The following is a 288,358-nucleotide window of genomic DNA, read 5'->3' on the forward strand; positions in this document are numbered from 1 at the left end:
CGAAGAAGAGTGCAGATCTTACACAAATTATATAACACGTACAACAAATGATGACAAACAAACATACACTCGTATACAAACGTACACACGTGAACTCACACACGTACATACACACAAGACATACACGAAAAACTGACACAAATTGCATTAAATTTTAGAATAGTAGCGCTTTATAGAACTAAATATTAGGATAACAAATTCTTCGTGAATGGGTATGAAAAAAAAAAAAAAACAATCTTTTGTAGGAACGGTGGTCCGCAAACGCGGTGTTCATCCCTGATCCCGTTTGCAAATTCTCCACTACTCTCGAAATTCAAGTTAAAGTCGAAATCAACGAAATTACCTCTCGGAATATACGCTTATCGCGCGAGAAAAGAAATTGTCCTTTCGGCCTTTCGTGTAAATATGTCTATTTAGGCCAAAATCCTGCGTCTCCCCGAGTCTCCCTGTCCCCGACTATCCCGTCTACCTGTGGCCCGTTGGCTATTTGAAAATCAACTTTGATAGCGGTTAATCAATCTTGATTCTTCAGGTCGACACCACGGATTCCCGCTTCCTTGCCTTTCTCCTTATAATCCACAAAACCGAACGGAAAACGAGATAGACGCCGGGTTCTCCGTGGCCACCAGCGTAAAAAAAAAGCTATAAATATTATTATTATTAATTAACTATATAAATTATAATAAAATATATTTTGTATTAATGTAGTCACGAATTAATAACGGCAAACGCAGTGGTCTGTGAAGACTGAATCTAAGTAAGAAAACGCAAATTAGTCCTGTGCGAATTTCATCGACGTCTGTTAAGAACAATAAAATGATCAGGTAACGGAACGTTTACAATTGTGTTTTTATTTCTATCCCCGGACTAGTGTGTTATTCGTTGGCGTATTGTATATTCTATTATTATTTCGACGCTTCGTTTATCTAAGTGTCATTGGCGTAACTTAATATTTTATTTCACTCATGTCTATCTACCTTTGAGAGATTGTTTCACCTTTCTTCTCTGTAAGAGCTGTGGCCACAACTTGAAGTACGTTCTCTTCAAGGAACTAACGCTCCTGTACTTTGCGTACGAGATCGAATTATCTCGCAGACGTTGATGAAACTCACATTGTCACTCCGGAAAGCGATATATCCCGACGCAGAGCCCGATCTCGTCGGATCGTTCCTCAAACTCAATCAATCGCACGAGTTCGATTGTACAAGCGGCAGACTAAAACTCTGATCTGAGCGAACGAACGAAACGAAGGTCCGAATATACATATGTAGTCGTAGCCGCTAGTTCGCTCGCAAGGATAAACAGTAAACGTACAAGTTCCGGCCAGGCTTTTTGCTGTTGCACCCTCGCGCAATCTGCAACATGCAAAGGCAGCTTAGTCCGTAGAACGTGTGTGTGTGTGTGTGTGTGTGTGTGTGTGTGTGTGTGTGTGTGTGTGTGTGATGTGGTGTGTGTGTGTGATGTGGTGTGTGTGTGTGTGTGTGTGTGGTGTGGTGTGGTGTGTGTGGTGTGTGATGTGTGTGTGTGCGTGGTGTGGTATGGTGTGGTGTGTGTAATATAATAATTATATCACTGTCGCGAGATTATCTGTCTGTCCACGAATTTCAATTGGAGAACGAGTTTTATTAGTAAATGATTCAACATTTATTATCGAGGTTCTCGCGGATTTGAAAGGTACTCTTTTAGACTTTTAGACGTTTTTGTTACAATCTCCCAAAATTGTCGATTTTAATTTTACGAATTAATAACAATCTTATTTGTTATTTATCTTCTTTGAATTAAAATTTTGTAATATGAGTGAATTTGAGATAAAGGGCATATTTTTATTTTGGAGTTCAATTTCAGTGAGTGAGCTCGAATTAGACGGACATAGAAATTATTCAGTATATGTATCGAATAGCATTAGTAGAACTATCCTGCGATGAAAACGAATTCGATAATTGGTTGGGGAACAGAACGCGAAAAGCCTTTCCGATCATGACACGTTGAATTTACAAACCATGCGCTCCCCGATTCACTGATTACGGATTGCAATCATAATAGCAATAGCAATAACGATTAAACGCGATCTGGCGCGCCCGCTCGATTCGCGGTGAACGTGTGTCGCGAACGAATGTGCTTGAGAGAGAGAGAGAGAGAGAGAGAGAAAGAGAGAATGTACGTGAGACGATTGCTCTGGTTGGAAAATTGCGCGAAAGTGCCCTTGCTGTCCGTAATTACTGAGGGAATAATCCGATAGTCATTTGCGACGTATGAGCCATCGGGCATGACGAGTGTTGTCGAGGACGACGCACTCACCCGTCTTCGACGTTTTTCCTTCGGCCTTTCTAATCCAAAATTTGCCGGAAAATAATCGGATACTAAAAAGAAAATAATGTATAATAATTAACGGAGATATTGAAATACATAAAGATAGTTAGATGTTACGTTCCGTAAAATTTATGATTCACTGTTACTACGACTTATATCACTATTGTAACCCAACGGCTCGTGCTAGATGACCAAAGAGACTAATGTTCCGTCAATCGACAATCGCCGAGAGCATCCTCGCCGACGACGGCAGGAACCATCCGGTATGATAATTTCCGGTTACCTGCGGTCAACGAGTATGCGCTCGTGAGCTGAAAATGGGGCCAACCGTGACGGTGTGAGTATCCCCCATCGGAACGTTTCAGCTGGAATGAACTCGCTGAGAGAGTAGAAAGTGGATGGATCGAACGAAGAGAGAAAAGGGGTGCGTCGTGTGCGTGGTTGCGTGCGTAAATAATACGACGCGCGTATCGGATGCGCCCGTAATAGAGTTCAAACCAAGTTTCACCAAGTGAGTAGAAAAAACGCGTCGATCGATATCAATACGGATACGAATTAGGAGAGCGAGAAAGAAAGGAGAAATCTACATTTGTGTTCTCAGTTAGCGAACAGGAGAGGTAAGACGACGGTAGCAGCAGGGAATACTTTATACAGGGTGTTCACGACAATTACATCGTGTTAGAAATCACGAACGATCAAAAGCTAAAAAAACGCACAAATTTACCGGACCGAGCTCTCGAGGTCCTCGACTACTACGTAGAGAGATTTTTGTCCCTTGTCAGATCCCGCCCGCGGATCATCTCCATTCATTTTCCAATCATCCCTCGATCATTTATCAATCGATTCGACGTGGATCCGCCGTCGTCCACATCTCGGACGGAGATACATCCCTGGTTGAAAATGGTCTCCGGAAGTGGTCTTGGTATCCATCGAGATACCTTGGCAACCATACCGTTACATTAGTAGATATCTATATAGGCAACTAACTAACGTGACATGATTTTTTAATAACGAACAATCGCGCTGGGCATATTTTCAGTGATTACGAGGACCAACGTTAGCGTGATAATTGGCGAGTATCTATGATCAATGAGCAATATATTTAACCAGGGATGTCGAATGAGGGTTCAAAATCTTTTTTCAGGATTCTTCTCTATATTCTTTTTTTTTTTTTTTTTTTTTTTTTTTTTTACTCGCGCTCTCACGCATATCTCGTGCAACGGCGCGATTCGATAAGTACCGTGATCTCGAAGCAACGCGAATACCAAAGCTCGAATGGGAAAGAGTCAACGTACGACTCCCGCGAGACTCCCTTCCGGTTTCCGAAATCGGTTCGAGGAATTCCCGACGGCTCGCAACATCCGTTCCGTAGTAACAGCACCGAAATGGCTCGACATATCGACCTCCCACTCGACAAATCGCTCCCTCAATCAACCCCTCTTGTGCGCAATAACTCGTTTCCTCCGAAACAACAATATTAATCCGCAATAATAATGTTAGCACCCGTAGCGCCGCGAATACGCGAGAGTCATTGTTATATCTTTGTATGAACATTTAATACGCAATAAATATGTATGTCGTCATCCCACTATACGCACCGTATACGCTTTTCTGTCCCAATATCTATTTGCATAACTGTCTTACATCGTTATCTCGTTTCGTACTGCAGGTGAGTAATTTTATCGATAAAACACACATATCACATTTATCTCCTATGTATCATCGCTGTTAATCAAATGCTTTAAATCATTCTAGTAGCCGTTAAATATCTGTAAATAAATAAATTCTGTAGATCCTAATAAGAAATAATCGTACGATCATAATGTATAATATTCTAGTAATAATAGTTAAATAATTCTCCATGGGATGGTTATTTAATATACAAAAATAAATTGGAAATGTAAAGTGAAATTTTTTCAAAATAATTAGTTTCCAAGAAAATTGAATTTGAAATTTTGAATAGCGAAATAGGGAATGAAGATGCATATGGATGGTGAAAATCTTTTAATCAGTTGAAAAAAAGAATCGTGCAAGTTTTTGAATAGCTAAAAAATCTTAAAATATATTATATTATCAGAAATATACGTTTCTTTGATTCGAACAACAATTTGTACAACAGGAATAACAATTCATTAGTTAATAAATTAATAACTATTAAAATTACTAAAATATATCAAAGTAGATCTTATAAATAAATAAATAAATTAAATCTTACTCATAACATTATTAACTTACACGGAAAGAATTGTTTTGCCAGCAAGTTTAAAAATTTGCCCAGATCTGAAAAGAATTTTGTCGGGTCTTCAAAAAATTATATATGATATTCAAATTGGTTGCTAGAAGATGAAACATTTTTAGTAGTATTATGTTTAAGCGTCCTACATAATAATTTTGATGATGCAACAAAATTATTTTCAGATCTGTGTCAAATTTCTAGATTTATCAGCAAAACTTGTTTTCTCATACGTTGCATATAATGCAATTTGTTAAGTCTAGAGGTAGGCAGATGCACGCATTATATATATATATGTGTGTGTGTGTGTGTGTGTGTGTGTGTGTGTCCAATAAATCTTCAAATTTGATTACCTCGAAGCATCATATGAAAATATTATATCTTATATTCTAAAATTATATTCTACATTCCTGATTTATTTTTGTACGTGGAATAATCTCTTGTTCGGTTGAATCATTTATTCTGGCCAATCTCGTACATATGGTTAATTATTATAAAGATACATAAGAAAAACATTTAAAAAACACATAAAAAGATTTATATTTTCGCGTTGAAAAAATAAACACATCACATCTTCCTTCGGGAAATGAAGGAGACTAGTTAATAAAGAAATAGATTTCCGGTCTCAGCCTCCGCGAGATCTGCATCTTCAGCGGTCGAGTCACGTGTTCGCGTACTTGACACGTCAACACGTGCTATCGTTGTCGTCGGCTGCGATTCTCTGACGGCAGTCGAACGTTGCGAGCCGCTGCGGATTCCGAGTGCGCGCGCAAGCTGGCAACAGGTAAATGGCAGGTAAGAGAGAGAGAGAGAGAGAGAGAAAAAGCGGATGGGAGATGCAGAGGGGGGGGGAGGGAAAGGTAGAGGAATAGGTGAACGCGAGGGCAGGGAGACAGGTGCGTCGGGTTGGAGGGGAATAAAGTGACTCCGGCTCCTCGAAGAGGAGGTGGGAGTCTCGGGACCTGAGGGAACTCGCCGCCGCCGAGTCGGTTCGGTTTGGCGTTCTCGCGATTCGACAGTCAGACGCGGAAAGCCGTCGATGGTGCGCGTGGTTCGTTCGTGAGTTTAGCGCACGCTAGGCGAATGCGATGTACGCGCGTGCGTCCGCGTTCACCGCGACGACGCAGGTATCCGGGAACGCCGAGGGTGCGTAGGTGCGTGGGTGCATGGGTGCGTGGTTGCGCGCGTTCGGGGCGCGCGCGAAGCGGACCGCGCTTCACGGATGACTTCGGTAAGCGAGCGGTCCGCTGGATCGTGATTGTAATTGCAAAATTGCGTAAAGACCCAAGAGCAACGGGCAACTGGCGCAACTCTCCTCTGGGTTCTTGCGCAAAATGAAGTTGAGCCAAATAATGATCGGGAATCTTTTGAGAGTTAACGGAGCGTTCGTAATCGAACTTTCGCGACTAGATTGAAGGAATTCTTTTATCCTCTTTTTTTTTGTCCTCTCTTACAGAAATTTAATTCAATATGGTTTAATATTGGGAGTCATTTATTTTTAGTATTAAACATTTGTTTAACGCTTTTATAATATTAAAAGTAAGGAAGTATATTCTTCCAATATTAAATTTCTATAAGGGCTGAAGTATAATATATATATATATATATATGTATACCTATAGTGCAGTAAAGGTATTTGAATGATATCTCTAATAATTTAAGATTCTCCAAATACCTTTCTTTTATATTCTTTCGATATATTCTTTATATTTATATTTGTATTTTAGATATAAAAAATTTTTAACGGTCGATCGTATATATATATATATATATATATATATATTTTGTGCACACTAACGCGAATGTCGACACCATCGAGAAAATACTGTTATTCACAGCTGCTTCGAGTTTATCATTGTCATTAGATGCGCGAGAATCTGGTTACCGAGCTGCTCGAATCGAATTAGAGCCGATCGACGCCTGAAGAGGCAAAGTGCGCATATCGAAAAGACGCGGGATACGTTTCGTGCAAGTGGTTGGACGATGTTGCGCGGAGACTTTAACGATCACCCAGTTGCATAGATAAGACGAACAGGCCTGATGTGCATCGAGATAATTTCACGATTTATTCATATCGCGGTATCGATCCACTGCTTCTATACACGTAATATTGATCCCCGCTGCTTGGAAACACTGGCACCATATGCCGGGACTTACACGATGTTTGGAAAAAGCTATTAAAAAATCTTAACGTGGAGAAAACAATTTTGTTGTAGAATAAAAAAATTTGGATCTTGAAAAGATAATTTGTTGAACATCAAAATTATTATGTAGGATGTTTAAGTATAATGATAATACTGTAAATTTTTTTTTTTTTTTATAGTCTAGCAATCAATTTGAACGTGCTACATAATTTTTTTTATGGCCCAAAATTAAATGTAAATAAAAAATAAAAATGTTTCAAATCTATATCCGGCAAAATCATTCTTTTTATATATCTGAAGGATTTTCTATCTAATTTGAAGTTAATTTTTTCTCACTGTTTGATAAAAGTATTAATTATTAAAAATAAAAATTTTCTGTTGTCGCTGAAATTTGTTGAAATTAATTGAGCACTAAAATTCTAATTTTTATTTCAAACTCCAAGATTTCAAGATTTTTATTAATTTGACAAGATTTCAAGATATCGGTTCTGATGAAATTCTAATTTGGTGCTTGATTACCATGTCACAAAAAGACTATCACCCAATTGCGTTTTCTCTAGAAGAAAATCAATTCGAAACCGTAAAATTCGTCGATATTTTTCTCCCTTTCAATATATCGCAATATATTTCAATATATGATTCAGGGAGATCTATACCGTTTATCTCTCATATATAACGTGCTTCCAAATAATAATGTACTAATATTTCCGGTATCAGTCGATGCTTTCCGAAAACTCGTTAATTATGCATTACCACTTTGCGCACGAGTTTGCTCGAATAAGGACAAATCAATGGAGCGCGACATCGCAATTGTAATCCACGATGGAAAATCGTTCGAAAGCGTCCGAATGGAGTATTAAAATATCGTAATCGAGGGAGAGAGCGATTAACTAATTATTTAGCCAATTGTACGGTTGCGCGGTCGAACGTCTAAGTTTTTAGTGTCGTCCTAGTTTTCCGCGCGGTTATAAGGGATCGGTTATAAGGAATTAAATAACGCGGAATCGTGACTGCATCGCGATGCAGTTTCTTCCGAGACGGATCGCCACCGCAGCGTTCGCAACGTTTCGTCATAAGGAAGATGATCGCGCATGTGACGCGGCTTCCCGCGACAATTCATTCTGACGTAAACTACGTGACAAGGCTGCGTGTTGCGCGTGGCGCGTTATCAATGGGCAAAAGATGTTACAAGAAACGAGATACGTGTGACGATATGAGTCATCTTCTAATTAAAATAACCGTATTGCGGCTGATAGTTATATGGGTTGCTATTTGATTACAGGATTACTTTAAATTTGCCCACTGATATCCTTAGATATCAGCGTCCTGGTCCTGGTTACAGAGATAAGTATGGACCGTTAAATTTAAATTTAAGGGATCTTTAGTCCCTGACTTTGAACGTGTTTTCAAAGTCCTTTTTATTTACCTGCCAAATCATCTTCAGTTATTTCCAAAATAAACTGGTATGATTACGACAGTACGTAGTATGTAAATTGAAAACATTTTAAATTCTTTCATTATATTTAACAAAAAAATTTATATTTTGTAATAATTCAAATTTTTTTATACTATTGTAACATGTACATAAAAAATTACTTTTAGATTATAGTATTTTTATGGTATCACTATGTTAAACATCTTTTTGACTAAATATTGCTAATTTTATTCACATTTTTATTTCGTTTTTTTTTTTATTTTATAATTATAACCGAGCATTCATAAGAAACCAAATCTTTTGGTACAAAATAAAGTTGTAATTAAATTTATGTACATCAATCTATCCAAATTGCAATTTAAAAGCCGTCAGATATTTTAATTAAAAAAAAAAAAAAAAAACCCGTTCTCGAAATTAGAATTGATGGGCAAACTTCCTTACGTTAACACTTTACTTTGAATATGAGAGTGTCCGAAGATTTCTTTGCAACCATCGAGAAGTCGTTACGTTTATTTCACGTTTCGATCTTTCAATTAAAACACGGAAAAAACCGGTTCACATCCGTGTTATTTAATATTCGATAGACTTGGACGATTCGTGATTCATTCCCTCGATCGTAGTTAAAGTTTGCCTGGAAAGTATTGACGACGCGTTCGGGCCCGTAACGTTTTCCCATGCGTAAAAGCCTGCTCGTGAACCAGTCAGGCAACATTCCTGTGTCCCGGCCGTGCACGTCCACCTACCTCTGACTTCCACTCGGACTTTCGACGGCGAACGTCGGTCGACGCCGACTTCGAGCGCGGCACAGTTAGCGACACAGTTTTCCGTTATCGTGCGATAAAAAGAAGCGAGATCGAGGCGCTGCTTAATGAAAAGTGGACCTGCAAACTTATTCACGAACGTGTCGGAATGTGACGACAAATAGAACGTTGTAAAATAAACAACGGGCGAATCGCGAAAGAGATAGAATAGCTCTTTGTCATTTTGAAAGATATTTTTATTGAAAATACCCTGATGGCCTTGGTTGTTATTAACAGTTGTATTAATTATTATAGTACTTATGACCAGATCTTTTTATAAAGAAAAAATTGACTCGAATCAGATTATATGCAACAATTTTTTAAAATATATCAATATTATATATTAACGTATATAACTTACACACACACACACACACACATACACACACACACACACACACACACACACACACACACACACATCACACATCACACATATGTATATAAAATTTTGATGAAGTTAAAAGACATGTATGAAAGTTTACTTCTTCAAAATTAATACTCGAGTTAAAAAAGAATTTTTCCTATGTAAAATTTCTCCAAGTTTTTTGTAATTCTCGAACTCACAATGATCTAAATTACTTTACGCAAAGAAGATGATATTTACTATAATAAATTTCTCATTAATGATTCATAACTTTTTCATAATATTGCAATGAATATTGCAAAAATATTGACAAACATATTTTTCTCATTTTTTTCATTCTCAGGATGACAAAATGTGTGTTTACTTTTCGAAAATTTATCTTTTCAAAGTTAGATTCTTCAATATTATTCAAATTTATTCGTTGGAAGGCAAAATAATGAAATTTTTATGTTTATATTTCAAAAATTTTATGTTTGTATCTCATATAAAATATGGATATAAATAAATGATAAGATTTAAATTTTTTTATAATACCAATTTCCATATTCCGTTTGTAGCTTTTTAACAGTTTACCGCTTTATTTCATATGACTATTCGAATAGATTGTACCATGTGTTAGCATTCGATTTCCATTTGTTACAACATCAGGCAACACCCCAAAGCATTGTGTGCCAATGTGTATTGTGCATTTGATGCCAGATGTATTGGTCTCGCATAGCGAATTGCGACGAGCGTTCGCGTTACAATGTAATTCGCATGATCGTAAATAAAGTTATGCATTTCGGGAAACAGAGAATATCCGGTGACTAGGTGTGTATATGTGTGTGTGTGTGTGTGTGTGTGTGTGTGTGTGTGTGTGTGTGTGTGTGTGTGTGTGTGTGTGCTTAAAGCACGCGATATGCCATAATAACATGTGTCATAATGTAAAAAAAGGCACGTACGATCGTGCATCTTCCGAAACATCGACCGATGAGAATCATAATAATAATTTGATACCGTCGCTGTGTTGCAATTATTAAACATTATAACGTTATCAATTATGACAATGTACTCTTTCGAATTCTTTCGAATTTTATATACCGCAAGCAGCTAAACAAATATAATTCCTAAAGCCGAGTCAAATTTTAATTAAAATTTCATTTAATTTAAGATTTCATTAGAGTGAGATTTCGTTTAATTAATCCTCTCAGATATTTAAAGACTGTGCAGAAAAGTTTGTGATAAAATATTTTCGTTGATTGACACTTCAATCTTTTCAATTTTTCTTAATAGTTAGTCGTTGTCGTGAGAGAGCAATTTTTCTTTGCCTTGAAGATACATAGGAAATGGTAAGTAAGCGTTTACCTCGCCGGTTGATACGAGGACTGAGTCATAAACACGATACGGCGCGACCCTGAGAATATTAGTCTCTCATTATATTTTATTTTGAAGACGAACCTATACACCTCACAAGCACACCAGATTTTTATCTTATCGCGAGCCATTAGTTCATCAAAATTCATCCAGTGTGATTACCATATAAACTAGCGTGGGATTTTTTAGATTCATAAATCTGTCTATTTCGCAATTTTCGATAGAACGTCATTCATGTTGAATGTGCACGTTATTGGCTCTGAAAAAAAAAAAAAAAAAAAAAAAGAAATGTTCCGTCGCCTACGTAAGTGTCACGCAATCGAAAGAATATAAAGCGCTGTCAAGAACGGCTGGTTGTAACGAGTAATTTACAAAACATATCCGCGATATGACAATAAAACCGGGTCGTCGGTGGGCAAGCGAGGCGAAAGTATCTCTGCTGTTGCGCGACATTGGAGGCCATTTTGATGCATCTAGCCGCGCTCATGTACGCGGCTTTAACACAGGTATACAGGTGATTGGTGCGTGGCATTTTGTAGGCATTGACGCATCTCCAGGCACCGACATCGCGACGCAATCGAACATAACCGACGGAATGAAACACATTTGTTTGCTCAAAAGTTTTTCACTATTCGAATCCTCGATTGGGGCGAGATGAGTCCATGTATATTTAAATTGTATAATTTACCCTCGACTGTTAAATTCCTTTGCGATCTTCCCGAAACCAAATAGCTATATATAACTATTTAATATATAAACTATTTAATATATAAATAGCTATATATTATTCGGAAATTAGATTTCGTCCGGGCGAATAAGATTTATAACTTTAAAGCACAAATTATTTCTTCTTGTAGAGAAGGAACAATTTGTGAATGAGACGAAACAATTTGTTCTGAAGAATTATCTTAATTTTGGCAACAAAAAATACTAAAAGTAAAAGAAAAAAAAATACAAGAACTTTTAAAATATTAAATCAGACAAAGAAATAAATATGGAACTATTTTACATTTAATCACCGTTAGCGTTAATTTGCTCGCTACAAGATAAACACGTATCATTATTCAAAACATAGTCGAGTCATTGAGTGATCATAAATTTTTTTCTCTTCACAACAGAATGTGCAGTTGCATTATCTAACGGACAGACTCTTTGGCCAACATTTCTTTTATAACTATTTCTATCAATGCAGATTAATTTTAATCTTCAACTTTTTATTTTTTTTTTTTTTAGTTCTAAGAATTAGAAAAAGATAAAGAGTAAATCAATCCAAAAATTAAAAGAACTCTGACATTGAGATAGAAATTGATGATGTTAAATATTAATGTATCAATAGATCTCCTATTGTATATATAACTTTGAAGATGTACATATTTACACGTTAGGTATATAACAGAAGTCTCTTCGTAATGTTTTTAGTGTCACGAGCATGGAGCCTCTACGAGGCATGCCTTGCGAGCACCGTTAAAGATCGTCACGAGTATCGATTGTGGATCGTGAGAGAGAGAGAGAGACTGTAAATCCGTGAAAATCGAGACACAGAGAGATAAGGAAAGAAAAGAAAAGCGAGAAGATCGAATTAATAAAGAAAGGAGGTTCATCATCACCGGTCGGCGAATTTAATTAAATTTATTGCGTATCGATCGTGATATTGGTTTGATTGTTTCCTGGAGGTGATCGTAAACAGCATGACAGCATTGATAGTGTCTACTATCATTGCTCTGCCCGTGTTGGCTAACGTCTTGCTGGCCGACCTCAATCTTCATGGTACCGTATGTGGCGAAAAGATCTGCAATAACTCGGAGTACTGCAGCCCCTTTGATATGCAATGTAGACCCTGTGCGATCGTTTGTAACGCCACGAGCCACAACTATCAACCAGTGGAGTGTACGAGAGACTGTCAACGTGAGTAATAAACGAGTATTTCCATTTTCTTAGGAAATTAGAGTTATCAGTGCATGGTTGTTAATCCTTCGTCATCAAATCGCGTTGCCTGCAATCATCATTAAAATCGCGTGACTCCGGCCGGCGAATATAAAACCGACCCTTCAGACGTGAAAGTACGTGGGATCTTCCTTGACTTTCGCTCGGAAACGATTTCTGAAAAAATTTCGCGCGCGCGGGTCTTGGAAAATCTCAGGAAAAAAGAAAGACGTTTTTGTTCCTCCAATTTCGTGTCCCGCAAAGTCTCGGACTTCGAAATCGGTCGGGCCTTTTATCGGGCGCCTATCGCACGGTGCCTATCGTTCTGTCGTTCCGATTTCTCGCGTTTTCACGCGAGCCGACCGACATGTAAACGGGAAACCGGATAGCAGTGCGGTATCGTCGTTTCACCTCCGCCGAGCGCGGCGACGAGCGAGCTTGGCAAACCAAAACCCGGGTTCTCGGGTCCGTTGACTTTGCACCTGACTGTTCCTACCGACTTCCCACACGCGAACGGCGGTCGATGAGTCACCTAGCTTCTTTTCTTCCTCCCTTCTCGCCCCGCCGTCCTTTTTCTTTCAGCCTCTCCGAGGAGGCCTCCTCTTCTCCTCGTCTTTTTTTTTTTTTTTTCTTCTTCCCTTCCCATTCCCGCTTGGTATTCAACGCTGGTTCCGCAATGGAGACGGGGGGAGATGTATTTCATGCTCCGACAGGTAGGAGAAACCGCAGGCTCTTCGCTCCTTCTTGGGACGCGCGAAGAATGAAATTCTCCCTGCCTTTACAGCAAAGGATGCTCTTTGCGAGGGGAGGGGGGAGGAGGGAGGGAGGGAGGGACTTGATTTGACTGTAGCTTTGGTTCGTATGAAATTGTCGGGCCCACATTCGGCTCCCCATTGAGAGTCCCCGTTACGGTGTCCGGTTACGTTATGTGGGTAAACTCACTTCGGACTTATGTATAATTTTTACATTGAGGGGGAACTTGTTGATTCTGTGTGCCATGTAATGAACGTAAAAATGTCGAAATAGAAAACTGGAAAAGAAAGATGCCACCCTTTTCACGTCTAGAATATTTACATAATATTTCTTTTTTTTTTTTTTTTTGAATAATCAAAACGCGTATATGATCAATTTTTTTAAATATTATTTAATATAAAAAAATTTATTTAAAAGAATAGAGAGAGGCAACATTAATAGCTGATATAATTATGAATAATTAAATATCCGAATTAAAATAATTTTCTTGCCTTTGCTTGCTAAATCTGACTTAGTTTGCCGAGTCCGAGTAGTGAGTCGATTCACGCAAGCTCGTCGTCCCAGGTCTGGGTTTAAACGTTTGCCTCTCTTTTCGATTTGGAACGGGGTCATCTGGCGTTTACAATCGGGATAAGGCGTAATCGCGCTCTCACGTGTTACACGTAAGCACCGTAGGTCGGAATTGTTTGTGCCACGAGTTGCTATCGCGACCGACTTCTCAGACCTTACGCAGGCGCGAAGAAACTTATGCTTTTTGAGAGGTAGTCCATTGACTCAAATAAAAAAGAAGTGGAGAACGAATGTGAAGACGAAATGTGCTGAAGTGAGAACTGGTGGTAGACAAATCGATCGCACGTAAGCAAATAAATTTTGAAAAATGTGATTTTCTTTAAAATCAACCCCGAAGAAATAGAAATATATATATATATATATATATATATATATATATATATATATATATTATGACGGATAGTGAAACTTAAAAGTAGTAGTATTTATTTTTTACAAATAATATTTTATACACGTTTACGTATATGTAGCATTTTTAATTACATACATATATATATTTTTTAACTTTGATATTTCGTTTTTACCTAACGATTACTTTATCTTAGAATACAAGCTCTATTGCTACATCGATAAAAATGTGATAATTATAATCATTATTCATTGCTATTTTTGAACCGTAAAGCGCCGAGTTCCCTCTCACTTAGAATAATAATAACGTCACGGTTGAGGAAACCTTCGAGTTTTATAGCGCCGCTGATAATTATTTTACACACTTTTAACACTTTCTAAATAAATATCTGATAAATTTAAAGTGTTAATGAAACGCGCATTTAACGTTAAAAACCTCCCGATCATATCTACTTTAGAAAAATCTGCCCGAAAGCGTAGTGTAAGTGCGGGAAATGTTGAATTAATTATTGGTATTTCCTCTGATTTCAGTTTATCTTCATGATCAGCGCTACGCTCAACAGATGGATCAAGCAAGGCAGTACGATGATCTCAGAGGTGAGTGGGCTCAAATATGAATAGAATATGTGCATAATTGTATGTTAAAGTACCGCACGCCTTGAGAGAAGGCAGACAAGTCGGAGATTTCAACGACGCAAATCTCGCACAAGCGTCGCACTTGGCTTGTAATTCTTGCGCGACTGCCTTAATACATGGTTATGACAACCGGTGTTTATCATTTATCATTCAACTTTGTCAATTTTATTACGGAATTATACGCTTTTAGATGCATTTTGTAGTCGAAGTTTATTTTTGTAATATTTTATATTACAAAAATATTTTTCTTTAAATAAAGAGGATAGCAATATATTTTTAATATTTTAATACTTATGTAATCATATATAATGTATGACTAGAGAAAAATGATTGTAAATATTTAGTAACATTGTTTTAATGTTTCGTATTAACATCAACTCTTCCTTTCTAATAGACGAAAGAACGTATACTTTATTTTAGAACATAATTCGCAACTTTCACTTTCGTGGTTTCTACGAGAGCGGATGTTGAACATACCTACGCATATCTTTTCTTAAATCAATGATATTACAAAGCGATTAATATGATGTTAATAATTGGCAAGTTTCTTTTAAATTATATATGTTCCATTTCTTAATGCGTGAAATTACATTATTATAAAGATTTCCTAATGGTAATATTATAGAGAAAATAATACACATATATTGTTTTACATGAAATGTGTATTGTTAATATTTCTTATAATAATATTTATAAGAATTTCGTTATCAGAACACGTTTCGGAAATATATTGAAATATATACCACGCTAATCATTTTTGATCTGTAAATAATTTTTATATTATTAGCTATTAAAACCCATTCTTCTATTATATAGACGAGATCGAGAAGCTTAAATATAGGTTCGTGATCACAACGACATTGACCTGTTTCTCACTGTTTGGGATGTTATACCTCCTGGGAAGGACCTTAATACGATGGAAAAGAATTCAGAATTCTTTACAAACTCTATTCAGGAGAAATCTCAAAGTAAAGGTGAGAATTCACGAAGAATAAATCTTTCTAAGAAGGTTGTCATTCTTACTGCGACAGATTCTTTCTTCAATTTAAATATAACGCGGAATTTATAACGCGGAAATAAAATAACATACGATTTAGCAAAAAAAAAAAAAATAACATACGAAATTTATTCTACGAAAAATTTTTCATATTCTTTTGCGCTAATTTTTGCTAAAATTTTCTCTTTCTTGCGAAGCAAATATTACAGCTTTTAATTTCATCGTTGGTTCCTCAGGCGGCCAATAAGAACAGAGTGCAGGACGACGTCGAGGCCGCTGTGAACAAGCAAAACGGTGGTCTCAAGTTGACTATACCGAGCATAAGTGCCACGGTGGAGGCAGAATCCAAGATCGAGAACAATAATAGCAGCAGTAATAACAGTAGCAGTAACGGTAGCAGTAACACTAGAAGTAACAAGATTAGCACACCGAATACCGTGAGTACGTCTCTCTCAAGGCGATATGCCAGCGAGGATACCACTCTCGATTACGCTTACGATAATCCGGCGATGACACCGAGCCCGGAAGCTGCGCAGCTCAAGATAAAAGCTCGTGAGAGCTCATTTTAACACCAGGGACTTTGGACATTTAACATCGGTAGGAATACGTACAGAGTTACTCGTGACTTTTCTTGAAAACTTGAGTACTTCAAATTTAAAAGAGCATTGAGAAATAAATATTCGCTTGCGCTTTAAAAATGCTATTTGAAGTTTTAAAAGGGAAGTTGAAGAACCACGTGATGAAAACAATTTTGTGATAATTGCCTTTGTGGAAAAAAAATATATATATATATTTAACTAGAATGTATTGAGGAAAAGAGCTGCCTTTGAGAATAATTCTAACTCGAATAATTCTAACTTAAGCGGGCAGGAAAGTGAAAAAAAGGATGTGGCAAAGCGTATATGTGTGGAATGTGACGTGGCTATTCTTATTCTATGAATAGCCATCTTGAGATGTTTCGTAAGATTTTTCACGTTTTTTACAAACGGTTTTTCAAGGTGCATTGTTGTTGCATATTGAATACATGTAACAGTGAGCAATCGAATGCGAAATCATTCGATGCCACTTCTTTGTCTTTCTTAAATGCTCGCGCGACTTTCAATGTAAGTTAAATAGTTTTCTAAGTGTGACATTTATAACTGATAGTTCCACGAATAACCACGGTCTCATAGAGAATAATTCTGTTTCTACATAATTTTTTTGCTTCCTCATAATTACTGAATCATTAAAACGCCAAGTCATGACACGAATGATTTGCTGTCAACAGTATTTTTTAACGGCTCGGTAAATCGTACGCATTTGCTTTGTGACTTATTCATGGATTAATTATACGTCGAATCGAAGAAATAATATTCGAAAAATAATATTTATATTCGCTCTTACACTAAATGTTGCCCTAATAAATTACTTGTACAGCTATATAATGTAGTACCGTAAGTTTCTGGAGTGACTCGTGAATGCGTGTCACGCCTCCGCGAACCGTGCGGCTGTGCGACTTAATTAAATAATTATTAACGCGACGTGTTCGCGCGGTGCAATCCCGTCGACTTCATTCCCGCTTCCGCGAAAATGCAATATTAGCTTCAACATCTTCTTCATCTGGCGGAAGAAGAAATTACAAGTGTTCTCAAATCCTTTCTTCTTTCATCGATACTTCAATGTACCTTTTAGCCTTCTGCCTAATGAAGACTCTGACGCTTCAATGTGCTTGTAATGCGAAAAAAATATTGAAACGTGATATTTCTTAAGATAAATCAACAGATAAAAAATTTTATTAAATAAATTTACATTTTATATTTCCCAAATAATTCTCGCGAGATTTTTATTTTACAAAAAAAAAAAATGTTTTACATCTCTTGATCTTTTTACATAAAATTTTCTTATCCCAATTTTAAAAATAATATCTGGTATGAAGCACTTTATTTGCGAAATGTTTTATGATTGCTTTTTCATATTTCATATTCACTAAATGACATTGATAGCTCGAATTGAAAGTCGACGATCGGGAATGCGAATTTTCATTAAACAGATTATGTATAACGCGCGTCTACATAGGATTTTAGGATTAATAAGTACATAATAAATATTTTAAGAAATTACATCCTTATCAGCCATTCCGTCCATGAAAGGCCTTCTGAGCAAACGTGCCCATATAAGACGGCGCACTTTGCATAGGTCAGTGACGTTGCATGCGAGAACGAAGGGAAATCGATAAGAATTTTATCGCGAGCCGCAGCGAGCCGAAGTGCATTGTGTGTATTTTAATTCTTGCAAAACCTCGCGACAATGTAAATTCAAATGATATTATATAGATATTACAATACCGTTATTTACATTTGTAAACACAAATTTTATCTAACAGTCATTAATATTGATAAAAAATTTTAGAAATGTCAAGTTATGTTGATCGATTTTAAAACTTGAATGTGTAAAAAGAATTTAAGAGATATTATAAAAAAGTGAAAATAGATTTATTGCATTGAAATGCAATTTGCTCAAAACAGATGCGCTCAACAACTACTTGCTCCCTCGAGATTGTTCTCTTTTCCCTGATTGGGAGGAAGTGCTCGATTTTAATGCTCAATTTTAATGACTGAATGTGCAAAAAGTGTGCTCAAACTCATAAAATGTTATTGACGATTAATAATATTTAAAATAAATTTTGCTTTTAATTAATTTATATTTTGTATTATTTTTTTTAATATGAATTTATACATGAATTAATGCATAAAGCAATTTCATGCAATTTCAACTTTCTATTTCAATATTTCATTGCAAAGATTCTTTATGAATCTTTTTTAAGAAATTAAGTAAATAATATGTCGTATTGAAGTACAGTTTCAATTTTTGACAGAACTTCATATGATTTTTATTCGTTGATTAATCTTATAAAATCAAATTAGAAGATTAAAAAATTGCTATTTTAATAACTAAATTAATCGGAAGAAGTTACGTATACATGATCGAAAGTAATACGCTTCGCCTTCGTCTTGCAGCAACCGCTGGCCTTAGATTTAATCATTTACGCACGATTCATTATTTTTAGCGATTAGCGAAATAGCAATAACTGCACATATTCACATACGCGCACACATGTACACAAATATACATACATACAGCACTTTTCATTTCATTGTATGATCCTCCTTGAGAGTCGATCAACGTCTTCCAGAAACGAAGATATTAACTTTGCCCACGGGCAGCTCCTAACCTTAAGTTCTTGAGTTTTGAATTGTATATATATATATATATATATATATATCTATAGCAAATAATGTTTTTTTCTCCTTACGTATTCTCCGTTTTTTTTTTACATTTATTTGTTTAAATAAAACGACGTAAAAAATGTTTGCTGATGTGAACGTTCGAAAATTGTAAGGATTAAATGGCTGAAAATGTTTTAAATAAGATTCTTTTCTTTCTAGCGTACCGAATTGTATTTAACAATTAACAGTTTAATATTTTATTATAATTATTGTAGTGATCTACTTTATTCTTGTTTTAATAATTAAGGGATTCAGTATTATGAATAATATGCTAATTGTACTGTTAATTGTTAATTATTATTTTATGATTGCTTCTAATTCTTTTCGATCTATCAAGTTTTAGAAAATATCGTGGATGTACAGTTCATTTTAGATTAATTTTAATATACTGAACAATTTATTACGCGTGATAATAATATAGAAATAATAATATATGATAACTACTCTTAGACGAATGTATTGATGTATGTGAATTATTTTGAGTCTGTGAGTTAGTTTTATATTGATTATATTATTGTATCTTTATTCTTATATCGTTATAAATATTCATATGATTCTGAAAGCGTGCCTTTTTCAATGCGATCCAAGATGACTACAATTAAAACAATAGATATTAATATGGCGTGCCTTTTCGATGAATTTTTTCGATGTTAAAATATATTTGTGATATATAGAAATTTATTTGTGTAATGTAAATATATAAAGAGATAGCGCCTCTCATATATACACACATACATATATATATATATATATATATATATGTATATAATTATATATATATATATATATATATATATATATATATATGTATATAATTATATATATATTATATATATATAATATTACATATATATAAAACATATATGTTTTATATATAAAATATAACTATAAATATATGCATACAATATATATGTACATCAGTAAATTATTATATACTTACACATTTACAGTTTGATAAAAATTCTGAATTCTGAAATTAAATTAACACATGTCATAAAATAAAAAAAAAATTTTATCTAAATATAATCATATAATTTTATTATATTAAACATATAGAATACATTTTAAATCCGTATACATGCATGTTTAATATATATTTAAGAATTATCATCAGTCTTTTTGTTAATATTAATGTCTTCATGAAAATAATATTTATGCAATTTAAAATATTAATATTAAAAGTATTGATATTTTGCAATACCACATTGGAATAATACATTTTACGTATGTACCTCGGAGGCGCTGATTTCTAAAAAGGATATTGTTATAAGCATCGGTAAATAGTTTGAATGTAATGTATTTAATTCATTAATTCCACTACGTTACATCACAGTAAAATATAAAAAGTTTTAATTAACGTGCCTAGATTTTAGTCACGATATTGTATAAGCTAATCGTGAAATCGACGATTTTACAAAATCGTTTGTGAACGCTATAATATTCGTAAGGTATTTGTGCGTCATGGACTTGTCATGTGCGACAGTTGTTAAGGAAAGTCGACACAATATACATTCCATTGTACATTTTTTTCGAGATAGACATGTTACCGATACTTAAATCTACTTATATCTTGAAATAAATGCCGGATATTTTACATGTTGTTAGTGGTGCGTTGCTCTTAATAGAAGAGTCAACGCACCATTTTTTATTACATTTATTTGTAACGTTGCAATTTTTAATCGTGAACATTTAATGTTCTTTGGCTCTATGGGTTCAGAGAAATACAAATGTTTCCGTTGAACGGCAGACTTCGCGGTTTTTGTAAATAAAAATATAGATATATACCGATGAAAGAATTACAGGGATTTATTTTATTTCCAGTATCTCCAATATATCTTTACGCAATTTCAATATATACTTCATAATAGAAAAAGAGTTTTCTGTATATATCATTTTTATGTAATTAATTAATTGCATATAAAATCTTCTAATATACACTCTAATTCAATAAATCACGTAATTTTTTTTTCTTTATTGTAATAAATATTAATTCAATTTCAATTTATGATATGTTTTATATGTATACAAAAAAAAAGAAATAATACCATCCAGTAATACTTTCCAGGCAAAAGACTTTTTATATTTAATCACAATATTTTATATCTTTATTGAATATTTTAATATATCTTAGCACACACTTTTCACATTTATCGTTGCATTCCGTTCAGCTTTTTTTCTCTTATTATCAATTATCCAAACAATTTTTATTCTTCCAGTGCTCGGACACTTAAATCCCATAACTATGTGGCTCATAACAGACGTCATTCTCTTCATACATCATTCTAAGATGAATATTATCTCATTCGAACTTATTCTCGAATTGAAAAGATTTCTGAATAAGAAACGTCACATTTAATTAAAAGGACTGGGATAAGAAGGGTCCGAAAATACGAGTGTGGCCGGAAGTTCACAGAGGTGATCTGTGAAAAGTCCATTGGTCGTTTTATGTACTCGCATAAGTACCATTACGGAAGGCGATGGTCGAGGGCGATATGGAGCAACGGAGCGGCGGAGAATCCGCAATTATTCAATCGTGGCCCGTGAAGCTGCGTTTAACGTGTCGCTCTTTCACCGTCAGACGTTTCGTAGAGCGCGCAGAAGAAGCGGCACATTCGTAATCGCGTCGTCGCGCAATCTCGAAATCACGGTGTGAGCTCGCAAGATCAAAGGGGGGATCAGAACGGCGAATCTTAGAAAGTCCTCGGTCGTTTTCGGATCGCTTTCGGATTTCCGTTCGGTTGCCGGTGTGGTTTTGAAAATTTTCCGCGAGCACATCTGTGGCACGTGTGATTCTCCAACGGTAGGAAGCACAAATGAATTTATAAGAGAGTGCTGGTTCGGTGAACTTTTTATCGTATATCTGTGATACACCATGATGAAGCAAATGGATTAAAAGTAAAAATCGCTCATCTTTGATATGCTTCTTAAAATTGAATGTACATGTAATACGTATGTGTGTGTATGTGTGTGTGTGTGTGTGTGTGTGTGTCTTGTAGGTAGACTGATCTTTATATAAAATTTCGCTCTGCTCTGATCTTTCTAAAATATCGTCTCTGTATACTGAATGCGGATGTAACGTTCGTTAAATTTCTGCGAAATGCTGGAGAACTCACGCAACAACGTAATTGCGGATTAATTCTTTGTGTCAATTTACGAAGTGCTATAAGACCATTCAGTATAGAGTTATTGTATATTGAATATCGGAAAAGTGTTGTAATGTCGGTAGCATAAAGATATAAAATTTATTCGAATGTGAATACCCGATCGTGATAATATTTACACGAGAAAATATATTCAGGGGGCAATGGATACGACGGAAAATATCCGGCGAACATTCGACTCGATCGATTTTATCGTGTTCATTGGGATGCTGGGCGTCTCTGCCCTCGTAGGTGTCTATCAGTGTTATGCGTCGAGAAAGAAGGCGGATGCTGTAGCAGAGTACCTTGTAGGCGGCCAAAAGATGTCTATACTTCCGATAAGCATGTCATTGATAGCAAGGTAAAAATTTATCGTCTTCAAATTTTCTGCCAAATGTTTTAATTTGACTTTTTTTTACTGTGTTTTCGGAAAAGAACAAAATTGAATATATTCCTTGAGATTTAAAAACGTCCTTTTATGTTTTGAAGTATATAGAAAAATAATGTCATTAATTATATTTTTAGTTTTATATATTATATATATATATATATATATTATGTATATTGGTTTAGTGGAATGGAAATTATAGAATATTGATGGTAAAAACTGATTCATGAAAATATAATATATAGGGCACGTGACGTTTCAATTGACTGTCAAGGTTCTGTAGTTAAGGTTGTAATTATTAATAGTCACAGATCCACGTGTTGGGATAACCCGGATAAGAAAATTCGTTCTAAGAGCACCCTTCATCTTAATGGAATCATAAGCCATTAACGTTTTATTGACGACAACTGTCTTATCTACAAACTACTTTACTTCTGATTTAAGTGTACTTCCGTTGGAAAATTGCAAAATTGCATTTTCAAATTAAATTGAAATGTATAATCTTCGCGATTTGTTACTAAATCTGTATCAGATTTTCTAAAAGAATTTAAAAAAATATTTAAAATATTTAAAAATATTTAAATAAATAAGATAATAGTAAAATATGATTTTCAGATAAGATATGAAATTATTTTTTTATATCGCGCCAATAGAAATTTATTCTTAATTCAAAACGTTACATTCGAGGCCGAGAATGTAAAAATCAGCGATTGTCCATTTACTATGAGAAATGAATCGGGAATTGGACGTTTAAGTTTGCATTGACTAAATATTGCACAATTACGAATCTCTTTAAAGGACAATCTCTTAAAATTACAGCTACGTGTCGGGCATAGCAATGCTGGGATTGCCGGCCGAAATGTACGTTTACGGCACGCAATTATGGTGTATCGTGATCGCGGATACTTTCGTGTCTGTGACAATGGCGGTCGTGTATCTACCGGTTTTCTATGGACTCCAGATTACGTCGTCCTATGAGGTACATGAACGATTCTATATAATAATAATAATAATAATAAAATCTCGACGGTAAGCAATTCTTCTTTCATAGTATCTGGAATTACGGTTCAATCGAGTGGTCAGGCTAATGGGATCTTGCATCTTCATCATCAAGATGGTGAGCTATTTCTAGTTTCAAACAAGTGAATAAACTTGGAAACCCAAATTTGTTTAATTTAAAATTTAATTAAAAATTTTTTAATTTCTTTAAAGCAAAATTTGTTCAGAATTTATCCTCTTGCTTTTGGATACGTTAAGGGTTATTATCAATTTTTTCTGATGTTCGCTCTGGGATCAGGGAATATTTTAGCATGCGACGTGTCCTTATCGAGAATTCCTCGAAATGTTGAACTTGCGTCAATCTCGCGAGTAATTTAACACGCCGAGCAATCTTACGCTTGCAGCTGCTTTACATACCACTGGTGATATACGTGCCGGCGCTAGCCTTCAATCAGGCGACTGGAATGGATCTCTACACAATCGCGTTGATGGTCTGCGCCGTGTGTATCTTCTACACGACACTGGTAAGAAATCGCGATCGTAAAGCCGAGAGAAACGATTTCGTTTTCACGCAAAAAGATATTTCGCATCATTCCAACGTGATATGATTTCCCTCTGGTGGATTTCAAAGGTTCATCTGATTTATTTTATAAGAAAAGAGGCGGCAACAATCGCCAGTAAAAATACATAATGGAATGATAGATGGCAAAAATAGATACGTTTATTCTCCGACACTACATGCGAGATGAAAGAAAATATTTAATCCGCAAAATATGGGGGTAAAATATTTTCAAAAAAGATGACTTGACTATTTTCTGTCATAACAGTTTTATTAGAATTTCAATGAAATTCATTTCTATAATTAGCAAAATATGATTTTTTTTTTTTTTTATTTTCTTTTATTACAGGGTGGTTTGAAGGCGGTTGTCTGGACGGACACTATACAAACGGCGATAATGTTCGGCGCCGTTATCGCCGTCGCCGTACTCGGCACCAATAGGGTTGGCGGTGTGACGGAAGTGTGGAAAAGAAATGTCGATACCGGGAGAATCGAATTCTTCAAGTACTAACCAGCTGTCTCTTGTGCTATTTTTTTGTCGTATATTTTTATTAGGAGTAATTTAATTTATCCTTATCCGTATATATAATAGAGTTTAGACTTAATAAATCACGTCGCGCGACTTTCGTAATTTTATCAATTTATTATATCGTACCCAAAGAACTTGTCAAGAGCAACAAATGACTCTGTTCTATCCTTTTTCCCCCCCCTTCAATCAGCATGGATCTGGATCCTACGATAAGGCACACTTTCTGGGGTGTGGTGGTTGGCAATTATTTAAATTGGCTGGCCACGTGCTCGGTGAACCAAGCAATGGTGCAGCGATGTCTGGCGATGCCGAACTTGAAGAAGTCCAATGTGTGAGTCCAAGAAACGCTTCGCGATGCGCCACGCACCGGCACACGTTACTCATTTAATTCCCCTTTCTATCCAGGGCGATTATGATAATGGCCGTAGGCATAATCAGCATTGTCTCATTATGTTGCTACACGGGGATTGTCATCTACGCGGCCTTTCATGATTGCGACCCGGTCACGACGAAGGTAAAAAGATCTTGGCGTAAAACTCAACCGCTCACAAAACAGGAATCTTTGAATAAAGTCCCTGATTTTTAATTAAATTTCACTGAATTTCAATTGAATTTCAAAAACAAATGATAATAAAATGATTGATTTCAAAAACAAATGAACGATGATAAAATGGAGGATCATTCCAGGTTAAACGCTTCAGCGAATATATCTGCATATTGTTTCTAAAACACAAATTAATTAAAAATCAAGAGTTTTAGGACAGGCAGAGCATAAACACTTGTAATCACCCTTTGTATTTTGACATATTACCCTAGAAAAATAACGTTTTGAGATACCTTATAAATATCTTAAAAATTAAAACTTTAAAATATCTTTTAGATGAGCATATTGTTTGAGATATTTCTTCTGATCTTTATTTTACTTTTGTAATTCTTTAATACAATTACATATTATTCTATTCACGTTGAATTCTTAAACGATTATGATTTGATAATCGTTTACAAAACGGATTCGTTGGCAATCATGTAAGGAAATATTTCTCAATAAAATATTTACAAATTTGAGAATTATTAAAAAAAAAAAAGAAAAAAAAACAGGCTTTGCGAGAAAGAAAAGCAGTACTGATTTCAAATAATGAGGATTTGACCCAAAACATCGGCAGACACATATAGACTTTGAAAAATAAATCGCTCGTGAATTGAGTAATCAGTAGACTCCTTTTTTTCTTGACTCCGACACGTCATCCTCGTCAAATTAATAAAAATTACATTTTAGCAAATACGAAAGCCTGATCAATTGTTACCGTATTTCGTAATGGAGCTATCAGAGTCAATACCAGGCTTACCAGGATTATTTGTTTCCGGTGTCTTCAGTGCTGCATTGAGGTACTGTGAAATTTCAACGTTTCAAATAACTTTTTGAAAATTGAGAAAATTATATAAAATTCACCAATCATATTTTCTTTATCGATATTTTGGTTCTTTAATAACTTTAAACTCATTTATTGATATCGAAAAATAAAAGTCTCATGCAATTTCCTAATTATTTTCGTTGATCCTCCTTTTTTTTTGCGTCTACTAAAATGTTTGCTTGTTTATCTTCAGCACAATGTCGACCGGACTGAATTCCATGTCGGGCGTGATCTACGAAGACATGATCAAGCCTTGTCTCCGTAAGCCGCTCTCCAATGTTGGTGCGAGTCGCATAATGAAAGCTACGGTTGTGATAATAGGAGCCATTTGCGTGGGTCTCGTATTTATGGTAGAAAAATTAAGCGGTCTGATTCAAGTAAGATAAATAAAAAGTCGCATCGAATATATTTATTTTATGAAATGTCGGATCGTGCGAAATATTTCTTGATTAATCTATGCGATTATCGAGCACATTCTGATTTTTTTTTTTTTTTTTTTTTTTAGGCTGGTAAAAGTTTGTCGGGAATAACTGCCGGACCTTTACTCGGAATGTTCACATTGGGCATGCTGTTTCCAATGGCCAACTCTATGGTAAGAGATTGACTGATATGCAGAAAAATCAATAGCAGTATGTTGCAAATACTTACGAGTTTATTTCATTGACAAGACATAGCTTTTCTATCGCTTACATCTAAATGATACCTGTATTATCTCTTAACAATTTATTTCAAAGATATGTTTATTTACATAGACTTAAGTTCAATGTAATATCAGTCAGGATATCCCCACAATTTTCCGATTAATTTTTTAAAATTTGTAGCTTATGACATAAGCGAGTCTGTCATTACACTCAAGCTGCTCATAAGAAATCCTGCTTTTCGGAAATTATCCTATCTCTATCGTTTTACTCAGGGTGCACTCGTCGGTGCGCTGGTTAGTCTGAACTTGGTCGCTTGGATCTCGTTCGGTACGCAAGCGGCGATCTCTAACGGATCGATTTATTTCCCGGTGAAACCAGTATCGGTAGACGGGTGCACAGAATCGTTAAAAAGCACCGCTGGAAACCTCACGACGATCGTCGAGACCGCTGTCAGGTACATTTGTTGAATTACTCTTGCATATATAAGAACCGCACGATAATTTCTCCCGTAATATTTAAAAAAATGTTAATGTTATTTTTTTCAGGGAACAACCCTTCTTTTTATATAGAATGTCGTATCTCTGGTATACGTGGGTAGGTTTCCTGATTACGATTCTAGTGGGCCTGCTGGTCTCGTGGTTCACGGGTCGGTCTAAGTACAGTCACGCAGACAAGAGACTATTTACACCCATTATACACGGTCTTTTACGCTCGAGAGATCCTCAGAAAGCGGTACATATATTTTCCGCGAGTACTCAATTAAAAGAAACCTTATCGCTAATGTATGACCTTGTTTTTTTTATTGTTTTTATAGAATGAGACTGAACTTGCGAAGAGAACGACGTGAATGATATAACGACGCAAACTCCCTCGAAGTGTTAGCCATCATTTCTCTTTTCTTTCAACTGCAGCTTAGCTGAGCAAATGTATATGATCGTACAAGTTAAATTTGTATTCGTGTATTTGACTTACAAGGAAACGCCACAAAGTCAAACTCTTCGATTTGGGTAAACTTTTGTAAATACGTAGAGTAACTCATTACAAATAATTAAATAACGGTATCGATTTTTAAAGGTATAATTTTCATTCTCGGAAGTCGGAAGGGCGCTTTGATTTTTTACATATTTACTCCTAAATTACAAGATATAGCAAAAATATTTACGGCTTATAAATTGACATAAATAGAGATTAACGAAAAGAAATTTTTTTTTCTTAAACAAATTTGTTTTTGAATGAAAAAATTTTTTAGTTTTTTGGATATATCTTTGTAGTTTATAATTATCATTCATTTAATTATCATTTCAAATTTTAATTCTAAACATCTTTTTTAATCTCTTGTAATTTAAAAGTTACACAGAAAAGTGGAAATGTCTTTGTCTTTTGAACTTTGACATGTCGAAAATCATATTTTTAAAGGACAATAAGGCGCGATATAATAATGTAACTGTATTTATGTATTGAGTCACTCTACATATATATATATATATATATATATATACTGAAGTTTATCCAAATCAAAGAGTTCGAGTTCTGGAGTTTTCTTGTTAGTTTTGATATTTCATTAAATTATATTATAAATTACGGCCTCGCAATCATTTGATAACACAAACGAAACCGTTGTATTACGTCCTAAGAGTTCAATGATTGAATCTTTATCATACACCATCAATCAATCACAATACAAAGCGAGACTAACTTCGACTATAACTCGTTACGTGCGCATAAATTAATCTTATGTAAACCATTATTACAAATCCAGGCAGTGATTCAGAGTTACCGGTTTATATTGTACATCTTATCTGATTAAATTTAATGCCTAATTAGGCCGATAATAATGTGCAAACAGAAAAGTGTTGATCTAATATTAATTATTATAATGTTAATCTAATATTTGCATGCTACTTGTGTATGCGTTGACATTTTGAAGAATTACCTTTGCGCAATCAAATACTGATTCATGACGTAAATTTTTAGGCAATAGATAAATGTTGTAAAATCTACCAAAATATCTAATATCTAAGCGTAAATATAGTGATTAATCTAAGTTATTAAAGTCAATTTATTTTAATAGGTAATCACAGTTGCAAATATATATACAAAATACCCCAGATCTTTTGTGACAATATTTATTCTAAGATCATTTTGAAATAAAAATCCTCAAAATAAAAATTGAGATAAAAATACCAAAATGAGAAGTGTTTAAAATTAGCTAATTGAATTTGCGCGCATTATACAGGGATTATACACATTGGCACAATAGTAAAAGTACGTAAATTATCATTCGTTTGTGATAAATATCATTCAAAATTAATTTCACACTCATGATAACTACAATAGATATATGCAATATATCTGAGTGCACAGATGTCAAAGAATTTCAGATAATTTAATTTAAATTCATATTATTTAAAAATTTATTAGTATTTAGTATTAGGATTTTCATCTTAAAATGATCTACCTTTCAAGGATCTACCAACAATTTTTACGAGAGATTTGGAATTTCTTGTATAGATATATGCACATCACATCTTGCATTAAAATTTCTATGTCATTAAACACCTTGTTCGTACAAAATTTTTGATTTGTGTCGAGATTACTATATATCAGGTAGACTTATAATCCAAAGAAAAATAAGATATCTGTTAAAATTGAACCGGTTGTCATCGCTTATATATATACACTTATCACTAGTTCTCACAGCACAATTCGTAACTATGTGTAACAATGTGTAGCTGACATAACTGCCTGTTATCATACGTCGTTTCGTAGAAAAGAATTTAAAATGACTCACAAAAAAAATATTTGAAATCTGTACATAGATAATCATATCATAGATTATCAGGATACGAGACACTTTAAGATGTGAGATGTGGTGACATACCAATTGTTCTAGGATCTTGTTGACTCGATTGAGTTGGTGGACCCGGTTGCGGGCCGGCTTCCAGATTTTTAAGAAGTAAATTTAACCAATGCTTAGTTGAAGCATCTTCTTGTAAACACGTTGCAAATGTGTTATCACGCAGCTGATCTGGTAAACACTGTCGTAAGGCTAAGAGAGCTCTGCAAAATTAATTATAAATTAAAGTTTTTCAAAATTTCCATAAATGTATTATACGTGTATTGTTATGATATTTACCTTGGATTATCAGATAATCTCAGATAACATCGTACTACATGTTTCAGTAATCTTGCAGAAGGATCTTTGGCTAAGGAAAGAACCATTTTTCCTAAAATCATAGCGACGTGACTGAATCTATCATAGGTTTGACAGATGTAGGACAGGCCACTATCATCCAATAATATTTTCTGTAATATGAATGTCGCCACAGTTTTACTCAATTCTGAGCCACTTTCCATGATTCTTAAGCAAAGCGGAATGATCTCAGTAGTGAGCAGAAAAGTGATCACTTCTTGCTCGTCGGTTTTGACTAATGCGCCGATTACTCCAAGACTCGTTAAGCGGAGATACTCAAATGGTCTTGTTTTGCTTACGGTATGTAGAAATGGATACAGAAACAGTGGTACATGAGCCTGAAGTCAAATATATGATATTTTATATATATTTTTATATATACTTTTAGCATATCTTTATTAAATAAATCTAATAAATAAAACTACAAATTACAAACTTACCTGTAGGAATGCAGATCTCGTTTCTGGATGACTGGCTACACATTGCAACAATGCTAAGGCATTGCATACTCGATTACTCTGATAAGCTGTAAGGGTCGCAGGATTGATCGCTGGATAAATATTGATGATTTCCTGCAGGAGAGATGCCGTAGTGCCAAATGAATGCCATAGCATCGGTGCCAGATCTGGTACCACCTCACGCTTCTTGCTTAACTCTAAAAGAGCATTTTCTCTCGTCTCGGGGTTTGACAACTCAATTATCCATGTGTAGACTTTCTCGCGGTCAACAGTTGTCTGTAAGGCAGCCGGGCTTTGCTGAGCGCTCATAGCAGCTGCTGTTTCGTAGATCTGGTGTGGTGTAAGCTGTATTGTGATTTGTACGCCCGTTTCGTATTCCGTCCACAGTCAATATCACTGCTGTTTACGTTCGTATTTTATTGACGACCCTGCAAAACTAACTTCCTTTTCTAGGTATTCGTATACTTCTTTCTTTTGTTTTTACTATTTCTTATCTTACTGTGCGAGACTGGTCCGGCTAGTAAATGTTGATATTTCGAGTATAACCTCTTGACGATTATGTCCGTACGTGTATATCGAGTTAAGATTGTTAATGATACAGGAACTCTCGTAGACTTCTATATACACAATTAGCCAAGCGTTAATCCACGTTTTTACAGTGCCTACCAGTCCTCCTAGTGAAACTTGCACCGTTCCTTCACCGATATGTTTTCTAGATGCTTCGACGGTACCGCAACACACAGTTACATCTCGAATAAGGTTATATATAGAAAGGTTAAATCATACTCCTCCTACTACCCATAATACAATGAAAATTGGTTGCAATGCGCAGACGCGAGCCATGTAACTGAAAAGAAATGGGAAATAAAACGAGATCGTCTAAAATTAATAAATAATTTTTCACACAAATAGTTTTAATTAAGTTTTTTTTTTTTTTTTTTTTAAATACGAGGCCACGATCATCCTGTTGCGATTTTTTCATGTAAAGATATTGACAATATCGACCGCAATTACAATCTATCCGATAATTTATCTACAGATGGTGCACCATATGTTTTCACGGTGACGGTGCATCATATTTCAACGCGCTTGTATTACATATGTTTTTATCCTGTTTGGAGAAAGGAAAAAAGGGTGAAACATCCGAGCAAAAAATGCGCGGCATTTTTTCATGGTGTGCACGTGCCAATTTTTAAAACGCTATAATAATTAATTAAAAAATAGACATAGAGACATGGGATAAAAGCGAATCTCCTTCATTTCGCGTTTCGCAAATGTTTATGTTGAATATATATATTTTTATGAGATATATTATGTGTTATATAGAGTATCTGAATATGCCAAAATAAAATATGTTGTAACTATTAATTATTTTTGATATTTGTACTTTAATATTTTTTTCATACAAAATGAATAGAAAAATCATACTACGTAACAAAAAATATATAATTTCATTTTTAAAAATGGTGACCATAAAAAAGTTTCGACAGTGACGTTTGCAAATAAATCAAATCGCAATCATGTGACTTCCTCGAAATCCAACTTATATGAAATATTTTTCTTTGAAATGCATTATTCGAGAAATATTAAAATGCATTATTTTAAATGAGACACTGCACATATCTATTGTGAAAAATAAAACAAAAACCTATAATAAACTGTAATTTAAGAAAAATCATTAATAAAAAAATATTAAAATCTATGTAAGAAAATATGCATAGAAACGTAATGAAAACGATGCCATTCATATTCTAATATGTTTAACGAATTAATTACTGAAATCAAATTTATCCATCTGATTTTGTAGAATAAAATAATTATTATAACAGATAAGATATTCATATAATCGTATCTCGTATCGGATAAATTAATCTACGGAAAATACGAAATAGAAAATGTGCGACAACGACTAATCGAAAAATAAAACGTGAGATTCTGTATACAATAAAGAAAATATTAGGAATAAATATCAAATTTTGGAAATAAACATTCGAAATAAAGATTAAACGTAAACTATATCTTATATTTATAGTTACATAGCTATATCTTATATTCATTTGTATCCATTGTGCGTTCGTTTAAGCTTCATTCCGAATTATATCATTTTCAAAATGTAATATTTATTCCTATTTTTGATATTTCCTCCATTGTGCGTAGGGCCTAACGAAAAGATATTATCTTGTAATGTTTAATTCTGTTACAGATGGTGAAATGTTTATGTTTGAGGCAGTGAGACAATGGCGCGCGACTTTAATACTATAGACAAGTTTTTTAATTCATCGATTGATTAATCGCAAATGCTGCTTTTATAGAGCAAAGTTGCATTTGCGCATAATGCGATTTATTAATCGATGAATTAAAAAACTCGCCTTTTGTTTATATAAGCGACAGGTATTGTGTACACGCGCCTATCACTCATACAGCACAAATGATTATTTGCTGACTAATTGTCGATTTTTTTTTAGTCGACTTCAAGTCGACTTGTAAAATTGACGTTTTCATCGAGAGACTAGGACCATCATCTCTCTGGAGTACCGGTCATGGGGATTCGAGAGAATATACATATATGTATATTGTGATATATGTATATATGTGTATCATTGTATTGACTGTGTTATATATAATTATTACAAACAGTGAATTTATAAAAAAAGAATTTCGTTTGTGTATTATATTACATATAATTATATAATTATGTATAATTAAAATTATGTATAATGAAAAAAATTTCTCAAATCACAAATGGTGGCTGCTCATTAATTGCAGTTGATATTTTCTCATTTTTTAAAATAGTCAGATGATTGTCAATATAATGTATTTTGACCATACTTTCAGTTATCTAAAATAATAATATTTTATTAAAACAAAATTTTTATTTATCAGAAATGGACTAATAAAATTTTATAAAATTACCTTATGCAAACCATAATTTTCTTCGATCGTCATATGCGACATTCTAATTGTAGGTTTCAATAACATTATGGAAGACTTAATACGCGGTAATACAGAAGGATCATATTGCGGATAAATATTTATAAACCGTTATACAAAAGATTTTCAAATTTATAGGTGAGAATGTAGTTTTTTTATTGCTAAGAACTGTTTTGCAAAAACATTATATCTCTCCTCTCAGTTTTTACTTCTTCAATTCCAGAAGCTATCAAATAATATTTAGTCTTTTATTTTATTTTTATAAACAGATTTGTTTTGTAATAGAAAATTTGTCAATATAAATATAGAAAAAAATAAGAAGAACAAAATTACTTTTACAATTTTAGAACCAAACATATACGAAAATTATATTATAAAATATATTAATAAAATATTTTAAAATATAATAATAAAATAAATAAATGTTTATATAAAATAAAATAAAGATACAGTACTTTACAAGAAATACTTTAGTTGTAATTTCTTTTCCTTTAGTCGGAAGATTGACACACGGCTCTAAAATGAAATATTCACTTCCCACAACATCAATTAATAATTTTATAAAGTCTATATTAGATATTATATAGATCTATATAGATACGTCTATATAGATACGTCTATATTAATTAATTTTTCATTCTCCATATCGATCATCTCTTTATCTTCTATATTGAGTATTTTTTTCATTTTCTATATTATCGTTCCTACTAGATATCTTTTTGAGTTTTGCAAAAGTGAGATTTCGTATTTTCTGGGCAGTAAGAAAAATGTCAAATTCTCGTTCAAGAGTTTGTTTGATTTCTACAGCCATCATAAAATCCATTCCGAGTTCGGCGAGAGATGTATTTTGATTTACAATTTTTATGTCTTTTATATCTGCAATATAAAAAAAAATTATATCGCGCGAAATAGTTTAATGTGGAATAAAATAATCGTGTAATAAATGAATAAGTTCTTATGCATGTACTACCTAAAATGTTGGCAACAATTTCTACTAAATTGCTAAATTCAGAAGACCCGATTTCCCTCTCAGCGACTACCATACTGCTTTGCAATTGGACGATTTTGAAGTAAAAATTTATCAAGTTCGTCAAGACAGCACGAGATCTTTTGCTGCAATGATAATCAGTTCTTTATTGTCCTCCTGCATGTCGGCAACGAGACCCACATCATCTACAGTCCCCCAAAATTGAATCGTCAAGCCAGGTAATCCTTCTCCAGGTAATGCTCTTTTCTCGCATATTCTCTCCATGATGGGATTAGCCATGCCATAATTAGTCTGTCCGGCATTTCCCCTGCCAACAGAAAGAGAAGAAAACACTACGAAATGTCCCAATCTAAAGGCAAATTTTTTTCTAGAAAGTTTGTCCAATGTTTGCGTTGCCCAAGCCTCTGAGCGAAAAGACTCCGCAAAAGTTTTCGCGGTTTGATTTTTAAAAATGCTATCCTTCAACACCACACCTAAATTGAATGTTGCATCTACTGACGCTTTTCTTTCCACAGATTTTAAAAGATGCTCCCAATCATTAGTGACAGCGATATTTTTGATCATTTGTACATTTATACCATGTGATTCCCATAATCTAACTTTCATACGCTGGTAGCCATTTTTTAATTCAATTCGCGAGATGAGTACAATGTTTCTGGCACCTCGGAGTATCAACCAATCGGAGTATCAACTCCAAACCGAATCCATCCAGACCTCCTAATATAATGTAACTTTTATCTTTCATACAATAGTAGCGTCGATACGCAACACGGACTCATCTAAAGATTTATTTTCCTCTTGAATGTTTATAATTATCTGTGAAAAAATTCACATATTAAAAAAGGCTCATTCTCATATGTGAGATAATTTCTATTTTTATCTGTTTATAATCGTGTCATGAATAAAAAAATAGTTTTGCTATTATTAACTAATATTTCTATATATTTCCCATATGTTTCCGACTTAATATACATCTGAAAACCGCTTCAATCTCCGATTTCAGAAAAATTTTTGCTTGAATTGGTTTAATGGTTCCATTCTCAAGACCATCAGCAATCATATTCGATAATAAAGATTTATTTTTGTGGTTGCTATTAAACATATTATCAAGATTAGAATACCATGAAATAATATCCTAATGATCCCCTTCTGAAACAAGGACATACTTAAACAATTATTGGAAACCATATCAAATTTGCCAATCTCCAAGAAACGACCGTTTTGTGCTAAACGAATGCGATTAATTTTTCTTCAGCCAATGAATTTAACACAATGTCAACTCCACGACCGTGCATTTGTCGCATTATCATTTGTTTCGAAAAAACTGGTGTCTCGAGAATTTTCAATGTATTCATCGATAAGTCGGAAATATTTTCTTAATAAAAATCTCACCTGCCGTTTGTGCCCACAGTAGTGAATATTTTGCATCCTTCATGAAGAGCGAGATAAATTGCCGCTTGTCCAATACCACCAGTACCGGAGTGTATAAATATTTTATCACCTTTTTTCTTCATTTTTCCACGTATATATAAAGCGTAGTATAAACCGTACTATAAACGCATGGAATCGTTGCTGCCTCTTTAAATGTCCAAGTCAGATCCATCAGATATTTTCCAACGGAAAAATTTATCATCTTTCGTGACAACATTTGCTATACAACTACAAAAAACATAATTTTCTTTTATTCTTCAGTTAGTGATACATAATTAAAGTATAACTATATATAATTAATATAATACACATACACGCGCGTACAGGATGTTGCATCACACCTGTATTAGGCAGTACGTCGGGTTGCGTGACAGATTTTGCAGGGGCAGGCGCAGTTCAATAGCTAATGACAACATATACATGTGCCATCATAGCTTATCATAGCTTATGAATGGATCGCGTTTGTAAATGGATCGCCTTTATTTATAACAACGTTTCTTTAAATTAAGTAAAAAATTAACAATCGGTATCGAGACATGAGAAATATAAAATAAATTCTATAAAATTTCGAATTTCGCAAATTTCGTATCTCAATATTTGAATGGCCCTCGCGAGATGTGCATGTAAAAATTAAACATATCATTTACCGGTACAGATAATTAGGCCGATAATAAAGGAAGTATATAGGTATATCTCCTTTTTATTATCTCTGGTCAGAATTTCTGGCTACGTAGTCAAAACTGACATGCAGCAACGTGGCCAGGAACGACGAAAGGAATATATTATTTCAATCTGGCCTGAAAAACAGCAGTAAGTCAATAATAATATTGACTAAAGATTTATGTGACTAATTGATAATGCTATGTTGTATACATGTGGTCGCATATAATTATGGACGGAAATGTATAATACCGTTCATGTTTCTTTTCCCTTGTTTATTTCACCCACCTACCTTCAAACTTAAATTTTTTATCGGATAATCACGGGTTAAATGTCTCGCTGGATAAGTCAGCATAGGATAAAAATCCGGGCAGATAGAAATATTATCAGAATTCGTAGGTAGGTAGAAATATAAGAACTCGCGGGTAGATAGGAATACTATGAGAATTCGCGAGTAGGTAGGAGAAACTATTATGAGAATTTGTGATTAGTTTACTCTTTAAACATTTTTTTCCAAGAACCTAGAGATGGCCAATATTCGAGTGAATAAAGAAATTGTTTTAATTTATAACTTAAGAATTAAAATATTATATTATTATCTTATATCTTAAGAATTAAATATTATATTATTTTCTAATTATTATATGAAATAAAAATTATGTAAAATAATTACTTTATAATTATTATACAAAATAGTAATTATAAAATTTTAATTTAGAAAATACACCTTAATTAAAAATTAAACTAAATCATTATTATTAATTATTATATTAAAATTTTTATAACAATTTGCGTATGAAAAATGTTATAATTTAAAACTTAAAAATAGAAATTTTTTAAAAATGTTTATCATAAAATATTTATTCAGAAATTTGTTAACTTAAATGAATTAAAATAAATTAATATATTATTTGCAGATACTTCAATTCGTTTATTAAAATTATATTTATAAAAATTCAGATAAGTAGGGAAATTGTTATAATTTGTTACAATTTTAAAATTAGAAAACTATCTAATTTCTAAAAAATGCTAAGTGTAAAAATATTTGTTAATTGTAAATTAAATTCAAATATTGTTTGTAAATAAATCAAAACTGTATTTATGTAATATTAAATGTAAATGATTGCTATCAGTATTTGATAAAAATTGACGATGCCAAGATAAAGAGAATAGAAATTTTCATATATATATATATTAAATATATATATATATATATATATATATATATATATATATATATTAAATAGTTATTGAATACTGAAAGTAATTATGTCCATTACGATAATCAAACGATATATATGATAATACAAAAATCTTTAAATTAATCCATTTAATAACTATTTAATAATTCATATTTTTAAAATATTTTAAAATGTAGCAATTTTTATTTCTAATATTATTTTCATTTCTAATATTAAAAGGAAATGTTAATAAGCTCAAATAACATATATATTAAAATTCCGCATTTAAAATTGGCAATAATTTATTGTTAGTAAAATACTTAAAATTTATTGGATAGCAATAAAAAGATTATAAGAAGAATTTGGTTAAGCCAATTATCAAATATCATTTTCTCGTTTGTAAAAATTGATGTTCTGATTTCCAATAATTTAGAAAAAAAGCGGTGGAGAAAATTATTGCAAAATGTTTTTCGCGTTGCATTAAATATTTATCAGATTAATTATCAGACTGTATATGATTATATTTATTTATATTTTGCCATAAATATACTTGTTAAAGGCCATTGCGAGAAAAAACCACGTTCTTTTTCCGTTATTGGTAACGATCGTTATCTGGGCGATGAGATATTATCGCAGTCCCTTACATCAGGTGGATGTTCGTACTGGTGGATAATCAAAACAATTTTTTTAATGGAGAGTTATTTCTCATGAGAGAAAATTTATCCGCAACGATTAGTTTGATGATCTGTTAAAAGTTGAAGACTTTTTTCAAAATTAATTTCAGGCTAAGTTTTCACGTCATTTCCGTCAGTTTTGATAATTGAGTTACGATGATTGTTAAAACCGAATCATTCGCGACCGGAATTCATTAAATGTTTAGAGAAATTTTTTTTTTTAAATATTTTTTTGTTATATTAATTTCTATTTCCATGTCTTTATGACTTAATAGTAGAATGAACATGAATAGTGATCATTTTACCAAAATTTTAATCATTAAATAAATAAAATTACTTATTTAAATAATAATAAGTAATTAATTTGCTTATTTTTACAAGTTTTTTTACAAAATATATAATTACAAAGAAGTTCTTTAATTTTTGATTTCTTTTTAGAAATCATTTCCAGGTATTTGCAATGGTTTGAACAAAAAATAGTTAAAAATAGTTTTGAAATAAGTTGTAATAGAAGTTTCTAAGTAATATTTTAAGTAATATTTTAAGTGTAATGTGTAAATAAATTTATATTCTATCTTTAAATATAATTGTATAAGTATATTATTAAATATATGCAAGTACATAAAACATTCGAGATAAATTGAATAGGCACCCCGATATCAATGGGATATTGATAATACAAAATATTTAAATGTTATATTTTACATTTAAATATTACATAAAAATAATAAAAAGAGATAAAAATGCAGTAAATTTTGCATTATCAAATATTTAAATATAAAATTTTTCAAAATTTTGTTATTAACGGTCTCAATTTGTCTCGAACATATTTGTTATAATATTTGATTGCTTCTTGCACTTTAAAAGAGGATGTGCTGTGCTGAAATATAAAGTTAGTTTATTTTTTGTTTTTTAGTTTTAAGAATGCAAAATTTTGTTAAATTAAAATTTATTTTTCAAAATCTATAGATTTATGAAAAGCGTTATTGAAACTATCGTTGCTTTTTTTAAAATTAATTTAAAACGTCGTACTAACTCCACGTACTTAATTCTTTTTGTTGTAGATTAAAGTGCTGATTAATTTTAACATTATTATATACTCATATATTTATCAGTATATTTATATTTATATAAAAAAAAAACATAATATAACATATAGCTTTAATATCATCATTTCGTCAAAGGAGAAAATCTCTTTTTCTGTAAACACGCTATATTTATGTACATATAAATATGATATTGATAAACGTATATATAAACGTATATTAAAATTAATTAGTACTTTAGTTGATAACAAAAAATTTATGCAGAGATGTATAATTATATAAGCATAATCTTGATCTATAAATTGTGAATGCAACAACAGAATGCGACTTTATCGGCAGTAAAATCAGAAAATGTATGTACGTACGTAGTTCCAAGCTGCCTAATTAAAAAATGGAGGTAATATACAGAAGGCTTTGATGGTACCATGAAAAAGACTGCTCTCAAATTTCTCTCTGCTTGAGAATCCCGGCATTTTTTGTATGACTACTAAAATTTTTATATATTACCGCTAACAAGATCCATTTTCATAACATTCTTTTTTCACATCTTTTTTCGATACTGCCGATAACATTCTGATGTGTATTTCTGCTACGAAATATCCATCAAGAAACTCTATATGTGTGTGTGTGTGTGTGTGTGTGTGTGTGTGTGTGTGTGTGTGTGTGTGTGTGTGTGTGTGTGTGTGTCTATTTTTCGCATAATTTTTTTTTTTTAATGTATTAACATCCACATGTATGTTTTGATGATCAATGTATGTTCAGTTTCCATTTTCTTCCGAAAAAAGCCGGAGTGATTGCGCTTTCAGATTTTTCTTTGTGTTGAATATGAGAAAATACAACGTTGGTTTGGATGAATTTCCTTTTATATTTTAAAGCAAATGAAAAAGTAAAAAGATTAAAAAATGTGTTGTTCTATTCTTCAATTTTGGTAATAATTATGAATTGTAGTAAAGAAATATTTTTTTAGAAATTCATATAAATTTTACTAATTCTGTTAATTAACTTTATCATTTAAAAATTTTATGTATATATTTTTATATAATATATAATATATATATTTTATATACTATATATATAATTATATATATAATTTATATATATATATATGTATATATATATATATGTATGTATATATGTATGTATATATATATATATATATATATATATATGAACAATTTATAATAAATACTATTATCAATAGAAAAAAAATTATTTTCATACGTTATCTTTTTTTATTTTTTATTTTTTTGTAGAAAAAATAACGCAAACATTCTGATATTGATAATCAATAAACATTTGAAGTTATTGTGCAATGCATTATAAATAAATTGGATAAATAAATTGAATAACGTATAAGCCTTATAGATGAGTTATGTCTATTTCTATCAATATAGTTTAATTTTAATTTTGATTTAACTTATTATATATTTCTATAATTCTAGTTCTAAGAATTAGAAAAAAATAAAGGATAAGTCAAATCGAAATTAAAACTAATAAACATTGGCGGAAGTGGATATTAATTTTTTTATACATAATTCAATTACGAATATATATATATACAATATTTAAAGTAAACAAAACTTTTTTTAACAAGCTTTCGATCAGCTATTTTTTATTAGTGCACGTTTTAAAAATTGCTACACATGAAACTAATTGAAATGCATAAATATGATGTAAACATTCACACCAAATAACTAATGTCAAAGTGTCTTTGCTTTATTCGGCAAAATATATATTTTTTTAATAAAAGTGCTTACATTTAACACTTGTGTTTGTTTAACTGTATATTTATTAATTTTTAGGATGTACCATTTTATAATTGTTTAAACGACATATTATTCGATCATCATCATCATCATCATCATCATCATCATCATCATCATCATCATCATCATCATCATCATCATCATCATCATCCTCATCATCATCATCATCATCATCATATCATTGATAGCGTTTATGTAATTCTTTTATCATTAAACTTCTTTTCTTTTTTTTAAATAAGATTGAAAAGAATGATTTATTTTGAAAAATATTATGTTATTGCATATTACCAACAGAAAGTATACATGTGCATTAATCATTGAGCAAAACAATTACATCGACTTTTGATAAGTTAAGACATTTAATAGGTTAAGTTAGGTTAATTATTATACATATCTAAAATGTAGAAAAATATTCTTAATCTTACTAGCACATAATTATTCATATGAAGATAATAAATCTATACAGTTTTATAGATTTACAGATTTATAAATTTATCTATGAAGACTGATAGATTTAGTATTTCTATGCATATCATTATTAATATCAATGTTAATTTAATATGCGCATCAATTAATATATATTTACATATGTATATGAAGTACAAACTGAAAGCTAGTTTCACCATCAAAAATATTGATTTAATTATATTATGATCAAATTATATCAAGATCGATCTTGCACAGAAACGTATTATTTCTTTTTATAATATTTTATTGCAACTTTATATTTTTTTTAACTGCTACTGTTGGTTTCAGTATAACAAATGAGAAAAGAAAAACAAACTCTATTATTTATCATATATTCGCCTTGTGATGCATATTGAGTTAATGTATATTTAATTAACTGCTCATTTATTTATTACAGATTGTTGATACAAACAGTAATAAATTTTCTATATTTACAAAACAAGCACGTCTATATTATTAAAGCATAAAATAATTTTCAATAAGGATTGATTTGAAAAATATAAATAGTTTTTGGTTTATTTTCTCTAATATAATGATAAGAAATAAAAGACAGACAGAGAGAAAAGAAAATATTTTTTATAATATTTTTAAAAATTATTATAATATTACATACATACATATACACACATATTTGTATTTAACCACGTACAACTTAATGATGGAATATTGCAATTAAAATTTGTATAGTTGTTAATAACAAAAAAAAAGAAAGAAAGGAAAAGTTATGTCTATTAAAATATATATGTATATATCCAATATAATTCACACATATTAAGAGAAACAATTTTCAATAGTAGTCGCGCACTAGATGAATTATCTTGTTATTTGAATTATATGAAGAAAAGTTACGCTTATATAATAAAAATAGATATGAGAAAAATACATATGTCATTGTTATTATGCTAAATTACTGCATTTAATTAAAATATAAGTAACGGGTTTTATAAAATAATAAAAAGTAATAAAATAAAAATAATAAACTTAATAATAAAGAAATAAGTAAAATGAATTACTTTCTTAAAATTTATATTCCTTACTTAATCTATTTTTTTAATATTCATTTTATTGGATAATATAATGTAAGTCGTATAATATAAACTCTTTTGATCAATATTTGCGTTTCAAGAAGAACAAATTGAAATAGTCATCTTTGGAGAAGTCATGTTTTTATATTATATTACAAATGTACACGTAAGTCAATTTTAAACTTCGAAACAATTTCAAATTATATCAAATTATATATATTATAATTATAAATATATCTAGGGTGCGTTCGGGGAACTCGCTATTAGCGCTATTTAGCGCTACTGCTGTTCGGAGAGCTAACTGGTAGCGCTACCAAACACTATCGTGACATCATATCGGTAGCGTTTTTTTACGTCATAATTTCGCGCTATCAACGCTATCACTTTCGAGGTAGTGCGTTGTATGAATAGCGTTTGGTAGCATAGCGTTTGCGAGTTCCGCGAACAGTAGTTAACCTCTTAATTACTGGACGCCACTATAATGACTTTCGCATATATCTTTTTGAACGGTACGCCACTATAGTAACTCTCGCGTATGTTATCTTTTTTATGTTTTTGTTTTTTTCAAACCCTTTACATGAAAATGTATAAATAAATTAGTAGAGGTACAGTGCCGCGGAAAGTCCAGCCATAGCTAAGAGATTAACAGTGAATTGTCTGTTATCCTGAATTGTATGTCAATCCAAAGATTTTGAAGTTTTTGATAAATTTCGATAAAAAATTTAAAATTAAAAGATTAAGATTTAATTTAATTAATTTAATTTTTTTTAGAATTAAAACAATTGTTTTAAACTTTGTTTTTTTTGCATAATTTTCGATTCTCGGTATATGTCTTGGATTTATATTTATTTTTATTATTTTTAATTTTTCATCATCGCTTTCGGTCGATAAAGAATCTGTTAATTCTCATTTTTAAGTGCTACTGCTGCTAATAATAGTTTTCTTCGATCTTACTCCATTTTGCCGTTTGATTAGGATTTAATACTACATTCACTATCATGGAGTTCGCATTCAATAACATTATTTTGGCTCCGTGAACGCAGTCGATAGCGTTAGAGTTGATAGCAAGCTCTCCGAACGCACCCTTAATATAAGAACATATGTATATTATATTACAAGAATATTTTTTAAAGAAAATTTTCAAATACGAACAGAATATCGAAAATTGCGAGATATATTACAATTCAATACGAGTAATAATTATGAAATTAGATTTTTATGCATAACCATCATAGAATATATTGGCTTACTTCTCTCTCTCTCTCTCTCTCTCTCTCTCTCTATATATATATATATATATATATATATATATATATAGAAAGAGAGAGAGAGAGAGAGAGAGAGAGAGCTGCTTAGATATATATATATATATATATCTAAGCAGGGATTTAACGGATTCAACCTCTCTCCTAAAATTAAAAAAAAATTTGTAAACCATAACTTTACTTTAAATTTTTTTGAAAGTTTGAATCCGTTAAATCTCTGGATTCATCTTGGATTCATCCACGTATATAATCAATATTTATATATGTATGTATTATAAATATGACTGTATATAACATACTTTTATATATATATATATATATATATAAAACTTCATCAAATTGTGTATGTGTGTGTGTGTGTGTGTGTGTGTGTGTGTGTGTGTGTGTGTGTGTGTGTGTGTGTGTGTGTGTGTGTGTGTGTGTGTGTGTGTGTGTGTGTGTGTGTGTGTGTGTGTGTGTGTGTGTGCCATATTTTATATATATATAATACACACACACACACACACACACACACACACACACACACACACACACACACACAAAATTTGATAAAATTTTAAGTTTATATGTTGGTATCTACGCGATATCATCGCGAAACGCAAACCGGCGCGGCGTCTCTGGCGCGTCTAGGCACGCGCGTGATTCCTCGCATCAGTATCGCTCGGTCTCTCGTCGGGGCGTGTTGCGGTGGTACGGATTGACAGGAGGAACGCGACCAAAACCACCGCATCGTGAAAATCGCATTTCTGCGAATTCCGCGCTTTCACCGTGTGAAACGCCGAATTTGTCTCCTTTATCTCGAAAGATCTCGCACGTTCAAATTTTTGTCACGTTTGTGTTAATTACCGGTGAGCGAGAATAGACGCACGAAAATATTTCCCGCACGGACAATCGGACAATCACGTATACACCGACGTGACACATGATTTGTTTTGCCACCCAATGATCAGTGTTGCCGTACTTCGAAAGGAAGATTTAATTCGTACGGGCATGACAATTCTGTCCACTGACTTTTTGTTAAATTAGTCATTGTGATGATGATTCAGGTGTTTCTCTAAATTCTACAAGTCTCCTTTCGATTTGGAAATTCGAACATTGTACAACTATTTTTGCACACTATTCTGCCGCGTACAATTTTAGTGAATTTAATTTTTGTTACGTCATGACAATACTCCTCAATCAATCGTGATGCTTTTTTATTGTCTCGTGGAAGCATCGCGCTCATTCTCGCGTACAGCAATATATGAATTAACAGTAGAGATATAAAATTAATTATTAACGCGTCGGAATTGGCGCCAACTTCAGAGCGAGGCGTGGATTGTGCGCGGTCACTTAGTCTCGAGGGCGCTGATCAACAAGTAGTTCGTACGCGTTGCGGACGAGACATCCTGGCGTCAGAGAGTGAACAATACGTGATAGCTACGGCGATACAATCTGCTCTCTTCCTCTCTCTTTCTCTCTCTCCTTTATTATCGGACAACAATATTCAAGTGACGTTTTTGCGAGGCTCGTTCGTTGCGTTCGAATCAGCGGTTGCGAGTCTACGCAAAAATTTCGGCGAGAGAGAAAGACACTCTTTTTTTTTTGTTATCTCGTGGTGAAAGAAACATTAAGCTGTTGGAAACAGTTCGCGGAACCGTTGCTGATCCAATTCAAGGAAATAATTGAAATAAAACGGACGTGCTTCGTCTTTCGCTTGAAGTTCATACGAAGATTATTATCGCGACGCGCGGCTATCTTCGCCAGTGAACCGTCTGAATCGTCCATTGTGGAACATTATCGCGAAAAATTGCCGGTCGCGCGCGATCGAGTGATCGATGATCGTAATTGAATATAACGGGTGAAGGAATCGTATTACCGGTCGATCGCGCCATATCCGGAGAACCGTCGATCTCCTATGAAGGTGCGCTGTGATCGATATCAGGACAGCGATCAATATTTCGGATTATATCACGCGCGTGAGAATTAGCGGAAGTAAAGTGAAGTTATTTCCGGACTGTTGAGAGAACTGCAGAGTGAACAGAGTTTCGTGCAATATTTCATTAATATTATATATAATATTTATGTAATTTTTGTATCGCGTCGTCACGTCATTTCCGTCTTCTTTGTTTTCCAATCGCGACTTTGTACTCCACCAATTTTCAATTTTACATTACTATCTTTCTGCTACCTGGTCTGTGTGTTGGTCCAGTTCAGGATCTATGATTGTATAAGGAAGAGAAAGAAAAAAGAGGCGAAAGTGAGGTGCGTTCAATGTGAAGATGTGATCGCCGATCCGCGATGTGAGCGGTTTTCTCGGCGGTGCAGGTCGACGTGGCGTCGTCGGCGTGTCCGCGAGGTCGGAATCATAATCGCGGGGGGTGAAACCGGCGAACGCCGCGCGAGGATGTTTGCGAGCGCCGCCGGCACCGGCAGCAGCGGGCTCTAGAAGGTGGCGGTGACGTCAATGCACACTTGCGCGCGGATCTTCGCGTGGGCATGGGACCTTCTCGTCGGTAGCACGGCATACCCGATGCAGCAGGTAAACTCATCATTCGCTCTCGATTCTCCAATGTCAAGGTGTGGCAGGGATGACGAGAATAGCGTTCGGGCTTGCTGAAGCTGTCTTTGGCTCTGACAGCGGAAATTAACTGCTAACAGTGAATTTTGTTGATGTTGCAGCAGCTAAGATCCTCTTCTCTTCATTCACTCAAATTAAACAGTATGGAAACAGTCGGAAGATGTGATAGCAGAAAGCAAATGATTTTACAGCTTAAAATTCAGTCAAAATAAATAGAATAAATTTCTTAGAATAGAATAGATTTCTTAAAAGTAATAAAGCCTTATTTTTCGAAAGAAGTAACTTTAAAGGTTAATGGAGTACGCGTGCACTCGACTGATATTTAATATAACGGTTTTCGCAGACGTTTTGTTTAGTTTATTTAACTGTCATGATTAACTCAAGTTTCAAATAGTTAACTTTGAGACGAGTGAACTTGTGCGGAAAGAAAAGAATAATTTTCTCACATATTTATTTCTTATTTCTCTAGTTGAAATATTATTGAAAATTCTAAAAGTGAATAAATCACAAATTATACAGAACATCTATAGAAAAAAACCGTCGAATATCAATGAATGCCTGTTTGATTTATTTTTTAAAAACCTTTTTTTTTTTGAAAAAAAAAAGAGATTTTCTTGATTAGAAAAGAATTTATTGTATCATTTCAAAATCACAAACGATTTATTTTGACTTGTAAAATCACTTTCTTCTTGGTTGTATCATTTGCGATTCTATAACATTAACAAACTCATAGTTAATTTTATATTATATCATTAAAATTATTTATTATATACTTAAAAAGTGAAGGAATGTAAAGGAAGAGCGTTAGATTTTTTGCTATGTAAAATTGCATTTTTTATTTTAAATTTTCTTCTAATAATAATAATTTATAAGGACAATTTTTTGTTAAGAGAAAAATTTTTTTTTTTATTTTTATATTATATTACGCTAAATGATAGCTTTTCACATCTGACCACACTGTTAAAATCACAAACGTTATTTTTACAGTCTTCAGATTACATTTAATTAAAACGGCAATGCCGCTTTTATTTAGCGTTATATAATTACTAATTAATGTAAATAATTAATGCAAATAATTAATGTAAAGTTGTAAATATTTGCTCTTATTTTCGGAATTGAATAATTACTTATTGCTTCGAGTTAAATTTGATGAATGTCGTGTCTATGTAAATAATCTATTAACAGATGGCGAGGGTGTCACGAATAGAGCTGTGAACTCGGAGCATTGTCAATCGAACATTCAATTTCCACCGTTTGATTGTTTTTCGGATTGTTTTGCTCAGCCGATTGGCGATACTCGAAGAGATACAGAGCAAATGGAAATTCTTTCTAGTAACAGTTATCCTCCAGTTTCTCTCATTCTGTTTTTGTAACATTTCATATCCGTATACACGTTCGACATATTAAAATGCAAGCTTCTGTAAAAATATTACAGACGCTCTATTTGTATTTTTATATTTCCAGAGATAAATGAGTAACGCATTGTTTTTTTATTTGTCAGCATTGTTTTGTATTTGTTGTTTTTTTATTTATTATCTCGTATCTTTTGATACGAGACTTTAATAAACATGTATTTTTTATTAATATCTAAGTATGAATAATTATAAAATAATTGTGAAAAGTATTATTTTGTAACAATTCGTAGATATTTTTTTTTAATAATTTTATTTATTATATTTTGAAAATAGTAAAAAATTCGAGCAAACAAGATTATTTTAATTATATTACATATAAAATTTTATATATTTGATGACGCCTTATAATTACGTTTTATCTAATTAATTAATCATATATCTATATTACGTCTAATATTACGTCTAATATTGTGGATAATGTACCATATTTATTAAATGAATGTATTGATAAAATTTAAAATTATATTAAATTTATTAAGAAACATTGATGTTTAAATATTAATATTTTCTATTTAACGATGATATAAGACAAGTAAAATCTTTGGAAATAAATCTTACTATTATCCTTAGTTTTTCATTTATTCTTGCTTTTCACATGTAAACACACAAGCAAACGAGATAAGTCGAGATAAGTTTAACGCGAGATAAAACGAAAAAATTGTATACGGGCATGTCCAATATAACGAATCTTAATACATCCGACGGAGAGATCTCTTTGTTGATTTGCTTCGCGAGTGAACATCTGATAATATTCACCATTAATATTACTCTGAAACTTTTTTTTTATACTCCTACGCTATGTGATTATTAATAGCCCTTTAAATTATGATACATAGGACCTTTTTTTTTAAGACACACCTTCAAGTACATCGAAATAATATAACGAATCGACTGATGTGATACAAATGTTGGAACGATCGAAAAAATCTATCAGCATTCCATTTAATCAAGTAAATAATCAAGTTTATATTTCTCTTTTCGAGCTTACATTACAAGATTTATATTTTTTAAATGACTAATATCAATACATTTCCGCACGCGCGAAAATCAGTGTGTGATAATATATCGTGTTATAATAAATAAGTATAAAACTGAAACAGTATAATTTTTCCCGTATAAATATTAGAAGAAATTAAATAATTTTGTTTTTTTTTAATGGGATTAGTTATATTTTTTATTTTACAGCCACATATATCTAACTTTCTCTTTCTTGAAACTCCAATGATTTTGTTCATTTGATTTGATACATATGAAACATATGAATTTAAAAAATATTGCTAGAGGTAGCAATTTGGTCCAATTACTTGTCCGAAAAATATTTCTGAGCCACACCTTTTACACACACACACACACACACACACACACACACGCGCGCGCGCGCGCGCGCGCGCGCGCGCACACGTGTAATAGATCTGAAACAGTACCTGTTTAAGAAGACATATGCCTTACATCAATTCGTGCGTAGTGTCGCGCACTTATTTGCACACGGTGTTCCCCATTAGCTAACAACCTAATTATGAGCCTCCGCTTCGCCCGCCACCCGCCCCATTTGCTTTGTTTGCCCCTTTTCCGTAAAGTTACCGATGTACGCAGTTACTCTCGAGACTAACAATTTCGGCCTCGTTTACGCGTTGTTAGCGTGATGGGCAAAGGGGAAGCACACGGCGTCTGAAAATGCATCGTTACATTGCATTAACACATGATAATATTAATTGAGATAACCTTAATGAGAAAAACTATGTCTCTTGGAAATAATTAGCGGGAGGCTACAGTTTCTCGGTTAAAATTTAATTTGTCATGAACACATCAGAGTGGTATAATTTACATCCGATTATTTTACATTAATGGCAAATAGTAAAAGCCTTTCTGGCGAAATGAACTTTTTTTTAAATGCAGATGTCATGTATTGTTTGCGGAATTTCGTTTGTTATGATGAGTTGACATGATATAATTTGATTGAATTATGTTAAAATTGACGCGATGCAAATGCAAATGATATCGTAGTCAGTTTTCAGAAAAATTTCATATCCAGACTTTTCTCCAGACGAAGTATGCATCTTATTCAGCATTTTATACGATTTAAAAAAAAAAAAAAAAAAAAAAAAAAAATAATTTCCAACTCTCTGTCAGATCGTAAAGAAATCTATTCGGATATAAGTGAACGTAACGACAAAGCTGTTTGTACGTCAGTGTGGTTTAGATAAATGTGGATAAATGCAGGAAGAGCATGATTGGCGATTATGCAACTCTTTCGGATATGGCGACCGATTAGATTATAATGCTTCAAACGCGCGGGCTTTGCGGTTCTCGTGAAGTTTGTTCGCAATTTAACATGCACGTTAATTTCCGTATTAATTCTGCGATTCAGCCATCCATCATATATGAGCGATATTAATTCGCGCTCATATTTACATGGAAGCAGACGAACATGTTTACATTCTGTTATATTGATATACAAGACGTGAAAGTATTCGTAATTGAACGCGATATAATAGAACAATATTATTGTTTATTGACTGAAAACTATACGTATAGTGTATAATTTACAATAGTATTGTTATTGATTAATTAATTAATTAATTAATTTCATCTATTAGTTAGCCTCAATCGTGCGTAATAACGCAAAATGAGGCAATTGAGAGCATCCAGACAGCACGCACAATAATTTTTACGATAAAAATTATGGTTATCACATTATGAATATTAATCACAAATATACTGATGAATTTAACTGACGAATTTTTAGTATAATTTACATTTAATAAGTTAAAAAAAAATTAAATAAATTAGAATAATGATATAATGTTAATGTAATGTTGATATGATATTTGAAAAGAATAGATTCAAAGATTAATTTAAGGAATTACGTAAAGTTAATTAAATGTTCTTTAATTTTCCTAAAATAACTTTTCTGCTCTTTCCTTTGTTAATGTTTTTTGAAGAAGTCGCTTAATTCAATCATTCATTTCATTCTCTTGGAACGGATTCGTTTCAGTATGCGGAATCTGAACATAAAGAGAGACTCGATAATGTATACACGAAATATTCCGAGAGAAATACATCAAAGGGAAGTTAAGATGATTTTCAATTGTATTACATCGAAGTTGAGGGAAAAATGTTAAAAGGAGGCAAGTAATGGTGTTACATTCTTGTATAGGATCGGATCGCGCGGATATGAACTACGTCATAAACTCGACGGCGTCACCTTCGCGCGTCGTTGCCGTTAGCCTCGCAAATAAATTATAATTACTGCGAAACGGGGCTTACGTTGCACCAGCGGGGATAATTTTCCATTGCCAGTAAATAGAGGAACCGTCGCGGGACCGTCCGGCATCGTGAAAATTAATTTTCTTAGGCGCTGAATGCTCCTGAATTACTTCCCTGGCTGTGGAATAAAGGATACATTTGATAGCTCGCTTCCACCTTGTTCGCAACGTCGTCGCTTGCATCGTATGCGTGTCGCTTACCAGAAAGGATCCACTTTCCAACTTAATAAAGCCTCTCTCCTCGCCGTGTAACGAAAACCCGTATGTACTTACGCGCGTCAAAATATTTACCGTCGCGGTCACGACCGGGAACTTTCTCTCAAAGCGCGGTTCCATTTGCGAATCACTAAGCCGCGTCACCTTCGACGATAAACAATACGTGTGAGTACTTTTGATCTCGGTTCTCGCGAACAATAAGGGCGTGACGTAATTTTCTCAGCGAGATGGCGTGGATCGCAAATAAAGCCGCTGTTGAATATAGGGCGAATATAGCTTGCCTATGATAAATCACAAGTTATTGCCGGGAAGTTATAGTCCAAAGCGTTCGGAACACCTCGGCGAAAGCCACCATCATTATAGCCACCACTTTCTGCGTCTTGTTGTGCCGTTAATTTGCACCGGCCTGATTCACGTTGACATGATAAATTCATGATGAAAATTACGGGGATTAATGTTGCTCGTTAATTAATTATCAATGAGGCTAGAAGGGTCAAGCGGCCTTTCTGCGAATTTGAAGTGTTTTTTTTCTTTTTTTTTTTTTTTTTTTTTAAAGAAGAAAGAGCACCCCCATATCTCTTTCGTTTTCATTTTTATTGTCTTGCTAAAAATATATCATTCTCTTTTATCACGTCTGCATGTACAGTGCTATATTTTTTATAATTCCGAACAATTTATTTCCCTACTTCGCTGAAGGTGGCTCAAAGAAGAGCCGAAACGCCCGGACTCGAATTAAATAAACTTATATATTTTTTTGCTTTGAATAAATTAAGCTATTTAAAAAAATAAGTACGCCCTATTATTAACAGTGTTGACTCTTAGTCAATCCGTTTGATTTAATGTTTCGATTTGTAGTTTTTGAGAGTCATTGTGATATATTTTTTACAATATACCATTCTGTTAAAATATTTTTTTTATTATAACGTGCACATTTATAGATGGCGTTGATAATGCCCTCGATGAGCTATCACGCCATTTACCGTTCTATCTTGAAGAATGCATTTGTGTGATGAATGGCAGAGGAAGTTCGTTTCTCGACAGGTTCCGCCGAGTTCCCTCGATAAATGTGAAAAGTTTGCGCGCAGAAGAGCGCGCACAAAAGCGTAACAGGTCTCGTCTTTTCTCGTCTCAAATATCAGTCGAATGTATCTTGTCGTATGTCAAATGTTGAACGATTAACGAATTATCGACGTCCCATCAGTACTCGGTAAATTATCAATTTGAGTCACTTTTTTTTTTTTAATTTTTCATACGATTTTGCATATTTACGGTAATAAGAGAGTATTACATGGTAATATATTTTTGCATGATTAATTCAGTGAATACGACAGCGACAGACGCGCCATCATTTTACGATTGCTTCTTTTTATATCGTTACCGTTTCTCACGTCGCTTGAAGGATAGTTCTTTATGAGGTATCGAGTTTCCTGCAATGGAAGGTCAAAGGTCGTTCTCAGTTGCAACCAGTTGGAAGTTTTTGCGCGCAATAATCATTCTGCATATATAGGATAGTGTAGGATCAACATTTAATATTACGTTTTTTTGATGATTAATTAAAATTTATAGATCTAAATAAAAAATATATCTACATCGCGAAAAATATAAATATGTCAAAGTTGATAAAGTAAAGTTTGCTTAAGTCTATAATTGTTGTACCGTCATCACTATTATTGATTTTTTTCACCTGATTTTTATTGCTCTTGTTGTATTAGCGTGATTAATTAATTTCAGAGATTCAGGCCGGACCGAAAAACCGAAATCGGGTCGTAACCGTTATTTTAGTCGGACCAAAACTGAAAATCGGACTGAAATATTGAGCAGGCTGATATATCGGAACCGTACCGAAAACCGAACCGAAAAATTTTTTTTATCCGATTTTCGATCAAGTTTTCAGTTTGGTTTTGTTAAATAAGGCAGAATCTACAGTACAGTAAGGTCGTAATAACGGTCATAACATACTCGTGATAGTCAATCAAAGCGTTCTGATTGGCCGTTGCGACTAATATTACGATCGCTATTGCGACTTTGCGATCTATTATAAGCCTCGTCTAAGAATTATTTATTTGGAGAAATTGGAAAATTGCTAATTAACAGCTCATTAAATTGTTCGAAGCCCAAATGCCCATACGTATATGGCGATGCGGCGCTCCTGTGCACTTGAAACTAGAAACAGAGTAGTGCACTTTTATTCTATAAATCTATAGTTCCTTTAATCCGCGAATTCTAGAATATTCCATAGATAGATATAGTAAGAATAAATTGCCCATTTACAAGTTTCAAGAAGGAACCTCCCATGATTTATTGTGATTAATTTTTTCTTCAATAAACATGACTTTTTTATATTATGCGACTTATTATACTTGTATTCTTTTTTATGCAATTAAATTTTACAATAGATAATTATACATCCGTATAATCCGTAACCGAAACCGAAAAAGACTGAAATTCAAACGGTTATGGTCAGTAAAAGGACCGGAACCGAAACCGAAACCGAAAATTTGATATAGCTTCGGATCGTAACCGGACCGAAATTTCATTTCGATCCGGATCCCTGATTAATTTACACAATTGTAAACATATTTACAATTATTTATCGAAATAAATATTTTAGCGAGATTAAATAATCTTGTAAATACATGAATCGGAGCGGAAATTGGAATTGTTTAAATTATTATTCTGATGATATTTACGGATGATTATTTTTTTAACTGCCTATTTTTGAATACATTTTATATTGCATTTTAAACTTTTTGATTTAATTAAATCTATTTTGCCTATTGTTTTCGAACTGAGAATGCGAACTGATATGAGAATAATCAAATCGAATAATTTAAATAACAGGAAAAGGTATGATTTGATCGATTTTTTATTAATGATACGTGTATTTCGCAGAATTTATTGTTGAAAATGTGCATATATTGCGCATATACTGAATTTTGATTATATGTATATTTTCTCAATCGGGCGGCCGATCGCGTTTTAATTAGCCATTAACTCGATCGCATTAATTACATCATACTGTACGGTAACAGGATGAAATTATCGGTGCCATTATCGAATTTTTCAGTCATTAGTGGAACATCGCGAGCTTCGGACGGATCAACTCCAAGTTGAGTGATTAATACTATAAATTTATTATATATCGGTAATTTGTTAAAATCCTTCTGTGTTGAAGATTACGTTAATTTGTTACGGTACCGATGAGCGAGAGAGTATTATACGAAGTAGTCAGAGATATATTTCTGAACTGGAGATTTATCTTCTGATAGCACATCAGACTGTGTGTTTTCGAAGGAAAACTCATTTGAGATGGATGTTTCGTTTTATCCCCGCTAACAACGCTATCGGCGAAATAAGGAAGGAAGAATCGAAAGATCGACGGGGAGCTTTCTCTGTAATTTGATTTCTCCTTTCGGGACTGTACTTAGCTGTAAGCTGTATTACAGTGTATCTTCAAAGCGAAAGTAAAAGGGCTTAGCTTCTGAAAATTTATAAAGACATTTGTATAATTAGTGATTGGCTATGTGATAGTGTCGGTGCTATTTTTGTCTTTTATTATAATAAGAATAATTTAGCTGTACGAAATTGTTGGGAAAACATCCTCTCCATAATAGAATTGTTTATAAATTATATACATCATAAATGTGATGTCAAATTTAGCCTTTAAATATAATGATTACAATTCTCAACACTTTTTTTTTTTTTTTTTTTTTAATTTGAGAAAGATAATTCCCTACATTAAACAAATTAAATATTTAAGTTATTATATTTATATTTTAATACAGTAGAGAGCTAAAATTTAAATTTATATTTATTAATTTTAATGTAATTTTAATGTTTATATTAATATCTGTGTCTTGTAAGAAATTAGAAAATCTATTTTAAATGAGAAAATTATTTTTAAATTAAATTCTTTTTCTTTACGAAACTGATTAAATCACTGTTAGGCTGAATTCTTTAGAAGGGAAAAAGATTTTCTTATTATTTATTTTTAAATATTCAAATTCCCCCCAAAAATACGATTTTAGAGAGAAATAGGGTAAAGCAGTAAGGGATAAATAAAGTTAAATAAAAAATAGATTAAAGATTTGGAAGTCGGTTTGCCCATGTCCGTCAATTGATTGTTTCCGTATACCTACGCAATGTCCCACAGAAGTTGATATCAGATTCCGTCAGGCGCAGCAGTTCAATTTATCTTTGCCGGTTACGCAGGACGTGTTTTTTTTATATGTGTGCGTGCGTGCGTGCGAGGATATCAGGATCTCGGTTTATCTCCCCTTGAGATTTGCCAATGGCTCTGGATATACCTGATGACGATATGTTAGCAGCTGTTATTCTCATTCGTAGAATAAGATTGTTGATTGTTGTTGTCTCGAGAATTCACATTGAGAAATGAGGTACTTTGGTTTCCTTTATCAAATAAAACTTTAAAGAATAGAAATATATATATATATATATATATATATATTTCTATTCTTTAAAGTTTTATTTGTATATATTTGTATGTTGTTGATTGTTGTTGTCTCGAGAATTCACATTGAGAAATGAAGTACTTTGGTTTCCTTTATCAAATAAAACTTTAAAGAATAGAAATATATATATATATATATATATATATATATATATATATATATATATTTATATTTCTATTCTTTAAAGTTTTATTTGTATATATTTGTATATATATATATATATATATATATATATACATATATATATTTTTCTTTAGATGTAATCTTATTTACGTCTAAAGACGATATGGACGTGATTTAATGTTTACTTTTTAAGTAAATATTAATTTTTTAACACTTAAAACATTTTTTGTACTTTGATAATAATTACGTAATTAAACATGCATTCCAAATTTTTCATTTTTGAGAAACGCTACTTAAATTAATTGTTTAGATTAATTTGTAAGCTTTTGTTTTACTTTTTTTTTAGTATTGTTTTATATGAAGATTGTATATAAATAATTAATTTTAGATCGAAATAGTCTTAAGTGCTAAATGTGGGAATTAAAAACCTAAATCTTATTGTAGTAAGTCCTTTCACGTTCTTCTTTAATTCACATATGATGTTCCGAGTAATCCTTCTTATTTACGATGGCAGATGTGATTTTTTTTTCGCGACAATATATTCTTTATAAATCTATCTCGCAACACACATAAGAAACAACACATACTTTTGAACGTGAAAGGCAGAGAGTATTAAAGAAGAGTAATTCCCGCGGGAAGGAAGAAAATTTTATAACGAGGTGATCGATCTTTCATTGGCCAACCGGGAAATAACCGATGATTACGTATGCATAGGTTACGCTGCTAGTTTATCGATTTTTTAGACAAGAACCGAGCACGTGTCCGCTGAATAAACCCGTGATGCTTTCCCTCCGTATGCTTCACGAACACCTGTAGATCTCGCCACGTTGAAAACGTCGTCGTTGAGCGAACGACGATTATGCACACACAATCGTATTGTTTTTATTATATGTGTAGAATATAATCCTCTATTTTTGTGCATGTGCCGCGATTCTCGTTGGTGCGGACATAATCTCACTCTGTCCAACTTTTCTCGTTAAACCAAACGTGAAATTTTCATTTTGTTTTTTACAGAGAGTACATTCGTAAAAAAAAATTCATATTCAAGTAATTTACAGAGCCGCCGATATTGTACAAGTTTGCAATGTGTAGCTCCTCTTTGTACGTCCATGTTTGTCACATTTGGCTAGCGACGTATTGCAGTAAGGCGCTTTTTATTTCGCAATACATTATCTCTATTATCAGATATGTATATACTGTCCGTCTTAAAAGTTTTTGTGTTTGTAATATTTTTCGAAACACGCAATCAGTTGATAAGCCACCGCGAACTTTTTTGACAAAGCTACAGCGAAACGAGTGTAACAGAGAGTTTCTTGATGTAACAGAGCGTTCGTGTAAATGATAACTCTTTTCATGTGTATAATGGATGCGAAATGGGAATATTACATTCTTAAATTATGCGGTAAGTAGTGCCGAGAATCGAATAAATTACGTGCGAGCCAGCAGGGACTTAGTTGGAAAGCTACGACTTGATGCTTTCCCTCCGTTAATTTCTTTCCATCGACACTCATTTCGCCAGAATCTCTTTAAGAAATAAAAGGGGAGAAATCGTCTTTTTTCCAAGTTAAGCACTCTGACGTCTAATTTTCACGATAATAAGCGACGAATCTTATTCTCGCCACAAGGCTGACAAAATAGGATATTGCTCAAATAAAATTCGGCCGTGAATTCGGTGTTACATTGTAGAAGAAAATCGTCTTTAAATATTCAAATGTTGTTACAATTCGTTTTTGCAAACCAAAACTTTGGATAATTGCAATTTACGCACGCACGTATACATACAAACATAAAAATAAAATTTATCAATCTATAATTTTACGTATATTGCACACGTATATGTCACATGTTACAATTAATTTACGTGTATATAAATATATACATACATACATATATGCACATATGTATACATGTATGTGTTTATTTATTTATGTATAAGTCCCATGTACGTGTATTTGATTTGAATACTTCAAATATTTTTTTTCTATCGGTTTCTGTTTTTTTTATTTTTTTTTTCTATTTTGTTTGTGTTTGTGTTTTCTATTTTTTAAAAAAAGTTTAAAAAAAGTTTTCGTTGAGCGATTATTGCGATATCAATTCAAAGAAACAGTGGCGATTAAGGATAATTCCTTCGGCCAGTGGACTGAATAAAGAGCAGCAAGGCTGTTATTGGGATTTGTCTCGAAAGAAAACATAGCTAAGAGAGAAATGCTCTTCGATCGATATGCAATTACGACTTGTGGTCCACAGGGCAATAGAGCAGCTTTGCATCGTGGATAAATATTTGCTACAGTAAATAAGCGGGTAACGTCTGCTTGGCGCGTTTATTTGATTCGGAAGGAAAAGTATGCGAATTAAACACGAAAAAGGAAAAAGATACGTTTCAGATGATTTAAAATTTGTATCTCGTGATTGATGATGTTATAATATATATCGATCCATCAAACAGCAGTGATAATTTTAATGTTTATTTTTTATAACATTTTATAATTTTAATATATCAAAATTATTAAACATGATATGAAGCTTTTATCATCAAATGTATTATTAATTTAGAGGATTTTATCAAGACATAGAGTTTAAAAGATTGTTAAAAAATGAATTTTTTTCGTTCTAGTAAACTCTAATTGTCAATAGTCGGAATTATTTTTTAATCTAATTTTTTTATATAATAATATCAGTATCTTAAAAATTATATAATCAGAAATATGAACAATAAAGAAACTTTACTTTTTACAAAAAGTGATGAATTTTAATTAGTTTTGTAACGAATTCTGTAAAACTCGATATCTCTAAAAGACTAAAAGACTTGGCTTTACACAAAGTGATACATTATCAAATATTATAAGACTATTTGTTAGTTTGCAAGCGATGGTAATTAGCATTTTAAAAAATTATATTTTCCAAAGATTGCGTTCTTTAATCATCGATAGCGAAGTTATTGATATTCCAATCAATATCCATGTCCTTGTACCTGTTTCATTGAAAAGTGTTCAAAGCGTGCAAGCCGATAGCGACATTAATGCCAACATATGCAAGAAACTGCATATGTTGGCATTAATGATGACATGAAAATTGCATTGTTACAATAAATCCCAAAATTGAAATTGAAATTTTATGTCGAGTACCTAATGTTTCTGTTTCAAGTGCATTCAATCGTGGACACAATTTCCCTTTACTGGTGATTTCAAACGCATAGTTTTAGAGTCACATTATCATCATCCATCGATGATTATAATCTAAAATCTTTACATTATTGATAACATCTTGTACAGTTTTAATCTATACCGATAGGTTTATTTATCAGAAACAGACATTGTAAAAATTAGATACCTCGTTTAATAAATTCAGAGCGTGTAAAAATTAGATACTTCGTTTAATAAATTCAGAGTGTGTATTTAAAAGGTTACCATAGCCATTGGCTGGATATTGAATGAAATTTCATTATAACGAAAATGTTACACCGGTGTTCGTTGCAACGGAATTTCATTGTATATTCAATAAGAGCTTTACGCATTTTAATGCTATTTGCAACGTTGAACGAATGTTGAGCTTACATTGAATTCTGCGTCACTTTGGAGAAGCAGAGAGCAGAGAGAAAAATATCGTTAACGGGAACATTTTATATCTTTATAATTCCATTTATTGATTTTATCTAATGCAAACGCGATATTTTGTTTGTTAGCCAAAAAGCGGCTGCGAAAGTCGTATAACGAAGTCATTTTTTCACGACTGCGAAATAGTTCACAATTAGGTGTTCTACTTGATATTCGATAAAATTTCATTTCACATGCAAAACTTATCGATCCAATTATTTTTACATACAATGATTTGTTTAACATATATTTACGTTACATTTTCATATGATGAATTTATATGCATGTATTTTACGCGCGTAATGCAGGCTTTTTACGCGTTGATATTAAATCTTTATTTATATGACGGTATGAAACAGATGTAACAAATAAGAAACAATTTACATTTTTTGCTTACAAAATATAAACTGTTATTTTATATAATGTTGCAAAAATAAATAAATTTTAATAAATTTTAATTATAGATAAAATTTCTTGTCTCTTTAAATTTTGCTAAATTTTTAACATTTTGTAACTTCATCTCTCTATTCTACATCTCTTATTAAAGTTATAATAATACATCTTGTATTAAAATAAAATAATTGTGAGGATTGTTCCGAAAATAGAATTTTTAATTAATGATACGCTTGTTTTGTACTTTGAGATGACTTTAGTTATAAATGATTCTACTTCTTCTAGATAATTTCACTATTTATAATTTCAGTATTAATTGTATTAATGTATTTAATTGTAGTTTTCTAATCCGACAACGAAAATATTTTCGCGTTGCTATTGAAATTTTATATTTTGTTTTAATTTTTATATTATCTAATTAGTGATAAATAAACAAAAATTCTAGGAAAATAGTCATTAATTTAATATCTCATATATTTTCCTTTCAGGAAATGCATAGATCATATTATATAACATGGTCAACAGATATTACACAACATTGGTCAAGAATAGATATAGCTCCGGTCACTTGACACTTGAATAATATTTGTAATTCGATTAAACAATTCGATCTTATTACAGACATTTGTCTTTCTGTCGGTTAATTATGTTTTATAGTAGACACACCTACTGATGTCCGCTTGCAATGCTATTTGTACGTATTGTAGTTCATAATAATGTAACAATAGTTATAGTTCGATGCGACCCACGCACAAACCACGCAAATTTCGAAACAAATCTCAATTATAACTGAATTTATTGTCCACCAACACAGTTGCAAGAAATGGAGATCAATAAAATTTTCTTTCACTTACTTGCATTTAGTATACTTTTATTGCAAGCTTGATTGATTTTGAATAATTTGTCAATTAAAGTACTTATTTTGTATTGTTCTTGCAAATATGAGAATCAATCAATCAATTGTTTAATTAAATTATTGAAACATTAATACTTTATAAGCTGTGTAAGCAGTCGAAAATAAAACAAATAAATTGCTATATTTTTTTACAATTAGGTATTAAAATTTTTGACCGTTCTTGTAAATTTAAATGGACTTTTATTTTATGGAACTTTAATTTTTGTATCTTAATTAATTAATATTTTTTATTAAATATTAAAGAATTTAGTGAAATAACAGTCATCTTTCATATTTGCTTTGTAAAATGAAAATATTTTATATAATATACGTTACTTAATACACTCTTAATCTTGTATCTCATAATACCTTTAAATTTGAATTTTATTTTTTTTTTCAATTGAAAAAAGATTAAGAGTGTATTAAAAAATACCTGTAAAACTATATAAGCCTATAAAACCCTATAAAAAAATACGTCTAAATTCGAGGTATTTTTTTTTTTTTAATTGAAGAAATACTTCGAATTGAAAGGTACTATGCGACACAACATTAAGAGTATGTACAAGTATTTTGTTGCTTTTTTTTTTGACAGTCTGTGGAAATAGAAGTGCGGGTGACCAATGAGATACCCGTCGTCTCGACGGAAGTAAATGCTGTACAAGATGCAACATCGCTGTACCATCGGACTACTACATCAGCTCCGAGTCGAACCTCCCCGCCAACTCCCACAAATCCACATTCACAATATTTATCGCCGCACGTTTTTCATGGACGGAACTCTCTTTGTTCGGCGAATGGTAAGATTTTTTTTTTTTAGTTATCATTTTACACGTGCAGAAATGAAAACAGAACTTACGTCTTTCTTTCGTCAGTTTTTATTTGTTTTTAATTATTGATGATTGAATGAGAAAAAAACACAATATAACATAACATAAAATATGTACTGTTTATTCACCGTTAGGGATATAAATACTTACAAATGGTTTTCAAAAATAGATTTTAGAAAATTGGAGGAATTTAATATGTGTAAATCTTTATGAATCTCTCTTTACTTGAATTCTTATTTTACGTTATTGAATTAGTAAAGCTCTTAGATTAAATTACATTTTATCTAAAAAGAAACAAATACGAAATAAAACTTTTCACTCGGTATTACAGTACAAGTTTTGAAAAAAATATTTTTCGTTGATATACATCGTTATATACGATAGGCTTAATTGACGTTGACAGAATTGGTTGCCCAACAATAAACTCAGTTTAAAAAAAAAAAAAAAAAAAGAAAAAAAGAAATCGTTTTTTATAGGAAAAAAAAAAAAAATCGAACCGTGTTGTGTGTATCGCATATACGCGGCGGAATTTATCGTCATCACCATTCAATCCCATGCGGCGGTAATCCCTTTAAATCGATGTTTCCTTCGCAAACACCTGCCTTCCAGGCGGCGTGTTCCACGTTTGCCCCCCGGGAAAAGGCGGATTACGCCGCGTAGCGTTGAAGCGCGAGTTTGGTTTCGAAAAATTTCTCTGCACCGTTCGATTATTTCAGATTACACGCGAAGGCGGCGGCCCATGACACTGCGCATCGGTCCTCGTCTGAGTTTCTCGAGCAAGAGCACATCCGCGCCGACCACAACCACAGACGGGGAATGGCGTGCACTTAGGTAAGTCTAATAGAATCTCCCTTGCTGTTTCCCGCAATTTCCGTTTCCCTAGCGGCGTATTTCGGTCGCGATCAACCGCGCCGTCATGTCTAGTCGCGCGCGCGCCCAAATAATAACGAACGGAAATTTCATTGGGAAAGCGGGTTTACATTGTTTTTTTGAAATTGAACAGAGATTTACAGTAAATTATAATTCGTTATAATTCGTGATCTTTTGGACGTTAAACGTTTGAGACTCTCCAGCGCGCTTATGTTGCATGAAATAAATTGCTGACGCAAGCCTGAGACCTAAAACGATTGCGATTTTTTATATATATATATATATATTCTTTAGCGAGGCTTTAACATTTAGCGTTAGAATAGAATCGCTAAAATTAATCATCTAAAAGCGCGTCGTGTTTTTAATGCGTTTCTTTCGCTTTGGCTTTCCTTTACACAGATTGCCGCGTGAATAATTAATTGGTCTCGCCGATCACGGATCCGTACGGGTCCATACTGGAAAACAGATTCATGTATGTATGTTATTATCATGGTAATTTGATCGTGTATGTCACAATTACCATAAATTTGCATGCTGATGAAAGTGATCTTGACTTTGTCGTACAGCCCATATAAATGCGAATGCGCCCTGATCTATCGAAGATCCGACTATACGGGTCGGATAATTATGATTAAAATAACTTCGTAATTAACCAGTCGGTATTTAATAAGAAAATTATTCAAATATATCACAATATCGCACTCGAGTAAGGTGATATGTATTAACGCTCTTTGCGATTACTCTTATCATATCTCTTCTGCTTATCATTTCAATGGTGCGTTTCGTTTTAGCGCGTTTAAAATTCATCTCGTAAAAACATTTAAAAATCTTAACTTATACGAAGAGTTTTAGGATAAAATAAAGACAAGCTAATTTACGAGTATTCTAATAAATTTTATTTGACTTTTAAGCTACACTCTTAATCTGTCAATTATATCAGCAGGATTATTATAGGATATTCCTGGATTACTTATCATTGCATTTCATTGTACGTCATATTGCCTTATCAGATTTTACCCCTTATCAACATCAGAAAGAGAGAAGTACGGACCTATCTTGTTGCGGAATATTCAGTTATTGGTTGGCCCTGTTATTTTGCCCTGTCGGTAACTCAGTGTCTATGTTTTTTGCCAGTATAAAATTTTTCGATATATTGGGCGTGTAGCTTGGTGTAACTAGAGTCTGGCTGATGGTTTCCCTTGTCGTCGGGATAGTTACCGACTGTAAAGTTTAGCTTTCTATCGATCAGTACAAATCGTCTCTTGTACCAAACGAGCCAGTTTTCTTCACCAGTTTTCGCTTGTTGATATCTAAAATATCTGTCATTCTTACTCGATTGGAAAATAAAGTTTAAATATTTACATGGATTTTACACATGGATATGTGTAATTTTTGTGTGAGAATGTGTGACTATATTTCAATTATTAATAATTATGATAATAAAGTTTTATCAAAATAATAAGGTGACCAACCGTCAATCATCTAAAAACATCGACGAGAGAATGATAAGAAAAACAAAAAAGGTGAAGTAGGGTGCGTTACAAATGGTTCGATTTTGAGAATGTGTTTCTCGACCATCTGTCATAGTTGATATAACGTCATAAACTCTGAGGATCAAATTCTATATTGCTAAAGCAGCAATTTAATCCCTCTTACTATATAGTGCAGAACAGCTTGTCATATCAGATAGGGGAACGTTTCATCGTACACTCTCGTTTAATAATATCATATTTTTTTCTTAATAGCTACACTAGAACGACACGAGTAAATAGACACTTTATTATTCAAACATATATTTTTATTTTTTTAAACAAGAAACAGATGATACGAAATATCGTATTTTGCTGCCTCGTTACTTAAATAAAGATTTGCTTTGCGTAATTTGATATGATTTGACGACGACTCCCACTTGGATAATGAGAATCTATTTACTTATGTTCTAGAGTGTCAAGTATGTAGTATGAATCATGATAATTGTATGATAAAGCTATCATAAACATCACTTTGAAATGTTTTTCATAAATGATCATTAATGATCTTTATGATGATAATCATAGAATTATTTGCTTATTTCTTCTTTATGTAAATGTAATCACAATGCACTGTAGATTTGAACAGAACATAACTTCAATTATAATTTTTTCTTGGTAAATGTATTTTTTTTAAATACATTATTATTATTATTATTATATATCTTGCATCAAGTAGTTCGAATGTAATGTAACATTAAAGAGTCTCTTCAATTTTTATTTTTGCCGCAAGTAGAGAGAAATAAATTTCTCTGAAACGGATATTTATTTAAAAAAAAATTATTTAACAATTATAAATATAATGAAACAGAAAACGCAACTGTTTATCATATCAAAAATCGTTTATTGCATCCAAAAGTAATATTATGTCTCATCCGAGCTGGTGGCTCCCGCTATCAGGTGCGCTGGAATCACTTTGAATTCCACCCCATCACGTCAGAATATTCACCGAGATAGTATAATAGTAATTCTTCGTGATGTACTTCTTCGGCAAAAGAAGTATATAACGTCTCTATAATTTTCCAATATATTCTTGAGCCTATTGATAAAAATAAAAAAAATCCTTTCCATCTTACAAATACATACGTACATGCATACATACATTGATCCGACCATAAGAAAGTTGTCTAGTAACCTGGCGCGTCTGACAGCAGCCAGGCATCCTTAGAACTCCGCACGGGTTAGATCGCACGGCATCAAGATGTCGCGGTGATCGAGGAGTCGATGACACGACCCTGCCACGAGGAGTGGCACCCCGTGGCAAAGCTTCGCGCTTTGTTGTGACCGCGACGGCCTTGCGGACGGTCGCGCGCGCGTTTTCGCTCCGCGGGGTGTCCGGCTTCTTCGCAGTTTTCGCGACGGGAGAGGCGACGCACGCGCCCCTCGGCGCCGCTTCGCGCGTGGCTTCTACGCTGAAGTCGTCGCTGATAGTCGCGCGGTAAACGTTGCTACGTGCTGCCGGAGAGGGTTTTTCAGAGCCACTCGACGGTGGCAAGTGAGTCACGCGGATTACGTCGGAAGCATTTTGCCGGAAATTCCGCGGGATTTCGATCGCGTCACGCCCGCCCCCGCGCCCGCGCCCGCGCCCGCCGAGAGCGCGCACGTTTGCGCTCGCCCGGCTTCGTCGCGACAGCCGGCCGCGCGCGGGCACATCGCCGTTAATTCGAGTGGTGTGACGTGAAACAGGCGAGACGCGGACGCAACGTGCAGCGACAGTTTTGCGCCCGCGGTGAAAAGGGGAGCGATAAATATTGCCGCGCGCGCGAGAGCGCTTTTTGACGTTTGACGGCTCCGGTTGTTGATCGAACGCTAATCCGCTGGTGTTGGAAAGTCAATTTGATCGATGTCATTTTATGGGATCAATTATAATTTACGGCAGCTCGACACACTTTTCCATGGATGACTTCCCGCGCGTGACACTCCGATGCCGTTTCGATCAACTTTTGTCGGTCAGCATTTTGGAAGGAACATATGGTGGACGAAGTCGCGCGTTTCGAACAAGTTTTACTATTATATTTACTTGACGTGTGTCTAGTCGTATAAGAAATCACGTGTGAACATTATATCAAGGCTCTATGTATAGCCCGATAACTTTTTCCTACATCGAAAACTTTTCCATTTTCCAAACTTGATTATTACAAGCGATTACACACAACGGAGATGAAAATCCGTATTCTTTTTCGTATTTAAAGTTTTCAGATTTTATTCTTAAAATGTAAAGATATAAATTGTAGTTAATATCTATTAAATTCCGCATTTTATTTATCACTGAATATCTATCGTATTTAAATTTGATTTGTCTAATGTGAAAATCGCGTTACAAAGTCATTATAAGAATTGCATGCATTATATTTAATTTCAAATATGCTATAGCAACATAGAATTAAAAAAGTCAATTTAAACATTAAAATACGAGTCGAAAATACGAGTCAAAATTTCTTTTATTTATTGTTAAACATTATTATTTAGAGAAAATTCGACGATCGGAAATAATTTCTTTGTTTTACATTTTCGATTTTGACATCGCAAGATTGTCGTCTTTTTTTCTGTAACAGAGATAAATTTTGGCGGAAAGTTCGACGAGAAAAGCACATGGGAAATCTTGGGAATTGATGTTCGTTGACCCGGACGATAGTTGGGATGAAGACGATCGTACTTTCGATCGAAAGTACCGAGCGAGACTAATGTGATTCGCGCGCGAAATTGAGATAAACGCCAAAGATTTTCGCGCCAAGGTTTTTCCCTGGACGTTATTAAATTGTGCTTTTCCGCCCGAAACAATTATACCGACAAACACAGTATTAACTGCATCCGGGAAATTCCGTTATATATCAATTATTTGTATTACGAAATATTTTTTTATTTGATATATGTAATAATTTGGAGGCGATCGATATCGTGACAAGATGGAGAAAGTTATCGGTAGATGATTGAGCGAAATAATAATCCAAGTGCGAAACATGCTAAAAGGAGCCGTCATCGCTCCGTCACTTCTCGAAAATAAGTTAACAAAAAAAAATATCGACAGAGTATCGTAAGGAGCAGTCGTATTCTAGAATCGGAGCAGAGGGAAGCGCATTACTTCGTCGTAAACTGAAGCGATCGTAAATGCATTATACGACGCGATCTCGTCGCACGACGAAATATGATTTCCGGACATCGATGCGCGACGCTCTCTCGAGTGCTCTTTTTTCGCGAAGGTACAAATACGTCCGCGCAGCGCAGTAGAAAGCAAGTCGAATGTGGAATAAAGAGCGGAGATCCAATTTGCGCAATATTCAGTTCAGAAATGGATTCCCTCTCAAATGCGGACTGGAAATGCATTGCGTGCATCGTAAGTAAAATGGACAAGGTGCCCAGTCGGGTTCTGGTGGCGATTTCCGGTCCGACGGTGGAACTTCTTCGGGCGTGAATCGTCGTTGCTTTTGGGCAATTGTAACGGGCGATTTTCAGCTATCGCAAACCGTATTTTGAAATCCAGTGTTTACGGTATATAAACGCATTTTTCGGTTTTTATACAGCTTGTTTTTAATCCTCTTTTCTCGTTGGATATTTTTATTTCCGCATTTTTTCGCGCAGAACGGCAGATGTCCATGATTTTTGTCGCATGATAAGCACAGAAATCGAGGCTTAAGTGTCCGTGAAAGCCTACAAATTAACAGACTTTTTGAGAGAGAAATTTCTGCCTCTATTATTTCTGACACTTTATTAATGGGGGAAGGGTCATACCTCGCGTCGACGCTCGTTATTGTTTTTTTTTTTTGTGTGTTAAGAACGGGCAACAAAATTGTGCTTGACATATTTCAGAAGCCTGAAATATTACGAAACATTTCATTATTTTTGAATTTTTGTTATTTGTACGCCATTTAATTCATATCAGCGTTCATAAAATTGAGATAATAATTGCTTTTTTTTTTTTTTTTCATCCATTCTCTTTTCATCTTTTTAAAACCATTGAAGAGAAACATAGTTCTATGCTCGCTAATATATATAAAACATGAAGTTCCGAGTTAATTAAAAAGCTGAATTTTAAGTTTTAAGAAAGTTAGCCCTGCCAACAAGATACATCGCGTTGTGGAACCCACTCTTCGCTCAACTGCTTTGGATAATTTTTTACAGCAACGGCTTTAAGAAAGAATATAACCGAAAGGTTACCCGGTGGCTTTACTATACTTTGTGTAAGATTGTCTTTAAGGAATCGACCACGGGGACAATCACAGTTTCTTTTTATTTATTTAAGTAATTTAATACCCTGCTACTAATGCCGCGTACGCGTATTGGAGAGAAATTCTGCGTGTAATAAGCTCTTTAAAATCGGATCGCTCTGCGTTTGAACGTTCAAAGCGAAAAAGCTTTTTCGGAATAAGCATGATTGAATGAATGACAGCGTAGAGAAATTTGAAATAAAAATAAAAAATTGAAAATCCTTTCCGTGCATTTTCAGTTTTAAAGGGCGCGAAAAAATCGTGTGGCGATCTCCATTACCAATTTGTGAGATTTTATACAATTTTGCCGTTAGTATGGAAAATTGTGTTGCAATGAAAGACATCTCCTTTCCCCCTGTCTTCTTTTCACATGATTCACTTTTGAAGAAAATCGTCTTTCATAATAATCGCCTGTTTTGCGATACATCTGGAGACGAGGCTGACGCATATTAGATTGCGTATCTGCATTATGAAATTTATGTACATTTATGATGTTTTAATGTAATATTTTTATTCTTTTTGTGTGTTCTTCTTGAATGTCACGACGGCAATGGTAGTTATCTGCATTTTCTTGTCGTGCCGTAGGACAAATGAGGAAAAAAGTTTCTTTGAGCAAAGTTTCGCATTTCTTTCCCTGCGCGGAATCATGGCTCTCTCTCTCTCTCTCTCTCTCTCTCTCTCTCTCTCTCTTTCTCTTTCTTTTTCTTTTTTTTTCATAGTTATTTCCCTTCTGCCGGCACAATAATGGAATAAGGATTCTGTTTTATGGCGGTTCGCAGTTTTGTGGTGGCTATGGCGGCATGATAACCTGTGAACTGAAACGCAACGAGTTACATCCGCGATAGCGTTGCGTCGCAGTGCGCATTTCGAAACCTATTACCCCTCGTATTTTCCGCTTTTATTAACAATTGCATTTGCACGAGGCGGCCGTGTTGTGACGTATATTTGGGGAAATTGGCGTGATTGTCGAATGTATCGTCGCAAAAATACAAATATCGATTTTACCTCCTTGACAAATTAAAATTCTCATGTACTTTGTAATGCTAAATGAGTCACGTGTTAACTCTCTCATTAATTTATTCTATTCATAATGAAGCATGTAATCGACAGCCAGACCAGCCAGATTTACAATGAGAAATTATTTAATTTGTATTTTGCTAAAAAAAAAAAAACATATATTACGCGACAAAAACGCGAAGGCAAGCAAATTTTCAAAATCTTACATGGATAATAATTCTTTGTAATTTTTATCTTTTAAATATGGTTTAGTGCATCATATCATATTACGTATAAGTCGCTCTGTATAATTCGATCTGTAAAATCGCTTGCGATTCAAACATTCTCTCTTGATTCATCTTTCTTTCTCCTCCATTCATCTTCTTGCATAAAAGACTTTCCTCGAGAGCCTCATTATTGCTCGTGAAAAGTACACAAAAATTTTACAAAACCAGCTGACTATTTTCGCATAAAGAACGATGTGTAATTCTCATTTTTCAGATTGTTTCACGGAATCTACGAAAGATCCATTTATAATGTTCCCAGCAGAATGCCGTTGGAATCCGATCACAGAAATGTCTTAATTGGCGTAACTTTTCTCAGAAAAGAGAGTTGCCTGTGGCAAACGAATTCACAGTTGTTTGAACTCGAACAAGCAAGCTCCAGGTTCGAAAAGTTTCAGCTCGAAGTTCCAGTTAGTTATTCCGAGAAAAAAGCGACGAAAATTTGTTGTAACGCAATTCTGTTAATTGTAGCAACCCCGTTGTGTTTTGTAAAAAATATTGTACATTGTTACATATTCAATTTCTACAACAGTGCTATTGAATTTTGCGTCAATAACGCCGCGAAAGATTTAATATGTTGAAATATAGGGAAATGAATATGATGGTTGAATGCAATAGAATTTATTCACGTATTGAACTGTATTCATAGTATTCAGTATATTCGTAAAATCAATATAGATATCTAATAGAGATTCTAATCTCGTAATGAGAATTTTATTCTTTAGATATTTGATATATTTCAGGCTTTTCCATTATATATATATATATATATATATATAGATATATATATGTATATATATATATATATATATATATATCACATATATAATGGAAAAAGAGAACAATTTTCGCAGGAAATATTCATTCGTTTTTCATATACATATTTTGTTTGAGAGAAAGGAAATTATTGAATTATTGGAAAACAGAATCTCTATTATCGATTAATTCTGTCAGAATTTTCCTCACATATTTTATAACTGCGCGTACTCCTTTTAGACACCTGCGTTCTTTGTCTTTGATCCTTCCTTCTTAACTCACCAAGTCAGTCTCGAGCTTTCGCGTCGTTTCTGCTTCGATCACGATAAAACGGGCACGTTCGCGAGATAAATGCAGCATGCATTATTTCGTTAGCGTTAAAGATAGTTCACCGATTTTCTCGTTCCTTTTGCAGGCAGTGATTTACGTGCCGTCGCTCGTGGATCACCCCATGGAAAATATCGTATTTGTTGCATGTTGCGTGATGGTGTACCGTTCGTTAAGTTTTTCGCGCGGCGCGCTGATTACGTTGTTCTAAAAAAATACGGCGGTACCCGATGTGTTCTTTCGATAGGTGCGTTTTCCATCACTCGTCTCGAAACTATTTACGACGGATTGACGTAAATCCGTTTCCTTCGTACGGTGCTCCTCGCGAACGTTAGAGACACGTAGAAGCCTGCGAACAAATACAAGTAAGATCTCGTTTGTATCACTCTTCGACAAGACAAATCGATTGGACGAGTATTCGATTTGAGGCACTTTATTTGCAGTGATTGATCTCGTGCCTTTTGACATCACGTCGATATATAATTTTATACGATATTATTTTCTTTATTTTCCTTTTTTCTATACTCCCAATAAGATTTTGCAGATACATACGTAAATTTTCTTTTGCTTTATCTTCTAAAAACTGAAAGTGCATTAACGGAAAAGTTAAATGTTGATCATCCACTGGGAACAGTCTAATTTTTACTCTATTGGACGATCCTATCGCATGTTGGTACTGTCTAATTTAGTTGCGAGAGTCAAGACTTAAGTTGAGAATCCATTATGCTCTACACAAGATTGTGCTCTGCTGTCCGATATCGGTCCCAACAATTTAGTTACTTAAGCATAGAAGCGCTTCCGGAAGTATTCAGGAAATGAAATAGTGCGATCGTGAACACGCTAAAAGCGATTTAGAAATCAGAGCGGGACGTATGAAGTTGCGCGAATGAGTTAAGTATCCGACGATGCGAAAAACATCGCGTGACCGTTATTACGTAGCTTTATTGCAAAGCGTGAAAATAAGTGACGCTAGTCCTAGGATTTGCGCAAGGTTGACAGGCGCTGTTGAAACGCCATGGAACGATATGTTTCCTCACATTTGTTTTTCCTCACTTTCATATGATTTCGGCTTCATGTTTATTTCAAACTAGATACATAAAAGTTTGATAATCACGTCCATTGTATTTTATTTTAGAATTTTATTTCCTTTCTACGTGAAAATGATTTATAATTAAAGAAAAATTACGCGAAGCGCAATTCAAACAATGTCGGACGAACATTGAAATAAACCGTATAAAATCCATCGCGTGCAGTTTATTGAAAGATTTTGATATATATTTGATATATATTTGTAGAAGTTGCATTGGAACAATAGTTGTTAATATTGCTTCGATTTTTCGGACGTTCTTTTTATTCATACGAATATTTTATAGCGTGTAGGAAGGAAAAGCTTTATATTCTATGGATTGACATATCAAATAATTCTAAACATGCAGTACTACTATTTTTCTGAAGGAGAAAAAAAGTTATAATCGTAGAAAAAAAATATAGATAGAAGGGGCGTACGTATATTTATGATGAATACACACTTTGTAATATTATTCTTTAAGTTTTGAGTAATTTTATTAATTATAAAACCGTTTAAAGAATCGTTATTTTCAAGTATTACGCATTAACGTTGATATTAAGCAAGTTAGAGGATTAGTACTGAGACAAGTTGAGAAAAGAAAGTTTTCCATCGATAAAGAATTTTCATCATCGGATGGTTGAATGAAACAATTTGATTTTGTTCTCTAGGGACGATTGTATACGTTAATTACTTTCTGTTCTGCGTGAATCAGCATTGTTTTTTTTTTCAGCTGCGTTGCATGCGCACGATTGCTACGAGATCGAAGATGATTTTGCGTTGAAATTCTGTTTTTTTTTTTTTTTTTTTTTTTTTTTTTTTTTTTTTTTTTTTTATGCAAATATCTACATTTCTTACATTCGCTTTTATGGATATAGCGCCTTACCTGTATTCTGAATTCCTAGTCAGATCGCATGAATTTTTCAGAGATCAAATCTTCGAAATGTGCAAACATAGCGTAAGGCGAAAAAATCAGTTTACAGTTCTGTCACGTTACAGTAAATTTTTAACAAAAATATATCCTTAATATTTATTACATATAACATTTGATTTAATTGTTGTTTAAACTATTTATTATTAACTTTTAATTACAAGATTTATTTGACAATTATAAAATCTAGATTCCCTATATTGCAAAATGGAAGAAAAATATTTGAGAAAAATCTAATCTTAAAATATATTTGAAATTATTTTACTTTTACTTGTTTATAGATTTATATACTGTTTTTATATGCGTTCGTATCTTAGTTTTGTTATATATTTTGTTCAATAATTATGATTCTGTATCCACAGGTAAAAGTCATTTAAAATGTAACTATTGTTGTGCATGCAACGTCTTAATGTAATTTTCTTTGTATTCGCGATAATTAAGATCTACGCAGAGATTCTAGTCTGCTCTTCGCTTAAGGTTCAATATATATATTCAAATATTCGCATAGCTTCGCTTAACGTGGTGCATTCACAATGCTATGCCAGTTAATGCAATTAAGGCTTTACAATGATTAAATTCGCTTTGGTTCCCATTCGAAACTATTTCGCATTTGTCTTCCAATCGGCTAATTTACATATACACATTGTTTACGTTATTCGATATATCTTTAGACCTTTAGTTAGAATCATGCACCGTTCATTTTCAAACGCTGAAAATAGACTTAATTCACGGCGCGCGTGCCTATAATAAAAGGTGTACTTGTAATTCCACCTCGCGGCGATGATGCGTCCGTACGTTATTTCATTTTGACTTGATTGCAAAAACAATTATCACAATTGGCATTGGAAGTATCAGCAGTGTAATTTATATGGTTCAGTCTACCGTAAAACAATGCGTGCTGTCGATATAACGCGAAATAATGTACCGTCACGCTGTGATATATCAACGTTCATTTCTGCTTACAGGAAAACATATCCATTCCAGTGGGAATTTTATGTGTAAAATATAATTTTTATCTTACCACGAGATAAGCCTGCATTTTATACAATTTCTTTGCATGCGGCGCAACGACCAAGGAGCTCGAAACGATCTTTTTTACGTAGGCCTAAAATCTAGCATGTGTTCCTCGCGTGTTCGATGGTGTGTTCACAATATCTACTTGATCATACAATATATATTGTACGAAGCTTTTAAGCTGTGTACATATGTGTTGTTTGTGAAAGAAAGACAGAGTTTAACGTTGTGCGACTTGTTTACCGAGAATACACGTTACCAACAATAACATATTATAACATATTATTATACAATAATATATTGCAAGCAAGAATGAAGCTAATAAATTGATCTTGATCGATTATTGAAATACTAATTCTAATCAAGAACTATTATTTCGCTTTTGATTATTCTAAATTATGGTAAAATTGAAGCTATTTTATTTTTATCCTTTTATTATCGTAAACTCAGATTCACGGAATGAACTTTGAAATATTCTGTGCTATTTAAATGCTGTAGAATTTAAAAAAGTAGTCGCTCACGTAATCAAAAGTTAAAATATCGGAAAAATTTGGATATAAAAGCAAAACATGTATATGACTCTTTATAAAAAATATTATTTTACTTTTTAATGAACTTGGAGCGATATCGTACATGTTTTTATATAATAAAAATAATCATTGTTGCAAAATTTGATCGCTACGTATTTGCAATTTTATCGATATTGTAATAACGTGATTTTTTTATTCTCACGCATCGTGCTCTTCAATGTATGTAGGTATTACGGCTGATATTTACGATGAGTGATGACGGCTGGAAATATGATTAATTGCTAAGTATTACGCCTGAATTATCATACGCACCGATGCATCACGAGCCATGTAATTGCTACTTTTAATGGAGTATTCAAATTGTAATAGATAATACAATGCAAGATAAAACTAATTAATTTTATCTTATAAATTATAATTATTGTTCACGAGTGAACGATTAATAATAGCGAAATTGTATATTAAATAATTGAATAGTTTTATATATATATATATATATATATATTATATATACAAGATATTCAATAATAATCATCTTTCATGAGACCGCAATGATCCGTTTCTCGTGTACACATCTTCGACATTCTGAGCAACTGTGAATGTTATCTGCGCTATTTCTTTGCGCGAATGCTCATTCATTCGTGAATTTATATAAATTACTAACTCTTCATTTATACGCTAATGGTAAAGAATTTTTCTATTCAATATAACCCGCTTTACCTGTTTACAAAAATGACTATTGTACGATTATTATCAGATACCCTATATATGTATATTTAGTACTGTAAATACTTCTAATTACATCGGTAAATTATTAATTTGATTCAGTGCTAAACAAAACTATTTGTCCTATTTTCCAGTAAAGATTATAATACTTTGCAATTATAATAAATTCACATCACGCGATTACAGATAATTACAATTTAAATAGCTAATTTATATATAAATATAAATATATAATACTACAATATTATAAATACAATATTATAAATATATAATACTACTATTGTACAAATCAAAATTGGATGTATTCATCCATATTGCAAATCAATGTGTCATATATGTATGTCATTATTTAGCAGTCTAGACACATTTTCTCTTCATATTCTTAGTGTCTACGGATAAATGGTAGGGTCGACACGAATACCAATGGCTTCCCCCCCTTTTTTTTTTAGGGAATTGGAAATGGCATCTCTCACTTGGGTTTAGTTGTTTGATTTCCCGAGGGGATGTGTCTTTTTTTTGTGAATTTTTTTGAATAAACAACAGCTTTGTGCTTTGATGATAGTGAAACGAATGATTGAAAGTTCCGATTCTCTCTTGTTTCATGACATCATTCATACATTTTACAAAACATTTTTGTGAGCGAACAGAAACAAGTAAGATATGCGTAAAAAAAGTGAAAAATATAAGCTGGGTTAAAAATTTGAAGCTACCTACATTTTATACATTCTTAATTTCTCAGTATTTTTGAGAGAGAAGGAGAATAATATTTTTTTGGCACGATTTCCTTGTTTTTAGATCGTGGAATTTAATACTGTATAAGTAAGCAGAAAGTAGTGCATTAGTTTCTAACGCAAACACTGAAATGTTAGTTTTAGCCATCAACCTTCTAAAATGTCAAATAAGTACATTTACCTGCGAACATTGTCGCGTAAACTAACTTGGTGTTGTATAATTGAATTACAACCGGAAAGTACTTTTAACTAACACGGCACTAACTACTTTGTAACGTACGAACTCCGGGCTACTAATGACATACTTCCACTCGAAATGATCAAAGAAAATATCGCGAAATTTGTGGTGTAATAAAAACGCGCGAGACATTTTGTCTTTATCGTCGATTTACATGAGTTTTCCCTTTTCTTTTCCGAAGCGACAGCGGTAAGCGAGTCGTGTTATTTCGTTCAAAGACTGATTCCGTTACCTATTCAAGAGAGAAATCGCGTCATCAGCAATTCAGTGTTGTTTTCAGGATTCAGCACGTATTTATGTTATATTCAGCAACCTGTAGCAAGTGAAGCCTGACTGTGGTTAGATCAGGCTTACTTAAGTAAATTTAATTATTGATATATATGTTTTCCTTTAGTATATAATTTAATATAAAATCTTGATATGAAAATATTAACATTAAATGAAAAATGACACTTTTTATTAATAAACGAGGTTAAGATTAAATATATAATTTGCGCACCGTTTACAGCGTTCATTTTAGCTTTATTATTGTCCATCGATATGAAAAATTAAAAGGAATGAATCGATGAAACGCGTGATAAAAAAGACATTTATGATCGAAAGCAAATTATGAAATATTAAATCACAGGATTACAACATTACAAAATATTCGCGTGTATAATAAATGGAATATGAAAAGAAATTTATTCACGATTAAATTTAAGGCAACAATTTGTTTTGGTGAAAATTGGATAGGAGATGTTCCTCTATCAGGATCCAACGTGTGTTTTAATATTCACGCCAGATTGCCTTTCTAATCGGAATGCGCCGGCACGCGTATAGATTAGTTTATCTAGTAAAGTTGTTCTCGTCCAGTTGTTGTCCGAACGCTTTGCTTCCTGACCGCAAATCAGTCAGAAACTGTATTTACGAGCCCGCCCTCTATCCCGTCTGTCTTTTGTAACAATTGCAACTAATCGCACTACCACTCGCCGCGCTTAATATCTCATCTCAACTGCTCTCTATATATATAAGTTCTCCATGTGTGCCATAATGCCATACAATTTTCCGAGCGAAGTGCCGACCGTCGCGAAATGGCGATTGTCATTAAGCGCTTCATTCACGTGTTCTACGCGTGAACTTTGTCGTTAACTCCGTTGAATACGCTCGACCTTAACGCGCACGCGCGCGCGTTACAATACAGGCTCTCGTGAGCTGCGCTGCACGTAGGAATGATGCCGGCCGGCGTTCGCCTTTGTTGCGAACTACTCATTGGTATGCACCTTGTCGCAGGTTTGACCGGAGCGCGAAGAGCGCTTCGTATCTAGAGCGATAAGCAACTGTAGTTCAGTCAGCGTGCATAATTAACGTTCGTTGAAGAATTCGTAATTTACCTGGCGCGAATTGTCGAGCTTAACATTATTTGTTTTCTCTCAAACGACGACGCGGGGGGAGGAGCGGAGGTGTATTAAATAAGACGCTACAGCGGCATGCAAATAATTTAAATTAGCCATTTGACTAAAGCGACTCTCTCTGTTTGATTGAGCCGGCTCTGAATCCACAATTCCATTTTCCATTGAATCTGAACCGCGCATCCGCGATATTCGTGTTTATGTATGTATGTAAATCGTCGCGATTGCAGCGTCGAGCATACCGTAGGCGAAACTTTGATGGACTCTTGCAAGCCCCAGCGAGCACTTTTGCCATACTGAGGGAGGTTGGATCATGTCATGGATAAACTTCTATTTTCGAGACACACCGGAGAATCGATGTTTCTCTCGGTGAGGACGGAACAACCGCTTAAATAAGTCGCTCATTGAAGAGACGACTCCTCTTCCGTCATTTGTCGAAAGCCTCTCGTATAAATGTTAATTAGTAGTAGATAACAATGTACCGTTGTACCTACAATTAGTTGATTAACTATAGAAGTACGCTGTTGTCAGTGCTAATTTCTAGAAATGCTCGACGCTAGGAATTCGACGCATTCAAAATCACGCTCATCGATTGGTGCTTATATTACCGTGTGAATCATTTCTAACCAGATAGAGCGATTTGGAATCAATTCGACAAAGGGTTTGTCACACGCGCGCCCAATAATACGAGCCCTTAGTTGTCGCGCACGATGGTAAACAAGGCAATATTGCAGGCTTTGTAATAAATGTGCAATAAATCCTTTCGGCAATACATCGGGACGCGTATGTTATTATTGCGAGCATATCTATTTTGTTTAAAGTAAATTTAAATTTTATTCAAATTGTTTGAATAAATCGATCTTTAATTGGCATTTAAAATGGTTTGATTTAAATATCTCGTAATTGTTCCGTTTCCATTCTGAGTGGTTGTATGAAAAAGAAACGTTGTATATTGTTGCATTGTTTCATTAATTTATAAATCGTAAAATAGACTTTTTTTTTCTCCGTCACTTTTGTCCGAGACAAATATTTTTCTGTTCTTTTTCATAGAACAGGATATTGCTAAAAATAAATAAGTTAAATTGATTTGATGATGAGTGACGATCAGTTCGATACCTTCGCATTTGATTATATTCATCTATAAAAAAAGAATACTACTTCGAACTGTCACGAAATGAAGAAACATTTCATTGAATTACGGGAGAAGAAAGGTTCGCTCTTGCAATATCTCCTTCTCGTTATTATCCATATTGTAGATGCTTAATTTTCTTATCGATTCGTTGATACCGTGCGATAGCTTCTTTCCAAGAATTAATAATTTCGATGTGCCTCATCTTGATTTTTCAGCGTTCAGGATATCCGTTATCTGATCGTATCGCGCGACCGAACCATTGCCGGCTCTGAAATGAACCGTCGGCCGATTAGACGATAATTGGGCTCAGCTCGTTGCATCCAGCTGAAGGGTTACGCGAGTTATATTGGATCTGATCGTGGAGAATTGGGTCGAAAATGGGAACAAGTTGAAGGATCGCGTAGGCGTGTAGGTAACATTCAGACCTAAGTGAACTAAGAATAAATATATGAAAACGTTATAGAAAACGTTTTTGTTCGTTATCTTTTGCTCTCCACGAGTTTTCTCTCGTCGCTAACAACAATGAAAAATTCGATCATCTCATGTCTTTTCACGTTGCCCTCAGAAGGGCAAATTCCTCTCGTGAGGTTTCTTGCTTTCGTGGAGTTTACAATGTTGCACCCCCAATCGTTAAATTGTCGACGGTTAATCGCTACGAGCGAAAGGAGAACCCGTCGGCATGAATATGAAACCTTGTCGACGATCTTCTCTTTTCTCATGATTATTACAGCATTGTAACCGAAGGAAAACAATTTTGAAGGAAAACAAATTTCTTTTTGCATCAAGTTTTTGTAAGATGACAGATAATGCAAAGGTATTTCTTTTTCTGAAGATTGTTTATCCTCGTTTATTTCTTTTAGATATATGGTAGATGAAGGTCGTCGTATTTCTCGATAATTTCAGAAAGTGCTCCTTTAATCAAACCTACAATACGTCGAATGACGCTCATGTGTGCAGACTTGTATTGATTCGAGTTGGTTTGACATGACGCGATCCTATGAGATAACAGAGAGACAAAGCGATTATTATCGCGCAAGGTATATGTGTGTGTATGTACATGTAAATTTGCATGCACGTGTACGTTAGCAACTGCATTACATTTTTCTTATTTATTTTGTGCTTTATGTTTAATGGGATCTTGTTGAAAAAAGTAAATTACAAAATTTTATTTAAATAAGACGTTATTATATTCAGCGCATTCGTTTAAAAAATTACAATTTTTTTCTTAAATTTGTGTTGACATATATAAACTTAACTTGCATTTTCCATATTCTGAGTTTTAATATTTTATTGTATTTGGCACCTGCGTTTTTTTTTTTTTTTTTTTTTTATCAAGAAAGAGGAATTTTATGTTATATGTATGACATATCAATGACGTAAGTGATAAAAAAAAATTCGAGAGCTTGAATAGAGCTCTCAAAGTGATGAAATCGTATATATCACAAATATAAATTTGTATGGTAACCCCTCACAAAAATCCCCTCGTATTTCCTATTTTCTTTAGTAATACTCGTGTATGTCGTATTTCGTATGGGATAATAAATGTTTGAAGAGTGAAGGAAGGCCATCGCGTCCCTTCCACGTCACTCTTCCAATAAACTTGTACTTGTTGCCACGACGTAGCGATCCTTAAATTAGGGTTGGAAGAGAAATAAATCGATGTACAAAATTGTTTGGGGTTTGTTGGCTCCTTGTGATGATTGGTGGATGGATGAAAATAGACTACAATTTGTGCTTAATTTTCTCATCCTTCGCAGTTTAATAATATTGGAAAAATATTGTATATTGGAAAATTAATTATAGAATTACTGTATAAAAACATCATTGTAAATATATTTGGAATTAATGTATATTATTATATACTAAACACAGTAATATACGAGATAAATTAAACTTTGAACTTCAAATTTAGCTGTCATAAAAGGGATATCTCAAAAGAGATATTTTAAATTTGCACTTGAAGATATATATATATATATATATATATATATATTTCGTAGAAATATATATTCTTATTAATTCGTATTTTACTTTGTGAAATTATAGAAATATGATGTTCACTGTACTAAAAGTAGATTTTTATATTTTATTTCTTTACGATAAAAATGATATAATATCGTGAGCGGTTTTAATGAAGTTACAAAATCTTTCTCTAGCAACTTTCTTTTCTCTCTTTTCTTTAGATTTCTCTTTTTAACTGTCATCTCCACCAATGTTACGTAATGAAGTATGATATTTATGTTCTAAATTATGAACTGACGTAAATTTATTAGATGTAAATTTATTAAAATCTAAGCGTCCCCTTCTATCTGCTTTTGCCACTTGTTGCTGTTAAAATATTCAAAATTATCCAGTTACATCTTGCGAAGCAGTTAACAATTTTCATAGTATAGGTGTTACATTCGAATGACAAGCTTCTGCTCAGTCCTTTATGCAATCTCCTATATTTCACTTAATTCATAATATCGAAGCTCGAGTTAAGTCCGTCTGAAGTGCCGTATTCGCTGATATTTCACTGTCGTTTCATCAACTTCGTTTTTTCCCTCGCAATAAATTATTACATTAATTAAAGTCCAGGGAGCATTTCTGTACGCGCGGATGTGTTCGAATGAATCTTGTTGAGGTTGAGGGAAAGAGGAAGCAACCCAGACGAGTACTAATGACCTCCACCTCTCTGCGTGTATAATATCGCGCGAACAAGATTGCTCGAGAATTTCAAAGAATCCCTCTAATTATTTTAAAAAGAGGGAAAGTAGTAGTACCGGCGTCCGGAAGTCATTTTGATCGATTGTACCTTTTATATCATGTTTTTATTATCTTTCAGGATTTATTGATGTTAATCTTTTCTTCTAAAAGATTTTTCTTTTATGATGCTAATCTCTAAATTATTTTACATTTCTCTCGTAAGATATTTCTTCCTTTCGTGGAGTTTCCAATAACCTAGTGGTTGCGCCCTAGGTTTATTTTATAGTTTCTATTATATTTTTGCGTCAGTTGACTTAACATTTCCAATAATAATAATGAGCTTCTTCTTTACATTGTAGCGATTATTAGCTAAATTTGTAGAGTTTCTTATAAAAAGAAGACTTCAACCTAAGCTTATATTTTATGCTTTTACTTATGATGGTATGTTTTATTATATTATGATAATATGTTTACACGCTGTATAATTAACTTAAAAATAGATAAAGTTGATTTTTTATACTATAATACTTACAATTTGCATATAATATATATATATATATATATATATATATATATATACATATGATTAAAAAAAATTATATTTAAATATTTGTGTTAAAAGAAAAACACGAAAAGTATTTTTTTTTATTTTTATTTTTTTTTAATTCATTTTTAGTATGTAATATGTTCAGCATTAAATTAAATAATTTGGTTATGGCATAGTATGAATACGGTTTCAACATTTACTGAAAGATAATAATTCCAATTTTAATAATAGCATTTTTAATATGTGTTATATATCTCACATAAGAGAATAAATTTTTCATGAATAAAAATTAAATATGCCGGAAATGTAGAACTTAGTGAAGATAATAACTCTATTTTTAATGTAACACGCTGTTTCTTAATATACGTGCATTTTATATATATATATATATATAACTTTTGCATAAGAATTAAATACGTCAAAGTATATAAAATTCTATGAAATTTAATATGTATTAAATATTTAGAGTTTTATATTACATTTAATGAAGATTAGTTAATATAAAAAATACGTAGAAGAAGAGCGATGTTTTGAAATGCACTTACAACAAGAGCTACACTATCATTATATATGATATATATATATATATGTAATTCTCTTATAATTTTGCCATTTATTACACTCGCTCTAGTCGCTGCTATTATTTAATATAATAGTATCGCCTGCTGATCGTCGTGACGAAAGGTATTATTATGATAATCTTATCGTGTATGCATGCATTGTTTATCGATTTCGAGTTAGCGATGTCGTGGCTCGTCCCGAATCGGAATTACGGCTTCGCTCTAATGCGTGACGAGTCGTCAACCGCTCAGAATAAAAGTTGGCCACGACATAATTTCCTGCCCACCACCGGTGGCTCTCATAAAGCCCAGGTAGGTTTATGAGCTGGAAGATATTTTCTCCCAGTCTCTCTTTTACGATCGTCCCGAGAATCTTTTTTTGCGCCGCTTGCGTGGAATAGTTTGTTCTTAAGATCCGCGCGCGATCTTAAAAGAAAACCCGTCGCGAAAATGCTCCATAAGGAAGAAACTGCTCCCCAGATTATCTTTATTTCGTTTTTTTTTTTTTTTTCACGTGTTATCGCGCATTCAGACATCGGGATTAGGGAAACCATTGAATTATTATTAATCTCGGAAAAAAAAATTGATTAAATCAAGTAACGAGACAGTATGTCGTGATAGAAGTGATTTAAATGCTGATCGTACACATTATTCTATTTTATTTCGCAGATGAGAGTTTTCATCGGGAATGTTCGTTATGTATAAAAATGGCATATACATTAGCTTGACATCGAAGTATAATCGTTAAATTTCTTATTCCATTTCCCTCTCTCTCTCTCTCTCTCTCTCTCTCTCTCTCTCTCTCTCTCTCTCTCTCTCTTTTTTACGTTCTTTTTGCAGAAATAAATGTAATTAATGTCAGAAATAGCTAATTTTATATGCGAAAAGTATGGACTTGATATTTGAAATTTCTTGGAATATCTGCTTTGCCAAATGCAAATGGTAACTGGTCTCGTACTTCTTGAATATTATAGACACGAATAAAACAGCATTAGACAGCCATATATTACACGCCATAAATGGTATCGCTAGGTAAAGATGTGGATAAGTACTAATACCGTGTGTCTATAGAACATATCATGTGAACATCGAGGCATCTGATATCAAATTGCGCACATCGTCTATATATATATATTGATAGCTCTTACTGAGCTAGCGGTATAACGTCGCTTGGGAACGGGAAGAACCTTACGTCCCTATCGTATCCTCTATAGTGCCTCATCTTGCCTTGGCGCCATTACCGTGCCGGGCAAGTGTACCGTGAGCTTTTTCTAGTCTTCGTCCATGCCATACCATAGAGCACCATAAACGCTCTTACAAAAAAGCCGCGCGATGTTAGAAACTATATTAGTCTACGTGCACCGTGCGTTACTTCACTTTGCGCTTTCTAGCTGCGAAGCGTCGCGTTATCCATGTTAGCTCCGCGTGGGGAATACATAAATTATATCTTCTTATAAGAGAAATGGGTTTTTCGTTAGGCGAATACATTATATACAAAAGAGAATAAACACGGAGATATACGTATTTAGAAAAATGTATATACTGCGATTTTATTTCGTTCCATTTCTTGTCTTTATTGGCGTATACAACCATGTCTTTATATATAAGCTGACTTTGTACTTGTGTGTATTATTATCGAAATCTGTCAAAGTAATTGTAAAGCTTAGAATGTGGGTTCCACAATGCGACAATTGTTACAAGATAACGACGCACCTGATTTTATTCCCGGTAGAAATGGTCGCGTGACATTTACGAGAATTCCCGATTGTTCAATTTCAGATGGAAATTACGAGTATCCAGGACTAGAACATCGCCGCACGATGGCAATTATGTTAACTGTATGCAAATATTAGGTGATGCTATTCAGTCGATTATTGTAAATGTTAGGAACAATAGGAAAGCTTACGCGTTCACGTAAATGAACGTGGTTACCTCAGTGGTGAGGGACCGATCTGTGACTAATAATTTTAAAGTGTTGTTTTTAAGTACTGTCTATTGATGATTTAGTGGTCGTTTAGAAGGTTTGCACTCTGACATTTGCTACACCTCAAAGTGACTACCAATGATCGGAGTTCAATTTGAAACTGTGGCACGAATCAGCGATTTTCTCTCAGATGTCAATGCTTTCGGTTTGGATTTGAACTTTGGACGACTAAACTGACCGTGGATTTCCCGAAGCAAACGACAAGTGCCCTACGGGATATTTGATATGGGAATCTACGTCGATGCTACGCTTTGCCGCTTTATAGCCGCACATCCAAAGCGACTTTTGTTTCTCTGAATTTTTCAGAGAAGTCCACATAACGTATAAAAAAAAAAAAAAAACAAAAGGGATACCAATATAAACAAAACTTGCTACGAGATTTTCAAATCGTTTCGCGAATAATAACATCTGAGGGAAATGGTGAAAGTGGATTTATAGACGATCGAATAGCGAACGACGATCTCGTCGTCGCATCATTATAATCGACCAAGTTTGCGTGATGGTGTACAGTCATCATGATTTAACAGCGCTCGTCGAGTTCGAGAAGAGAGAAGTTCGAAAGAGAGAGATGACGGTGTTGTATGCATACACCACCGCAATTAATTGCGAGGCAGAAGAGAAACTTTTGACGGTTGTAAAAAGAGTCCGCTGAAGTTTCGCGCGTCGCGGAGAGACGCGAAGAGGAGAGTCACTCGGGACCGCTTCGCACTGTTTTTATTAATCGCAAACGTGTATCCTCAAGCGACGAGTTTCGCCCCTCGGAGCTCGATTGGCGATCGAGCGGACGAGAGGGTCCATGCGACGATGATGAAGTGCGACGAGAGGAAGCGCGAGATGTTTTCGCGACGCGCATGCAGCGAGAGTGGCCCGCATCCCGGAATACCGGGATACGGTAACGTGTCCATCGGCGGTCATCTCTGGAAAAAGAGAAATCAGGGACGCACCTCGGCGCCGGTGGTGGGTCACGTGAGACCGCCCGCTATAATCCTGAGAACGAGAAGGAGCTGGCCCGTCGCGCCCACACATTGCCGAAGGTAAGTGATCGATTTCACGTCGTCTCTCGATCTTTGACCTGCTCCTTGCGCGCGCGCGCGCGCGCGTGTGTGTGTGTGTGTGTGTGTGTGTCCGATTAGGTCAGCGCTTTCTCTCGCACTCTTACATCTTTTCGGATCGATAAATTGGCTCGAAAATTTAATTGGACGGTACCTTTGCCCGGCGGCTTTTTAAACATCCAATTTTAAATGGGTCTCCGACTAACTCTGCTGAATACGGATGTTGTGAGAGGTAAAATCTGGTATGGAATATACCAAACGAGAGAAAGTTTTTGTCCACTGTATTTGTGCTTTTAAAGCCCGCAAGTAAGGTGGAGTAAAAAGAAAAATTATCGCAAGTTTTGTCGACGTGAATAACGTTAAATTCCTTGTATTGAGAAATACTGATCTTAAAGCTTAAAGAACGCAAAGCAGTTTCATTTTCTTATCTTCACATTCGACGTTTGTCGGATATTGGCAAGCATGTATTAGCTTTTCTCAGTTAATGCGATACGGATATTTTCCGGATATAATCTAAGTTGTCAAGAGAATTTTTACTTTATATCTTAAAGAGAGAGATATTAACGTTAGATGATTCTATCACCTTTATGTACAAATTTGCGGTGCGAAGTGATTGCTGTATTGACGTTTGACAATTAATTGCTTTCCGGTTTATATCTGAATATCGAATATATATTTGATCGAATATATATTTGATCAAGATATCTAAATATTTGTAAATCTAGAATACAAAAAAGATATGTAGTTTACATTAGATAATTAAAATTAAGATTGGAATACACACACAGATATGTATATGTATACATATATATATATATATATATATATATATATATAAAAGTGAAATTTTAATTTAAATTATTTACGGTTTATTAAAAATGTTTATGGTAACATTTCATATTTGACGTACGGTAATACTTGTTGCAAAATGCTTACAGACTGTTGCGGTAAACAAAGACACTTTATATAATACTTAAAGAGATGTGCTTGCAGCAAAAAACAAATGCAGAATGAGTATCACGATCAATAAAGAGCAAGAGAGAAGATGTCTATGTATTTATATATATGTGTATTCTGGTACGATTTCCATTCTGTTGTTCCGATATCGATATCACACTTCATTACAAGCAGAAAGTTCTCTGTTCCTCGTGTAACATCTTCTTTCTTCTCGTTCAATATTCAGACGGAGCGACATATCGAGATTAATTATCCGCTGATGAATCGATAAGTCGTTACGTATATTTTATGCGACCCGAGTCACATTTTATGAGGCCGCCAGTCACAATCCTTACCGTCGTCTTAAGATTAAGTAGGATACATTTATTCTGACGGGAGCGAATAAGATATGCCCTCCTTAGAAGTCAAATCCTTCCACTTCTTTGCTTCGTACGTCTACGTTCGTACGTCTTTATATTTTCTCCGGTCTCTCGTCGTATTCTTGCATTTGCCGTTCTGATTTGCCTGTAATTCTTCACTTTTATTCAGTCGATTGCGAACGAGAAGGATTTTAACGACGTCATTCTAATCCCCAGAGTAGAGAAGCATCCTTGTCGGAATTCTTATTTCCATTCTGTTGTGAGCAACGCGTACCGGGAGAAAAACAAGTTGATAATTGCTTTTACAGCGATTTTTTGCCGCCGGGCGAAATGAGGAAAAGAGTTAACGTCGGCGAACTGGGGAAAAAAAAAAAAAAAAAAAAAAACTGTAATTTTTCATCTTTTTAACGCAGCTTTCATTATTTGATACGAAGATCACGTGTAACGTTATCGCACCGTAAACTGAAAACCAGGCTAGATTTAGCGCTATAAACGTGATGCACCAGTTGGGGCTGACCATAAGACTGCTTGTTTGCACAAGCTTTTGCCTACGCTACTTACGTTACGTCAAACTGTTACGTAATGCGCGACGTTGTTGCACTCCAATTAAATAGTGAAGCTTAACACATCTCACAAGAGGTTAAGTACACAAAAGGGAGACATCTTTTTTCTTCCTTCCTTTTTTTTTTTTTTTTTTTTTTGCAAAATGCGATTATATTCATTATTTTATTAGCGTGTGTGGTCGTAGCCTCATATTTTTTATCCCTATGACAAATTCCACAAAAGGATAAACAATTTTGGCATTGTTATTTAAAATGCTAATACTGATGCGCTTTGCAACTCTTTTTACAATTTTGCGCTTCGTTGCGTCAGCATCTTGTCGATCCCTTTTGCATCGTCTCCCTTCACAATTAGTAACCGTTTATGAATTATTAATGGCGATATGACTTGGCACTTTTGTAATGAATAAAGAGCGTTGAGTTTACACCATCGGAAAGTAAAATTTCTACGGCGGTGAAGAACAATTTTCTATTTTCGAAAAAAAAAAAAAAAAGAAAGAAAAACAAGAGGAGATAATTACACACAGAAATATGGACGATAACAAAATATTAATAGAACAAACAAATGTTTTGTGTGTTTTTTTTTTATATTTCCACCTTTGTAAATAAACGCAGGACTAGAATAGCACTGCGGGAACAAATGCAACTGTATGCGGAACGTTTTCTCCCCTAGGTGCCTACCGAACAAATGACATCATGTACACACATTCGTATGCCCGATAGTTAAAAATATTGTACAGTGTTAAACGCGAAGCGTGCCGACATTTTCCTAAAAATACTACTTGCTTCACATGTATATTTTATGTATATGCTTATCTTTTTATTATATTTCGTTATACACATGTATCGCGAACTAATGTGGCGAACTTGTTTACATCGCTAAAAACAGCATAAACACAAGAATTACTATAAGAATCTCTTCCTTTTAAAAGCTTTATTGAAGAGGATATAATTCACCTTATAAACTACTGCCTTTTAAAGCCGACCTAACGATACGAGTCACATTCCGTGTCACATTTTTGGACAAAAATGGACAGTGCGATCCCTATTCTAGATTCCATACAAGTAGATTTCTAAGAATTCTAGAATAAAAGAAAGAAAGAATCTTATTCTCGTTTTTACCAAGAAGTATGTATAATGTTGTTAACTATTATAATAACGATATTTCAAAGCAAGATGAGTTTGAAAATGGTCTTTGCGCCGGCTTTATGCAGTATCATTATCTGTCTCATCGCGAGAAGAGTTGTAGTCAAAACAAGATTTTCATTTTCTCTTTTCTTTCTCCAGCTATCTTCGTTACGGCACGGGAATTAGCGCGCTTGAAATAAATTCTTGTTACTTGCGTTTAGGTGTGCGTGCAACGCACTGGCTGTAGTTTAATTACGTAAAAAAAAAAAATATATATATATACATGTTCCAGATACATCACAATAGTTTCTATAATTATAACTTATTTGAAGACTTTATATTTTATTTTCTTTTGATTCGATACATAATTTATATATCGCAACATTTGTATTTCCGTCACAACTTTGTCGATTATAAATATCAAGACGGATCTTTTTTTGATAAAATATATAATTGAGATTTTCGTTGAGAAGCAATTTTATTAATTTCTTGAAAGTTGTTAACGTGTTTCTCATTAAAATATTCTTGCTATTCTGCTGCGTTTTATTTTTCAGCAGCTTAAGACACAAAAAGTATTGCTGGCTCCGTCGTAGAAACAACCGTCGTTCTTTGAGACTGCAACTCTTTCCGTAGTCTAGAGAAAATATGATATTTTTCTCGAATATACCTTGCACACACATCTAGAAAAGGCGTTTTTTTTTTTTCTGCAAAACAGTTCTCCCATGAAAGTATCAAAGCGAGTCACATTTCTACGAGGGAAAAGAAATGAAAACATCGATGATGAACAGACACACTACATTTATTTTCAGGAACGCCAACGCAACAAAATGGCACGGGCTGCGAATATCCCGTTTTGAATTGCAATTTTATTTTCTTAGAGACGTGAAAGGAGTGACTCTGTAAAAAATTTGTTGTACACAATTTTGAACATGTCACGTTTATGTAATATCTTGCGTACTCAGGGGGTAGTGTTTTAATTATCGTGGCACAAGGCTTTATTGTACCTTCGCTCCAACCATGTAATTATTTAGATGCGTTAGATGGTTACTGAGGATACCTGTATAGAATAAACCTAAATTTACGAGATAAAATAATGAAAGAGAGAAATGAAAAGAATAAAGAACGTTAAGAGAGAGAGAGAGAAAGAGAGAGTTTATATTTTATTATAATTATATTTTCGAGTAAAATGCAAAGTCAGATATTAACAATCATTGATCTGTAAATAATAGTTGGTATTTTTTGTATTAGTTGATACTTTTCATATTCTTTTGTATTCAATTTTTACTATATATATATATATATATATATATATATATATATATATATATATCGATGCGACATTCTATAATTAATTTTGCCCATTTTAGCTAGTATATAATTTTAAAAGATGAATATTTAACTTTTAATTGGGATTTATCTGTTACAATTTATTTTGAAGAAAAAGTTTAGCTATCTAAGGAGATAATTTACAAAATTTATTCGAATTTGATTGGAATTTTGTGTCTGTTATTTAAAAAGTAGTCAAGAATTTTCAGAAGAATTTCAAACAACATATGTATGTATTTTGATATTCCTGTGTCATGAACTACTTTCCGCGGATATTTATCGATCGATCGTACCTCTCTGAATGTATATGAAAGAGTTAGCATATAGCTTTACTAAATATTTAATTGTCGTTGCAATATTTCAATTACATTCATTATGGATTGGAATCTGTACGCGACATTGTAGCGCGGACATTTAGCTTTCAAGTATAAAACTTACAACATGCCTATATCGATTAATTTTTTAATGCATATTCACATATTCTAAGTGCAACGTGTACGTGTAATATAAGACAACAGTGATTATTCTAAATTTAATTAAATTTCTTTCATCGTATCTGTCCATTCTAAAATATTTAAAAATGCGAGATTACTTTCTTTTTTACGTAAAATTATCACTTCCGTGTCACCGAACGAAACATGGTTGTTTTTTTTTTGTTTTTTTTTGTTTTTTTTTTTTATTCTTGACGAGGGACGAGATCTGAATTTAATATTGTAGGCTCTCTGAAAATAAGGACTCTCATACTAGTTTGAGAAGGATAATCGTGGATAAGAGAAAGTCAGATGCAAGAGACATAGACCGACGAAACTTGGAAGAATATATATTCGTGCTGAAATGAAATACGTGAATTCCCGTTCTTTATCTGCGTGTCCTGCATTTGACAATGAGAGGGTAGTAGAGAGCGCGCCGAGTCTTCCTTCGCCCGAAGGACAATTCCTTTTGTGTATTCAATATTAATTATCGGAAAGTTCAGCTGGAGTAAATGTCTCGTTGATGCTAATTGTACTCTTGTTAGGTCTTTAATGGAACGTAATTTCTGACAGTTTTCTAACAATTCGAAATTTAATTTGAAATGTTCAAGATGTTACATAGAACATACTTTTTCCGTACTTCCTACTTTTTATATTATATTCTTACTTAGTATTTAGTATTAATTCGTTTTCTTTCTATTCGACTTTCGTATCGTATTTGTCTCTTTGTTTTTTTTTTTTTTTTCTTAATTTTAAATTCCTAACGACAAAGATGAAATTGTCAATTGTCAGCTTACTTCTTGAATTTTTTTGTTATATTTTTTTTTTTTCGTTGATTTAATTACATATCTCAACTTATGTTGATGTTTGCAAGCTGCAATGGGAAATTAACGTTGTATCTCTATTCGTCTAGCCGTAGTATTTACTGTCCTGGAACAAGCACCGGATTTAATACATATCATTTAAATAGCGTATATATAATAGCTTGCACTAGGTGTTCTACCTGCTCAATAAATGGACTACCCGATCCCTCTTGAACTTTGAATTGCAGGTATACGTGCGTGTATATAATAACAAAACACGCTATTAAGCTCATGTTAGAAGCAAAAAGCATGAATCGATCCTTATCATGGTTTACCCGCATTATCTTCACCGCCTGTAAGTTCGAGGCAATTTCTCACGCAGCGTAGCACGAAGCTTCTGCCGTAGACAAACTAAGAAGGATGATAAGCTCTTAAAAAGATTAAATTGATTAATTTTTAACTCGTTCTATATTTAGGTTTTTATCTTCTCGTGATAAAAAGGCGTTTGCATTTTGTAAATTGGACAAATACACACACACACTCTTTCTTTTATTCGATAAAATTGATAAAGATATTTATAAATTCGCATCGTTTTTTATGAAAACTTTTAAAAGCTACGATCTTCTTTTGATTGTTTTCCCTTACGAATTCTACGTTGTGTTAGGTCAAGCGAATGGGAACTTTCGGTATTTTTGGCAACTCGATAAAGCGCTCGTTGATCCGGTTAGATGGATGAAAAATAAAACGGCGTTACAGTACGGGCGGCGGCGAAGTAAATGGCGCTAGATTCGATCAAATATTTCGAGCTCCCACTTCTGACACATTTTTATCGCCTGGTATCTTTATACACCTCGCGACATTTCGCCCCGCGGATTATCGCGAGGGAACATCGAGACATTTCGGGAAATGAGACGACGGGGGGATAGGCGAAGATGGATAGGCGATTGTATACGCTTCATTATATATACGCGCGTGATAGCGCCGGAGATCGAGAATTAACGAGCCGCAAGCGGGGAGTATATATATACAGCGACCGTTTTTTTTAGTCCGTATCGGCGGAAGCACGAAACCACTTTAGCGTGTGTTAACCCCAGTGTCCGCGGAAATTCCGCGGCGGCGAAAGTTCTGTCCACGCGTCACGTGCCGCCTGGTTGATACTTCCCCGCCGCGGGGGGGGGGGGAGGGGGGGACGTATTCTTTCCCACATGCGCCGCGTAAATCGCGAAAGTACAAGTCGACCGGATCTGGCCACACGTCTCTATACGCTCTCTGAATAGACGTAATGGAATAAATTCGCCTCGCCTTCGTGCGGGGGAGGGGGGGGAGACGGGGATGGATCCGGTTTTGCCGATGTCATCGATAACGAAAAATCGATTTATCACCGGCCTTCCCCATTCGCGGAAACTGCATATTCTCAAAAGTCACTCCCTCGACACGATGATTAAGAGCAGTACGTAAACGTGGAAATTTGATTAAACATCGAAATATGAATAACAGTACGATATCACGAAGGGAGATTCGCGCGCGATATATACGCGCGATACGAGAGAATATCTCTTTTATAAAGGGACAAACGACGCAATTCTGCGCTTCGGGAGAAGAGGTAGTATAAAATTATTGATTTTGACGTTTACGTTTTTGTTAATTAAAATCAGGCAAAATCTGGAAATTCTAGAACAAAGATCTCGGATCTCCCCGGCTGCCCCTTTTGAGTACATTATTTGAAAGAAATAGACAAGAGAGAAGGCGACGGAATTTGTATTTTAAAATCTCTTTACGCAAGCATTGAAAATTTAGATTATAACGTTTGCTATATAAATTTCAAATTTATTATGGCGCTATGTTTTCTAAACTTTTATAATTTTTTTTTTTTTTCTAAAAAAAGAAATGAGCGTTTAGATTTACATTTTCTTGTTTTCACCGAGTATCAAATTATTGATCGCTCGAAGGAATATTTATTTTCTTCATGAATCAATTAGGAATTAATTAATGAGGTAAAGCTTATAATAGCGTACACATAATTGATCGATATACGTGATTAAACTATGCTGTATGTACAGGTAACGCTCGTTACATAAATATGTATGTGCATCAACAGGCCGTCAGAGATCGTAAAATCGTATATTTTCAGTTCAGCGTGTCTCGCTTTGTTAATCTACAATACAGGATATGCGAGCTAGAAACGCGTCACGTAACGGCCGATACGTATCTGGAACGTCACTATGTTTGCAATTACATTATATATTCCCGGGAAAACTAGATAAAACCGTATTTAAACAATAACGAATAACGGGCGACGCATGGAAATTTCTATTTTCCGGAATCCGTTTGAATTAAACTTTCCGGTTTATCCGGTTAATTCAGCCGCCGTCGAATATAATAAAGATCCATCTCAAAATGATAGTTCTTAACTTCATTTGTTATTCTATGCAGTTTGCGAAACGTAATTGCGGCGCTCAAATGGCTTCCTCCGCGTCAATTCCTCCTCGCGCTCGCAGAGACGCCAACGGGTTACAAACCCCACGCCCCATCCCCGGTTTTAAACCCCGGGGGTTACAAGGGGTTAAAAACTCGACTTTGTCGAGTAACGCGGGCGTGTTGTTTTCGAACCTTTTAGTTTAGAGTGCGTTCGGTGATAAAGCGATTATGCGAAGCGATTCGATTATCGTGGTTAGACAGAGCTTAAATATCCGATACGCGAGCGACGACAAATAATGGATCTCTCGCAGAAGCCAGGTATTATTGTATAAATTGTATCGGAGGAAACCAGACGTATAGTGTTTGCATAGGTTTGACGTAATATGTCGTGAGCACAGGGTGGCCGCTGATTAAACTATACAGGATGACCATCGATTACGATATTCGGTTGGAAATGTACGCGTAACGCGAGGAAAATCATGTAAATTGGACAAATAGAGGCATGTCTGTCTGTCTATCGCGCAATCGGAAGTTGACGTTATTATAGAAATTTGATATGTGCATTAAGCTGTAAGCAAGGTTCATTCGATTCCGTTTATTGAATCGACGCATTGAACGCTTGCCATGTGGGGGGAACTGCGCGCGTAAATGAAATTCAATTTTGCATGAATTTCGTATGAAAATAAAAAAACGTACGAGAAATATATCCGCCTTTGATTAGGTCACGCGATAGAACTTAGGACATTTCATTTATTACGGTGTAATAATACGAACACTAGCTCGACGAGTAATGTGGAAAACGTTCTTTAGTAGATTGTGATAAATGAAGCTAATCGCGGAGTTCATAAATTAAAAGGCGCTATATTTTTTCTGCGGAAAACGGAATTTAATGTAATCAGAATTGAAAAAATTATAATCGTTGGAAAGGCAGATTGTTGGCCATAATTACAAAAAAAAAAAAAAAAAAAAAAGACAGAGAGAGAGAGAGAGAGAGAGAAATAGCGTTGATAGCTTTGAGTGATTACGTAACGATCGATATGCTCGTTCATTAAAATCGCAGATTGGATATAATCGGTGAATATTTCACGGCGATATGACGTTGATGGGTTATTTTACGATGAGAAACGTTTGCGGTGAGATTCAGCGAGATAAGCGCGCAGGAGCGCCGATTGCGATCGTAAGAATCACAGACGTAACGAGCGCCGAAGCTTTCGCCGTAGCTTAAGCCGACTAGTCCGTGTGTCTGCAATGCAGTTACGGAGTTACGGGTTGGTATATCGACCTGTTATATACGGCAGTCATCAACCTGCCGGCAGGTATATAAGTGTGTATACACAGGTATGCCGTGAACGGAGCGGAGGAAGAATTGATCGTGCCTTCGTCGTCGTCGTCGTCGCCCGCCCGCTCGCAGCCGTCGGTATTTCTTCCGGAATTTATATCGCGGAATTTTAAACGCATGGCCGTTTTGCAATTATTAATGCGTATTCGATGTGAATTTCGTAATTCGATCACAAATAGTCGGGTCGCGCGGCTAGCTTTAATATTTTGTAATTTTATACGTACGAGTACGGTGCGGATATTTACATTTTAAATCGAGTTTACCAAGCCAAGATCGTAACCTACATATTCATTATATTAATTCTGACGCATTAATTTCAGGGTAGCGATACCGTATATTTATATAATAAGAATTTGTATAATTTTGATATGAATTTGTAATCAGTGACAAATAGTCGGATTGCATGTATATGCGCGCGGTTAACCGTGATATTTTATAATTTCATTCAATCAATTTTTTAAATTCAGCTGTAATAACTGCTGCTATATCTATATATTTATTATATCATATATTAATTTTGATTAAACGTAAAGCGCAAAATCGCATATATTTTAATAGCAATTTGGATCATTTTACAAAATATTGACAACCAAATATTAAATTAAATATTATCGTGAAATTTTAGAGTCAGACAGTATTGAATATCAAGATGATAATAGAAAAAAATAGAATTATCTATCAGCTTATTTTATTCAGAGTTGGAGTATTCACACGTTATTATTATTTCGAGGCGTATTTACCTTTCTCAGAAATTTTCAAATAAAAACTCGGGAAAAATCAATAATCTGTTATTACATGCCATTTCTATGACAAATGTAATATTTTCATCGTGCGACAATTTGTTGACCGGCAGTTCTGAATAGTTTCATAAATTGCTTTCGTTTTCATGTCGAACTTGGAGACGAAATAAAAATTGTCGTCAGCACTAATGTAAAGGTAATATTTGCGTAATTTTAAATAATTCAATCATTATCTGTCCTTTTTATTCGGTAGAGAGTGGTTCGTGCAACAAGTTTCTTATATACTATATATTACGTAAAGAATCATTAAGGAACATTATGTATTAGGGACGACGTAGAATATTTGTGCTGTACAATTTATTATCCCTGGCGTGCAGTGTTTTGCAAAGAAAAAAAAAATAGAGTGAGATGTTTCATTTTGCATTGCGCCAGATGATTTATGTTTTATATCCATGACGTTCCAAGGCATATTTTCTTTGTATATAGCATAAAGTAAAGTAAAGTGTTCATAAGCGTTGCGGCGAACGACGGGAGACGCCGTGGAACGTTAAACCTTAAGTGAAGTAGTAAAATTTCACTAAGGTAAATGGCTAACTATACCCGAGCTAGGCCACATAAATTTCAAAAAAATAGCGAAAAAATGCCGTCGCTTGTGTAAAAATAAATTAAGACAGGGAGCGGTTCGTAGGCCAACATTATTATCGCGGAGAAAAGGTAATTGGTACCGAGTGATTTGCTGCTTTCTCATACGCAATCTTTATATAATTAACTGTGTTAATTAAAGTTTCAGATATTGCGACAGCTAAAATGAAAACGGTCAGATATAGGAAAATTTAGCCTAGATTCTATAATTCTGAATGTGGAAATGTGCTGCGTGCTACATTATACACTTGGAAGATTATAATTTTTTTAACCTATAAATACGCCGGGCGTATATATTAACAATGTATATTTGCATTTGCTAATTGGAATCAAGAAAAAGATTTAATGTTTATTCCCGTGATAGGATTTCGAGGATATTAAATGCTAACTTAATTTAATATCAACATATTAATTATTTGAAACACTTTGTATATTTTATAATTTATAATAATTTTATTAATCAATGTTATAGTGAACAATTCTCTGTTTAATTTATTTTTAAGTTTACTCTGTGTCAAAATCCGAAGTCAAAAATTGCATATCAAAAGTACGTACTTATATTGCAATATAAAAATCTTGCTTTTTAATTTTAAATACATTAGTGCTGCGCTCTGATTTCGATTTCCATAAATGAAAAGGTGGTTTCCTTGCTTTTCCAAGAGGTTTCATGAGGCTTTTGTAGAATTCTTCCTTACCCTTGTGTCGGTACAGAGCTTTTACACCGAAGCTTGAAAGCTTTTATATAACGATCGATAAGCTGTGTTAGAATATCTTGTTATCCAACGAACGGCCGACTGTCGGAAAGTTCGATGACGATATGAATTTATAACAGTATGCGATAAAAAAACAATATATTTTTCCAAATTTACAACAATATTATAATTTATTCATAGGATTATATTTATAATTATTAGTATAAAGAACATAATTTTATTTTCTATCTATTTTTCTGATCAAAGTCTTATTATTTGTTTCAGGTAAGTTTTAATTATGTAAATGCCATGGCTGTCCAACAAACGACAACATTCGGTAAGTTTGCATGCGTTCAATATATGAAATAGCTTATCGTATTTTCTTGTGTTAGCTAGAACGCAGTAATAAAATTATCATGTTTAAACTTTAAACATTTTTCTAATTAATTAATATTAACAAATATTAATTATTTTTAATATTCATTTATATTGTATTAAAAATTGAATTAAAATAGAATTTTCCCTTTTAAAGTATTAAATCTTTTTTATTTATTTTATATATATATATATATATATATATATAATTATGTATATATAATAAATAAAATATATATATATATATTATTTATTTATAAAATTATGTAAAATTATCTAATATGTTCTACTAATATGATCTACAAATTAATATAAACAGACAAAGATCAATTCAAAGTTATTTCTGGCTAGAGAGAAAAAAGAAGGAGAACATTTTATAAAAGTAAAGAGGATACTTCACAAAACGAAATAAATTGCCTTACTTTAACTTTCTGAAAATAATTTTGCGCAAAGAGTACTAGACTTTATGATGGATATTTTCATCAAAATATCCATCGACGGCTAACCTGTTATCACAACCTTATTTCGTTTCCAATTCTTCTTATTTCTAATGGCAAAAGTTTATTCGAAATTTTATACGTGTCTTAAATAATATTGCAGGGACTCGCAAAGAGTCGAATATTGTTACGAGTTACAATATTACGTGTATGACGTAGACATGTGTGATATGAATTACATTTAGATCACTTCCAATTCACGAAGATCTTAACTGTGCAACATAGATACATTGTTAATTATCTTTAAACAAATGTTTCGTCGAAATCCCTTAAATTTAATTTGACTAGAAGTTATAAGAGACACGAGATAGCGTTAGTTCCTCCTCGTCTTCGGCTTGTTTAATGAACTTAGTTGATTGCTTCGTTTGTTTCGTGTTATACTAATCCTATATAGAATCCTGAGATGTAATCGTATTTAATTTCTTAAGGTTAGGTTTATCTTAAGTTAGATTAGGGTGAATGGTGTGAACGATTTGGTTACTCGAACAATTAATGTAAGACGCCTAAAAGAAATTTTTTTTTTTTTCGGTAAAATAATCGCCGTTTTATTAGCACAAACTGCAGGATATCGGAAAGTTAGCGAAATCGTACCCTAGGTTGGTTATTGATTGGCTGCCTGTTGCTTTTAGCCCTGCTGCACAGCTGCGGTTATACACCCTCATTCTTCTCCCCTCTGTCTCGTGTCTTTCGACCTTACTCGTCTGGTTAATGTATATCCTGTCTTCGGATCCGCGTTAGACATCTTCTACATTTCTGACTTTATCTCTTATTTAATTTCTTTTCTAATTTTTTCCCCTCTTTTTCGGCCTTTGCTTTTCTGTGGCTCTTTCAATGTTTTATTTTGAACACTGTATAAATAAATGCTAGCGAAAATAAAATTACATATTTTTTTACAACAACAATTTAAAATTATTTTACATTTGATATTTAGAATTCACATCCGTTACATCTTTGTTTCTAATTTATTTAGAAAAATTTGTCCAGAGATGAAATTTTTCTAAATTGAAAGGAATATTATGCGAAGAAAATTTTATCACGTAATTTTGTATTTTATTATTATTTTAGAGGATAAATAAATTGCTCCGTCACGTAGATATCACATTTATGCTTGAATGAGAATTGTCACAGAAAAATAAATTTGCGCATTTTTTTGCCGTCCTTTACTTCTCTCCCCTTAAATTAATCTGCCTCAAATGCACCCTTTCGATTATTCATGCGCTCCGACAAAATCAGAGAGAAGATGCAAAGAACAAATCATCGATTTTTCCTCCATTTAGTGATTAAGTGTAGAAAATGAAATATTAGTGCCAAGAAGAAGGGCTAAGTTTTTATGGCAATATAAAAGTAAAATATTCTTGCCAACTTTCTTCGCTACAGGTATCTTTTTAGACATCGAGATGAAAGCTTTGAGAATATCTTCGATATATCATTCGAGCTCGCAGTTCGATTACGCGATATTAGCATAAGATATCTAAATGAATGTCACGATAATAATAACATCGGCGATACTTTTCGCGGTAGTTATGCGGTAAATCTCCGCGTGCCGGAGTTTATCGACACTTTTATAATGGAGCACCGGGTTCGTTTTGCGCGAAATCAATTCCACAGGTACGTACGCCGTCGTGTAGTTTCCCTTCGGGATAAGCGAATCGGAAACGCTATCCATCTAGTTGACGGACAGGCGCAGGTAGACGACGGGACTGCCTGCTCTATATATTCGATTTAGTTGGTTGCGTAGTTTAGAATAATTTGTTTATTGCGTGAAACTTTCAGCAGATTTCTCTGGTCCGAGTTGAATCGTTGCCACCCACCGACCAGAGACGAATCGAGCAATTGTCGGAAAATTATTATTGGGGAAAGCAATCTTCCAATTGCGCGTTGCAATTTGGTACGAGCAGTACTTGACGTATTTGTGAAATAAGTCGGCAGCTTAAAGAGAAAGATATCTAAGATATATAAACGGGAGATTCTATAAAAGGGATTTTATAAAATGCAAAATAACAGAAATAACTTTGTCCTTCTTTACAAATCGTTTGTCGTCATAATCTTGCTCACTCACACTTCTTTTTTTTCGATAGTCCAAAAAAATAGTTTTGGCATAAAAAACGCGCGAATTATTTCAATATATGAAAGTTTACGAGATTTAAATTACATCCACCGGCGGCCCATTAAAAAAAAATCTCATTACGTTTCCGCGAAATCGATTTTCGTTTAAAATTGGATTGCGCCTATCGATAGCCCTCGTATCGCGCCCGCGAGCTTCGGCAGTTGCAGCATGTACTCGAAATGTAATTTCGACCGGGATGCAATTGCCGGTTAGGTGTCCTATGGCGGTCCTACGCGCGCGTGAATCCGCGCGGTGGAATAATAGCGCTCGCCGGAGGAGGAAAGGACGAAACGCGCAAGCGTTCCTTCCTATATCGACCAACTCGACCAACTGTCTTTTCAACACAAAGCCTGTCCTCCCGTCGGCTGGGAGTCTCATCGGCATGTGATTTTAAAAAATTTTTTAATTTTTTTAAAATTTTTGCATACGACATAGCACTCGATATATATCGTTTCAAGCTTCAAGCGTTTGATCTACTTGTTTTCATCTTGTTGGACAAAGTGATAAAAGAGAGCGTGTTACGTGCGCCTCGGTAGTAACGGACGGATAAAGTCAGACACGTAGAGAATGCACGAGCGTTCCAATAAATATTAGTTAAAGTCTCTTTGTCTACAACAAGCGTCTACATCCGCAGAGAAGGATGGAGAATTAGTTAAATCTTTGTTAAGTTTAACTGGTATTTATGATCACGATCTTCTACATCGAGTCTCTCCGTCCGACTTGTGTGTTGTCCGTTTCTACCCGGCACGCCATACCACGTTTTCTCTCCACTTTTTTATCTAGATATTTTATTTTAAACGGATCTGCAACGATCAATGCTACCTTTGCACAATAGATTTTATATGTATACAGATTAACAAATATTTAATGGGCGGTATGTGCTTAAAAAATGTTTATGAGTCGTAAAAAATTTGGCTTCTGTGTTTTTTGAAATGGCTTCTCTGGAATATCTGAATATCAGGAGAAAATTGACGGGTTTCATACGGAATTCATTCTATGATTTTCTCGCTATACTTTGGCTCGTTATTCGTTCATTGACAATGCCAATTTCCATTCTCTTTTTCCCTCTACCTCTTCCTTTTTCTCACGTCGAGATGGTAGAATAAAGCCACTACTTTTTGTATTTGCCAATCATAAAAAGCGAGGTAATCGTTAAAGCGGTTTTAGTGTCTTGGTGGTTTCCACGAATACGGTTTGTAGTTCTATGCAAAATATCCAGAGTGAATTAAGAAACCGATGCAAATTCGAATCCTGGTCTTTAAAACATTTCTTTTTAAAAATAAAGTGACCTATATTAGTCAACGGATGCTGCGGATGTTGCGTTGTACGTTATTTTTATTATTTATCGTGCACATTTTTATAATATTTTATATTTAGAGATATAAGAATTTTCGCAATATGCAGTATTTTGTCTCTTTAATTTGTGTGCATACTTTAATTGTTTTATTTTGTTAACTCCGTTGGAATGTTTTATTCATGCATGTGCAAAGAAATTAAATTAGTTCGCTTCCAGTCCAATCTCGATTTGATTGAAAATACAGGTTTGATGTTCTCCGCTGGTTAACGCTTTCGAATTTCTAGCAGCAAATAATTAAATTTTCTATTTCATCCTTCAATTCATATAAATGCTTTCGTGATAACATAATATCTTGCTTACAATAGAATGAACATTCACATTTAACAGATTTAACTGTGTGTTTTGAAAAATATCTTTTATGTCTGATAAGTGTCATCCTGTTGTCGTATGGATTTTTCGAACTTCATATCCTCCCTATTTTTCATATTTCAGAGAAATAAAAATATTTTCGAAACTTTCTATTTTTTGATTTAGTTTACATGACGTGATATAAATGTATTGTCGATTAATTAAGATTTAGCTTATCAAATCGTCACATAAATTTTGAAGAATGGTTTTTTTACCATTAAGTTAAATTAACAAAATTTAAACAATATTTGAGTCTTTAAAAAGTTAAATGGCACTAGTGGGTTAAACTTAATGTAAGTATTCCTTCTAAAATATAATTTTACTTACAATATAAACATATTCATGATATAAACAAGACAGATTTATTTAATTAATTTATTTAATTAACAAGAAAGTTTCAAACAATATTATTTCAGCATTATTTATATAAAATACAACATGTAAAACACGATATGTATAATAAATATGGATTAAATCAACTTAAATTTATATTTTTAAGGTATAATTTTATTTGCGATAACATAAACATATTTATGATATAAACAAGACAGATTTACTTGATCAAGAATAATTATAAACAGCATTATTTTATATAAAACACGATATGTTTATCGGCTATAACAAAGTATATAATGATGATATATTCTTTGAAAAATATTCTTATAACTCGCGATATGAGACGTAAGAGGTTGTCTTATTGAAACGCTAGAAAGATGTATATGACATTGCTACTCGCAGTCGAAGGGATATTGATCTTTCGCCGGGTTACGAGGTAAATTTGATGATAACAATAGATGATCCGTGATATATTTTCGTAGCGAGACTGTTGGTGTTACACGTGTTTTATATACATAGTTACACGTCACGCCGTCGCGTCGTACGTTCACCGGCAATAGAAAATATTTCGCACAACACGTTCCGGTAAGTGAACAAATTTTTACGAGAGAGAACAAGAATTTCAGTCACTGGGGGAAAAATGAGGAAAAATGTCTCTTGTGCGAGAGGTATCTCGGTATCACCTCAACAACTTACCCGCTACTACATACATTATGCATAAACATCCCGCTTTTGCGTGTCCGTTGTATACCTACTTGTTACGCCTGAGGGCTCAGTTTAGTACCGCATTGTGCGCTTTATGCGAACAACTCTAATGGTCTATTACATCTTGCTAATTACGCGCGAATTGCTGTTTACGTCGGATCACTAGCGAGAGCCGAATGTTTGTTGATATTTACAAGCCATACATTCGCCGGTGTTGCGCTCGAATGATTGCGGTGTCTTCCGTTAGTAATACGCGAAAATTATTTATTAACTCTCGCGATTGATTTTTTTTTTTTTTTTGTAATAATTATAATTCTTATTCTTGATTCGCAACATATATTAACAAAAATCAGATTCTGAAAATGAATACGATTAAGAAATAGGATAAATGAGAAAAGCGCGGCTTAAGAAGTGCGTGATTAATAATAATACTTTTTTTTATTTTAAAAGATCCAAGGGTGGATTATTAATTACGCACTTCTTATATCGCGCCTTTGCTCTATTTGTTAATTGTCTGCTCTATATATATATATTTGCTATATATATTTATGCGAATCAACAATTACGACATTAGTCAATTTGACTGAAATTTTGTTAGTATCTTGAAGATGTTAAGTCTTCATTGTTTATTAAGCTTTAATATTATTGTAGCGAGGAGGGTTTATTTTGTGCATTATTTTTAATCCTCGTTCGTTGTATTTGAGCCCCTTCGAGCTTACCACTTTTCTTATGGAATCCTTCCTGCAGCGACGAGAGCATAATCTATTTTAGTCTTTATTTACTCTTTATTATCGGACAGATTGCGTGCCAGTATATCGATAAATCGCTGTCGACAAAATCGCTAAGTAATTTCTATTTCTGGCCTGGTTAGAACATATACGGAATTATCGGGAGGTTTGCCCTTTCAGGAACATACGGTACGAACAATATAAACTTAATTGAATCAGGTGATGATACTCGTGGAAAATTGATTCGTCAATATCACTTTTCGATGTAATTTTCCTCCCGTTAAATCTACCTAATCTTCGACTTTTATTGTAGCGATCAGAATATGTCACACTTTATCGAGATTAATGTTTAACAAACGTAATAACATGAAGGCCAAATAACGTACGCGATAAAAAAAAAACATCCATATTTCCATTTATCATATTTTTTGCAGTGTCGACACAAAATCCGTGACTTGAGCGATCTCTAACGAATTTCATTTTTTTATTTTCGACGATTGAAAAAAAGGGGAGATTTAAGAGTGATTGATTTAAAAAGATTTTTACAGATATTATTCTGATAAAAAGTAATTGCGCCTTTGATTCGCGCAATTTACTTGAAAATAAAAAAAAAAAATACAAATGACAGTGTTGAAACACGCGTTATTCTAAATTAACATACCCTTGTCCTGGTAATGCAAGTAAATGAATAAATAAATAAGTGTGCTGCAATAAGAAAACAGGTAACGACCATAAAAAGGGATGGTCGTAAAAAGATGTAATGTCTACGTCTTCTTTCGGCATCGTAAAAAACACGTGTCCGAAGCTTAGTGGCAGCTTTTATCGATGTGCTTGCGGCCTTTATTCCCCTATAATATCTCTTATATCACAGGGGAAACGATGACGGCGGGAATTCCGCGCGGAGTCACACGCTAGCTCTCGCCGTAGCTCTTCCGCGTTTTCAGCATGAAGTCAATCTAATCTGGAAACGCTAAACTGGATAAGAAATCGGGGGATAAGATGTGGAAGAGTGTCGGTCCAGTCCGAGATCCCGTGATAATCAATCCCGATCCAATTTTGAAGCGTACATACTCACCCACACGACGGTCAGCGACGGAAGTTGACTGGTTTTCGCGCACTATTATTATTATTTGCTCATTAAAGATTCCTCGCTTACTGTTTTTCCAACTGTTTTGCCACCGCGAGCGATATAATCAAAATACAAAAGAAGCGCATACACAGATATTGACGATAAAATACAAGATACGTATATTGAAATAATTATTATCGTTACGTTTTGCGATGATGGAAAATTTTGCAATGCAATTATTCTTCCGCGCGGAGAGAGTCAACTTGTGAATTTTTTTTTTCTCTTTTCGGTACAGTCTAGAAATGTATCGCGGTACATGGTCTGATGGTCGTTCTCTTCTCACGCGAAAGCAATTGCGGGACTAATTGGTTGAATAAGACGGTGCTTTTTAACACTTTAATGGTCATTTATGACAGCCCGCGTGCGCCGTGCGTCGAAGCTGCGTCGAAGCTGCGTCACATACGTAATCACGTACGAAATGGTCGTTTCTGTTCAAGTGACATTGACAGTTCCAACCAGCTGGACCGACCGCACATGCTAATTATCCAATTATCCGATACTCGTCTGTAATCACTACGGGACCGGGGATTGAGATGCAGCTCGAGGGATTGCACGGTGCACCGTATCGAAATGCCGATTTGCGATCAATAAATTACCGCGGGAGGGGGGGGGGGGTCGTTTTCAAGCTTCCAAAGCGCTCTTCTCTCGCGTTCGAGTGTGCACTTTAATGCATCGCATCTGCCTTTGTAGTGAAGCAGGTTTGGCTCGCGCATCGGCCTTTAGAATTGGGGAATTTGTTTATTTCTCCAGCCCGCATTTGCTTTAAACATTCACCATTGCGGCGGTTGAACTGGCAACGGTGGAAGAAATACTATCGCCAAAACATCGCGCTGCGACCTTTGTGTGTGACTGGTAATATAAAGGGTTTAATTATCAAACGATAACGAAAGGTGGAATATACAATATCTAGAGTCAATCGTTTTTGTAACAATGGGATAAAATGACCGGGGTATGTTCAGTGAGAGATGAAAAGAGAGGCGAGACACTTTGTGTCCGGATGAGCATTTATGTGAGATTTGAACCGATAAAAAAGTAAAATTCATTAGCAATAATAGCGAGAATTATTTGTTAAATTTTTATTTATTAAATTTAAGTTGATCGCGTGGAACTTGATGAAAGAGAAATAATGAATAAAGTAAAAAAAGAAAAAAAAATAGCGAACGATAATATTATTATTAATATACAATTACTATTGAAAATATTAATATTGTTATTTTTTTCTAGCGATTTTAATTAGACGCGTTTAATACTAATTTATTGGGGATAAGATAACGGAGTAACTAATTTTAGGAAGACGTGGTTAGGGACAAAAATTTTTAAGAGAAAGTCGATAAAATCATGATGGCTGTTATTCTTTACGGGCGACGATATCGTGATTTATAACTCACGGTATTGCCTCGGGATCGATCCTGGATAAAGGGAAACGCTTTATGGAAAATATCAGCACGATATATCAATCGATACGCGCAGGTCGATTTATCCTTCGTTTGAAAATTTTTAAAGTTACAATCTACAGCTTAGGCGCATGACGCGAAACAATAGAAGCAAATATTGTACTCAATATAGAAAGAAATGTCACTAATAAATTGTTTTGTGCAAATAGATTTTTTTCAATAAATTGACTAAAATCTATTCCTTTGACTTGAATCTTTCTTATTCAATGACTCAACACTGCTCATTTTAATTTTGAGACATTTTACTAAAATTATGATGTTATTTCGGTCTACTACTTAGAAATAAACTATAATAAACTATGCTCTGTGTTTGAGAGATATTGAGTTTGAGAAACTTGTAGTGTTTTTGAAGAAAGTAGTGTATAAACGGGACGCAACTGAATAGCGCCTCGTTGAATCGCCTTTTCAAAAGAAACTCCGCGCGTAAACATCTAAGATAAACACAACATTTCGTCTAGTAGGGAGCCGATTTGCGAGTCGGCGAATATCAGCCATCGAAAGTAATTAAACTTTGCTGCTTTGTGCTCGACGTTTATCGCGGATGAATGTAATTGGTCCGCTAAAAGGCCTGGTAAAGAAATTAACTGTCAGGATATGTGTACATTTGCAGAAATATATTTTTCCAGCGTTTAATCAGCGAGGATGTAGCAAAAAGAAGATTGGGTAAAATGTGATTAAAAATACAATGGCGATGGAGCAGAGTGAAGTTTATCGGGACTTACAGATTATCTGGAACAGAGAAGAATGACGTAAAATCAAATATTTGTGTATCACGAACATATTTTATGCTTTACACGCAGGGAGGAGATTGGATTTTCAAATGTTTCGACTACTGCTATTTTTCATATGTCGCTAATATCGGATTACAACATATAGAAATGTCCGCTTTACATTTTATCTATTTTCTTATATTACAATTATACGTTAGAAAATTATTCGACCTACGTATATTTAGTTTGACACGTTTGTGTCGGCACGAGTAACATATAAAACAGAAATTGGAGTTTGCATAATCGTATTTTACCGGCGCTCCACGTGGGGATCCTTTTTACCCTCCATCTTATCACAACGCAAAAGGGCAGTTGTTATCGATTTACGGTGACACAAGATACACCAAAGGTATTTAGAAATACCAGTGGAAACATCGATGGTAATGCAATTCGACAATCATATTCTCGTCCGTCGAATGAGATTGATGAAAAAAAAAAAAAAAAAAAAAACGCGTCGAGTAAGCGGGCGAGAAATAATAACAGAGATATAAATAAATATATAGATACATAGATAATCGAACAGATATACGCGTAGATAGATAGGTGCATAGATGAATACACGGATAAGCGGATAGCTAAATAGACAGACACACGTAAAGAGAAATTAAAGGGAGGTAGAAGTGACATGCACGTATCCGCGTGAACCACGCTGTGCCTCTCTACATCCCCGGTAGTCGTGGTGGTGATGGTGGTGGTGGTAGTGGTGGTGGTGGTGGTGGTGGTGGTGGTGGTGCGTGGAGGGGAGGGCGCGGTGACCCAATTTTTGCAAAACAGCCGGGGCTGCGGATCCACCGCTGGTCCGCGGAATACTAGTAGCGGCGCTGAGGGTAGTCGCGGTGGTAGTCGGTAGTATAGATGCCCGCCACCCCCTCCTCGCGCATCATCACTCGGGCACTCGGAAAATCCGCCGCTTTTCCGGATGCTACGGCACTGTGCCGCGGCGTCGCCGCCGGAGAGAGAGAGAACCCTTTCGTCAGTTGGGTCTCGGCCGCCGTCAACGTCAATACGACGAAGGCGCACGAGAGCACGTCGCCTCGGCTCCGGTTAACGCCGAGGTGTACACTCTACTCTCACCAACGGGAGAGAAACGCGCACCTGGCCATTTGCATCTCTCGCTACGCACATCCCTCCCCCCTCCCGTTGTTCTCCTCCCGAACTCTCCGTTTTTTTATCCTCTCTAGACGTACGCTCCGTTCGGCTCTTTTCTCTTTCTTTCTCCTTTCTCTCTCTCTCTCTCTCTCTCTCTCTCTCTCTCTCTCTCTCTCTCTCCCCCTCTGTTTTCTCTTCCTCTTTCTTTCTCCGCGCCTCCTTTATGCACTCCAATACGCGTGAGTACCAAAGCTACCGGTGTATCGTGGACGGTACTACGTTCATGTGCGTCGCGAGTGCGGCCCGACAGTGGATGACACGTAGTGGAGGACGCATCTCTAGGGTGTGATAGGGAAGAAGCTAGGTTTACGTGCTCGATGCAGAGTGCGGCCGGCGAGGGTATGGCCGACGGGGGTTGCCCCGTTCTTTCTTTCGGCATAATCCTCACGGGAGTGCCCGCGAGTGCTGTCTCCAAATGTGACGGCGGCGGACGTGCCGGTTGTGAATAATAGAAGAGATATTCGACGCTATTAGGTAGTATTGGCGCTATTGGCGTAATGCTTACCGAGAGAGAAAGAGAGAGAGAGAGAGAGGGAGAGAGAGAGGGAGAGAGAAAGATAGAGAGAAAGAGGAGGTGGATGCTTTGTTCGAGCTCATCGTATGTTTATCCATCGCCGCTTGTGTAAATTTACGTGCCATTGTCGTAACAACAACGCGTATGCACGCCATTGTAAATTTCTGATCGGCGTTCTGATCAGACAATTCCGATTTTCCTGCCTTTGTGATAGCTGATCTAGAGAATTTTTGCTCGACTTTTTTTTTTTTTTTTTTTTTTGTTAAATCAACAAAGGGAATTTGGATGAATTTTATTGGCCGTTAGCTTTTAGAGGCAGGACAGAAGCGCTAAGAGCGTGAATGCTACTCTTTTTTCGGGTTACCATTATGTGTGAACGTGATAAAAGTATGATGAATAATTGTTTGGTTCATCGGATGAAAGAATTCCGATGATCCCTTATGTGTGCAACAGGGAAAGACACTTTTTTTTTTTTCGTAACAATTAATACTCGTACGCGTACGTTATTTGACTTTCATTAAAAATAACCAGCAATTAAATGTTTTTTGCCATGATAACTAATGAGAGAACGTGCTGTGATATCTGATTTTTTTGTAGAAGGAATTGAGTCAAAAGGATAAACTGATTTGTCGATCGTCTGATGTCAAAGAGAGTAAAAAGATACGAGAGAATGAAAACCTTAATTTCTTTTTTAAAGTCTTCGTCGTGCAACGATAAACTTTCTTATCTATATTCTATATCTTAATAATTTCGAGACTTCCACATTTCTTCTTAATTGGGAAACGTGCGTGAGAAATGACAATTCTCGGTTTTATGACGCCTATTAGTACACGCCTTTTCATTAAGAAGTAAATAATAATACGCCTAACACACTTATTTTATTTTTTTATTAAACTTTATTTTTTTAAATTCGCGAAAGGAAAGTTGGAAAGGACGGAAAAAGAAAGTCGCACTTCTGAATTGGTTTCGTTCCTTTCGGGCATAACATGAGATTTCGTTTAGGACGTCCTTGTGAAAGTATATTGAAATATTTATCTGGAAGATCGATTAGTTTAATGGACACCGCTAACCTTGTTAGTGAAACTAAATTCTTCGATGAACTTTTTAATTTTGTTAAAGAAAAGCGATCGCGGCGGCAATTTTGCGATACGCTCGACAGAAAACACTGTTGCGTTAGCCTTCATCCTTGAAAAGCCAGATAGATGAATCATATTCTCTTTCACGATTATTTTTCGTACACGCCGCGGGTTTTGCACGAGCGAGTTGAATGAAACGCGCGCGCCTGCATCATCGAGATTTTGGCGCATAATAAACAAACTAATTTTGCAAACATTTTTCGCTCTGTTTTCTCTTAAAACACCCCGACATGCGGGATATTATCGCGTCGGAGGCATATTTTGCACGAGCATTTTGCGTTAAGCTGATGAATCTGGGGTGTGGATGGATCTCTTTTTGAATTTAAAAAAGCGACGTTTATATTAATATTCAGATTAAATGAAGGAGGAAATCCGCAAAGAGAATGCCGGAAAGAGTTTTAATTAGACGTTTAATTTAAGTTGCTAAAACGCACAAGATACTATCTTAATGAAACAGTTTATTATATAACTTAGAAATGTTCGAGGATATTATTTTCATCAGATATGCAGTTGTACATTGCTATGTAAGTTCGATTTTCCGGTCAATATTTTTATCTTGCCTTGGCTATACGATGCGCGATAGACAAGTTTTCCCACGTTTTATCAACTCGAAACTTTTTGCGAAAGCGCCGAAAACACATTTAAGTTGTTTTCGTGGAGCCATTACTTTCCTGTTCGTTGAAACACTCGTAATATGATAACGATCATGAGTGAGTGAATTACTTTTAACTACAGAATTCACAAATTATTATTTAAAGCTTTTAACCGACTGTAATAATAAAAAATTAAATATGGATATATAATAAGTTTATATAATATTTATATGTAATAAACTTTATTTGTAATTTAAATATTTAAGCAACCAGCGATGCAAAATATTAATTTAATTTAGTTAAATTTTAAGTTGTTCCACTGTGATAAACGCTCTACACAAATTTGCGTAGAAGATCCATTTTTTTCGGTTAACGTCAAATTTTTGTGACTGTAATTGTAAGTAGCAATGTTTTCTTTTTCGACGGGTTTTCTCTTCTCTCTCTCTCTCTCTCTCTCTCTCTCTCTCTCTCTCTCTCTCTCTCTCTCTCTATTAAATTTCGTTCACCCATCATCCCCGGAGTGTTCTTCGTCGCCTGTCTGCAAAACAAGAGTACCGCTTTCCCGCGCATCCGTGTGTACAACACATTCTGTTCTTCCGCCGGTGAGATTTGCAACTCGATTGTCTGCGAAATTGAATATTCTTCTCACTTCAGTGACGTATACGCACAAGAGACATTTCGCACTAAAATTCTTATGCGCTAAAAAAAAAAAAAAAAAAAAAAAACGCTCATGAGCACGATATGGCAGCTTTTCCGTGATTGGCGATTTCCGTGAGTTAGACGATGTAATTTAAAGTATCGACAATAATTCAATATAACACGATCAATCTGGATCTTCATTAATGAGAATCGTTACTGCATCGCGTATAGATTAATGTTTATTAAAACCAGATTTACTTTTCACGGCGGTGACGACGACAGACTCTCTATCAATTTCTAATTTTTTTACGTGGGACGCGATCCTATTGTTGCTTGTACTTTTGTATTGTCGCATATGGAACGCGCAGTATCGACAGGTTGCAAATGAAACGGTTGCAAGTGAAACAAACGTTCGTTCGATCGCGTTCGTCAAGCCAGTGTCGCGGATACAATCGCGAGATGATAGAGACGGATCTCACGAGCACCTGTTGTAAAAGGCTTGTGCGCGTTCTCCGTTGCGCAAGTTTCAGAATCCGTTTCTAGAATCCGGTGGAAGTTACACGCATATTCAGATATTATTCGGCCATTTCTAAAAATCTCCAAAGAGAGTTTTGCGTCAATCCGCGTGCTTTCAAACGGGGATATCTCTCGTTATAATCTCTAGTTTCGTTGTTCCGTGACTCGGAACTGTTAAATTTCTGAACGAAGAAATACATATTTCTTTTTACCGAACATACGTGCTTGCGACATGATATTTACCGATTCACCGTACATTCCAGTGACATGAATTATTTGCTTGTGACGCTTTATGCATTACAACAAATTCTCTCTTTTTGGCGATTTTTGTAATTAAAATACAATATTTCAACATTTTGATTTCGATATTAGGAAAATTAGGAAGTTGCAAAAAAAAATGTAAATATCGATTCAAATCTAATTGTTGTTTTAGTTATTACAAATTATTAGGGAGAGGAGAAAGAATAGTAATAGAATCAAGAATTAAGAATCTATTAATATATTTTCATATGTAAGCACTAAAAACAAGTCTTTGTTAAAAATGTTACAACAATGGCACGTAATATCTTCGGCAAATGACTTAGTAAAAAGTAATTTAAAGGAGGGATAAACATTCGTTGCTTTTCAAAAGCATTCAGAATGTACTAATTTTTATTAAAAATGTGCGAATTAAACGGTTCTAATTTTGAACGACGAATCGAATGGAGATTCGTTAAACAATACAATTAATTTCTAATTAACATAATTATTGTAAAATTATGCGTGCATATGTATGAAATGGAATGTATTCTTATTTTATTAAAAAAAAAAACAATCGCACGTAATGGAAAGCATGATTTATAAAATTGTTGATATATGTGATTTATATTTCTTCTAGATTCGAAATTTTTGATTAGTTATCGATAAGTTTTATATTTTTGATTAATTATTGAAAAGTTTTATATCGTTCAAATTTGATTTGTGATGAAATTTTCAAAACCTAATTATATTAATATGTTTTTCAAACTTGTCCGACTTTTATTGAATTAATCATAGAGATTCAAATTTGAATTGAATCTAATCTCATATAATTCGATTCGATTCGATTCGTATTCGAATATAATAATTCACACATTTTTTATTCAGTAACTTTACATGAGTATAATGATGTATATTGCCACATATTGAAGTATGTATCGTTAAATTAAATTTCTAGCACGTGAACTTTTTAACCAGTTATTTAATAATATATTTGGTTAGTATTGGAATGATATTTGTATGTAATATCTCCTTAGATAGTACAAAGTTTAAAATTGAGACGATCAAAAGAACATGAGATGTTAAAAGAGATGTTTAAAGATCAAAGTCCAAAATTGAGACTTTGACCTTTTAAACATCTTATGTTCTTCTGATTATTGAACTTCGTATAATCTGGATATATTGAAGAAAAATTATCGTACTAGTTATTGTTAATTTAAACTTTATATCGTCTCCACATCGAGTCGCGATGAATTTTCATGATTCAGTATGGTTTATCCTTTTTCAAACTCATTCGACTTTTTTATCGTTGAGCGGAAACGTCATCGAGAAATTCGATAATAGCTACGAATGTATCAGAAATGTAGTCTGTATACGAAAGAAAATGGCATTGGCTGTCGACAGATAAATGTCAATTTAAAGCTTTGGGAACAAGACAGGGAACAAAGACAGTCTTGACACCGATGCAGCTTCGGCAGAATATATCTTTGGTAGAAACATCGCGCAATATCATATAATTATATAAACTGCATCGCCGCAATTATTTCTGGAATAAGGCTAATGAAAAGTTTTATGTAATTTACACGTTCGAGCGTTCACGTGATCGTTTAGCCAATTTAACGATCAACGTGGTCGCAATACCATTTTCCGATATTTAAGAAATAATTTTCACATTATGATTACGATCGTTTTTCCGAATATTCTTTTATTAGACACAAGTGATGTTTGATTTATGAATTAATAAAGATTATTACGTTTATGAAAGCTGGCCGATTGAAATGATATATTACATTAATCGTTAAAAAGTATATAAACATTTATTTAAAAAAATTAATCCAATTAAGTTTGAAAGTTTAATTTTAAAAATGTTCGCGATATTGACACTTTTGTTACCGTATAATCCGCGCGCATACTATTAATAATCCGTATATTGATTTACCTGAATCTATTCATAAACGTTGATAACCTATCCCACCCTATCTCAGCATATAGTTCGCCCCAATTACATTTTGTCATTCGCGATCGTTTACCCATTATTGAAAAACTCTCTTCATTCGCCTCTCTAAATAGATTCGTGTATAATTAATTATTTTGAAATTCTGTTACTTCTTGTAAATTGTTTACACATATTTTTCCTATCCCGTCTTTCTTTCTGTCGATATTTAATATTTTAAGTTTCAACATAAATTGCGTTTTTAAAATTTTAGAAAAATTTCCGGAAATTTCTTTGCCGATTATTGAAATATTATTTGATTGAATGTTTTTATTTTTGAAAAATATTTATGATAAAAAAAAAACAAGACAATTTTTTTTCCTCATATACCTCAACATAATTATATATAATAAACATAAAAAATAAAAGAGAAATAACTAATAAGCCAAATTCAATAGCTAATACCGTTCGTGACCTTGCGTGGCATGAAGTGTTAATAAAACGATTACTCATATTCAAGATGCTAATGGTTGCGATCGATGATCTCTATGGGTGAACTTGGGCATAATCGCTGCAACGTTTCATGCATGCGCATATTAATTGAGGCACGTTTCACAATCGATAACAATAGATGCTCTCGTAATGTATTGAAGCTGTAGAAAACGAGAAAACAACGTGTACCAGAAGATATTTGTTCACGCATTGTTTTATTCTCTTTAGCGAGCATCATAAGATATTACTTTATTGTCGTAGCTTTATGAGATGTAACGTAGTACTTTTGCATTTTCTTCTTTGAAAGAACTTGACAAACATATTTAATATTGCAGTTATTATTCTATTATTCTATTTTATAGAATTATTTTGTTTTATATATAGGAAATATAGAAAGTATATAGAAAATAGAAATTAATTCACGTTATTAAAATTATTAAATTCGTACCTCTTGCCTGTTTTTTTTTTTTTTTTTTATTTTTTTTATTACGTTTTCTCGGTAAAGCAATAATTTATTTAAACGTTTCGTTTAAAAATGTGATTTTGGGTGACTTAAAAGAATATAAAAATAAAAATTAAATTCCTGTACATGTATCTGTATTCCAAATAACATAGTTTCTAGAGAAACCACTATGTAATTTATTGCCTGCAGTTTATTATGCGCGATGATTTATATTCGATTGTTCCTCTCTCTCCAAATGGACATTAATATAAATATATGACATTGTGTATTATCGTGTCATTGTTGTTTTTCAAACTATTATATCAATCAATATTAATTGAGGCCGTTGTATTACATTTTATACTCATTTTAATTTACTTATATTTCGTACACATTTATATTTACTCACATTTTACCTTTAATATCTCTAAAATTCTTCATTTCATCCAAATAATTTATACGGCAATAGTTTGTATCCAAATTTATATCGGCAATAATATTTTTATAGATGCGTAATATGAATATATTGCATAATACGATTAATTAAATATGTATTTTCGAAATATCTGTCGCAACGGATATGCAACAGATAACGGTATATAATATTCGTCATCAATATGGACGGAAAAATATTCATGAGCGTGTATTTTATGAAACGCAACGGGTTTCCGTAACATTCCACCGATCTTAATTTCGAGTTTTAAGTTGGTCTGCTTCTCAGGCAATTTTATGATCTAATGGTTTGGCAAAATTCCAGTAGATTGCAGGAAAATTAAAATCCTTGACGGGAGTGATCTTGCTGTGCTTGATTACGGTAGCCACCTAAACTTACTTTTTTTTTTTTTTTTTTTTTTTTTTTTTCTTAGGAATACCAGCAGGAAACTGTTCCGAATTTCGAACGCGCTCAAACTTTCTTAATGAACTGTGACATTAAGAATAAAATCATAATGGCGCCGGCAAAATGAAGACGAATCATTTCTATCATCTTTTATGATTATGTATATCTATGACCGTCTCATTTTTGTCTTAATCTCTCTCTCTCTCTCTCTCTCTCTCTCTCTCTCTATATATATATATATATATATATGTATATAAAAATTCAGATGTAATTAAGATAAGACAAGGTGAGATTTTTATAATTCATTTTAATTTAATAGAGTGCTAGGAATGTTTCGCGAGTTAATGTTTTAGTACGAGAAATTAATTTAATGAAGCGCATAGCCAATTAACGATTTCAATCACGGTCATTTGGTGAAATTGCGATTGTTTTGCAACTTTTGCTCGCACCACCGATTTTACTAATTATTTTGCAATTTAGACGAGTAGTTTACCATTTAGTCGGCGTCAGCTATTTCCATATTACCACGGCTCTGATGTAGTTGCATGGTAGCGATATAGCCTCGAGAGAAAGGAATGTAATTTACAATCTCTGAAGACGCTTTCATCTCCAGTATTCTACGGTTAAATTTTCATTATCGTGGATCATCGACGTTACTCGTTATTGGTTTTTCCCTTAAATTTTTCAATTTTCCTTCTCGTTCGGCCGTACGTTTTAAAATTACATTACGGTAACTTGAGCAGTAGGTATTCATTATTAATGCAGAATTTTTGTAATAGCCGATGCTTAATTAAAGATTTTATTTTAAGTGTCCCGACGGTAAGAAATTTTTTCGCTTTAACAATATAGAATGGATGACATTAATTTATTACAAGATACTTACGGACTTTCATTTACCGTCCTGCAACATCAATATGTGACTGTATTCGATTCACTGATTAAGCATCGAATTATGTTGCGATATCTGATAGCTGCAGTTTCTGGGATATTCCACGTTGTAATTACTGACCCTTAAATTACTAATGTCCTTCATTCGCTATGTTCACTATATATGCAACGTATATTCCATTTGAGTCTCTCCTGTTCGACACTAATCCTTCTACAATCGTTCCACAAATTCCACTGCGTTAAAATACAACTTGTTGTGTATAGGATTTATATAGTTCGGGGGGTGGGGGGGGGGGGGGGGAAATGTGCAACGATAATAAAAGGTATTGATGATTGATCTCATTTGATTTGACTTACGCACGAAATAAATATATAAGTAAATTGTAAGACGTTAACTCTTTGACATTTTTTTTAATGCTTCTTTCCTATCGAAGATCCAAATTCGATAATTTAATACTCGCTGACGGAGGAGCATGTGTGCAATAAAAGGAGTAAAGAAACGGAATAAAGGAAAGATCTCGAAGGATATTAGATCCTATAATCAAACGTATTGAAATAAAAATTGTACCGGGTCATCACTTGTATCGTCGAACCGAATTAATCTCCGTGAATCCTTTTATCGTAGCTGCAACCGCTATTATGGATCATAAATACCGTGTGACCGGCGGCTAAAAATAACGTCGTCATAAATACGCTCTCTTGTCGTTCATTGATTTATCGGCGAAATCGAACGTTTCTCGCCGTTTTTCTCGTAGACAAAAACGTAGATTCGCTACTATCCGAGAAACGCGATCAGGCTGTGCGTTGCGTGCTTGTCTTTTCATTCTGCATAGCCTTCGTCTTGCGCAGCCTTAACCTTTGCATTTAATTTATGACCTAGTGCTTCCTGGCCAAAGAAAACCTTTGCTGAAGTACCATTATTGAGATTAAATGCACGCGCGCGATACAGCCTTTTAATTATAACGATTTGATCTTTTGATTTGTACACGGCAATCTATCCTAAGATGGAATGAAGAAATATAAAATAATATTGTACACCATTGCGATATATAGGAAAAAGGGGATGAAAGAAAGAGGAGGGTAAATGCTAATTTTTTTTAAATCAATAAACAGAATTTAATGTTTAATTTATTAGAGACTTCTGACAATAAGTCTTTGTAGTTTAATTTCTGTCTATGGAAATGGATAATATAGAAATTTGCCTTATTAATGCAGCCGTATGTATGTAGCTTTTTCGTATTTATTCACAAGAAACTATATTATTATAAAAAATGTTTTTATCTTTTAACGAAGTGATATTATAATATAAGTAAACATGTATGTAATAACGTATTGATATCTTATATTTTTTGTAATTTTTTTACAAAATAGATAAATAAATGGTGGCGACTGCATGGTAAGATGATGGATATCATATTCGTATAAGATGATGCATTAATTTTTTATTTTCGTTTTGTATTTAATTTATATTAATTTTATATGTTATATACTTAATATAAATAATTTTTATTTTAATGTCTTATAGCAATAATAATTTTATTTATAACAATATTATATAAATAATATTTTTTGTTCTATTTTTTTATTACGTCAAAATGTTATAATATTGAAATGATATAAGAAGAATTTATTAGAATAAATCTTTTTATTTATGGAATTAATTAATTTTTAATCTAACCTGAGTCCTTGCTAAAAGTAATCTTATGAATATGGAGATAACATAATAAAATTAACACGTTCTTAAAAACAAAAATTTTTTTAAAATTCTAATTTATTTATCAATTTTTTAATTTTTGTAGATTGTAAGCTTGCTTTAGTATATCTGAAAAATTAAATCATTATTTTGATCTCATGGTAATTAAAAAAAAAAACTGTCAAGTTTTGTGTTACCATCTTACCCTTTCTTCATTTTAATAATACTTATAGACGGAAAAATTAATATGTTATTACGATCATTTTCAATATGTGGCGTTATATTGATATTAATACGATAGATGTAATATTTGTAGTTTTATATATATATATCTTTTGCATGTATCTCTCTTTCTCGATTGTATCAAACTTACTGCGATTTTGAAGGCTCCATCTTCGAGCACATCGTGAATCTGATACGAAATTTTGCAGAGCATCGGCCGAATATCTAATTACTCTACGAGACTTATACGAGCACATCCTTCTCAACGGTCGACAATCAATTTCGTGTTCTGGTCTGGATTCTGTATCGTCATCGCATCAAGAGGTTCTTCGTTACTGGAAATTATGTAACATGTCAAACGCATCGATTTGTATCGACATCTATTTATAGAACAAGCAGATAATTTTTAAACAAAATTAAATTCCATTAAGTGTATAGTTCCACAACTGAGTGTGTGTGTGTGTGTGTGTGTGTGTGTGTGTGTGTAATCGTCGGGTAATGAGTTATTTGAACGAGTGCAAAAATCAAAAGTTTGTCTGTACCAGCCGATCTTAATATGTGATTAAGCGCTGGAAATGACAATCGTAGAACTTGTTCTCGAGCGATTATTTTCGCATTTAGACTTGTAACTCAAATATTGTGCCAAAATGGGAAACTCGTGCGTAGGAGTGCGTTCGATCCGACGATCGCGTGTTGTAAAAAATTACACGTACTCTGTAACTGTACTGGACTGAAATTTTTAAGACCTTTCGCAATGCTAGTTTCGCGTGTTTCTTAGCCACCATCGTTCTGGACAAAAATGGACTTAACAAAACACAAATTGAAACTCTAGAGTTAACTCGGATTAACATGTGGTAACGAATAAGCCAGAGTAAATGTGACATATCTTAAGTAAACGGTTGTAATTTTGTAATTGAATGTTCACCGTGCGGAAATAAGAATCGATGGAAGTTTCTTATAATTAACTCCGATTCGACCACCTCGGTGTTATTTTCTACGGCATGATAATATCCGTTCGATGAGACGTATGAGAAAATAGTGAGAGCAAGAAGCTGAAATAAAAATATCAGGAAGCCAATCGATGGCATGCGGAAATCGTTGGTAACATAATTTTATACATCCCCGCAATAATTGATAATAACACAATAAATTCGACAAGTAATAATATATTGATTCCGTAATCCATGGAAAGTGTGACTCGTCGATGACGCAATCCGAAAGCAAAACGGCGAGCACCGTGAACGTTAAATCGTACCGCAAACAAGATGACGCAAAGAGATGCCTAGATGTATATCTGGCTTAGGAACGGTTTGTTGTCTTAAAGTTTCCTAAACTGCATACCGAATGTCCTGTAAGCACGAAACAAATTAAGAGCGACGAGCGAGTTTGTCGACGACGACGACGACGACGACGACGACGACGACGACGACGACGACGAGACTTTACATCTTCAGTTTACCTCATATAATAGTTGGTTTCCGTGGCGTTGTGAACAGCCGGATGAATGTGCGTGAAAAATAGCGAAAATGGAAGAATAAAGATGTGGAGACTTGTACGCGAGAATGGCATTTTGAACTTCTTACGCTGGGAGGATAACGCGAAAAGAGATGTTGCGCCTTAACATTATCTTATGATATCTTGGAACGAATCCAGCGTAAGTGTCGCTTAAAAAGGATCTCCGATTAATAAACGGAGTAAACGGATTCTTTATAAGACGTTAATAACGTTGATGTTTGTAAGAACTAATGACAGATCACGTAAGAATAAAATCGAAGCTAAGGGTAAGAGAATATGGTGAAATTTTGATTTGTGAGATAGATACAAAAACTTGAGAGAAAATATTTTTTCATTAAATCCGGAATTTTCATAATGTCTGGGATAAAGAACAAAAATTGCAGACAATTATCTCACTTTTGGGTAACGTTCATCTTCGTTTTTATTTAAAAACTGAGGCACGGATGGAGAGGTTGCAGATAGATTTAATCATGTGAGCAAAAGGACGGAGGGGAAACAATGACACGAAAGACGATACAATATCAAAGAAAGTCTTGAGAATAATTTATTCCACTTAATCGTTTCGTTAAAATACGTTAGATGATGTCGTATAATAATGGACTCTGTCAAAGGACTAATGTTGAGAGTAAAGGTTTAATTTAGGAACCGGAGTGTTCGTTGAGGCGAGCGAGAAATATTTCAATATTTGAAGGCGTTTTGTCTATTTGTTTGTTAATAATGTGTGTGTATCGTGCCGATATAAGGAATAAAAAATCGAGTACTTTGAAGAAAAGAAGATATTTGGATGACAGAAGTGACGATGAGCGATTTTCGAAACTTCATGTTCTTAATTTTCTGAGATAACAAAGTGCGACGGAAGATTTATCATGATTTTCAAGAGACAAATCTATCGTATCCAGTCGACCTAAGAATGATGGCGAGCGTGGTTTGAATACCGATCGCTAATTTAATGTGGTACCGTCGTGCTAAATGTGTCACGATGGAAATTCTACTGTCTGCTCGATATTCAGTTGGTGCATCGTTTGATTTTCGTCGTGTGAGCATATTCAGCCGTGAGAAACAATTTTCTGACGATCGTTGAATTAAAAATGTTCCATGAGATAGAAGAAACTGTGAGAAGGAAGAAAGGGAAAATGTTAAATACATTTTTAATGTTGAAATTCTATTGAAAGATTTTACAAGATTTGATAGGCGAGAGACAAATGTTTTTCCTTATTTGTATTGTATTCTTAATAAGGGAAGTTTAGAAAAACAACTTGAGATTCCGGAAAACTCAAACATGTTATTCAAACACTGCAAATTAAGAATCCTATGAAACATATCCCAGCCATATTGCGCAAGGATAACTTTTATCCACCGAGATGAGCAACACTGCTAATCCATTTATTAATAAGACACGAAAGCCTTGCGAGGGGACAATCTTCTCTCTGTATTTAAATTTATATCGTAGACGGCTTGCATAGTTTGCAAGAGTGACTCGAAAGGAAAAATGTGAGAAATTTGCATAGTACGCCACTCTGAAGAAGCTCTGAAGAAATGAAGAAAGAATGATGCAGCTCGTCGAGACGCTACGTCGACGAGTCTAAGCACGAGGAGCAAAGGAGCGGCTGAATTTTTTGGGGGGGGAAAAAAATTAAAGCAACAATTCAAGTTTCGCGAGACGATCGCTCGTCGCACATTTATACCGGACTCTAAGAACTTTCGGAGCACCTCGGGTTCGACGGAAGCGCGTTAGAAATCGCCAGGGGACGAACGACATCCGATCTGATCTTCTTCGATCGGAACGGAAGGCACTCACGTCCGCGCTCATGTCGAAACTGTATTTCGTTGTCCTCGAGAGACAGCGACTCGAAGAGTCAACAAAGGAAATAGCATCGAGTCTCGTCGTATACATTGCGACACTCGATACTTAAGCAACAGTTTACTCGCTCGAGCCTGGGGGGGCTGCTAAAACCCCCTCCAGCGAGCACGTCGATATCGGTATCGTGGACACTGCCTCTGCTAGGGCTTGGAAACGGAAACACCCTGGCTGCAACTGGCCCCCCTGGATGTTTTGACATTGAGTGCGCTAGGGTGCCGAGGTGGGGGGCGCGTGGTCTTGCTGCCTGCCGTGCGCCGGCGGCGGCGGGGGTGGGGGTGGTGTTGCTGTCTCGGGGGCCACCCCCGAGGCCAAAAAGAGTTCCTTGCTGAAGCATCAGCAGTATCAGCAGCCCCACCAGCAGCAGCAAAGAGACCAGCAGCAGCAGGACGAGTACGAGCAACAGCATAAGGTTCTCCAGCACGGAAAACAGTATCATTATCAACCGCCGAAACGTGTATGCGTTGCTCAGATTAAAGAGCGAGCGCCACTTGGTGATCTCGACGAAGATCTCGACGACGATCTCGACGATGAAGAGAAGGAGGAGTTGAGAATAAGCGAGGAGGACGATTACGGCAAGGAGAGCGGCACTCAGCATCGGCTTAGCCCGCGGCTGCACGACATCGAGGAGGAAGACGATGAGGAGGGTCGTCACGTCCGTGAACGGTTAGTTGTTAATCTAGTCTAGTCTAGTCTTATCTAGGGTTTTTTGATTTAGCTCGCTCTAAGCGTTTCGACATAATTTCACTTCATCTTTCTCGCGATTAGGAATATTTACGGTACACGTTTTTTACACGATATATATATTGCGATTGATCGTTACGAAGACAAATTTGAATTTAACAAAATCTAGTAAATGACAATTAATCAAATATTCAATAGATGCATTCAGCAAAGATTACAAATGAGTTTTAACCTAGTAGCACTTAAACATGATTAGTTTTCAAATATGATTGATATACATCCATTGTGGATAGTTCTCGGTGTAAAATAGTCATATTCGATTGTTATCTCTATTTACTAAATACGTTTGATTATTATCCACACGGTGCACAATTATCGATCTATAGACATTGAGTTTTAAAAATGGTGCTATGCACCACTAATTGTTGTAAATATCATTAATCGCAAACATATCGTGTCGCGCGGTATAAACAACGCTTTAAGTAGCTAATTGCCGATTTAATTAAATATTCTGCTATTCTGGATATATCGATAGAATGCATTAAATTTCGCGATTAATTAATGACACTTCTCTCTATGATCGTAATTAACTGACGGCAGCTTGCGTGTATATATACACACACGTAATTCATGCATTATCGTTACGTTATATATATATATTAATAAATAAATAATAAGTAAATAAGTAAATAAAAAATTTTGACGGATTTGACGTAACATATTTCTTCTATGGTATTTCCGTTCCACAGCTAAATTTATTTCCGCATTTAAGCGGCCGACGCGGAGGATTTTATTTATCTACTTAGAGCGTAGCGTTATACATTACGTGTGGAACTTTTCAGTTGTTATTTTTGCATTATATATCTTAGGACGTACGTCTGTAGATTAAGATGTCTGTTGCTGCGAAAGTTTGCAGTAGTTTGGAGGAGGACAAACTTTCTTGCCCGGTCCATATGCGCTTGCTCTACTCGCGTTACAGTTACATTGCTTTGAACCGACACATTTCTCAATACGTTACGTTATAATGTCATACGTACATACATGCAATCAAACTTATGCCTGATGTCACGTCGACATCAAATCGCGTTTGTCTCGCCTGACTTTGTTGTTCACCCAATTTAACAACGGTGCATTATAGTTGCGAAAGTTAGATTTTCAGTCTCAGTCTCGGAAAGCGTTCGTCTCGAAGAAACGAGAAAAGTTATTGACACGTCAAGCGCAAACAATTGCGAGAGTGCCGGTAGACAAATGCGAGTAATCCGTAACATGAAATAAATCTGTCCCAAGTTTTTGTAGCAATCTGCATTTGGATATAACGATACGGGAGAGAATCGAAGGAAATACCTTTCCATTTAATAAGGTAATTTTTTTTGCAGCGATATTCAATTTCTTTTACTTATCGTTAGATTTTTTTTTCTTTTAAGTAAAATTTTAAGAAAAATATGTACCGAGTATTTATGAGAGATAGTCGGAAAAAAATTGTCTTTCTACTTAGGTTTTATTTAATAAGTAATTTTTTTATGATTTATTTATGATTTTTTTTTTATAATTTTTTAGAATGATATTTAATTTCTTTTGTTTAGATTTTTTTTGTAGTAGTTTTTTTTTTAGTAAAGTAACAAAAATATGTACCGAGTATTTACAAGAGATAGTCGAAAGACCGTCTTTCTACTTAGGGGTTTTACTTAATAGATAATTCTTTTCGGAATGACAATTCGTGGTTAATTGCCCGTTTTCTCATTTCACAATTAGATTTGTTTCCTGATAAATGAAATTGAAAAAACCGCGTACTGATTGGACTGATCATCCTTGATCATCAGCTTTATCTCGCTAATGCGAAAATATTGTCTGGGCGCTCATATAACGAATTGACGCATCCGACTCAATAGGACTCGCGTGGTTATTGTGCTCGTAGAGAATGGCACGACAAGATCTTCGATTGGTCATGCGAAAGGTAATCTTGAGAATGGGGAGATTTAATCTGCCGGCTATTCATGTTCCACATCCGATTAAATGTGTTACAAGCCGTGGCTGCATTGGTTGCTCCCCGCGTTTCTTCTTGACATATTCGTCCGTGAACAGGCATTCGAAATTTAAATTCAACTTCTGAATTTATTTTCTATCCGTTTTCTATCCGTCTCTCTTCTTTCCTTGATTTCTTCTGAAGATTTTCTTAACAACTATTTTAACACTACTTTAACTATTTTTAATAATATTATTTTAATTATTTTTAATTCTCACGATTATGCGTATGTATGCGAATTTACACATGATAGACATAGATCGAAATGTGTTCAAATAAATCGGGAAGAGGGATAGGCGAAACGTGTTATTTTTCAATACTTTGCGAAAGAGAATTGGAGAGTAATAAACGTGATCTTAAATTAGATTACGCTCAGATTTTACACTCAGAATTAGATTAGATTATCTCAAAATATACCACCAGCGTGGAGGAATTATCGAAAAATATCGTGAAATACAGAATGTTAGTTTTTTTCTTTTCAGACAAATTTGACTAATATATTCTAAAAATAAAGATAGAGAAAATGCTATCTTTTTTTTTTTTATATCTAAAGAAGATTTATCGAGATTTAGAATGAGATATGTGAAACATAAGGGAGACATTTTATTTAGAGGTAATTCTTTTATCTGTCAAAATGATTTATATCGAGGGATAATAATAATTGATAAATGTGAAAATTAATGTATCACATTAATACAGGATTTAGTATAAGGAATAAAGGGGATAAAGGAGAAGATAGAAGTGGATAAGCATGTTTAACATAGATTTTATTGTGATTCGTTCACTCATATTGAGTGAGTTGCGTTGCAAACTTTGGATGTTTGTTTAAATACGAGATATTAAAAATAAACATTGCACGCGTACGTAGTTTACCTGGCTTTCGTCATTATTTAATATATCAGACACGTTAATAAAACGAAAGAGATATCCGATGTGGAAAGAAAAAGGAAAAACGTGTAGCTGTCTTTTTTGCTATTAGAGAACATATATGATATATAACACGTTATAACAGTATCGTTATGTTTGCACACATGTTTTATTCAAAATTCTTCTTTTTCTAGAAATCTTCTCTTTCTAGAAATCTATCTCTAAAACCATTATACTTCGGAGCGATTTATATACGGAATGATTTTTTTATCATACATTTGTCGGCGCGGAATTAGAAATAAAATAAAAAGTTGGATTTGAAGGCTGATTTTAATTCTATTCGAGTAGCCAAGATTATTAAAAATGTGTGATAGAATGTCAGGAAGAAGTAGGCGATGATTACTTTAACAAGAATTAAGATTTTTAGAGTCTTTCTCTCCGGGAAGTACAAAGGAATCTGAATGTGACAAGGAACGATAATAATAAGAGAGGTTCCCGTGGTGTATATTTTTCGTGCGAGAGGATGATCAATAGCTTCGCTATCGCTGGGATGATATGTGCGTCATGACTATCCAATCAGCCGCAGCGAAACATCGGGAGCGTGTCCGAAATTTCCCCGGGTGGACACCACCAACCAAATGGAATTAAGGGGATGCAGGCGATGCGGGTTAACGGGAACACGGGTATCGGGTATATATACGGAGCTTTAAAGCCTGCCCGTTTCTACCTAGCGGTTACCATTACGCTGAGATATTCGTCCCGGTACGTTACATGAAATATGGCTGCGCGGTGCTTGCACACGTGCAATAGTGAGATGCGTAAAGATGGAGATTAGATCACAACACATCTCTTTATTAGTTCTCACTTAAGGGCCAGTCATGGCGAGAGGCGGGCAATCATATGAGAGAGGCCTGCCATCTCTTTCTTATACCTGTGGTTTCTTATACTGCGCATCCACTTCGCGCAGGCAACACTTGTATACATAAGGGAAAAAAATAGGAGTCAGCAGTTTGGTGTAATATATAGAAGTGTCTGTGGGTGCTTGTCACTGCTTAGATATCCGTTTAATAAGGTAAAACGTATGACGCTAAAAGTAGAAAAAAAAAAACATCGTGTCTTCGCTAATCTTATCTGCTTGTTCGAAATTGATTGATTACGTGGTTAATAATTATAATAATTTTAACGAGCATTAAATGATTTATGAAAAGTATACGTGTCCAGATTTAAAGTATCTTTCATTTTATTATTTAGACAAAAAATTTATTACACGTAAGGAAAATTTATTTTCCGAATCTGTCTAGGAGATTTAATATATAATAAATGTTAATGGTATTACGTGAGCCTTCGTCTGAAGACCGCTCTTCTTATGCTCTCGTACATCGGAAGAAGTTAATTGTTAGATTTTATGCACGTGTCTAAACTTACAGTAGAAAACGGTGGACCCCGATATTGCTTGTTTAGTATCGATTGCGGTTTTCCTCTTGCCATCCACAGCGGCCTAGCACTAATGACGAGCGACCGTCGGTTTTACGCTAATGGTCATTACTATTAAGCGTCTAAGTGCACACGCGAGTGATCGAGCGATTAGCCAATTTAAACGTGAAATAATCGATGCACATCTAAATAAGTGGCCCATTGTGATATGTGTATGAAGATGTGCTGAAGGAATATTTTGATTATAATTGCGACGAGCGCGCGCACGGGAAATGTATTAATAATAATATTACGCTACATTTATGTATGTATCTTTTCCACGGGAAAAATTGTAATTAGCACGCTACATTATTGCGAAAGTGAAAATGGCTGGATTGGAAATATGAACTTGAGGCATGGCTGCGGGCAAGCTTCCTCGGGTTACTTAGAGGGGAGGAACATGATCGAACCAATAATTAACTTGTCCCGAGAAAGCTAAAACGGCTGACGTAATTAATGTAGGGAATACTTATAAGATCTCGATTAAGGATATAATGAGATAGAAACAACGTGCCAATCGCGGGCTGTTAATCAATTATTCTACCCTTCTGTCAACACGCTATATAGAGTGAAATGTAGAGTGAAATAAGAATGCTATATATAGAGTGAAGCCATATATAGAGTGAAATTAAGCAGATTTTTATTTTAAATTTAGCGATAAATTTAAGTTTTAGCATATACTTATCCTTATTAAATTATTAAATGTTCTAGTTCTAGTTCTTTTTAAATAGTTTCCGATTTCATCGTTTCAATTAGTTGAGTTGACATTATTACTTCGTTTATATGATTTTGAGAGTTAAATTATCGTTATACTGATAGCGAAACTTAATCTTCTGTTGTCCACCGCAAAAACTGGATCAGATTTTTTTTTCGCATATCGATCGGCTTAATATAATCGGTTTAATCATTTTTCGAGTGAAATGTGAATATCCACGAGAACTGTTTGATATCGATTGTCCTGATTTTCTTGCGAAATCGCCAGTATAAGCCAGTGCACCAAGATTAATTTATAGACGTGTTATCGATTCTCGGATATCAAGTAATACACGAACTATTTTAAGTTTCGCTCAGGAGCTTTTATACCTTATTAAATTCGCGATATACACCTCTCTCTATCTTTGACTCCTTGAGAATGTGGAACGGGACTCGGACCTTGCCAGCGGGCGAGAGATTTGAATTATAACGCCGTAATGGTCGCGTCCTGTCCGCCGCGAAATAGACCGTCTGGTAAGCTAATTCCGAAGCGAATCTCGTATAATTAGAAACGCGAGAGAGTAGGGCCTCATGAAAGCTCCGGAGGTAGGCGGAGTGAAGCGTTGGATCTCTCTAGCTGCACGTATGTGCGATTCGAAGCGGGATTTTAGAGTCAGCGGTGCGACTCATATCAGCGGATATGACTTAGGAGCGGCGGGAGTCACAAAGTGACTATTTCCTTCGACGTTATTCGAGAATTCAGTTCCGCGTATTAGTAGTCCGTGGAGAGAGCTATAGGCTATCCGCGCATGTAGCGGATTACGTCGATAGATATGTGCGCATATATGTGCGAGAATATTCGGCTACGTAACCCAACCGTGCAGCGCGTGGTTTCGGTGTCGTATTAGGAGATCAGAGATATTTCGTATCTTCTCTCTCTCTCTCTCTCTCTCTCTCTCTCTCTCTCTCTCTCTCCTCCCTCTTCTCTCCCTCTTTTCCGTTTGCAAGACTGGCTTGCATTACGTTAAAGTCAATCCGGTTGATCAGAGATTCGCGCACGTGCGAATTGACCGTCCACCGCGAATATATATCGAATCGTCGATTTATTCCACATATCGCAAAGCAACCTGTTGATGTACCGTTAAAATCGCGGTCGTCGGGAGATCTAACGCGATTTGTAACAGATATTTACGCCGGATTTACGCCGTTCGCGTGCGCAGTGCACGCACATGACGAATGCGCGTCGCGTCAAAACGTTAAAGCTCACCGGTGAAAAGCTCACCGCCACGCGCGCGTATATATCATTTCACGGTATATATTGACTGTGCCACCTCCGACCGGGGAGGGAGGGAGAGGGGGAGAGGGTGGGTTGGGGAAGTACACAGAAACTGGCTCGCCGACGATAATTCAGAATCTGTCGACATAGGGACGTTAAGCCCTTACGCGTCAAAGCGCACGCGGGACGAGAACGGCGGAAGTAACGTATGAATGCTAATGCTCGGAAAGCCCCACAACGAAATGGATCGGGTTGATTAATGCGCAGAATAATCTGTATTGATTTGTGATTACGATATTTGCAATAACGTCACGCCTTCATTGTTTCACAGGCTCGAGGCGTTTATTTCTATATCCTTATCATTTATATTTTATTGCCCGTTGGTTGTTAAAAATTGATGTAACAAATAGAGGTTCTTACGTAGGTTCTTCTTATTTATATTACGGTTTTCATATTATTGTAGTTTTTCTCACGTTGGGTTTACTTTATTTACATTTTTCAAGCGATTTTTTTTTATCGTCACATTAAATGTAAAATTGTACACTTTAAATTTATATTGTTGTATTAATGTTTAATTTATGGCAGATCTTACAATCCGAGAAATTACATTTATTTTGCAATATTAATGAATAACGCGTTAATATTTAAAAGCCAGCTTAGCTTTGCTTTTTCTTTGCTTCCATTAGCGGCTTATTCATTTGGTTTACAGGTATTTTCGATTACGATATTTCTGTCTGAGCTATTATTTTGTTTTACTGGATTTTTCATTTTTTTCGTGTTATATCCTTTTCGTCAAATTATTGGACGTAGATGGATTTCACTTTTGCGAAGTGCAATCCGCTTTACTCACGTTTTCTTATATCTCTTTTTGGAAGCTTTTTGATACGTGCTTTTTGCTACGCTCGACAGCTTTGAAGGTAAAACCAATCCTTCTCGTTTTCGTTACAGCCATTCTCGTATCGTATTACGCATAGTGACAAGCGCAAATATAGAAAGAAGGGAAAAAAGGAACGGGGGAAAATGGGTAACGAAAGCTCCGTGAACACATTTGCGGTCTCTCGGGCCTGGAGGTGTCATGGCCCTGTCGTGGCCCATTTCCCTGGCACATTCGGTTGCCGAAGTCAGGAGTAGAAATCTTGGGATGATACGCCGCGACAAGAGTCACGCTCGACTTGTCACGTATGAAATCCATTATTGTGATCAGATTAAAGCGTTAATTAATTTCTGAGAAACCTGTTTAACGTTCCATTGTTTCGTGTGATAAATGGGATAGATAATGAATAAACTGTAATCATGGATTTATATAACGTGCGATATTGATCCGGGTGGCTCTTAGTATTGTACGGCTTAATATAATGACCCGAGCTAGTTAATCGTTGTAATTAGTTCAGAAATCGTCTAGAGAAAGGGGAGGGGGAGAGAGAGAGAGAGAGAGAGAGAGAGAGAGAGAGAGAGAGAGAGAGCATGCCCGCCGAAGTGTCACCGTCACTGCATTAATTATGTAATACGAAACTAATGTATTTCGATATTACCATAGATGTTTCATAAACATATCCATAGGGATAGGATCTTCAAACGATATATCCTAGTATATATATTAGAAATAGTATAAAATATTATATGCGACGTCACGTTTCTATCACATTATATTTGAGCAATGAATTCTTTCGACGATCCAGAGTTCAGATATTTCTGTTGCGTAGATCTACACGGACTTGGGAGTCTTATGAATTCTTTACTACGTTTCACAGTTTTTGGGTGAACAAGAAAGCAAAGACGAGGAAAGAAAGAGAAAAGATTGAAAGAAAAAAAAAATAAAAAAAGAGGGAAAAGTAAATAAGGGATAGGCGATACAACAAAAGGCGAGGTTTTTTTCTAACGCAGCAACAGATTGCGTAACAGTGAAGCGTTAAGGTGTTGCGAAAGGCGCTTTCGTGAAGAAGCGATAAATTTATTATGGATTCAATCTTCGGAGACATTTGACAATTTGAGAAATCCTCTTGATTAGAGACGCGGTCGCATATACACGCGATACTTATTGCTCGACACAGCAAACACGTTGGTATGCCAGCGTACGTTTCCAACGCCATTTTCAGATCTTATCAACCTAAAAAATCGCCTACACCGAGCTGCAGCAGATCGGGTTGGCGTTCCCGCAGGAGCATCACAACGGCGGGGGCCCCGGGGGGACACCAACACCACGTGATCGCCACTGCCGCTGCAACGGCCCAGGCTAGGATGCAGGCCGAGCAGGGCAGCATCGGTGAGCTGCGTGGATATCACAACCTGCGATCCCGCAGGCACACCTTGGCCAACGTTCGGTGAGTGTTATCGATTTTAATCACTGAGATGAACGCGCGAGCGGAATGCCGATCGATACTCGACAGATTGTTCAAGAGATATCGGCATGGACGTCCGAAAGATATATTCGGTCTTTTAGACATCTCTTGGACAAATTGAGACTTCTGATCTGATCTGATTCTTTCTGTTATCAATTGATGAAAATGATTTCCTAAATGATCTCTTCGTAATGTCTTCATGATGTCTTCATGACTTCTTCATAGAACTTCTTCATGATCAATGAAGAAATGCACATGGTTACGAACGACGATCTTAATTCTCTTGTCTCATGTGTAAAAATATGATGATTCGTCTATCGATGTGCAAATCGTTGAATTGTGGAAGAAGAACTTTAAACTATCTCTTAAAGTACTCTTATAAAGATTATTATAAAACATTTATATTTCGCGAACTGACTATCTATTTTGAATCTAATTGATACATTTAATATATCACATGAATGCAAAAGAGATCTGAGAATATGAATGTAATATATTTAATTTTATCGTTGCAATATGCTCTGTAATGAATGAATTAATAATATAGAAGCATTTGGAATTGATCACATATATATTTCATCATTGTAAAGATTCATCGAGATTATTATCGAGAATTATATATATTACGTATGATTTTTTTGCTCACGTCTTTTCTACTCTTCCATTTTTTTCTACCGTTGTCTCAACCAGAAATTTAACACGGAAAAAAATTCGTTAATCACATAAACTCCGATTAAATTCTATGAGAAGCATTTTTCACATTTTATTTATGATTACACTGCCAGTCATCACTTTTTTAATCTTTTTATCTTATCGTTTCATCATCGTTACAATAGCACAATTTATAGCATTACAGCATTCATTTTAATTGCGTACACTTTTTATCATTTTAAGCTTAACCATTTTAATCTTGTTAAATATATAAAATTATTAGCAGTAAATTTCACAGTATCACGATATCGACTCGAAGTTATTTTATTAAACAAATTGTATATATTATTATTATTATTATTATTATTATAATATGAACCGAATTAAATAATGATAATTAATCCGCACAATAACAATTTCCTTTTCTAATCGGCTCTACGCCAGTTCTCTCCAGTTTGAAACAAATGCAACTCGGAGATAACGGCTCCACGCACAATTTTTCTTCCAGAATTGATTGTAAATCGTCTTTCTTCCTCTGCTCGGGGAGATTAATTTTTCGCTTAGATATTTTGACCAGGCAAGCCTGATCCTTCTTCTCGATCGTTCTCTTCCGCGATACGACGCGATACGATTTCCCGATCGATGACGCACGTAGGTCGTAGCTCTCCTGACCGCGCGAAATTTTCCCGATGATCTTTTCGACGTGACGTTCTCTCTCGCGCGGTCTCATCCCGTCCTGAATTTTCGCTCTGCAATCGGGGCACAATCTGTCATGCGGTATCGGGCGATCGACTTTAGGGTGAATAAATATACGCCTGAGTGCAGCCGCCGTCGGTGGAGCCGCCGTTGCAGTTTTTTTCGCATCAATCTGCGGTTGAACTTCTAATCTAGGTTCCATCGACGGGGCCGGGGTCGGTGTTCTACCGCACGAGCAACAGTTGCAAACAACCGTCCTGGCCATTTCCTCGGACTTCCCGCCATAATTGATCGTCCTGATCTCACGTTCTGCGTCCGGTCGCGTTAGCCCGGCGGCGATCTTTATAGATCGTAAAAGTTCATCCGTGGGCACTCTCGCGCGTTCTCTTTCATCTCTTACAACTCGGTCGTGGCTAACGTGGCCCGTTTTATCCTGTGTCTGTGATCCGACGCCGACGGTCGTGACGGTCGATTGGTCCTTTGAGCGTTTGCGCCAGAGCATTTTTCGGCCGGTTATTTCAGAACGGTCGCCGGAGATTTCGGCGCTCGATACTTTTAGCTCGGCTGATTTTAAATATTTACTAATAATTTGTATTGGCGACGTACGAGGCAGCGGCTCGGCGGTCGTAACTGTCTGCGTGGTTATTTGCACAACCTCAGTTTTGGCGATCTCGGCGGTTTGCACCATTTCGGTTTGCACGACCTCGGCCTGCACGGCCTCGGCCTGTACGACTTCGGTTTGCTTGATTTCGGCTTGAACGACGTCAGTTTGCGTCTGAATCTCGAACGGCTTTGCGGTTCTCTCCACCGGAAGCTGCTACAAGTGAAGAAAACACCGTTTAGAAACTTAGAAGCTCGGCTGCTCGCTACTATTAATACAGGATAAGCTAAAACTATAAGTATCTTAGAGCGTTCTATAGATACATATATATATATATATATATATCGAAAGTGTTATATTATTAATTTTCCAGGAAAAGGATTAATATTACTGCATCGAGAAATGATTAAAAGGAGCATTAATAAAATGGATAAATTTGGCTAACCGAATAACATCCACAGGGTGGCTTTGCGGGTATGATCTGCAAAAATTCTTTTTCTTTGATTTTCGCTATGATTAGATATGGCTGTGCCACTAATCGTTGCTCGATCGGTATCGCTGGCATTTCCATTTCGGTCGATTTTATCTCAGCTATTGGAATTTTTAATTCTATCTGGACGACTTCTGGCTTTTTCTCTTCTACTAATACTTCTTTTTTGCTTTCTACCGTTGGTTCTTTGGGCAGTAATACTTTTGCCAATATTTCTTCCTTTTCTATTAGATGCACTTCTTCTTTTTCCTTCTTTTTAAAAAACTCAATAGATGGTGTAACTTCTTCCGGTGTTTCTTCGATTTTATCGTTTTTCTTTTTTTTAATTTCTGCTTCGAGCATAAATTGTTCCTCCACTTCGATCCCCTCCAGTTTTCTTTTTATTATTGATGCCTTTAATATTGGCTGAACCATTTCAATTTTTTCTTCTATCACATCCTTAAGTGGCAATGCTTTTTCTACTTCAATTTCTCTTTCCATTATATCTATAGTTGGTGGCAATTCTGCGACTTTAATTTTTTCTTCTTCTGTTACGTCCAATGTAATCGGAGGTAATTTTGTGATTTCAACTTCTTTTTCTTCTATTATATCTATTGGTAACAATTTCGCAACTTCATCTTTTTCTTCTTCTTTTATATCCGTAATTAGTTCCATAACTTGAATTTTTTCTTTTTCTGGTATGTCCGCAATTGTTGGTAATTCTGTAACCTCAATTTTTTCTTTTTTTTCTACATCTTCAATTGGTAATAATTCTGTAATTTTAATTGTTTCATCTATAAATGGTGGTAATTTTGCAATTTCAATCTCTTCTTTTATTGGTGGTTTTTCGATTTCAATTTTTTCTTCTATTACTTCTATTTCCAAAAACGGTGGTTCTTCTTTTTCATCTAGAGTAGGTATAGGTTCTTCAATTTTGATCTCTTCTTCTACTTCTGCAATTGGAACTTTTTCAACATCTACAATAAGAAGTTCGTCAGGTTTGGCTTTTTCTATCTCATTTATGGTTGGTAAAATTGTTGGCTTAACTTCTTTTATTTTAATTACATCCACTGCTAATATTTCTTCTTCTATTTCTGCAACTTTTTCTATTTCTGCAATTTTTTCTATTTCTGCAACTTTCTCTATTTCTGCAACTTTCTCTATTTCTGCAATTTTCTCTATTTCTGCAACTTTCTCTATTTCTGCAATTTTCTCTATTTCTGCAACTTTCTCTATTTCTACAATCTCTTCTGCAATCTCTTCTTTTTCCTCAATTTCTGCCACTAGTAATTCTTTATCTACTTTTTCGTCTTCTACTATTTTTTCTTCTTTTTCAATTTCTACATCTTCTTCTTTTTTTCCGTTTTCTTCTATATGATCAGATATAACGTCTTCTTTCTCCACTTTTTCAACAACTATTTCCTCTTTTGTAGGTATTTCCTCTTTTGTAGGTATTTCCTCTTTTATAGGGGTAGGCAATAATTCTGCTTCAATTATTGCTTCCACTGGAGCTTTTACGTCTACCGGTGTTTCTTCAAGAGGAAATGGTTTGATTTCATTTTTTGTCGGCTCCATTTCTTTATCCTTTAAAATTATTAATTCGTCTTGTAATTTAGTTTCATTTATTACGATTTCATTATTTTTTTTCGTTTTTATTTCATTCTTCTCAATCACTTTCCCTTGCTTACCTTCAATGGCTCCATTTCTTCTTTCACTTCTTTTGGTTTTATCTGAATAAAATAATTAATAATTTATAATAAAAATGTATTTTAATTTGAAGAATATAATCAATTAAATTAAAAACATTTAAAACAATTTTTTTTAATTATTATCGAATGATGAAAATTAAAATATGTATTTTATGTAAAGTTTATATTACGTTATTATCCTTTATGTATAAAAGAATCGCAATATTTAATTGATCTCTTACCCCGACATATATACTAATTTCTTCTGCCAAGATATCAGCATCTTTTTTAACTGTGTGACAATCAGGATGTTTCTAAACATACAACAGAAATGCATTAATAACCAATTAAAATAACCAATATTAAAATAAATAAATGCATCTATTATACTAAGCTACATAATATTACATTTAAAATTCTTCTAGGAATATTACAATATCAGCTAAAATATTAGTATAGTGTTTCTGTATATTTATATAATTGCAATATATTCTTTTTATTTTAATCGTAATGATGTACCGCTGCTGTCGCGCGAATTGTATCGATCCTATTGATCCACGATAAAATCGTATCGCGATCTATCATGACGCCTCGGTCAGCTTCAATCTTTTTTATTTCCTCCGCTCTAACGTCATCCGCAGCTTCTTCACAGATTATCGTTACAGGCACATCCAGAATTGCATCCCGTTTTTCTACTTCCACGCCTAACGCAATCAGTTCCTCGTCCGTCATGCCGGTAGGTGACGGCACCACGCCGTTGCATATGAAATCAGGCGGGCACGGTACACCGTCGTCCTCGTACAACTCCTCTAACGAGCCTAACTGAGCCAAGTATTCTCGAACTTCTTCAAATCTCTGTTCCTCGTAAGCAAAGTCCTCCGGTCGAATTATACTTTCCGCGTCCTCGATTCGCACGAGATCCGCCGGGCGATCGACAGCGCGATCCGCCAAATCTGGTTTAACCGAGACGATCTTGTCGTCGACGGCCAAAACGGCTTCTGCGTCGACGTCAGTTACGACGACTCTCGCCAGTGCTTCTCTGTCTTCAACTTCGACCCTCGCTAACGCTTCCACGTCCGCGACTTCCACCTTCGCCAATATCTTCTCGTCGAAAACTTCGACCTTCGCCAAAACCTCGTCGTCCTTCACCATGGCCACGTCGTCCACCCTGCCGATGGGCCGATGGACGACTTTAGCCTTCACGGCGACTTCCTTATCTGCCACCCTCGCAATGTCGTCATCGCGACCTATCGTGGCCTCGACTTTCTCGATACTCAGAAACTTCTCCAGCTCCGCCCTGCACGCGGCCAGCCTCGTCCGACATTTCTCCAGCGCGTCTTCCAGCTCGCATACGCGATTTGCCAGTTGTTGATTGGCCGCAATTTTCATATCTAATTGTTCCCGCAGTCCGTTCGTCACGCAAACCGTATCACCCTCCATCTTTGACCACAGCTCGTCGGCTTGCTGAAGCGTTTTCATGTAAGCCTCCTCGCGGCGTTCCAGCTCGGCAATTTCTCGCTTCATAATCACCTCCTGCTCCGCTAATCGCTGCAGCTTTTCCAGGCACTGAATGTCCTCGGGCTCGACGGACGTCACACTGAAGATTTTGCGGGGGTGTTTCCGCTTGCATCGCGTGTCACCGCACTGGCAGGATTCGTCCACTTCCACCATCGCCCTCTTTTCCATCGCCTCCCGCAGCTCTCTGGCTTCCTGGTTTATCCGTTCCAGAGCATTCTTTTGCTCCTCCTGAACTCTCCTGGCTTCATCGAGCTTTCTCTTTCTCCCTTCCAACGTCGCAAGTTTCTCCGACCAGAGAGCCCGCGCCTCCTCCACCTTCCTCAACGCCAGCTTCCGTTCGGCCTCGGCCTCTCGCACCCTGCAATCGTAATGGCAGCTCGGTGTACTGCGACAAGAAAGTTCTCTTACATCTTTAAATTGTTTCTCCAGAATACGTTTCATCCTGCAGACGGGCGCGCCCTGTGACATTCTCCAGATATTCCATACCATCACCGCCGGCATCGAGCACTCCAGCATGTCCAATCGTTGTCGCAGATCTCCCTCCACCTTCTCCAATTCCTCTCTCTTTTGCTCTCTTTCGTCAATTATATCGCAAAGAGGATATTGACGTCGACGTCTATCGATTGTCGCCGTATCGCCAGTCTTTCCGTCATTTTTTTTAATCCCGCGTTTTGGTCCCACGTCGGTCAAGGATTCCTCCACGGGCGACTGCGTCTCGTTAAGCGTCTTGTGATCGGCAATAGTTATTTTCGTAGCCATATCGTCCTTACATTCTTCATGCACTGATCTATCACTTTTCTCAGTGTCATCGACTCGCTTAAAATAGGATTCTGACACGGTCGACTCCTTTAATATTCCATTATTCCGCTTTATTGCGCCTTTTCGAAAAGAATTCGTTTCTTTTGTCAGAGATTTTTTTTCTCCCTCTTCTGACGCGAGTTCGATTATAAAAATCTTTGATTCCGCGAGAGAACGACGTTCCGCTTCCGTCACATTTTTTTGATCGGCAGCACGCTTCGACAGATCTCTATCAGAATTACTTTCGTTATTCATGCGATTCACGCTTCTTGATTCGTCTGACTAAAGATTTAACATGACATCCTCGAAAATTTTTGAATGCGCTACGAATTTAATTTGCCCGTGTCAAAACGTTGGTTAATTCATTTGTCATAATGTTTTCCAGGCATTATAACCTATTGCTGTAAATAAGGCGTAACTGAAATTGCAATTATAAAACTTATATTTGCAATTATAAAATATACAACTGTAGAATATTTGGAATATTCCGTGAGAGATTTCTAGAGATGTAATTTAACTCGAGGCGGTTGTAAAATAGCTTTCCCGCTTTTTGCGGTTATTTCCATCTGTTTGGAGATTGCGTTAAAAATATATATATTAATGTGCGTTAAAGGATTTAGTAGGACTTCTAACCGGTTTACCTGGCCAATTATTCTCTCTCCCTCCCCCTTGCGTCATCAAACGCATACATTATCTTCGTGACCATTAAATCATGTCTCGCTGGTTGATATACGGGATACGCCTAGCCCTCCGTCGTTCGTTGCGCGAACGCACGCGTTAGATTTTTTTTGGACGAAAACGCACCATCAATTTTGGACAGATTCCAACGCGAGCAGATTCTGTCGGCAGATTGCCGCGAATCATTCATGAGATTTGTCATAGCATGCGATTACAGCTTTCGATATCCTCTCTGTCTATATATTGCGGTTCTCAGTATGAACATGTCTGTATATTCGCTGTACATTCTTGTCATCGGTACACCGATCACGATCGCTTTACTTTATTAACGTCCTCCATTTAAAATGAAATATAATCTCATCAAATTTTTCATGCTCTATGATATAAAATTTATCTTGCGACGAAGTATTTTATTATTGAATGAGATATTTAATTCGTGTGTGTGTGTGTGTGTGTGTGTGTGTGTGTGTGTGTGTGTGTGTGTGTGTGTGTGTGTGTGTGTGTTAATAAAAAAAATACATTCTAAAAGTTTATTTCCATTGACACAAGACTTTTATTGTTTATTGTTATAGTTGGGGAATTAAGAATTATAATGTATGTTAGTATAATTTGACGATTAAAAATGGTACTGTTTTTATGTTCGCGTTTATCAAAAATTTAATGTATTTTATCTTAAAAACTTAATATATTTTTTATTTTAAAAATAAAATAACATTAAATTTTTGATAAATGTGAACATAAAACAGTATCATTCTTAATCAGATTATACCAACATGTATTACAATTCTCAACTCCCCTAACTATAATAATAAACGATATGACTTGTGACAATGGAAAATGAACTGTTGCATTTTAGAATTTTATTTTTCTATTGACAAATACAATTTAAATGCAGCGCCACTTGATTTATTTAACTATAAAATTAAATGTAAAGAAGACAGAAAAAAATATTTTTTTATTTACCACTGTGACCTTGGCTCTGTAATTATTACATAAGTTGCTAGCAATAAGAGCAGTGTCAAATGATATGCGCCAAATGATGGAGATGACAAAGATGCGCAGCAACGTTGCTGAGCGTTTTGATGTTCAAGATTCATTGAAAGCTTGTATAAAAGCAATACGGTATTCAGCAAGCTATTTTCGCAATGCTCTTATACGTGTCAACCTCGGGTATCTTTATTCATGCAAGACACCGCAGTAAGAAATCGTTACGGAGATATGTCGGGATGTGTTTAATATTTGATGCTAAAACTTCGTTACAGAAACCGAACTAGTATCTATAAATTATAATATATCAAAGGAATTTGACAAGATGTGTATGTACGGTACGAGCTAGATCGCTGTATCGAAAATTATATATTCGTCAGTCGGTTCACTGTGTGACCTTATCACCCTAATTTGAGGACCGACAGTTTTCATATTTAATCAAATTGTAAAATGAGTTTGACGAAGCGTGAAATTTATAAAGATAAAACGAATTTGAAACGATTTATGAATAAATTGAAAATTTTTAAGTTTTATAATGCCCCAATTTAACTTGTTTATCCAATGATAAATGGATTGTCAAGACAAAACTAGACTTTTCATATTAAAACGCGTCTTAAATTTTTAGAGGGTCATCAAGATTTCCTATTGATTTGGAAAGAGAGAGAGAGGTTTTCTATTAATTAATAGTTTTTAACGACAGTTTTAAGAATTGAATCTTCACAATTTAATAAATGTTTTTAATAATTAATGTTTTGAAATGTTAATTAATCAATGTTAATTAATTTTTTAATGATTGTATATTTAATCAAAGTGTTTAATAGATGTGTTGTATAATGTAATAAATATTTTTTTTAAAGGCATAAGCTAACATATACATATATATGTATATGTATTAATAGAATATACAACAAAGTGTAGGAATAATGGAAAATAATTATATTATTTAAATAAATAGCAATCTGAAATTTTCTCATTAACTAACATGGCTGTTGTGTTTGTCAGTATTCTTGCTAATGCGATAAGTGATTCAGGACAAATTTTAACGTGACAAACGTCACGTTTAACGTGCAAAGGCTGCAATTACAATTCACGATGACATATATAAAAAGAGATATCGAACCGGTGGCGACCTTTGCTTAACACTAGAAATTACTTATCTTCGTTGAATAAGATTCGAGCGATATATTGACCTTTTTAGTACATATCGATTTTTATCCCGTTTTTACAAGAATGGTGCAGGGCAGTGTGTGTTCAAGGATATCCCTGAATATAAATCCGGAAAAGACTACATATACTCCTAGGCTCCATCCATTAGGTAAAAACTTACCTGAATGGAGGAGTTGATCTGACCTATTCTCGATTTTCTCTAATCGTCCACAAATACAAATATACACATTCTCTCTCTTTCTTCCTCTCCCTATCTTTTTCTCGCTATCTCATTCACTCTTTCCGACCTCCTCCATGCCCCTCACAAAATCAATAGTGTCGGTGTACCAAGTTTACCCTATGCTACGAGGTCACGTTGGAGACCCAAAATTTGCCACGCGATCGAAATCCGCAGATGGAAGGAAACGGAGCCGTTCTCCGTTCACTCGTGGAAATCCCCTCGTGGATTTTTGGACTCGATAAGATCTTCCCGGGAGACCAATCGAACAATGTAATTTCTCCCAAATAAACGGGAAGAGTTCCAATTGATTTCGAAGTTTGGGAACCGTGCTTTTTCAATTTAAAGAAAAGTTTTCGCGCACTAATCGCCGCGCGGCACGCTCGGTGCCAAAGGAACTTTACAAACTGCATTAAGAGTTCATTGAAACTTCACCGAACTGCGTAGAATATCCGTAGAATATCCCGAGAATATACTTTTGAATTATGCTCGCCTCGCCGCAGGAAGTACCGATGACTTTCAATAATTCTAACAAACAGAATTTAAGTACACAGATTTAGCCGTAAGTTATGTACTTGACTTTAATTAAAACTTTAATTGTGCAGCAGTTACATATTTGCATCTAACAATATTATAAAAGTAACGGAAGTATTTGTCTGTGTTGTTTGATGATTATACAAGGGTGTTTTATACCGTCTTACAATATTTTGATAACGTATTATAGGAAATTTTTAATGTGCTTTTATAATTAAAAATATAATTAAATATATAACTTAAACGTTTACTCTGGTAACTCAAAAAAAATTGAAGAGGCTTATGAACAAGTCTCTGCTAAAATTTTTTTCAATTAAAATAAAAAACAAACGTTTCATTCTAAATCAAACCATCTTCAATGTCGATAACTATTTGAAACAATCTTTGAAAATTCTTTACAAATTAATATCACTTGCTGATAAAAATTTATGATTAAAGGGTGAAAAATATAAATCCATATTGTAAAAAATGTATCTATATAAAATATTATCCGTATCAAATCCAGAATATACGTCGAAGTGATTAATTGAAACATATATATATTAAAAAAATATTGAAAGCAGTAAAATCATATTGAAAATTAATCCAATTATTTTTATAAACTTTAAATAGCAAAGAACAATACAAGTTATATAAATTAAATTGTATTATATTACAAGTTATATAAATTAAAAATGAACAAATATTTTGAAAAATATCTGAAAAATAATGACAGTTTCCCATTACCAGAAAGTACCAAATATTATTGTTTGTCAAATGAATTGTTCGACAATAATGAACAAAGAAAGGAAATCAAGGAAAGTAGGCACGGAAAATAACAATGGAAGACAAATGGTAAAGCAAAAATTAGAAGGAGATAATAAATTGAGGATAGAAAGATATGTCTTTGAAAACAATTCTGTGTCACATTGTTAATTACTATATTGTTTTTTTTTATATATACTTTGTATTACATTCAATATAATATTTTTTAATGCATATTTCATCATCTTGATATATAGTTTGAAACTAGAAACTATCCTTGAAACTATCCTTTTATGTATTTGACAACATACAGCTGATTTATATTCTTTACTCTTTAACTACAAATGTTCTCCAGCGGGAGAAAATGTAAATGTAAATGTAAATTTAAAAAGAACTTTCAAAGATTGTAAAACAGTTTTATCAAGACTGAAGAATATGAATCCTGATTTAGATCGAAATATTTGTTTTTTATTTGAAAAATACATCTCTTAGCATTTAGCTTGTGCTTATAAGTTGCTTTACTTGTTTATTGATTTTTAATCTGCTAAACCCGTCAATTTTATTTTTAATTTTATAACTTAATATATCTGGAAAGCTCATTTTATGATATTCTTGTTGTGCACGCTATTTATATGCATTTATTCTTTTTTCCGCATTTATTCTTTTTTAGAAATTTTATAACGCCAAGTCTATAGTCACACTGTGCGCGGTCAATGTGAATTCTTAAACGATTTTATATCCTTTCCAGTTTGATAACCTTTCTGATTTCCCTGGAGAGGTTGTGTATCAGAAACATATATTGCTGTTTCCAAAGCTAGAAAAAGAGAAGATTCACATGACGAATTTGAAGTACACAAAGATGCCAGGTACACCCTTCGTAGAAACAGAAATTTATATATATATATATATATATATATATATATATATATATATATATATACATACATACATATAAATTTCTGTTTCTACGAAAGAAATATAAATTTGTTATTTGATAAAATTTGCATACAACACATTATAATAAAAGAGCTACTAGGATGACTTTACATTTAATAAGATCTTTGATAAAATATTTGAAAAAAATACTAGATGAGATAAAGTATTTTTTACATATATTTATAAGATATTTTGTATGTTTTATTGTATGAGAAACTTAATAATTATATACGAAAAAATATTTATTTTACGTACGTTTTATTTGAGAAACTTAGTAATTATATACAAAATTATTACAAGTTGAAAATGGTAATTATGACGGTAGTTATCTTGAAACAAACTTTCGTGTCGAATATCGATTTTGGATTTATCGTAAAATCTACATTTAAAAAGAGAAAGCACAATTTCTTAGAAGCTTTACGTATACGTATGCATATCTAGAGCGTCGAGAATAGGAAATATATAGAAGTACTTCAGTTCAGCGAGAGTTGGAAATTCTTTCGGTCGTTTGAATCGCTCCTGGAAGTAGTAGACTCTTTCGTCTCGTTTCCAAGATATCGGATGCAAGATACAAAGGAGGACCTAATTATTCAAATAATTCTGTCTTAGCTAGAATACCAGCGGTTGAGACGAGGAGTACCGACCTCTTTTATTTCAACTTCTTAACGAGTTTTCCATTACTCCGAACAGTACGCAGTTTTTTTTTTTTTTTTTTTTTTTTTTTTTTTTTTTTTTTTTTTTTTAATGACAAAATCATCGCGCAATATTCTTATAGACACTTTTCCATGTTCCTGTCCTTCGAGAGTTAACGTTATTTAGCCGCTTAATTAAATCGGCATCAAAAATTCTGTTATTTCTTAATACCTTCTTGCATTTAACTTTTGTGAAACTGTGAAAACTTTTGCAATGTTGTAATAGGTTCGGATAATACATGAGACGAAGTTAGTAATATGAACTTTTTAACAAAAATTTAAATATTAGTCATTATCTTTGAAAATATTAACATTCATTAATCATAATTTTTTATCATTCTAACAAGTTTTGTGTAAAATTGAATAAAATATTAGATTAGTCTTATTTTTTTTTACGAAATATTTAAACGTTTAATTTTTTCATATTATTTCCTTTTATTTAATATTTAATATATTTTGTTATACTTTTAAATATTTTGTTATACTATTAAATAAGGATACTTCTTTTTATTAACAATAAATCTTATATAAATTTTATTGATTAACATAATATAATAAAATATATGAATATATATAAATTATATGAATTATATGAATATATATAAATTATATAAATTATATTTTTTGCTAGTGAATTTTTTGTATTATATGAGTAAAGATTTTTCCAAAAAATTTTTTATTTTAACTACATTTTCCTCATTTTATTCAGATAATCCTCACATCACGATTGAAACCCGTGAAGGAAATAGGAATAGAACGATTTCTTTCTTTCTGTTTCAGTGAAACGAAAACAAGTTAACATTGTCGTAAAGGTTCAACTTGCCGTTAACACCTGATTGGAGGGTTCTCTAAATTGCTTTTATATGATCGATTGAATTTAAGATACGATTAGATCGAACACAAAAAATTTTTTTCCTTTGATAAAATTTTTCTTTGATAACGTTCGATAAAGTTTGTTTTCTATAGAACATGCTTATGACGTAAAACGTGCGGAACAGTTAAAGGCGGATTATATAGAATGACCTGGACTATAGCGTGCGTGTTCTGAGTTTCTTATCTGCTATGGATCAAAGTTATCTTGCGTAACTTTTGTCAAGAGCTCCGTTTTTACGTCTATTTCTCGTCTTTGCTTCAAAGACCGGAGATCAAATCTTTCAACACATCTTTCGAAAATCCCAAATGGGACTATAAGATGGGAAAATAAGATTTCTTTCTCCAATAATTTGAAGGAAGTTCTCGTGCCTTTTAGTGAATTGACGCAGAATGTAACTATTGAGATTCTAGATCAAAAATTAAAATAATATAATCCGTTTTTCATAAATTTTATATCAAACTTTTATTAATCTTTTATATTTAATTTTATCTTTAATTATTTAATTCTTTTAATTTCTCATATCTGAAAGTTTACAATGTAATGAAGTAGCTTAGTCGTTAAAAATTAATTTTAATATTAAAAATAAATAAAAATATTAAGAATATAATGAATATATATTAATGTATAATAAATATACAGTTAATAAATTATGGATTTTTTAGAGGAAAGAGGAAGAAAATTAGTTTCGTTTAGACAGCTGATTTATCAGCATGAAAGCTTTTACACACACACACACACACACACACACACACACACACACACACACACACATATATATGAAACATTCAATATATTTTGCTTGGGAACCAGTATCGCAAACAGGTTTTCAATTTAGAAACAGTCGGCGAAGTTCTCGTAATACTCATAACTTTCCGCATACGTTGCATAGCAAATACGACATGTAATATTTGGTAACATCCGATGGACAAATAGTAACACGCGTGCATAACTCTAATTCGTTCAGTTTTGGACATTCGATATTATATGGACAATATTAGAGAACTGTAACGAGCGCATCCTTCGAAATTTCCCCTCAATATTGACTCCAATCTCAGTGCACAGAGCAGCCGTTATTAAAATTACGATTAGAATTACGAGATTCCTACGAGAGAAAGGCTTCGTGCGAGATATTAAATTTATACAAATATTCCCTTCTATACAAATATCCCTTCTGTTTTCCGCGAAATAAAACGACAATTGACCGGTACGCGCGCGGTCAGATTAATTGCGCCGGCATAAATTCCGCAGCGTCGAACTTGGTCGCTCGATTTGTTTCGGGCCGGGGATTTTCGTTTCGGCTCGTAAAAATGCTCTTTCCACTTCTCTCGGCGCGACACGACTCGGCTGCATTTCCCCAACGGCATATCTGTTCGAGGGAAATTTTAGTCGGGCCGATAAACGAGACACCGAGGCAAGAGAGCGTGCACCCCCTCGCATCCCTGCTCCCTCCCCCCCCCTTCTCCTTTCTCCTCGGCTACCAGAGCCGTCGTATCTCGCGTGTGCTGCAGCGGCAGCTCGGCGTATAACGATGTGGAGGCGCATCGATGCGCGACTCCGCACCCTTAAAGTATGTAGGTTAGACGTGACGTCATGACCCGCCTTGTGACGTGCAGTGCCCCGAGAGTGAAATATGCAGCGATGCTCTCGTATGCCCTCGCGGTCATTGGCACTCCGCCACAATGAATCGCCGTGGCCGAAAGCGATGTCGACGGACGGCGAGCTTTAAAAATGCGTTTATTCGCCTTTTTTTCTCTTTTTCGTTCTTTTTTTTCTTTTTTGGTCTCTCTTTCTCTCTCCCTTTCCGTGTGTCGAACGTATCCTAACTCCTCGCCTTGGACGTACAAAGTTCCCTCGGCATAAGACCGCCTTTACACGCTCGCTCGCCACCGGCTGACAAATTGTGTTTTAAACCATGAAAGACCGCTCTTTTTCCGTCATTCCCTCTCTATAACCCGTGCGTTATAACGCCGAACGTAATTTCTTCCCGAGGCAATTTCGTCGACGTGATGGCGAAATCATCCATCTCGGTGATGGAAGACGTCGCTATCATCGTGATCGATTTTCTATTTTTTTTTTTCTTTTTCTCAATGAAATGAAGTTCTCCATCAATTTTGAAATCTATCTTTTATGGTGAATTAACACGTAACACGTATAATCTGTTCAAAATAATAATAAATTTTCCTATATAATCATCAGTGCATCCGCGCATGCATTTTGCGCATTTTCTGCGACGACAGTGTGTTCTTACCGGAATTTCAATTACTATCAGCAGTTTTATATCAGATGATACACGGAACATTATGTGCGTGCCAAGTTGTGCACACTTTCCATTTGCGTTATCGATCGCTATATAATCGCACGTAATAAAAACAGCACGCGTCAAAGACGCGGATGCTCAATACTTTATGAAATTTCGCAGACGTGACGACCCGTAGTATTGACGAGGCGCTCTATTTCTATTTCCCCCCTCCCCCCTCCTCCTCCGCCCTCCCCTCCCCTCGTATAGAAATATTACGTGGAATGTCGAAATTGTTGTTCGTCCCGTATCGATATACCCGGGCGTTTAATAAAAACAATTTTGATGGCTTTAACGCGCGAGGACTTTCGCGTTCACCATTACTGTGTTTTAGTCGATAATCGGTTATTTTTCTTTTTTAAAAAGCGTACTTTTCGGCGCGATAGAATTAAATTCGGGAAATTGGACTTTTTGACCAGATTGCCGGCTGCAATCGCTGCGATAACGTTCGAAGTTAGATATTCTACCTGGCTTTCGCATTTGATCGCTCTTCGCCACTCGTTCGAGCGTAAAATACACGATTGTGCGCCGTTCGTGCGAATGAACATGTTAGACGGAGCTTCCGCCTTCCTCCGGGGCTTTTCACTTTCGTATAAGAACTTTAGAATTTTTCGAGATGCTCCTTTTTATATCGATAAAGTATTTAACTTTAGACGATTTTTAAGTTTCATGTTCTTTAACGTTTAGATGGTTTAAGTTTCACATTCTTTTATATAACACTGTTAACGTGGCAAATTATAAAATATCTTTTGCGTCTTCTCTCCGTTTAGAAAAATACGCTAGAATAAAGAATCGCGCCAATTTTTTTGTCCTTTAAACGCATTTTTTAATTTCCAAAGCGGTTTAATATTATACAAAAAAATATCGCGAGTAAAATATGTGTCGCTGATAAGTAATACGAGTAATATTTATAAAAATAATTTTGCTTTATCGCAGTATCCACAGTATGCTATCTGCAGTTCAATGAACTCTGGGTCATCCAAAATGCAGATAAGCGTACTATTCCTGTGACGATGTTTTTGGAATGCCCGATCCGAGATGAAGTTGTTGGGAAATTCCTACGGGGAAATACTTCGCGTTATTATCGCGTGATCGTACAATGTTCGAAGTTCGATAGTTTGGTGCAATTATCGTAATGCGCTTTGTTACAACGGAACGTCGCGTTACTTAGGTGTACGTACGTGATCGTAACGTTTAATGGTATAAAGCGTTTGCTGAGTCATTGATTATAGATAAATCGGATAGAATCGTCGTCGACTGCCTTTGCTCTCGATGCGGTAAAATCGGTCGATACGGACGAAATGTGTTATTTAACTGCAGCGAAAGTTATCGTTCAGGAATTGCCGCAAGTTACAGCTCTTTATTTCTGGAGCTGATTATTTTACGAATATTAAAAAAAAAAAAATGACGGCAAATCACCTTAGAAGAATGACAATTTAACGTCTTGAAATATTTTTTTAATCTTTCTTTAATTTTTTCCCTTTCTTTTAATTTTCTTTCATTTTCTTTCTTCAATTTTTTTTCTTCAAATTTCTTTTTTTTTTTTTTTTTTTTTTTCCTTTGCTTTTGTACTCGTAGATTAAAATATGGCTGTGACTCCCACAAAATCTCAACGTTTAATTGACTCCCCGCGAGTTAACTTGAGCTGAGAATATATCAAATAGTGTGCTTCGTTGATCGTGTTTAGGACTTAACTAATTTTCAGTCAGTGCCTTTGTGCGAGATGGAAATCTGCGTGAACAATATCCAACTAACGTTGTCTGTTTAAATGGCCCATTGTGCGCTAACTTGAGCTGAGAATACGCCGAGTAATGCGCTCCGTTGCTCGCGTTTAGAGACTGTATGATTTTTGATCTGTGTCCTTGCGTGAGATTGGATTTGCGCGAACAATATCAGAACTTTGGCAGGCGCAAGAAGCAGAGACGATGAGTTTTGAATTGAAAAACTATAACGATATCAGGTTTATTTAGAAACTCGGGCTAAATTAAAATGGGCTTCTATTTATAGCCATTTCTCGCAGAATATAAACTATATGTGCGAGGGTTATTATTTCAAAAGTTTGTAAGACTTGATAGATAGATATCGATAGATATCGATATATCTAAAATTTTTAATGCACTACTGTAACGAAATATTATACTGCTCTCTTGCGTGCGTTTTTTTTTTTATTCCTTATGGTAAGTAACAAAATTTTACTATTCTTTCCTTTTTATTTCATAGGAATTTAAATACACCAGCTCACATTGAAAATTTATTTCGTAATTAACAATTTCATTTTAGTCAATTGATGTGAATGACATATTATTATTATTATTATTTATATATTATATATATGTATATATTATTATTATTATTATTATTATTATTATTATTATTATTATTATTATTATTATTTATGGTTGGACTCAGGGATATATTTTTACTACATTTTTGTATCACTGAAGATGATTCGTATTTGAGTCGAAACTGATACTTTTTATTAATAAACATAACTAAGATTAAACATATAATTGCACACTGTTTACAGCGTTGATTTTCATTAGCCTTGTTATTGTACTAAAATGTTTATCACGTTACAAAGAAAAATATAATGATAAAAAATATGAAATCTTAATATACAGTTTTTCATTTTTAGATGTCACGAATTTTTTATCTTTTGTATCAAGATAGATTGATGTTTGTATGAATAAAGCATTATTATTTTTCAAGAAACGATTATGGGAATATCAGTTTTATTATATTTTTTTTTTAATATATTATCGTGTGGGCATCGGTATCTCCGTTATTGTTTCGCTTTAGCTTATTTAGCGTTGATGAGTTGATTGACATGATACATTATAGCTCGTAAACTGGTATGCATCGTAACAACGTTAGAGAGATATAGTTTTATGTCAATATATCTCTCATAAAATTTATAAAGCTATAAGAATGGAAATATACTTTATACTATATTTTTATATACGCATGGAAAATATTCCGTATATTTATGTATATAGAAACCGGATTTGAAAATGCAATTACTTTTTCGAAAAAAATGAGAGAGGAGTAAATAACATTCTGCATTCCATTTACAAGATCGTGATACGACCGCGATCGAGTCATGCAAGATGCAACGCCATCGAATAAAGCTCGTGACAAACGATAATAACATTTTATTGGTATTGCCATCGGGGGAATCATTTTCCCACGGGACGTTTAAAGTGTGCGGCTTTCATCATTTTGCGATCAGCATTTTTAGTGAATATTGAACTTTAAAAATTTTAAAATATCAAATCCAATTAACTCGGCAACTTTATGTACATTTGAAATAAAATGGCTTACAGATAGAACTTTTAAATTTAAAAAAAAAAAAAAAAAAAAAAAGAATTTAACACGTAAAGTAGAACGAAGTCCGTTTATTGTTGAACGGCTTTGTAATTAAATTATTAAATTGTCTGATCAAATCATCGCTTGTAAAAGAAAAATCCGTAAGAAAAATCCGTTCTCTTCTTATTAAAAAATACGTTCGAGATACGTTGAAGCGCGTTTAAGATGTGATGACACTGAGGAAGGTTGAACAATTTAATACTCTATTAGATACTGAATCTAGCCAACAATATGTATTCAGGCAATCTGGCTGCATGGCCTGCAGAACCGGCGATAATGCGTGCCAAGCTGCCATCGCATGGTTCATATTTACCTCCTCGCGTCATCCGTGCGAACGATGCCTCATTTACGCTGCATATTTAGGCTAATCTTTGAAATTATCTATCGCGAGCTTTCCCATAAGCGTATCTCTTTTAGCGCTCGTTGCGGTTATGTCACTTTTCCATGATGACGCTTTACATAGATAAATACGCGCGATTATGAAATAATTAACCAAACGCTATTTAAAAAAAAAAAAAAAAAAAAAACTGAATGAGAATTAGAGCTGTGAGCTTTAATATATTTTTTAATGGATTTTATAATTAAGTCATAATTTGCATATGTTATTAATATATGTTAGCTTGTTATTTTGACACGAGAGCTTTGTATTTTATTAATAGCGGTTAAGAACGATACCGCTGTCATATTTATCTAAGAATAAAATATCTATAGATTATCCCGTAAAAAAGCTTCTGTAATTTTCCCATTAATTCTACCCAGGTGTTAAACGTCATCCTAAAACAACATCCACACGGGGGAATCGACTCCGTGGATGATTCGATTGCTACCACGACGGTTAAGCGAATCATGGAAAATTGAATCAGCCGGCGCGAAATCACGCTGATCGAATGTAATGTTCGATGTGACCCGATTGCAGGATATATCCTCATAGAATGCTAACCTGCTCGAGAGGGTGCAAGCTTACGTCGTGGCTAGTGTTTATCACCTGACGTCACCTGCCACCCTCCGGCGAACGGGTAGCGCGAGGCTCCTGGCGAAGAGATGGGGGTGAACAGGTTGGGGGTTGCAGGTTCGTTCGTACGTTCGTTCGTTCGTTCGTTCGTTCGTTCGTTCGTTCGTTCGTTTGTTCGTTCGTGCGTCCGTTCGTTCGAGGCGACGACGATAGGGGAAGTTGGTCGCCATGGCTACCATGGAGGGGTTTTGACGAAGGAGTTTGGGGGATCGATGCCGCCAGTAGCGTAGCATCAGGTGGCTTGAGGTCGTTCGGATTTCCAACCCCTTTCGGCGAAGGCGTCCAACAAGTGGGGCTTTCCCTACAGAGTGGCTGGCTCTCTGTTGGCGACCAGCTGGATACATCGTGTGACACGGTCGGGGATTCTTCAGAATCTCCGTAGACTCACTCGACCTCGATTACTCTTGCGGACGACCGAGGCTGGTCCGATGACATTTGTCAAGAATCGTGAGGTTTATACCGCACGTCTTTTTTTTTTTTTATGATCGAAACGATTTTTATATTTTAAAGTATTTCTCCGTTTATATTTTGTTTTGATTATCCCTGGGAATTGTAAAAGCAATTCTGTTGATTTTAGAAAAAATTAAAAATCATTGAAACCGACATTGGTGAACTTGAATTTTAATACCACGAGTTATGTCAAAATGATTCTTTTTTCTTTCTTTTTTAAATAATTCGATTTATTAAAGCTAGACTATGAGAAACGTTTTACACGTAATATGAATTAATGATGGAACATAATAATACGATAATGGCTACCTATAATAATGTTTGGGAAGATTTAATTAAATTATGAATCGTTCGTCGCCGTTAATATGCGGAATTACGGACCGTGCTTTCAAATTTAATTTAGATAAATTTTTGCGTATTACTGCGAGCAATTATCTTTTTTCTACACAAAGAAAAAAAAACACATATTATAATAATAAGCCATTAATCTTACGTAATTTGTTATTAAAAGTTTCTATTCTTCTTCTATTCTTATACTATTCTATAAAAATTTGTTCTATAAAAATAGATTATTACGTAATGTGGGTTTTACTATTTAGAAACAAAAATATAATGAAATTTTTTACAGAATATCGAGTATATTTCTAATGTAATTAATATTGTGTAAAATGTTTTTTTAAATAATTATATGCCGGTATTGTTATTTCTTTTAGAAGCTTTGAGAAAGAGTTACTGTACATTTGTTTAAATTTATAATAATTTAATAATCTGATTTCGAAAACATTTCCCTGGCGAATTCTTCTAGGGAGCGTATTCTCGAAACTTTATGGGCAGGATATTGGTGCTCGTGAAATGCAATTTGAGTATCACACATTTCATTATCGGCACTCCGCAAGCATACTAAACAGATCAATCATGTAATGACTAATCTACATATATATGCGGGATTGCCGGTTACGTTACTTTAAAACTTTATATATTACTATCTTGAAGTAAGAATAAGCAACGTTGTAGAGTTTACATTGAATGTAAATTACTTTTATATATTGATTATATAGTATATTTATTATTTTTTTTTTACTTTGCTTTCTAAAATATAACATGATGTTAACTAATCTTCTTTTAACACAAATTTACTGTTGATAAATTTAATTACGTTAAAATTACGAATTTTGTTAATGGAGAAAATCATTGGAAATTTTTGTTTGCTTGGCTTTATTCGTAAAATAGATACACCTGTCGTCACAATAACGTAGAATCCCTCGTTTGGTTAAAACTCGCAGCATCGCACAAATGATAATCTAAGTTTAACCGAATTGCGTTCAAACAACCACGAGAATCACAATTAAATCCAGCGAATAATCTTTCCGCCGTTATTGTTGCGTTGATTAAAAGCTTCTCTCTCTCTCTCTCTCTCTCTCTCTCTCTCTCTCTCTCTCTCTTTCTCTCTCTCTCTTTCATTTTCTCTCTGTTTCTTGTGCATTATCTCGTCGTATGTGAAATCCGCATTTTACATATTTGAAATGCGGCCAGCTCATAGCAAATTTCTGCTCGTTGTCAATGTGTTTCGCTTTTCGTATTTCCTGTTTCACCATGGTCCTGCTCTCAGCGATAAAAAGAACAAGACGAAGACGATGAAATAAGAAAGGTCTTATCCGCTTTCGGGCTAAAGAGGGCGGATACAGAACATACTACTAGAATGTTAGAAGAGTAAGGGAGCAGTTTCTGAAAGCAATGCTGAAAACCGGATGGGGGAAAAGGATAAGGATCCGATACTCGTGAGGTAGGAATAAATATGGAACAATACGGTCTGCGTTTAATGAAATTTATCTTAATCTTTTTGAAATACATTTTTTGAAATGTTTGTAATATTTCAAATTTTTATTAAACTTTTTACGTTCGCGATTGCTGAGTAAGATTATTAAAAACGATTGTTACACTATTGACAATACTTTATTAAATTTCACGAGATATCTTTACCTAGATAGTTGTAACCTTCAGGGAATTATTAATCGAGGTTTGAATAAAATTTTGAACCATGAAATTAATTGTGAAATATCGTCGAAACTGTATAAGAGAAAGGAAGAATGCCTTTTGCTATTCCGCAATTAAAATTTTATATAAAATTTTTACTTCACACATAATAAAATTTTTACTTCACACATTAACGTAATTGTTAATTAAACAGACCACGGAAGTGGAGAGAGTAGAAAAAAAATATTAGCAATTGCGTGTTTTATTTTGAAGCTACGTTGGATAGTTTGCATTTAATAAGAGAGAGATTCGCATATTGCTAGTTGCGGTGCGTTTCCTGCGAACAAAGGCAGGAAATATGAGGAAAACGTCGTGGTCGCGTTTATGATGTTCTCGTAGATAGAACGAGTAAAATGAAAGAGTCCTAGGAGCCCTCCAGGATAGAAAAGAAGGCGTGCGATGATACCAAGCTTTGTGAAGCGTCTGTAGTACCCAATCTGTCTGAATGGAGCCTGTGGAAATTGAACAACAGCGCTGTCCGTTGTCCTGATATTCGAAATTCTCGGAGATTATTTGCCTATAATGATATCGTTTGGCAAGTAATTTTATTAAAGATTAAATTTAAGATTAAATTAAATTAAAGATTAAATTTAAGATTAATTTATTTAAGATTAAATTAGATTGCGCACATACGTATATACGTGTATACATGAGAATACGATACTTTACAAACTAAATATAATTTAAATTGTGAATTTAATTAAAGTAAAATGATAATACTACCCTCAGTTTAATGTAGCATTTTTCTACACGAGAGAATTTTAATCGAGGGCTAACGCAAAGTGTGGCTGATAAGATTAGGGAGATATTCTACATAGGACAGTTTTTATTTCTGCTCGCGACACTACTTCTCGTGATTGCGCGTGCGATGTTATCTGCATTTGCGAGAACTTTTTTTTATCGTCGTCACGTTTAGCAATTGGCTATAATGGGTTTTCGCGTAGATGGAATTATAGATAGAGATCGCAAACGAAATTTCGCCGGACCGTTTCGCATGGTCGTTGAACAGCGGATTATTGGCACTGGCTGCGTAATTATCGATGCGTGCCCGTCCCTATCGATAAGTACGAAGAATTACGCGTAATCGCCACGATAAACGCCAATTTTCATTCGCGAAAATTCGCAAAATCGCAAAATAATACAACGCAGTTGCGATCTGGGAAGGGGAACGAACATTTAGCCGGGGGCTTAGCGAAATTAAAATGCACGGGGGCTCTCGTCGATGTGGCGTTTAACGTTGGAGAGCGTACAAACGGACAAACGGAATATTGATGTTGACCATCGTTTATGTGGTAACACGCCGGTTAAAAATTATATCTCGCGTGAATAAAACAGAAGTTTCGCGGCGCGACGAACAGATGGAGGGGGGGGGGGAGGGAGGGAGGGAGGAAGGGAGGAAGAATTCTCTCGCGAGTTCTCTGTATTTTCAAAGCTCCCGAGGTTTACGTGCGGGAATTGCGGCAAGTTTCTCACACTTACGAGGCACATCCGCGAAACATTTTTCACGGGGCAAACTCGAAAATGCTATGAATAAATCTTCCCTGTCGGAAATAACAGTCGGTATGAAGTCACTCGTTTTGAAACCACTCCAAAAAGCGCATGATTTATGAAGGCCACGCGAGCGCGCCGGACGAGGGTGATGCTTATGTTACATTATTTAAGGAAGGGCTCCAAAGATTTCGTGTACGCAATCTTCTCTCACATTTTATCACGCCCCGGAGATCCCGGTTATCTTGCAACCTATTTCGTTTCATTATCGTATCTCGGCCTCTAAATCCTTCACAGGAAGTGTGTGAAAACGCAGTAGGAGTGGAGTAGGGTCTTTAACAAAATGCCTCGCGCGATATAACGTGATTTAAAATTAAAATTGCCGTAAAACCACCACGGGTTTTTGGTGACACGCGGATATAGAATTTTTACGTGGAACTTCATTACCGGCCTGTAGAATGCGCAATTTCCTGGACAATGACTCTTTTTGTCCCTTTTGACTTGACTCCGCCGAGTTATAAAAAAAGGGGTTGTGAAAATCCAGAATACGTGTGCGTTCATCGGCCATGTGATCGTAAAAGATAAATGCGATACGAAGTAATTCTCCATTACCCTTAAAATGTGCCTTTAAAAATTTAAACCTCCACTTTGACATACTTTTATTATCTATTCACGGATTTCCTTCTTATCCGCGCTTTTTCTTGAAAGGACAATTCGTCAAAATTTTCGGTTTTTTTATTCTTCTTTTTTTTTTTTTTTTTATTCTTTTTACTTCGCATGTGTATATATATAAAACAGTGACAACTTTAACGACGTCTTGCCAGCTCGGCGATTTCATTTGCTCGAAGAAATTGTGCCAAGATCTTTATATTGTAAATTATAACAATGTATAACCAAGGCACATATTGAAAGACTTTTCAAGACTATTGACTCGATGCCCTATTCCGTTCGAGCAACGGAGTAACTTTAAAAGTTTTCAATACGTCGGTAATGAACGCAAATCATAAATCGCGAACGATCGTCAACTTTTACGTCATGCTCGCTGTGTCATATGTGACGCATGTATTATTGTTGAAGTCGCTTCAAGTGAGCAGCTGCATGCATTGTTGACTCTCATCGGATAGCGCAGTGTCGATAAATGCATTCACGGCACGACAGTTACCTTAATTAAGTCGCGTCATGTTACACGATTACGAGCATTACGTGTGAGATTTATATTAGCGTCCTGTTTATTCCCATTATATATATATATATATATATATATATATATATATATATATATATATGTGCATGTGGGAACATTGACGTACCTACTCCGTATTGAAATATATTCTTGTGATAAAACATTAACTTCGAATTGCATTCACTGAAATATTGAAAAATCTCTTAATTATATGTCTTTCTAAAAGGAGAAGAGACATGTAAGTGATACTCTAGAACCGTTTACGATGCTAGTTTCTTAATAAAAACATTCATGATATTTTTTTAAAACAAGATGTACTACTCTGATCAAAAAGTTCCGGGAATTCCTGTTTAAAAAAAAAAAAAAAAAATCGCTCAACGTCAAAAATGTTTGAATAATAATGTTGGTACATTGTATGTATACTGTACACTATTGTTGGTACACTGTAACAGAAAATTATAACGACCTGTCAAACCATTCATGAGCAGTCGATTATTGTTTGCAAAGTAGTGTTTAGTGTTTCGGCGAATTTTAAAATGTCTGAATTTATCAATGCAATTTTTTTAACCAAAAGTTCGATTAACGTCGTTCCGCAAGTATCTTATTCGCCTGATCAAGTCTCGTGTGACTTTTTTCTGTTTTCCTAAACTCAAATTGCTTCTGAAAGCCAAATGACATTTTGACATGGTTAAAACCATCAAGAAAAATTCGCTCGAACTGAAGAACATATTGGCAATCGCAACGATGCTTTGAAGATCGGTTGAAGCGTTGGCTTATGTGTATTGCAAATGATGAAGAGTACTTTTTACAGGCGATAAAATAAATTTTGATAAATAATTAAATATTTTGCATTTTATTTCAATATTTATTTTATCCCCGAAATTTTTTGACTTGAATAACACGAATGCAGTATATTTTTTATTTATTTATTTATTTTTTTTTTATTTTTTATCAAACTCATATTTATTCGTGTTATCTGTTCAAGAGAGAAAGAAGGTGGAATACGCTAACGCGATATTTCCAAAATCTTTCAAATTTCGGGATGCTTCATTTGTGCCGGTGACATCACGTCGCTATGTTGATCACCTTAATAGGGTTCTTTGCCTTTCTCATGCATGCGTTTGCCAGCGACACATTGCCTGTCTGCCGTCCATAGGAGGCCTGTATTCACGGGAGCTTTTGTAGCGAGTAGCGATGGTAAACTCGATCGTAGAAAATAATAATCTTGTTGATGCCGCGCATGGGCTCTGTGTGCATCACCCATACACACACACACACACACACACACACACACACACACACACACACACACACACACATATATATAGAGGACAACGCACACTTATGCAGGACGACGCTCGTAGACTCATTGATATTGACGAAGTTACGTTCAGTCTCCCACGCGCAATAGTACGGCCGCTCGAGGAAAATAGTCTTTCAGAGTTCATCAGCCGTAGGTGATAGAAATCGGCCATCGAATACACACAGCGATTAGTTTCCTAGCGAAAAACTCACGAACACCCGAGCGGCCTAACTCTGGCCTATTAGCCTGATCGAGCCACGACGGTAGAATCCGGCTTTATCTCTCGCCGAAACATTTTACGAGCTATCAAAGAGAAGGGAAAAAGAGGCGCCGTCCTCATTTTATGAATCCTTCGCCATTTCCCGCGAGGAAGCTACTTTTTCTTGCTCTTCAAATAATAAACAGTTAGAAAGAAGAGCCCGTGTTATCCGAGCTGTGCTAACGCGAGAGCGCAAAAGTTTCGAAGTTAAATGAAGGACTCCGCGAGTCAGAAACGGTGCGGAACCTTCGTTGGTATTTTCTACGAAATATTGAACTTTCTCCTTCGAGTTTAGTTTCTCTTTACCATGTCACGGCAGCAACTAGCACCTAGCAGTAGTTTCATACGATACATGCGCACGTTGTTACAAGCAAGAGGATAGAAAGCGTATATACCACCACCCTCTTGTCTTGATGAACGCATATACACCACCCGTCGTTGCTCTGTGATACGTCATGCGATAAATTCATATCAGCCTCGCGCGTTAGCTAGACATTTAGGTAATCCTGTATCGGTGGTGGCCTATATAGTTATGTTCAATTGTTGTTTATACGGCACATTCAATCGGGACACATTTCGTGTAAGACATTGGACATTTTGTTATCGCTAAAATCCCAATCGCGCTCAACATTTAGAATTATGCAACATTAATTTCGTACAAAACTAAATAAAACAAAACGAAATAAAACGGCTTTAATTATTTGACGCGTAGCAGAATAGAATTTTTGACGTTACCGATAACGTAAGAGAAATATGTTATATTAATTTTAATAGAACGATAATACATAGACATTTTTTCCACGCATACACACACACACACACACATTCTTGCATTTTTATATTTTTTTTTTTAATTTGTACATGATATAATCATAAAGGTCATATTTCAGGCATTTATTTTTACGAGATGGAAATTCCGCTTGTTAATTTATATCGACTAGAGTTATTTGTCAATTATCTCTAATTAGCATTTAGGAGGATCGTTTTATTCGTATCTTCTCGAGTGTCAATTTATTTTCCAATAAAATAAAAGCAAATTCGCCGTGGTATTGGCGCGTACGCGAGAAAGAAGAGAAAAATGCTCCTTCAATTTCATCGGATGAATATCTCTCGCGAATTGCAAATTGTCCGCGGAGAGAATCTCCGCGGAGGGAAGTTTTTTTTATCGCGAAGAAAATTACTGGAGCCACTCGTAGAATTACAATCTCCGATTACAGGTCTTGTCGGAGCACGCACTCGGATAATTGTCGCCGCTATCTCGCGCGACAGTTTTAGCAAAGTGAAAATTATTATGCGCCTCGCCGCGCCCCGGTGCGGTCGTTGCACCCAGCAGCAATAGTATTGTCTCACAGATATCCTGTGATATAATGCCGGACACGTCGCTCCTTGCTGACGCTCCTTCGTACTCGTGAAAATCCCATAATTTAAGTGGCGCTCGAAGGGTGGCGGTTCGTTTGCAGTTTACATGGCGGAACAAAGGAGCGGGACCGCGGTGAATTTCATCCGCGATTTTGCGGCCTGGGCAGAATTTAGTAGCAACCTCCTGTGTCGGAGTGTCGGGTTTTCGCGCTAGAATGGAATACGGGATAATCTCGAGGTTACGATTAAGATAACGATGAACGTTTCTCATGTCAGAATTGAAATCATGAAATAACGTCTTTTTTTTTTTTTTTCTTATTTTTTCGGAAAACGTAATTTCAAAGAGGTAATTTTTGAAGCTATTCCTTCGTTCGCTTATTATGAATCCCCGACTTTTTTTTTTTTATCGTAAAAGCAATCGCGGACGTTCAATTTAATTTTAATTCGCGGTCGAGCCAACAGGTTGAAAGGTTTGTTATTGTCCGCGAAAGCGAAGACTCGTCGGCTGACAGTTGTTTGTTCAGGTCTGATAGGTCGAGCGTGACCGATCAAGATCATCTAGGCTCTTGAATAAATTTACAATCGGAGACGTGGGTGTGGCGAGATCTTAACGGCAAACTGGTCGTGAATAGTGGTTTATATGATCGCACAAAGTTCTCAGCATCTGCGAACTCGTAATAGAACGGATAGGCCAAAGTCTAATTGCGCCGTTTACAAACCGTAAAGATTAGCATGTGGTTGCATAAGTTTCAGGATCGTCTGAGTGAAGTATCAGTCGCCCCCTCGAGAGAAGGTTGTTTACGAGCTAATTTCCGTAATTGGTTTCGCAATGTTCGGACTGTAATTTGTTCAAGCCAGCCTTTCTCCGTGGGATTATCTATGGAATTAGCTGAATCAGTGATTTTTAATTTTCGTATCGCGCATATAAATCGTGCGTTTCCGTAATTCCCAGAAGGCACGCTTTATACATATAGATGTTATCGAGCGTATGTAATATTATTAATCACCCGAGAAGCAACGAGGCTTAAATTACACTCGGTTATTTTAATTAATGTTTAAATATAAAACCTTTTTATAGCAAGATTGAAAATTTTAATACAAATTTACGATGTCGCTTGCCGATTTACTTTTCAAGATTATTATATTCCAAATTAAATTTAACTTGATGTAAATTTAACAAATTAAGAATTGAGAATTATTTTCTTTCGTCGTGGAAATTAAAGATTTGTTTCCCCTGGGAAAGTTGGCGATGCTTCAAAGTTATCTTACTCAAATTTGTTGGTTCTCAAATATTTGTGCACGCTTGCCCCGCGGAGTGTCCGAACACGTGTTACTTTCCTCTGAAATCATTCACTGCGAAACGAATTTCTCGCGAAATCGAGAAGAAATCCCTCGCTATTCGATTTCAAAATGTCAGCGAAACATCGATAGACGGCCGGCTAATTTGAAAGCTCCGTCGATAAGTACCGAGAGTAAAGTTATTTTGAAGTTACTCATGGCATTCTGGAATTCTCGGTGAGCGAAGACGGTCGGAGAAGAATTTCGAGAATTCTTATTGCGTCGAGGATATACGTGGTGGTATTTGTAAAAGAAAGCGTGCAACGTTAGGCGTACTTCAACTTTAAATAAAACTGTACATAAAACTTACACGTTACACACTCGTGACGCCCCTAAGCTGCCTCGCAAAACTTGTTGGAAACATTTTTACCCGTCATTATTATCGTATGTCAGGATCTTTCGTTTGTCTTCTTTATTTATTATAATTATTTATATTCGATATATAAACTGTCGAGATCAAACTTTAATGGGGCGTGTTCAAATTATAGTTTTAGTAAAGGGACATATCCCTTGATAATCATTGAGCTTACGGCCATCGATGGCACATATTAGATGATCAAGACGGCTAATATTGTCACAATGGGTAATTTCGATCAATAGGTCAAATTGGCATGTATCTATGGTCAATGAGTCGAGTATATGAGATCGAAAATGAATCAGCTGTAGTTTCATTTCCACCTGGCAACTGTTGACTGGGAAGAGTATCGTCGATCATTATTCGCGATTAATTAATCATTTCGAAGCGACATACTTGTCTCTGACGATTTAGCTAATTGTAATAGGGTTTTCTATCTAGTTCCTATCTTGCGTGAGGGTCGAAAGGAGTGTTACAAGATGCGAAATGATCCTTTGGGATTACTCTTGTACACACGAGCTATGATACGACAAGATAGTGTCAATATATCTGACCTAGATCTATCCCGGGATATTTCTGTGAGAGTCTCACGGGAAATATCAAATTTTTAACATATTTTCTTGATATTGATTATTAACATCAATATTAAATGAAAAGACACAGATAATAATAATAATGATGATGATGATGACGATGATGATGATGATGACGATGATGATGATGATTAAAATTATAGAAATAAAATAATTAATTTTATCGAAAATATATGAGAGCGTTAATGGAAAATTAAGATGATGACAGCTTATTTATTATATGGATTATATTTCCGAACGGAAAGATTTCAAACGCCGCTTGACGGAGACAAGAAGAGTCATGAAGTATGCTATCAAGTTGATTATTTTGTTCTAGAATTAATATTAATATTATCTCGCTTGTGCCACTGCGTGCACCACTTTGTGTTTGAACAGGAGAATTAATTTCTATGCGTAAAATCATTTCCGTACGGAAGTTAAGCGTGCGTTGTTAAATCGGGCGTGCGTTATGTTGACGCAAGTGAAATCGCGCGGCTTTAATCCCTGAAACTAAAATACGCTTTGCGCAGATTTTCAACGTGGATCACAGCAGGATATAAATACCTTTATCTCAACAAAACGATCCGTTTTTGCTAAGAGTATTTTTGAAACGAAAATCAAAATACAAATAAATACGAAGGTAAATCAAAATATAGAATGAATTTTAAAAAATCTTTCGCTTCATCATTGCCTTCGAAATGATTTTGCAAAATAAAAAAAAAAAAAAAAAAGAAAGAAAAGTTTGAAACGAGAAGCGCTGTACTCAACACTACATTGATTTGGAAATAAAAACGATGTATTGCAACGGAAACATTTTGCAGTAACATTTTTTTTTGTTTGTTACTCGCAATTGTTTTAAAAAAGATGGAATGTATATACAAAAAATAATTTTTTCATTTGTGATAAGCGATCGAGACACGTCTTTTATTTTGATGACTCGTTTTGATGCAGATAGAAAAGTTGCACGTAATTCTGCGAATAATCAAAGCCGACTATTTACTCGATCGAAAATACCCCACGGAATGGATCGGATGAATCAACATGTGTAAACAAGACGTAATTTGCGTCGTAAAGTATAGCAAATCAGAGTGACGATGTGTCGCATGCTTGTTTGTTTTGTTTCATGTACACCAGCAAGCACTTTAATTATTGGAGATTTGTTAATATTTATAACACATATAACACGACGTATATATATATACTACAATATATAGAAGTCTATACTACAATATATAGAAGTTTCTTTATTTTAATTTTCCTGATTTACGCAACGGTACTGTCTGAAAATTAGAAAAATTACATAGAAAAAAAAATTTAATATGAATTTATTTTTAAATAAAATAAAGAGTTTTGTTTTCTTAATTTATATTATCGTACATCATGCTTTCATTCACTCATTTGTAAAGACACTAGACTATTTGAAACGTTTGATAAGTAATATTGATTTTTTTTTTATTGTTTCAGGTGAGTTTGGAGTTATTCACTCGCAATCCAAATACGATTCTTCATACTGTGAGTCATAGTTGATTTTTGTTTTAATTATTAAGGTCATTGGGAGTCGCGTTTTGTTGATAAAAGAGATCTCTACTCTTTCTATCAACAACATTATGTCGGTACGACAGATACCTGAATGATAGACAGTATCGGTAGGAAGTATCGACGGTTGTATTCTCTTATCAACTGTTGTCATTGTAGTAAACTAGATTAACCGGATATTCGATGAGATTCTTTAAATAAATTATAATTCGCAAAATGCGAACGTTTTTAGAATAATATCTATTGTTAGGTCACTTAAAAAAATAAGTGTATTAATAACACTGTTTGCAGAAATAATAATAATAATGAATGTAGGTAATGGAAGGTAATTTATCCAAGATATCTCGTTGGAAGCTTCAAAGGGTAATGTCCATTTCTAGTGTATCCTCTTGTATCTATATCTTGATGAAATACATTATCGTTTGTAGAAAGGGTGGATATGTTACTTCCACTATTAAATTTACTTTATTAGTAATTAATAATAAATTTTATTAGTAATTAATAATAAATTTTTTTATTTTCATTATTTGCAAAAAAGTTGATTAAAAGAACTTGATAAAGTAAATTTATAATTTACTTTACATATTAAACAATATGTATATTACATCAAAAATTTATTCGTGTTATTTTATTGACATTTCATAAATTAAAATTAATATTAAATAATTATATTGAATTTATTGATATTTTAAATTAATATTAATATATTTCTAATAAAGTAGATTCTTTGCTTCATATTATTGCATAAAACAACAATATGCATATGATTATATAATAACATATAATTACGTTTATAATTTACATTCTTAAATATAATATATTTCGTATAATATATATTATATATAATTATATTTTACAAAAATAGAGAAGTTTTATATTTTAATAAATAAGACAAATCAAATAATGAAATTGAATTATTTTAGCTGCTGAAATGACTTATTTGATATTTCTTGGTTTTAACTGTCTAGAAAAATCGATTTGTACTTTATCTATTCACAAAGCTTGGATTTGTGTCCAGCTTGCAAGTACCGTGTGACGTGAAAGAAACTTTGTGACGTCATTTCTCCCACCGTACAAAATGTCAGGATAGTCAATTGCATTGATTTCATCGTATGTGCCGTGTGTTTGTAGAGACACCTCCATTTTGATTCTGGAAGCGAGATGGGTGACATATGTTACTCCTGACCTTTTCATTTAATATCTCGCTTTGTCGATGAGATTCGTAAATTAGGCAATTTCCGAACACGAAGATGAATGTGCAAGAAATTTTTCTAAAAAAATTTATGGATCTTTTGTGGATGAAATTGCGCTTTTTCCTTGAAATGTTTAATATTGCTATAATCCTTGAATTTTAGTTTTACTTTTCGCATTTGTTAGATAGTTCTATCTATATTAGATTATCTAATGTATTCTAATATTGTATTTTTTCTTTTCATCTTTTATTGTTTGAAGATTTCTAAAATATCCTTTGTTTTTTAAAATTTTTTAAATTATATTTTCGATAAAATCTTAAAAGAACATGTCTGAATTATTAGATCAAAAATGTCGAAATTCTTTTTAGAAAATACTATGAAATAATTATAGATTGAAGACATTTTAAGATGAAAAAAAAATTGTAAAGTGGAGAAAATAATTGTTACAAATTGATAACTGGTAATAATATTTATTTAACAAGAAGATCTAAATTGGGATAGGAATTTGACAAATCATCTTAATGAGAAAGAGAGTCATAATCGTATAACTATAATTAATATTACACAGTTAAATGATGACTCTGTAATACATGATAAAAAAATATAAATTTATTTGACAACGAGATTTTTGCGTTTCGTCAATTATTCTTGAGAAAATTGAGACACACACAATCCAATCGAGCTGTTGGCTTGTTTACCACTTCTTCAATGGATGTGTAGCATCGAAAACTTCCGGCAAGGGAATCGTGCCGGTGGATCCCAAGATCGAACCGCTGCCGAGACCAATGTGTTCTACGCCACTGGGGATGCCAACGTGTTCCACGCCACTTCCAATGCCATGGATGCCATGGATGCCGCTACTGACAACGCCGCCGTCTATCAAACCGGTGCTGAGTCCGCTAGCGAAAGTCGCACCCGAGATGGATCCCAGACCAAATTCGTGTCCGGATGCGATGCCGACGGCCGCGGGCGCGATACCGACGGACGAAGGAACGACGCCCACGGTGGACGGCACGACGCCCACGGTGGACGGCACGACGCCGACACCGACGGTGGACGGTACGACGCCGATGGTCGATGGCACAACGTTAACGGATGGCACGGAGACCGGCACGTGTCTCGTAACGGAGACCGGAACAGGGACTGGCTGCGCTACCGGAACCGGCACCGGTTGTGGCACGCGTACTTCGACGGGTTGCGCTACTGGAACCGGGTAGGGACGGTCCACCCTGTAGGGCACGTGACGGGTGACCGGGACAGGCACTGGCTGCGCCACTGGGACAGCGTAGGGACGATCCACCTTGTAGGGAACGGGGTGCGGGACGGGCACGTGCTTGGTTACTTCGACCGGGACCGGCTGCGGCACTGGGACCGGCACTTGGACCTCACGATGAACGGTGAGACCGGTGATGCGTTCGGTTCTAGCGTGAGCTACACTGGGCAATAGGCCGCCATAGTAGCCTCCGGCATAACCACTTCCGTATCCTAATCCGGAAGCGTAGGCGGTGGCGAGGCTGTTACCTACGAGTCCTCTTGAGAGTCCCGCTCCAAGAATCGGTCCAGAGTATCCGAGCCCGGTGTATCCAATACCGCCTGTAAGGGCTGTAGGGTAGGTTGCGATTCCAGGAGCGCCTATTAGACCTGTGTGATAGGTTGAGATACCTCCGAGATCACCTCCGAGACCGAGACTCCGCTTGTCGTGCTTTTTCGAGTCTTCCTTCGAGGCCGCCAACACGGCGGTTGCCAACAATACAATCTGCACATTTATGAGAAAAAAAAAAAAAATCAATGAAATAGTACACCTTTAAAAGCGTCGTTTTAAAATACTTTTGCGTTGAGATTATTACGGGTCTGAGTTAAGCAGAAAACTTGACTAGACTTTACACTGTTGTGTTCAAATTTAATTGTTAATTTATTTCAATTATTATACGTTATATTTAATTAACATAATCAGATAGTCTAATATTTTTGTAGCTCTTTTAAAGTGTATAATTATTAAGCGATGAGTTTTATTCATAATGATGAATTTTTTTTTAGCAATTTTGAAATAACCAATAAGCAATATCAATTTGAGAAGTGACAAGTATATACATCCGACACACAGTAAATAACCTTTCTTGTACCGGTTTTCTTGTACCGGTCGGTCTGCGTGTGTGTTTAAGAGATCTTTTTAACTTACCGCGAAGCTCCTCATTGTATCTCGTGGTAGTTTTGGATCGAGTGTGCCATCAGCCTGATCGGTCCGCGTTTTTATACGAAATGTCCGGTTCGCGATGTATGCGATTACTTTCACTGAAACGGCGAAGAACACGCCCTGCTCCGCGATCCGCGCACCTCCGATTATTTTTTCTGCGACCAGTCGGTCGGTCGGTCGGTTGGTTGGTTGGTCGGTCGGTTGGTTGGTTGATTGGTTGGTCCATCCGATCCTCCGATCTGACGTAACGGCCGGAGCTGTGGCAAACTCTTACGACTTAAAACGAGTCCGATTCCGCATTATTACGCGGCTGTTACGTGCCGCGTAATTGTCTATATCGGTGTATATATATATATATATATATATCGGTATAATGTTGCTCCGTTTACTCTTTTTAAATCTTTTTGCAAAGGGCTAACTTTTACCCGGCCGATATGCGCGAGGCACCGCTCGCGGCAAACGGCCTAAATCAGGATTGATTGATATGGTAACGTAACGGCGAACTCGCAACAAGGGTCTGATATAATTTTATAAGGAATGGTTACATTACATAATATTGAGGATTATCTCTTTTCCTCCTCGTACTGTAGATTTTTTTTTTTTTTTTTTTTTTTATATTGCACAATGACAGTAGCCCTAATCGTAAGGATTGAGCATAATTCATTATTCCCTAATATTAAGGAGATTGGGTCTAAAACATTTTATGTGAAATGGAATTTGGAAAACGATTTTAAAACGATTTTAAAATGCAGGAAGAATGTTACCTTTATCCGTTTTATATATCTTTTATTATTTTTTTTTTTTTTTTATCTTTTTCTTATTCATAGAATTTTTTTATATAATGACATTAGTGATGCTTAGTTAAATTACAATTAAATAGCATATTAAAATTTAGATACTGATCTTTCTGACGGAACTGGAAATATTATAATTTGATAATATTTTATATATATTTTTGTCCATTTTTTCATAGAATGACATCTGTGGAATGACAACTGTTTGATTTGCATATTTTCGAGGTCCTAATCGATTCTTTTTTAGATGTATACTTTTGTAAAGAAAAACACGGCGACATTTATATATTGTGTCGAAATGTGACAAAATTCAAGATATTATTCACTTAGTAACGATCATTTTGTGATTCAGCGGAATATAAATTCACTTGATTCTCGTATGCAACCGGAACTCGGAGATGTTGTCGGCGTCGTTTCTAAAATATTTAATTGATGCTGTATCCCGCAAGCATTTATTATTCGTGTTGCGACGCGATGCTGGACATTATTATAGCAGCCAAAATCGAATCACCCTGTAATGAGAGAAATTAAATCCTTGCCCTGTTGTTTCCCATATCTCGCGTTACGGCAATTAAAAGTTTACAATATCTTAATTCTCATTTGAGAAGAAATCGACGCGACACGGTTTCTATTTTGTAAAATGGTTGCGAAATAGCTCCCTGTTTTTAAAAGTCACTCACACAGCCGTAGTATTTTCTCATATTGCACAATTTGGTATAAACCGTTTTCGTTTCCGCAGCGCGGACATAAATCTCCGCGCGGAATAACTCGCAGCGGAATTTCGTAACCGCGCGTAGATTTTCATCTTAAGAATTGTCTCCGACGGAAGACGCACCTCCGTCCGAATGTGTCGTGCCGATTTTCAGAAAGTGCTTTATATTCGCGACGCGTTTATTTTCGCGAAGGTGTTTTATTTAAATCATAAACGACGGATCATGCTACAGATGTAAATTGTATTGCAACATAGCCATCGAGCGCGTCGCGCTAGGTTTGCATAAAACACGAACAGGAATATACTCGGCATTTTGCGGATTGTTTTTGCTCGTATGTGGAAATTTCCTAAAAAGGAAACAATTAAAACACTCGAGACCCGCCCAATGAAGATAGGTTATTTTTTATATATATATATATATATATAAAAACCTACGCGTTGAGCGAAGACGATGGAACGAAAATGCCAATTTAGAGATCGACCGTCTTACGTCATTGAAATAAAATACTGATTTATTACGGTGGCGAGTTTAATTCAATTTAACAAGAGCAATATATCAATTGACAGCTATAAATAAACGGACAACTAATGCTAATGAAGTTTGTCGCAGATTATTTTTTTTTTTTTTGCTTTTTATTGTTACTTTACGCGATGTTAATTTGGCATATTAATTTGTCTCATTAGTTTTCTTAATCCATGTAAATACTCATCGCGCTCGATTCTAGCGAAAAATTTGTGTGTTGTTAAAGAAACGATGTACGAGATACGCCGTAAGTAATGGCGAATGAAATATTATATCGCGGTTTTAGCACTTTTCATATATACAATTCTTTCCTTTTCGCGCGGTGATAAAGTTCCTTACATAGCCTACTGTTGGATGCTGCAAAACCGCGAGGTAGAAGGATGAAGGGAAGAGGAACGGTGTTATTTGCGGAAAAATACGAGAACGGTAAAAGGGCGCCCCATTCCCGCTTCTTTCTCGTCCACCCACCCCCTGATTTCCTACAGGAATCCCGGCGAAGTTTATGACACCGACCGATCGTCGATGGCTCAATCGATTTTGCCGGTAGCCTTTAACGCGGGTTTATTGGCCCCCCCCCTCCCCCTATTTTACCTCGGTAGCCTCCGGTTGCTTTAAGTAAAGCTCGTTATCTAAAAGTACGAAAGTAAGACACTTGAGGTACTCTTCGCCGAAAGGCCTTTAATGATTTACTTTATAGAAAATAATGTCCCTCCATTAAGTATAAAATCCACTGCTTTGAGCAGCACCGCTTCGAATCATTAGCAATAATGGAATTTCGACGGTTTTTACTTTTAAGAGAGATGGCAGTCTCGGATAATTATGAAAAGTGAAATATTGCAGTTTTTGTAGGATAACATTTATACGTAACAAGTTATTTTGATAATGAGATGCATAATTTATGTAAGGATAAATCGGAAATTTACGTACTTGAATGCCATTAATTACATCTAAATGTCAAAGGGATATTGTTCGAACTATATTTATATATATATATATATATATATATATATATATATATATATATATGGTATGGTCATTATATGCGAAATTAGTTTTTCTTATTCGCGTTGATTTCCCGACAATTAAAATATTCGATACTTTGAAATAATATATTCTGTACGTACGTATAACAAATAAATATAAATATGTTTTAATGTGATTTTATTCAGTTTCACCGCAATTGTACTCGTTACTTACCTAAAACATAAAAATACCAAGTATTTATATTTGTTTATATTTATTTTTACAATTTTATTTAATATACATAATGGATAATATTATACATTACTCCGAACACTCGTTTTTAATAGAATAAAAGGTTGATCGTGTCAACATTGCTTGCTAATTTCTTGTACAAAGATTGACATACATGAAATATATAATAGATGCGATGTCGATTGACGTTATAGGGTTGAAAGGGATTGAATCACCCTTTTAGCTCCGCATCAACCGGTCGAACCGGAATCGTGGATGCATTAACAATAGATGCATAACGTAATAATAGTCGCAGCTCATGAATATGAAAATTTCTCGCCGCTGGCCATTTTGATTAACAATCGTGGGATGGGACAAGTTTTAGGCAGCATTACGACTGCGCGATACAACGCGATAACATAAGAGCGATAGTATTCGGTTCACGTGGCCTCGTCGAATCACGGGAACGCTCGACGAATAATCTGATCGCGGAAATCGATCGATCGATCGCGGAAAATGGAAGTCCCTCGATATTATGGGGGACCTATAACCGTAATTTTCTATCGTATTCTCGATCGAGCACATACGCGATCGAACGTTGCAGATCACCCTTGAGAGTGCGATATTCCATAAATTCGCGAGGCATCATGGCGAATAATGTAGGATTATAGCAAATTGAAACAGAGAGGTTTACACAATGGTAGAAAAGATGGCTCGGAGTTATTATTCCTTTTAACTCTCCCTCTCCATTTCTAATTTTTCTTTTCTTACACATAAATCTTATAAATACATTTAAATAATTTTTGGGATTTTGGGATTTTGAGATATTGGGGAATTGGGATTTTGGGAGGAAAAATTGGGATTTTGGGAGGAAAAACATTAATTGTCATTTTAAATAAGTATATTTTATTTCATTAAATATTAATCAATTAATTTAAATTATTTTTGAAAAAATTTGCTAAAATTAAATTATCAATCAATTTTACATGATAAATAAAATATCACATCAAAGTACCACATAATACTTTTTGTTTAATATAAATTTTTCGTTTCCTATTTATTTCTGGTTGTATTTACACTTTATGCGTCTATTTTACTCGTATTTGGTTCTTCGAGGCAATATTGTCCGAGAGCGTCCAATAAATGACTTTTTTATTTTATTTCTATCTAATCTTCTTTTCTCCTTTCAAAAAGTTAAAAAAAGTATCATCAATTTTACCACAACGTCTTTGAGATATATATTTGACATATACATAAATCTTTTATTTATTTGGTATAAAATACGAATTTACCTCTTATGCATTACGAATGCACCGAATTGCACGCTTATCAGATGCAATCATCATAAATCTGTCAACGGTCGTTGTACGATAAAGAGAAATTCCGTCGAAGAAAGGGGGATCGTTTCCCTAAGGAAAACGGGAAGCGGAGAAATACCACTTGCAGAAAAGATTGACGATTCTACCGGTTGCCTCATTGTGCAAGTCCAGATCTTTCAGTTCCACTCGTGCGTATGCAAAAGCAAGAAGACTGGAAGGTAAATGTTACCTAACGGATGCAACTGAGCCGGTTTGTTATTCGTGCGTTTGCCTCTTTCCTCAGAGGAGCGTAATGAGTCATTTCGAAATTGAAAGTATAAGCATTTTCTGTCACGAGTTCTGTTACAAACGAAGTTCATGGTATACGTTCATGAAATTACGTAAGTAAACCTTCGTGAAACCCAAGCAACGAGTTCATCGTTCGTTTTATCGTTGTAAGCGAGAAGTAATTATTGAGGAGACTTAGTTAAAAATACGGCAAATGAGTAAATTGTTGTAATTACAATAATGATACTATATATATATATAAAATTTACCATGTTTCTGATCTAGAATTTGCTATATACATCGGAAGTATAGACACGGTAGTGTCTCGGGTGTCAATAATTATATACAGTAATTTATTATACAGGATGTCCGATAATGTTCATATCATCTCTCATGGATAGATAGAGGGTGTTATATCGAGTAGAAAAATCTTTTATTACTTTGCGATTTTTGCAATAATAAATGAGTTGTTAATTTATAAAAATCAACGAATAATCGTCACATCCACACGAAGAGACAGCACAGAAATGATTGTGCGGTTGCTACAAGATGTGCAGCAAGATATTTAGAGATGTGATCTACGAGTGATAGAGCATGTGTTTATACAATCTCCAAATATCTTGTTCCGTGCCTAGCAAGTGAGCGCATAAAGCTGAGCTATTTATTCATACGGATGTACATTTATCCGCGGATTTATATAAATTAATGTCTTATTCATTATTTTAAAATTCGCAAAATGACATCGAACTTTTCTGCTCAGTTTAACTCCTTTTATCTGCTCGCAAAAGGTGATACGCTTATTATCAGACACCCTATATATTTATTCACATGGAAAAAATAATTTTGCTGAAGTATATAAAAAATTTGGACAAATACAAATTTTGATTGTTAACACTTAAGCGTGTCGATAATATTACAAAAATTATTTATTTTAGCAATCAATTTAAACGTCATATATAATTATTTTGACGATAATTAATGTAACAAAATTATTTTCAGATCTGAATTTGTCCAAGAAACTTCAACAAAATTGTATCTGTGTATATTTGTTACATAAAAAAATAATATATTTATATTTTAATACACTTATTTATTGTTAATAATATATTTACATATTACTAATATATTTATATATTACTAAGAAACTAATGAAGAAGCTCTTTTAAAAATGGTATAAGAGTTAATTATTATATAATGTATATAAGGTAGATATTTCTCATGAATGTAACATATTTTTCTCCCCTTGCCCCCCTCCTCCCCTTCTCATATTATAAGTAACTTATATTTACAGTAAAAATTTATCGAGTGAATTTCTCCTGATAATAAATTTACTTATTATACATTAATTATTTTCTTCTTTCATACAATTGCCATGACGTATGAGTTATATTTATAATACAGCAACTTAGCGTTGTTTGAAAATTTCAAATATTTATATTATGCAATATATCTTGTAACTAAAACATAGATAATAGCATTTTATTTCGTGGTAGTGAGATAAATGTTCTTTCTCGATCGTTTTCAATATATATTTCTAGAATTTTCTTATTTACTTAAAAATTTTAAATTTATATAAGTTAAGATATAATCCGAAACAATTTACCCACGTGTGTGTGTGTGTGTGTGTGTGTGTGTGTGTGTGTGTGTGTGTGTGTGTGTCATGTAATAAAAATATAACATATAACCACTTTTTTTATAATAGATAAATTTTTAATTATCATACTAAACAAATGTTTTACGTTAAATAAGTTATAAATCTTAAAAATCTAACATTTTTTTATTTTATTATAATTCTAAAATATTTTTACGTTTCATAAAGATACTCCTCAGAAAAATAAGTTAACTTTTATGCTGGGTAAAATATTCTACACTTTGCCGGGAAGCTAATGCGACACATGACAACGTACTATATCATGTAAGAAAACGGGATTTTCAGGATCAAACACGGTACAAAATGCGCAGCGTCTTTTCGAACATGCAGCGAACATTTTCGATCTATACGAATATCCATCGAAAATACAGTCGCAATGTGTGCCACGTAAATGTGTGCCACGAAGTGTGTAGCTGAAGAAATTTCAGAAACTCGGCGTCGTGGGTCCGCATCATCATCAGCGAGAAATAGAATATTTACAAGTTTAGTAAGAATGTCGTAATTCTTCTACCGGAGAATCGCTAAATCGCTTTTAGAGCACATGTGTAGAAAGGCAGATGTAAAAGTTATGGAAGGTAGTAGTCGTTGGACCTGTTTTTACGAATAAAATTCAAAAATTATAAAATTATAAATTTTATATTCCGTGCGAGGACTACGGAAGATACTACGAACGTGTCGAAATTAATTTGAAATATTATAAATGCCGAGCATGTGCAGGAATTTCCGATTTTGACGTGGTATAAGTATAATAATAGCACCTCTCACACGCATACACGCATACATTAAACTAAACATTTGCAAATTAAATTAAATTTACTAATTATCTAAACGATCGTCTCGAGATTCAACCTGTTCGGATGAACCTGTTACTCTCGATTATTATGCAAATTACATTTCGGCTGAGAGACACACACTTCGAATTAGCATATATTACGCAATATCCGATTTTATCCAGTTTTGTATATCTGTATAGCTGCCGATTAGGACACGTGGCTTTTACGAAAATTCGACTACTTTACTGAGAAACGCTGCTTATGCAGCGATCGAAGTTGGCGCGTGTCGAAAAACGGCGTTCTTATACTTTCGCCGAATGCAGGCCGGGCTATCGGCCAAAACTCGCTCGTCCATATTTCGTGGACGTAATCACTAGAGTTACTTAACTTAATGTATTTTCTCTCCCTTTTATTTTATATATATTGAATCGGAAATGGTTTTCCATGCATGTAACATATTCTTTTTGGTTCTTCCCCCCTTTTCTCTCTCTCTCTCTCTCTCTCTCTCTCTCTCTCTCTCTCTCTCACATATAATATAATGTGTAACTTACATCCACGATAAAAATCTTATTGAGTGAATTTCTCCTGAATAAACTTATTTATTGTATGTTTATTACTTCCTTCTTTCAATTACAATTATCGTGACATACGAATTATATTTACGATATACAACGTCTTAATTCTTTGAAAATACAAACATTTTTACGTGAGTAAATCTTATAGGACATCTTGTAGCTAGAGCACAGGCATATTTTTATTTTGTGGTAATAAATGTTCTTGCTCGATCGTTTTCAATTAGCGAAATGACATTATTCCTATTATATCTAAGAGACGAAATTCTTCATTTTGACTGCGAATTTATTGTTATTATTTTCCGAACTCCATCGCTAGAATATCTGTCGTATTTTGTTACGTGTAATCGTAACATCGAGTGTAGCGCTCGTAGCTTTTGCAATGTTGCAGTTTGATTTCGTTATTCCGATCGATTTCAGAAACCATTTGGTTGCAAAGAAGAGCGAACCATTTGGAATCCACTGGGTTTACATTGTCATAGATATATTGTCGTAGATATCGACGCGCGGAAGTTCGTAACAGATGCGCATTGAATTCGACACTCGCAATTCTCGCGAAAAAAAAAAAAAAAGAGAGAGAGAGAGCGCGATGCGCCGAAGATACACCTCTGCTTTCCGATATACTAAAAACTACCTTCGTATTTACGATATAAAAAAAAAACGCACAGATACAGCGAATCAAAAGGATGAAGGATATATACGCAAATACGTGTATATGAACGCCGAGATCGAGACGCATTGATGTATACGCATAATATATGCAAACAATAAATATATGTCATATGTTGATACGTTAGGCGAAACGTACGTTTCATAAATAATTTCACGGCAATTAAAAAGTATACGCGGAGATAGAATTTCCGAAATGTTAGAGAGGCCGCGCCAGGCCCGCGTCGTTTCGCATCGTCTCGTCGGCCGTGGCCGGTGTCATCTTACTTGTCATGAACCAATGTCTGCTCGTTTCAGCCTCCTTCGGCAACTTCGGCCGGCACGTCTCTCTCTCTCCCTCTCTCTCTCTCTCTCTCTCTCCCGAAATTTCGCGAAATTATGCGCCGCATGAGCACACCGAGGTGCATCGTGTCTGCGCGTTGTCTGTTGGTGACGATTCCGTGGAAACGTCCACGAAACGGCGGGGTCCACCGAGAATGCCGAGAACGGCTTGTTGAGCTAACCTCTCGTTGTGACAATGTCACACGACACGAAGACCGGTTGCACGGATCGTCAGGGACACGCGGAGATCTCTGTCGTTCCGTTCGCGTTGCGAACCGACGCGAAACGAGACGGGACGCTGAACGAGCCGGAAAGATCGTTCCCACCGACGTCGAGCCTCGTTGCGGCCACTTGCGCATCCGATACGGACGGTTGGTCTTAGCAGGGACAATTAAAATCTTAAAATTGTTAGATCTCCGTGAGAGCCATATATGCAAGCGTATAAACTGAATAATTTAGCGTAAGGGCGGCACGCCAAAACCCTAGCCATTTTCTTTTTGACGCTTGAAAAAGTTAATTTTAAGAAATTGAGAAAATTAGATTTAGGTTAATTATCTCGGGTTCTTGAAAAATTGATGGTACCACCATCGTGTCTCGCTGAACTTTAATTAAAGTTAGAAGGAAGAAACCAGTCGCCCTTGTCTCTTCTGCAATTTACAACGACTACATTTAATTTTCTAGGAATCCTCGCCACGAGATTTTTTTTTTTTATGAAATATTTTATTTCTTTCAACAGCTCTTGGTTTACCTTTTCGTTTTTACTAACACGTACTTAAATATGTAAATATCTTCCTTCTCTTTCTAACAAGATATATTTCATATTAATATTTTATAATTTTAAACGTATGGCCTTTTGATAATAATTTTCGCTTATCTATCTCTTTTGCTTGAAGCGATACTCGTAATACTTTTCCTGGCGTTTAAATTATTTCCATTTTATACAGACGGAGATTATGAAACGTCTAGCGAAGGCATGATCCGTTCGAAACGGAGCGGCACGGAAATTTGCCGACGACAAGCGAAAAAATCGCTTAGCGTTTGCCTCAAGGAGAAAAGCGCTTCCTTGAGCAAACGCGCCACGTTCGATGGGAATATATCCGCGATAAAGAGAGGAGTTCCCTTCGACTCGTTGCGCGAACTCATGGAAAATGGGTTAACCCAGAAAATCAGGAATGCTCACGACAGTCTTACTTTGATGTCTGAGAATTTGGCGCAGTCGAAATCCCTGCCGATTCTGAAGAGCGACCTCCCGAAGGACGTTTCCAGCGACTTCACGGCAGCCGATGTCGCGCTAATGTCCGCGTCGTCATTCGCGCGTAAAAGGAAAATGTCTATGATCGTCAAGAAGATGGTGCCGCTTATCTCTCCTTATCCTTCGACGGCCTCGTTAACGACTGGCGCGACGGCCAATTTTCGCAATCAACGGCACGAGGGAAGAAGACTAACGTCAGGAACAAAGCTGTCTATGCTTAGCGTACGTTTACTGTTATTGAATCAAATAATCTTGATCTTCCTCTTTAAATGAAATTTATTCGAGAAACCGTGAGTAGTCGTAATAAAAATTCGCTTAGCCGCTCGTTATCTTTTATTTTTGCTGTTCAGGGATATATTATTTATGATTCGCGTGTAGAACTTAGCTTTATTAGAATAAATAAGATATAAATGGTAAAGGACAGAGTTCGATCGATCGATTCTTCCCACGATCACGATGGGCTTCATTATCCGTAGGACGCGACGCCTATGACAGTGATTAATGACGCAAGGTCGGAAGAGCTCGTGGCGGAAGTAACGCTTCACGAAACGAAAAATAACCGTCGCACAATGAATTGGGATCCGGCTCGAGACGCAATTTCGACATTCGTCAATGACGAGGGTGCTGCCAATTTGACAAACGACGGCGACCTCGTTGACTTGGCGAGAAATCCATACTCCTCCATCAAGTCGGTCTACTTCTCGCCGAATCTTCTCGATCCTTCCGTCCTGCCGGACAACTTCGGCAAACCGCGGAGACACCAACGGATGTCCACCGACGTCGAGACTCTGCGGAAAATAGACGACGAATTGGCTCCGCTTCGGTGCCAATATAGCGAGATCATCGGGAAGGCTCGGGCATTGAGTCTCAGCGGTACGGGCCTCGATCTTGGTATCCACTATCATCTCGATTGGTCAAACACGCTCGGCCAGTACACGCTGTCGTCGGACGTGTCCAATTATTTCCCCGATCGCAGCCAGACACACCTTTTGCGTCGAGTCACGACCAGTTGCAGCATCGAAACTCGACCCGTTCTCGTCGATAAAACCACGCCGTCTACGATTTCGTCTTTCTCCATGGTCGGTAAACCAAAGACCCAAAGAGATTCTCATACCAGCTGGTTAAACGATCCGACTCGTCGGCAGGAGGCGTTAAGTCTCGCCATTCGCGATTCCCCCCGCACGCTCGAGGGCTTCCAGGTCGATGGTTTACGGCCCTCCAGCCGAGTCGGAAATAACATTTCGCACGTCCCGGCGAGCGATAGCCATGCATTTCAGGGAGAAAATGTTATAGGTGACCGCTCTTGTAACAGATGCTTTTCCAATAGCAATTTTCAACCCTATCGCAAGTCCGAAGCTGTAATAGAGAGAGCCACTTCAACATGGAACGGCTTGTGGTTTGTCCGTGGGACGATTGATGCAAGTCCCTCAAACGTCCTTGGCAGAACGGAATACAATTCCCATCGATATCTCAATCGGACGGTGCGAGACTCGCGTACGTCCACCAACGACTTCATCGAGGTCCGAAGACAGAAATCTTCGGTATCCATCGTGGAGGTGATCGATAACAATTGCCCCATTGCGGATGACGGAGCGGCGAATAAACGGTCGAAGGAACGCAACGAGATTCCCTCGAGCGATCAAAATTCGACGATGGTGGAAATGGAGTTTACTGCCGGTCGCGGTGGCGACAATTGCCACAAAAGCATCCTGCCCGAAACCGAACGTCTTGTCAAAGACGAACAAATCTCCTCGCCGTTCGCATTAAAATCGATCGAGCGAGATGACGCGGGTCCCGAATGTCGAGTACTACGGGCAGCGTCAGCTTGCCCCCCTCAGATTCGTGTCGTCAGCGTGAATACGGAATTTCGCACCACCGTCGAGAAACGTTACACCAGCAGAGCCGTTAGTCCTATTCAGCATTCACATTCGGCGACCGCTTCGTCGACGACGGCGCCCCGGAATAATTTGCTCGCCGGCACTTTGATGCAACAAGTGCACGCCGATTCCTCGAAGGAGGAGGTGACAAAGATAAGATCTTCCACGGAGATGCGCTCGATCGACCCGAGGAAGAAACGAGACGCGCTTGCGAATGCGGCGAGCAGGTGCGATTTTTGCGTTGGAAAAGTTGACTCTCGATCCGCTGCGGAAACTTTGTCGAGACTTCCTGAATCTGGGAAGGATAATACGGATCTGACGACGACGGGATTGAGGGAAGCGCGATATCTCCGTTTACCGAGGACGAAAGAGAAGACGATCACGATTGTTCCCATCGTTCTCACCGATCGCGACTCGCCGAGAACTGCAAACGTGGATTTTGCGATTCCGAGGTACGCTGATGAAGCGGTGCCAAAATTGAGCTATCAGATCGCGCCGTTCGACGCGAGAAAATTTCGAGAGACGTCACCGCCATTCATTAGAGCCAATGAAAGCTCTCGGAGAGGAATCAGAGATCCCATGTGTTTAGCCGAGGAGTTTGCGGGCGAGAAACGTTGGAGGACCAGCGGGATTTCCGTTTCTCATGTCAATCGCAACCTCCGCGCGGGGGATGATTACTCTCCCGCGACTACGTCGAGTGTTACGAAAAATCCGAAGCGATTGGCTCGAGTTGCGACTCCGAATGCGAGAAAGTGGCGAGAATATCGCGAATCCGCCAGTCAGAGAGTCGCGAAAATGATACCCGGTATGAGGAGCACGCCGGAAGATTTCCTTTGTGAAACGTGACTCCGTGACCTCCGTGCGGCGCACGAATGCACTTAAACGTGCGTTTCGTGAACGCGGCACTTTAGCAAAGATGCGACAAGCTCATCTCCAGAATTTCTCGAAGCCGAAGCTCTTCAAGCGGAGCAAGTTCTCGCGAGAGTTTAAGTACTTTTGAGAGAAACGACGGAAAGTTTAAATTTGACTCGGGCAACGAGCTGCTCACAGAACAGAATTTCCGCGAGAGAATTCATATGTGTGGTGTGGTGTGGTGTGTGTGGTGTGTGTGTGTGTGTGTGTGTGTGTGTGTGTGTGTGTGTGTGTGTGTGTGTGTGTGTGCGCGCGCGCGCGCGCGCGCGCGCGTGTGTGTGCGTGTGTGCGTGCGAGATCGTCGTATGAAAGTTCGCGAGTCGCGCAAGTTGGACACATTACATACATTTTCATATATACATATGAAACATCAAACATCACAAGAGGAACATGGTCTCACGTGAAAAATTCTGCAAGGGATACACATTTATTTTTCTGAATTTTGCGCCGATGCCTGCACGTCGTAAACTGTGAAATCTGTCTCGCAAAATAATGAGGAAGAGCGCTCGACTGCGATTGAAAAAAAAAAAAAACGCAGACCGCGAAACAGAAAATGGATCTGTGAAATCGTCCAGGACCATTGTTGTTGTGTCGAAGAGGAACGTCTCGTATAGACTTACTACAAAGAGAGAATCGGTCAGTCCTCGTGTTTTTTAAAAAACGTACGTCAGGTCGTCGAGAGGATCGACTGGGATGAGGCCAAAGTCCATTGGAGATTTTCCTAGACGCCTTCCGCATGCATATTGAACAGTCTCCTTATCTTTTACGTGCACGCTTTAAAAAATGTAATCGCGAGACGCGCTGTAGATACCTTGCCAAATGCAAGCGGCACAATAATTAGCAAATATATATGTAACTTACATAACATTTTACATATACAATAATCGCGACACATACTTTATTATCGAGACCGATCATTTTTCTATTTCGACACAGTTTTACGAAATATAAAATGTTTGCTACAACCTTTTTTCTTCGAAATATACAGAAATCAGGAAGTGCGACAGGTGTCGTTGAGGCTTCTTTGAAAATGTTTCCTTTATCGGACGATATTCAACTGATATTCTCGGTTGAACTCGAGTGCAAGACGCGAGGTGATCGAGGATGACACATATTGCCGTACTAATCGCACGTAAATACGTTTCATCCTCAAGCCTTTATGCGCTGTTTGGCGCTAAAACGGATCTGGTTATCTCCGCGGTGTCAGTGACGCGCGACTAAGTGTATAATAAGTGATGACAAGAACGTCACGAACGAAATCGTTGTGCCTTGGATTTTTTTTTTGTGCGTGTGGGAAACACCTCTTCTCGATATATTTTACCGAGACGTTAAAGCCGTTATTACCGATAAATAATTTCCGACGATTTTTTTATACGATTCGCGATGCTCACCTTCTTTAATTTTAACAATGAGACTGATTAAGTGAACCCTCCCTCCCCCCTCGTTAACGAATCATCTTTCTCGCTATACTTATACTTTTAACTTGTCCGTTTCGATTGAGTTTTCCTAATTAACAGAAAGTTTGCGATTAATTTAAGATATCTTGAATTTGAGAGCTGAAAATGCTTTTTAGGAAAAGCGGGGGTCTACCGATAATTAACGGAAATGCTATTCTTACGAATTAAGTTACAAATTTAGGATTTTCCCTCTTACCGCTCTTTCTCCTTTTGTTGCTTTTTTTACTTGTCTCGTTTTACTCTTGTACGTTCCTTTTTTTTTTTTTTTCCATTCCTGCACTCAGCCGTCTCTATTTATCTCGCTCAGCGTGAAACCACGATCGCGTTTCATATTTTCTCTCTTGACATTGAAGGAATTTCTTTTCGTATTACTCGCGCATTTCGCCGACAGATGATACGCGTCTGATGTTTATCTCACGTTTTATACGATAAAAGCTACTTGTCCAGAGTCTTGTCGGGACTTTTTATCGAATTGCACAACGGTGAAAGATTATCGATAATTATATTTTTGATCTGTTTTTGGTATATATATTTTTATCGCAGTTTCGTTAGGCCGTAGACATTGCGAGAAGCTGTATTTTTTAAAATTTTTATTCTGCGTTTCTACTATTTTCATCGATATTTCCATTACATATTAATAACAATCAGGTAACATTAGAAGCTGGAAGCTAGAAAAAAAAAATATGATGACAGATAATGCAGAGCTATTATATATTCATTTTCCATTTCGTGTATCGTCGTAAATACAAGTTTAATTTGCCAATATCAACACCGATACGTTATTTCTATCATCGTGTTGCTTCGCTATTTTTAACAGTCGCTTTTACCACGAACGAATAATTAAAACGGTGTAAACGTAAACAACGTCGTGCATCGTAGCATCATACGAGACGGGAATACTTTCTTATGCAACACGATTTGCTCTATTTTGTCGCCTTTACTGTTATTCAAAATCACGAGGCAGGTATTATTTTGACGGATCGTTGAACTTAGATGCTACAAATAGTCTAGCCGGCGCGATATCCAGTTCGATGCACGCATGTTTTTACGATAATCTACGATATAAACGCATCGTTGGCGGTTTTCCAAACAGTCTGCCCTCGATGCCCTGTGGTTCAACGGAATGCCAAGAGGTCACTGCCGACATTTTACCATCTGCTGCCTCTTGCCTTGCATTAATCCAACTGTGCGAATTCAACATGTTTTGTGGTCGTTTCTTGTTGACGTCAATTAAATACAAACATTAGCTTAATTATTTTTCCTCTTTTTTTTACTACGATTAGATTAGGTTAACTATGATTAAAGAAGACTTCTGACATTTATGTTCATTTACAATGAAGAAAAAGTAATTAATATCTCTTTAAAAAGAATCAAATTTATTTTAGTATAATTTTATTCAGATTTATTTATTTAATATTGCTGATCTATAGTTGTCCTATGCTTTTATATATTTTTTACGCTTTTGTCGGTAAAATATTATGATTTTTCTCAGCTAAAGAACTCATACTTATATAAATGTCGTCGAGCATCTATATCGAAATATTCACACTCTTTACTAATCAAAAGACACACTTCCAAGAAGTATGAAATTCTTGTCGTCACGTTCATTTTTTTACGCATGGCTTTATTTTCGGATCAAACGCATTTCAGCATCGTCCAACTTAATATGCGAGGTCAAACAAATATTAAATTATTTTTTTTTTTAATTTGCAAATGACAATGTTGAATAAATCACATATTTTTAAAATAACTCGGGACTTATGAAGATATTAAAAAAGAATCTTAAAAGTTATATTTCATTAGATATTGTTGAAGTTAACATTATCATTTTTTATAAATAATGATAATAATTATATAATTAGTATATGCAATTATAAATAATTAATATGAATATAATATGAATTTAATATGAAGGAAAAATTTGTATTTGCCGCTGAAACTAGCAAATATAAATTAAGAGAAGAAACAATTGCTGTGAAAGTTTCTTTTCCAATTGATCAATAGGTGATTTATTCATTATTTTAACCAAGTTGAAAAGTTTTGACAAGCATCGAAGTGGTTAGAGATTATGTGAAAAGTGAGGTTGATTTCTTAGCATACGTAAACTAAAAAAGTTTTCTGCGAATCTGTTGACGAAACTTTCCGGTCGAAGCGATTTAAATCATAAAATATCCTGTGATTTCTCATTTATCTTCTATAAGAAAATATCGAATCTGAAAATTTTTCTTACATAAAATTTAAGCTAGAAAGTATACGATTTAGCTTTATTTTTAATATCATGACAATATATATTTTTTTAGAGAGAGAAACCGAAGGAGAAAGAGAGAAAGAAAGAGAAAGAGAGCGAAAGTGCTGAAAATATTGCAGAAACTTTATGCGACAAAATTATCTATTTGCATTAGGAATAAACATTAAAGAATAAACAACAATAAAAACAAATATTAAACATTAAACAATGACAAACATAAAATAACATTTATTATAGAGAAATTCCTTATATTTCGTATTATTGTTAGATTAGCGAATCTGAGAAAATCTTTTTATTTTTATACAGGACGTGTGAAATTTCGTCTCTTAAAAAATTTTGTGAAATATTTTTCTAAAAGTATTTAGTGCGGCACGAATTTTACGATTTTCAAATTTGTTCCGTGGTAAATATGTAAAATGTCATCGAAAACACGTTTGATTCTACTTTTCGATTGTCATGAAGGTAAACACATATTTGCTTCCCTGCGTTACATTCCCGATTTCTTCCGACGGCCTTAAAGTGCGACATGTCAATATTGCAATATTCTCGAGTTTTTGAACAAGGAGTGTTAGACGTGTCGCTGACATAAATGGTGAAATGCAAGTGACGTTAGGTTCAAATAAGAATAACGCTGATGTCTTGTGGATATGTTGTCGTATACATATACCTTCTGGACTTTTTGGACTAAACATCGAAGATTGTGCTGCTGCGCGTATGCAGGATTGTATCGGGAAACGCGCCGCTATATCGTTACAGTTGGCAACGGCTGTTTAAAGTGTTTGGCCGATGTGGATTTCCGACCCTAATTTTATATCAGGGTTAAATATCTCCTCTAAATAGGATGCGAGCGATGGCAGATACGGAGCTCGTCGGCTTTGGTCGTCGGCTCGTTTCAGAGAGATCGTTATACTCGTTATTTACGAAATTCCAAAGTGGCAGAACTAGTGCGTCGCCAGGAAAAGAGAATTATTTTAAATCGTTCTGAATATTCTTGCGTCAATTTTGGTGTCACGGAAGTGTCTTGGGCGAAATCCTAAAATACATCCTCGCGGACGGCAGTTAAACAGCTTGCGCTTAGTTTTACATGTGCAAAACGCTGCTCATAATCCCGCTGAGTATCTGTTAACTATTTCTCACACATTTCACGAGCTCTCTTCAAAGTTTCCCCCTTTAATTCGAATTTGATTGGATATGGAGGAGATTGGATATAAAGTTTTAGCCATATCGCTGCATCGGCTAATAAACGCCCGGCGTTTTAGGGACGAGCTTTCGTTTGGAATTTAATGGAAATCTTTTAATTACAGACGAATTCTCTGTTCTGTCGAGCAGGTTAATCTTTCGATCGTTAAAAAAAAAAAAAAAGAGACGAACAAGTTGGCTATATTTTTCGAACGTAACTTGCAGCGAACCGGCTGCAATTTTTAGGTTTTATTTCCGATTCAAATATATAATTAACGACAGATTGGTCAAGTGCATATTGCGAGAAAACAAAATAGTTTTAGCAACTATATTTATGACAATTATGAAATTTATGAAGTATCTGTAACTAGTTTTTTAAAGTAACAAGTACAAAAATAGTATTGAAATACGATAAAAATATAGTCACGGTAACAATATGACATTACATTTCGTAGACAAATATTTTTGTGTGCTAAGCAGAATGCCACAATATCATTGACATAAGTTGAAAAAAATACAACAGTGCACGATACATTAGTTTATCTAACGATTTACTACAAATTATTAATTTTATTATATTTTTTTTTTTGGTTCATATAATTTGTCGATTATTCTTATTACAACTTAATTATACATAGTTGTGGCGTTATTGTTCGTATATACAAATTTCTAGTTGCTGATATTTTTATCTCTGAGTGCAGATTTTTTTTTTTTAAGATAAGATCAATTTCCTGCTTTTATTTTTCGTCACGATAATTAGGAAGAATTAGAAAATCAATTTGAGACGGTGAATTATCAGTAGAGTTAGGGTTATACCGCGGGTAATTATGCGCGGCACGTTTCATGGGATCTGGGTTTCTCTTTAATCCCATGTAAATCCCAACGACGTTTGGTATATAACGTATGTGGGAGTGTGACGTCTAAGAGAATAGTGAACGACGCGCGCTCTAATGAAAGGTCGAAGTAATTATTCTCGCTTGATACCACAATAATTTATGGGACGGTTAAGGACGTTACGCAATATTTGCAAGCTCGAAATTCCGATGGGAATCCATCAACGTGGGGATAGGGCTCGGGTTACGGAATTATGTGGGTGGAACCTATTTGTACATTTCAGGAAACACTTATCATAATGCGAGTGTAGGTTCTCATTTTCCTTGTCCTTTCTGTATAATTATTAGGCACGATTTCGCCACTTGAAAGAATAATCCTCGACAATTAACTCAATTAATGTTAGTCTGGACTTTTTAGTTCGCGGTCTCTATTTAAAAGTCCGATCAACTTTTCTCACAGTTTTCTCTTCTCGCACAAGGTCACCGGCGTCTTCGCTGGTTGTGAATTCAGAATTGTCGTCGGTCTCGTTAAAACAACTGTCTCCAATCAAAGTGCTTTTTGCATAAAAGAAGTTTTAGCACACGGTAAAAATTAGATTAGCAAAGTTCACAATTATGTAATAAAAATTGAAATTGCTGCTAAAGTAGCGATTATTTATCTCGATAAATATTAAAATGAGGTGTCTTGCTACTGAAGACTGAATCAGAACTTATCGATTAAGTTGGCATTTCACAGTACTGTAATATGTAATTATTATATCTCCGAACTGCGCTGTTAAACGATTCAAATCGACAGTGAACTTGGCGAAGGAGAGGAAAAAAAAAACATACGCTCGTGCAGGTACGATTGATTAATTGCACAATGTAAATATTAGCTCCGCCGAATGATGTTTTACTCGATAACGCGGGATTCCTCGCGAGATTATTAAAATCATTATCGTGTGTTTTATTTGACTCGCTGGTACAAGCGTTCACGAGCTAATCGCATATGCGATCGTTATCGTCACAACGCATAGCGTAAACGGATTGATATGTTCGCGCGACATTTAATCCGACCCAACACGTTGAATCTTCCACAAATCAGTAGTATTGATTATCCGCTTCTGCCTGTTGAGAATTTATGCGTTTCTAAGGTGCATTAATATCGTGCATCCACAATGTAACACGGGCGATAATGGTGAAGCAAACGTAAATTAGTACGTTCTCACGTATCTAAATTGAGTAAATTGAGTAAATTGATCGAATTCGCATTTAGAAATTTCGGAGACGTAAAGTGGTTAACTAATGGAGTTTATTTAGTCATAAGAAATTTGGTTATTCATTAAAGAATATTGAATTATGTTGTATATTAATATATTGGATTATTGGTTAAGGATATACGTTTTATATATCAAAACATTGATATAAGTGTAAAAATTTCATAGATTGTATGAAAGTGCTACTAATTTTTCTAAATATCTATATAAAAACTGAGTTTAATTCTCTGAATAATTTAGAATATATATATATATATATATATATATATATATATATATTTAATATATATATATATATATATATATATATTTAAAAATCAATGTAAATTTAAAAATGACAATTCTAAATTATTCAGATATCTTGTGTGGAAGATATATATATATATATATATATATGTCTTCCACACAAAAAGTTATAGAAATACAACAATACATTTTCCTTAAGCTTTATTGATGAGCTTGATTTTTCTTTTTAATTTCTTTTCGTTTTCTGTAACTTCTTACATGGAAGATAGTGTCATCTGGTTTTTTTTCTCTTTCTATTACAATACACACACACATATATATATATATATGTATATTCTCTTTCTATTACAATACACACATCTATATATATATATATATATATATATATATATATATATATATATATGTGTATATTCTCGAATCCTCATGATCGGCAAATATACAAGTAATTCTGGTGCGTGGCAAAAGAGATTGCACGAGGCATGGCTCGAACCCCCGAATATATTTGTAGTTGATAAAACAGATTTACAAAAAATATATAGAAAATTTTCTTTTTGCTCCACTAATCAATAAACAATCATTTATCTAGAAATGAGTTGTAATTCATCAAAAATAGAAATATAATTTAATATGCAAAATAGAACATAATTTAAGCTCTTTATGAGCCACCAAACCTATTTATTTGATTTTTAAATATTGCAGACGTATAAATAAGTTGAGTTTCTTTATTAATAATTATTGTTCCGATGTAGTACACACATGCGTTCTTCTTGCTGAAAGCAAGTTTCTGTCGCCCGGACGATTTTCCACAAACGGTCGAGCGGTTTCGTAGAATAGATGATTCTTTCATGTAGTCCAATAACATTTCAGTACACAGCCTGCATTGTCCTTCGACTATGAGAAAACAAATATTGACACCGATATGGAGCATTCAAACATATCCAAATTACATGAAATCTGCTTCCAGAAAACTCGTTTACAGTATATGGTTATTTATTGATTACCGAAGAAAAAGAGAAGTTTTTATAATATATTTTACAAATCTGTTCTACCGATTGCAAATGTTATTTTATCAAAAAATATCTATTTTAATGTACTTTACACATTAATTTTTATCATGTGTTTTCTCGTTTTTGATGCTATAATTCAAAATGGTTGCAGTGAGTCCAATAAGAATCTTAATTAATAAGAACCTTAACATATATTTTCTTTTATAAAAATATTAAGAATTATATTATTTTTTTTATATTTTAATTTCTTTATAATCCAAACCTATTTATTTGATTTTTCAAATGGTATAAATATAAAAAATATTTTTTTTTTAATTTTGATTTTTTGCTACTGTTATTGCATAGCAAAAATATTCTTAAATCTTATTTGAAGAAATGCCTTATTTTTTTAAAAATGCCAAAGAGCGTTTGTAGCAATATATTTTAATATAGCTACAGATAAATTCACGTATCCACTTGCTTACGAAAAGAGCAACTGTTTTTGGCAAAACTTCCTTGAACATCAAAATGCCATTATTTTAGCTCTTCGGAAATATCTATGTCGAATTTTAACTGGAGATTCTTAGAATCAAATATTTCATTCGAATATCATCAAAAACATAAAAAAAAAAAAACAGGGAAGCATGTTCGTTATTTTTATGATACAGTATATCAGCTATTGTGGAAAGAGGGAGGGATTAGAAAGTTGGTCGTAAATTATTAGCGAAGAAATTGCGTTACAGCTGTTCTCGCACATTTTTCACCTGACTCCACATGGCGAATGTGCAAACATTTTGATTTACGCGGTATATCTGAATCGTATCATATATATCGTATTATTTATATATATATATATATATATATATATATATATATATATTGTGTGTGTGTGTGTGTGTGTGTGTGTGTGTGTGTGTAAAACATGTATACATTAATGTGCATGTTATATATATATATATATTTATATATATATATATATATTTTATTATATATATATATTTTATTTTATTTTTATATTTTATTATATATATATATATATATATATAGTGCATGAAACAATCCAAATTTTATATCGACATTATTTATTATTTTATATATATATATATATATATATATATGTAAAACAATAAATAATAATATCGATATAAAATTTGGATTGTTTCATGCACTAGAACATTGCACATTCGCCGATTGTACACGTTTAAACATATCTTTAACATTTACCAGATGTTATAGCCATAACGTGCTCGGTGCGTACACGCGTGACATCATATGACAATTTATTCCGTCTCCGCATCGGTGTCGTAACTCGGCTCGGGGATTATTACCGGACAAACGCTATGTGCGTTGTAGCTTCTCCGCGAGGTGAAACCATGGATAACAAAACAGTATCAGACTTGGCCGGACGCGCGGATATGAATGCATAAGTGATGACTTATCATGAATCATGAGAGAAGACTTAATCGTATTTCCATATTTAAAGGCAGACAGGTACGAATGTTAAGTATCGCGATGTCTTAGTTGCATGTTTCTAGCATGTTTCTAAATGCACGATTTGCATTTAGCTTCTGTAAAAAAAAAAAAAAAACAGGATATTGCACGATGCAATAATTAGAATGTATGGAAAATTATGAAGATAATCAGAACGTATGGAAAATTATTAATTGCGCGTTCTTACTTGACGAATATAGAATTCACAACTTAAATCTTTGATCTTGTAAGGCATACGATTCATTACATCTAAATATGTGCACTGTAGTTGTTAATATAAACTACTAATTGAATCAAATGCAATTAACGCTATAGAAACGAATTAAATGAGGATTATGCGACACAAGACTTTGAATGTATCACTGCGCACCGTGCGTGAAATGGCACTTGAAGGTACGTAATATTAAATTTATCGACACAGATCATATCTACGCATGATCTTTATAACAACTTGAATGATAATTCTTTATTTTCTTTATTATTAAATTTCTCACGTATTATATAGATAATTTAACAAAAAAATCTGTTCAATTAATTTGTATGCTTCGTGTGTGTGTGTGTGTGTGTGTGTGTGTGTGTGTGTGTGTATGTGCGTGTGTGTGTGTATGTGCGTGTGTGTGTGTGTGTGTGTGTGTGTGTGTGTGTGTGTGTGTGTGTGTGTGTGTATCGCGATATTGTGGAAACTTATGAAATGCAAGATATTTTTATCTTGATAGGTACCTAGAATTTATTTATCAATATCACTGCTTAATATGCAAATGTATTCGTAATTTGTTTTGTATAATGCGTTGCAAACGAGATAAATAATAATAATCAGCTATGTTTTTTCTTGTGTAAACGAATATAAGATATGAGTGGAATTAGTTGCGGCTACGTGAGAGACGTAATTTGTATTCTTACGCAATACTCGCGGTGTTAATTAGCACATCGTGTAACGTGCGCCTAATTCGTTGTAACGAACAACATTACGTGACACAAAAGTACTGTGTTGCACTGACGTACAATGCCGTATAATTTGGCAGGCACCAAATTCGTGATGGATTTAAACAAACCGTAAGTGAATTCCTGTGTACACCGAAATCGATATTTGAGGTTTCTGTTATTTTAATAATGGAAGGAAAAACGAGTTTTCTCTGTGAGCACACTTGAAATCCTCCAAACGAGACCCTCGCGGGCGATTTTCCACTGAATTGGGCAGAAAAAGGAATTTTTTCCATTTCTTGGAACTTCTTTTAGCTTTTACAATAGCAATGCACTGCGACGAAATATTTTCTTATTTCAAAGGAAACAAGCAATTCAAATTTGTAGCACCAATTTTTATTTCGGAGCTTAACAATTTTATAATCATTTTATATGTAAATAATATCTTGGATTATTTAGTATCTAAATATAAATCCGATTTATATCATATTAAACATTTACAAAAATGTTTGTTTATTATTTATGTAATAGTTGAAATATTATATATTAAATATATTTAAATATATATTAAATATATTTAATATATTTATCTATTTATAAAATATATTAAAATTTAACATAATTTTATTTAAATACTTATAATACTTAATTTTTTTTTTATTTTTATATATTTTGTTTTGATTATTATAAATCTTTCTTCTTGTAACTATTTGCGTTTTAATCTAAACAGTTTTATTATGGCATTTTATTATGGCTGATAATCAACACTGATGATTACAACGCTCAGTAATTCAATATTTATCAATACAAGTGTGCGATACATTCATTTAATTCGAATGTGTAAATATAAAAAATATCGATAAGTGATCACACTTGTGCTGTCTGATGCAGGAGGCAGCGAATTTTTGTCAACAGGTTTACGAAAAAATTGATCGATGAATATCTTCACATTATAGATTCAAAGGAGCATATTATTATCTGGTATCGACGTAAATGTAAAATATAGAGAATTCAAAAGAATTTATGTAAGAGATTTTAAGATTTAAGTAGGTATTTAGAGAATTTAGTGAAAAATTTGTGTGATTAATTTCTTTTAATTATGTAAGACTATATTTTCTATTTTTTATATCTATGAAGTCAGCAGAAAGTATAATAGAACTAACTTGATTTACATTACTTTTTTCGTATTATTATTATCGTTTGAATCACTTAGCATATTTATTAGTTATTAACGATAATATTTTTTTTATTTAAAAGTAATGTAACTTGTTTCATCGGAACTTGATACGTTATATAAAATATTACGTACTTGTCTAATTATAAAACACCCGTTCTTTTTCTTTTTTTTTTATATAAGATTACTTAATTCGAACAGAAACGAATCAAAGTCAATTCTTTAAATTAGACGAAGTTAACATATGTTAAATCTTTCCTTTATTTTCGAATGTCAGTGTTTATGATATTCAAATATTTCACCTTACTATTAATTGCTTTTTTATTACCGAATATAGAAAACCATTTATCTACCGATATAAACACAGTTAACAGTTTGTATTTTTATATCGACACGTTTCTAACATTTTCTTCAGACTTATAAACAGATGAAATATTACGACTTACACTTTCCGCGGGGTACTCGAAATACCTCTCGTAATTTAAGGATTAAGGATCTATTTGTCCGACATGATTACGCGATATCAAAGGAAACTTCCCCAGTTCCGTTCCAACATATCCCGAAATTCCCTGAGCTCCCTGATTCCCTGCAGCAAAGTTTATGATTTACGCGTACCCATTTCATAAAAGCAGCCTCTGAAAGACAACGAAATCTGGATCCATCAGATTCCACAAGTTTTATTTTTTTTTTTTTCAGTAAATTCTCATTGTTGATCTTAATACGGTGATTGAGGAAAAAGCAACCCCTGAATAGGCGCGTGCACGAGATATAGAATTTTATTCGATAGAAGGCATTATTCCTATCTGAGGTTACCAGACAACGAAATCTGGATCCATCAGATTCCACAAGTTTTATTTTTTTTTTTTTTTCAGTAAATTCTCATTGTTGATCTTAATACGGTGATTGAGGAAAAAGCAACCCCTGAATAGGCGCGTGCACGAGATATAGAATTTTATTCGGTAGAAGGCATTATTCCTATCTCAGATGACCATACAATGAAATCTGGATCCATCGAGAAGTTGTATTTTTTTTTTTTTTTCAATAAATTCCCATCGTTGATCTTAATTCGGTGATTGAGGAAAAAAAAAAAAACAAAATTTCGCGATACGTTGTCGGAGGTATTTAGCCGCTATCACCGGCCTCGCGAGGCTACACGAGGCTTATCGGTGGACAGTAATCGTAAAAGTATGCACCGTAAAGCAACGTCGCCGGGCCCCGGGTCACGGTGCGCCTCCGTTATCATATTTTGCAGTCGGAGCCGACGTTGCTTTTGAAGCTCTAACGAGCTCGCCGTGTGCGGATAACGAGCTGTATTGTGTATTAGATCGCCCCGCTTAGGCTGCCAACGTTTTTCTTTCCTCCCTCTTCGCGCCGCGGAAGAATGAGTTGCGTAATTATCGGAAAGTTAGCGCGGCTGCCGAACGTGCCCGCGCCGCGAACTTCGTGCATGCATGCATCCATTACGTCGGAATTGAGTTCCGAAAAAACGCCTGACTACGTCAAAACTCGTCCCGCATCCTCTGCGGCCGCGCGACAATCGACCGTCTCGTGTTCGAACGAGGTTCGACTTATCGAGACGCCGCAAAAGCGAACTGGAAAAAAACCAGTTAGTAAAAAAAGTCAAATTTATCGAATGTGCCTAATAGAAAAAGTCAGCCCCGATGTAAAAATAAGAACATAATCCCTTGGCTCTTGATACAAATCATTTTCATCAGCAATCATATAAAAATTGTCCAGCTGCAATTTCCAAATTTCATGTAAAATCAGTGATGAATTGAAAATTTATGTTTTTTGAGCGTAGTATAGTAGATTAGAGTAAATCTTTTATGTGCGTAAGATAATAGGATATAACGTTAAATATCACGGAATCATGAAATATCAAGAGTCATCGTGAATTAAATGTCTAAATATGGATTCGTTTGTATTAATATTAACGATTTCATATCAAATAATCGCGAATCAGATGCACTATTGAGCTCAAATCTGCTTGAAAAAGTTGAATGAAAAAGTTTCATCGGCGCTGGATTTAAACGCCGGAAGCAAGTTTAGTATTCTGCGAATCCTTCCGGATAAATTGCTGTGAATTTGAGGAAATTCGAAGAAAAGTGAATCGAATAATATATCGAAATAAAACCGTAATCATGGCGTCTTTTCATGATGATTTCTCTTTACGTACCGCAGAAACGAAATTCGTTGTTTTTTATTTCATCTCTTAAGGTTTAACGCAAGATGAGAGTCTTTTTTGAAGAAAAAGTCATTTCTCTTTTTAGAGAGAGAGAGACAAGAGAAATATCGGTCTCGTTTATGTTGTTCTTTTAACATCTGTTAGTTAGGTTGAGGCTGTCGAAAAGTATCTCGATGAGAATTACCGTGTCGTGAAATTTTACGTTGCCACAGTCGAGCGGAAAACCTGAGAGAAAGAGAAAGAGAGAGAGAGAGAGAGAGGGGGGGGGAAGGGAGGAAGAGAATGTTAGCTTTCGGTACATCTGACGAATCGTCGGATACGTGAGGGAGGTTTTCGCGCGGCGGAAGTTCACAACCCGGGGTGGTGGTCCCCGGTGTCATGGTTTGGAACCGCTCACACCCGAGAACAAATTTGAACCTGGACTCGAGCGAGAACGACGACGTTCGTACGTTTCCGCTTGCCGGCGGCGAGTCGGCCGGACGCCCCCGTCGTCGCTCTTGCGCCGTAGCTCGGGGTCGGTAGGGCGTGGGTTGTTCCGCGCGCGTCCATCTATCCCCCGCAGTCCCCCCGCCCGCCTGCGTCAGCCACCACCACCTTGTACTCGGTTGTCGTCGACGTTCGTCGGTGGCGGCAACGCGCCGACGGAGGCGGCCGAAGTTAGCACGCGGCTCTTTGTACAAGTACGCATTCCGACTACGCTCGAGCTCCATTCATCGTCACACAGCCTGCGCGCACTGTCGCGTGCGTGCGTGCGTGCGTGCGTGCGAACGTGGTACGTGCACGCGGGCGTACGTGCGTGCGTGCGTCCGTGCGCGCGTGCATGAGTGCGTCGCAAATCGGTTTCGCGCGCGATTCCCGCCTCTGTCTGACTCGGTCTGTCTTTATCTCCTTTCCCTCTGTCTGCCTCTCCACCTCCGCCTCTGTACTCACTCTCTCTGTCTCTTTCTATTTCTCTCCCTCTCCCCCCTCTCTCTCTCTCTCGTTCTATCTCTCTCTGTCTCTCTCGCTCTCCTACTCGTTCCTACGTCAGTCGAACGCAAAGCCAGTCGCGTTTCGTGCCGGCTGGTGTGCGCGTCGTACCGCGTGGCTCGGCGCACCCGGGAAGCACCAGCCTCAACAACGTTTAGCACGAGTGACCGCGTTTAGATGCGCGACAGGGTAACGTTATCCTGGTCGAAGGTTATTCGCGACGAGGCGCCGCGAGTGCATCGTCCGGGAACGACGGGCCGCGGCTCGGGTCGCGCGATCAGAACGCGTCGATGTCGATGCCAATGCCACGATCGGCGCCGCGGTGTGACGACACGCGGTGTCACGACACGCGATCGTAGCCGTGGACGTGTCGTGAGACGCGAAAACTTCCACTGAAATTCCACCGATTCGCCGGCACGGGGCCGACCTTCGCGTCTCCACCACCTTCGGCACTGTCCTCCGGTTCGGCGTTCGTGGTTCGCCGTGGTGATAAGCGGGGCGGCCAGCAGCGGCGAAACGAGGATTCCTCGGGAATCGTTATCGAGGACATCGACTGCTCGCGGCTGACGACACCGCGCATTCTTCGACTCCGAATACATCGCGAGGCAGGCGCGTCGTCACTCGCGAGTGCTATTTACGCGCGCCCTTAAATCCGACGAGGTGATACACGACGACTCGGTAAATCCGCCGTTTTACTCTCCGGTCGTCGCCTCGGAGTGCACTGTCTCCCGGTTTTACGGTTGTCGAGTCCGGGTTTGTGCGCTCTAAAGTGATTTTTCTCGTTCCGAAACGTTCTCCAGGCGAACGAACTCTCTGGCGAACGGGTAAGTACCCGCGAAGGAGTGAGTCGAGCCGCCCCGTAGAAGGTTCGCCAGGAGAGGCTTCTTCTCATCTCGAGAGCGATTGACGAGATGCGATTAGGCTTTCGAATATATACGAGTGCTTCGAGTGCTTGAAATGTTTATCGACGTCAGGTGCATTATTCTCACCGGGCTTTTAGTCTCGGCCAAATTACGAGCGAGATAACAAAACAAAATTAATTAATTCTCAATATAAAGATAATTTATGTGTCGAGGTGTTTACTTTTAAGATCGTTAGAAACATGACAATTATTTAAATATATAAATCGCTCGACCGATATCAAATAAGCTTATCAATTATCCGTCGGTTAATATTCGAATATTTGATCAGAATCAATATAGCGAATTTCTCTTGTAAAAGAATAAAATTAATTATACATTAAATGGATTACGATTGTTTGATTTTACGCGAGCTTGTTTAAATAATTTCAAAGTGAAAAATTTTATTCCACTTTTTCTTGCTCATTCTTTCTCATTTCTTTCGCAAGTTTTTGGATTTGTTCTGGAAATCAGAATTGGTCATTCGATTTTGATAGTTGTTCTTCTCAAAGAACGACGACAAAGCATTTCTCTCTTTCTCTGGGAATTTATATACAGCATCCTTTCATTTTTATATTTGTATCGTCGCCAGAGTCGCACTTCATCGATCAACGTCATTTTCACGAATCGCGATTTTCGGGTGCAGACCCGGGTGACCAAGTTCGCTGCTCCGATGGCGCCTGCGAATAAAAAATCCAGACACGCAAAAAGCAAAAAAAAAAAAAAATCGAGTGAGTTCTGCACTTTCGAAATCAAATAAAGAGCGGCGTTTTATTACCCCTTTGCATGCCCGCGCACGATTCCCGGGGAAAGTCCCTTCTGCAAAGAGCAAAAAGTGAAAAGCTCTCCACATTCAGTCGTTTATAACTGAGAAACTGCAATATTCGGCTTTAAAAGTGGTCAAAAAGTTTGAGATCGAGTCCGCGCCGAAGATCAAAGAATCCATCGTTGAAAGCCATCTACGCACAGTGAGTTTCTAGCTTCATATGGAGTGCATTGAATATACAGGGTAGAATCTCCTTACCCTATCCTATATAGTATAACACCGATGTACAACCAAAGTATACGTCAAACGAGAACGATTCGACTATAAATACATTTCAATTGATACAGGGACGGGACTGATCGTTGTAATTATCTCTGTGTAATTATCTCGAGCAATTGGCTCGCTGAAGAGAGGCTCTTCCGCGCGAAATGCAATCGAGAGCAATTAGGAGAAAAATTAACAAGGACTGTCGATCTCGCTTGTCGATGTGACAGTCGCGCGTTTCGAGGAAGAAAGAAATGATTTTTATGTAGATGAAATCATTTGGAGATTAATGCGATCCCCGCGTGAGGTAGTGGGCGTCTCTTCGCTTACCCGGCTATTTGTCTTCATTGCGTGGTTTGCTTCCGCCACGTAGAATGTGTCGGCAAACGTGTCAACTGACGAAAACGACAAAACGTTTCGCGTTTCTGCACTTTCCGCGAGAAAAAGAGGAAATCTCTTCTCTGACGAGTGGAACGAAACAAATATTTATGCCGCTTCGCGCGCCAAGGATCGTGATCTCTTTACATATAAGGGTTGTAAAAATCCGTTTTTTTTTTTTTTTTTTTTTTTTTACAGTAGAAAATCGCGATATTATTCCCGCATTTCGTTTCGCGCGCGTTATTTACTTGAATATGATAATTCCATTAAGTTATTAGTGAGAATGTTTAAGAATATTTAAGAATTAAGAGCCAATTTTGTTTTTATATCAAATCTAACTTATTTTTTATAGCCTTCTCTCGGTCTCAGCCAATTTATATAAGATATCTTTATTAGATCATAAAATATATACTACGTTCTTATCTTTATAAAAGGTACTTATTTTTGGCTTTAAAAGAGGCACTACTACGGTTAAATGTAATACCAAATTTATCGTACGAAAGTTTGGACATATTATACAATAACTATGTAAATATTATCGTTATCTTGAGCTTTCGATATGATTTCTATTTTTGTTGAAGCTTATTCGTTGCCTCCCTCTCCCAATAATCGAGTCGACTTTTATCTTTAGGAGAAAGAAAAATCAACGAACGAGAAAAGTGTTATCAGTTATTTCCGAAATTATTTTTGCTCACTTTAGTAAATTATTATTATGATTCAGTTTTTTTTCTTTTTTTTTTGTTTGCTTTAAGCTATTCTTCGTACATCGAGTCTATTCTTTGCGCTGGGAACTTCTTTTCTGGCTCGTGTTAGGCGTTAAATGTATTAGGGGGCTTTGTGTGGACGCGCGGTAAAGTCTACTGCAACTTTAAATGTTATCTACCAATCACCATAAGAATATCAAGGATTCCCCATTACGACGAGTCAAGTAATTTGCGTGCCAATGGCAGTGACGATAACCTTATACCTTCTGAACAGAAGAAAAGAAATGTTTTGAAAAGTTATAATTAGTCACACAAGATAATCGTCATTTCGCCATCAGCTCTTCCTGCTGTCACAACAGCGCGATGATCTATGCATTTATGATTGACGAGACCAAAAAAAAAAAAAAAAACCTTGCGCTGTAATCAACGTTGACTAATTTTGGAATAACCTTCTTTCGCATACTTCGTATTCTTGTTAAGTAAAAACTTTCCGGAGCTGTCCGGTAAATAAATAGTACCTTGTATGTACATTTCACTTTAGCAAGATGTTTGTTCCAACGTTTGTTCTTATTGTCCGTTCTTCTGTTTTATTACCAAAGAGATGAGAAGCTGTCTTGTGCAGTTTATTTTGCGAAGAAAACATAAATATAGTTTCTGTTTTAATTCTGAAAGTTTTTTGCAAATATTAATATATAACATTTAAGTATAAATTTTCAATCGATTTGTATACGGTTATGGCTTTTAACGAGGAAATATTTAAAATTCTTTACTTTGTATATATATATGACATGTTTGAGTTAATGAACCTTTATTTGCGGATTATATGGGACGAGTGTATCGCAAAACTCGGTGTTTACTGTGGAGCGTGACGCTAATTTAATTTGCTATTAATTCACACGTATATGAAACACGATTATGAAGAAAAATCGGGGAGGAAGGGGATGGAAATGATCACAACTCTTCCATGAGTGAACAATCTGGAAACTTTGTATAATCGGAGCCCTGCTCGCTTTTGACGTACAATACGGTCGTTACATAACTATATTTAACAGAACAGAATTAATTTTTCTTTTTGCAAAAAAAAAAAAAGAAATAACGCAAGAAGTAATTATTTTATGTTAAAATGTTATAGAAACTTCTAATGAAATGTTTATCAAGCGATATACGCATCTCATTTTTAAAACTCTAATTGGATTAAATTATTTCATTATAAATGAGAGAGGAAAGATTGTGGTGGTTTCGATATGAATTTTATTCGAAATATTTTGTAATATTGTGATTTGCGCGAGATTTGTGCGATGTTCTTTCATGTTTAACAAAAGTTTATCGATTTAATATCTGAAAAGCGTCGCGAAGTTATTTAAATGTTTCTATTACTCAATGTTATCGTTTCATTGCATTAGCCAGTATTTAGTTTCCACTCTTTGATTATGCACATAACATGCATTAATGCCGATTTGATAATAGCTACGCGCGCTCATAATGACTTTATAATAATTATGGAGGAATGGTATTGAGCGTTTGTGGTCCAGCTTTGAAACTCGATGATGAAGTTATGCCGTAACGCGAGTTTGGTGGATTTGTTTCGTACAAGATTGATATCCCGCGCCTTTCGGGAGAAACTGGATATATCCCTTGCTTTGAAACGTGTATTCCATCTCGAATCTCCATGCCAAAGACTAATACATGCATCTTACATTAAGCTGTTATGCGGTCACGCTGTTATTTGCTAATAGTTGTATGCTAATCGAGTGTCCTTCTAGGTGAACAAGATTTATTAAGACTCATTAAAATTTATATTATTAAAATACATTTTCTTGATTTTCTACGATATTAATAATATTTAAATGAAATTTAAATCCCCCCCCTTTTTTTTTTTAATTGGCTGTAAGAGCGACATACTTTTACAAATAACAAGTTTGCGACTTTTTGTTATTAAGTTTTTATTTAAACATCACAACAAATAAATATAATGTCGATCATTGTACACCTCGAAAATTAGTGTAATCTTTTTCTCTGTGAAAGATAATTAATTTTTCTGACGTTTCCGCAGAAAAATTTTCTCCTCCCTGAAAAATTCCACTTTTTCTATCAACGGAGAAACCATTATGATGCGGAAAGATGAGAGGGATTTTTCTCGTGAAGCACGATCGATAAAGGTTGTATGTGATTCAAGTCTGTTTCCGAATTGCATGAAAGTCCCGCGAGAAGGGACAAAAAGCGCTTTTCATCTCGCTCTCAATGACAAATCTATCGACCAAACGATATTATGGCTTCAATTGTTGAGGAAACTATTTGATGTTTATTTAATAATAATAATGAAATGCATACTAACAATTCACATGCTCGGAAAAAGAGTTATTCTTTTTTTTTTTTTTTTTTTTTTTTTTTTTTTTTTTTTTTTTTTTAAATTAACATCTACATTTTCAGTCGTTTCATTAGCATTTCAGTTACGTTATTTTATAAGGCTTCTTAAACAGTCCACGTCGAAGTTATGAATCAGTGCTCGTTTTGCATTATTATTGCTTTGATTTAAAAATACGTTGGATAAAAATGAAGAAGTCTCAAAGCTCTGTAATATCATATAACCGCTTGATCGAGCTAAGCTAAGTACTTGTAGTGACATGCGGTTCACCGATACACAACACATGAAATGACATATGATTCGTCGCGAACGTTGCGATTTACGAGTAGTCGATTGGACGAATTCGCAACAACACGTGTGTGTGTGTGTGTGTGTGTGTGTGGGGGGGGGGGGGGGGTGCGCGCGCGCGCACGTACGTGTTATTTGTTATGCGTACACGAGAGTTAGCGGTGCATTATATAAACAATATCTGGCATAATTTGAGGGGGGAGAGAGAGAGAGAGAGAGAGAGAGAGAGAGAGAGAGAGAGAGAGAGAGAAGGGATGGGGGACATCGTTTCCATAATTCCGAAGCGATGCATCTCCATGTTCTCGTTGATGAAATACGCGAGGCGACCGTTGGTACATTTTCGATAAATTCTGTATTTTAGTGCAAAACGAGAGAGTTGTGACAACTGCCAAAATGCGCCTTTTAATATGGTGCTCACTCTTTAATGCAGTTTTATCTCTCATCCGCCCGTGCATTATGGTTTTGTGCTCGAGAAGGAAAATGTGTGTGTGTGGGGGGGGAAGGGGGAGGTGCGCGCGCGCGCGCGCTAAACTATTCTTCAATATATTTGTTGTATTCGTTTCAGTTTATTTCATACAAAAATCAGACGTTTCTATTAGCAGTGTTATTGAAGAGCTTTATATCGAAGGCATTATTTGGCAAGTTAAATTCGGAGAATTTGATATACAGTCGATTGATTAATTCGTACACTCGATATTTTTATTCTATATGATTCCTATATAAATATGATGTCAAACTGGCATCATATTTATATAGGAATTTATTTAAAAAAATTTTTTATTTTTTTTTACGAGAGAATAACTCGCAGCAAGTCTGGGTTTACGTAACTGCTTGTTTACGATCGTTCCACACAGTTACTTGTCAAAACATTGTGTTATAACAAGTCTTACAGAATGTTGAAATATGCATTACCTAATTAAAGAAAATATACAAGTAGTTATGAATAATTTAAGACGTATAACCGGTATTTATACATAGTTTCCTCGTTTACCTTGACAAAAATTACCCTACATTCATGTATTTTCCTTAGATTTCTTTACGAGATAAAATTCTTGTACATCTTTTCTAAATTGTCACAAAACATAACGATAATGAGGAGTAATGCGTATAAAATTACAGTCGTTAAATAGTCTAAAAATATCTCAGCGGTGATGTCTTTATAAACAGTTTGATTTAATCACAGCGACCGTCGTGGCATAATAATTGAAGTATAAACGCTACTCTAGTATAAATACCAGTGCAATTATTCAGATTGCGACAGATTGTATTAAAATAACGCGCTTCTTGTAGCGTGATACGTACAACATATTAATGTAATGTGTACGAAGTTTGCATAATTTTTTGCATCATTAGTTTTGCATCATTTCGCATAGTATTTTTTTTTTTTTCCCGAATAAAAGTCGCAACAGTCACAAGTAATAACGCCCGGTTGCAAGTATTTTTTTTTCGCTGAATCAACTTTTTGTTAACGATCTTAAGAGTATAAGAGAGGATATTTCTATCGGATGGACGCAACGCGCGTGTTACTCTCGATTAAACTGTTATTCTCCCTAGCTGACTGCAATCAATCATGCTAATTTGGGCCAAAGTGGAGGACGTGGTGTTCGTGCATGCTCGGCCTCAAATCCATCCGCGTGCCGAATTTTCGGCGCGTACGACGATCAAAATTTCAAATTGATATGCGGCGGTTACTGGGAAAACGAATCTCGCGGCAAGTCCGATTGACCGAGGCGAGTTCCGCGTCCAAACAAACGCCGTTTTATCTGAACAACAACGACGAGTAAACGTTACTGAATAAACAGCGCCCGCGGATTTTGTAAACTCTTCCGTATAATGCATCGGTCGTTCGTGGATTATTGCTCTCTCTCTATCGAGCGAAACCAAATAACGCTAATTGAATTACGCTGCGCTTTCGCCGCTTCACGCCATTATTTTCCGCTCTTGGAGGCCTCGCCGCATCCGGCTCGCGTCGCATCCGTCCGTATTTCGGGCTTCAATTTTTTTCGAGAGAGTAAAAAAAGGCATGATCGATAGTAGTCCCCCCCCCCCCCCCGTAGGAGACGAGAACGTAAAGGCGTGGTTAGGCAGGCGTCGTCGACACGCGGCGCAACACATAATCGCTTTGTCGTGCGGAAAAATTGGAACGGGGCGTCACGCGGCTGTGAGACCTCTCCTTTTTTTTTTCCTGCGGGACACTCCCTCCCCTCCCTCCCCTCTTTGCATGTGGTTTGCAGCGCGCTTTCAGGCGAGAGGCTCAATATCGATAAGACAGATCCTTTATATACGATGACGCGATGACGTCTTAATAAATCACATCGGCGCGCTTCGCCATGGTGGGAAGATCGTTTGTAATCTACAACGCGTAATCTCGACTCGCTCGTCGATTTCCCACTTGTTCTCGTGGATTTTTCAGCGCGACAAGCGCGAGTGAGGATTCCGAGATTTTTATCGCAACCTAAGGAAAATGGCCTTACCCGGCTCTCGTGTTTCTCCATCGCTCATTAATAATCGCAATAGTGAGTGATTAAACGTCGTTTTACCTTTCTGCTTTACGCAATCGAACCACTTCGTGGTTCATTTCATAATCTGTTTACCCGCTGCAACTCCTCTGGCTGTCCTTCCCGCCTTTGGCTTTACGGCCGTATCTCATCCCGTTGCCCGTGGAATGAGTTCACAGGCAGATTGAAGATATATTATTCTCCCGCGTTTCTCGGTGCTTTTTAAGCCGGCACCTCGGAGATAACCCGTCCGTAGAACTCGTTTCGTATTCGGTACAATCCTTCGCGAGCTCGCCGACCGAGTTCGTTTCCATTATGTATTCTGTGCCATATCGTCGATCGAGCGCCGTGGTTGATGGCGTCCCATCGAGACTCGCGAGATTTCCTCGGAAAGACGACGAGATACCCACGTCGGCATCGATCAAAATCTCGAAATTTTTGAGGAGCGTTGTATCGCGATGATTTTAGCGCCCGCTAAAAAAACCGCGACAATTAATCCGTTAGATTTCCCCCCCGTGGAAAATCCTGTATTTGTAACAGCGGCCGACCTCCACGAGATATTGTGAAGATTGGTATTACCTCCGGTAGCCCGGCTTCGTGTAAGGCGGCGATAAGGGGAACGAGCTTGTTACGGGAGTATAATTTAGTGATAGATGTCTAGTATGCGTGGAACGATACAACTCGGATTACAGAGTTATGGCAACGATCGTCCCAACTGGATGGATACGAACCGGCATCGAATTGCCTCGGAAAAAGGCTCGGATTATCTTGTAATTAGGAGGCAAACATATCCATAAAAACAAGAAGCTATGGAGGAAGACTGTATTGTATTTCCATTAGAAGACGAAACATCATATGTTTGTATGACTCAGAGAAGCAAACAAAAAAATTCTTTATTTATCACGTTATGAAATATTCTTAATGTTGCTTTTTATTTTTTTAGCGTTATCAAAAAATTGAAGATAACTCCATCTAAGATTTATTATTATATTATGTGAAAACACTCAGAGACGCAAACAGAAAAAGAACATTCTTTATTTATCAAGTTATGAGATATTTTTAATGTTGCTTTTTATTTTCTTTTTTTTTTTTTTTACAGAAAAAGATGAAAATAATTCCATCTAAGGTTTACGCGAAAAACACTGGATATTTTAAGATATTTTAAGATTTACGTTACGTTGGTTCCGCGCGTGACGTTGGCGTGGCGTGGCCGCAACCGAGGCAGGAAATTCAACTCAAATTCGTTATCACATACGCATATCGCGTTGTACGTTTCCGGTTCCGCGTCTATTCACATTGCCGTTAAGTTACTGACAGGATAATCGGAAATTGGACGGTTTCAAGCGGGTAATTAGAACACTCGCCGAGTGTTAGAGTTCAGCGCGGGCTCTGGCAATGGCAATCGTAATGTGACATTAATCCCAAAGGATTAATTAGCGATACAACGTAATTGCCAATCGACAGAGGTGTAATGACATATAGAGCAGCAACAGCGAGGTGATGTGAACGATTAGGGAAGAAGTGGAACGAAAAGTATATATTGATTGCCCGTTTGTTCGATTCGCACATCAATGGCGTATTTATTATGCATCTAGCTCGAATTTTATCGTGGGATTAATTAGGCGTAACTCGATCTCTTTGTTATACGATCGTGGAAAACGGAACATCGTATCCCGCTGGATTTCAATGTAATATTCATCGCGTATTCAAAGTATTACTTCGGTTCGACACTAGATTCAACTTCGCGATTTTATCTATACTCTAGTCGAGACGAATCGATTGCCTCTCAACTCTTTCTCTCTCTCTCTTTCTTCTTCTTCTTCTTCTTTCGACGTTACTTCTGAGAGATTTTCAGTACGACTCACCTCGTGAACACTCTCGAATGCAACAGAGGGAACTTGAAGAGTTCTAGAGAAAGGCTGTTCTCGATCCGAAAGGGTCCCCCGCAAGTTGGCCAACAAGAGTCGCTACGGTCTACATAGATATATCGTGTTATCCGCCGAATATCGAAGATATGTCGATCCCATATGCATATATATATAGGTGTACATCTGGCTTATGTATACCGATATTTATTTCTATGCCGGCTATCATCGGCTAATCGAGATGCCACGGATTCCAGTTCCACGCGCGGAATGTGAGAAATGCGTTTGTGGTGAGCTTCGCCTCGACATCGCACCGCTTAGACATGTGGTTATCCGTATTGTATCTGTATCTGTATGCGCTTGTATAATAGAGCCATCAGTCACTTAACTGGGCTGCAAACGGGAATGTTACATGTATCAGTAAGATTAGTGGCTTTTCTTTATCAGATCATTACGCGCCGCTAACGAGGTGGCGCACTCGTTGAATGGAGACACGTTTGCAAATGTGTTAATTATTTCCCCCCCCCCCCGTTATTCTCGCGACGCCATCAATTACCCGATCGATCCGCTCCTATTTGTAATTAATAAAAGACCTCGCGCGCGCGGCATTTCAAGAAAGTAAAAGAGTACCGGAGACTGTTATCGATCGTTTCGTCAGACGTCGGCACTTTCTTCCGCCTGTGAGGCGCTGGCATTTCGAGGAAAAGGTGTCGAGGAATGAATAGACACCTTCGCTTCGATCTCGCGAGTATACGCTCCTTTAAAGCGCCAAGCCCACCTGATTACAGCCGTTGTTGACATAGACTCATATCAAAGGGGCCTGACCTTCCTTTCGTCGAAAAAGAAAGACTTTTTTCCGCAGCGTTATGTAATACTCTTCGAAAAATTTATCTGAAACGCCATGACTGGAGATCGAGAATCGAAATTGCGCGATATAAATTTTCCATGATTTATGCATGAATTTGTTATTAATTAATTTTTAATTAATGCGACTGAGCGCAATGTAAGTGTGCTGTATAAAATACAACAGTTAATGCAAATTTCAAAAAGTTTCGAAGCTTGAGGGAGATTTCCAAGTTTGTTTTTACTAAGAGAAACCTGCTTTCAAACTATTCTCTTAATGAAAATCTCAAAACATAGAAGGTAAAAACAATCATAATAATTTATGTGAAAAAAAAAAGCGTACAAGAACATGAAAATAATGAATGCGCGCCGTGATAAAATGAATGAAAAAAATAATAATGAAAAAAAAAAAAAAAAAATAACGAAATGATGTTACTCAATAACATCAGTGTTATAAAAAGTGCTCTCTATTCAATGGTTTTAATACTCATTCAACATAATGAAAGCGGGAATTACGCTCGTTTATCATAACGACCGTGATGCGAGATTGTCCGATCTACTTTTGCGGCTACCTTTAACTTCTCTCCGACATTATGTTATAAGAACAGAAAGTGCCTGCTTTAGATGACAGCCCGCAGAACTTCTACCACTTTTACAGTGACAAAGCGCAAAATTCTTGTCGACTTCTCTTGTCGCGTTAGTTAGATTATTTTCTATCTCCGCCATACGAAGACAAACGACTTTGCGTGCGGTGGACCCAATTTTGCTTTATTTCCTTCATTTTATTTTCTTGAGTATTTATTTATAATATAAACGTTTACATTTGTATATATATTGGTGTATAATTTTTATTAGTAATTTGTAATTATTATAATATGATATTATTTTAAGGATGGAATTTATTAGGTTTTAATAGATGCTGTGTCACGTTATTGTGATTGACTTATCACACAGAAAAACAATTAGTCTTAAAATAAATATTCTCATATATAAGCAAGAATATTATAATCTTAGAAAAATCTTAGTCTTGCTTTGATTTATTTATATTACAACTATGGATATTCTCATATCAGAGCAAGAATATTATAATCTTTGTATAAAAGATTTTTAGCCTTAAAGTCGAGCAAAAGTAATACTTGCCTCAACAGAAATTTAATCAAATCAAGCCTTAAATTTTCTAAGAAGATTATAATATTCTTGCTTTTACATGAGAATATCAATTTTGATTTTAGATGATTTTTTTTTTAATTTTTATGTAATTCTTTTTCGATGGTCGATTGAACATCGTTTCATTGTTTGTAAAACAGCTAATCAATTAACCAGCCAAATTATCAACGACGAATTATCAACGTTACTGTATCGCGAGATATTTTTTATATCTCGAAGCAACACACTATCTGTATTCGTTGAGGTTAAATCCGTGTGACGTAAACGCAACTCTCTGTTAGATTGGATCGCAACGGGACATTCGTCAGTTTCCCGTCTTATTCATCGTGGCGAGTGCTTTACTGCTGGATGTATTTCTGTTTGTGACCGTCGTGAAATATACATTTCTGCAAGTGCCGTACGTGCCGTGTCGAAAACTAAGCCGAGAAGTTTTGTGCCGTAAAAGCGAAGGTCAGGCAAAATTCGCGCACGCGGTTACACCGATTTCGTAATTATTTTTCACGTCCCTCGATTTATTCTACTTCGATCGCATCGTTTAACGACAGGCGTGCGCAGCCGCCGATGTTCGATTCGAGATCTCTCTCTCTCTCTCTCTCTCGGCGGCGTCGCCGTTTGACATAATTATTCGTTGACATAGTCTCATTGATCTCGCTGTTGGCAACGGTTTGCCGATCGGCGAATGGAGATCATCCACGACGCGGGGAGATCATCGCACGGATATTCGGAGTGCAATCGTTAGAGTAGCCTTTTAGCATGATGCGAACGGAGTTCATTGCTCCGTTTATATCGTCGTTTCCCCGCTCGTAAAAGCGATCCCCATTTCCTCCTGGTTCTCGTTGCCGGTCACGTGTGAACCGACATTCATTTCTACCGGCAACGTGAATCCATGATTCGTTCTGCATATTCTTGCGACGCAAACGTGCGCAATCTTCCTTTCAGCAAAGGACACATTCACATTACGCGGCACGTGATCCCCTCACGTGCCCGAAGCGCTTTCACCGTAAGGAGGATGTAACAGGCGCGTAAACATCGCATTATTGAGGAAAAAAAAAAAACAGTATTCTTTCAGCCAGGAACGATCGCTTCCGTTCGGGCAGCGATCGGTCGAAATTGCTCACACGCGATGAAACGAATTTATTATGGATATTTCCCGCTTGGACGAGTCTGCATTTGCAAACTGCGCATTTGGTAGCAATGTTGAGTTATTTGCGTACATGTAGGAGTAGCATTTTACAATTCAAATTACAGCATTATCGGCTTACTTACGTGTACGCGCGTATGTCTGTGTAAGAAAAAAAGGTGTCGCACGTATCGCGTCTCACGCGTATCAATAAGACAATGTCGTCTTATTACACCTGTGCGAGAAGTACATTTCCTATACAGAAAATCTTTTCGAAATCAAATCAAATCTCAATTTTTAAAGAGATACTTTTTGTCGAATTTGAAATCGATCTCTCCTTGGCTCTCCGTTACCTCGAGGTATATATATATATATATATCGGCATACGTTATTTTTAATTTTTGATACGACGATCGCGTCGCGATAGTAAAACGTACGCTCTTTGATACAATTGAGACACCGTTGACAGAATCAAATTCACATGGATATACGAAATCTCCGTTATAGACTGCAAATATTGTACAATCTCGCGTTTCTGGTTAAGCAGTCGCTTAATTAAGATGCCATTGCTATTACGGTGTACGCCTATCCTTTGTGTGTACAGCGTTTCTGGTGACGGCACCGCTGTTTGCGACTTAGGTTAGCGACACCGTGTTTTCTTCGTTCGCCTGTTTAATTAACATTTGTTGGCCCGCAAACGCAGAGGCGCATCACGTGCGGTTTAGAACAATCCCCGCGCGAGTCGAATCGCGCGTCACGTCGCTTTGCATCGCGTTGCGGCCGCCGCGGAGAATTCCAGATTTACGCGCCTTCCCGCAACGTCCCGCGATTAAGCCGTTATTATTATCGCTTTTTTTTTTTTTTTATTTTAAAACAACATGCCTTGCGACATGATTAAAAAGAGTGGGCATAACCAATTTAAACGACACATTAAGCTCGCGCATTATATTTCGACCTTCATCGAAGTAAATTCCGCTTTAATGTCGTTACTATAGCCGACTTACATGCTATTTCTGCCGAGTTACACGTGCCGGCCTCCCGCGTACCGGCCCTCGCAATAAACACTCGAGATAGTTTTTCTCCCTTCGAGTCTTCGTCACCTTCGACATTACGAGGAGTTCCCCCCCCCCCCATGTATCACCTCCGCGTTTTCCCTATCCATATCGCGGCTGATCATTAGAAACGCGAATCTTTATTATCCATGATTGAAGAAATCGTCATCTCTTTGAAATCTTAGGATTGATCATCGTTCGGCTTCAGAAAAGTTCAGACGAGGAATCCTGTTATCCCTAGGAAATTTTGAAGCTGATGTGAAATTTTTCATCAAAAGTTCCGCACGGGAACCGTCGCAGGATTTTACCTTTCAATTCTTGGTATCTTCAAAATTTGATTTTAAATTAAAATTCTCATGGAAGTTAAGAATCCTTCGACGTAAATACGATGTAAATTTTTCTTACGGAATATCAGGAGCGTGATGTGATTACGTGCGAGCGGATAAAAATTCTGTCGAGCGGATAAAATTCTGTTGTTACAATTGACAACCTCGAGCTTGTCCATTAAGCTCTCGTAACTCTCGATGTAACTTTAATGAACGTCCACATCGGCGGTGTTTCGCGATCGAACATGCGGAAGCCTTTCTCGTGCACGATGCGATTGTTACCGCGAAACTCTCCCTCCGGGGTCGGCCAATAAATTTTTCTAGTTAACGGGCCGCCAATTGCATCGATTCATCCCTCGAGATTTTCCTCGACAGACCGATATCCGGTCTGATAAATTTCTCTAGTCACCTTATTTGAGGCTGCTCGAGCACCTTTATCAGGGGAGATGCAAACAAAGTTAAAACGAAAGACAAATAAAAAACCGGGTAACGATATTTAATCTTGGACTGATACGAAAATATTCGACAAATAGTCTGTCGTTAGAATCCGATTGGAAATAGATTTTTATTTTGGGACACATCAAAACGAGAAGCGAAATCCCGCTTATTCAGCTTATTCGGCATATTGAATCGAGATAAACTGTGATGCGCATGGGGGGATTGCTCATCACAAATGTGACACAGATCGTTGCGACGTATCGCGATATCGTTATACAAAGTGCGACGCGAATTTCCACGATTTTTTATTGTACAGCAGGACATAAAGTTTCGGTAGCGCGCTTCCGTTTCTCGTCATTTGAATTTCAAATATTCTGCCGGTGTCGAGATACGATTGGGGACGCCGCAGCAGCGCAACGTTTCCTTCCTACGACGGTATGCTCCCTCGTCTCTCTTTTCTTCTCTTTTCAAATTAGATGGTAAGCTTAAGTATGATTGGCCGTATATTATATTTTCTTATAAATGATCCATACATTAAAAAAAGACACGAGGTTGTTGGGCTCATTCTTTGTTTAATAAAACACGATGATTCTCGTATGAACGAATAAAATGAATAGCAAACAGGAACCTATAAGGCCACGCAACACAATGGAATAAATATTAGAAACAGAAAATTAATATTAAATTTTGAAAATGAAAATTCGGAATAAAAATTAGACGTAACGCGCAATGAATACAAATAAGTATAAAATATAGTCATATCTTGTACTCGCTTGTACGTTACATCTAATTTTTTAGTTATCCGAATTTTTTCATTTCTAAAATTTAATATTAATTTTTCTATTCTTAATATTTTCTCCATTGTGCGCGGGGGCCTGGCCTAACAGCAGTGAAAATTCGCTGGCGCGCTCTTGCGTTACGGGACATATTAATAAATTCCTCTTTCGCGCCCGGCGCGCCAAATTAGCCGCGCAATAATCATTACAAACGCGCCCCTGCGCAATTCACGCGAGTTCGAGCTCCGAAATTATTCCCTTTGAGAACGTAATGAGTGATCCCGCGGGCGCTTTGTCGCGTTGACGAGCGCAGCTCATCTGCGCTGTGCGGCGCATTGCTTACCGCAACGCGTTTCACCGTGTTGTTCAACGGGCGAGCGAGCGAGTTTTCGAGCTTTCAAAAGCACCGTTTTACAGACGTAACAAAAGGGCCCCCGTGTAGGCCGTGATTTCATTCAGCACTCATAATTGTTGGAAATACCCGATATAAAAGCGATACGACACCGCGACATATCGATGACATAGAGCGCACGCCGATAAAGCGCCACGCGGAGAGAATTGCTTGTCGTCGAAACACTTGTTATCTTCATTTGTAATCGTGGAAACTGACGTTTTCCCGTCCGCCGTACGACGAACCGTACGAACCGTATATTAGCGGTGTTATGTGTTATTAACACGAATAAAAGATGACATATTTACGATCCTTTACGCGCCAAGTTCATGCCTGCATTCCTGACCGACGGAGTCCTTCAATCCGCACGTGTAATTGAATTACGTAACGTTTTTCAAGGCTGACTCTGACGTTTCGTCACTGACAAAAAGAATGACTATTAGCGGGATCGCAGCAAATCTGATCTGGCGATGAATATCGTCGAATGATGAATTTTAGTCGTTAGACACCTTTGACACCTGGTTCATTAGATAATCATTTTACCGATCGCTTTATTATCTCGATTCGTCATCGAGGCTTTGGAAATGTAACGTAGCTACAGCGCCTCGCGACGCGCTGCTTGTCCCGCAGAAAAAAAAAAAACTCGCAGGAGTCGTCGCAGTCGCGCATTTTGGCGTACGCGCGAGCGTCGCATATTTCGTTCGAATGGAAAGATTTTCGCCGGAGGATAGAGAGGGATGTCGCAGTCGCGCGTACAAGTTCTGAGAAGTGCTGTTTTCACCAAGGCAGACGTGCGCGCGTGAGATCGTGCGGTCGAGGCGTGTCCCTTCGGACTCGTCGAGGCGCGAGGATCGGTGATGTCCGGCCGGCGAATGATACGCGAAGACGTCGCACGCGAAGACGACGCGTTCTGGTGACGTGACGCCTCGGCCGGAGTGGAGAGTGAGTGAGAGAATGAGCAGCCTCCAAGTGCCGGAGCTCCGGCTTCCGGCGGACGACGGCGATGGCGGCGGCCCCGGCGGCGGCGGCGGCGGCTGCGGCGGCGGCGGCGCGATGAGAGGCACTGTCCCTCTGCTGCTGGTACCGCCGAGCAACGTGCCGAGAAGACGGCATTCTTGGATTTGCAGGTGAGTACATAAATCCCGAACCGCTCGCGGCGTGGCTCGCCGCTCGGGGAAAATTATTAATTAACCACTTAACATGCGAGCGTCCCACGCGGGCGTAAATTCCGGACTCATTTGCGAGCTCGTCTCGCTCGCATATTTGCGCCGGCAAATTTGTTTTACACACCCACCGAAATGTTCTATCGTTAACTCCTACGGTACTACCGTACAGCTCCGCGAGTGTGCGGTGTACCTTACGGGAACGATCTCGCTCCTCGAATCTAGATTAGATTCAATAAGATGCGCTGCAGATAGCGCCATGCCCATTATGCAAATACGACAGTTTCGTGTAATCAAACGTGCGCGGACCGCCTGAACAATGTATGTCATTGTGGATTCAGTGCTGAGATATATAAGCAACATTTTACGATAATTGTTATTGGCTTTATTACAGGAACTCATTATTTGTAAAAGGCAATTTGTAAATCTATCAATTTGTCGTAAATTGTTTGACTTGATTGAAAAAGAAGAGATCCTCAATTTGAAAAAAATTGAAGCTGTTCATTTTAGCTATTAGTTTTTAATAATAATTTATGGAAATGGTAGAAGTCAAAGAAGAGAAAAGCCTTTTTCAAGCAAGGGAAAAATTCATTTTTTCTCTTCTCTCGTGTTTTCTTCTTCTTTTATTGTACAAGCGGTTCATTATTGTATATATATATATATATATATATAAAAGCGTACCTTTTAAAGTAGAAAGCTCTTGCGAAAAATGTAAAATACTTGGTTTTTGTGATTAATTTTTCAGCAAGGAGTGAATTAAAAATATATATTTTGAGTTTACCTTACAAAAGATATATGCGCACAGGTGTAACGATGAAGTTTCGGCTATCTCGATATAATTAGTAGACTCTCTGGCTCCCTCTAGATCTTTAATCTAGGATAATTGCACAGCGCGTAGCATCGGGCTAGGGTGTCGTTACAATTTCGCGAAGTTCCTTCGAGAATAGCCGGCTCGTTCTAAATAGAGTTCAAAATTGAATGATAGACTTTCTCCTGACTAGCTTTCCTTTTAATTCTCGTTTGGTTAACATGCGCTGCAAAGTTTCCACGTTAAGCAGCACTCCGAATCCTCTGAATCCTTGTAGTAATTGAATAACAGCTCGCTCGCGTCTTACTCAATTCGTCCTCCGCGTAAACACAATATAGCAAAGTTTCATTTGCAACTAATTATCGCGTAAATATTCCATGTAGTCCGTTAACGAAGATTTGCGTGAAATATATTGAGAGCGAAGGCCAGTGCGCATCATTATCCATTAATTGGTTTTATTACTGCTGCCCATTTATTTCCCTCCCCCTCTCCTCCCTCCCCTCCCGCATTTTATACAAAGATATTTGCATACTAATTTCCACGTATTTTGTTTTTATTAAATGTACAGCTGAACTGCTACGGAGAGTACGCGCTATGCGCAACATCGAAATATAAACTCCTGTCCTGCATATATTGACTTCAAATTGATATTTTTTATTCAAGAGAGTGGCAAAAAAGAAGATTATCAATAAGATAATTCTTCATAATCGATCATATTGCAATTAAGCCGGGAAACGATAGTAATGAAGAATAAGAAAAAAAAAAAATCTCTTTTTTTATTGCCTCTATCTTAAGATCTCTTTTTCTTTTACGTAAAAGAACATTTTTACATTTTTTTTTTTTTTTATTTCCTGTCGTTTGCCAAGCGGCAAACTGGATGCTGTTTTATAAGATATTTAAAGACGCCATAGATAGAGGTGGTTGCTGGAAAATAAAAAGAAAGGATATCTGTGTTTTTCTTCCGGTCATCAAGGGACACGGTCGTGTAGACTGCGACGATTTCATTAAATTAATCCACTTGCGTCCGCTAACGCTAGTATTTTCTGGGCCGCTCATGCCCTGCCAGCGACGTGTAACGTTCTATCCTGGATTTACTTCGTGTCCAAGCGCCGAGTTTTCTTTTTTTTTTTTTTTCAGACTTTTACGCGCGTTGGAAACCCCCCCGTTACGTTGCCAAGCTGCGATTCCCGCGCACCATAGGCATCTCGCACGTAGTGTTTATAATTTTTATTGCTATTTTGCCGCGCGAGAAAAAAAACGTACACCTAGCAGCTAATGGCTGGAAGGAGGCGATATATGTGAGATCGTAAATGCGCGTAAATGGCATGTGCAAATGGCTCCGCAAAAGGTGAGTCGCGTCATCATACACATTTGTACAAGGCGTTCGTAGAGCGATAACAATTGACTATTAATACCCCGGTCGTGCGCCACGTTGCGTTGGACTCTTGCGCGACTGCCGCGATACCGAATTGCTCTCGCGATTTATATTTTCGAAACTGCTATCTGGCGACTTTCTTTTACACACATATTTGAAAAAATTGACATTTTGTTTTTGAACAAAACGCCCGTCGGCGGGCGCCTTGCACGCAAGACCGAGAGGCGAGCGTGACAAACTACTTAGAACGTAAAACTACGTATTTTTTTCTTATGTAAAGACGATTATTATCTTATACTTTAGTTCCGACGTGATTTCTTCTCTCTTCTGCAACGAACGCGCTCGTCTTATCAAGACGAACTGGCGAACGTTTCGCAAGAGATTGTGTATCCTCTTTTTTTTTTTTTTTTCTGCGCCAGGATCTATCCTCTCGCGTGAAGAAAGGAAAACACGCTTGCCAGAGGTGAATGCCTCCAAATTACATTTTCCGCCAACACCTGCGCGAAGCATGAGAACCGACCGGAAAATCCGGTTATTATAGATCGCGATGCAGCTTGCACTGTTCTTTTTCGTTCTTTCGCGTCTTCTTACGTCGCTTTTATTGTCTGTGGCGGGAGATAATAAATGACGTATCATCCCGTATATATTTTACTGTCCGTGTCCGACGTTTCGAAGTTTTCAATGAGAATTGTCAGAGATAGACACAGAAAAATTGATTTAGAACTACTTATTTTTTGTACGCGATATTAAACTATTAAAACTATTAAAATTATTCGAGTATATGTATATGATTTATTTTATTAATTACATCTTTTATTTTTATTATTTTTGTCTATTACATCCTGTACTTTTATATCTTTGTTCCTTGCTAAAATTGAAGATCATAATTAAAGAATTTAAACCTTTGAGAATTTAAGTTCATTGAACGAAAGGAAGTATAACAGTAGTATTTATTGCGTGAATTATTAAAATGAGATATCATAAAATAATAAATTGACACATAATATTTTGTCTTTCACTAGCCTTCTGTCAAAGACTGATATAAAGAAATGATGTAAAAAACATCGTTATACCATCCATCTTTCTACCATCTATCATCAGCTCGTATAAATTGGCAATGTATCATTTTATCGTATTTTCCTATTTCTAAAAAGTTGAAAAGTTTGAAGCAACTAATGCGTGAAATAAGAAGTTTGCTTCAATGCAAACAGCACTACTTGATATTTTTCTTTGATTTCTCCAGAAATTTGAATGGTGTAAGAATGTGTCGTCTACGACTTAACTTTCCTGAAGGTATGTCATCGATTTTTGGGATAAAGCAGAAGTACGAAACTTCCTGCTCTATTTCTTCATCCTATTTATTCCTCATGTTCTTTCTCTCACTTCCTGAGACGAATGGATAGCACCTTAAATCGGTATGCTATTCCCACTGACGTTGTCACGATTTTGATGTAAAATCGAAGCGAAGGAACCGTTTGAGTGAAATAATATTTCCGCTTTTACATATGATCTAGCGTCCGTATATTATTCTTTTTACAATAAGAGATTAAATTTTGTAACTCAAAAGTAATATTCGTCTGTACATTTTTTATTTCACTATTAAGAATTAAATCAATATATTCAACATTAATAGTAAAATGAAAAATGACCGACAAATATTACTAATAAAGTAAACTATGTGTATATAAATATAAAATATAAAATATAATATAAAATTATATATATATATATATATATATATATATATATAATTTAATATATATGTTTTAAATATATTGTAATACAGAAAATACTGTTAAATAATAGGGCACGCTCTTTAAACATAATTTTATATAACGTGACGTAATGTAAGCTTTTTTATTTTATGTTTCAGGTGAGTCCAGAGCTCGTGTTACTTCTTTCACTAAGGTTATGTGAGTAACAATCCAAACCGGTATTTTTATCCGTCTCTGATAGCACTCATATTTTACGTCACTCAAGCCAAATACACTGCGCTTTCGAAGCGAAATTTGTTGCTGCATATAAAAAGCAATATTAAGTGGCATTGATGATAAATATCGATGATAAATTAAAGCAGTTTTAGCGGCGCTTGATCGAAATGAAGGGCCATTACGATAACGAAGATTAATATTTTTTTAATTGATTCCGACATTACATATGTATTATGCCTCTTGCAGCCGTGTATAATGTCGAATAAAAAAATTAATTTGCCGTAATACATATCTAAATAATAATACTAATAACAATACTCTAAATTCTAAAACAATCTAATCAAGCCATGAATTGTATAAATTTTCCACATTAGCTCTGTATATTTGTCAAATGCATTTTCTCTGTCATGCTGTCTCCGTGTTAAAAATAACCTCTTATATCGAGGAGATAAGAGGCTAAAGATTAGGAAGGCGTTCTTTCTTAGTTTCTCTCCCGTGAGAAATGCGGAAGCCTTCTGTCGGAACGGCTCATATTCTTAACGTCAACGCGCGCAAAAACTCCGGCTCCGTTGATGTTGGCATGCAAGAGGAAATGGGTCACTTTTTCCGAGAAAATATCCAGTTTTTTTACGTTAAGCTCATTACGATTCGCCGTACACATTAAAGTATTATCGTCGCCTATGATTCCCGCAGTCTATCGATTACACACACACACACACACACACACACGCGACGGTAATGGTAATTACATGCGTGATGTAATGACTAATGGGGTTACAGAATAATCCAGTTACAGAATAGATACGCGCTCATCGATAGGAAAACAGATATATGCATTTCACATAGAACCAACCTTGACGGACTACATGGCGGATGAAGCTGAAGAAAATATATATTTCGGCTCATTTCATTTTTTAAAATTCTCTAGAGAGAATGAAATTTGACAATGCTAAAAAAATATTTTATGACGATTAAATTTTTATCTGCATTTATTTTCTTGCTATGCAAATTGCAATTTTGTTGTTAAGTTCTTTTGTCACTTTTATTGACTAAACATTAAAATAAATTTCCATTGCTAATATATTGCCCGTAATACATTCTGCTTAAATCGTTTTATACACACGTTATCATATCGGAGACACTACAAGTGTATTGTGTACGAGTACGGTTTCAACGTACGCGTTCTCGAATCGCCACATTCCGCAGGTCAAGTACAGCGCGTGTTGTTTTATTAAATTCTTATTTATAGTCCAACGTGACGGGTTTCCAACTTCTCCTTCCCCTCCGCGTGTCTTTTTGTTCCGGTTGCTCTTTCATCGCTTTGAGCATCAACATAAGTTTCTCCTGGTGGGAGAATCGAAGGCATTTCTTCGGTTCCCGACGAGAAAGAATGTTCAAAAATTGCTTTCCTACATGGCTGGCAATTCTCAAATAAGCAACGAATCAATTGAATCCTCTTCATTTTAGGAGAATACTATTTGTTGAAACCACATCTCGCCTGTACCGCCGTACAATTTAGATGTTGTCTTATGCTAATTTATGGAAAGGAAGGGAAAATGTGTGTCCGACACGCTTTTTAATCTCAATATATATTTCCCCAGGTAATAAGGTGGTTTGACAAAGAGTAATATTTAACGAAACTATGGAAAAAATTAATTTTGTTACCGTTTTCTTACGAGAATTTTAACGTCACGTAAGTTCTCTGCGTACATCTCGTGTTCGGTTTTTCAAGCTGTAACGCCGCAGCATCGATTTATCGTGGACATATTTCATTTATATTCGTTTTCCCGCCGCTACGCAAAGAGAGATGCGCCGATGTTGCATGCATTTCACGGCTGAGAAGTTTGCGAGTTACGCTGTTCTTCTTCGTTCTCGAAGGAAAATTAACGGTGCGCACCAAGATTAACATTCGTCTATTATCAGTTGTTAAAAGCAAACTCATAAATATTGCCCGACGCCGGAGTAAAAATAAAGTATAATGAATGCACAATGGAAATGGTATTAAGAAGATTACAAGATGAGAAAGAAAATAAGGAACGAAAGAAAGTGAAGCAACGCTGCAGGTCATTGTAGAGGCGAAATAGAAGAAGAGAGCACTTCCGTAAATTTTTATATCAAACTTTATTAACGCATGTAATCTGCAAGTGATTAATAGTTGTTCCATTTAATATACCATACAAGTAACATTATTATTATTAATAAAGTTGCATGAAATTATGTGCAAAATGTTTCCTAATTTGTAAATAATATCGCGAGTATCATTATATGCCGTAATCATTAAACTTAGGTGTACGAAAATTATCGGGAAGAACCTGGAGACGTGAGTAGTTTTCGTTTTGAGAATAAAATAGGAATCAATCTCGAGACTAGTCGTCAGAAAATATTTTATCAGCCCAGTGCACACATGGGCAAATAGAAACTCTCCACTTATTTAGATACATTTTAATTATCCGCAGTGTTTGCTTTTCGGTTGGCGAAGATGTTTTTCTACTTTCGCATTCTCAATTACCTTTCAATCATACCCGGCGAATAATGAAACGATAACTTTCCCAGAATCTGCGCGTTAAATTAACTTCGTAACGCACTTTTCAAGCTTAGAATTCAAACGTTGAACTTCCAATGTTATCTTCTCATTAGATAAATCCGGACTAATCTTACGGACGTTAAGCTTACTTAAATCTTTATTTCGTTCCGTCCGTGTGGCCGGGAAATAAATCTTTCACGACGAGATTGATAAATAATAGTAATTTCGTAGCGCATGACATTTTTAATCACTGCGTATACTTGCTATTTTTTTTTTTCTTTTTTCTTTTTTTTTTTTTATAAAATTTATGTCGCGTATACGAAGCCTTTGACCAACTTGTAGATAGCAAAGAGAGGCTGCAAGGCTGCTAGAACTCTAGGTCTTGACGGATCGATACGAACCGTTGCCTGCTACTGCTGCTGCTACTGCTGTTACTGCTGCTGCTGCTGCTGCTGCTGTTGCTGATGGTGGTGGTGGTGGTGGTGGTGGTGGTGGTGGTGGTGGTGATGGTGGTGGTGCTGCTGCTGCTGCACGGGTCCGCACATTCGCCAATAGGCGACAACCCTAGCAACTCCGAAATCCTCGCGAATATCTTGCGCAAGTTACATCGTCCCTTAGTTAGAAAATTAGAGTAATTCCATGGAGCTTACCCGAGCTCTTTATCTCGCTTAAAAATTTAACTCTGTTAAAAATAAATTGTCTTTTATATTTATAAACATGTGACGTAATGTAAATTTAAAGATGCTTTAAGCAGGGGCAAAGCAGAATTAACAGAGGCGGCTCTGGGGTTCTCTGACGCTAATAGAATTTTATTGTGAAATTATTGTACCTTAGTTATCGTTAACTGTTAAATTTAAGTTATTAACGAGGGAGAAACTTTTTAATTTTTCAAACGATTGTATTACACTTCATTTGAGAAACCGAACAGAAATAATCCTCTGGGATTACGTGTCATAACGCAATACGATTTTCGTTAAGTGCATTTTCATGAAGTCCGATATCCCTATTTATTTTTATACGTTGAAACGGTCGTTGATGCTTTGATTGTTAACGACCACTTTCATTGTTTTTAATATGACTATAAATCGCAATGGTAGGACATTGGTCGTTAGCCAATTTAAGCTTTTGCTTACGCTATTCACACGTAATTATTAGTACAGGAAACTTAATCGTCTTTTAATTATCAATATCTCCATCACGAAGGTAAATTACTAAAAAAAAAATCATGCGACATATAAATCCTCGGAAATCCGAACCTGTTATTTTCGTCGATATCGCGATCGAGATGCGAAGAAATAACACAAATCATCATTGCGATATTTATATTTCTTCTACGTCTACATAATACCCTTTCGTCGTTTCTTCTTGTCGAATTATGCGCGATCAATTAATTACCATAATACCACGCGGTCGCCTATAATAATGGTGTTTAATAACTTTGATCCCTCCGTATCGTTTGCATGCGTTCAATTTAATGATGATTGCGGCTCGTTGGTGCCGAGGCTGCCCGGCTTAATTATATGCGTGACACACGTGTTGTCGCTCGCGAGATTGAGAAATCGCGTGCTGCGTCATAATGCTCGCCGACGAAGCACAAAAGTGTCAGCTGATGTTAATCATTGATGATTTGCATTCGTCACGCTGCGCTTCCACAAGGAATTACGACGCGCGGTGCCATTCGACGATCTTGTTTTGCTCCGGGCTGATCGGTGAACAATGCACAATAAATTGCATCGCAAAAAAGAGAGAGAGAGAGAGAGAGAGAGAGAGAGAGAGAATAAAATTCGTCGCGCGAACAAAATATTCTCCACCAATTTACGCCAATTTAATCACTTCACGACTTCCGATACTGGTATCATCCGTGCGATACGAGCTTAAAGGATACGTAATTTTCCAAACGGATGCAAATCCTTATTACGATTCTATCGATTTTCTACGAAGCTGATCATGTAAAAGATAAAAAAAAAAAAGGCATTTAATCAGCGATTGCGCTTTGATTGCGAAGATTATCTCGCACATAGTAGTCGGCACGTGTTATTATCTAAAAGGCTGTTTTTATGTGCTGCATGTGAATTAATAAGTACGTCCTGACGCTGGGGGGGACAAAGGCTGTTGGGGGAGCAAAGCGAGGAGCGAAAAATTTCATTCACGAAGCTCTCATTGCGAATTTCTCTTGTGTGTAGTATATATCTCAAAGTTTGCCCGTGCACGGAAACGTACACGCAAACGTGTTCACGCGCGTGTGCATGCGCATTCCGTGAATTGCACTGTAATATCGCGTACATTACGCAGCTACGCTGACGCTGGTAGGTGTAATGTTTGCAGAATGGAATTGCCATTCGCCTATACTCGTTGAATCGAATTATGCTTGGATGGAGGGGAAAAAAAAAATACGTACGGCGAGCAGCGACGGATCGACGCGGCGAATTCCCTCGAATTGTTTCATCGAATTGCATTTGTGCCACACAGGCGAGTTGGTTTTTAATCATCTCATGCAACTAGGAAATAGGTGTAATTAAATGCGTTCTGAGCGCCAAGGTTTATTCAAACGAAACCTTAATGAAAGAAGAATCTAAGGTAAAAAGACTAACTGTTTTGATAAAAACAGTTGGGGAGCTAATCGAAGCTTTCTCGAAATGCACGAATACATAATACGGTAGATTTATCGCGTACAGTTTTTTAACTTTTAACTCGGCGAGACTTTAGAACGGCATTTTCATAATTTTTACCGTTTTAATTTCTTCTTACTATTTTCTACTTACTCTCTGTAATTCCATCACTTTGAACTACTTCCTTTCGCAAGACGTTTTCGCGACTGTCTTCTCGTCCGCTGTAATTTTCTGAGAGATATCTTTACGTTTCTGCTCCATGCATTACTGCGATCGTTTGAAGAAGACGTTTTAACTTTGAAGTGAAATAGAATGCGTACAGAAGTTGTGAGAGAATAACTAACGCCGTGTTCGAAATTGCAATTTCGAGTTGTGCGTTGTAACGTTGAAATTCGATTCCTAAGTTATTACATTTGACAACGTGACAATAATAATGACATTTTTACGATGTTGTTCCTGTAAGATCTTTTTTACTTTAATCAAAAAAAAAAAAACAACTTTTTTGAATTTTTACATTTACAATTTTACAATTACAATTTTTACAATCTCGCGAGTGATCTTGGAAGTGACGTGTCAATTAATGCAGAAATTATTAAGGTCTTGCAGTGGTGGAATAGCCCGCTATTTAAAAATATTTTGCAACTCAAAAATGTTGATATTGTTAATACTTACGCTCGCAATACCTCATTCAGAAAAGTTTCGATTTTTCCAACGGTATTTATTCGCACGTGTAAGGATTTCGCTCAAAATGTAGATATTACATAACACATGTTGCAACATATATGATACTACATACACATGCATGGCATACATATACGTGAATACGCGTATTGTAAAATGCGCTTAAGTTTACGAGCCATTGTGTCACGTGGTTTTTAACTTTATTTACTTTGTGGCGTGATATATCGAAAGGGGTCATAACGGGTTGTATCGCCGCGCCGGTATCGAGCTCACCTTCGGGTGATTTTCAGAGTAAGACCAAAACTCTCTTTGCACACGCCTTTGCAAAGCCGCACGTAGAGCTCGAAGGGCATATCTCACCTTTGTCCTTTCCCATTCTGTACCTATTTGTCCTTTTATGATTTCCCCGTAATTATTGCGGCACGGCTCGACGGGAGTTAAGGCATCCGCTCGATTCTTATATCGTGCTTTTTGCGTTTGCATTTTTCTGCGAATAAAATTACTCGTAAAATCGTTCCTTTAACAGAGGAGCCAGAGTAAGAGCCTTTCCTGTTATTCCCGTCTATACAGTCAATTAAATCTGATGGATCGTGATTGAATTTCGCTGCAAGAAAGACGAGGTAAAAAATTCAGACTGGACGTTACCGTTGGAAATATAATGGAAAGCGTTGATATTAAAATGTAAAAAGGTTAGTTTGCAGTTAATTTAATATTAAAAATAATAATCTATTGAATTGCATCGCAATTTATGTCAGGATTAAAGATTTATAGAAAAAAAAAATATTAGATTATTTTTCTACACGTACAATACGTTGAATTGTTTAAATTGTTGCCTTAACTCTTTCCGAAAAATGAATAATTTTAATGTGGTTATGTAATAACGCTGACAATTTTTTCTCGTTTTATTGTTCATCGTGGATACGTATTCAGCGGTTTTAAATTTGTGGTTTTTCTATGTTTCAATTTTTTAACAAAATACTACTCTCTCATTCACTCGACAGTAATCGTGCATCATCCCTCGAGTTGTTCTACGGTTTTATTGAACGAATTAATGGAAGTGGATTTTTGAATGATTAAATCAAGTAATTAAATCCTCGTTGCACGATTAAATAAAAGTAATTCTTTCTCACAATAAAAAAATCTGTTATTGACGTGTACATTATTGTTTTGATCTTTCTTCTTTTTGGAAAATTAATTTTTATTACTGGCGTTAGAGTAATTAATTTTAAATAACTTATTTTTTATAAAATTTAATACTTTAGAATATGATAGAAATAATAAAATTTCCTCACAAAATAGATTCTAGAGAGAAATTGCAAAAGGAGTAAAGATGACTCCTTCAATTCGAAGAATTCGGCCAGATGTAAGAATGGCGCACTTGGGATTCAATTTGCCGAAATAAAACCATCTGCCACATTCATATGAATCGGTTCTGCGATTTAGCACACTTTCAAATCAAATTGGTCCTGAGAGAATGTAAATTATTCCTTTTATCTTTCTCGTTTCGCTCAATATCTTATGCTCAATACCATGCCAGCGTTGGTTAAATAATTTCTGTAATATTTGGTTCTATTGAGAAAAGTCAATTTACAGTCTGTCGAATTTTCTTCTTCGTTTGACAGTAAATCATGTAAATTTCTGTTATTCGCAATTATTGACATTTTAGCTTTTGATGCAATAGTAAATACAATTATATCCTTACAATTAATTATGTCCCAAAATTCACGGCTATTAAGACACATATTTAATAATATTTGTCCTACTGTCGAGCTAATAATGTCAATACATGTAATATATATCCATATACATTGAAAGTTTAATTGTCAACACGGTTTTTATTTCCACGCAACACCGATTATCGTACATTTTGCGATCTCGTATTACTACCGGCGCACAATGATTTGCGGTGAAACGCTTGTTTGTACAACCCAGTAATTAACGTCCCGCATAATTAACGCAGTCTAGTATTACACGAAACACTGATATATCCGTGATTTTTTTTCATTACGCGCTCTGTAATTTCCTGTATTTTCCAATTCATATCAAGATGATACACGATACGTGGAACAATGATGTACCATGGAAAAAGAGTGAACCCAGGAACAATGAAATTTAATTTTAACGATAACTTTTTTCAGAGATGAAAATGTTCTACATTCGGATATGAGTTTATAGATCGAGTACGATTATTCTTTCAAATGACGTCGCGCGCATTTCATTTGGATCTGTGTGTGAACGAGAATAAAAACGTATCTAAAAGAGTTTCATCCACAAACTCTTGCTTGCCTGCTTTAGTTTTGAAGAGGATAGAAGCTCCGTAATAAAAAAACAGGATGGCTCTGACGGTTTGTCCGGAAGCTCTGCAGAAATACCGATACAAATCCGGACGCTACCACGTTAGCGATACGTCCACCTCGGGATAGTAACTTCTCGTCTCGGTCTTTTTGCTCTCGCCAAATTCCATTTTATTCATCCTCGGGCACCGGGAATGAAGCGGAGAATTTTATTTCTTACCAACCTCGCCGAAGAGAAACTCAGTTACTCGTTAATGCTTCCTTTGTTTCTTACGGGACCCTCTGCCAGCGGGAGAATTCGAATCTGAATTCGCGATTTTTCATTTCGCATTATTCACCCGCTTTCTCGCCGGTGCACCGCCGGTCCGCCGCACCGTCAATCCGATATTCGTCATTGTAATTAAGAACGTGACTTAGCATCCCGCCGCTAAAAGGGTGGGAAAGAGATGGATGGCGAGCGATATCGCGAGACAGCTGGGCGCGAATCGGGGTCTAGGCCTAGGGCAGATCGCTCGCGCATACAGCTCGTTTCGCTCGTGTATGCACGATCTGACGTGTGTGCTTCCTCGCCTAGACGAAACGAGAAACTTGACCTATAAAAGCTCGATGTTGAGCTTTCACGGCGGTCGTAATGTGCCGGTCGCACGCGATCTTCCGCTTCGAAGCGAGGCCGAATATATCCGCGGGACTATCCGGCGCGTACCGCTCGGAAATCGTTTTCCCAGAGCTATAAATACAGAGGGACGTTGCTTGAAGGGAGGGAATTAAATTAATCAAGGTTAATACCACGTGCTCGAGGGGAGGGGGGGAGGTCTCTTATCGACGACAGGTGGCTCGCTTTATTCGTTAAAGGCTAGGCCAGTCACGTTACGATATTAATCTTCGTGAACGAAGAAGATCCGAGGAATGCAATAAGTTGTTTGCACACGTCGAGAGAGCGGAGAACTTCGCTCGGGTGCATAGCCTTACCTAAAATAAGATTTACAGTCACGCGCTTATAGTTCGAGAAACTGCGTCTTTCCTGCGTGACAGGATTTAATAATAATTTTGGCAAGCATCCCCCGGAATCTGGAAATTATAATCTCGTCCTCAAATTTTGTCATCGAAATTCGTCCGAAAATTAAGCTGTGACATGGAATATAGCGGATTATATAGTCAAAGTTAATGTTTTGAATAATAATAAACAAATCCATTTTAAGAATATACATTACATTAGAAAATAAAAATACAAAGATATATGTTCGATACAATAACAGAATACTTTAAATAATGATAATTCGATATTTTTTTTTTTTTTTCATTTTATTCGAGTTTATTCGGGAATACAAATTTATATACATTATAATATGAAAAATGTTATACTTTTATTTACTGTACTAAAATATTGTGAAATATCAAGGATATCATACAGATGGGCGGCGTCACGCCCATACCTGCCGATATTGGTCGCTTTTGTGAATAGCTCGTAGTTGCATTCTGCGGCAATAATCCGAGGCTTGCATTCGCCTCCAAGGGCGACATCGATCGATTCGGTGTCCTACACGTATAATTTTTTTTACTTCTGTTTAACTGCTGTTTCATGAGAAAAATGATTGATAATCATCTTATATGCGGTCGAGTATGTGTTTTAAAAATGTTTACGATCCGATCTTCGGATCATAATTGACTACGATTTCGTCCCATATATATATATTTATTTCCAGCCGCCTCGTTTATCTTTGACGCTGACTTCGCCGAAGTTACGATAACAATTTCTCCCGGAAAATTAATGCAATAATTTCATTCCGCTGATCATCCAACGAAATTATTCACGAGAATTATTCACAGAATCAGGACTCGATTGTGCGAGCAAACTAATCTGAATGCGAGCGGAACATTGGGAACACTCGCGAGCTTGGGGAAAAGCAATTTTCAAGTCGGATGCGTTTCTGTGAAGATTTGATCGCGAAAACACAGAGCATGGTGGCGAAGCACGTGGCGATGGCGCTTCGACGGACAGTGGTATCGACCGACCTCGAAATGTACCTTGGCCCCCTCCCCCCCACCTCTCCGCGAACCCCATCGCATAACTAGCCCTACCTCTCTCCGACCGACTATCCGCGACACGGGCACCCCTGCATCCCTGCCTGCCATCCGGCTGCCACCCTTGCCCAAAATTCACGATATGTCCTTCGAAACGAGCATGACGCAGATTGGCAGCGTGCCTAACGACTTTTGATGCTGAGGGACACTGGTTATTTTCTTTGGCATTTTGTTGCGAGATTAATTTTTCCTTTTTTTTTTTTTTTCACGTTTCCGGTTTGGTTCGAAGCAGAATTGCTCTCGCGGATATCAATATTCGGGGTAACTCAAAACCATTTCCAACCACGACCGTACTGGGAAACGGTGACATAGGGTTACTGGCGCGAACGCGTCACATCATGTTATATTCGTTCCTTTGATGGCATTCGACAACAGGGGCACTAAAAGGGTTAACATCGCACTGTATACGTGTCGATACAAGCTCACCTTTGATGGTTGTACACCGGGGGTGTGCAATTAATGCATGCGCTATTATGATATTAACGGTATTTGCGGGGCAGATCGGCTCGCTGGAGGAAAGCCCTTTGACGTGCGTTTAGCAGAAGCGCGGTATTACTTAATCTTAGACGATGTGCTTTAATCGTTTGGTAGCGAAAATATTTGTTTAAATAAATATTTAAATAAATATTAAGACATCCCTAACTGCAAATTGTGAAATATCAATATTATTTGTATATACGAAGAAACAAATAGAGATCGAATATGTGTACTTGATAATACATACATTTTATTCATAATAGAAAGACAAATAATAAAAAAATTGCTATTAAATAGTCAAATGGTTAAATTCTCTTCCACTGATTGGCCAAAAATTGATATCGTAGAGAGATGGAATCTGATACATTTTTGTTTTCCGGATAATTTGTATCTTAATTTGGCTATTATGACTTCAGAGATATTCCTCTCACTACTCGATAAATTATGATAATGAGTTTTTGGTAGAGAAAATCTCAGAGAAATAATAACTCACAAATTTATCTATCGAATTTCTCTATCGAGAGTTAACATTTGTTTTTCGCAAAAGAAAATAAAATGTGCTTTCAGTGTAATAATATTGCTTTTTAGATTATCCCATTATCGGGTTCGCGATTAGGACAATGTAAACGGATCGTTAATTCAATTGGGGTAAGCTCGATACGTTATCGACTTCCGTTCAATCCGCGCAAAAAATGATATCTTTGGATCGCATTAAACTTTTACGAAAGGCGGACACAACTTTGATCATCATCGCGCGAAGTAAAGTGATTTATATTAGGATGGTACAACAAGCGAACTTGCGAAAATACCTCGGTGAACTGCGCGCCTGGGGCATACGAGTATTTGATCAAGTTCCGTCGCAAGAGGATTCGGCATTCCGGATATTAAGCAATTATCCAGATTTCGATCGATTGGTAACATTTCCTTTCTTCAAAAACGAGAGCTAGCTAGCGCTCGCGATTATCGATTTCGTTCGCGAAAATAACGTCGACAATAACGAGCCGGGTCTAAAAGCCGTGTCGTTTACCTCGTTAAATAAAAGCGCGCTGTAAAGAATACATTGCAACGTTTGGCTTTTACTCCTTGTTGTTTTACTTTTTTTTTTTTTTTTTTTACGTCACATTAAAATTCACCGCCTGCAGTTTATGCTCACATATAATGTCTAATGTTTAAATTTTGTAATATTCAAGTATAGCGGTGAGCCGCGGTTAAGCTTGATAAAGCTCCCAGCCGCGTTGGAAGGCCTCGTAAATCATTAATAAATATATTACTAATGGGTATCAAAACATTTAAATATTTATCGAAATTTTCCGCCGGCTCGGGAGAAATCCAGCCTCCTCTGTTTCTGCTGCGGGAACGAGAGCGCGCGCTGCAGAACAGAATTCGCGCTATTTGCGAATATATAGTCGCATTTATCTAGACTTAAGTAAATTGTAATCCTCGGAATAGTTCGCGACGGCGCGTTTCGCGCAGTTGCATCGTGAATTCCCCCCTCTCTCTCTCTCCCCCCTCCCCCCGGTGTTCTCCTCTCGTGTGTGTTCCGAATCTCGCGGCGATTCAGCTCGCTCTCTATTCACACCGCTCGCGCTCGCTTCGATCGCGCGGCTCGCGCGGATACCGGCGACAATAATTCGCGGACAGTAATTCGCAGGTATTCACCTCCGGTTTTACCAGTTCCTATCAGTCGAGCTTGGACCGGAGGCCTCCCATCGCGTTGTTCCCGAATTTGCGACGGTGTTGCGATTACTACTGATCTCTCGCGTTAAATGCGTTACGCTGTTTTAGGGCCGTCGCAATACCTCGTGGTGTATACGCAGTGTATCCGCCGAATCGCACGCATCTCGTTGCCGGTAGGCGTAATTTGCATAATGGGCCGCGGGGAGCCGAGTGGCTTTTCATGTAACACGTAGAAGCACCCGTAGCGTAGACTTGAGGCTTGAGGCGCGCGCGCGCGCGCGCGAAGCCTCAGGTCTCGAGAAATTCCTTTGCTCATTCATTGCGGGAGAATAGCACGGGCGGGGAAATGGCATTCTTCGACACACTGTGTTGCGTAAGAGGAGATCTCTAATAGGAACGCGCGCGAGCTCTCTCTCTCCCCCCCCCTCCTTACGCGCCCGTCGTGATGAAATGCATCTCCTCTCTACGCCCGGCTCCTTTTAGGAGGGACGACGAAGATCGTGATAAATCCTTCCCGCCGCGGACAACTGCAATATATGTGATTAAGTTAAACGCGAATTTCTTTAGTAATAAGGGAATTGCACGCGAGATATCTCGGAGGTCCTTTGTTCAAAAGGTAAATTCCCCCATTAATTCAGAATTAATGAAATGTCTCTCGCTTTATCACACAGATGTTTTATTTAAATTTGATATACAAACAAAAATTCTTTATTATAGAAATCTCTTTGTATTCTGAAACAGAAATTGTAAAGATATGAATTGTTTATATAACTTTTTATATAAAAATAGAGAGAGAGAGAGAGAGATTTTATAATCTAATAAATTCAGTGTTTCTGAAAAAAAATTTATTGGTCTCAATTGTGATAAAATATATTTCTCGTGATATAAAATATATTGGCTCAATTGAGATAAAATATATTTTTCGTATTTGCCTCGTGTACTTTATTGCTATCTAACGCTACGTATGTAGGTTGCTATTCGATTTCTTTCCGGGCAAAAACGAAGCGTCTCGTTTGCCGAAATTTAGTTTACTGTAACTGCTATCCGGTGGGGAAAGTAAATCGAGAAGTTTCAGGCGGAACATCTCGGTGTATTTGTCTATCGTATTAGTTGCGTCTCGGCCGCTCACGGCAAATGGTCGAGCAAAATCACGGAAGAAGTCTCTATCACGAAGAACGGCTTTATCTCGCGTCCCTTCTCTTTTCACGCCACTTTCATTTTAATGCTCGTGTGCTATCGCCACCGTGTCCGATGTCTTACTTTTCTTTTTCACACGAGCTGCTTGCACACCGCCATTAAATTTCGTACCTTCGCTCGATGCCTCAGTGCTATCGTCTAATTTCGCAGCGCAAGAAAAATGTTGTTATTCTCCACGAAGATGCGCTTTCATCAAGTCATAATGTAATTCACATTTCTAAATTAAGAGATTCAGTCTTCATTATAATGAGACGTATTATTTCACGGTTTTACAAGATTTTTGTCATAATGTGTCTTAAAAAGAAGAGCTTTTGTTTGCCACGTACGAGGCTGTCTCGCAAGAAATGTCTCTCGATGCGATTGCAATTTAACGTGCATGTTTAACAAAACGTGAAATCGTTAAGTTTTCTGCAAACGATAATACATATTACCTGTGTGCAAACTTGTCGAGCATTCACGGATGGCAGCATTGCGTTGTCGCGCTTTTATCGGTGGCCGATCTCGCAGGGATCATTGATCCACGCAGTTATTTGAATTTAGCGGAATCCGAGCACATATATTTATATTATATGCACATTTTTACAATAATAATAATGTAATAAACATTTAAAAGACATTGAAGGCAAAATGCAACCTAATATATTTTAAAAATAATAAGAATAATAAAAATCCCAAGTTTATTTAAAAGAAACTGGCTTTTAGGATATTTTTTATTTATATTTTTTATTAAAAAAATAAAATAATCAATGCATATAATTAAATACATATTAATAATAATAACCAAGTTATATATACATTGGACTCAAACTTGAAGTGATTTTAATTTAATATGTATATATAATAATAATAATATTATAACAAGATATTATATAACTATTTTATTATATTATTACAAGCAATATACGCTGCCGTGCATAAGTTCTTGGAAAGGATACCCTCCCCCCTTAGAACTAAAATAAAATAGTAAAATATTATATCAAATTAATTAATACATATCCATGACAGATATTTTTGTTATTTTATGGTTGAAATGGATTATTATAGCTATGTTATTAAAATAAAAAAAAAGTCACTCAAAATGTGTGTTTTATTTTAAAAGTATTCAGGAACTTATAAACAATAATATATTACTATCTCATCCGGTTGGGTCTGATTAGTGCGTATTTCTGAACGTGTCGATATTATATACCTTTCTGATTATTTTTAAAAATAAATTTATTGCTCTTCTTGCCCCTGTTATGCAAATCAATTTAAAAAGCAGAAAGTAATCTTCTCGGTCGTTGCTTAATGAAGCGAAAAAAGATTGGCTAACCCTTGTTATTCTTTTTACACAGTTGCTTCCACCGTGGTTGCTTCCCTTTGCACGAGCGCGTCAGGGCAAGATGTCGCGGCAAAGGGTTAATAATATCGATTAATTATTTTTGCTTTTATTTTTATAAACTTCACTCTTGCATCATGTGCATCTCCTGCGTAACGCGTTTTTGAGTAATTAAACAGAAATCTTGTAAATAGTGCAGAAGACCTATTAAAAATTCTAGAACGATGGGGTATATTATATTTTTTTAGAGATTATGTAAAATAATTATTATTTTTTTATTAATACATTTTATTATATTATACATTTTATTATGTTTGATATAAAATATCCGTATCTTTAAAATTTCATACTTCATATTTTTATTATTTCAAAACGCAGTTAATATTATACAAATATGTAATCTGAGAATTGAGCCATTATTTTGCGAATATATATTAGCTATCTCGAACAATAAATATTAATAATTTCTTACAAAATAATGTTTTTTGCGGCAAGATTATGACAATTTTTAAATGACTTTAAAAAAAGAATTTAATCAAAGCTGTTAAAATTTTAATTCTTTTTCAATTTGTATGTTTAATAAAATATTACTAATATAATAAGGAAAATCTAAAACTAACAACTTACTTTCTAAAATTATTTGTTATTACGTAACAAATTTTTAGGGGTCTTTTTTGATGATGAATTTCATTTTAGCTGTTCTGTAACTGATTTGCTAAAATATTATTTAAAATAATAAAAACGAATATCTTCGATTGCGACTATAACATTGCAATGTTGTTTTATAAAATCTTAAATAGATTTGTAACAAACTCTTCTTGAGCAAAGAAAAATTAATTATTTTTTTTTTGTTTTGCTTATTTATGTTCCTCGCAATACACCAACATTACACGGTAATTGTTCATTAATTTTGATTAAATACAAATTCCTTGTATTTTCTGATGACGCTCTCTTAGTGTAAGCTACTTACACTAAAGTTTATCCTCGTTAGATCAGGATTGAATAATAATAATGATAACAATACTAATAACAATTACATCTTTGTCAACGTACGAGAACAATTTTCCGTTAGTAAAAAAAAAAAAAGAAATCTTGCAATCTTGACCACCCCGTGTTCCGTTTATATCAATTTGTGATTCACGCATTCTCTCTTGCATGAGGCTTCATCCGCGATTGCCAAATTTGTGCACAACTGCGAGAAAAATGAAGCGGGACACAACGAAGCGTCGCGACGCGATTCCACGATTCTAAGTTGGCCTCTGCGTGCACGATATTTGGTTTCCCAAAATACGAGTATTATAATTGGCCGTCCGACACCCACGATTTATATGGAGGGAGCGTCACGCGCGCCGTCGAAAATCCTCGATTATAATAAATAACCGACGACCTTGTGTCCCGCTTGTGCCTCTCCTTCCCTCCTTAGCGGGCGATTTGGAAAAGAACGTAATTATACAAAAACGTAATCATACATGGCACTTATTCTCTCCAGGCGTCCCTTGCAACTTGCGGGGTAGCACTTAATTGGAAAATAGTTCCATTCGTGACTTTATGAAGGATCGTTCATCGAGAGACGTAACTCAACGTAATTTTCTAATCGGGCCTTGACGTAAACGAATAACCCCCTCATTAGTCAGCATTTGTCACAACTTTGGCAGATATTTGCACAACACGCCGGATGCGAGCACGTGCTCTGTAGCAAGCGCGAAATTTTATCTCTAGTGTAATGTGTTTCAAAAAATATCTATATAATTTGGCGATGTGCGCGGTACACGTATGTTTTAATATATGTATGTGGACACCTGCCAACTCGATTTCGGATATAGAACGAAGAAATTCATACGTTCAAATTATTAATGTGCGCTTTTTTGTGCGCGCACGTAGAACGTTGCTGTAGCGAAAGGAAAGCAGGCGCATTTTTTTGCGTATTACGCATTTAATGATATTATTATTATTATTCTCAATTAGAAACTTTTACATTTAATTTACGTTACGTACTTCGCTTGTAATTGCGTATACCTGTCATTGTAAAGTGTAATACATCTGCAATTTAACGATAACGTCTTTTGTACTCTTGCCAAAGGAGATCTGACCGTCCTCACTAACCGTTCTGTGATTTGCGATTAGCGCGATAATATTATCTGTGCGATATAATAAAAATCGTCGGATATATTAATACTCTATTATACGTGTGTTTTAACAAACATTTTATTTTTAAGCTTTTCTTAACGTGACGGACGTATGCGGTAAGCACAAAAAACGGGAGCTAATATTGGCGAAACGAGGGGTAGACGTGTGGGAAGACGAGGGACAGCGGCGAAAATTAAATTAATGCGGAAGGCGACGCGACATTTACACCGTGCGGCGCACGACGACATAAAAGAAGCGGGCATAAAAAAAAAAGGTATCGCGAAGTATTTACGCGTGTCGTGACTCCAAAATCGAACAAGCTACGTTATACATGAGAAAAGCGACGGAGTTCAAAATAATCCGAGTCGCTCTATAAATACAATACGACATTCAGTCGTATGCGGCGCGTCGCAATGTCCAGATGCTGCTTAACCCTCGTCTACTCGTTCAGCGACAGACGATTTAATTGACAACCGGTTTCTTTTAGACTTAATTGGCGATCAACGACTCGTAGACTTGAGTCGAGGCGTAGGAACTAGGAAGAAAATTTTGCTCGCCTTTTTGAAATTTGATTGTTTTTAGTGGCAACGACGGTGAACAGTGGAAAAGTCTTGTCGTTCGTCGACAGTGCAATAAATCGCGTGCTGTAGAGTGTCATCTCTTGAAGAGAGAGTGCCGCATTCGCGAATAAATGTTTTTTTTTTTTTTTTTTTGTTTTTTTTTCCTTCTTTAGAGGGATGTTCCGTAGAGTTCCGTGATTGGCAGTGCGCGTCGCGGGTAACAATCGATGATTGCGATTTATCCTTGCGGGCAAGATATTTATTGGCATCTTCGCCAATTAACCGTTATTAGTCCATAACAATCAAGATACAATGAATAATGCAATTGCATAACGCGTAAATAAATAAGTCAATCGAATCGCCGAGATCTTTCCGAGATACGCGTTTGATTAACAGAAGAGATGTGTGCAATCGAGTCCGATAAAAGTTATTGTGAATCATTTTGTTTGGTATATAATAATTTTACAAATGTCTGTCTCATGTAACGCGGACTTGATCGTAAAATACGTATCAATTTATTCGTAAATTTATATAAGGATGATGATGATGATGATGACTATATCTTCGCGTTTCTTCGACGCGTAATCTTCGAAAAATTTCGTGCTCTCTTTCTCACTTCTCGTGGAATTCGTTCGGTGAATCTGGAATTAATGGCTCTGCTACAATTTTAGATGAGTCCAGACGTGTCGCGTGTCGCTTTTAACGCGGCTTTGCGTGCCGTCGTCCGACGAAACGACGGCCACGCGGCCGTCATCGTTGGCGGAGTGCGTGCTTTTTAAGGGCGAAAAATTCGCGAAAAATCCATATCGCAATCCTCTCTACGAAGATGGAGAGACTTAGCGTGGCAGAAGCGTTACGTCGGAAAGACAGGAGGCGGAGGGATCGCAGGGGATGGACGGTGGTCGGGCACGAATTGCGGTGAGTATGATAAGTCACACGAGAATTTGGCCGGAATCCCGCTTGTGGATAAGATCTGTCAACGATTGAAATCAACGGCCAGGTGAAACTGTCACGGTGAGTTGCGGGGCGGCAAGCTAGAAACTCTGCTCTGGAGACCGACGAAAATAAAGCTACATCCTCCATGTCCACACTCGAGGTGGCTTGATGAAGCGACCTGGATTTCTTCAGGGACATAATGATGATGATTTTCCTCTATAGATATATAACAAATCTATATAACAAATCTGTGCGCAATTGATAAAAAATTAATCTGAAGCTATTTGTTGGCAGAAGCGCGCCTTTTTAATCAATTTTTTTATAAAGCGAATATTAATTTTCAAATAGTGAGGATATTCTTCGCCTGTACATGGAGCATAGTTGCGACAATTTAATTTCGTATCATAATTATTGTAAACTCTCGAAATCTTCTAAATTTTTTTTGTAAAGAAGTAAAAGAAGTAAAATTTAAAAGATTGTTTGTCTTGCCTTGTGTACTCTTTTCTTTTATATAGTATTTTTATTTTAACTTTATCTGTCAGGGTAGTAATCAAATCGCTTTATCAAGTGATATGATCATCTGTTGGGGAAATTTCGTTAGCCTTAAACCGATAACTGGTAAGGTATCAGTAACATGTATCTGTTGGTAAAGCGATCATGGTACCGCCATCTTTCGTGATACTGCCTGGATTTCACGTAGCTGGCTTTTCTGTGCTATATATAATAATTGGATCGATACTGTGGTTCATCATACTTTTCAGTTTTACTTACCTAAGTCGATAAATTAGATTCCATATTTTAAACGTTTCCTATTGCTAGGTATTAATAACTTTAGTATATATTATTTAACAATAAATTAGACAACAATGTTGTCTTCACTTAAGAAGAAATATTAAAAGTCATCATTTGAGAGAAAGAAAACTTGAACTTGGCTTTTTCTCAAATCTGTTTTTAGAGTTTTAGAGTTTTGAGAGATGTGTTTTAGAGTTTTTTTTTTTTTTTTTTTATGAAAAAAAAATATATATATATATTTTATGATTAGAAGGTAATATTCAGAATATTATTCCTATTAAGAACAATTTCTGTATGTACATTTTTTATTAATTTGACATGTTTAATGAAATTCAAAAATTTTAAGGTATAACATATTCAATATTATCTATGAAGAAAGTTTATGTAATATAATGTATTTCCAGTTGAAATATATTACTGAATGACAGAGTAATTAATCCTTTCATGAATATTTAGAGATTGTGACAGTGAAGCATCATTTTGATGTAATTTATTCTGTTACATTGCCGAAGCGATATATGCCGATATATAATCAGCTAATGTGATTATTCTGATGATTCGGTCCTCCAATACTGTATTATGGAATTACTTTATTTTGTAACTGATTGAACTCAGTGAATTGTACAAATATAACATAATATTCGCAGATATTCAGAAAATCTATCATACGAGTGATTTAACAAATTCCTTACGCATTTCATTCGAAAAAGCACTTTTGATTTTGATGCATGATGGAAGATTTTCCCCGAGGGAAAATTTCATAATTGTTGCGAATTGCGTGTATAATTCAAGTCACATGCAGAGCGTTTCATGTTGAAGTAGAATAGCTCGAACTAACATTTATCACTAGGACATGGAACACGGAAGTTTCATGTGGTTTCATTAGTTGTTCTACTCCATTGTATATATGTGTATATATATATATATATATATATATATATGTGTGTATCATTGTATATATATATATATATATATATATATCATTGTATATATATGTATATTATATATATATATATATATATATATATATATATATACATATATCACATATACATATATACATGTATACTTATATACATGTATATATTTAGCTATATTATGCTATCTTTTTTTTTATTATTGCTATTTGCTATTTCTTTTTTGCAGGATTTATTTAAACGGTTGGTGAAAAGAAATATACTTTATCGCATTTATGTGGTGATTATACGTCGCGTAGATTCTTCGTAACGCACGAGAATTTTATGGGCTCGCGTTGTCCCACCGCGATGTTCAAATTTTACAACGCAGTGCTCTGCTTCGAAAATTTATTGTTCGCAGCGCGCATATAAATTTCACACGCAAAAATGACGCACGGTAAAGTGCGAATGTGCATTCAATGCATACTATAGTAGTATACATAGTAAGTGAGGAGTGTATATGAAGAGAATATTAAAATGTGAATGCAAGATCATGAATATTTTTGTGTCGAATTTGTAATGCCGAGAGGCAATGTCGGTATCATATTTTCATAAAACATATATTTTTATTAGTTTATCATTTTTGTAAGTTATTTATTTTGAAAAATTGTTAAACTGTTAACTCAAGAGTTGTCACAAATTTGTATATAATACGTGGTATCCATAAAAAGATATGTATCAAAAGCACGAACGTGCTTTTAGAGAAACACACTTTTATATCCCTGAAAGAAAGAAGATACGTATAGCATTTCTTTTCATTTGCCTTCAAGTTACATATACAGTGCGACATCAGTCACTTTATTTTCCGGATATCGGGTTAAGGCACGAAAATGGATGCCATTTCTGTGCGTCATCGTCGGTATCATCGCTAATATCCGCGCGAGCAACGTCACATCTCGTACACAGGACGACTCCGCCCGTAATCGCTCGCAGTTCGCATAAATTGCCAATGTTCGAAATTATTCCATCTCGGTGATTAATAATCGGCATCATCACAAAATCTTCTCTTGCCAAATGCTGACGTACGAGGCGCGCCATGCCAGTTGAATCGATCCGAAAGAGAGGAGGCTATCTCAAGCCTATGAGAGCCGGGAGTTGGAGGCTGCCGAAACTTTATAGCCAATCGCTATCGTGAAACATTTATCGAATTAATTTCTGGCGCTTGCCAATCTTTGTTTCCTATGGATTATTATCGTGCACTGATTCGAAAATAACAAAAAGATTACGCCGCTTAAATTTGTCTTTCGTTTCATTCAACAAAAGTTTTTGGGAAAGAGATAAAATTTGTTATACATGTTATAAAGCAATTAAATTCAAGAGTAAATTTAATATGTCACATCATGATCTTTTCATTTAATGTCTTACTCATTGATATCCTTAATTTAATTAATTAATTAATTAAATTTTAACGAATCTATGCTGCTAATTTTATGCACGATGAACAAACAGATATAAAAGATACGACAAACGAAAGATTTATTTTTTAAAAATTTGTTTACATTGCTTTATTCACATTTATTTCTTCATTAAGGTAATACCTAAAAAAATTTTTTAATTAAAACTCCTACATGTCTGTTCTCTCTTTCTTGATATATATTTTCATGTGTTTTCTGAAATGTAATAATAACTAGAAATGCAAATATTTTGTTTCTCCAAACAGCCGACCACCAACGCACGATAATTAAAATATTTCTTCGACCCGATTACAAATTGTTAATGAATTGTTAATGAATTCTACGCCATATAACTATAGCCATCGTGCTACGCATAGCTAACTAAGAAATCGCAACTCATTGCCATTTCATTGAAAACGCTTGTTCTTTCTCAATAATACTTGTCTCACCCTTAAAATAAGCTGATCTTAGTTTGCGTACGTCGATGCATACCGTGAAATTGCGGAATTCTTTGTGTCGGCATATATCGTGTCCTTTAGACTCTCTCTTCAGTACGTTCTGCTTACGTTCGAAGCCAAGTTTGAACTTGCTGCCCACCGATTGATTAAATAGACAATGACTCATCGTTACGCCAGCTTAAAGTTTTTCTAATCTCATAAAAGCAGACCCTTTTTTTAGACGATCATCTCGTCCAAGAAAAATATACACCCAAGATTATCGCCGAATATATCCGATGGCATTACAACGATTGCTCGATCTTTCGGTGAAATAAATGATATCATCGAGTGTGAATCTTATACATCAATCACGTTTCAAATTTCACTCAATATTCCCCCAATATTTCTTCTAAAGACAGGGGAGAATAATTCGTATTTATCAGGAAAATGAATTTTTATTTTTCGAAGAACAAATTCGCGCAAGTTGGGATGCTACTATTAGGAATATGTTCGGTATTTGATAAATTTTGCAACGCGAACTATAATTTTACGAATTATTAATCAGTTGCAACATCGATATCAGTAGGCAATATCTAATCATGCCATTATGTCCGCACTCTAAATTAGGTCGCTGTCTGCTGTGTTTTCGTACTTTACGAGTTGGTAAACGTCGTTAACGAGACAATAAGCTCTCGTGTTTGGCGTCAGCGTCAGCTACCTCGTGCAAAATCGTGCACTTACGTGCACGATGCACGTTCAGGCGCAAAATTGTTTCGCTCGCGGAGATATATTTATTCTCGGCAGATTTTTTTTTTTTTTTTTTTTTTTTTTGTAACGCTTGCGAACGAGGAATCGATACGTGTTTGTTATGGGGCGCGTGTACGGTTTTGTGGAATTTCAATTTCATTGCGTGGAGTGTCACGGGACGATATGGCGATATCCACTCAAATTCACATAGGCTAAGTGTATAATTCGCGCGATCAGTGTTATTAATTCAAGTTAACTTCCGTTTCGCTTCCCTGTCCCTAACTTCGTGATGTGGGATGATGAATCTCCGCGTATCGCGAAACTCGTTTTCGCTCTCGGAGTTTGGTAGATTAGAGCGGACTCGGCGAGGGAGATACTGTTTTATATTTACTTGGTAGAACGTCGGATAAGCAGACTCGTCCCATCTCGATGAAGAAGCTCTAAAATGCGCCTCGCGTGGGAGGAAAACTCCCCGGAGAACTATATCTTGCATTTTAACTCGCTTCCGCGAAGGAAGCGTTTCCTTTTCCTATATCTCATCTAATAATGCACCACCGTTGTATTCCGTTTCAGGACCCCCTGAATAAAATCGATTTCACATTAGCATTAAATTTTGCGTAACCGTAACAACAGAAACTTATAACGTCGACTTTCCTTAGCAGCATATTTTCCAAGTTTCTACCTGATATTACTTTATTGCATCGATGAAATCGTGCCGATATAATATTTCGTCAATTGGGCCAATTTGGCGGTTAGCCAAAAAATATAGCTTCTTCTCTGTCGTCACGTATGATCTAAATAAAATATCTATCTCCGGAATATCTGAACGTTTTATTTTTAGCATAACAATTCGTTCGCTTGATTCAACTGAGAAGTATTTAATTAGACATATGCATTTATTCATGTACTTCGTGCCGCTACGTTAGAAACATATATATGCATAGTCATGATAGAACATGTATAAACAATTCTTTTTCTCCCGAGCCCCGGCGTGACGTGAAAGTTAATGAAGAAATAATTGAAAATGTGAAACGTGAAACGTCGTCTCTCTCTCTCTCTCTCTCTCTCTCTCTCTCTCTCTCTCTCTCTCTCTCGTATTTCCCAGATTCTCCTCTCGATACCGCGTAAGCGCATCGAGCCCTTTCGATCTGATATCACGTGGACACAATGTTCCGCCGGTGCCGTTGGTCTCTCCCTCGCTCCTCCTCTCGGCTCCTGTCACGCGTGATTGACGACGACGCTTCGTTAGACGCGTCGGTGGACATGCCGAGGCACAGGGAGCGCGAATGCGCCGTAGGATCGAAATGCGATACCACGGAGTGACAGAGATAGAGAGGCGCGAGCGAGTGACAGCCGGTCGGAGGAACGGCGAACGGCGAACGGTGAACGGCGAGACGACGACGACGACGACGACGACGACGGTCGCAGCTTAACACACACGCTCACAGAGAGCATGCCCGCGGCAGCGGGTGAGTACGATGACGCTCCTCCTCGCTCCTCGCCAACTGGGTTCGCAAGGGGGCAGCTCGTCGACGCTCTCTCAGTCCGACAGCACACGCGACCTCGCGCGGTTCACGCGAACCTGTGTGCTCGTTGTCTCCTCGCGAGCCACCCTTCTGCCTGCGTCTTGCCGCTTCATTCCCCCTCTCCTCCCCCTCCCCCCCCCTCCGTCCTTACCTCCAGCGGGAATCTGAGTGACGCGCGAACGGACCGCGTCCGCGTCTACTACTGACGACGACCGACCAATGTGCGTGATCGATGACGACGTCCGGTTGGAAAGCCTCGTGGGTCCGGTCGAGTTACGCCGGCCGAGGACAAGTTGTTAACTAACTTCTGGATTAGCAGTTCTCTCCGTAGATTGTGGTTCCGCGCGGCGCGGCGCGGCGACGGGGGAGGGAAACCTGGTTATCCTTGGAATATGGCTAACTAGCGTTTTACTGCTACGATTGCTGGGTCGTAACACATCCCCCCGAGTGAGTTCTCGCAGCGTGTACGCGAGGCGGATACAAAAGGGGCATCGAGAGGGGAGAGAGAGAAGCGGTCCAGCGACCAGCATTCGACGGTGAGCGTCCACCTGAGAGGTGAAAAAGTCAGTTTCACTCGGATTACGATTGCTCGCATCGTTCGCGCGGATTTGCTTCCCTCAAATAGGTTTCTGAATTTTATTTGGATCGGTTAATTACGAAGTTCGCGCGAGCTCCTCGAAACCCTTTTATCCCGCGGTAAGAGCTCCCATCCGACTCTGATAGCTTTTGCAATTAGCGGGGCGTGTGAGAACGTACGCGGGGAGAGGGGGGGAGAGGAGGGGATGAAACTGCATTAGGTGTAATAGCCACCTGGTTCTTTTTTTTTTTTTTTAAGTAAGGTTTTCTTTTTTCGCCCCGAAGTTCCGGAGCTCGATATTCCCTGGTCCCTTCGTTCTTTGTCGAAGCCGGGAAGCGTGGAAATTTCTGAAATGGAATCGAGATATAATGCCGCTCCTTCTATAGAAAGAGGAGATTGCAAAGGCAATCCCCAATATCGCCTCGATGTCGAGTATAATTATATATAAAGACCAAAATCCAGTTTGATTGTTCCTCAAGTGGTGGCATTAATTTGTAAATGTGCGAAAAATATCCGTTTAATAATTAATAACGACGAAATCGTGCGAGTACGATGCGAGTATTGCGTAATCAAAACGTTCACTTGTAATTTGTAAAAAAAAATGATCACTTTATACTCACCATTAAATTTATATTAAATTAAATGATTCCCAAGATAAATTTCAAGATGTTGTCTTACTTTCAATTGTGCCAAATACGTATTTGCGATAGGAGATCAAGTGAAGTGATAAGAATTAATACGTGACAAGAGATAAAATTGATTATATAAATACTATCACGATCCTCTTCTACTTTGGAGTACTTGGAGCTACCGAGAAATGTTTTTAATTTCAACAAGACTTTGTTTACTTTACGAGGTTGCTCTTTCTCTCTCTCCTTCGCGTCTCTTAAAATTCTCCACGTGTCATTAAATTAATAATTCTAAAATTGCAAAACTTACGTAACCGCGCGTCAGAGAATGAACTTTAAGGCAACTTTAAGGCAAAGTTTCTTCCTAACGATTAAAGTATTTTCAAGATATTAGGAGTTCCAGTTTATCTCGTTACGACGGGGTGAGGAACGACGGGAACGGGTTCCGCTTACGAAAAACCTAAATCCGCCGTTTCTCGCCGTCACGCGACAGCGTGTAATTTAATTAACCGAATAGTTTCGGCCAATGAAATTCGCGAGATTAGATTTGCACGCGAGCAGCTTCATCTCCTCGCGATTGCGTGCAAATTATCGCGGAACTCGCGTACCTCTCATTACCGATCTTCTTCTCGCCGCTCGGCAAGAAGAACTTCTTTAGAATATAACGCGAATATGCATCTCGAGACGAATACCGTCTCGTTTTCTCCGCGTTATCTCTCGATGGGCAAAGTATCCGGAATCACTTCGCGAACGCGATGGAAAAGCACGCGACGAGCCGACGTTCATTAATTAGCGATACACGCGAGCGAGCGATAATGCTCTCGCTCGCGGAATGGCGTTATAAAGATAAAAGAGTAGCAGTACGAAACTAGATTTCTATCCTTTCCGCGAGGGATTGATCGAGTTTCGTTGTTGACATCTCGTCGACTCATTTTGCGTCGCGCGAGTCCGTCGATTTTTTTGTGCGCACAGGGGTGATATCCGTAAAAAAAGATGTAATACCCTCCTCTCGCGTGACATTTCGGATATCTGGTTTTCAATTATTCAAAGAGAAAATGTTCATCTAGCAGATAAAACATTGCAGCTCATGGCGTAACGTAACAATTTTTTATCCTAGCTATCTGCCGTTCACCTGCAGGCAATTGTGACAGCGGTAGAAGGAATAACCGGGTTTTTTGTTTGCCTTTATCTCAGTTGTACAGCTGACACCGTGGGGGTGATCCCGTTGAAGACCCAAAGGGAGCGTAACGCGGCCTGTAGGAGTATAAACTTGCGCACGATAATGATAATACAACTTGTTTTCGGAAGAGCCTTTTATTTCGTAGACGAGTGGAAGAAAAAGAAGAGAAGGCTACCGCTACGGTATCAGCTGTGTAAATAAAATGTTGATAAGTTAGCGTTAAGGAAATTGACTTTCTTCACCCGGGGCTTATATTATGCCGGGCCTTGATGGCATCCGCCGGTATTCTACATTTTGCCGTTGAAGGAGTTCTTTGTGCGGCTTTAAAAGAACCTTGAACTCGACAAAAAAAAAAAAAAGACTCGACGTTCTTTGAATTTTTAATCGATAAATCGTAAACTAGACTAGATGACAGCGCAGTGTCGCGTTTAGCGATTATATATATCGGATAATTCCAATCGAGTCTTATTAAAAATAATTATCCAACGCGATCCGGCGATAATACTGAAGTATTTTGCCGTTTTTTTTTTTTTTTAGCTTTGTTACCAGGGAACATTATTTCTTCGTTGAATTGTTCGTGGAATTGTTTCCTCCGCAATGGCGCAATTTCGAAACATTTGCTAACATTATGAATTTTATTTAGTTTTGCGCTGGATTTTTACAATTGAAATTTGATGAAATGAAAATAGGCCGAATACACGGTGAAATATATACGCCGCGGCTGATACGTGAAAAGAAAAATATCATTTTTTTATCCAAGCCGTTCATAAATCTCTTAAATTCAATTAGCTCGTGCAAGCTGAACGAGAGAAAAAAAAATTCATTTAATTATTTTGTATATACGCGATATATTATAACTACGCGATATATTATATAACTAATAATACGAAATATATTATAACTACCATATTACACACATGGTAGTTTTACGAAAATATTGGCATACGCATATAAATTGAGTGAAACCGTTAAAATACTTTCCGCGAGCCGCTGTATATTACGCATCAATTATCCTCGTTTTATTGCACATATAAATGGTAGGTCACCCGCTAATGAAACGGGATTATCTAAAATTTTAGAACCGATACAACAGAAACGACCTCGATTCGGCGTAACACGCGACGCCGGCTCCACTCCAATAAGTCATTAATCCAAAACGTCCGGTTGTATGAACAGGGCGCGCTCGCCGTCGAATTTCGCCATCGATTTCGTTAATTGATCTATTTTTGGCATTCTGGCTGTTTTTTTTTTCTTTTTTTTTCCGTGCCACGATCCATAGTACGTGCGCCACGCGAGCGAGAATCGTCGGGCCGTGACGATGAATCTTTCGCTCTCGCATCGCGGTGAATGTAATTATATCCGGGAAAAACGTGTGGTGTATTCGTATGTGTGTATGTGTGTGTGTGTGTGTGTGTGTGTGTGTGTGTGTGTGTGTGTGTGTGTGTGTGTGTGTGTGTGTGTGTGTGTGTGTGTGTGTGTGCGTGGCACTATGCAGAGGCCTGGACCATGTGCCAGAACTAACTTTGTTTTTCGCCAGACCGCTGTCGACATTGACACCCGGAGCAGCCGGTGCTCGCCGATGTCACATGACAGCCCGGGCGATGGCAGGAGGACGATGGCGTCGCATCGACGGACGCATCGTTCTTCGTGCGTCGCTTTTTCGACGATGCCAGGACGGAAAGTAGGCCGTCGTGGCGTGCTGAGAAATGTCGCACCTGTGTAAAAAAAAAAAAAAATAATGTGCGACGCGACCTTTCCACAGTTACTTTCGCGCGAGTCCCGCGCGCGTCGAGACGCACGCTGCGAAATATACGTAATGATTCGCGGTCGCTTTTATTTATTTATTTTTTTTTTTTTTTACTTCTCCCATTTCGAGGGTTTAACGGTCGACTCGGCACGCTTTGTCGCTCGATTGCTCTCCTGCGATCGGTTTTTCATGGCATTGAGCGATAGCCGGGCGTGGACGACGGACATGCGAGGTGCGTTTTAGGAGGATATCTCGTTCAATCGAATTTCTAGAGAAATGTTCCTGTTTAAAGGGAACGATTAGCGGCACGAACATGGCCGCAACATCAAAATCGCATCGCGCTTTAATCATTTCGGAACGGGAACGCTATCTCAAAATCCATAGTTGTCAAAGGAAAAAAAAAAACCGAAACGTGTTGCAAAGAGAAAAGAACGCGAGGCACAGTGAAATTTCAATTTTCAATGTTTTTTGTAATAAAGTTTTTTTCTAAAATAAATGAAAAGCTCGACAGTAATCACGTTTTTGTGGCAAAAATAACCTTTCGATTTGACAAGATATTTTCATAAAAAGGTGTTATTTCGTATAATAATTTTGACAGGACGTTTTTATGTCGGTATATATATGAAAAGAGCATTGCTCGACGGCTTTGGCAATGTAACCGATATGACTTGCGGCAGTTTGGAAATGTAACGACATCGACATGCGGATTGCGCTCTCACGAGCTTTGCAAAATGAGAAAAAAAATATGAATTGATAGTAGACAAAGGAAATAGGGAATTTCTCTGCGTTACTAACGTATATTATCCTCTCGTTAGTTTTAATGATTTCCACATAACGATTGCATGCTGGTTATTTTTTTTTCATAGTGATCAATGACGAATATCGTCATGTATAATAATAACAGACATAACGGCCAGGTTGAGCAGCTTATTTTATAATGAACGACGCAGAGATAGATAAAATACATCGTACTTTCAATGATTGTTATCTTTACAAGCTAATTATTCCGTTATATTTTTTTTAAATTGCGCGTCAGTATGCGTCAGAGCTTCAATAATGAATTTATCGAATTTTCCATTTCGTTTTTTATACGCTTTGTGAAGTTTACAATCTTTGGATTACAATCTTTTTCCTTTAAATTATTTAAAGCAGTGCTCACTTTAAAAGGATACGGCATTTAATAAAACTTTTCAGTCAGATTCTCTTCTGACTTTTGACGGCTTGATAATGTTGTTTCTTTCATCTTGACAAGATAAATTTAATCTCTAGGGATGATACGCTTCAGCCATATTTCAGGGCATCATTTCAACTCGGAGTACTCGTTCTGCACAATACCGGATTAATTGAGACAGGAACTCTCGAACTTTTCTAAATATTGTAAATACATAATGTCAATGTGGGAAAGGGAAACAAACGGAAAGTAGATTGTTTTACTTTTTTATTTAACTTTGTGGAAAAAGATGTGAAAGTGGCTCTGTAAATTAGCTTTGTGAAACTAGACATAATTGTTCACCCATGCATTGATCCATAAAATATACAAAACTTAACTTATTTATTACAAATTTTAATTAAAACTGATTTTAATTATGTTTAAATTAAATTAATGTAGATTATATTTTTCAAATAAACGTAATGATAAAGCATTATTAAATTATTTTAATTAAGATAAAGATAATTGAAATGCTTTGTTCATTGTCTCGTTTAATTCTGATAAAATAAAGTTTAAATATAATTCAAATCGCAGTAATGTCATTTAAACATATTATAATCGTGGCTTGTATTATATCACGTTTTCAGTAGCATTGGCAAATCTAAACGGGCACGCGGTGGATGTTGAATTATTATTAGCACATTTGCCTCATGTGTTTGGGAAATTGCTTGTTAATACCTTAACTCATGGTCTCTCTCTCTGCAAACTGGAGAGATGCACCGGCAAATCGAACGTTGCAATATTCATAACCAATATATATCGATATTACCATTTGACGAACTTTCATTCATGTGTTTGTCAAAGTCATTTTTACATTAAAATTTTTCTTATTAATTATGATATTTCCATTATCATTTGTATGAAAATATTTTTGCAGTCTCTTTCATATATACTTCTTTGATATACATATAATATCTCGTGTATAATTAATTAATTTTTTAAATGCGGAATGAATCCATTATAAATTAGTTCGTCCTTTACTCTTTTGTTTCTCTTTTTTTTTTCTCTCTTTTAATATGTATTAATACATGTTAGCAGAATTTTCTTCTCGGTGATGTTCATTCCGCCTCTATATTCGATCCGACAGCTAATTATATGTGTCGCGATATGGATACTTGGCGTTATTAGAAAACTTGCCGAATCGTGTCTAGGGAAATGCATTTCTATAAATATATTGTTAGCAACGTGTCGTGCCTTTAATTGACTTAACTGCGGTGTTAATACAGAACACATTAACAAAGGCAGTTTTTACGATGTCTTCAAGAGCTTTGTTACTAAGACAATATATTAGTGGTACATAAGTTCTAAATTATTGTCTATTCTTATAAATTTATTAACGTGGAAAATTTTGTCTGACAATATTTTTAAAAAATATTCTCAAAATTTTATTGTATAATTAATATATAATATTTAATATATATATTTTTTTTTTATATAAAATAGAGTCGAATTTTATAATTATCTCTTTTTTGCAATATTTAATTTTAATTGGATATCTTTGCTGCTTTTTAATAAGAAATTATATTCTTCTAGTAACAAATTCTATTCTTTTAGTAACAAGTTAGTAACAAGTTTGTTACAGACGATTTGTATTCTAGAGATTTTGAAGAAATCTGTAGCGAATTGACTGTCCATTATCGACAATCACTTCACTCGACGTTTAGTAAATTGCTTCGTCAATCCACTCGCTGCAAATCTGCATTGCATACTATCGTATTTCGATCTCGCTGTTAGATGGATTCGATACGTTAGAGACATCCCTCGTGTCTTGAATCAGTGTCAGAATAATTTTATGGGATAATATTGCAGTGTAATAATATTAATATTCACGCAATATCGCATAAAATTTATTAGATATCATATTTTTATCTTTTTGTTATACATTTTTTCAATTTATATATTTAATATCGCTTTTTTTTTAATGAATAATGCATATTACCGATGCATTAAAGACTATCAAGATGATATCACTCATCGGGAAATACTCCATCGTGAAATATTCCATCGAAGAATATTTTATTGGATGTAAAGTAATACATTTTTATTAATATATACATAAATTTCTATTTCAAGTAAATTGTCAAACACAAAGCGCTTTATTCTTACACACATATGCACTTTATTTATGTACGAAGCGAGAGAGAGAGCTTCGTAAGAAAGATATCTTTATCCCTGTAGTGTTCAGCGTTAAAAGGTCAGTGGGTATATAATCGTTGCTTTTGCAAGTTTATATTCTAGATAAGGGACGTTGGTATGCGATAGTTCTATTTTGTAAAAAAAAAAAAATTAGGATCGCCCTGTTGCATCATTATAATCAATTATATCGTGGCTTGCGGACTTCAATGATGAATACATTCATCATTTTAGTGTCTCCCTCTCCGTTAATTCACACCGACTGTATATTATATCATCAATTACTATTGACTTAATATGGACGCGTGAAAAACATGCGCTTGACAGCCAACTATCGATGATTAATTTCACAATGTGTACTTACCGCTCACGTGCTCATATATTATTCAAATTTAAACATGATAAAATATATCGAGTGCGATAAGAGATATATTTTGACGCGTTACACAATTACGTAGTAAAAATACAAGATTACATAACAAAACATTTATCGCATCTTATATTTCATCTTTTTTTATACGTCGAAGTATTAACAAGATGTATCACGTGCAATTAACATGAGAGCACATCTAAAAAGTTTAAACTTAATTGTCAATTTAAAAATACTGTATATAAATTGGATGTTATTCAAAATTCACGTAATATCTACCGACGTCGATGTGACTCTATCGCTCTTTTTATGAGATATGACACTCATTGGGGGGATAGAAGGGGGTCATTCTCGATATCACGTCTGAATGGATTTTATGTAACGAGAACGTTGTCATTCGATCACCTCCAATTATTCATATTTCATAGCCACGCATTTTAACAACTGGAAATAAAGAACTTTTGAGCTCTGAATTTTTGATATTGTGAAAACAACCGCAGTTTCTGTTTGCAACGGACGTTTTCGTGTTTAATATAATTTATTAAATAATAATTATTACACAACAATTAATTAATTTTGTTCCGCGCTAAACATTTATTTCTTCAACCGATTAAATCACCAATGAATCTCGGTTTATTGTAGCGGCATCGATAATACATCGTGTAATGAGGCATTTATATCGGGTTAGGTTAATATTACTCGATAACTACGAAATCACGCGTCTTTAAATTTGAAATTATTAATACAATTTACATGTATTCGCCAGCTCTCGTAATTAGCGAGCTGGGATTCCGCGTTCGATAATGACCGCGTAAACGGAGTACGCGCCATGACGACGTTTACGTTTGCACAAAATGTGATTAATCCTGCCGGTAGATGATCTCAATTCAAGGTACTCTAATGGCAACAGTCAACTCGGCTTCAACAAACTCTATCGTTGTTTGATGACCAGACATGTGCTTTCAGTGTTGTTCCTGTGATGATAGGTTGTTACGGAAAGCGGATGGAATCTATGCTTTGCATTGGGAATACTAAACGGAGCGTTACGTGTATAAATTGTCAAAACAAATGGATTTGGTCACTGTGGTGCCGGCAAATTCTGCAATAAATTCTACAAAAGTACAATGTTTGAGAAGTTAATTTCGACTTAAATATTCTCAGAAAAATTCTAAGAGATATTTATTAAATATAAAATTTTTCAAAATATTAAATTTATATAAAAATATAATAAATAATCTTATAAAAATTATTATAAAATCCTATAAAAAAATAATCTATATTAATATTATGTTATTATATGTAATAATATAAATTATTCATAAAATATTTTTTTAAACATTTATATTAATAATTACGGTTATATTAAGTATTACGCTGAAATTGTAATTGTTTCATTGAAATTCGTGCAAATGTTGATTCGAATTGAAATTACCTTGTAATTTTAAGCCAATTTTTTCTGCTCGATCGGAGACTATTACTTACTCTGGTTTTCTAATTTTTTTATTTTTTATTATTGAACGTTTTGCAAATTGAGGTTGTTAAGCATAATTAATAATAAAACTTTTTTAAATTCATTACTTTGTGTCTTTTCCCATAAATAGATATTGATTATTGATTCCAATTAATAAATATTGGTCTAAAGATAATTAAGACTTTTTTAAGTTTGTTACTTTGTATTCTTTTCCAGTTCAATTAATATATTTTTACTAATTGAATGAACGGATGAATGGAATAAGAGCTTAATCATAAAATCTTGATTTTTAGAAAAATTAAAATAACTTGCTACTTTTTTATTAGATAACAAATGTTTTTCCATTTCTTTTTTTTTCCATAGATCATATTATTTTCACCATTACAGGACAATCCAAACACGTTCATATATAATCAATATAATATAACATCAATTCCTTCATTTGCGCTAATCTCTGGAAAAAGGGAAAAAGTAAGAGAAATAAAATTGTAACTTTATTCCAGTCATCTCCACACAATTAATAAAAATATATTGATTATCATGAAATTGATTGCGTTATGAACATGATAATGTATTGGTCGAAGTTACATTGAATCACACATAGATGTTTCTAATGCCTGTTTTGTGCCGCGTGTTATCTTATCTAGTATCAACTAGAATTCTTATCTACGCGCTAATATACATTTGTGCGAATAGTGACAACAAAATTGTCGCATGCGACAATTGTCTTTGGTACCTTTTATCGCACCATCTAGTAGTTTCGTTTGTGCTCGACAAGAAACAACTTTCGATTTATTTGCGTCATTCGGCATTCTGCGACGAACAAATAGCGATTTCTCGTATCTATGAAAAATTATTTTATTAACCTCCTTTGAAAAACTTGTTATTTAAGAAGAGTTATCTTGATTCCGGTTGTATAAACGAACTGTATTTGAGATTATTTTGTCTTCGGTGTTTAATTCTTTGGATTAAAATATATTAAAATACAATACGTCACCAGCAAATACGATTAAAGGGTAAAAAAATTTTTTAAATTAGAAAAGTTTATTATACTATCTGCATATAGAATCGATATATATCCTTTTTGGGCAGCTTTCTGTTGATATAACGGGATAAGGGCGAGAGAAATCTCCAGAGGGCTTATGCTAAAACGACGAGGGTGACATGCAAATTTTCCAACACAGGGCGAAATAATAAATAAAGTTTTTATTTAGCAATTAATTACGTCAATAAATAAAAATGTAAAATGTAAAGTGGTGCTTGCAATACACAAATACGAATACAAGTATACAAATTCACGACTTGTTTTATTAATCTTAAAGTGTTAATTGATTAAGTCGTAACACAACTGTTCTTGTAGGCAAAATGTTTCAAAAATTTAACAAGAAAATTGTCGACACCCTCTTTTAACTTGTGAATTTTCGAAAGTTTGACTGCTTGTAATTTATTAACTACTTTGTTATCATTCTTTTCCTCCATCATTGTGCTAATTACTGCATTTCTTAATGTGAATGTGTACAAGAGAAAATTACGTAAAATGCAGATGTTTCTTTAACGCAATGAGCAGGCTATTTAGAGACACGATAGACTGCACTAATTATCGATTGTCGTCGCAACAATAGTCGATAGATGTTTCCGATGTACGAAAGGTACAACAAGATACGTTAATTACGTACTAATCAACTGTTATCTGTTGCTGTGTACAATACAATTAGCTATGTTTCTGCATCTACTGATTCTGAATGAATTATAATCTCATGCTGGAACTTTTGCGCAAAACGTCGGCTTTTACCGATTGATTGCTCTTCGTATTTACATCGATATATCGGCGGTTATTCGATCCGTGAATTACATATGACGCCTGTAATCGAATATTGGTGCGATGGTCCAGCAGCCAATTACATCTCTATGATGACTCCAATTTCAAACATGTTGAGTGCAATCGTTCTAATCGTTACAAGACAGAGGTGAATAAACATAAAACTGTTTAACTATCTCTAAGAATTGTCACGGGCAAACTAGATGATATATCGTTATAAACATCGTCATATTTCATTTCGGAAGCTTAAAATTCGTTTTCGAATTAAATCACCCGCTTGTTTGTAATTGTCGTGGAATATAAAACTCGTTACGTACGAAAAGCGATTTATACATGTTTTGCATCTGCGTCCATTGTTGTCACATCTGTTTTATTGTGATTCTTATATTTCATCTCGATCACTTCCGTTTTTTTTTATTAAATCTTTATATTTAAAATATCTTACGCGTGATGTAGTCAAAGTTTTTAGTTTTTTTAATTAAGATTTTAAATAGATTTAGATTTTCCTTGACTGAACATTTTACAATAATTGCATCTAAAAATTCATATATCTTCTACACAATGATTTTTTATTTTTTGTAAAAAAAAAAAAAACAAGTATCTTCACCGAGGCTTCAGTCGTTTAAATTGAGATAATACTAAAATAAATTGACAATAATTTTGCACGGGTGTTATGTCTCGGAAAGAGATACGAATGACAGAAGGAAGGAAGGAGCGGAGAAATGTCAACGGGAAATAAATTATGATTACGAGGCACGTGCAAACCGTTCTCCAAAGTAACTCGAGTTTTCCAGACAAAGCAAGTCCGTTTATTGTTCGTATTCAAATAATTCGTTTTACTGTTCGTGTTCAAATAATTTATACTTCAATACGACTTTAATGAAGGATCCGTTCGGGGGATTAAAATAATACGAAAATATGTTCAGAGCAAATTTCCATTCGTGATATTAAATATTAAAGTCACATTGGAAAAACTTAAAACAAATAATACTAGAGGAGAAGCGCGAGCTCGCGAGCTTTCGCGAGTATTAAAATTATATTTAATTATTATACCTAAAATTATATTTTAGGTATAATAAGCATCGTAAATCTGCGCATCAAAATTTAATCTGCCGTCAACTTATCGCAAACCGAGCGGAAGGTAGATTAGGCGTTTCGCGTAATCAAATATACTACGTTGCGCGCGTTACAATGAAGGATTAATTAACGGGTCGATTAAAGACAGTGTTATGTTAATGACAATGAATGTGTCGGCTGCACATGTGTTCGCTCGACTCGGAATATACGGTGCCGCCTTCCTTTCAGTATTATATTTCACGAATAAAGGTAGATCGTCGCAATTCCATCACATCGCTTGCACATCTTTCGACTATATATATATATATATATCAATTATTTTAACTTAACATAAAAAAATGATCGGTACGGTTAGAGACCGATTCAGACAGAAATTATTGGAAATCGTTCCGAGATTAAATAATATGAAATCTAAATGTCACGCGTTATAATTTATACAGCAACCTTGAGTTAGTCTTGTTTTATGCATAATTTTATGCATAATTTTTTATGCGTAATGTATGCGAGAAAATAATTTTTGAATAAACATAATTATTCCCTTTCTGTCACGATTAGATCAAAATAAGTGAGTTGTCATGGAGCCGAAATGCGCATTATATGAATTACATGAATTTGTCGTTTGGAATATATCTCGTAGTGCTTTTATTACAGTTATTCCTGTTCCTAATTAACACGGAACTCGACGAGGTCTCCGTTTTAGTATTAACGTACCTTGCTGATGCCGCTAATGAATTCGTTTGACCTCTTTCTATATTATTCAGTCTGAAAATGTCAGTGTATTCGTTAACAGTCTTTTCATTTAATTTTAGAAGTTTGTTATTTATCTACAAAATTTTTGTCATGATAAAAATTTGTTATTATTAAACGATTTAATTTAACGCTTAAATTTAATTTAGAAAGGTAAACAGGTTTGTGTAAAAAGAAGACGTTTTTTTTTATATCTGAATAATTTGAAAAGTATTTAAATTAAAAGAGATAAATCTATCTGCTATCCAATAATAATAATGATGATGATGACCTGGGCGTAGAAATTTGGTTGCCAAAAGTATTAATTTTGTGTGAAAGATATACCGTGTAGTTTTATGTGTAATAAATTAATTATTTAGAGAAATATTGAACAGAAATATATTTTTATCGTCTTTCAAATATATTTCATGCCTGCAATTCTGCTTGACAACGTTGTACAAAGATTTACCCGGTGATTAACAGTGATCGATGGCGATAATCGTGATTACCGAGTGATTTATTTCGCGTCGGAAGCTATCACCCACTCGGTTGGCCAAGGTAAATGGACAGTTTATGCAGGGATGACAACGTCGTTGGATTTTCTATTAGGAGTGCCGGCGGGGTCAAACGATACTCATCTCCCGACATGACATACAAGCCGCTCCAATTACTTAAGTCTACCTGCCTTTATTTTATGTTTAACATAAGGATAAATGTTAAATGAGAGTTATACGATATCGTTGGCATTTAATCATCGTTTCCAGGAGGAAAATTGTTTCCTCCGCCATCTTTCCTTCTGCCTTTAGAAAATTTCATCTCTTTATATATCCGCGATATCATCGTTTACCGCGTACTAATGCCCCCTTAAGAGAAGAGAGAACACTTTTTCAAGCTCGCGTCTTCCTGAAGACGAGCCTCTCAAGTCTTCGAAATAATTTATGCCACTTACTCGACCTCCTCTGCGTTGCATGCGTTCCTCACAACAGTGAATAATTCTGGAACAAACGTTGCCGCGTTATTTTCCTTACACGCGGCTCGTGCAGCCTGTCCGGTATATGAATTTCAAATTCCAACCCAGAAACGGCATCATTCGGAAGCCTCGCTTTTTTTTTTTTTTACCACTCTTCATCACTTTCGTCTTTCCCTTTTTTCTCTTTCTTCGCCTGTGCAAGGCACCCTGATTCTGCGCGGTCTGGTCTCGTTTTATGGGGATATGCATTTTATTGGCTGCACGCCAAGAATCTGCAATCATCACAGAAACCTGTGCAATTTCCAGAGAGAGACCTATGGCCGCACTTTCTCGCGCTGAAAGACAACTGATCCACTTTAAGACAGCTTATAAATCGGAAGCTGTATCGAGATACATTTTTTTTTTTCCTGAATATACGGGACATTTTTCACGCGTGACACAGACGTTGTCGCGGATAAATTACTTGAACTGTTGAAAAACAAAAAAGCCTCCGGCGGCATTAAGAGGACAGTTGCACAGATGTCTGTTTTCTACTGGAGATCCATTCACTACTCGAGTCGAGTGCCTGTAAAGTTTGCCGGGCATACACATATATTTCCTGAGACTCTTTTACCATCCGCTCGAGTTTTAGATCGTTAACAAGAATTATAACGTATTATTCTTACGATAATACGTTATATTGCTTAAACGTATGATTTAGGATAACTCAGGACACTTTCCTTAAGAAATTTAAAGCGCGTTTAATATTCGTTTGGAATATTCGCGATTATTCATCTCGAATAAGTGGAGAACTACTCGCGAGAAATATGAATGCATTGAAAATTGGATGAAGTATCGCAGAAATAACAGAGAAAAATGTGTCCAGCGTGTGCACGGAAACGCATCGCATCTCAAGTTGAAGAACGCGAGAGGTTTCCGGATCATAAATTAATTTTCATTGAAACGAGTATAAATCGTTATGCTTCAGGAACGCGATTGGATTGCGAGTGGATTTTGCACTCTCCAAAATAAATTTATTCTTCTCATTATAAATGTAGATTATCTGGTGATGTTGAAAATGTAGGATGGGGTTGAAGTATGTCGATGGTATATTAAATCCGATCAATATGTCGAAAATCACGGGCTTGTCGCCGTCAACTGTCCCTCTCGTATCATCTCACCTTTGATTTTAATTTTAAATGATTTATAATATTATAATAATCAAAATTACAATATTATAATACGTTGGAGATTGCTAGCGTTAGAGTCTAATGGAGAAAATGGTTGTTACGCGAACATTTCCAAAAGAGGGAGAGAAAAGAGGAGAAAAACAAGGATATATGGAGTTAGATAAAATTTTATTAGATGATGAAACAAAGAAGATTAACTCGTCGGAAAATTTACTATTTGCGTCACGTCCTCTCTCTTTTCTTTTTTTTTTCTTTTTTTTTGCAACAGCTGCACATTTCCTGGATAAAGTTATTCTTTGGGGAAGTGGACTTTTACTTGGATGAATGAGTGGAACTATCCTCAGGGGGATTTCTATCTTTTTTTCGCTTCCGGTATCAATAGGGTGGTCCCATACGTGTTTCTATACAATTACGCTCGAATTCCATTTTATTTCACTTTATTTTGCAAGCAAATTTTATTTCTCTCTCTCTCTCTCTCTCTCTCTCTCTCTCTCTCTCTCTCTCTCTCTCTCTCAGTCACCATTCACATGATCGGAAAATGTATCTTATACATTTAAAGAACTCGATGGGCATCCATTTCTCTTAAAAAGGAGACTTGAAAGAATAGCTTGTTATCTAAATCTCGAGACTTTGTGCAGTGTATCTGGAAACGTTGAAAACTTTATAGTTGATTCCTCTCTCGTTTCACGTACAAGTGTTTTACTGTGTAAACTTGCTGCGTACTCCTATCACAGAGGAAATTTTCTCGAAAGAACTCGCTGTAACGAAGCAAGTTGTGGCCTGTTCGTTAACCTCGACATATCGATAAAATGCGAATGCGTAGACATGGTAGACTAAACTCCGATAATTGTTTCCCATAAATTTACATGCGCGAAATTGAAAAGTTAAAATCGATTGCGATTGCCGCTAGATAGTTAGTTTGGACGTTGCAGAATTTACAATTGCCTCATTGCGAGTTGATTAAATTAACATCCGCAAAGTTCTTCCAATGTTTGCGTTTTATAATTCCGCAAAGCGTTATTTTGTTCGCGGCAGCACCGACGTACCGCGTAAAACCTCGAATCGCTTCGTTATGTGCAATTAAGTTAGAAAATGTTTTACGGCCGGTGTAAAGCGACAGACCGGTGAAAGAGACAGTGGAATTCAGAATGAAACTTGGAATGCAATTTTTCGTACCACTGGCTTCGTTCCGAGTTGAGGTCACGACTAAGCGGCTTTGCGTTCAAAGCTGAAGAGGAGCCAAGATAATTTTACGGATCGAAATCTCGATTGTTGTATCGTGACGCTATCATTGACTTAAACTTGATATTTCCTTTCGAAAAAATCGTTCGAGAATTGTAAGATGTACACAAGCGCATTGGCTTTTGAACATCGTTGACACATTTTTATGATATCGTAGAGGCAATAAAGATTGTTCTTTTGCTTTATTTTGCTTTATTTTGATATTTGTACTTTTTACGTCTAAATCACTTCTATAAATGTACCGTGCGAAGTGTAGCATATCTTATCGTCGTGGAATTATTCAGAATGATTTTGTATACGCGGCTTTTGGATAGGATTTATGCGTATTTTAATAGCAATGTTATGGAATAAGATGTTTTTTTATAACCGCGAACGGTTCTCTCGACGCGAAACGCGAGACATGAAAGTGGGACTTATACAAAAAGGTGAAATGTATACACGTACCACTTACATTGAAAGCGATAGATGATATCGGTAGGATCGTCTATCGGTAGCAACATGCTCCGGTTCTCGAGGATATTTTAAGTGAGCCTGTCAGACGCCGCGAGTAGCGCAACCCTCGTCAGTTTAAATCGGAAAATATACTCTGTTTGCACCGAGGAGTCCGCGATCTATTTCTGGCAATAACGCGAGGGCTCACCTATTTTATTTTGGGCGAAGGAGCTTTCGGAAATGATTGTGAATCATCCTGTACAGTCGTTATCGGCGCGCCGCGGGCGAGCGAATTTTCTATATCGCGACGCGACAATGCGTCGGGGAGTTTGATTGAAATTTCATTTGCGCGTCGCACGTGATAAACAAGTTCATGTTTCGGTTTTCTCTGACTATGCAAGTATTACGTACGGGCCGCACGTACCATTTTCATAATTGACGTCGTGTCCTCGAGCGCCAGCGTTGTCAACTCCCCATTCGTTCGCATGATTTCACGCGCGCGATGTAATAACAGAATACAAGTGGTTCTTGCGGTTACACTAAATAATCCATAATTAACACAGATGTTGTTAAGAGCATCTGCGTACATTATTTAGCACACTCTCATAATATCGAATGGCGAGAAATAAATGGCATGAAATGATACCTATACTCGTTGTTTCATTCGAAAAGTTTGACTCACACATTTGTCGTAAATTTATCATGATAATATATATATATATATATATATATATATATATATATATATATATGTGTATATATATTTTCTGATTCACACATTTATCGTGAGTTCGTCATGATGACTCAAAAGATCAAAAGAGAAGTTGCCGTTTGCAACTTAACCTGATGGCCAAGAACTGGAGTCGAGAGACTTCCTCTCTCTCTCTAATTTTTCTCTTAATATCCGTACAAACTACAAGGCGAAATTAAGAAAGAAGGCTAATGGCTTATTGGATTTGTTATGAAAAGGATGCAATATTGCTTTTGCATAATTACTCGCAGAAGCTACGTAATAGAAAGCGTACGTACCTTTTGCATTATCGGCAATTTAATTGCATCGCATGTGCCCGTTAAGAGGGAAATCGATAAGAACAATTTATTAAATTCTGCAGGTCCAGTGAAGCTGAATCAGAACATGGAGAACATCTGTATATGTGTGATAACGCGTTGCGCACGACGGCATTTAACAGCGCGAGCTTTTGTTTCTTTTGGTTCTGATTTCGCTCGCCATCGGGCCGCTCCTGATTATGCGTGGTCCCTCTGCAACATGATTTAACGTGTAATTTTAGATTGAAGCTACGAGATAGATGTGCAGTACTACAGATTTAACGCGCAGGCACGACGCATCGTGCGTTTAATTAGTGGAATCTTGCTGGTGCTGCGCGTTGCGAAAGCGGAGATACAAGGCTTTTACGCAATTTTGACTTCCATACAGTGACAGTTTTGGCGGAGCATTTCCCCCCCCCCCCCCAGTTGATTTTTCGAGATACAAACGTGTCAATTGTGCACGCGATATATATCGCGACTTCATGCATCCGCATCCCGCATGTCCCGTTGCATCCTTGTTCCGTCGCACGGAGCTCATCAAAAAATTCATCAAAAAATTAATATTAATTTAATGCAATGCGGGAATTACATTTGTTGTTACGCATTGTTGGTTCCATCGGGATATTAATAAACAGACGTAAATATGTTTCCACTCAACGCCAATATAATCGCCAATATTATTTGTGTTTTAACACATACATGCGTTTTAACAGTTTCCAACACATTAACGAGAAAAGTCGATTGGTTTTATTGAAAATAGAATTTTTATTAACGTTATGTTTGATTTCAATGTTTGCTCTTTTGTACACAGGCTTCGTACTTACGTTTTATTGGAGCGATATTACAATACACGCAAATATTGCCATTTTAATATAATTATCGACTATTTGTTCTTTCACGTTCCGCTCTCTCTTTTTATTTTAATAATCTTTTTATTTGCTTTATGTTACTTCGTTCTATTCTTTCTATCTTTATTACGGAATAAGTTTTACAAGTTGCACACATATAACAAACTTAAATTTCAACTCTCGTGTATTTCCGTCGCTATCAATATAGATCGATCTTAAAACATCTGTCATGTCGTTTGCAAAAACATAGATATTCCATTTTATATATATATATATATGTATATGAAACTTTTGGATTTACGTCAATGCAAACAAGTATAAAATTCCTAATGGTCTCGATTGTTTCTTTGTTACTGCGCGTAAAATTTGAATTAATTTACAGATTTTAGAATTATTTTAACGACTACTACAAAAAGACGACATTGTAATCAATTGATATTTTTAACAAAATCTTTCAAGAGATTTTTGACTGCGAATTGTTTTTGCACTGATAGAATATTTATATAAAATACTCTCAGGGGGGAGAGAGGAAATATGCATTATTCTGGCATGAAACAGCAAATATGTTATTTAAATCGCAAAATGTAAAATCCTTTTGTTATAGATAAAAAATACTATATATTACAAATAAAAAAATACTGCAATAAACAAAATACTAATAAAATATATAATATTAAATAAAATACTGTTAAAAATTAATAAAATACATAATACGAAGCAAAATACTAATAAAATATTAATAAATAAAAAAATACCATTTGCAGAGAGAGAAAGTTTGGTTTCTCATTATTGTCGCTGTGTGTGTGTGTGTGTGTGTGTGTGTGTGTGTGTGTGTAGATGTGGGTGTGGGTGTGTGTGGATAATAATGGCAGAGTGAACTCGCGTCAATCCTATTTAAATGTATCGAAATATACTCGAGATGAAGTGCCTCACGGTCTAGCGCTCAGCTAAAATGGCCAAATCGCGTGGCACCCAGTGATGAATCTAGGTGAAAGGGCGAATCCAGTCCGTTTGACCTAGAACCCAATTCCCGTAATCCGACTGCACCAGCTGGTCTCATCGCCGAAATCGATGAGACCGTTATATAGAACTCCAGTAAACGGATCCAACCGGAAGTGGCGTGTTTCCCCGGGTTCGTACCGAGTGAAGTGTAGCCTTGCCGTGTGTCTCGCGTGGGTGGCGAAACACTGCGAGCGATTTCACGCCGGTGGTCATCAACAAATCGTGACTGCCTCGTCGAGGAATCGCCGGGCCGACTATTTAAGCCGAGAACAAGGTTACCGTGGCCTCTAGGATTTCTATTAGTTCGTTGAATTTGATACGACCGAATTTCGAATGAAACGTATCATAATCATCTGTGGATGATTGTGATACGTGCCCTGATCGCAGAAGTAAATTGCAACTTTTGTCAATATGCCAATATTTTGGGGGGTAGTCTATAATCGACTGCTAGATTCTTCCAGTAATTTTTATTTGAATTTTATTGGAAATTTTTATTTGAACTTTATATATTATATTTTAGAAGAAATCATTTTATTCATTTATGAAGTAAATATATCTTGATTTATTTATTATTTATATATTTTCATTTATTTATTAATTTTCATGTATTACCTGCAATTAACGTACGTATGTTTTATTAATTTTTTATTCGTTGCTAATCAAATAAACGTGTATAGTTTTTCCCGCACAGACGCATGATCAGTCACAATTTTTTGTCAAGTTATAAACTTAGTTATTAATATTCTGTAACACATGTAAAATTAATTAGTATGACAACTAAAATATTCGTTGTAATTAATTTGTTTGTTATATATACGAATATATAAGGCGCAATATAATCTTAATAATACACACAGTTATGCGCGATTCCATCAGTTTTCCGATATTATATCGCGATGATAATAAGCGTATATTCTACGGAGCAAATTGCATCGCGCGGATTTTCAGTGTCGTCAATTTCGCGAAAGTTCGCTCGCTGTGCAATCTAAGAGCAGGATCGATAAGTAAAATGCTGGTAAAGCCTCGCGTGTAATCGGCCACATAATCTGCAGCGTAGATATGAATGGTCCCAACGTGGGTGTCCTTGCTGATTTAGAATAAAGGATCAGTCCGGAAAAATAGCGCTTTCACGATACGGAGTCCGATTACGAAAACTGTTTTTCCGTTTTTCCGAACTGCAACGTCGCGTTAATCTCTTTTAAAAGATTAAATACCCGTGTCATCTATCAAGATCGCAGATGAGAAAAGCACCGAAATATCGTAAAAGCTGAAAAAACTCAGACAGAGAGTTAGAAATTGTAGTTAGAATTTTAGAAACTCTTATTAAAGCGCGAGGATCCTAACGCGCTTGATAATAACTTTAAAAAAAAAATTAACTTTTAGCTGTACAATAAAGAGACGTATAATACCTAAGAGAGGTAAGCGTAATAAAAAAAGATAAATTGTTATTATTCTTTTCGAAACTGTAAAGGCTAAGAGGATATGGGTATACGCGCTAAAAGTTTAATATCGAAATTTCAATCACGAAGCATTAAATATTAAATGTTGAACGTCAGTTGGGCGCTCCTGTATAGACATTAAATTAACGAAGGTTGTGTCTGCCGTGTTTTTGCCGTACTTTGATGTAGATCACTGAAAGTTTCGCAAATGGTTTGGCAGAATTTCTTGGCATCTTTTTGCAAACTGGCCGAAAATCTGCTAAAAGCGGCAGCATATCGACTTCTTCTTTTCGTACAGTTATAGTAGGTAAGATTCTTAACATTGCCGATCAATGTCTCTATAAACAAATTAGGTACGACAGCATCATTTATCATGCAATTAAAAGGCAGCAAGAACTCTGTATAAAAATTTGTTGCAAAAGCAGAACTTAATTTGAAAGCTCAACTAAAAAAAAGCTTGTTTAATTAAAAAGAAAAAGTAATTGTCGTGGAATGGAATGGACATGTAATAATATACATACACACACACACACACACACACACACACACACACACACACACATAGTTACACGCGATTTTGAAATTATTGTTATTATTTATAATATCTTATTTCGTTTATATTAATATACGCGATATCGTCCCGGATCAATTTTAAACTTTAGCAGATAGTCCGTTCGGAGTTGAACGACTATCGGATTGACATCGGATCCGACGCGATGTAATCAGCGCGAGAGAAGTTAACAGAAGTTGTTTCGAAAATTAGAAATTGCTCATCGGATTATTATTACCACGCACGGAATACACGATCGCGGCAAAATATCGTCGGCGTTCGACATTCGACATTTCATATCAGAGCTCGTTGTCGAATGCGCCGTGATTCAATTTGCTTGATATTACTCATTATCCGCGATGCGAAACTGTACAATTAACCTGATAAACGCGTGGAATAAATTCATCGGTGTTAGATTGGTTGGTATGTACGTAACATCTACGATTATAGCATTACGTTTACAATCGGTTGAAATAATTTATTACGCGCGTCCCGCATATATTAATTAATGCGATTTGCACGCCGCACAACTACGCGACCCTTAATACCGCGAATTACTTCGTTCATGTGAGTAATGCTTGGAATGCGCGCGTTATCCGCTCGTAAACTGCGGACCATAAAAATCGTGAAAAAAAACTCCCCCAGAAAATTCTTGTCGCTGGGAAATAAATACCACAGGGAAATTCCTGCCATAGAAACGAATACGGTACTCTACGCGATAAGTATCAGGGAAAATATGCAAGATACACACGCTCTACATGTCTTTCCCATCGGATTGGTTCTCATTGTGTGCGATCGCTGCGAGTTCTATACTACGCAAATAAGATAGCTACCACTTAAAGCACTTCGATCATTTCTCATTTATATGGCGTAACTGCTATAGCCAGATACAGTCTTGCAGTTCAACTTAAAGGGGGATGCAATCGAATGACTTCACCGCGCCTGTTGTGCCCATTGTCTCTACCGGTAGCCATTATTGCGAACTTGTATCGAATTCTTGTTTCGCCCGCCAATTGCACGTCACTTGAAAGCGAAGCTTACGAACCTGGAAAGCTACGCCTTCGCGCACGGGCGCTTTAATTCATGAATTTCGTCCGTGGACAAGGTAACTCTTGCGGAAACTATAAATGTTCCGGTTAAAGAGAAGTAGAACGTTCAAAGACGAAAAAAGAGAAAGAGAAAGATGAGGAGGGAAGGAGAGAAAAATGTCGATAGCATGCAATTTATTAGAATCAAGTTATAGTTGTTCTGTTAATTAAAATTATAAGGAAATCAATTCGATTGCTCGCGTAGACGAGCTATTTTGCGAAAAAAAGTGGAATTTGGAATTTGGAATTTTTTTACATACGAATGAACATATTTACCGTTGCAAATAAAACGTTAAATTTGCCGTCTCTTCCGTTTCTTATTTATTTTCTTTTCCATACAGGAATCTTATGCAAATATTTTGAAGAATAGCTGAGTTTAAATTTTTAATTTACGTCATAATTCATCAAATGTTGACAATATATATATATATATAAAATCTTTTAGTTGTTATGAAATTGAATTTATTATGAATACAAATAAAATTTATTGAATTTTCTCACACTTTCTAATTAAATTGTCATTATCATTATAAAAGTTTTGTTATATAAAACAATATTAATTATCTTTTTTGTCTGTGAAAGAATTAAGTAGAATATGTAAATTATTTGGAGAAAATTTAAAACTGAATGAAATTGAAAAATACTAAAATGTAACAAAATATTACAAAATATAGTAGATTCGATTATTTTGTGATTAATTTTGATTCAACCTGAGAACGTGAGAATAATTGAATTTTAGTAACTTCAAACCAATTAATTCAAACCAGTTTGTAATCGAAAAAAATACAATCCCGCTATTCCGAAGGCATTCAATATCAACGACAAATTTATATCTGGTAAATTTTTTTTAAACGTAACTGTCGATAGTCCAATTTTCCTTTGCATACTTTAATCTTAACGATTCGGTTTAGCGATTTTTCCTTTGATTTCATATACACAGTGTTCAACGTTAAAAACAATTTAATTTGTTTTCATTTAAAATATCATTTATTATTGTAGCTGATGCAAAAATAAAATTTAGAAATTGCGTACACAATAGATTTAACAAACAAACGCTTAAATATTTGCTATGTTATTTATTATGTGTATCGTTGTTGAAAAAATTTTTATTGAAATTAATGAAATTAATGATGGAAAATGCAAGAAATATCGAAGATGGCTCCAAGTGCTCCAATGCAAATAAGTAAAATTATCCCCAAAATATTGAAAAGTGTCATTGGTTTTCAGCTTGTCGGCTATTAAACGGCAAGATCATGTAGGTGGGAAACGCGATGCAGTTGAAAAAAAAGAAATGCCGAGAACGATGCATTCCAATCTGACGACAAAGAGATCCACGTGGAATCGTGAATACATTCTGCTGGAAAATTTGACAATTTGACTGCTCCGTTTTACAACGATATAGACAATCGAGTTTATTTCTACCGGATTAATCATCTACACAAATAATCTTCTGACAACCTTACTCGGACGACGTTGGATTATCGCGGAAAAAGTTTTGGCCTCTTAATTTCCCTCTTAATTTACTGCGGTAACATCCGTCAGTGTTTCCCGGAATAATCTATCGAGAAAATGGACGAGGATGAAACCGAGGAACTGCGTGAGGCGGTTTCGCTGGTGAATCGATTCTCTACGAAAGTTACTACATCGAAAGTTACCTCCAAGTTCAGTCAGCATATTCTGCGGGCGCAGGAGTCGGCGGAGGATTCCGACACGATGGAATGCGTGTCCGAGAACGAAGTGGAGAACCTGCCGAAGGACGAGGACGCGCCGAGCAAGACGCGCAGGAAGGTATACGAGAGATATCCATACTCCTTGGACATTCCGGACGACGCCGAACGTCGAAAAACGACGGTGTCCTCCCTTCGTGTGAGCGACAGCTCGCGACTGGGTCTCTTCATGGTTACAAATCGCAGCTCGCAGTCCAGCTCCAGCCAGGAGGAGTACGAGCCCGAGGTGAAGAGCATTTCGAGACTGCAGATGCAGCAGCAACGCCAGCAGCAGCAGCAGCAGCAACAGCAGCAGCAGCAGCAGCAGCAGCAACAACACCTGTTGACGACCGGCGGCGTCAGCAGCCAAGTGACCGCCAGATCGATGGAGAGCCTGCGATCGTCGAGGAACTTCCTCAGCGCCGACGATCGTTACAGCGAGGACTGCAAGTCGATGGAGTCGCTGTCCTCGTCCTCGGAGACGCACTTGGGCTCCTCCAGAAGTCATTACAGGAGCTTCCTGACGTCGTCGGCGAGGGACGTGCGCAGGATCGTGACGGTCGAGTCGAAGAGCAGCGAGAATCTACACCGGGAGGAGAGCCTGAATGCCGAGGTCAGGCGCGGTTTATTCGCTAATACCGGCCTGGAGAGGAAGATACCGCAGCACCTGAGCCTGCCGCCGCCGACCAGCGTATTCTCTTTGACCAGTCCTGGTGGTAGCGATCGCAGGATCACGATCCTGAGCCCGCACTCGCCCCTGCAGACGTCGGAGTTCCAATTCTCCGCGCAGACGCTCAAGAACAGACGTAAGAAGGCCATCGTATTGCCGAGGTTGGTGTTGCCCCGAAGCGAATCCGAGGTCTTTCTAGAGTGAGTAGTTGAATGATCGAATTTCCTGCTCTGCCATTGTGTCCGTGTTTTCGAGGGTAGCTTCGCTCGGGGGCGATCGCCCTTTGTTTCATGGTTCGCCGTGTTAACCTTTTCGGCGCGCGTTGGCTCGTAAAAAAAAAAAATAAATAAAAAATAAATAAATAAATGGAATTGGTAGATATCGCGGAAAATTTATTGTGTAAATTCGCGAATGGATTGAACAACGGAACGGAGGTTAAACGAGAGACGGGGGAATGCGCGATTTATTAACAAAGCCAGAGATAATATATACCTTTGATGAAATGATGACGATTCGATTTCGTGAATACACTCTCGCGTGAATATCTAATATTTATTATATACCGCACTAATCCACCGGGATGCCAATTATTACGGATGTGAATGATTATTTTATTATGATTGAATTGAATTTGCTATAGAGTAAACACGAAATTATTATATTATATACGCGAAACGTATTCCATGTGATTGCGCATGTGTCGATGTTGCAACGATATTATTATCGTGATTTCCCATCAAATGAATATGGGTCGAATATAAAGCCTTTGATGGCTTATAGATTCATACTTCAATACCGCATCTAGATTCATTACTCGTTTCTAACAGAAGCTGTTTTATAATAATTGTTGAAGAAATTGTTGTAAATAATGCAAATGTGAAAATGGCAAAAACAAAAATTCAGATTTCTTGTAATTAAATTTTAGATTTTTATATTTAAAAATTACGGGAGAAAGAGAGAAAAGGAAAAGGCATGGATCAAGTAAACTTTCTTTTAAAAATAACGATGTACTATTTATATATAATCTTATGAAGGGGAAAACGAACGAGATATATCGTGTAATTATTTTTCAGCTTCTCTGTGAGCAGCTTCATGCGATCTTGTTAGAGACGCAATATTCCTTTAAAACTTTCCGACAAAGAAACGTGCATTGTAACGTTACTACGATGTAGTTAGACGTAATTGTTCTTGTCACTCGTAAATGGGAAGGACTGTTTACCGCAGAGCAGACCATTCCTTTGTGATGCGAATCGTGCACGTTTCAAATTCTGTTTAGAATTAATTCCGATGCCGTTTGATCGTAGCACGAAGAATAACGAATAGCATTCGTTTTGTTTATATTAGAATATTCTGCCTTGTTCCGTAAAGCCCTGCTGGATAGCGCCGCACGAATAATCGTTTCATAATTGCACACATATGACGCGCTCAATGTTGCGCATTGCTCCGCTACCGATGATATCAATTACATTATTATATTACAGCTGAACAATTTTACATGTACACGTCGCATTTGCGTATTACATATTATCTTTAGATAATTCAATAGTCAAATCTGGGCATTGCATCATTTAAATATAATTATAATTGCTTTTTTTAATTGCATTTGTTTTAGAAAGTTAAAATTTTTTTTTAAACGATGTTTACACAAGTTTTATCGGAGCAAATTCAGAAGTTAATTACTTTATGAACATAATTAACCGAATAATGCAGAATATTACGAGCGCTTTATTCTCTTTGTAATATCTGCCTTGCTTTACCTAAGGAAACTCTCATCTCTCATTTTCTCGAAAATGCCGCTCGCAGTTTTATCTTCGGTCATTTTCGGCACATAAAGCCGCCGGGAGCGCAATTACCTTAATTTCCGCGCAGTTCATCGAATGTCATCGCGTATTGCTTTTCTCGTTTCAAACAATTTCATGCTTCCTAGAAAATACAAGTCGAGTACAAGCGGTACAAGGACTGTTGCGTAAAAAGCGTATGTTATTATTATGCACCTCATTGCGCTACTTTATTCATTATTTACAAGTTGAATTGGATGAGAAAAAGTTTTTTCTTCAAGTGATTAGCGCTTTTTCTCCGATTTACCGCGACCGTCACTTTAACCGCAATCTGGCAAAACCGCCAGTAATTATGTCGTGTCACATTCCAAGTACAAACCATGTGTTTGCCGGCCGTTTACGCAAACGTTTACCGGGCACCGTTCAACTGGGACGTGTGTTCGAAAATAGATTGCGCGTCTACCGATGCTTTCAACCTGGAAATGTCGGCCGATGAATGCGGCGAGCGCGACGTAAGCGGCGAGCGCGAGGGAAATGCGGAAATCTTTCTCTGAGATGGCGCTTTCCTCTGAGAAATTACGTCGAACGGGTTTCGAAACGATTTAGACATACTTCAATCAGGATAAAATTGCCTGATCGATGCGAACGTTTCATCTCGATGATGCGAAATATCGTACACCTTCTCTTTGCCTCTTTTTCAAATGTACTGAGCGCATTTGCTCTCTCTGCTCTGTCTCTCTCTTTCTCTCTTTCTCTCTCTCTCTCTCTCTCTCTCTCTCTCTTGTAACAAGATATCTCGTTTTAAAAATCAGAGATCGCGAGTAACTTAATGAAAGTATTTTTTTTTTGTATATGTATATGTGTATAAGTAGATTTCGCATTTGTGACGCTTTTTCGCATTCGAATATAACGGGCTTCAATCAGATTTAACGTATGCATAAAAAATATGTATCTGTGCATGAATTAGGGAAAATGTGATTTGCTAAATATACGGCCTCTTTTGTTGTACATATTTTTTCAAAAAATAAAATCTTCCATTGAAATCGCATCGAGACATTTAGAAAATTCTTGAAAAATATTTTCGCAGAATTTTCCATACTTTATTTAATCAAGCTTGTACTGGAAAATGTCGCTAGTTCCTTTTTTCACTCTGTTGTGACAAATCTGACGAAAAAATTATTTAATAATTAACTCGGATTTAGTATTAACTCGTGGATTTTCATGCGAAAGCTCGTCGAGATAAATTCTGCGGATGAGTAAACAATTTTTTAAGATTTCGTATGGAATTAAGATTACGTCTGTATAAAAAAGATTTAAAAAAAAATTGCTGTAAAATGCTATTTCTATTTTAAGTTCTCGGAAATATTTAATTGCAACAATTCACTTAATTAGATATATTTAATACATTCTTTAATATTCCATACAATTTTACTGTAGTTGTAATTTATTTTAGTGGATTGTGCAACAAACACAGTTTTTTTGTTTGAAAATGTAAAACTAATGTATATTTAAAATTTGTATTGAAAAAAATTTAATCAATTTTATCAAAGCTTCTACGAAGCTTCCTGGAAGAAAATCCCATATGCGAATATATTGATATTGATATTGAATTGAATATTTTTAATTAAAAAATAAATTCTTTATATAATATTAATCGGAAATAGGAAAAATAATTCTAAACTAAAGATATGTTCCCTCGGCATGAACAATATCGTTAAGATTGAAAAATACAAGGTCAAAAGGTGCTTGAGGATCGTGAATTAAAGCTTGATCGCTCATACCGCCATCGTTCTACACAAAAGCCTTTCATTTTGCATATCGTGGCTGTAGTGCAGTAACGGCTCTGTTTTCTCTTCTCTTACCTGCGTTTAAGATCTTCTAAACGTCACTCGTAAAGTGCACCGTTGGCCCTTGGCTCGTTAAACAAGGCCTTTCTCGAATAGCTTTTGCTGCGCTCACGAGATGAAACACGGAATATAAAACAGAGTGAATCGGAGCTTGTTTGCGAGGGAGTTATGATACTATGTGCCGTACGTACGTGATTTCCTTGATATTGGAATAGAACTAAAGCGGGAGTGCTTGGAATGGAACGACCTGTATTCGGACGTATAGACGTGACCCTTTCACGGCAGTAATTGCCTTTGCCTTTTGCACGGATTCTGTTTATAAGCTGATTACGAAATCCATATTTACATCGGTACACGGTAGTGTCGATAGTACATCTATTAATTCAGCAATTGTCATTCAGCTAGTTGTCCATTATTACAGTTAACGATTTGGAAACAATACGTTCGGATCTCGCATTTCCAAATCGCCAATATGCGATATTGTAAATGCTAATTGATCTAACCGCAGAACAATATTCGTGTTTGTCTTTTGGGAAAAGTGTAAGTGAGGAGGAGAGAGAACCGATGAAAACTCTTTGTTTTTTTAGAGTAATTTATTTACATTTGTTGTTGGTTATAGCGCTGTTTTATCATCTCGAGCGGTTCTGTTGTCTTGTTTGTTTCGCTATTTCTCAACTGTTGCAGTTATATCTTTCGCAAGTACGAAAAGCTCTTGTTGACCGCGACATTGACACATGTGCGGTATCATCGCGATATAGTGTCGGTGGCTGGTAACCATTGTTTTCTTTTGGAGTCATTATTAATCTACATTGAACTCAAGTTTGATAGTATTTCCCGGCAAACAAAGACGATAAGTATTAAAAGTGACAACCAAAAAAAAAAAAAATTTATAACACAAAGGGAAAGCGCAAGGAAATTGAATTAAACCTGCCGAAAAATATTCTTCTGATTTATTTCAAGTAAATTGAAAAATTTACCTGTAATATTTTGTACTTAACTTTTCTTATAAATGAAAATTCTCGGAACATGGAAATGTCAGTGGTGTCGACTTGTCATTAATTAAAGAAGCAATATGATATTTCATTTGTCTTATTTGCTCAATCATTACTTATTGGTTGGTTACAAGTGATGCTCCAAAAAAGAGAAAGAAAAAGATGAAGGGAGTAAGGGAAGAGAGAGAGAGAGAGAGAGAGAGAGAGAGAGAGAGAGAGAGAGAGAGAGAGAGAATAATAATTTCCCATCAATTATGTGCCCTTTGACGCATATCGTATTACAACATAGCTCTGCAGGAATTACCAAATTGCGTCTAAATGAATGGACACTGCAGCGCGTTAAGAGCATGCTGACCATGCGACATGAATAAGCGATTACGTGCTTGAATTTCGACATTTTCCTACAAATGTAAATTACGCCAGCAGCATATTTACTCGCAAGATAAACTCACGAGTTTAACGGAATGAATGAATATTTACTCGCCTTATTTTACCTATTTCACCTATTTACGCTCTCTCTCTCTCTCTCTCTCTCTCTCTCTCTCTCTCTCTCTCTCTCTCTCTCTCTCTCTCTCTCTCTCTCTGTCTCACACATATGCACACATATGCACACATATGCATGCGTAACATTACACGTTAATTTATCGATCACTGTTGCAATGTTCCGCTTGTCGATTAGTTGGTTGCAACTCCAGATTAAACTTTGCATATAATGGCTCGTTGAACTATTATTTAGCACACAAATCGCTATATATATGCCTGCAATTTGTGTAGATCTTTTAAATAGTAGTCTCAGTATAAAATAGCAATATATTTTACAATTTTTAATCACCGTGTGCGTGAATTTGAATTCGAAACTTAAATTTCTGTGCAATGCGACGCGCGAAAGGTGATAGGTCATTAACGACATACAACGACTTGACAGCTCGAAAATTTGTTTCTCATCCGACACGTAACGACGATAAACGTCCCATTAATTAGAACGTCTCGCATTTATCACAAGGGAAAGGGGAAAGGGAGAGATAGGATCCCGAAGGAGAGTAGCCTGTAATCAATCTCCGGCGTTTTGAGATATTCTCCATCTGCTTAATGTCGGCCGCAAGCTCATATCGGTCGAAAGCTCAATATTTTGTTATTAACCGCAAAGTTAGTTCGTATTCGACATTAATGTATTGCGATCGTTGTACATTGCTAAAGCTAATCTTGAAACAACAATGACGAAGCGCTACACGCTTGCTCACGTTCGGAACAGGCAATTTCAAACTTTGTTTCGAACTTTTCCGCGATCGAAGCACGTAGTGTTGAAGCAACGCGAAACGGGAAACGACTTGAAATGACATCGTTCAAATTTAAATATAATATTGATCGTATCGAATATAAGGGGAAGACGCTTTGTTTTATCTATTTCAGTTTAGATCAAGTCAAGTAGAAATTGATAAAGGAGTTCGGCTGTTTACCGCAAGGTATCTATTTACTCCAGAGAGTACTTCAGTAAGAACTTTCTAAGCTGCTTTCGTCATCTATATGCATATATTGTATGAATTATGGAACTTGCCGATATGATAATATTAGCATCGTAGGCGTAAACGCTTAAATGATTATTTTCGCATGCAGTTTGCGAACTATTTTGACGCGCAGCTTGACAGCTTGAAACTTAACTGCGTTTTCGAGCTCCAAGATTTAATATACCAGTTGTGATCGATCATTTCGACGTGTAATCCTTATTCACGCCAAGTCCCTTCCTTCTGCGTTGTTTCCTCAACGATTCTTCCGTAAGATCGATAGTAATGCGCAACTGAGGGTCGCCACGATGACCTTGATTCATTTAAGATCTAGACCTAGTCACTAAGTTGTACATAAAACTACTTGCAAACAGTTCTGAAGTGTACTCGCGTGTAGAATGATGTAGATTGACGAAACTTTGCGTAGGATAAATTGCAAATCGCTTTTCTCAACCTACAAGTAGAAAATCATCCCAAAGCTATCTGGAATGTCTCTTGTTCTTCGTAATTTAATTTCTACAGCATATATAAAAAAAAAAGTTAATTATCATTTTCATACTTCTTTTTCATACGAGAATACAAATTAATCTTCATTAAATTTTATTACGAAAACACGTCGTCTTTAAAAATAAATAAATTTAAGTTAGTACGATGCGACGAACGTCACGTGATGAACCGATAGCTGCATACATAAATTTGATTTGATTGTAAAGCAAAGGGAGGGAGGGGGGGGAGGGTATCCCCCTGTTATATCATTTCAAGGCTTTCGTAGACAGGCAAATTACATTTTTCATTCAACACTGCACACGTCACTGACATATATCGCGGAAACGAAACATAACATTTGCGAGTAAAAGGGAGAGAGAGAGAGAGAGAGAGAGAGAGAGAGAGAGAGAGAGAGTGTTCTCGGATCGATACAACTGGCATTGCTAGCGTATGTATGTGCCAGTTTCTTCCAGGTAAAAGGTACACATTTCGTTGCACATATAACGGCCGGATTATCGATGGTGGTGTAACGAGCTCGGAAATCGCGGATCGGTAGCCATTCCATCTGATTCGCGACCTCCCTATGCTAATGCTGCATATGTTTGTTCCGCGATATGAACTTTGGCAAATACACCGAGGAGAGCTCGGAGCAGAGAACGGACTGTTAACAAACGACGTCGATATAGACGCAGGGGGGAAAAAAAATACTTTAGTAGAATTGATATTAAAAACCGACCAACCGACCAAGAGCCGCAGTTTGAATATATGGAAAACTGTAGAACTCTCTCTACGCTCGCGAAATGAAAATAAATGTTCCTTGCGTCTGTATATTTATTTACAAATTCACTTAATGCGCGCGCGCTCGTTATCGATGACGGTAGCGATGATATTACTACGTAGTACCGTTCCTGCTACGTAGTACCGTCATATTAATTAACGGGGGATTGAATAATATTGTAAAATTGTAGTTCCAGATTGCGTAAGTAAATCTCACTCGTGTGACGTTGGTTAATAAAAACATGATGTGATATTTTATCAATTTAATTCTGCCCGCAGTATTTTTGCAGGATTTCTTTGCCCGCGTAAAATGACGTGAGTCTTAGTCATTTATTTCGCCATTAATGCAGTTTATATTATGTGCGAGGCAGAATATCGGTTGCAGTGTAGCAATGAAGAATTGACTAATAATGCCAATAAAATTGCAATTTTAATTTGGGACTCTGATGTATTAAATTGCCCCAAGCAAGTGTGCTGCTCATAATACAACCTCATAATTTAATTATAGCAAACTCGACGTTACTCGGGTTAGCCCGTTCTCTTCTCTCCTTTTCTCTCTCCCGCTTTCCATCCCTGTTTCATGAAACTTTGCCCATCTAACAAGTCGTATCACGTGGGGGGGGAGAGGCAAAAAGTCTGGCTTACAATCGTCTTGAGATTAGTTGATCTTTTCAGAATAGTTTGGTCCTGACGGAATACTGAATCAGACAGATTCCTTACTCCTACGACCATGTTGAATTTTCCGACCTACTTTTACCTAGGAGGATCTCGCGTGTTTTTCATGCGAAATTCTTCTGCGAAGTTGTTTTTCAACATTACAGAAGGAAATCTCACGTCGTCACGTGAAATCGAGTCAAAATAGTCTATTTCTGAGGCCAGGCACATCTAAATATTGCGATCGCAAGCGATTGCCAGCGTGAACGAAAGAAGCTATTCTTCGGCGGGACGGCGTCGACGTTTTACGCTTGATTGTCAAACCGTCAGGTCGCAAGACGGATTTGTCGTCGAAGGCTCAACGAGATTGCGGCACTCGGCTGCCAAATTGTCACGTTTATATAAGCGGTATTTCTATACCGAGGCGATGCGCTTGTTTAGAATACGCAATTCTCCGTTTATACGACTGGTTTTCCCGGCGAAATCTTACTTCGGAAATCTTTTTTCGGCGAAATGTTTTTATAACTATTTCTGCCTGTAATTTTATCTTCGTCGTGAAGATAAAGTTACATTTTTTTTTTTTTGCTATAAGAGAGATTCTTAAAGAGGACGACTTACGTCTGTTTAACAAAATCTTACGCGCACATTTGATTTATAAAATCTCACCTCAGATCTTTTTTTTTACCTTACATTAACATATATAAAGAATATTTCAAACTTTTTGTCTCTCTGCAATGCGGAAAAATTGGCGTATCTTGTTTTCTTGGTGACTTCCGTAATTTCTTCGGTGGTGCCGTGACGGGAAATCTTTGAAACTCTCTGATAAACTTTTCACGAACATTTTGTCGTAATACAGCTTTACTGCTGAAGATAACCGTTGTCTGCTTTACCGACTACAAAATCGACCCACATGGTGTATGTAAAGCTTAGCAGATGAACAGATCGTGGCAGCACGATGCCGTGGCTCCTGCAATCAATATTCTGTCGGGTCAAACTTTGTTTTCATCTATAAAATTATCTCGTACAGCAAAATTGCAATTGCTTCTCTCTATATTATTTGTGCAAAAAAACATGAAGTAATAAATGAAAATATATTAAAAACAGTACAATTTAATGAAGTACATCAAACATGACGTACAAAACAAAAACTCATTATTTTCTGAGAATTATTCCGTTTTGTTTATTTACTGTAAAAATTTTTATTTATTTTATTTAATGTAAAGACGTAGATAACATAACGTGTTCCCAATTTAATTACTTCTGAATAAAATAAAAAATTTTTTTTCTTTAGAATGTTTGTCTCACAATTAGAGTTTATTTAATTTTACTTCTAACTGAAAATAAGAATTTATATCCAGTATAACATTTTTTTTATATTGAATTGTTGTTTCGAAATTTTACTTCTAGGTTTATATATAAACATCTCGTTTTACGATTTCTTCAGAAATCCTTGAATATGAATCATTATGAAATTTTTTAATATCGCAATGATTATACGGTACAAATCAATGTGTACGAACCGAAATAGCGACGTCTTCTGCTAAATTGTCAGGGACGTTGCAAAAATGAAAAGATAAAAAGCTCTTAAATATTGGAAGCGTCATCGAAGTACTGGCGTTCTTAGAATACGGAGGGAACAAATCGAAAACTCTGGTCCGGGAATGCAGATTCAGCGAGGAGCAGCCGATAAATGGTGTCATCGCGAGGTGCATTCGAGTGCGCTTTAAATAATGCGGAGCGCAATGCACCTCCTAAGTCTCAAGTTATTGGTGCATAACGAACGGTGCAAGTTATACTGATCTAATTTAATAACTCAATATCTGTCAGGTACAAGGGAATCTCGTTTCGCTATCGTATCCGAGTTTCGCTATTCCTCTCGGGAATAATTTCCAATCAGAATTCTTTCTTCCATCCCTTTTTTGGATTTTCATCGCATGACTAATTTCTTTCTATTAATATATGCAATTAATAACGTTCGATTTTTTTTTTTAGCGTTAATTGATATCTTGCCATTCTATATTAACGCTGTAGTCATTAATTAATATAACGCGTGAGATACGCAACTCGAATTGCGATATTAATTTTGATTTAATGCCGTTCGTGATGTATGCGTTAGTTGTATAAAAAATATAATAATAAATGAAATTTCGCTTTACGGAAATTGAACACATTTAATGTGAAATTTAATACGTTTTGCATTAATAATTGCGACAACATCATTGTATTATTGTTCGAGCTTCTATCTAAAAATTCTCCTATACTTCAAAATACTCGTTCATATCTACTGGGATGTTCGTCGAATATATTTATTGATTTCCCATTGCAAGCACCACTTCAATCGATTGATCGTCGGTATCAGATTGCAAGCCCTCCTGTCTTTGGAATTAGTTTTCTATCGATTTTGTATTCGAGATTTGCCTCTCCACTTCCCATCCTTCCCCCCCCCTCTCTCTCTCTCTCTCTCTCTCTCTCTCTCTCTCTCTGGCTCTCTAGCTCTCTGTCTTTCTTTCAACTCGTTTCTTCCAATAATTTTGCAATCAATAAATCCATACGTCGTTGTCATGCAGTCACATGCATATGCACATAATATTTATACAATTTATGATTATTTTTTTCTTACAGTGTGAAAAAAGTGTGAAATTTTTTCATTTAATAATAAAGCATTTATCTTATTATAATTAATCTTGTAACTTCTTTATCAACGAAAATTTTAAAAAATATTGCAAATTTTGAATTATAATATTTTTATTCACGTTTAATAATTTACATTTCATATTTATATTTATTTATATATCTGTATTTTATATTTTACATTTATTTATATTCCTGTTTAATAATTTATAAAATCATATAAATCATATAAATTATTAAAAACTTTATTTTAATATTGATATCAGTCAATAAAAGCTGTCTTAATTGTCAGTCACATTTACAGTTGACTTGCACTTTTGTTATCATATTTACAATCTCATTATATCTTTGACAAGTGAAATGAAACGTTCAACGTGTGATCTCGGAGCAAACGCGTCCTCTTAAATTTTTTGCTATTGTGAATACGTAGCCACCAGTACGTCCTCGACGCCATTGATTTTACGAGATTGTGCCACGTATTGCTACTATGTTAAAGAAACAATCGAATTTATATGTATTTTGTTTGCGACTAATCTTACAGCTAATTATGCAGCGATGAAATTGAAACATAATAAAAACATAAAAACATCATGCAAATCTGTGACTTTAATATTCAGCGATAGAAAATTCAATGTTTCAATAATTTTCAGTCCATATATGTTCTTCGAACTTTCACGTCGCTGATATACGTGATCCAGAAAGATTCAAGAAAAGAATAGAACGTCTTAGAATGTTGAGATAATTCTTGACATTCCTCGAGCTTTGCATGCAAAAGTGCATGGAAAAGATCGCAACATGTATATTTTCCTTCCGACGTGATGTTATTTAGATTAAAATCGCGTGTATGTGGCCAATATCGTTGACGTAGGTCATGGGTGAACAATTATTCGCGACTTTCACGGCACTTGTGGCCATGGTTCCTCTATACTATATATTGCGTAGGTCACGGATCCGCGTTTTCTGTACGAAAACGAATTTACCTTCGCCTTTCTCTTTGCCACGTCGCATGTTGCGTGTTTTATTGGCTTCCTACCATCTCCCTGACTAGCCTTCGTATCTTTCTCGTAACGTAACCAGCTCTATGTGACTCGATCGGACAATTCCATCGAGCCATTTTTCTCCCAGGCCCCTTCTTATTGCCTCGGAAACACATACCGTCACGTTTTATTGATCGTGCTATTTACTATCTGATAGTTCTCTGGGTGATGTCAAACATGTTATAATATTAAATGTTACTCCAAGAAGGCGAGAGGCGCCAAAAGTTTAATCGACGCTTGTTGCGACGTCGTTTCACAAATTAAAAGCAGATTAAGTATGCGCGTATTTAGCTTGGTAGCGTGCGTCAAAATTTCCGCGTCATAATTTCTAATAAGCCTGCAACATTGTTGCTGGAAATTAGCGAGCGAGATGGTAACAAGTCGTGGGGTTCACCGGGCCGTTAATCGTGCGCAAACTGCATCTTCCCCAGTGTAAATATCGCAATAAACTTGCGCCCCCCTCCCCCCCTTCGTAGTGCTCTCATTTGCACCATGGTCGTCGTTCGTTCATTCGTGCGTCCCCGACAGATTGTATCCTGTTGCAGCGTTTATTCAGACTCACGCTCACGCTCACACACACACACACACACACACACACACACACACACACACACACACACACACACACACGCACGCACACGCACACACACACACACACACAAAACGACGCCGTACACGTTTCCGCCACTCCACTTGATTTCGAACGAAACGTGGGTGTGTCATTCCGAGCACGTGGTTCCAATTCCGCTCTTGTGCGGAGAGCGTGCACGTTTAGGCACGATCGCGATATATCGCGTCTGCCGTCATTTCCGGGACCGACCGTCGCTCGCGCGTCTAGTGGCTCTAGTGGACGGTTTGGTGATTGATTTTCTCTGGTGACGGCTTTACCATCGATTAATTGTGTAATCATTTAGATAATCGCTTAATCAGGCCAATTATCGATGGCTCGCTGCTTTGAAACTTCGAGTCGTGTTTGCTCTTTGGCCGGCCTTTAACATAAATTACCGATATATCTGTGTGCAAAACCAAACCACCGTTTCACCAACATTTCGATAGCGATACATATCAATTTATACATTTAACATCCCTTGTTGTACTCGCAAACGCTGATTTTCCATGAAAAGCAGATGATTTACTTTACTTTACTTTTTCGAAGTATCCTAAATTTAAAAATCGCACGGGAAATCTTCCGCGAAGTCCACCGTTTATACTCGATAAACGTAAACAATTAAATTGCGGTTGTTACAACAAATAATATCTTTTGTTGGAAATCTATTATTTCATTTCTCGTTGTGCTTGTTTATTTATTGAAAGGAGGATAAATAAATGAGGAAGCAAGTTGATATCCGATAATATAATAATAATAAAATAAGAAGTAGAGTGGCAGAGAGGAAGTTGAGGTAAGAAGATAAAAAAGTCCGCCAACGTTCCTGCGTTCATCTCTGGCGCATCTTTGTATTTCATTGTTGTTGAAAGTTCGTCGTCATCACCGCAGTTGAAAATTTTCATTTGTATTCCCCGGTGTATTCATGGCGGTTTTTTTCTTTTATTTTTCTTTTTTTTTTTTTTACTTTTATTTCTGCACCGTCTTTGCATTTGTTTGCTATTCCCTGTGGTATTCGCGGTAGCTTTTCCTTTATATTCTATATGCAACTACCTGGATCACACTTTATTTTTGCTATTATGTCTCACGAATTATTATTTTCCTCTCCCGGCTTTGCGCAGTACGTCCCAAATTATTCTCCTATTCATCGCTCCCCCTGTTCCTAAACGTTGTATGATGGCTATTGTGAGCCGTATCCACTCGTCTCACTCATCTTCACGGCAATCAGCGAGATGATGCGCGCGGTACACGCCGAGCCTCCTAATTAATTCCGTAATCAGTTACCACTCGCAGCATATTCCTTCTTTCTAATTACCGCCCCTTTCACCACTCTCGTGTCCCTCTCGCGTTCTCCGCCACCCCTTCACCACCCCAAACGGCCGCGAGCGTCGGCGTTTTCGGCGTGGAAGTCGACGAAGGAGGCGCTCGCGTCGATAGAGCCACGAGAGAACGGTGTCGGCTCGTCTCCGTCGCTCTTTCGCTCTCCATCTTTCTCCGTAGTACTCTCTCTCTCTCTCTCTCTCTCTCTCTCTCTCTCTCTCTCTCTCTCTCTCTCTCTTCTCTGCCACCTTCCTGTCTCTCCCTCTCTCATTCCCCTCTCTCTTCCTCTCTCTTTCTCTCTCTCTCTCTCTCTCTCTCTCTCTCTCTCTCTCTCTCTTCTCTTTTTCTCTTTCCTCCCTTTCACTCATTTCATTCCATCCCCATCCGCGGGTTTACGTCTGCGGTCCTGCAGCCACGTTGAAGAGCGGCCTGGCCACTCGCACGAATTCCACCGTTGCGTCTCGCCGCGTCCTTCCCCAGGCCGGCCTCGGATCGTCGCCGTCGCTGATCTCACCGCCGAGCTCATCCGCGAGGATCTTCTCCTTCTGCGCGCGTCCTCCGCCGACATTCCGCGCGCGGATCCGTGCGCGTCGCCGAGGGCCAGAAGCGTTGTCGCGGCCGCGCCACGAGTGAGACGCGAGCGAGTGTCGCCGAGCACGCGTTCGAGCCTCGTCCTGTTCGCTCTCGTTTCGCCCCCGTCCTGTGCGAACGACGATCGATCATCAATGGATCGTCATCCCATGTGCGACGTGGAAAGGACCAGCGAGTGCATCGTGCGTGTTCGTGCGGCCATGTGCACCCGATTGATCCGCGTGCTGTGAGCGCGTACACGGGCGACCCGACGCCGCCGGAGACACTTCTCCGTGTTAGAGAAGCTCCGCTCGTTAGACGATCCCGGAGACGAGCGCGATGACGAAGTCGCGCAATGACGTTCGCGCAATCCCGTCGGCGAGTCCGGCGCGGGCAGCGACCGTCGACGGATCTCCGAAGATGATCAGCGGTGACAGTGGGCCTCGGTGAAAGATCAGTGAGGCCACGCCGAGGTGTCTCTAATCGCGAGCGAGTTTCAAAACGGTTTCGGCTCGTTTCTCCGACGACGACGACGACGACGGCGACGTTGAATCGCGCCTGTGGATGATACGCCGGGGATTGAAATATTGATTCGTGTCTATGTGCTTTAAGTAACCTCGCGAGATGCGCGTCTGTTTCGATAACGGGAAGCGTTAAAATCGGTGCGTCGAAGTGGAGTGATGACTTTGGTGGGGAATTATCGCGTGCGCCGTGAGCACGCCACAGCGAACATGTGATTCTCCTGAACACAATTTTTTTATGAAATATCTGACAACGGTGGAGCGGCTAAAGACCGGTTGCAAGTTCTCTCGATGATTTATAACAAACAAACAAAAAAGAAAAAGAAGAAATTATGCAGCTGCGAAGTAATAACGAGACGTGTTTTCGGAATAAATTACACGGCGTGTGTGGTATAAGTCATGCATTAACGACCTTGAATGCTAAACGACGAACATGCATTCAAAGGCGCTGCATATAAATGTGGACTTATAAATTTACTGATTTCGACGCGAAATCAAAGGCACGTCCGTTACGAGATCTTCCGATTTCCTTTAAGATAACGAGGCTAATGTTGATACACGATAAAATTAGCTGACTGACATGTGTTGAACGAGATCGGAGAAATACAAATTCTGAATTGCTATGAGGGCCGATACGATCATGTCCGCATTAATATTTACTACAGAAGAAAGAAAGGTAATGAATAGTCACCAGTTCAAAATGCACTTTGTTCGTCAACGCGATAAAATCTTGGGAGCACGGAAAAACGGCTAATTCGCTCGTACCCAGAATAGATTTCACGATTCCTAAGATCTTCCAAGGGCCGCGGAGTGAAATGCGGGTGTATCTCGCGAATATTTTCTCTCGTTACATTTGCACATTCTGTCAACTCAGCTCTGACAGACAGCGTAATCGTTTCGGGGTGAAATAATATTTTTCTTATCTATGCCAGAGAATAACACCCCTTTATGGCGCAAAATCCGATGAGGGATACGCAATAAAATTGCCCAGGCCAGGACGTCGAGTCGGGACCTCGAGATTCCTGCCCGAAGGAAATTTTAATACCGCAGAGTTTAATAAAAAAAAAAAAAAAAAAAAAGCATCCCGCAAATTCTTTGTCCGTTTAATTCTACCTAAGTCGCGGCTCATTATTTGTCGCTCAATTTTAAACGGTTTATATTTATAGCGGCACCCCCCGTCATTTAGACGTAACAGTTACGTCCTCTTAGTAAGAGACGATAACGAGATTCTCGCAACGTGATGCATTTCGTCATTCAGCATCTTCAACGTTCGTCGAAACGTAATCGATATGATCACGAGCAAGCGAACGCCTCGTACCTCAGAAGGGATTCCTCGAAGGAATGAAAGAATCCGTGAAATTGAAAGGTATCGTAACGCTGCATTTTTGTTGAAGAGCTTCGCCGGATATTCGAGATATATTAACGTCGTTCCTACATTGGATACCGAGGATTTTACCATACGTGTCCTTTGGAAGGGGATCAATGCGCGTTTCTCAACTGCTCCTGGACCCCTGAATGAGAAATGCGATTTGCGAGGTGGAAAATCACATGCGGAAATTTTCGAACTTGCGGATTAACCCGTAATGATAATATCGAGGATGTTCTATCGTCGGATAAGGAAACAATACGAGAAAAAATGTTTGTGATTAGCGTAGCGACGAGGACATGCAACGATTTCATGCGATTTTTTTTCCTGAGACACGTTTCCCTTATTAATTGACCGATTAACATGATACGAAATAAACAAACTCATGAGAGCTCCGTAACTGCGACCTTTCCGACGAGTTGAAAGCTAGACGAGGCTAGTTATGTGACTCGTAGGAAAAATTGTAAGCCACGGGATCGAAGGTGACGACGATGGGCCAGGATTGGTGCGCGCGTAGACGTAAACGTTTGAGCAATTGTTGCTGCCCATGCGGACCACGTGTTCATCCCTCAAATAGGTCAGTGAGCTACCAGATGTCAGATATTAATGTAGCGAGCGTGCCCCCTGGGTGTTCGTGATTAGCGTAGTTTTGCGGATATTTTTAGCGCCAGACGTGGTGAAGTTTGATACGCATTAAGCGAACCCCGCGCGGCGGAAGAGTGCGGTACAAGTCGTTTTTCGGGAAACAAAGGAAGTTTTACGGAACTTAGAATTTAATTCTAAAAGCGTACAAATTGCGCGAGGTTGCGTGACACTCGCTAGCCCGTTGGATTCTTGTCCCGCTAACAAAGCTAGGAGAGTTTGCTGCTCGATAAAATCAACGGGGCGAGATGCATGAAGGCGATAATTTTGAAAAACCTCCCTCCAAGATACGCGATCTCGCGCTGATGCCGAGAGCAAATATTTTCAGTGTTAATTTTTGACGATATCCCCTATGTATTGTACTTTTCCCATGCATAACGCCTGTCAGATACAGTCCGAATCTGCGGCTCGATAAATCACTATTAGGAAGCAATTAATATAAGAGAGATCGATTTATCGCGGAAATGGGAAGAGAATTTTTAAAATATTGAGGTTACCCCGATAAATGTAATGACGTAAGTGCTCGGTTGCTGAGCGACGAAAATTCATAAATATCTTAGATGACAGCGGGTTAAGTCGTAAGAAATATCTTAGGCAAATGTACAATATTTTTTATTCAATTCACATAAATATTTATTATCGTAACGCGGATAGACGAAAATATAGAATATTCATATCAAATTTTGTCTTCTAAATAAATTACGCTGATGTTGAACTCCGTAAACCGTATCTTTAATCATCGCGTAACATGCAAAATGTTAGTTAGTATGCGACTTTTGTCTCGTTACATTGGCGATATGGTTGATAGCGTTGCGTATACATTGCAGCAGAAAAAGCGTGTCAAAGGTCAGTACCATTTGGCTGGCACCGTAACTAGAATGCGTAATTATATCGGGAGAGTACACAATACAAAACATGATACTTCCTCGCGTACACATTTTTCATGTATGAACTACGTAACTGCATTTTGATAATTTTTTTTCCTTCGTTTCGTATCGAGGGAAAGCAATTGAAAATTAATTAAATCACTACGGACTGTCCCGTGCATATATATGCACAGTCATTCATCAAATGCGCTTTTGCAAAATGCACAAAAATCACGAACGCGATTTTAGTCGAGAGTTATTCCATTAAAGTTAATTGCATTCTCGCAAAAGAGTGGAAACTATTTGCTCAACCATTATACATGTTTCTTCCTTTATTCCTCGACTTCGCTGCAGAGGGGGGGGGGGGATTCTTTTGCAATTTCTAGAACAAGCGTCTCCGGTACCATCTTATCTCGTCAAAGGAGCGAGCGATAAATAAAAAGAAAAATATCTATCGATTTATCGATCCCCCGTCGAGAGGAGCGTCGGGGATATCGAGAAAAGTGGAACGGCGTATTTTTTTATAATGCGTTACACGCAGTAGTCGCGCCTTTACCTTTTCACATACGCTCGTCATTTGTTCGACGATCGGACGCGGTATTGGACAGCCACGGTGGAAGGCACGGCTGAACTCTCCTTCCTTCTCGTGTTTCTAGTCGAGCAATCGTCGAGAATTCCACTCGGATCAAATGTCGCCCCCATCGTACGCTCGCTGCCGGCTCTTCGCGCCCGCTGCATAGTAATGCACAGCTATGCGGCGTATGCAATTTCCATTTCCGCGTCCCCGGAGAGCGGAGTCGTGGAGCGGCGGTGGAGTGGATGACATTGAAAAGAAAGTCAGTTCGGCTCTAAAGGTCTCGGCGGCGCGACCCGGGCTCCGGACGAAATGTTAACGCCGACATTAAACGAGCGCTGCACGTAACGCGTGACGTCCAGCACGGCAAGCGCGCGCGAGAATTTTGCCGACACGCGAAACCGTGGCGGCGCACGTCAGCTCCCCTCCCCCCCTCCCCCCCCCCCGCAGACATGTTACATTTTGTCCTCTACAAAGCGGAAGAAAGAGAAAGGGGAGAGAGGGAGGAAAAAGATGGGCGAGGGGGGTGGGGGGAAGAGGGAGTGGAAGAGCAAACGAGAAATTAGGTCGTCTTGATTGCGCGATAATTGAGAGCCCGATTAGGCGGCGAGGCAAACGAACAATCGGCCGGCTAGACGATGATGCGCCGCTGAGCTTTCCGTGGCCGCGAAAGGAAGGCTCGTTTAATGGTCCGTACAATGCTAGTAGCAATCTTGTGTGTTTCAGTATAAATAGTAGTAGGGGGGGGGGGGGGGGGAGCAATGTCATGGAAAATAATGTCGCAGCTTCCTCATCTCCGAGATTCTAAAGGAACTTTTGACTCAAATTTCCAACATTGTACAACTCTAATTTATTTATTCCGACTTTAATCAAAGTGTCCGCTATCTGGAAAAACCTCAGGAATTCTCAGAGATTTTGTTTACGCTTTGAAAAATCAAGGAATTCTTAGGGAATTTTTTTGAAATTATTTTTTTCTACTATTTTGCCCCTTATATTATAATCAGGAGTTTATCGACTGAATTGTTAATGATAACAATGAATTCATCTGTTCTTAACATATTAAAACATATACCGATTTTATGACTAATCCAATATTCAGTATTGGAAACAACAATTTTGTGTTAGATGCAATTTTGTTTAATGAAAACGAATATTTATTTTAATAGTTTTATAAAAGTTGAATTTTACACCGGTTATGCATTATATAATTTTTTGTAGCTAGAAAATAAAGTTTGAAAATTTTATACCACATGAAATATTGACTTTTCAGAGTTTTTATAGTTTCTTTCAACATTTGTCAAACTTAATTATTAAAACTCGACTTCTTTTTAGCTGTGAAGCTGAATCTATCTAATTATTGAAATTTGAATGATACTTAATTTTATTTCATAATTTATAATAAATTTTTATGAATGGAAAAAATACTAACAACTTTGCACAATAGATATATATTTATCTATTATGTAAGATACATTAATATTATTTTTCACTTTACTTGGAATTTTTTTAATTTTTGCAAGTCAGAGAATTCTCAGGAAATTTCTTTTTCAAGCTTGAGTGGACACCCTGTTAAATTCAATCACGAAAAGAGAATTAATAAGAAAAACTAATAAAAAATACGGACTGTATTTTCTTTATCCTTTGAAATTCGATAGAATCGTAGGAAGAAAGCGAGATAGAATTACAAAAACACAGTGCTCCTAATTGATTCTCCCGGAAGACAGTCGAGTGAGTGTCGTAGTAAAGCTAATAGTATCATTGACTTAAAGCTGGCGTGAAGGAAACAGGCAAGCGAGCACTCGCGTAACGAGTTTACGAGTCGCAACTTCTTGCAGACGTCACCGCTCGAATTCAATCGTTGCATAATGGGACTCCGTGCGTTTTCCGTATAACGCAGTTGCGAATGACATTTTACCAGCGCGACGAGCCCCCCGGCGACGTGTCGTTTATAGACGCAATTCAACGCACCGGCAAATTGCATCCGCGTGCGGAACCGCATGCGAAAGTTCGAGGCGACCCGGCTCCTTCATGAGCGCGGAGCTCTCATTAAGGGATGGGCTCAGGCAAATATCTAATTACAACTGTTTTCGCAATTGTTTGCCCGGGGAGAGGTGCTCGCGCGTCGATACGACGGGGAACGAGGAAGGAGCTCGTCCTGATTTCGCAGTATAATTGAAAGTCAGATTACGCAGACAGGCGGATGCACAATCGGACGGCTTAGACGTTGTTTTCGAAGTTACCGCGTTCTCGTGCGCGCGCGCGCGCGCATACACACACACACACACACACACACACACACACACACACATACACACACCTCGAGTGCAATTTAATTGTTATGCGACGCGATAACGCGTTTTGCCAAGTCGCGAATGAAACGCGAAGGTAAAATATCTCGTCTCTGGCAACAGTCTCTGGCAACAGTCTCTGGCAACATGAGATCCATTTGATACACTGAACGAACGCGAGGTATGTTAATTTAATAAATTTAACGATCACCTAAAATGTATGTTACACGATGCTTTTACACGAGGAATATGCTCCTGCTTAAATAGAGAGTAAGACCGACAATTCTTATTGATGTACGATTTCGAGATACGACGGATAAATGTCATGATCTGAAAATGTCTCTGTCGCGGATTATTGTACAAGAGATATAAAAGTCATCTCCCTCCTCCTCCTCCTCCTCTTCTCCTCCATTAAGGTCGATTTAGACGTCGCCACGGAGACATCTCTCGATCAAAGACGGTTTTTTTGAAGCAACATTTTGTAAAGGTAACTGTGCGATATATCTCGCTTACTACGCGGCACTTCGTTATCTTGTCTTCTCGCCCCAGAGATTATTGTTGAGTCCTTACTTAAATAGGGAAATCAAAGGACCCTCCCTTATTCTTAAATTTTGTAAAGATTTTCCCGACTCAGAGAGAGTTTCATAAAATAAATTTATTGATTCTTCCAGAAATAAAAATTTGAAAACTCCGGTAGATTTTGAGTCATAAACGTTTGATGTTTAGTGAGAATCCACGATACCGTGTGAATTCTGTGATCAGATCAATAGCAGCTAGGTGAACGAACATTGTTATGTTAATCTTTGTAAATTCCACAATACAGTTTCCACATGGAAAGAACAGTTTCGTTGATGTATCTAAAAGTTTAGCCGTATAAATCCTAAAATATAATAATCTGTTGGGTCAAACAATTACGTAGGATGTTCAAATTAGTTGGCAGAATATGAAAACTTTCTGTAATATTATTATTATTATTTTTAAGAATCCTTCGTAATAACTTTGATAGCCGAATAGAATTATTTTCAGATTCTATACGTAGCTAAATTTTTAGATAGATACTTCAGCAAAATTATGTTTTCCGTGTAGTCATAACTTTTGTCAAAGTTTTCGAAAATGAAGAAAGAATAGAATTATTAATTACGAAATGAACCGTGGCCTGGCGACCGCGAGATACGTTCTCGGTTCAGTTAATAACGATTTAAATTGAATTTCTTGATCGGCCATCGGCGCTGCCGGTCGGCTAGAAGCGATCGGGAGAAATATCGGCGGGTAATCAGGAATTTAATTAATAGACCGCGGTGATGTGGTGGCTATTAGTGATATTTCCTTCTTCGGAAAGGCGGCCCCTTCTTCGTCTCCTCTTCGCTATGTCGCTTCTATCCCGCCTTTCCCGCGAGTGTCGCTGATCGATGTCGTGGCGGTGGAGGCTGGCTGGCTGGGCCGGTGACGTAATCGGCAACCTCCGCCCCCAAGCCTTGACGTCACCGATGCCCTCAAATGCGCGTGGTCAGGTGCGTATCAGCGAGAATCTCCGTCTTTCTCCGTCTTGTCCCGTGCCCTCCCGACGTCGCTTCCCTCATACTTTAGAAGCACTTCAGCCGACGGTCCCGCCGCAACGTCGACATCAACATGCATCCGTTTAGAAAAATGGAACAGCGTTCTGTAAATCCCCACCCAGGGTGGATTAAATTCCAAAGCTGAAGAAAAGATAGCTGATAGCTGTAGGGAAGGAAGATCCCGAAATAAATTTCTGAGATTATGCCTCCTCGTCTTCCGTAAACTAATTACTGAATTTTTATGATGCTTCTGAAATCGTTCTGTACCGCTTTTACTGCAGAGCGATCATACCTTTTAATCGGGGAACTGTATAATTATGAAAGAATGTTTTTAGAAATTCTTTTAGTTAAGAATTTATAAACATTTCAATATAATATAATATAAAACTGGAGGTACTTTAGCAAAAGCTTTCGCTTATAAAATGATTGAAAGGGACAGGTAAATAATAAGCTTGTTTTGTTTAATTATCGTGTTATTCAATTTAATTTTACGCAAACAAAGTCTTGGTCTGTTTAATTATTAAATGTAATTAAAATGAAGACATCATACGTAGAAGAGAATATCTAGTGAAATTTTTACTAAAAATTTCAGATGGATTAAAGCATTTGTAAATATTTAAAAATTTGTAATATTTAAAATTTATTTAATATTTATTTATCATGTACATTAATAATATTAACGGTAAAATTTACATTATATATGTTTATATTATATGTATATTATATATGTTTATTTACAACGTAATGTTCGCTCATAACATTTTACAGTGCAGTTTACCTTATTGATTAGACGCACTTGCAGCTTTTCTAACGAATTGCATTAATTATGCAAAGAGATGCACCGGCCTTTTTTCGCACAAGTTATTTGCAGAATTTTAATTTTGCAGCTAAAAGCAAAGTTGAATTAACAAATGCAGTCTTGATCATTGCCGTGCAAACTTGCAGAAATATAAAATTAAAAAGGGTAAGTCTTTGTTGCGAGATAATTGGAGCGCATTTTTCAATTTTTAAAGCTGGTCTTCTCGCAAACGAAATTTTTATATGAAAAAAAATTCTATTCCGCAGATCCGATCTATTTTTTTTTTTTTTTTTTTTTTTACAAATTCCTTTCAAACGTATGTCGGTTTTCGCCGAGTGCCAGAAGTATGGAAGTCGTCCAATTACTGGATACTCGTGTACGCTTATCGAATCCGTAGAAGTAATTTGTAGAGAACGTGGTAACAGTTATTGTACTCGATGATTCAGCAGTCAATGATTAAATCCAGACCGCAGCTTCACTTTGCGGACTAGTTTTCTTCCTCTCTGAGTACACCTCGGAAGAATTCTTCAAGACAGCCTCATCCTCGGCATTCTATCCAGAGATTGGCACCGGTCCATTGTTTAACTGAAGGGCGGTTTCTCCGCATGAGGAGTTTCATCGATTTCCTTTTTCGCCTTCATTCGCTCATGTCGCTCGAGATTAAGAATTTCCTTTCTGCAACCGCATCGTAAGCAGCGATGCCGACCGCCGAGGACTTTTTCCATATAATCGGCCTGCATTGGAAATTGACATCAATCGCAAAAAATCGATATTATATTCCGAAGAATACCGAATTAATTATGGAATTATGCAATTGCGTAGATGGCCTCTCGTATCTTCGCTCGGCGAAAGCACATTTGTGATATCTATATTTCGATTCGATTTCTTCTCGTCCGACTTGTGAAAACTAAATTATAATAATTATTAATATGCCGCATAAGATTGTGCCGCACAAGAGATTTTTCGTTTCGCGTTGAAATGGAAATTTTATCGTGCCGGGTAAACGAGTTTCCCAAGTGATGCAAGGCTATCATTCAACCGCCGCCAAACGGTTTGCAGTGGAAAAGGCAAGTCGCGGCAAGACAAGCGAAACTGGTCGATCAGTATACAGCCTGTAGCGACCTTCTTTATCGATGGTCACTGCTCCTTCGCTCGTAATATTCTGTTTCTGCCGAAGTCTGAAGTACCAGTGAGTATACCTGGCACGTGGAGCCTCGAACGGTGACCAGACGTATTTTTTTTTCAGAGTACATGCACTCT

The 288,358-nt window shown here is 36.1% G+C and overlaps 11 protein-coding genes and 1 long non-coding RNA gene across 35 annotated transcripts in view; 8 read left to right on the forward strand and 4 right to left on the reverse strand.

Moving 5' to 3' along the window:
- LOC105433371 (growth factor receptor-bound protein 14) overlaps nt 1–3,901 on the forward strand; it is a 296,179-nt gene extending 292,278 nt beyond the window's left edge. For 10 of the 11 annotated variants that reach the window (XM_089074244.1, XM_089074245.1, XM_089074241.1 and 7 more), the window contains one exon: nt 1–833. This exon is cut by the window's left edge and continues 3,078 nt beyond it. The gene's annotated coding sequence lies outside the window, so the exon portion shown is untranslated. The other variant, XM_089074246.1, reaches the window with a different exon arrangement.
- A 1,517-nt stretch (nt 3,902–5,418) lies between these two features.
- Nucleotides 5,419–19,697, forward strand: LOC105429342 (uncharacterized). Of its 4 annotated transcripts, none has more exons than XM_089074251.1 (5): nt 5,419–5,774; nt 12,062–12,547; nt 14,768–14,833; nt 15,689–15,846; nt 16,106–19,697. In XM_089074251.1, the coding sequence occupies exons 2-5, from the start codon at nt 12,331–12,333 to the stop codon at nt 16,436–16,438; spliced, it is 774 nt and encodes a 257-aa protein (XP_088930377.1). In that variant the 5' UTR covers nt 5,419–5,774; nt 12,062–12,330; the 3' UTR covers nt 16,439–19,697. The 4 variants fall into 4 exon arrangements, with proteins under 4 accessions (XP_088930377.1, XP_088930381.1, XP_088930379.1 ...); XM_089074255.1 differs by having other exon boundaries at nt 5,419–5,697; XM_089074253.1 differs by lacking the exon at nt 5,419–5,774 and adding an exon at nt 9,755–11,148.
- A 1,980-nt stretch (nt 19,698–21,677) lies between these two features.
- LOC105429343 (sodium-coupled monocarboxylate transporter 1) lies at nt 21,678–28,847 on the forward strand. The gene is given in 15 exon segments (XM_089074309.1): nt 21,678–22,030; nt 22,434–22,636; nt 23,483–23,642; nt 23,715–23,780; nt 24,067–24,186; nt 24,571–24,725; nt 24,941–25,081; nt 25,156–25,264; nt 26,027–26,136; nt 26,356–26,539; nt 26,668–26,754; nt 27,076–27,257; nt 27,349–27,535; nt 27,618–27,636; nt 27,639–28,847. Coding segments are annotated over 14 exon segments (1,764 nt in total). The 5' UTR covers nt 21,678–22,030; nt 22,434–22,439; the 3' UTR covers nt 27,686–28,847.
- Rcd-1 (Required for cell differentiation 1) lies at nt 26,793–31,235 on the reverse strand. 3 transcript variants are annotated; one of them, XM_011642255.3, is made up of 4 exons: nt 30,954–31,235; nt 30,437–30,882; nt 29,940–30,334; nt 26,793–29,863 (listed from the first exon to the last, which is right to left on the reverse strand). In XM_011642255.3, the coding sequence occupies exons 2-4, from the start codon at nt 30,761–30,763 to the stop codon at nt 29,659–29,661; spliced, it is 927 nt and encodes a 308-aa protein (XP_011640557.1). In that variant the 5' UTR covers nt 30,764–30,882; nt 30,954–31,235; the 3' UTR covers nt 26,793–29,658. The 3 variants fall into 3 exon arrangements, with proteins under 3 accessions (XP_011640557.1, XP_011640556.1, XP_011640558.1); XM_011642254.3 differs by having other exon boundaries at nt 30,437–30,890; XM_011642256.3 differs by having other exon boundaries at nt 30,437–30,898.
- Nucleotides 31,236–34,475: 3,240 nt separating this feature from the next.
- On the reverse strand, nt 34,476–34,979 carry LOC112552792 (fatty acid synthase-like). The gene has a single exon (XM_089074415.1). It carries the CDS (start codon nt 34,977–34,979, stop codon nt 34,476–34,478), a length of 504 nt encoding a protein of 167 aa, XP_088930541.1.
- Nucleotides 34,980–44,545: 9,566 nt separating this feature from the next.
- LOC105429348 (uncharacterized) lies at nt 44,546–84,497 on the forward strand. Of its 5 annotated transcripts, XM_089074539.1 has the most exons (4): nt 44,546–46,410; nt 61,415–61,619; nt 62,366–62,480; nt 83,947–84,497. In XM_089074539.1, exons 1-4 carry the CDS (start codon nt 46,336–46,338, stop codon nt 84,083–84,085), a joined length of 534 nt encoding a protein of 177 aa, XP_088930665.1. In that variant the 5' UTR covers nt 44,546–46,335; the 3' UTR covers nt 84,086–84,497. The 5 variants fall into 5 exon arrangements, 1 of the variants encoding a protein (XP_088930665.1); XR_968082.2 differs by lacking the exons at nt 44,546–46,410; nt 61,415–61,619; nt 62,366–62,480 and adding an exon at nt 65,333–67,382 and having other exon boundaries at nt 83,947–84,088; XR_016138726.1 differs by lacking the exons at nt 44,546–46,410; nt 61,415–61,619; nt 62,366–62,480 and adding an exon at nt 65,492–67,537 and having other exon boundaries at nt 84,186–84,497.
- Nucleotides 84,498–106,009: 21,512 nt separating this feature from the next.
- Nucleotides 106,010–118,060, forward strand: LOC148937063 (uncharacterized). The gene is made up of 2 exons (XR_016138728.1): nt 106,010–108,066; nt 117,945–118,060. It is a non-coding gene; the product is annotated as an uncharacterized LOC148937063 (long non-coding RNA).
- A 1,785-nt stretch (nt 118,061–119,845) lies between these two features.
- On the forward strand, nt 119,846–214,813 carry LOC148937064 (uncharacterized). Its single transcript, XM_089074416.1, has 4 exons — nt 119,846–119,875; nt 121,323–121,774; nt 130,221–130,445; nt 214,795–214,813. Exons 1-4 carry the CDS (start codon nt 119,846–119,848, stop codon nt 214,796–214,798), a joined length of 711 nt encoding a protein of 236 aa, XP_088930542.1. The 3' UTR covers nt 214,799–214,813.
- On the reverse strand, nt 132,825–137,470 carry LOC105429382 (uncharacterized). The gene is given in 4 exon segments (XM_011642330.3): nt 132,825–134,553; nt 134,556–134,610; nt 134,811–134,882; nt 135,088–137,470. Coding segments are annotated over 4 exon segments (3,903 nt in total). The 5' UTR covers nt 137,140–137,470; the 3' UTR covers nt 132,825–132,829.
- Nucleotides 163,912–165,933, reverse strand: LOC105429383 (uncharacterized). Its single transcript, XM_089074538.1, has 2 exons — nt 165,637–165,933; nt 163,912–165,213 (listed from the first exon to the last, which is right to left on the reverse strand). Exons 1-2 carry the CDS (start codon nt 165,649–165,651, stop codon nt 164,152–164,154), a joined length of 1,077 nt encoding a protein of 358 aa, XP_088930664.1. The 5' UTR covers nt 165,652–165,933; the 3' UTR covers nt 163,912–164,151.
- Nucleotides 175,288–178,753, forward strand: LOC148937065 (uncharacterized). Its single transcript, XM_089074537.1, has one exon. It carries the CDS (start codon nt 176,187–176,189, stop codon nt 178,419–178,421), a length of 2,235 nt encoding a protein of 744 aa, XP_088930663.1. The 5' UTR covers nt 175,288–176,186; the 3' UTR covers nt 178,422–178,753.
- Nucleotides 214,814–239,213: 24,400 nt separating the features above from the next.
- Nucleotides 239,214–288,358, forward strand: part of dnc (phosphodiesterase dunce) — a 141,572-nt gene continuing 92,427 nt past the window's right edge. For 2 of the 5 annotated variants that reach the window (XM_011642259.3, XM_089074534.1), the window contains exons 1-2: nt 239,214–239,722; nt 263,140–264,488. In XM_011642259.3, coding sequence (XP_011640561.2) covers nt 263,482–264,488 — 1,007 coding nt within the window. In that variant the 5' untranslated portion in view covers nt 239,214–239,722; nt 263,140–263,481. The remainder of the gene's footprint in view (nt 239,723–263,139; nt 264,489–288,358) is intronic. The other 3 variants (XM_011642260.3, XM_089074536.1, XM_089074535.1) reach the window with 2 other exon arrangements.

This window comes from Pogonomyrmex barbatus, unplaced genomic scaffold (genome assembly GCF_055798465.1).
Source record: "Pogonomyrmex barbatus isolate J1 unplaced genomic scaffold, ASM5579846v1 scaffold17, whole genome shotgun sequence".
NCBI classification, from domain to species: domain Eukaryota; kingdom Metazoa; phylum Arthropoda; class Insecta; order Hymenoptera; family Formicidae; genus Pogonomyrmex; species Pogonomyrmex barbatus.

Bases quoted from the DNA above. Each gene is read 5' to 3' on its own strand.
- LOC105429342 (XM_089074251.1), top strand. From the start codon at position 12,331: ATGACAGCATTGATAGTGTCTACTATCATTGCTCTGCCCGTGTTGGCT. The intron at 12,548-14,767 runs GTGAGTAATAAA...CTCTGATTTCAG, and splicing joins GTGTACGAGAGACTGTCAAC to TTTATCTTCATGATCAGCGC. The intron at 14,834-15,688 runs GTGAGTGGGCTC...TCTATTATATAG, and splicing joins GCAGTACGATGATCTCAGAG to ACGAGATCGAGAAGCTTAAA.
- Rcd-1 (XM_011642255.3), bottom strand. From the start codon at position 30,763: ATGAGCGCTCAGCAAAGCCCGGCTGCCTTACAGACAACTGTTGACCGC. The intron at 30,335-30,436 runs GTAAGTTTGTAA...ATTTGACTTCAG, and splicing joins CGAGATCTGCATTCCTACAG to GCTCATGTACCACTGTTTCT. The intron at 29,864-29,939 runs GTAAATATCATA...TTAATTTTGCAG, and splicing joins AGATTATCTGATAATCCAAG to AGCTCTCTTAGCCTTACGAC.
- LOC112552792 (XM_089074415.1), bottom strand. From the start codon at position 34,979: ATGAAAGTTAGATTATGGGAATCACATGGTATAAATGTACAAATGATC.
- LOC105429348 (XM_089074539.1), top strand. From the start codon at position 46,336: ATGCACACTTGCGCGCGGATCTTCGCGTGGGCATGGGACCTTCTCGTC. The intron at 61,620-62,365 runs GTAAGATTTTTT...CGATTATTTCAG, and splicing joins CTCTCTTTGTTCGGCGAATG to ATTACACGCGAAGGCGGCGG. The intron at 62,481-83,946 runs GTAAGTCTAATA...GTTCAATTTCAG, and splicing joins GGGGAATGGCGTGCACTTAG to ATGGAAATTACGAGTATCCA.
- LOC148937064 (XM_089074416.1), top strand. From the start codon at position 119,846: ATGGACTCTGTCAAAGGACTAATGTTGAGA. The intron at 119,876-121,322 runs GTAAAGGTTTAA...TGAGTGCGCTAG, and splicing joins TCAAAGGACTAATGTTGAGA to GGTGCCGAGGTGGGGGGCGC. The intron at 121,775-130,220 runs GTTAGTTGTTAA...CGCCATTTTCAG, and splicing joins GGTCGTCACGTCCGTGAACG to ATCTTATCAACCTAAAAAAT.
- LOC148937065 (XM_089074537.1), top strand. From the start codon at position 176,187: ATGACAGTGATTAATGACGCAAGGTCGGAAGAGCTCGTGGCGGAAGTA.